Source organism: Miniopterus schreibersii (assembly GCF_964146895.1).
Source record: "Miniopterus schreibersii genome assembly, chromosome: 19".
In the NCBI taxonomy this organism is placed as follows: Eukaryota; Metazoa; Chordata; class Mammalia; order Chiroptera; family Miniopteridae; genus Miniopterus; species Miniopterus schreibersii.
Genome location: NC_138119.1, coordinates 6,974,279 through 7,218,071, shown reverse-complemented (window position 1 = coordinate 7,218,071; position 243,793 = coordinate 6,974,279). Strand labels below are relative to the sequence as shown.

The window sequence follows — 243,793 nt, the reverse complement described above, 5'->3', positions numbered from 1 at the left end:
CTCGGCGGCGAAACCCGGAAAGCGGAAGCCGCGCCCGGCCGCCCGGGGTCCGCCGTCGCCCCCGTCGCCCCGCTCCGGGCCGCAGAGTCACCGCCCGCCCGCCCGCGAGGACGCGCCGGGGTCCCGAGGCGGCCGCCCCCCGGCCCGGGGCCTCGGCACCTGGCTCTCCACCGGGCGCGGAGCCTTCGCTCCCGCCGCCGAGACGGGGGACCCTGCGAACCCCCGCCCCTGCTTATTCGAGGGCCACTCCGTTGACCCCGTAGGTCGGGCTTGGAGGACCCCGGGTCTGTGGCCACAGACTGTCCCCCTCCGGGCGCTGGGCGGAAGGCGGCCCCCACGGTCTCCATGGTAACGGCCCGGCCGGCGTCGCCGCGTCGGGGGAAGATGCGGCCTGAGGGGCCCGCCGCCTCGCCCCCAGCCTCGCGGCCCGGCCGGGGCCACTGAGCGCGACGGTCCGGGCCGCCGGCCCGCGGGGCAGCGGGCGCCAGGTGAGAGCGGGCGCCGGGCGGGGGGGAGGGGCGGGAGGGGGCAGGTGGCAGGTCCCCTCGGGCGCCTCCCCTCCCCGTTCCCCGCGCCCGGGGACACACTCGGGTAAAAACATCGCGGAGGCGCCTGTGCGGCCGCCGCTGCGCCACAGGCCGCGCGGTTTGCCTCGGTTCGGGTTCCTTTGTTTCTCTTTTTCGCGGCCCACAGCCTGCGAACCGGAGCGGCTCCGGGAGAGGCTGAGAGAAGCGGCTTTTGAGTCCCGCCCGGACCGGGGCGATACCCCCGGCAGCCGCGCTCAGCCCGGCTCCTCTTCCCTTTCAGTGACCCCCCGCGCTCAGGCTGGCGACCCAGATGGCCTCGAGTGAGAGAGATGCTATCTCGTGGTACCAGAAGAAGGTAATGCCGGTGCCGGGCACGGGTAAAGCGCACTCTGGGCTCCCGCGGAGCTGTCGGGCTCGTTTCCCCCGGGGGTTCTGAGGTGATTTCTCAACGTGCATGGAGGGGCTGGTGGACCAGGCTGTTAGGTCTTTTAAAGCCAGTTCCAGGCCCCCCAGGGAGATGTTCAAGTCACCCCCCTTCTTCAGGCCACATCCACAGTGCCCCAGAAATGCTGTGAAACTTTGCTGCTGACCAGAGGGCTCGGTTTCAGACCTGAAACCGACGTCGGGGCTCCGACGGCCCTGCGGGCGGCGGCGCCGAGCCCCGCGCCCCCACCTTGTACCCGCCCCAGTTTCCCTTAAGAACTGGAAACGTTTTCCGGGGGTCGCCACAGATCCTCACTTCACTCGAACTCTGAGCAGCCACAGACATTTTCCAGAGAAGCATATTGATGTTTTAACTAGCTTACGGCTTTCGTGAGGTTTGAGCTTAAAGAAAAGCGTTTCCTTTGCACCGTTTAAATAGCCTGCTCCTTGTTTCAGATTGGAGCATATGATCAGCAGATATGGGAAAAGTCAATCGAACAGACTCAGATTAAGGTAAATTGATTTCTTGGATTCGAGCTTTGTTTTACTGTGTTAATGCCAAGAGAGGATTGTACTTAACTTAAAAAAAAACACAAAAAACCCGCCCTTTCCCATCCTGGATGGCGTTCTTTATTGTTTGGAGTTGGTGAGGCCAACAGCGCTGCAAGCGGAAGGGGAGACGGCAGTTGACTCTTGGCCTCGGTATTGGGGAAATAGAAAGAAGTGGCTGGTCTGTGATGCGCTGGAAAGCAAATGTCCCATGTTAAACCAAGCTCTGGCCTTTTCACTGCCCAGTTTTACTTGGTGCCGGTGTAGGCCCAGTGTAGAGCTTCAGAGTTTTCAAGAAAAGCTGGGAATATGTATTTTTATATGAAATATCTGGATATTTTAGACCCACGCCCCCTCCCTCCCCTCTTTCTCCACCTCTCCCCTCCCCTTTCTCTTCCCCTTCCCCTGCAAGCCAAATAAAATCCACTTGTGGCCGGAACCACCTTTTCCATTATTGGTTTAGAGTCAACTTTTTTTCTACAGTGCTGTTAGAACTGAGCAGTCTCTTGGGGTTATTTCATGCTAACTAGCCAACCAAAACGGATGTGTGGTTCAGAGTGCCAGTATATTCATTTATAATAGGGGAGGGGGCGTTAAATATTCTAATGTTCTGAAGTCAGGGTTGTGGCGGTTCCCGGGTTTGATTCCAGCCAAGGGAACATACCTCGGTTGCAGGCTCAAACCCCAGTCCTGGTCGGGGTGTGTATGGGAGGCAACCAATCAATGTGTGTCTCTCACATCGATGTTTCTCTCTCTCTCTCCCCCCCCTTCCACTCTCTCTGAAAAGCAATGGAAAAAATATCCTCAGGTGAGGATTGAAAAAACAACAAAAATCATGGAGCTCACAATGACTTTCAACCTCAAACTTTATGCCCGGCCTGACTATTAACCAGGTGTAAAGGCCCCGCATGAAGATACATTGAGACCTTCAAAGTCTCAAAAAAATGCATCACCCACGTGCCCTCTCTCAGAAGGCGGGGAGGACACGTGAGAGAGCAGCCCAAACAGAGGGACCGTAATACCAGGAGAGAGGACAGCTGACAGGTGTAAAGGGGATCTAGGGAGAGGGAGAGAAGCCCTCGGATGAGCTCACATCAGGCCTGGAGAAGCATACCACAGTGGAGCAGGAGGACGGGAGCTATGACCTAGATGTCTCGGGGGAAAGAAAGCAGCATTTGGGGTGTGGGAGTGCACTGGGAGCAGATTTGTAACTCTTACTGGGAGTTTTATGAGTTAGTAGAATATATGGATAAAATTAAGTGAATGAAAAAAAATTAGGCAATTACAATTCTCGGACAAACAAAATTTGTGAGAGGAACTGTAATCATTGTTTATATTTGGCTTAGCTGGGGACAATATGTAATCTTCACACTCAAAACAGCAAACATGTATTTAACTGAAATTGTGATTAAACTATATAGGGGAGACTATAGTTCAGGAGGGGCATGTGTTTGTGTTTGGTGGCGTATTAATACTGAGCATGTAGTATGTGTCTGGCAGTACTCTAAGTACTACACACACGCACACTCTTAATTGATCTTTACATCAATCCTATGAGGTAGATGTATTATTGTTCCCATTTTATTCAGTCAGGGATGGGGAACCTTTTTTCTTCCAAGGGCCATTTGGATATTTATAGCATCATTCTTGGGCCATACAAAATTAACAACTTAAAAATTAGCTGTGAAATGAGCTCCTAGATTTATTGAATTTCAAGTCCCGCCTGCACCCGCCTTGGCAGGGCCAGAGCAAATGATTCTGTGGGCTGTATACGGCTCGTGGGCCGGACATTCCTCACCCCTTTAAAGGTGAAGGAACCAAGGCACAGAAAGGCTGAATAAGAAAGCTGCCTCCTCACCTTCAACAATAAAAAAGGAATGGATAGCATCTAAAAGTGAACAAAACACGATACACGTCTTATTTAGAAGTTAAAAAGAAGAAATAACCAAGAAGTAGGAATCAAGGGTAAGGAAGGGTGAGGTTGGAATTTTTTTTTTATTAGCTTTTTAATATAAGCATTATTTTAATAAAAATAAAATTTTCCCCTCTGAAAAATGGAAGATGTATTAAATGAAATTACCTGAATAATAAGATAGATATATGGGATCTATTTGAGATAAACAGATAGATTGATGGTTATAGAAGTATATGAATATATGGGTATGTGGGTATACCAATATCTTTCACTTATACCAATAACAAAAACAAATCACCAACATTTAGGCATGAGCTTTGGAGTCAGATAGACTTAAATATGTATTAGTTTCCCTAATTATTCACTTGCCTACCTGTAAGAAGATTGCTGTGCTGTCATGTGACTTGTAGTGCTTCCTGTGGGAGGAGAATTCCTCCCTCGGACTTCAGGCTTGGTGAGTGGAAGAATGTGAGCGAATGGCCCTGTCCCTTCTCTTGTCTTTCCTTTTGGTTGAGTAGCTAGAGTGTTAAAATTGGGATTCGGAATTTTTCTGTGGCTTCATCTTCACACCGATTCCACATTTTCAATTAGCCTAAAGTTCTGGATTCTACCTCCTAATATCTTTTGAACATAAGTACTTTACCCAGTTCATGCTGCTAATGACCTGGTCTGGCCAGATCTGCTGGAGCACAGCAGGATCTGTGTTTTATGTGTTTATTGTCTGTGTCTACATCAGCTTGACCGGAACAGCAGCTGAGTAGAGTAGCTGCCACGGAGACCAAGTAGCCCACAGGGCCTGAAATACCACCTGGGCCCTTACAGATAAAAGCTGTCCACTCTGATCTAGATGACTGGAGTAGCTTTTTTTTTTTAACCCTCACCTGAGGATATTTTTTCCATTGCTTTTCAGAGAGAGTGGAAGTGGGGAAGAGAGAGAAACATCAATGTGAGAGAGACACATAGATTGGTTGCCTTCTGCACGTGCCCCAACTGGGGCAAAGCCTGCAACTGAGGTACGTGCCCTTGGCCGGCATCAAACCCAGGACCACTAGTCTGCAGGCTAATGCTCTAACCACTGAGCAAAGTGGCCAGGGCTCGAGTAGCTTTTTAAACTTTGTTTTCTCTGCGTCTTGTTTCCCCTCACCCTCACTGATGCTGGCTCTTTGTGATCTTATTAGTGTTTTAACACAAATCTGATTGTTTTTCTTCTGTTTAAAACTCTTCTCTGACTTCCTAGTACCCTTCCAGTAAATTCACATTCTTAGCTTGATTATAATCTCCACCTCCACCCTGCTTGCGGCCTTCTCGAAATTCGTTTACTTTGCATCTGCTATCTCTTATTTCTTATGCTTTTCTTGGCTCCCCCCTTTGCCACAACTCCTGTCTACTGTTGCAAATTCTTATACATCCTTCAGGCCTCAGGTATTTTCCTTTGGGAACCTTTGACTGTTAAACCTGAGGTAGGTGGCCTTTGGACATGCTCCTATAGTGCTGTCCTTGCCTTGTAGTTGTTTCGTTCAGCATGTGCACTAAATCAGCAGTGACTTCCTTTTTTGCCTGGCTATATAGTAGTTTGGTTCTTTTAATGGCGATAAAATGGAAATTTCGGCACACTAAGAGGTCAAGATGTGTTGCAGGGTTTCACTGGTCCTTTATATACCCTGTTAAATAGAGTTCGCTAGTCCAGCAGCACCTCCAGTGGTTTTGTCCCTCTGCCTAAAAGTGGGAACCACATTGTTCAGGTGTTGCAGTTATGTTGGAGGTATTACCTTAAAAATAAAAGGCTGAAGGGAGAGGCAACAAGCATTTATATCAGATTTTAAAAAAGAGCAAGTTGGGAAGCACTGATTCAGGCAGAAACCAAATACTGTTCCAATTAGGAGGCAAAGGCAAGGGGGTGTTTATGAGAACGGGAAGGGGAACAGTTACATCAGTAGAAGGAAGGCGATGCTATAGGTGCAGATCAGCTAACGCAGTGACGCTAATTCTAAGCAGTATTTTTACTTTTCAGTCCGATGATCATAGTACGCGCTTTCTTGCTATCCTTGCAAACAGTTCTTTGGGACACAATGTTGTTTAGGTCCAGCCCAAAGATATTGCCAGTTCTCACGTTCCAAAGGTTTGAGGAGGCAGACAGGCAAGGCAGATCCTCTGGGGTAGCAGCCCCGGCTCCATTTTAAAGTTGCTCCATTTATATTATTTTTTTAAATGGGCCAACAGGAGAGGGCTGGATCCAGCCAGCGAACTTGCAGACCACTACTCTGGCTCCTAGTGCAGGGCTATGCTGAATCTCCCCTAGTCTTTCCCTGGGCTGCTAGGGGAGCGTGGTGGCCAGTTAGGAAACTCACTCCCAGCTCCCAGGCTGTAATCTCATTGAACCTTTCAGAGCAAGTGACCTTGTCTGATCTCAAACCAAACCTCTCCCTGCATTGATTAGGGATGTGCTGTGTACCGTGCGGTGAGAGGCAGGGCGTCGGGGTTTGCGGGAGAGTGGCTGGGTTAGAATGTCCATGCCTTGGTTTCCTCATCTGTAAAGGGAGCACGATGAAAGTACTGCTCCCACGGGGTAGTGAGGGCCTGTGTGCTGAGCACGTTAATATAAGTGTTTGGAAAGTGCTGCGCACGTTTCCTCTTGTCGCACCTGCTGTAGAATGTGCAGGACAAAGCACAGGGGTCCAGAAACAAAAGCATGGCATGTGTTTTCCTCGGCACACACACACACATGCAAAAGTGTATAGTGACCTTCTCATCTCTCAAGATCAGTGGTCATAAATTTACCAATGACTTCTAGTCCCTTAGGAAAGACAGAATGGTGAGGGCTGGTGGGACATTTTCCTGAGCCCCCCACACGTTTGCCTTAGTTGTGTGTCTTCCCTTCTGTCCTGCGCACCCTTCAAAGATAGAACCGTGTCGACTCGCTTACTGCTGTATTCCTGGCTCAAGTAGAGTGTCTGGCGATGGAGGACACACGTCGAATATTTGTTGATTAAGTGAATGAATGGATGCGTTTCTGTTGGTTGCTAAGGGAGGTTTTCATAGTTTGGTATTTATCCCTAGTTAATGCTAATTTTAATTTTATAACATTATAGGTGAAAATTCTAGAAAGCAAAGAAAATAGAAAAATGAATTTGGCCCCAAAGTTAAAGCACTTTGAGCTTTTTTAGTTAGATTAGTACTTGATGCAAATGTCTACAAGGCCCGTGTTTGTTAGAATACAATACAGTCATATTTTTACTTTTTAAATTTTCATTCTGATTTTGAATATAACATAAATGTTATGCCCATGAATAGTATGCATAACTCAAAAATTAGTGTACATGTTTCTTCAGAGGGTTATTTTTCCCCTGATACACCTAATTTTCAAATGTTCATTTCTTCTTATATCTAATTTTATTACATTTAGGATTTTAGGATATTTTTCTGTAAAATCTATAGTTTATAGTTGAATTGGATAGAAGTATAGGTGAATTGGATAGAAATAGATCTATAGTGTGTAGTTGAATTGGATAAAAGTTATAGTTTGTAGTTGTTTCTATCCAATTTCTATCCAACAAGTTTCTATCAAATTCAACTAAAATTGTTAGGCTGCAGTTATTTAGTTAAACAGAGCTAAAGATCAATACTGGCTCAATGTCTTAAATGGAAAAATAGTAAATTACTGTAATCTTTAATTTTTACATTAATTTAAATATTTAAATATTTAATTTAAAAAACTTGATCAGGAATTAGCATGTACAAATGTTGATTGAGCATGAAATTAAAATTCATCTTTTAAAACAGTTTTGCTTATTAATAGCAATAAAACAAAGCTGTTAGGCAAACCAGGATATATAAAAGATAACGAACAAATTTATTTTGATTCATAATAATATGCAGCAAGGTTTTGCGACTTTTAAATCCTGAGTTTTTTCTGTAAAAACCATTGTCCACATGTTAATAAAATAGAGTAAGTGCCTTTGGAGAAATAATGATTAATTTAAGAAGCATTCAAAACTTGGAGATATAACATGTACTCTGGAAAGTCCATGCATTTGTTTTAGAGGCATGAATATAGTGTTGAATAGGAATGCATATAGTCTTTAATAACATAAATTAATCTCCTTTAATTTCAAATGGTAGAAGACAGAGGCGCTGAAAGGAGTGTTTCCTTTGAAAACATGTTCATGACTAGATTTCTGATTGAATGTGGTAGATTGGCCACACACATTTTTAATCTCTCCCTATTGCGTCACCACTAAAATTACACGAAAGGACTATACAGGGTGGGGCAGAGGTAGGTTTACAGTTGTTTGTATGGAAAATAACACAGTAATTAATAATAATACAAGCATACACTCTGTGTTTTATGTACTCACAACTGTAAACCTACTTTTGTCCCACCTATATATTAGATGATTTCTAAAATCAATAAATTAAAAAACAGGAATATACACATATTATTTAGATGTATGCAAGTAAATACCAAGAGAAACAGCTAAAAAAAGATGAAAGTTATTTATTTTTAATGAATGGAATTTGGAGGAGCGATGGGTCAGGGAATTACTGTTTTTCCCTCACTAATATTTTGGCACTGTGATTATTTTTAAAAGTGCGTGCATGCCTTAATAAAACCGAAAGCTCAAACAAAATAAGTATTAATAACAAGTTTCTTTAAGAGGCATTAGGATTAAGCATTCCCAGTAAGAGGGAGTCAGATATAGAGAAACATAAGTTTACCTTTTGTATTTAAAAGGGCTTTTTCCTTTTATTTCTGTTTTTGTTTTGTTTCATCCCAGGGCTTCAAAAACAAACCAAAAAAGATGGGTCACATAAAACCAGACTTGATTGACGTTGACTTAATCAGAGGTGAGTTCTAAACTTGGTTGGTTTCTCGTATATATTATTATTTTATGGTGGTACTGAAGATTACTTTCAGATATTGTCTCTACGTGATAATGTACTTAAATTTCCAAAAGTAATCTTCCTACCTCATCATTCAGGCTTTAGCATTTTCCCCCCTTTGCTTTAGTACCGTGTGGCTACACAAATTACTTGGTGACCATAGGGGTCAAGAGGGAGGGATGAGCTTGTAATTAAGACAAGTATACAGTATTATAAAACATTCAAGTTAGCCTGACTTATTTTGAGCTTCTTGCCTCATAATTGAGGCAAGAAGTTATTATATCTAAGATTCCTCTTAGACGTAAGTTAGTACATTCTTTTTAACTGAACAGACTACATGCTGACTTTTTTTGTGTGCTGCTTTTTGCTCTCACCTGTTTTTAATAGAGTGTTACAAGTGGGCATCAGTCTACAGTGTATGTAAATGTTTGATGGTTTCTTTCATTGTATGTTTAAAGGCTCAACATTTGCCAAAGCCAAACCTGAAATTCCATGGACATCTCTGACTCGGAAGGGGCTCGTTCGAGTTGTGTTTTTCCCATTGTTCAGCAACTGGTGGATTCAGGTTACCTCTTTAAGAATCTTCGTTTGGCTGCTACTGCTTTACCTCATGCAAGGTAATTGGAGGGGTTGGAATAAGTTCTGACCGTTTCTTTGTGCTGTTTTTGCTATTGGATGGTGCAGACCTTATTGTCCTTACGTTTACCCTTTCATTTGATGGTTTAAAGTACAGAGAAATGAAGGGACATGCAGCATTTGGAGATCATCTGAAAATTATTTACTCTCCTCTTGAATGTCTTTCATCTGCCTCACTGGCCGGGCTTCTCGGTAGTCTTCTGTCTGATATTTGAGTATTGGATTACCTCAAGGCTGGATCCCGGATTCTCTTCTTTTCTCTGGGCATTTTCATCAAGTCCCATTTCTTTTCTCTCTGAAATAATCTTAAGGCTTTTCACATGGCTGTTTTTTCTCATCTTTAAGTTCTCAATGCAGATGAAAGATGTAACTTTGTAGAGAGGCCATCCTCTGTGTACTTTCTAAACAGCCCTCCCCTTCTCTGGTCACTGTCACAGGAACCTGTTTTGATTTCTCTGTTACACACCACTACCCGGTGTTTTCCCTCTTCTCACTCTGTGCAGGGACCCAGTGTATCCTCTTGACCACTGTATTGCCGTTGCCTACCAGGGATACTCTCTGAAAGCGTTCCATGGACACTGTGGTTGTACCTGTGCAAAAAGGCGTGAATTACAACAAAGAGTAGTGAACATTGGGTTGGGTGAAAGGATTAGGGTGATTTTTGTTTTCCTTATGTTGATTTTTTTGAATTGTTTAAGTTATAAAATGACAAAAAGATTAGGAATTTACAAATCTGTAAGTTTAATTTTATAAAGTCATGGCAAGTGCTGTCCAATGGAATTTCTGTGATGATGGAAATGTTCTGTATCTGCCCAGTGCAGTAGCTTACTGGGCACTCAAAGTGTGGTTCCTGTGAATAAGGACCTGCATTTTAAATGTTATTTCATTGTGCTTAAGTCTTTATAACTGTCATTTTAATGGCTGTATAATATTCCATTATATGGGCATACCATCATTTAAAACTCGTGTTAGCATCTTTATAATAGTCTAGCATATGGATTTACCGTAAACACCTTTTTACTCCATTATATAAAATTTTATGGATCTATAATTTATGTAACTGTTTCCAAATTGTGAGCATTTAGGTTGGTTCTGATTTTTTCTCTCAATACTGCCCTCATGAACACAATCTTCCATATTTTGTTATTTCTTTAGCATTTATTCTCTGAAACAGAATCAACAGACCAAAGAGTGTCAACATTTTAAGGATTTTAGTACATACAGGGTGGGCAAAAGTAGATTTACAGTTGTGAGTACGTGAAAGTTTATTCTTGTATTATTTATTAATTATTGTATTGTTTTCCATCTGAACAACTGTAAACCTACTTTTGCCCCATCCTATAGTGAAATTGCTGGTGACGCAATTCTTTTGGAAATTAGTAGATGAGAGTACCTGTTTTACCATAGTCTTAGCAGCATTATTATAAATTAAAAAATTGTTCCTAATTTAAGACAAAAAATAGTACTTTGTTTCTTTAATGTGCATTTCTTTGGTCACTTGTAAGGGGAAAGCTAAGTGTTTTCCATGTGTGTTATTGAAGAATTCCTGTCTTTCGTGTTGGATAATTGTATGTATTAGGTTTCATGCACTCTGGTCTAGGTCTGGGCTACATGTTCTGAACCGTCCCCTTGGGTGGTTGTTCTTGGGTTATCACACTGCCAGAAAGGGCTCCTGGTTTTTACTCAGCTAACGTGCAGGCAGAGTATACGGTAGGAAATCATGTGCTTTTACTTGGGTACTTTCTAAAATGATAGGTATTTGTAGAAATAATTTGTGTACTTAACTAGAATTGGTTTTAAAGATGACCCCTAATGTTGTACACTTTGAAACCTCTTCTTTTCAGTTATAGCACTTGTGTTATATTTGATGATGCCTATTGTGAATGTAAGTGAAGTACTTGGACCCTTGTGCCTTATGTTACTTATGGGAACCGTCCACTGTCAAATCGTGTCGACTCAGATAGCAAGGCCATCAGGAAGCAATGGGAACCGGAGGAGAAGGTGAGATGGGAGCGTGCACTTGTAGTTGTGACTTTTCTGGGAGAGGCATGGTAGATACTGAAAAATCTGTCATGAAAGTAGTGAAAAATCTTTCGATTTGCATACATTTTTATTATTTTGGGGCTTAAAAAAAAAGCTTTGCTTTTCATTTTCCTCCCCGATGCTAAGAAACCTTGCCATGAACCTTCATCACAGGCAGGATTTTGTCATTCAGTTGCTTAGAAGGAAATTCCTATACTAGTTCTATATTATTCCTTATTAAAATTGATCAAATAATGGTTTTGAACAAGTGTTCTTGTTCAAAATCTAGTCTTAAGATTTGGTGAAAATTCACTATAAGCAAGGATCTTAGTACAGGTGGGTTACTGCTACTACAAGTTTCACCCTTTCTCAGTAGTGCATAATAAGGGGATTTCTACGGGTTTTAAACTTTTAATAAAAGTTGATTTGACTTTTCTACACATAGGCTTCATGTCATGTTTTTCTCTGTTCTGTGCTCTGTGCGGGCTTGGAAGTTGTCAAAGGTTCCTTAGGTATATGTGGTATTTTTCCTCAGAGTATCTGTAGATTTTTGTTTCCCTCAGCAGTTAATAAATATGATTTTTTTTTCATTTGCTGCATTAAATTTCAACATATTTATTCTTATTTTTGAGTATTATTTTCAAAACACACTTTTCTTCCCCAAAAGAAGATTCCTTGGGAATTCAGCTCAGGTGATCAATGCCCACGAAGGGTTCGCGTGTTGGGCTGGGCCATGGTGGTGGTCCTAGGCTGCCTCTGTTGGCTGCTGGAGGGCAGTACTGAGTGACTATTTGCTCTTATCTTGTGTTCTGATTGAGTGTGCCAAATGGGGTAGATTTCTGACACCTGTGTTAAAGGAATCGTGCCTTCTGCTGATGGTGCCTGAACAGGCTCTAAATTAGATGGTGAAAATTGTTTTCCTTGTAATGTTTTAAAATAGCAGTTCTATTCCTTTAATGAGTGAACAAGATGATAACACAGGTCTTTGGTTTGGGACCTGTTTTTGCCCTTAAGTCAGAACTGTCCTTGCACACTTATCCTCATTCTGTGAAAGTTAATTATACTTAATTTCAGGTGGTAGTATGTTAGGATAATTTTCTGGAAGGGATATCTTGGGCAGAAATAGAAAAGATCTTGAATAATCTGAAGTGTTGAAATACTTTTTTTAATAGAAAATTACGAAAAACTGTGAATGGTGATGGGAGCCGAGAAAATGGAAGTAACTTCTCTGATAAAGTCAGAGGAGTTGAAACTGTGGAACCTATACCCTTGACTGGTGGCTTTTGGGAGACTCTCTTTGGCAACAGGTGGGAAGTGTTACCTTGGAATTTTTATTTGATTTTGTCTTTACATTAGTGTTTACATGGTGTAAATCTGAGTAGGCCATAGGAGTACCTAGTGTAAGCCTGTTATCACAGTGTGATTTTGGAAGGCTCTAGAATTGCTTACTCAGCCTGTCCCCACTGTCACGTTACCTGTAAGTTCAGTAATCTTCCATAAATGTTTCACTCTGTTTGACCTTCAATGATCTTTTTAGACCCCAAGATTACAGAAATAAAAGTACTCTAAAGGGTAAATATCTTAAGCCATGTGAACCAACATCATGAGAGAAAGAAGGATTTGAAAAAGATATTTTTCAGTGTCAAAGCTGATCCGCCTTAGAAATGGGATGTGGGATAGGAAGCTGGTGTTGATGGGCTATGGGGCAGAAAGAGAAGTTGGTCCAAGACATTCTTCCTCCTCCAAGGTCTGTAGGCTGTGACAGCACTAGCATGACTCAAAGAGAGACTTACTGGTTGTATATTAATGAGTGTCACTCAAAAATAAAGTTCTTTCACAGTTACTGTTTTGAAGACGAAGTATGTTCACCTATTTTTCCAAAGATACATTTACACGCTTTAGTTGATGTGTGTGAGTTCTTTGTACTGAGCATTGTGCTGGGCACTGGGCACATCCATTCTCAGTGATTTTACTGTCTAGTTAGGAGTAGCAGGTAGGGTGCATTCACAGCACTGTACAAATATTGTAAAAGATTGCATGCTCACTGCAGGCCATGTGGTCCAGCGATGGAGCGATCATTCTAGAGTGGAGTAGTCAGCAAGAGTCGTGCAGGAGCCGAGAGCTGTCAGGCTTTGAGGGACAGGAGAGGGGAGGGCATTCTACAAAGTGTCACAGACAGGCGATGGAAGGTGGTGGTGTGTTTGAGGGGAGAAAGCGGAGAAGACTGTGAACCTGCTTCCTCGCAAAACTGGAAAGTGCAGCTTCCTTTCAATTAACTGACCCAAGTTTTGGTGACTAGAGATAACTGTATTGTCTTTCTCTACCCTCAGCAAGCGCGAAGTCTAAAAATTATGATTTCTGAATTTTCTAGGTTTTCAGAGTAAAATCCAGAATTGACTGGATTTCGTGGAAGATGTTAATTTCAGAACACTAGTCAGTGATCTTGTTTTTCTTTTAAAAAAATAGGGCTAAAACAGTAAGATTAATATGTAACAAAGGGACTGAAACCAGCAATGACACCAGTTACCTGCGTCCTATCATTAAGAAGAGACAGGGGCAACCAGAGATTAAAATGTGGCCAACGACAGAGAAAGCAAAGTTTTCAGATGGCGAGAAGCGCCGTAGGGTAAGATTTTGATGGATATAAATATAACAAGATCTTTTCTTTCCCATGGAAATGTTTTGTCCTTAGACCCTGCTTACAGATGTGAAATAGATGCTAACAGGCTTGTATAATTTGTCTTCAGTAAGTGACATGTAAACCCATAGGACAGGAAAGGGGGATGGTCACATAAGACTTGTGCCGTTTCTGGGGCTAGAGTTGTTAGTGCACCTGCTGCTGGCCCAGCCTCACAGTGGGCTGGTAGATCTCATCCACAGGTTGTGTTGAGGCGGCTGTCGCAGTCCAGAGATGCGATGATAGTTAATATTTTTGTGTCATTCCTACAGCCGGGCACTATTCTAAGTCTTTACATGTCGTAACCCGTTTCATTTGTTTCAACAAGCCCGTGTCACAGTTGCTTGTGTTATCATTGCTTTTCAGATGATGAGGCCGAGCCCCAGAAAGATAGCAATGTGCCTAAGGTTACATGGCTTGTGATTCAGACTTAGAGTTTGACTTGCGCCTGTGCTTCTTACCCCTTTGTAACTGCCTCACTGCTTAGACTGTTTAGCTTCAGGTTCAGTAATTGTCTTTATTGAGATCAAGCCCTGTATCGGATTGTTCAGTTCTGGCTGATTTGACTTTTTACTGTTTCCTAGTTTTTACATGCTTTCTTGTGTGTACACCTGCAGCTTGCTAGAGTATTTTGGGCTGTCCCCTGGGAAGGAATTGCTGTTCTCTTTGTAGGAGGCCTGCAGGCGTGTGTGTAGCGGGATGTCAGATGATCTGTCAAGTGAAGAAGATGCTGATGCCCGGACACAGATGATGATACTACGGCGGAGTGTGGAAGGGGCCTCCAGTGACAATGGCTGTGAGGTCAAGAACAGGAAATCAATACTTCCAAGGCACATAAACTCTCAGGTAATTATATTTTAGTTTAGAAAAATCTAGGCATTAACTTCTAAATCATCGAATAGTTACACAGTGTTTAACATGTTTCCCCATTGTTCACTGGCTTGATTTTTGGCAGGTAACGAAAACCCCTGCCAAGTGGTGTCATATTATGCGGGATTCAGATAGTCTGGCCGAATCCGAATTTGAATCAGCAGTTTTCAGCCAGGTAATGAATCCGTTAGAGCACTGTTCAGGGCATATCCTCAAGTGTAATAACTTCATTCATTCCTTTTTAAATGAGTTGTCCCAAAGTGGTGTTTATATTTGCCTGCCCCTCTCCTGCGTCCACCTATCTAACAGCTCCTGTGTGACTGCTCACCCCCAGAAACAGAATGAACTCTTTTCATCTTGACTTAATCTTTTTTTTTTGTTTGTGTTTTGTTTTTTTTTACTTTTTTATTCTATTTTTAAATTAAATTTATTGGGGTGACATTGGTTAATAAGATTATATAGGTTTCAAGTGTACATTTCTGTGATACGTGGTCTGTATATTGCATTGTGTGCCCACCACCCAAAGTCGTTTCATCTCCCATCACCATATTGGCCCCCTTTACCCTTTGCTAACCGCCCCCGCCCATTTTGACTTAATCTTAAAAGGATCATAGGTGATGCTCAGAAAGAGGTTCCTCAGTCCTCACATAATGAGAAGCTTGCTTAATGTTCACCTGAAATACGGAGTTTAAATCTGACGAGGACTGATTTTTGGGAAAGGACCCCGGAGAGATGGGAGCAGAAAATCCCATCCTGAGAGCTAATGGGCATACTGTACATTGGGGGTATTATGACTCAGGGGAGAGCAGAGTAGATGGTGGTGGTGTGGTTTCTGTTTTGACTGACAGGGCAGTCAGGGTCATGGCAAAACGTCTGTCTTTATGTTTTTGCTGCAGGAGAGCTGCTCGGTTCATCCTTTTCTCTGCCAGCGACTCATGTTTGGCAGGCCCTGGACATGACTAGCTCTATAGTCCCGCTCACAATATTTAGAGAAGGGGAACCTGGGTATGTCAGAGGCTCATCTGTGCTTACCTCCAGGGCAGGTCCTCTGGATGTGCTTGCAGGAGCCACTCCATCCCAGGACATTTTGCTGAACAATCCTGACTTGTCAATAACTTCTTAAAGGGAGCCTACTTAGCAATCAATCAATCATATCTATATATGCTGGTACTTTTTTTTTTTTACTTTAGAAAAGTTAAAGAAAAAATTTTTAAAAATTTCAATTACAATTGACATTTAATCTTATACTAGTTTCAGGTGTACAGCATAGGGGTTAGACCTTTATATAACTTACAAAGTGATCCTGAGAGTGTTGTTTTAAAGTCCTGCTTGTTACAGTCATCAGAGTTTGACATTTAAATATTAAAATGTATTACTATTATGTGGAAGCCTTGTGAATAAATGAATACATAGTGATTGACTTAGGAAAGCTTGCCTGCCATCACCATAGATAAGTCCTTTTAATTGTATTTCATATCTGTAATTGTTTTTAAAAAGTGAATGAAAAATATCTTTGTTTTCCTTTAAAGGGCTCCAGATCCGGTGTGAGTGGTGGTGGCTCTCAAAGCATCAATATGTCGAGAAGGGACTCAGAAAGCACCCGCCACGACTCAGAGACCGAGGATATGTTGTGGGATGATCTGCTGCATGGCCCAGAGTGCAGGTCGTCTGTCACCAGTGACAGTGAGGGGACCCATGTGCACACCCTTCACTCAGGGACCAAACGTGACCCCAAAGAGGATGTTTTTCAGCAGGTGTGTAAAGGCAGTGGTAATAATGGCTAATCTGTACTGTGTGCTTACCCTGTGCGGGCATTGTATTATCTCATTGAAGTTTATAATAATCGTATTAGGTTGGTGCTATTATCACCCCTAATTTAGAGATGGGGAAATAGGGATGTTGGGATTAGAACTCGGGGGGAAGTACCCTAGAGTTGCCCTAACCTAAATTTTCTCATTCTCTGCACTGTGTTTCTAACTGGTCATCACTTTCTCTCCTTTCTGCTCTATAACATCTGTATCTGTCCTCCTGGGCCACCCTGCTTGGTGCACACCGTCATCAGCTCCCATCTGGTCACCACAGCAGCTTCCCTCGGCTCGCTCCCCCTTCCTTCATTTTCCACACTGGAGCCAGAATGACGTTTCATATCTGATGCCAGTCCCTTTACAATCTTTTGCCAAATCAATGACCAAGTCAGTAAGTGCTCATCAGCATTACGCGAAGCATTGTGGTAGAAAGAGCATACACCGTACTGTCCTTTATTAGAAAGTTATATTCCAGTTTGGGATAAGATTACTATATGGGAAATAAGTAAAGGGCACCAAAAATGCAGCATACAATTAGATGCTAATCTGTCTGATATAGACTATAAGGTTTTTAATTTCACAGAAGGGCAAAACAAGGCTTGTGGCGATCAGAGAGGACCACGTGGGTGAAGTGGGACTTGAGCTGCCCGCTGCTTGAAGCACAAGATGTGATGCGGCAGAGGAGAAAGGGGGCAGTTTTCACTGCGACTGTCTCTTCTTACATTTCCTATGCTTTTCTGTGTCCTCATGTGATATCCAAGGCTTAGCACCTCTCATAACTGACATCCTCCGGCCCCAGGAGAGTGTGCTACCCTAGAAATACTTCCTCAGTACCTGGTGCATACACCAGGCTTATCCTCACTTCATGCTTAGAGAGAGCGTGGAATCCTGGTGCTATAGAGGACATTTGGCTCCTCTCCGGTAAGAAAATGACGTAGCAAAGAAAAAAGGACACAAACAAGCACCACTGAGGAGGGTGCTGGTGTGATGAGTTGTGAGGGAGGCGACAGTGATGAGGTGGAGCACCGGCCGAGGGAGCTGGGAGCTGGACACGGGGAGAAGTCCAGTGGAGGAGAGAAAGCAGCGGATAGAAATGGTTCTGTTTTTCTTCTCAGAACCACTTATTCTGGCTTCAGAACTCAAGTCCTGCCTCTGATCGAGTGAGTGCAATCATCTGGGAAGGAAATGAGTGCAAGAAGATGGATATGTCTGTGTTAGAAATAAGCGGCATCATCATGAGCAGGGTAAGACTTAAGGATTGTGGTTTTCAGATCTTTCAAAAAATCTACTTAGTGACCAGCAGCAATTTCGTAGAACAATTTAGTGATCAAAACACTGACTCTGCTTTTGAAACGCGAATATATGTATTTTTAATTTTAGCGTCAGAGTCTTTGGGTGGTAAATTTCGTTTTGTTACAAAGGTAGAGACCTTTGTGAGCATGATCAGTTGTTCAGGTATACTCTGTGAATATTCCTTATCTTGTGTAAGCGTAATTTTTAATAAGGTCTAAAGTCATAAATCCGGACATCATCTTTATTTGTACTTCTTTTAGATTTAAAGATTTAGTTTTTAATCACCTAAGTAGTATTTGATAAATGCTGCTACATAACTCCGTTCAGCTATGTAATAACGATGGCCACCCTGAATTGATTCCCAGGTTAATGCGTATCAGCAAGGAGGAGGTTATCAGATGCTGGGCAATGTTGTCACTGTTGGACTAGCGTTTTTCCCTTGTTTGCATCGACTTTTCCGTGAGAAGAGCCTTGACCAGCTAAAGTCCATTTCAGCCGAGGAGATCCTGACTCTCTTTTGTGGGGCACCACCGGTTACCCCTATTATTATTTTGTCCATAATTAATTTTTTTGAACGATTGTGTCTTACGTGGATGTTTTTTTTCATGATGTGTGTGGCAGAGAGAACATATAAACAGGTTGGTGGAAAATTAAAATTTCTCACATCTGCTCTTACATATAATACTTCATTGATTTTTGTTCTCTGATATTGATTATTCAAGTGATTTCTTATCATCTGACATTTTGCTGAGCCCCTGGGTGGGAGGAAGGGGCTTAGCCAGAGAGCGAGCCTAGCTGACTGCTTAGCACCTGCACCCCAATGTGCCTTTGCTGTTTTCTGTCTGTCACACGTGTAGTAATCCTCACAGTACAATGGTTCTGTGAAAAACATCCAAGTGAGAGTTAAAATGATTGAGATTTGATAGGAGTTAGGGATTGAGGACTTAATATATTGGTGATATGTGTAAAAAACAGGGTTTTGAATGGAAATGTAATTTAGGAGTAAACCAGACTTCTGTATAAACATTTGTTTTTGAACTTGGGGATTTACAAAGGTGTCCGGAGAATGTCCGCCTCACTGAAGAAGTGTGTGACTGTCACATGCTTTGGAAGCAGCGGGAGAATGACCTGTTGACGTTCTTCGCTGCCTGGCTTAGTGATCGCCGATTAGAATTTCATCCTTTTAACCATGTCTGTAGGCTGGGAATGTTGTTGACAATCATATAAATACACAGACACATATGTACATTTCACTTTGTGATGTTTGTTTTCAACCTCCAGAGATTTTTATTTGCAAAACTCTTCAGCCATATTACTTCTGCCAGGAAAGCTAGAAAATATGAAATACCTCATTTCAGACTTAAAAAGGTGGAGAACATTAAGATATGGTTATCACTGCGTTCCTTTCTAAAGGTGAGTTTTGTTGATTAACAATAGACCATATGGAAGAATATACAGGAACCATGCTCATAGGAATTTCTGGCAGCAGGTAGCAATGGGCAGTGTAGTTAGTTCTGTGTGCTGGACAGATTGTCAGTGGCTGGTAGGCTCGCTGGACGCCAACTTGAGAGTGATACGCCTGCAGGCTGGTGGAAGTAAGTAAAAGCTTAGAAAGGGAAAAGAAAATTTAAATTCCTAGGGCAGATCGATAAATTGAATATTGCATCTTTTTCTGATTTTTTGGAAAATATTCCAGCTGAAAATACGCCAGTGAATCAGTCATGCCCTTAATTTAGAACAGCATGGATTTCAGTGCTTAATTAAAGTTGAAGGTGTTAAAATTCTATGTCAGAAACTTCTTATAAGTGTTTAACATTAATGTAGAAAGACAAAAAGAAAAAAAAGAAACAAAACAAAAAACACATTAATGTAGTAAAATCAGACTGTTCCTGATGTGAGAGCTGTGGCTGCCCCTAACGGCAACCTCACAGGTGAACCTGTGTCACTCCACAGAGACGGGGTCCGCAGCGTTCAGTTGACGTGGTTGTATCCTCGGTCTTCTTACTGACGCTTTCGATTGCTTTCATTTGTTGTGCGCAGGTAAGAGTTCCATATCTGTTTTGGACCACTTCACTGCATTTAAGTACATATATTTTTAATGTACCTCAATTTCTTTTGCTCTTTTGAATACTTGTTAATTTTCCTAACTTTTGTAACTTTTGAGAATAAAGGTAATTTTGAAGTCCTTTAAGACTCCAAGATCACTCTAATTTAATTTTAGTTTGTAATTTTTGATCTATGATAAAGCTGTCATGCCATGATGGCGGAAAAGATAGAGATTTTCTAACTCCATCATTTCTTCTACGTTTATTAGTTGTTATTTTAAGGTAGACCTTTCTTTCCCACTCATTTATTTATTCATTCCTTATTATACTGTGGGCTCATTTATTCTTATTTTTATCCAATGGATGGTAATATATTACTGTACTTGTTGCCTAAATCATCCCAGATTTGGCCAGTGGGAGACCCTTCTGTGTCTTTTTTTTTTAAATTGATTTCAGAGAGAGGAAGGGAGAGGGAGAGAGAGAGAGAGAAGCACAATGATGAGAATCATTGATCGGCTGCTTCCTGCACGCCCCCTACTGGGGATCCAGCCGGAAACCTGGGCGTGTGTCCTGACCAGGAATCGAACCCTGACCTCCTGGTTCATAGGTCACTGCTCAGCTACTGAGCCATGCTGGCTGGGCCCTTCTCTGTCCTTTTGACAGATTTCTGTATCTTCTTTTTGTTGCACTTTTGTGCTTGCTTCATTACAAGAAGTTACAGGCTTATTCCCATTTATTAAGTTTAAACTTAATTCTGCTGTGGTCAGACAACATCCTTAGGTTTTCAGTCCTTTGAATATGCAGAGGTAGCTTCATTTTCCAGCATATGGTCAGTTTTATTAAATCTTCCATCAGCACTTTGTGTTACTCGTGTGCTTCATTTAAATTTTACGTATTTCTTAAACTCATAAGATGTAATTATTAATGTTATTTATAGTCAATTATTTATTTTTATTTACCTGCATATTTACCCTTTCTATTGCTTTTCATTAGTCCTTGTCTTTCTTTGTTTTTCTGTGGATTATTTTCCTTCTGCCTGAAGAATCTGGTGGTGGTGAATTCTGTTTTTGTTTGAAAATGTCTTTTGTCACTTTTATGTTTGAAGGATATTGTCACTGGGTATAGATTTCTAGGTTGCCAGTTACTGTCAGCACTTGTAGGATTCTGTTGTCTTCTGATTTCCATATTTTATCTTGAGAAGTCAGTTATTCTTATGGCCACTAGTTTAAAAGTAATGTTCTTTCTCTCTGCCTGGTTTTAAGGGTTTTTCTTTGTGTTTGGTTTCATAGCGATTTGGCTGTGGTTTGTCTATTCGTTATCTATCGCTGAGCAGTAAATTGTATCACCTGCTGAAGAGGTGCACCTTGGTTGCTACTCATTGTTACTTTCCTCCCCTAGTCATAAGTAATTGGCTGGAGTGAACATCTGACCCCAACTAAGCTAAATATATTCCCTTTTGGAGATCAGAACTGAAAATCTGAGATATAAGTGGTGGACTTTGGAGAAGAAGGATCAGTTGGGATCACAGGGACCAGTAGGATGCTGTGACAGACTAAGGCTGGAACAAGTCAGAATTACGGAGGAGCAGTAAACAAGGGTCTTGGAAGGCAGTGGAATTTGCTAAGAGGAGTGGAGATGGGAGCCCAAATGGCCCTGGGGAAGAGGGCAGCTGCTTGGTGACTTCCTCCTCTTCAAAAGGCCTACCTTTGGTCTCTGTGAGCATTCTCTGTATATTCAGTAAATTCCATTTTACCTTGGGCTTACAGGAATAAAGCTCTTTACTTTGAAATCAGTAACAACAACAACAAAATTGGAAAAAAACAAAAACTTGACATATAACAGGTATTTAATAACTGGTAGCGGCTGCTGCTGCTGTTCAGGTTCTAAACTGGAATAAGGAACTGATTCCTCGGGATGCTCTAGTCACCCCAGTGGGGTGGGCCATGCAGTTTAGAGAGCACTACTAGCCATGCACTATTAGCCATGAGCAAATTTAATTTATTCCTGTAAGCCCAAGGTAAAAATGGTCACCATGTAATTGGGAGTGGGCACACTGGTGGTTAGAGGCCGGAAATGCATTGGTCTTATTTTACTTACTGTATTATGGTTTCCTCCTTTATTACTTCCAGACCTTTGCTGTCTTTCATGCAAAGGAAAAAAATCTAATAAATGTGGAGAAATACATAATGACTAGTTAAATAGATGTTTTATGAGATAAAACTCTTCTGAGTATTAAAATATTGCTATCTTGTAAATGATTTAAATAGCTGTCATAAAGGACTAACTACAAATTTTAAGACAAATGAAAAACTTTACTTCTTTTTGGTCCTTTGTATAGGTTCTCCAAGGACATAAAACTTTCCTGAATGATGCTTATAATTGGGAGTTTCTGATCTGGGAATCAGCTTTACTACTTTTCTTACTGCGCCTGGCCTCACTGGGGTCTGAAACCAATAAGAAATACAGCAACGTTTCAATATTACTTACTGAACAGGTATTGATATGTCCCGGCTGGTTTGCTTCAGTGGTTAGAGATGGCATGATAAGATTTGTGCAGAAGACTCAAAAAAAAAAAAAAAAAAAGCCTGTCACTTTTTAGCTATATGACCTTACACATCACACTTTGTTACTATGTAATTGTTTGCTTCCTATAAAATGAGGATAGCCTTTTCCCCACCTGCTCCCAGGATTGTTGTAAGAAGTAAGATCTAATGGATTGGAAATACTTTGTATACTATAAAGGTTTTCTGTTGGTGGGAATGGAGCATACTGGTACTCTCATATTCTCCATTGTTAGATCTTTAGAGTACTTGTAATTTAAGTATGTTAATAAACTTCTAGAACAACTTTTGTCTCAGACATAGAATACATTAAGGGTTTGGAAAATACTTGCTTGTTAGTATGTGAATAGCTATGAAGACTGAGAAATTTTTCTTATAAATATAGCATAGTATGACATTTAAAAATGTTTTATGTTTATCCATAAATTTTAAATAAAAGCATTTGGTATAGCATTAGTTCTTTTTTAAAATATTTTTTTGTCTTAGAATTATAGTGGAGAATTCTTCCTATAAGGGAAAAAATACATTTTTCATTGTTTTGGTATTTAAATTGCTTTATCATTTCTTCACTAAATGGCTTTTCTTTTTTTTCTTTTCTTTCTTTTCTTTTTTAAGGTTAGAGCTTGGTAGACATTTATTTATTTATTATTTATTTGTAGTGATTTCAGAGAGAGAGAAACATCAATGACGAGAATCATTGATCGGCTGCCTCCTGTACACCCCCTACTGGGGATTGAGCCCGCAACCCGGGCATGTGCCCTGACTGGGAATCAAACAGTGATCTCCTGGATCCTAGGTCGATGTTCAACCACTGAGCCACACCGGCCGGGCTAACTGGCTTTTCTTTGCCAGACATGACTGATTAGGGATGGGGGCCAGGGTACGTGGTATACGTGCTTCTTAGAAATAGCTGCTGGAATTTTTACACTGATTTTACTTGAAAACATGATCCTTAAAATCTGCCAGATTTAATGCTGTATATCTATGTTTTCCTATGACATTTACCTTAATCTCTGTTCCTTCCCTTAGATTAACTTATATCTTAAGATGGAAAAAAAGCCAACTAAGAAAGAACAGCTTACTCTAGTAAACAATGTATTAAAACTGTCCACCAAATTGTTGAAAGTAAGTACTATCCTACGACACTCTTTTACTACCATTTAAATTAAGTCAATGCTCTGCTTCCTGGAGAAGAGCCTAGTAACAGGCAGGTGCCCGGCCGAGGAGACTCACAACACCAACTCGATGGTTTTAGGTTAATGACCATATAAGAAAAAATTTCCCATTTGTTACCTGGGTTCTGGGGATTGCTGATGTCTGTCACATCTCTTAAATTACATTTTTTTAAAAAATCACAAATAACATTGCTGAATCCACCTTAAAAAACGTAGCTAGTGAAACGTGGGTGACCCTAGTACAGCTGAACATTAAGGGAAGACAGCCTTAGGCAGCCACCCTCACCGAAGACCTAAACCCAGCCCAGAATTGCTGATACTGAGAAACCACGTCTCATCTCTGTGCTTTTATGTGTCTGTAGGAGCTGGACACACCATTTCGACTCTATGGACTGACAATGAATCCCTTAATCTACAACATCACACGAGTAGTAATCCTTTCTGCTGTCTCGGGCGTTATAAGTGATCTTCTGGGATTTAATATACGAGTGAGTAGGAGTACTGGCCACTCTAGCATCTGCCTGAGTCTTAAAAACGAATCTTTGTAATAATTATCTTTGATCTTCACTGTGTGTGTGTCTGACATGGAAATAACTCTTGGAAGTAAAGAGACACGTTTTGATTGGTGGTCCACAGGCTTCTCAGCTTAGGTTTTCCCCTTTCAAAGAAGCACAGTATCCTTTGCTCTTGAATTGCACAAAAATCAAGCTTGACTCTCATGTCAGATTAATAGTGTGAGCTGAGGGAGGGTCTTCCTCTGACTTAGGGACATGTGCGCGGTTGGATTGAATGAACACCCAGATCCCATGAACTGCAGTATGATTTTTGATCCTGGACACTTTTCATGGTTTTTTCTCTATGGTGTCCTGTGGTGGTTGCATCCAGGGTTTTTCTTCTTGTTAAAGGGCTCTTGGTTCTTACTCATGTGAGTGTGCTTATAAACCCCACCTGTTGGTCTTAAAACTAACTTATTTTGGTGACTTTCTTTTCTTAGCTATGGAAAATTAAATCCTAAGCTGAGCCATGTGCCTGGACTCGCTCCCCTTGCTGGCATCGATACCTCCCCATGAAGGAAAGAGATGACCGGAGAAACCGTGAGACCCCCACCCACTTGTTCATACACAGAGGTGCCCTCCGCCCTGCCTGATCTCACGAATGGTGTTTTCAAGAGAGAGCCAGTCCTTTTCCAACTGGGCTGCATGCTAAAAACTTATCTTCACAGTTTTCCAACAATGTGAATAGTTAGGAGACTAGAGACTGTGTTATGGTAACACAAGGACCACTTTTGAAGTTAGGGCATTTATCTTGGACATTTCAGTGCTGTGACAGTTATGTTTACTGGAAATGGTCTTTTGGGTAACTATACAAGGTACCCAGAACAAGAGGCAAATATGCTTCATTGGAAATATGCAAATGCAGTACTTTCTATTCCAGCGTACAAAACCGGAGATTTCGTTTCTCTAGCAGAGAGATCAAACTTGAACTATTTTAGGTTGAACTCAAATAAAAGAACTTTATTGGAGAATGTCAGTTTCTAGGCTGCTTTTTTGTCATTGAAGGAAAAAAATAACCTTTTAAACTGAGTTTCTGTTAAACTATGGATAAATGTTTAATTTGTTTATACTTAAAAAAAAAACAACTTTATTGATTTCAGGGAGAGGGCAGCAGAGGGAGAGAGAGAGAGAGAAACACCAATGATGAGAGAGTCATTGGGGATGGAGCCTGCAACCCGGGCACGTGCCCTGACAGGGAATCGAACCTCGATCTCCTGGATCCTAGGTCAATGCTCAACTGCTGAGCCATGCCTGGCCGGGCTAATTTGTTTATAAATTTGAGGTTAATTTGGTAACTGTTGTTGGTGAAGGAGTCATGCGTATGATATGCCATGTAATTCAGCGTGAGATCTAAGGACGTGCTCATCCATGACCACCACACGTGGTTTCCCTATCGGTTGTCTGAGCTGTTTCCTATCACAGTACAGAGTGAAGCACTGATGGTTTATATGGATCCAGCCCTTAGTGCAGTTTCAGGTCCTCAGTGTCTGTACTTAGCCAAATATGCTTTGATGACTTAGTCTCTACCAGTATCCCCTGTCACACACATGGGCATGTACCTGTGTTCGTAGAAACTCCACTAGTCTACATATAATTCTTAGTAATCGAGTTACCTGCTTTGAAGCATCTATTGAGGCAAATTGAAAACTTGAACATTTTAATAAGATTTTGTGAATTCTTGAATGTTAGAAACTTAGTTATTATGTGTGAAGTATATACAAGCAGACCTCATTTTATTGCACTTGGCTTTATTGCATCTCACAGATGTTGCTTTTTTTGCAAATTGAAGGCAAAGCCCTCCACCAGCAAAAAGATGATGAATCTGCAGTATCTGCCTGTGTTCATGCAAAATCAGTGTTCCACATACCCTGGTACGCAGGAAGGTTTTTGAGGTTTAAAGATGAATTTTTCAAGAGACCAGGGATTGGGATTAGACATTTCTGGTTCATACCCTCGGTTCATACCCTCGGTTCTGCCGCTTATGAGCTTCATAATCTGGGGCAAGTTACTTAACCTCTTTGTATGTTTCCTTAGCTGTTAAATGGGGATGCCACCTACCTAATAGGCTGTCAAAGAGGTTATCTTGTAAGGTACTTAGCACAGCCTAAAGTCCTTAGCACTTAGTAAACCCACAGTAAACAGTTGTTACTGCCGTTTAAAGCCCTTCAAAAATCTTTCACTGATAGATTCCTAACTGTGAAGAGAGGAACAGGAAGCGAGGTTGCGGAACTAGAAGTGGGTTATCAAAAATACGCGGCCATTCTAAATGCTGCCTGAGGTATACAGATTTTAAAGGGAAACCCTCATCACAGTGATTGGCCTTGAGAAGGAACTTCTGTAAAGGCACTTCAGCGTCTCAACAGGTGGCTCCGAGAAATCTTGCTTGTACTGTTTTCCATAAGGAACAGCAGCAGTGGTCTCAAATCCAAGGCTCAGTGCAGATTTCAGACAAAGACAGATGCCTTTTTCCTCCTACAAAAGATGCTGCTCTGCTTTTTATTTGCAATTTCTACTGAGACTAAATTCTCTGGTTGAAATGCAGTATTTAGAATAGTCTACCCTTGTGTGTTGTTTCTGTTACAATTTTGATGGCGTATAATTGGTTTAAATTTTCAGGTGGTTAAAATTAGACAGGGTGGGGCAGAAATAGAATTATAGTTGTTTGTATGGAAAATAACATAATAATAAGTATTAGTACAGGAATAAACTGTGTTTCAGGTCCTCACACCCGTAAACCTACTTTTGCTCCACCCTGTATGTGGTTGCTCAACCAGCAACTTGGGAATCATCCTTAGCTCATTTATGCCTCACATCCAGTCACCAAGCCTTTGAACAATTATTTGGTAGATTTTTCTAATCAGTCCACTCTTTTGTAACCCCACTTCTACCGCCCTAGTGTAAGTCAGCATCCTTTGTTTTTTAAAACTTATTTCTGCTCTTACCTTCCCCACTAGAATGTAAGTCCTTCAGGCAGGGACTTTTGTTCCCTTCTAAGTCTCCAGAACTCAGAACAGTAGGTACCTGACCCTGCAATAGGTACTCAGTATAAATCTGTAGAATAAATGCAAGTAGACCTCGAATAATTTACCATTCATACAATTATTTCTTCTTCAAGGATGGATGAGTTTAACTTCAGGATTCTGCTATGCTCGGTGCTTTGTATCTGTTTAATGATTTCTAGGGGCTTGGTCTTTTGTTTTGATCCCCAAAAGGAGTGATGTAACATACAATATACTCTGATAATACTGAGCTGTTACTGAGAAATGAAACCAAAATATAAGAGCAGGCTATTCATACATTGATTTGGAACAGTAATAACCAGAGGACAAGAATAATACCTATTCACTTAATTTTATAATTTGTTGCATTGGGAAAACATCCCCCCTAAAACTGCTGTGGAGGTTTAACCTCAGACTTCCTGACCATGTCAGTTGTGGCCCATGAATCATATAAACTGAACACTTTAAATAGCTGAAGAAGCAGATACTTGCCTAATAGGCGTGTGGTTTTCTTGACTTTCAGACATGTAGGAAAATTCTCAATTCCAGTGTGTCTCACAAAGTACAAGCTGGCGGATCTATGTTTTTAGTTTTGGTTAACTGCATTTAGAGGTAAGTAGACTTATGCACTGCAAAAATAACCTTTCAAATTAATGAAATTCAGTTTTGAAAGTTTTTAGATCTGCATACTCATAATGGACCAAATGGGCCTCACTTTCAAATATAATGTATGATTTGGGATTATCAAGAAGAAAGTTTACTAAACATAATCTCCTCTATACAGGTATTGACTAGTTTAGTCTTTTAAAGTAATCCTTTGCTCTTTGCAGTTACTGGTTCCCATTTGAATAGTGAAGTTTGAGTTTCACAAACGTGAAATACCTCCCCTGCTCTCCTGCAGCACGTCCTGGGCCTGTCAGCTGTGAGAAGGAATTACTCAAGGTAACAGATGGTTACTGTTTATTAAGGACATAATATGCCTCTTGATTTGTGTATCTGCTACTAGTTCTGCTTGACGTTGATGGAAGCACTGTAAGACAGACAGACTCCCATGGGTCTCTACAGGATTAGGCTAAATTAAGGCACCTGGCTATGTTTTTGTCTTTTAATGTGTGAGAAAGATTCAGAGCTGTCTCCAGTAGACAGAATTCCATTCTACATAAACCTTCATATTCCCTTCTTATACTTCTTAAGGTTCTCTTTGTATATCAACATCAAAAACAGATCCAAGTTAGTGGAATATCTTAAACCAATTCAGTCAACTAAAGCAGAGGTGACAGATTTCAAGTAATTATGGCATGATCTATACAAGTCATTGTATTGCTGATAACCCTTAATAGCATGACCAGTAGAGAACTGCCTAAATAAATACATCTTATTGTTTAAAAACACAGATAGTTCTTAGGCATGGGAGCATGCCATGGTGATGTATTCTTCAAATGTTTGTTTCAGATTGAAACATTGTGTTTTGTGGCTGGAGTCTGTGTTTATACCACGGTCTGTGATCACTGAACACTGTGGACCTAGCTTCTGCTAAACACATCTGTGTGGAAGTCATTAGTCAGATTGTCACTAAACTAAACTGAATACTCCTGGCTTTCTTTGAATGTTGGGCCTATTACACATAAAACCTATGTATCCACATGGTTAAAAGCATTTGGCTTTTTCTACATGAGAATATTTCTACATGAGAATATCGTACTATTAAATAGGAAGTAACCAAGATAGTCTCAGGTAGAAATAAACAGCCAACTGTCTTTCTACGTGCAGGACTTCTAAAATAGTTGACTCTGTCCCAAAGCTACCTGATCTGTAACATTTGATGTAAGTAGGTTAGAGAAGATAATGTTGTAAGAGCTGAGTCTAGTCTTTCTAGTGAGACAATGTAGTAGCATCCCAGAACTTTTTTTGCTCTCATGATCAGGAAGAATATGCATTAAAATAACAAAACTATTTTGTGGCCACTTTCTGGAGCCTGTGCTATGACACACACTCCATTGTGGCGCTTGGGCTTCATTCTTAGTGCTGAGTTCATGCAATGGTAGGAATTTATTTTTCCCCTTAAGGGTATTAAGTTAACCATGTCTTGAAATAGGTTTTCATTTAATCCTTGGCATATTCATACCAAGGATTAAATGAAATCAAGTCAGAACACTTCATTCTAAAGTAAGTGTCACCTATGAATGACTTAAAAATAATGTGCAACTTCATAGTCTGATGAAAATAAGAGTTTTGTGACCTTGTGGTAACTGGGCTTATATTACAGACTAGAGGTAGTGAATTTCCAGTAAGACAAGCCCTTCTTTCTCTCTGAGAGTATGAGAAAGGGTTTTTTCGGGCAGTAAATTAGTTATGCAAAGCTGTTTTCTTTACAATGAAAGGTATAAAATAGGCATAATATTAAGCTTGGAATTGGTTTGAGTATGTCTATGGCTATATAGGTGAGCAAGAGTTTTCTTGATTGTAGGACTGTGAGTGTTTGTTACTTGGAGGGACAAAACCTCTTTGAGTCAGACTACGATGAGAATCAGCTCCACAAATAGAAAGCCTAACAGTGAAATAAATGCAGGCGATGAATTGTTTTTTGTTTTTTTAATATCTATATAAAAAATAACGAGCGATTTACAGATCTCTTTCTCTAATCAGAGCCTCAGGTGTATATATAAAGGTACTGTACAATATATAAACATTTACAACCAGTACGTCCATATTTTGCTCAGCATTCCAAGGCCACATTGCTAAGTCAGCATATAATCAATACAGTGACAAGTTACTTAGGGAGGAAAGGGCCACATCGGACTGACAACATATGACACCCAGGTTATGTCACAGTTAACAATAAAAATAGGACTTTTTATCACTAATTGTGGACTAGAGGGAAAATAAATCATTTCTGTGGTACTAAACTCTTAGCATTTATCAGGCCTTCTAATTTTGCTCTATTAAAGTAGTTACAACAGGTGGGTAGGTGAGGGTCTGGTTAAAGGGCTTTCAACAGTCTCCCTCTGAGCATCTCTCACTACAGGGGCTGATTCGGTTCCAGGAAAGTTTCAGTCAGGCTGTGAGAGGGAGGGGCCTGGACATAATGTTTCACAAGATTAACCCAGGTGACAGGACAGTGAGTTCAAATCCTCCACCCAGGGTTTTATTCTGAGATGTTCCCCGATTTCTAGATGCTACTGAGTGCTGCCTCAGGGGACCGAGAAACCTGCTCTGTTTTGTGGAGTTGAAAACTGTCTCCACCTTCCAACAAACATCTTTCATTAGACTTGAAAAAAGAGCTCTGAGAACCTGCACAAGCTAAGCGGATGTTTGGGCTCCCTTTCTTGCTTTTCAACAAGAAAGTTAATATAGCTAAAGTAAGACCTACCGAGTACCGTCACCTGTTTTGTCCTAACCTGCCGAGCGGGTCCTACAGGTCCTGCTTCTAAACCTGGACTCGTCCAGCTGCTACCAGACACGCTGGGACTTCGGCTAGCAGCGGACTGTGAAACTAGTTACAGGGTTAAGTCCCTCTCACAATCTGAATACTAATGACTTAGGAGGTACAACCAAAATAGCCAGAAATATAGATTTGGTAGTTTCCTCCAAATAGCAACAGGCACTGTTTCCACATGAGGGGCTGTCTTGCGGTCGGGTGACAGCAGGGGGCAAACTCTTCAGGGCTTAAAGTACAAGGCCTTGCCTTTTGAGCATTCTGTTGTAACATCTTCCGTTATTTGGAATACCGTACCCAGCTGAATGCAATACAAAAACCTAAGACTGTCAGCACTTGACCACATTTGTTTCCTTTACAGTAGTGACATCTGAGTCGTAATTTGGGAGGTCATCTGTCACTGTCAGAAGAGGCAACTTCCACCTTTACGGATGAGTTAAGTCTTCTGCAGGGACTCAAATAGTCCTCTCTGTAAACATGCAACATGCTATCGAGGATATCGACTTCCAAGCCACCCTCGTTTTGTCTGCTGTGGAAGTGCCCGCGAGGATAAACTCCACGTCATACAGTGGAGAACTTGGCGAAGATATAAAGTGAGTTGTGACCACGTGGTTAGTATCAGCGGACGTTGTCGGTTCGGACACCATGAGGACGAGCGGGCGTGTCGGATGAGCGCAGAGGGCGGCCAGCCAGGGGATGGTGGCTCCTTAGCAGACCCAAAGGCCCTGCATGCGGCCTAGGTAACTTGACGGCCAAATCAAAACGTACGTACTTGTGTTTCAGGATTTCTGAGAAAATGACTTTTGGGGAAAACGCTGCTTTTTATAGTAAAGAAAGATTACAACTTGTTTTTGTTTTATGCTGAAGGTCACAGCCGTTTCTCGGCCACACTAGTCGTGCCCGTGGCTTTGCCGGCACTTGGCACCTTCCAGGGCCCAGGAGTGATGGGCGTCTTCCTGGCCGGAGAGCCGGGCTCGGGCCTGGGCCCACTGCCCCCTCGGCCCTTGTCGGCTGCTTCTCGCTCCTTTTCGTCGCCTTCTGTTTTGTTTAAAACTCGCTCTTCGGGGTCTGGCTTCAGCTTCCTTTCTGAGGTTCTGACGCTTTCCCCCGTCCTAGCTTTGCTAGAACTTGTTTCTCCTGCGGGGGCCCTGTTCCCTTTACTTTCAGATGCTCGACTTGCCACATTACTGGCCCTGGTGGACGGGGGCGGCTTGTCGCCCGTTCTCTTGCTTTGCTTCTCGGGGGACGCGGTTCTGTTTTTCCCAGGCTGACTCTGCTGCGTCTCTCTCCAGGCGCCACCCGATTTCTCTCGCTCGCTCTCGGGTAGCTGGGCTCCGGCACCGGGTCGCTCCCCGTTGCCCCCTGGCCGCTTCGGGCTCGACGAGCGCCCTCTGCCCCTTCGGGCCGGGTCCTGTCCGGCCGCTGACCTGGTGCTGCTCTGACCACTTTCACGCTCCCCTTTCCTGGGGCTGGGCGACCGATCCCTGGGTCTTCTCTTGGGGTCGCTTTTGAGGGGACTGGGGATCTTTTCAGAACGTTCCTCTCCATAGCGACTGGCTGACTTTCTGGGACTAGCAGACCTGTCTCTTTGGGTGACACCGTTTTCTACCTTTAAGAGGTTTTTCTTGTCCCTGTGCCCATGACTGGTGGGTGGGTCCCTCTTACTCATATTTTTCTGGAGCGGAGGCTGAAGCTTCAGGTCAGACTGGTTGAAAGTGCTTTTCTTCTCGGGTGCAGCGTCCCTGAGTCCTCCCGCCTTCTCCCACCTCTGCGCTCTCGTCAGAGAGTCTGCAGCTGCTGGCACGGGCGGCTCTTCAAACGTGAAAGCGGAGCGGGAAGGTGGGGCCAGTGGGGACTGTTCGTCATAAATCACGTTGGAAGATGAAGGATGAGGGACGTCCCAGTCGCCTACGGAGAGGGATGCGAATGGAGCAGTTAAACTTTAGAATTGTGAGGAGCAGTCAGTTTTGAACTTGGACTTATTTGAACTGTACTGACTGTTTAATTAGGAGCATCTTATAGTTTCTATGTTCAGGTTTCTCTATAAAGGCAGCTGTACATGGACAGCTTTATTTGTACATCAAGGGTGGGCTGTTTAAATAGAATATTTCCAATTACTTATGTATAATTAGTGAGGTAATATATGATGTGTAAATTCTTTATAAGTAGTAAAGCCCGATAAAAAACTTAAAATTAGACCAAATTGCCTGGTCCAAGAAGCTAACTAGCTTAGCTCTTATCAGTGAGTATAGCTTAAGGATACACCAGATCACTAACAAGGGAGACCAAAGTGTGGCTCGTGGGCATTTGTAAGTTTCCTGCATTAAGCTGTCAAACTTAACGTCAAAGGGAAACTGAAAAGTGCAGAAGATAGAATGAGATGTATTTAACAGCATCATTTTCAATTAAAAAGAAAACGGAGGGAAGGGATCGACAAGACATGCAGATTTACCAAGTCTTTTTAAGGAAAGACCAAGAAAAGCCCTGAAAGCCTTAATGCTGCTCAGGTGTCACGTAGGAGCACAGACCGGAGGGAGCCAAACCTGAAGGAGGAAGAGAAAACGCCTAGGACTGTGTGGACACGGCACAGTGCGGTTAGCAAGGGCATCCGGGCGCGGTTTACAGCAGGGGGAAGGCAACAGTCAGAGGGCCGCAGGCTGGGGGCTGCGGGAGGCTCTGGCCACACTGCCCCGGGGGGCTCTCAGTGGGGGCCTCGCTTCCAGACCAGCACACGCCATTTAGAAACAGTGGCGCCCAACGCTGTGGTATTTCAGGAACACAGTGGGACCAAGCAAGTCTAAGATCAGTACAGACAAGGCACCGCCTTCTCCCCAGGCAGGACGAGCGGCCTGTTTCTGACCAGTGACCCTACGAGTCTCAAGTTCTCGTGCTGCTCATTAGAGGAGCTGTTCTCACACTACGAAATGCACAACATCTGAAGAGACTGCCAAGGTTTTTCATGCCATTTAAACCACATGCCTCTAATGTCCTTGTTTTTTACAGGCACGTCTATCTCTTTTCTGTTGAAATTAGCTTAACATTCCATTCCAGCACAAGGCCTGCCTAGAGCCACTTATTTGGTAAGGACTATGCTGTGTAACTAGCTTTAGATGAGTCTGGTGTTCACCGCTGACTTAGTAAAACAGCCCCTCCAAATAGGTGTCCTTTGCCTCCCACTGCCCCCTCCCTAACAGTCAGCAACTTTCCAGCCGCAGGTGCGCCGCCTTACTTACCGTGGTCAGGGATCAGGCCCGTCCCCGGCCTCAAGAGCAGGAGCACTTTATTCCCACCGGCCTGAATGAGCTCGATGGCGCGCGTATGGGTGATGCCTTGTGTAGGTTCTCCATTGATTTCAACAATCTGGTCACCAACCTAGACGGAACAATAGGAAGCTACGCATCTTTCGTCAGCTTTGCTTCTGTCACCTCTAGAGCAGCTCACCTTGCCCAGCGCCTCTTTCCTTTATAAAATATTTAACCTGTACACAGTGCTAGAGGGTGGGGAGTGGACAGATGGGAGCAATAGGAACAGAAAATGTTTAGTTTTATTTATTGTATAAAAATCCCCAATGGGAGAGTTTTATAGGACTAGTAAGAGGGATTTGGGCATCTTGAAATCAAGAACCAAATGAAATAGTCATAGATTAGCACTCTGAAAAAATATGAATACTTATTTAAGTCCAATAACTGGCTCATACTTTGTTACTTTAGTGTAAAAAAACAAACATTAAAAAAGGAGGGATTAGACTAAGACGGCTCAGCACCACTGATACTTTTTAGAAATGTTACCTGTTATTTAAAGGAAAAATACGCATGAGTCAAGTAGAACTTCTGCAAAGGGCCTGATTAAAGATAGTGATGGTAGTGATTTTATTCCAGATTTGAAAATACATTTCAAGGTGACAAGCAACTGAAGGGTACTGGCTTCAAAACAAAACTGAACAATGGAAAATTACTGAAATTCCAAAAAGCAATTCAAATATTTGTTGAGAGCTAAAACCATCCAGAAGTAACAGCAGAATAGGACTCGATAACTATTCAGTGAAGGTTGGTGGGCCCACTGTGTCCACCACAGAGCACAGGGGCTTGGGCGCGCTGTGTTGCATACTTATGAAAAAAAAAATGTAGAAATGGTGGCTATCAGAAATAAGATCAATGGATTTAACATACAAAATGGAAAAGGAATCTATAAAAACCACCAAAGTAAGATAACAGAATGGAGAAAAGTAATAAACATTGATTTTTAAAAAGTCTTTATATCCAGAATATATAAGTGAAACAAAACTCAATACCCAGATTTCCTTTAATAAGCAACTGAAGAAAAATTTTCATGGGGAAATATAGATGACAAATTAGCACTAGATATATAATCCTGCTGATTAGAGAAAAGAAAGTATTTGAAGCATGCTTTTGGTATATTTTGTAAAACATGATGTTACAATTTCAATCACACTCTGGCTTAGATTCACTGTCCAAACCTGCATATTTCTTATTGCTTTAGCACAACAAATAAATTATAATAAAACTTGCAATTGAACAATTTGCCACCAGGTGTCATTTTTGTTTAAAGCTAAATTGGGGGATGAGCGAGCCAGGGCTTTAAGATTTGTGGCAGATTAGCTTTGTATAGACCAGCACAGGGCCTAAGACAGAAAACGGCACCTCTGAGGGAAATGGAGACTTTCTTTGATAATAAAAAAAATAGGGAATACATCTTTCGGTAAACAGAACAAATTCACATTTAGGTTTGTATAACTGAAAAACAAAACGGGGGGACAGAAGAGAGGAGAGAGATGGAGGGAAACATGAGACTAGGAGAACTGAAGGGACAGAGAAATTAGGCTCCTTTTTAAACACCACCTTTAAGGCAGTCTCACAGTTTTAAAAACATCCACTAAACATGTTACAAAATAGTATTTCCAACACATTGTTCACGTTACCTCGTAACGTGCAGAGCCCACATGCCTCCCTAAAGAATCAGATGCCAGTGGACACAGCGGAGCCTGACCAGAAAAGCACACACACTTCAGAGGGCTACAGCCCTGGGTCACACCACGGCTGCCACTGGCTGTGTGCACCCAGCAAGTGGCAGTCTCCCCGAGCCTCGGTTTAAATCTGTAAGTTTCTGCGGGACCAACACTAACATACGTGAGAACGCGTTGCCTGGAAGAGGGCGGGCGCACTCCTGATGTTTTCCAAGCCTGACTGTTCCACGTTAAATACTGACGTCTGATGCTCCTCAAGATGGGCCTTTTCCACGCAGCTGATTCCGCATTAGCTTTGCTCAGGGCCTCATTTCCCCCTCTCAGTTTTAAGCAGATTGGAGGATCAGCCCAAGATCACTGACGTGACAGATCCTCTCAATGACAACACCTTCCCATCTATCGCGAGTTAACACTTTCTTGTTTTAGTCAATTACATTGCTTGCTAATTGCCTCCTATAGCCCAAGTCCTGCCTACCCACTGATAAGTTCTGGGAGCTCATCTTAAATATTAAAAACAATTCATTAGCTAGAAGCATCGTCGTCTATTCTGTTCTTCCAGCGAACACCCACAGAGCGCCTGCTCTGAATATTCAAGGCACCACATCGGGTGCTGAAGACACTGGAACGACGGCACAGAACACAATACAGACCAGAGACCTGAGGGTTAGAAAGGAACTGGCAGTGCCGGCCTCTCGGGTCTCAGCGACGCAAGGCCTTGCTGCTTAGATGCCAGAGCCGCCTCACTCCCTTTGATCACTATTTTCAGAAGTTTCCAGCCTGGAGCCAAAGCCAGAAGGGGAAGAGAGCAGCCGACTCACGTGAATCCTGCCGTCCTTGAGGGCGGGCCCGTCCTCGGCCAGGCGCAGGATGAAGAGCCCCATGTTGTACTCCTTCCCCCCGCGCAGGCTGAACCCGAAGCCGCGGGGGCCCCGCTCCAGCTCCACCGGGTAGCAGCCCAGGCTCTGCAGAGAAGCGAGAAAATAAGGTCCCACAGCTACTGTCCCCGCGGCCTGAGAAAGCTGCCTTTGTAGCTGGGGGATACGATTCATCCTCAGTGTGCATGTGTATATCCTAAGTGGGGGGTGGATGTTCTAGGCGAAGGGCTACACGATTTTTACAAATGCCGCCAAAATCTCTGGATTACACGTCTCCCCCAATAGTTGGTAAATGCGCAGTGGAACAATCAGAACAGAATTTTGGGGTGTGCCTCCTTTAAGTAGATTTGACTAATTTTCCTGAAAGAAAAAACCCAAAGTCTTCTCTGATGAACTTGAGCACTGCTCTTTCTAAACACTCTACCAGGGTTCAAATCTCCCCACCTGCTGGGCAAGCTTTTCTTTCACTCTCCATTCTCTCCCAGAAGCTAACAGAACGCCACACACAGTAGGTCATCAAGAATGATTGATTTGAGGAACAAGTTGATCTGATGTGCAGTAAAAATTCACCCATGTCAGTGGCTCACCAAATGACGTGACAGTCTGCATCTGGGGGGGCACCTGTACCTGGTTGTGCCGACTGCCCACAATGGAGATCACGGCCGTGTCGGGCTGCGCCAGGTGCTTGTGGTCCGACCACGAGTGTCTGTACGAAGTGGACGTGTCTTTCCCGATCTCACTATAGGAGAGAAACGAAGGCACCCTCGGAACTGAGCAAATGAAAATGGGCTACAAGTAAAGCAGGTTCCTTTCCTTTCCCTTTCCTCCCAGTCGGCTCTCCCGCAGCTCTGCGCAGGGCGGGCTATGCTCGATTTCTAACAATCTGGCTTCTGTTTATGGCCAATATTTTCAATAGAACAGGAAATAGGCACAAACACTGCCCTGCCCAGCTCGCCTGAGGAGACAGCCATCTTGGTGGGACTGGGGCTTCCCTCCCAAAAGCAGGAGCCAGAGTAGCAGAGCCAATGGCACTGGGGCTTCTTTCTAGTCCCCACCTGTTGGGCATGACTGGGTAGTTAGGCTGCGCCGGGGGACGGATGGAGGGCGCGGAGGGGACAGGGAAAGTGCCTGAAGGTGGAGAATGCACTAGTTCCCATTCTGACCTCCCCAGCTGGCCTCTGATCACTGTGGGGCGGGGGTGGGGGTGAGAAGTGGGGAGATGAGCAGAGAAAAACACCCAAACTGAGAAGAGCAGCCTCACCTGTCCCCAGGTGTGTGGTTGGCCTGCGACTGTCCCATGGGCCTGTGCTGCAGGGCTGGGCTTTGCCTGGCTGAGTTTGTTCCTGATGGTGGACCATGATGCTCTGTTCAAATGAGAAAGCAGTAGAAATAAGAATGTACCTAAAAACGTGAAGGCAAAGTGCGTCTATGAAAACGAGACAAATGTTTGCTGCTTTCCAGACTCGAGGGACTTCAGTGCGGACAGCGCTGCCCTCAGCTTCCTCAGCTGCCTGGACGTGGACCACTGCCCCCTGTTCCCACTCTTCATTAATGTTGATGTTTAAAGAGAGCGGGAGTCATGCTCTTACTCCACACACTCGCCCTCTTTGGCCTCTGTTTGGATCCCATTGAACAGGAAAATCAGAAACCAACACACTCAAGAGTAACATGGTGAGGACAGAGCTCCGGGAACTACCTGTAGCCTCTTCGTTCTGTGGGTTCCCAGAGCACACTCCCCACAGCTGTAAACCCCTAGGTGACCAAGATGGGTCTCCGGGACGCTGGGACAGAGCCCGTCTGCCAGCTCCGCAGTCTCAGCCTGTGTCCTTCACACGGGAGCAGCTACCTTGCCCGCTGCTGGGTACCAACGACTCACAAAATCTGATATTAGACCAGTATATATAAAATCTGACTTTATATGTACACACATGTAATGTTTTTGGTATCATAGCCTTGTGTGCTTTTTAAGATTCACCTGTGTTGCTGGGTGAACATAATCGACTGTTTTTCACTGCTTGGCAGTTTTTTGATGATTCTATTTACCACATATTACCTGTCCCCCCAGCCACACTGTCTCCAGCTCCACATTGTCACAAACTGTCCTGATGCACCCTTATTCAATTACTCATTCACTTGTTCCTTCATTCAAAAAACATTAACTGAGCACCTACTAAGCATCATAGGCAATTGGTAATATTTTGTCTTCAACAAGCAGATCATCTCTCTTTAAAGCAAGATAGTTACATAAGAACAATGCTCACTGAACTGCAGAGGTAAGGAGAACTGTGGGGTTTAGGGGGAGGCACCCTAAATGAGGCCTAGCTCAGGAGAGGTTTGGGGAGAACATGGAGGCAAACTTAATGCCGTATACGACATTAATAGGCAAGACCGACCCTTCCTAATTCTGTGTCGGGCTCCTCATTAGCTCTACAAAACCAGGAGAGAGGAGATGGCCGTGATGTGATTCATAAACAGGAGGATTCTATTCAAAATGGTGCCTAATGAGAAATTCTCCATCAAAAGGCAGCCCTAAAGCAAAGCGGGACACTACGTGCGCCTCACGCCCTAGTTACTGGCCACTCCTGCAAACTCCCCATTCGTAGGGCAGCTGCCTCCCAGGGAGGCCCACGAGGCCCGGGGGACACGGAGGGCTCTCTGTGCCTCCCTGAACTCCCCAGAGGACTTCCACGCAGGCAGAGACTGAAGACGTTGTTTTAATGGCCACCACTCCCTAGCCAGGTTATGCTTCCTGAGCTGCTGACACTTTACAATAAACTTTTTATTCATTAAATGGAAAAGGCAAACAATGAGACTCCAGGACACGTAAATGGCTCTGTCACCCCGCGATTCTGGCGATGCTGGAGAAAGCCACTGCCTCTTGCAGGTCCCCCGGGCATCTAGGTCTGCTGCCTTAGGTCAGTGGGTGGGTCCCTTACCTTCGTCGGCGACGACGGTCAGGGTGACAGTGGCGCCGGCGTCCTTGATCAGCTGGACGATGCTGTCGTGGGACAGCTCCACGATGGGCTGCCCGTTCACCGCCGAGATGTGGTCCCCGACCTTCAGCTTCCCACAGCGGTCGGCCGGACTTCCTTCTATGACTCGGCCAATTTTATGAGGAATAACTGTAAGAAAAACCCCAGGTTTTTCAATTATTTAAGATTATCTGTCAGTGTTGGATTTATCATCATCATTTAAAAATTCAACACAACATCAAAGAAAATTCTTTAAAAATACAGCAAAAGGCCACGTGTGAGCACCCCGTCCAAGTGGTGCTCACGTCACCTCCCGCTCTTCGCCCGCGTGCGGGCCCTGCAGAGCTGCACATAAACCTCGTCACTGTTTTCAATTCGCCGGAAACCTTTCTCCAGTTTTTATGCTGTCCTAATAATCCTGTTTAAAGACGACCGACCTCACTGGTCCTGGGGAGAGCATCTCACTAACTCGGCTGTTTCTTGTCTGTCGGCCATTGGGGCTGCATCACATTTTGGGCCAGTTTAGAAACGGCTGCAATGAGACCGTCTCTGGTTCTGTCCAAGGGGCATTTGTAAATAAGTGCGGTTCAAACTTGAGTTCAGGACTCAGAAGTTCTTGGTTAGAAATCCAGCTACAGTCAAATGAATCGTACTTAGTTCTAGACCAAATTAATTCCCTTTATTTAGGCCCTTAGATCTTTTTAAAATTAGGAAAACTGAGTGGAATTCGGACATTAATAATTAATAATGTTGACATTATTTGGCTCGTGGATAAAATCCTTCCCTGATGGCACGAAGCTGAGCCCACGCCCTCTGCACACTCTGCAGACCCATCACGATCCCCTGGCTCACAGAGCTGACGGCTTTCCCGGTACCTGTTCAGACGCCTGCCTGTTACTCTGGCTCAGAACAAGTTCTCAGATACTCAGGAGCCTCGTCCGAGCATCTTTCACCTTTGATCAGGGCCATTTGTATTAAGACACAGATGTTCCTTCTATGTTCTCAGAGAATTTCCTTCGAGCTCAGTGAACTTGTCAGGCACTGGGCTCTGCTGACTACTGACTGCTATGAAAAGGGACAATTAATATGTTTAAATGGCACTGGGATCATGCTTAATTCCCACAGTAAAACAGGCTCCTTGCTAAGTGTTTCTGAGTCCTATCTGGTGTCTATTAGGGACACTTTCATAGACCTCCGTTGGAACTGGAAGTTGTTGTTGGCCGAAATCTCTGTCCCCGCAGACCCTGCTGTTCCTCGGCTCCTACTGGATTACACGGCAGATTTTATCTTAAAGCGGAGGAAGTCAGTGTTGGAAGCCGGGCCTTTTGGCCTGAATTATCTCAAGCACTTATGATGCCGTTTTCCTTACAAACAAAGTCACTAGGAAAGTGGCAGGAGCAGGGCCATGTCCTGTGTGCCAGGTGGGAGCTGACTCACTGGTGACACAGCAGGTGGCCTACCAGAAACCCGGTGACTCACATGGTGGCCCTGTGGTGACTCTCCAAATTGGTCCTCAGTTCCTCTCCTCAGGAAGATTTGCTCATACATAGTGCTCACCCTAGATCCCCCGAGAAGAAAATTACTCAGCTCCTTGGCCACTGGAAGGGGCTGCTCAGACTTGGGAAAGCATCAGACAGAACTGATCTCTGGAGGCCCGTGGTTCCTCTCTCGTCAGGCAGATTTGGGGACAGGACTTCCTGGAGGGTCAGTTGTCTGGGCAAGGGATGGTGAAAGCAGTCGGGCTGTCCTTGTCTTGGCACCATTAGCAGTAGCGCCAAGATGGTTAGACACACAAATAGACCAGAAGAAAGACAGCTTCTGCCCTAGCCTGTGTGGCTCAGTGGTTAGAACACGACCTGCACACTGAAGGGTGGTGGGTTCCATTCCCGGTCAAGGGCATGGACCTGGGTTGCAGGTTCGATCTCCAGCCCCAGTTGGGGTGCATGCGGGAGGCAACCAATAGATGTGCCTCACATCAATGTTTCTCCCCCCCTCCTACCTTCCGCGCTCTCTAAAAATTAATGGGAAAACTATCCTCAGGTGAAGATTAAAATAAAAGAAAGCAAGCTTCTGAACACTCTCGGAGTGGGCTGGGGTTTTCAAGGTCACCCCTTCGAGTACGCGCAGCTAAGGGACAGTCTCAAGTCCTGCCGTGGCTTTTGGGTTTGCAAAGTCTACAGGCATTTGCCATGAAGTCTGCTCATCCACCTTCCTTCAGCTCTGGCCTCAATCCGTCTCACAGACGGGCCTGTCCAGCTGCCGAGATCACTTTAGGGCTCTTAAAACATTTCATTTCAGCAAAAGGAAGCGCAGTAACTGGCAATGTCCCCTTCTCAAAGGAATCCTTTGCAACCAGAACTGAAAAGTCTATGAGGAGAAAGAAACATAAAAACCTCTAAAGTACTGGCAACGTGGAAAGGGGCCCAGTGCTTTCCATCTCGAATAGTCTTTTCTAAGTGCTCCCCTCGCTTAGCACTTGCTCCACCCAGGCTCAGGGCAGCAAGGACGCTGGACCCTGAAAAGGTGGACAGCAGGGAATTGCAGAATTTTATAACTGGTATGAGGTGCTACTGGGAACTTTTCTTGTGACAAATGTCACTGGGAAATACATATAATCAGAAGGAAAAAAGATCTGTACTCAGCAGAATACCCATCTATATCAAAACAAGGTCCATAAAGAAAGATCTCTTCTGACAGGCAGGTCCCCCCTTTTCACCGGTGCTAACTTTTCTAACCCACACCTCCTCTGTTATCCAGCTCGCAGCACCGGCTCAGTCTCTGAGCGGAAGCCCCTCACCCCCGCTGACCCCAGGCCCTCCCTCCGTCTGTGAGAGATGAATGGAGCTCTAGGAGGCTGCTTGCAGGGCTCAGCACTGTGAGGCTGCTAACTAGCATTTCACTGAAATGATCAATTCTGGTTTTGCACCGTGACTGAAGAGCCCAAGTACTTTATATTAAATTCCTTGCCAACCTGAGCCTAATTTACTATTCGAGCTGATAATGAAGGAGCTGCACACACTCATTTCCTGCCACACATTAGCTGCTCCCTCGATCTTCATTTTAATTGAGCTTCCTTTCCCATCTCATTACTCAAGTATTAATAAACTTTTTAAAGTTCCTTTTAAAAAAAGATCAAGAGACAGTGACAAACAATTTTATAAATAATGACGGCGACAGCGCAGCAGAAGCTACACCAAGCAACGGCAGCATCCAGCAGCCACCATTTAGTGCGGGTCCAAGCTAAGGGCTTCTAGGCATCACCTCCTTCAGTCCTCGAATGCATCTGAGACAGGAAGTGGTTCCTCCATCCCCATTTTACAGAACCTGGAGCTCTTTGAGGGGAGGTGATTTGCCCAAGATCGGACAGCTATTACAAGACTAAAGCTTGAATCCAAGTTTGCCTGATTACAAAGTCCAATATTTAATGGTACTATTTTATACAGAAACCTATGGCCACAAAACCATCAAAATAGTAAGAAACAACTTAAACAATTAAGTATAAAATATTTTTAAAATTTAAGTATAAACAAATATACACAAATATATTTACTATATAATATATTAAAATGTAATGTAAAATTTAAATATAATCAGTATAAAAATGCTAAATATTTTAAGTAATGCAACTTATTTTACTGAATTTCTCCATATTGCTTAGTTGTTTTTTAAAAAATATGTCTATCGATTTCAGAGAGAGGAAGGGGGAGGGGGGAAGAGAGAGAGAGAAACATCAATGATGAGTCATTGATCGGCTGCCTCCTGCACGCCCCCTACTGGGGACTGAGCCCTCAACCTGGGCACGTGCCCTGACCAGGAATTGAACCATGACCTTCTGGTTCATAGGTCAACGCTCAAGCACTGTGCCGCTCCAACTGGGCTATATTGCTTAGCTTTATGGTGAAAATCGACTCTCCTCTAATTTTTATAGTGCTAGAAAAGGAGTATCTTCAATATAAAAAGTGCTTAGCATCTACCATACTGAGTAATAATCTTTCACCGTCTTGGTTAAACTGAAAGCCTGGATTATTGTTTGGTAGGAGATGAGAATATCATGATCTAAAACGGTTATTTGTTTCTGGAAATCCTGATTTCCAATGATACGACATAAGATCCACCTAAAAGCTGCTTTCTTTCATTTTTCTGAGTCAGGCCACATAATCATCCCAGCACCAGCGACAGTTCCAGTTCCGAGCGTTACCATAGCAACTGCTTATGGAAAATGGAAAGGAGTAGCAGTGAGCAGTGACCTGGTACTGGAGTAATAACTCATCGTGTAGGCTTCCTTCTCTGCACACGTGCATTCATTTTAGCAGGATTCCCGCAAACTCGTTTGGCTCACAACACTTTCCTGAAAGTCTGCTTTTGTCACTGAGCGTTTAGTGACCATCGCGTCTAAAAGGATCTCACTACCCAAGAAATGATCAAATCCACTGGTGAAGGCAAGAGGCATTGTCATGTGGTCAAAGGTTTTTATCATTTGACTTAGAAAAATAAAGTTACCAGACAAACACGATACATAAATATTCACTTGCTGGTTCTCATACTCATTTGAATTTTATAATTATATTTAGAGATAATTACTTCTTAGAAACACTGAGATGAGACAAGTACCTAATTGGTTGAATCATAACAGCCCTGAACATACTGGAGGTGATTCTGTGAGGGAGTTAATACATGCATCATCCTTTGTAGATGAGAACATTTTGCTAAGCCAGGTTCAGGATATTTAGATTAATTTTTAAAGGTTCTGACAAAATTTTTACATTCAATGAAGCACACACAAAGGGAAGGATGCCTCTTATCACTCGAGAAGGTCGCTTTTATTGTTAAATAACACAAAGGACAATTTAAGACATATTTGGGTCACGATTTTTCTATTAATCTGTTTTGCTTCCTCTCAACCACTTCTAGCATTTAATTTATTTCTGCATACATGATTTCTCCTAATTAAAAAAACAACCTATGCCTCCATATTTTAAAAAATTCAGCACTGTTGTTTTACTAATAGTTAGGTCTCGTCTCCTATATACTGCCAAATATAACCTTGATGCAAACCGAGCAGCTAAAACTTATTTCCTGGAATTTGAGATGATACATAAACCTAGGAGGTTTGGTTCAGATGACTTAATTTTGACAATAGAGGAAATATTCATCATTCTTAAAAAGTCAAGTCTCTAAGGCATTTCTACATAATTCCTAACCAGTTGCATAAACCTCAGTGGGAGACTTAGAAAGCTGGACTCAAAGGCTGGGACAACAGGACAGAGCAGCCCTTACCTCCGGGAGGCGGCTTGCTTTTGGAGGTGAGGATGACAAAGCCAAATCCTTCATTCTCCTTCCGCTGCAAGACGACATCATAGGCCTCCTGGGGCGCAGGCCTGGCTGGGACGTCCCCTCGGTTCAGGCGCGGAGACCCGTTCTGTGCCAAAGGGAAGGCTTGAGAGCTGTCATCCTCAGGCTGTTTCTCTGCAATCAACAGGATCAATTTTGGTATTTTTATATATTTGATATATCATAATTTTGGATTACTAAAGTATTTTTGTGCTAAGCTTCTTATACAAAAATTTAATTTCTAATAACAGAATAGAAAATCTACCCTCCCTCCCCCCACTGAGCTCTGGACATAATCTGAGGGCAGATGTTGGAAGCAGCAGTCTGAGGACTTAAATACCCTTAATGCAAACAACTGGAAAAACACACAGTTATCTCACTCTAAAGGGGGGTTTCGGGGGTTTCAAAGCTTCCTTGAAATTTGATAGTAAAAAAGTTCTTGAAGTTGTTGGAATTCCAGAAAGGTTTTTAACCTCGTCCAGTAATTTTAACAAAAGTTGATGATGAGAAATGGTGGTAAACTTCCTTTTAAAGTCAATTTTACTCATCACCGAGAGCAGGGACTGAAACTCATGACGTCTGGACAGCAGCTGCCCCAGGACAGATGCCGCCCATCACAGGTGGGAAACAGCTGCACCTCCCGGGCCTGTCTCACGCAGTGGGGTTTACGCTGCAGTTTCCTGATGATGCCATCAGGCGAGTGGACCAGCTTCGCAGGCACAGAACCAACTGTCGGCACAAACAGCAAACTCTCCTGGGTAGAGAGTCGGCCCCATGGAATCCCCAACAAATGGCCAGTTAACCTACCTCTTTTCTCCATCCTGATTTTTTTAAATAGGCAAATTTTGTGCCATAAATTTATACAAACCATCATTAAAAACTACAACACATCATTACTGATGAGTACACAATCATCTGATCTATTTTGGCTCAAAATCTACATGATTCTGAGACTGCTTATGAATCTCAACAAAGTGCCACCAGCATCCAGTCATTAATGGAAAATCAAGGATTTGGGGTATAATTCATGATTAGAGTGAATTAACTAGAAGCCTCTGATCACATCACATGAGCATGAAACCCTCAAGGTGCTGTCCAGGGGAGCGCCAGCCACTAGTGTGTAACATCCCATTGTCGACTGTGTGTAGTTATGTTCTGGCTCCAGGACAACTGAACGGAGGCGACTCAGCATTAACATCTGGGTGCATCTCTCAATGCTCACCTTTACAAAGAGAGGCAGGGCTCCGCTTAGGATGTTGCAATAAAAAACACAGTGCCTCACTTTTTAAGAGGAATGCAAACATTCATCAAGTCAACAGACATTTGACATCCACGCTGTGCCAGGCAGCTGCTCATCTGAGTGCTGGGATCCAGTGCCCCTGCCTTCAGGAGGCTCACAATCCGAGCTACGGAGTTGTCTTTTTAAGATTGTAAACGGCAAGAATTCACTTCTCAAAATTCCTATTTGATATTCACAAAGCTATCGAGGCAACTGTAGGAGAGACTCGTAAATGAGTGTATGGTGTAGATGCCGGGCTCTGTAATTAAACACCCATTTTAATCCGGGCCCTACCACCGACCAGCTGTGTGTGTGTCTCAACCTTCCTGGGAGTATCTGTAAAACTAGACTGTGATAGTATTTACATCACGGTGTTGTAAAGATTAAACAGAAGAATCCATATGCCTACGGCACAGTAAGCACTCAATAAATGTTAAATTATATTCTACTTAAACTTTTCCAGTAGAAACAATCTGTCCTCTGAATATGCAGGATTTCAGCAGGATGCAAAATCTTTTGAGATTCAACAAATGGGACATCTATCTCAGTATGACTAAATAACTCTGTATTTGTTTTTAAGAAAACAGATTTAACCTGGTAAACTCATCAATATATTAATATAACCTGAATACGGAAGTCCCAAATTTCTCTTTTTTGACAGCAATATTAGTATTTCTGAATCTTTCTGACCTTCCAGAGTAAGGCCCACACGGGAAGCGGCCAAGTCCCTGTTCTTTACGGGGTCCACGTACCTCCGCAGAAGATCTTCCTCCGCACGGTTAGCAGCACGTGGCCGTTGCGAGCGGCAGTTGTCATCAGGTCTAGGACTTGTTTGTGCGACTTCCCCTTAACAGGAATCCCGTCGATGCACAGCAGCTCGTCGGCAGCCCGGAGCCGACCGTCCTTCTCGGCCGCGCCCAGGGGAATGATGGCTCCGATGTAGATCTGATAAGACACAGGGGACAGGCGGGGACAGGCTGGGCTGTGCGGCCCGCCAGGCCCTGCAGAGACCCTTAGCCACTAAGTCAAGGGCTTCCTGACTCGGTGCCGTGCAAACCGACAGACTGCTGCAGTCCAACTACGGGACAGTCATATTTTAGAAAGTCTTAGACAGTGGCCGTTCTCAGAGACGGCCCTTTAAATAACCTCTAGATCCTCTGGATTGAGTACAAAGAAGACAGAAAATCCAGTTGTTCAACAACTTTAAAAAGGACCACCATTGCTACCACCCCCTCAACAAAAGCACGGAACTCAGAAAATGCAATTCTGTGGGGCAGCCATGAAGGCAGACAAGTCAGGAAAGCTTTTCACAGCTGTTCACAGCAGCTGGGTAATTCTTACGCTGCTGTCCTCACACAGCGATCAGTCCAAGTTCAGTATATAACACAGAGGAACATTTCTGGTTCCCAAATGCCAAAGCCATGGATATGTTTAGGGGACAGAGTGGCCTAAGGCTCGCTTGCATCTAGGCGAACATGTTTAGGTCGTCCTGCCGGCCAGCAGTTAAAATCCTATAATCAGGTAATCCTGAATGCTGGGGCTAGTTTCAGAGCTGCTAAAACCTGACGTTTAAGAGAAAGGTTTTTCCCAAGTTGTTTGAGATAAATTCTTAAAATGCCTGAGCAACCACGATGAGTACCAATGAAACAGGAAGCAATAAAACAAAACCATATCATCAGAAATAATCAAGGTTCCTATGTTGGGCCCACACAGGGGAAACTGTGTTAACTGGAACCGATATGCCTCATTGGGACACATTTATACGACAGAAATCCAATGGTCTATTCAGAAACAGAAGAAAGCCTGTCATTCAAAATATTGTTACTCACCTAACTTCCAAGTATCATAATAATGTAGTCTTCCTTGATATTACACAAAAAACCCACTTCAATATATTCTTAAATCCTACAAAGCACATTACTTCTCTGTCATTCAAACTAAAGGCAAAACTTGAACTGTGTATAAATAAAATTCTAGATTTTAAATGCTTTGCAAACATAACCCTCATGCTTTCTGGACAGAAATATTAATTATTTCCTTCTGGCTTCACAGGTAACAAATGAAATGGCATGCAAAATTCTGAGCATAAAAATGTCAACCATTAATAATGAGGTGAATATTACAGACTAGGTGATATAATACTCATGGCTGCTGCCAACTGCTCATGGAACATTCAGGAGAGAAAGTGACTGCAGTACACAGGATTTTGAATTACAGATTTATTAGAAAAGAAAAATGTCTTAAAATCTGTTTAATGAAGGCAAAAAGAAATAAAGAATTTTAAATAAGCATTAGGCACAAAGAGAAATTAATTATTGTCCAATTTATAGCTGACATAACCAGTTTTCACCCCCAGTTTTTTTTGGTTTTTTTGTTTTGTTTTTTTAAATATATCTTTATTGATTTCAGAGAGGGGAAAGGAGAGGGAGAGAGAGAGAGAAGCATCAATGATGAGAGAGTCATTGATCGAGCCCACAACCGGGGCATGTGCCCTGACTGGGAATCCAACCCCGATCGCCTGGATCCTAGGTTGACGCTCAACCGCTGAGCCACGCCCGGCTGGGCTCGCCCCCAGTTTTAACTGCACCAAATTAACGGAGGGACTATGACATTAATAGAAATGCAGTTCTTCTCGTGTTAATGAAACTGTTAGAGAAAACAAAATCTTAAAAAAAATCAAACAAAGCCCTGGCCAGTGTGGCTCAGTTGGTTGGGCTTCGTCCTATGTACCAGAAAGTTGCCTGTTTGATTCCTGGTCAGGGCACATGCCCAGGTTGCGGGCTCCATCCCTGGAAGGGGGGGCAGGAGGCAGCCAGTGGATGTTTCACTCTCACATCGATGTTGCTCTCTCTCCCTCTCCCTCTCTTTCTAAAAATCAATTACAAAAATCAAACAAAACAGAACACAGCAAAAATAACAAATTCTACCAAATTGTCACTTAAAAGTTTTAACAGCAACAGCCAAAGTCCAGTGTATTTACACTTACTGACTGGTCAGGTCCGTCTCCTCCCAGCACTCTGAAGCCAAACCCCGATTCCTGTTTCCGAAGAAAGACATCCAAGTCTTTGGTGTTTGGTGCTAAGGGAAACCAGAAAATATTACATAAATAAATAAATAACTGGGGCTTATTTTCAAAGGGTTAAAATAAAACTAAGTTCAATACTTAGTAGGATAAAATTATCGAGTTCAATAAACTATATCCTCAGCACTTCTTGAGATGCAAAGATTTACACAAAAGAAAACCACCACAGAAAATTCAGTCGTAAACCTTCGCTTTGAGTTCCAAACAAAACTTTCTGTTAAGACTGCTTTAGGAATATTTCCCCCCACGTTCCTGTGCTCGGTGTTACACTGCCATTAACTCCTCATGCCTTCAAATCAATATTACAATGTTAAATTCAGAATTATCTGATTTGAGTTTGATATTTGATAAATGCAAATTATCTAAATCAACACTTGGGAAATCCTGGAAAAGGAGAGCCCATAAAATGCCTTAATTTTACTCCTAATCTAATACCTGTTTCAGAAAAGCATTCCACTTGAACTGCTTGCTTAGCCTAATTTTGCAAAATATTATTTTAAAAGTAAGTAACAGTTAACACCTATTATTGGCCCCATTTTCCAGCTGGGGAAACTGAGGGCCCAGAGTCACACAGAGGGAAATGGCAGGGCTGAGGTTTAAACTCTGCTTGATCTCCAGGGTCTGGTTCTTAACCTACATGATCCTGCCCCATAAGGGGCACTCATCAGAATATTAAGTCAGGAACAGCTACTTCATGACTAAAATTTCATCTCTGCAAAAATATTATTTATAAGTAAGAAGTATTTGCTAGAAAGGGGAAAGAGAGAAACATGTCAGGGAACGTTATAAAAAGTGAGATACCTCGCAGAGTAATTCCTGACAATGTTCCTTAGAAGCAATCTCTTCTGAGAAATACTTCCCATTGGAAGCACAGAACTTTAGAGATAAAAGGACTCATGAGTCCCACTCGCTTATTTTATGGGTGAAGCCCAAAGGGACTGACTAGTTTATACAAGTCAGGCCATGAAAGAGAAGCCTGAAGAAAGTGAATCTCCATAGTTACACTAATTAAATTACTGCCTCCCTGTGCTTATGCCTGGTTCTCACCTTTCTTAAATACGGCCTGGGACGATTAAGATCGACAACTGGTTAAAAAGTATGAAGTCAATTACATAGTATTTCCACCTGTGTACATCTTTTCCAACATGGATTTCTTAACAAATACATTTAAAAAAATTAAACATACTTCAATCTGCAATTTTACTCCGGAAAAGATCTGCATTAGCAAGTAAATGTGTGCGGACCTGGATTTCTGCCTTATGCGCTCTCCTCTCATCGCCTCTCAGCCGGACTCCCTTAGCACCTACTCTCTGGTTTCCCCTCGGGTGGCACACCCCTCTGACCACCACCCTTCATGCCCCTGCCAGGAAAGTCTTTCTAAAACAGCCCACTAATCCCACCCCCCTAGTTATAACCATTCCGTGGCTCCGCATCACCCGCTGACAGACTCGGCCTCAGAACAGCACCTCGCCCTCCCCATGGGCTCCTGCCCTCTGGTTTCCCTTGACTGCCACACCCAGCCACACTGAACCTCTTGCAGAACCCAGGCCATGCGAGGTCAATGGGCAACCACTATTCCCTCTTTCTTTCCCCTCCGCCTGTCCCCTAAACACTTCTTGTCTTTGAAGACTTGGTTAAAACTTAACTTCCCGTGTGAAGCCGTGTCGGACACTTCCTACTACCCATGGTGGTACAATCAACCGCCTCCTACCTTGGACCCACCGCCCAGTCCACCCTTCTGTTACTGCACCTGTCTGGCTTATTTGTACTTATTTACACACTTACTTGATTACACATTTGTTCTTTCCATTTAGGTTTAATCATCTTTTGGGGTTCAGGTCCTATGTGACCTATTTATTTATATCTTTATTCTCATTACTTACTTGGATTTTGGGTAGACAGTAGGCACTTAATGTATGGTTTTGAAACAAATGAATGAATGTTGAATGTGAATGGAAGGAGCCCAACGTCATATTAAAATGAAATGAAGAAATAACTTTTCAACATGGTTTTGAAAGATGGGGAGGTCCCAGATTTTTTTAAAAATTCAAATTCAGCCCAGCCAGGCATGGCTCAGCAGTTGAGCATCAACCTAGGATCCAGGAGATTGGGGTTCGATTCCCTGTCAGGGCACATGCCTGGGTTGCAGGCTGCAGCTGGTCAATGACTCTCTCATCATCAATGTTTCTCTCTCTCTCCCCCCCCCTTCCTCTCTTTGAAATCAATAAGGATATATTTTTTTTTTAAATTCAAATTTATTTTGTTGCAAGCTCTCCTGAAATATCCCACAACTACTTACGTTTATCTTCATATAAAGTCTTGGATTTCAGGTAGACCTCGGAAGGATCCAGTTTCGGGGATCCTGACCTGACGATGCTGGGTGGAAAAGGCAGAGGCTGGGGGATGGGCTCGTTTACGGCCTCCAAACTTCCGGAAGTTTCCTTCTTATCCATTTTCTGAAATGGAAAAGGCCTTCCTTAGTATTTTAAACAGCCTGGTGGGCGATTAGTTCATAAATCGGTTGTCTACACTGGGTATGTCAACTGATCCCGGCTACACAGGGGGCAGGTCAGAGCCACAGCACAGCCGCGGTCTCCCAGGGGTTCGCCTGCATGGCCACGGGTGTTCAGTTAAAACATATTTAACCGGAATTAGGAAAGGCTTAGAGTGATGTCAACCGAACGGCCTTAGTCCTATGTCCAAGCCCTCCTGCCCTGTTCTCACACCAAGACACACGCTGCCTTTGGGAAGAGAAACAGGGAGGTGGCACAAGCAGTGCTTCTAGGTAAAGCAGGAGGGAGACTGGGAGAAAATTCTCAAGAAACCCCCCTCCCCTCGCTGAACCTAATTCCCAGTGATGCTGTTTAAGATAACATTCTTTCTAAGCAACTGGAACAGGAAGTGCTAAGTCAGATGACGCTGTGAAACTCACACGGCCAATCAAGTATCTTAAGGAGAAATGCACCCCTGCTGGGCAATCAGATAAGGGGACACGGAGTAATCCATTTACACAGTCTCTCATTCAGACAGAACCTGCTTGAGACAATATCCGAGCAAAATGAGTTCTTTAATAACATCCTAAACACGAAATCCAATAACCAGCCTAAGAAAATAAATATGGTTTGAGAACAGCTTGTTGTCCTGAATTACTGTGAGGAGAGGGGATTAGAGACGTGTGTGGTAAAATAATTCACACTGACTAGGATGCAGGGAGCAGGGAGGGGACGGGCACTACAGTGTTGTGCCAGAGGGGACCCCTCGCTGATCCAACCAGGCAGGTGGCGGGGAGGTGAGAGCAGCCCCTCCCCTTTGCCCCAGGCGTCCTGGGATTCTGCTCAGGCAGTGCGGGTCATCGGAGACCTCCATCAGTTATAAAACACGAGGGTCACCGTGGCTGCACCAGCATCCATTATAAAATACACCTCTCGGCGCAGGAGAGGAAAATGATTCCTAGAGGAGCCAGACAAATGTAGGGAACTACACTGCAAATTTAACTGAATAGGCAAAAAAATAAAATAAAATATTTTTGTCCACACTGGACCTGAGGGGCACGGTCTATAAAAGTGCAGAGAGCTTCTTTCCTTTGATCCACAAAACAGCAGGTTTGCAGAGCATCCCATTAGGTGGGCGAGAAAGGATCCAGCCATTTTACCTCTGATGGTCTTTCCTTGCCGGCCTGTGGGTGAAGGTTACGGAGGCGACCTTTCGATTGTGAGAGGACAGACTCCAACTCAAGCAAACTACAGCTCGTCAGGATTTCACACACAGCTGCCTGCGCATCCACACCCCAGAACTGTGCTACTGAAGTGCCACACGCGCACCTCACAGTTTCTTTTGTAGCATCACCTGGTGCATCCTTTTGTAGGTCTCATTCTCTATACAGGTTGTCCAGGGGGCTCCTCAGCTACTCAGAAAGGTGCCAAAGAGAACACGGCTTCACGCCTGACAGCCTATCGCCTTGACAACACACAACTGAGCACAGGCGGCCACGAATCTCGAGAAAGTCTTGTTCAGTCCGACATGGGAGAAGTTACCTAAATGTGGGCACCTACAGACCCCATGAGATTAGGTGAGGCCACCATGGCTCCTTTTGGAAACAGGGAGATGTAAGTTTCTCTCTGCCCTCCACGTGCTCCTCTCAGAGAAAGAACCCTGAGCAGCACTCCCTGTGTCCCCATTTTACTGCTTAGAGGACAGGATCATTGGCTGTACAGTCTCTAGTATTCCTCCGGTAAAAATACTTCGCCAGGAGAGCACATCTCCTCTACAGGGGTTTTTCTGATTCCCACGCTTCCCTAGAGAGTCTGATATAAGCCAGGGCAGCTTGGGTCCTGACTTCCCCAGGCCACAGTCACCACCACGGGGGCTGTCCCTACAGAGGGGGATGGGGCATCTTTCAGTGTATTAAGAAGCAAGTGAGGACCATGGTATACTCACCAGTTTGGCTGTTTTAGTTGGTGAAGAAGGACCTGAAAAAAAAAAAAAAAGGCACATTTTAAAAACAGAGGAAGCATTTTCAGATCACAAATATAGTTAACGTTTATGATGAACTAGTTTTGACTTTGAGTAGCTGGTTGGTTCTCTGACACCTCCTACGAGCCAGGCATTATATGCGTATAATCTCATTTTATGTTTATGACAATCCTAAGGCATAACTGTTTCTACCATTTTACAAATACGGCAACCAAAGGCTCAAATAGATTAAGGATGTCTCTCTGCACCGCAGAGCCAACCGGGAGCAAGGCAGGAAACTGTCGGCCGCCGGGCCCCAGACGCTGTAGTATCTGCGGAAACCGAGGATGGCGCTCGGGCACAGCAGAGATCCCACCTCCCTCGGGGCGCATTCGACCACATCACCCGAAGCGGCAGCAAAAATAGTTCAAAGAAATGAGAGTAAGAGAAAAAAAGCCCCAATGAAGTTAAACTACTCATTTGCTTCAAAAATGAAAATTGAAAGCCAGAGGGATGAAAGAGCGAAGGGGGGACTTTAAAGCATCCGGCACGCGTAGGTGTGGATTTAAGAAACCTATTAAAATGCAAACTTTGTGCTCTGTCCTTGGACCAGGATTTATACTGTCTGAGAGCAGTTCGTGTCAGCTGATGACCTTGGAAAAGGAAAATTTTATTTCTCTCACATGAGCACTGTGGGGTCTAATTAACATTTACAGGGAGAGACGAAAGCTTAAGACTAAAGCTTTCCGAGCACAAGCTACCGTGACTGTTCTTAGTGAACAGGCCAGCGCCCCCCGACTCTGCCACTCAGAGGAGCCAGCTCTCTCCAGCATCCAGTACGTTCCGGAGGCCCAGACGCAGCACCAGTGACAGAGAGAGCCAATCTCTACTGTTGCCATCAACAGAGTAAATGGAAGGAAAATGATCTGCATCTGAAGCAGCACACGCGACTTCACAGTGTGATCTCCTGTCATTAAAGCCATAAATCAGGTTTTTAAAAGAATACAGAGGGAAAGAAATCCATCATGGAGATGAAGGAAACCATTAACAACTAAAGAGTCTGCTGCAAGAGACACCGCTTATGGGAGCGGTCAGACAACCCTCTGGAAAATGCCCGCTAACGATCAGCTGGGTCTGCGGGGAGAAGGCACCCTGACCTGTAAGGAAGGACAGTATCAGATATAAACGCGTGAACAGGGAGGACGTCTCCTACTTGCGCCCTACTCACCTCCTCGTAAGATGAGCAAGGGTACGTCGGCGCCCACTGGGAACTGCTTTAGCACCTCCACCACCTGGAGGTGGGTCAGGTTCTGCACGTTCTGGTGGTAAATTTCCTTAATGACATCCCCCTTCTGCAGGCCCGGGCACCACTGACTATCCAGGATCATCTTCACCTTCTGTCCGGTGGGGCTGTCAGCAATGGCAAACCCGAAGCCCTTAGGGCCCTTGATCAGGGGGACGGTCACTAGTTCGGGTTGGGAGCTGCCCGATGACGCCATGGACACTCTCTGCTCGCTCGCATCCGATGGTCCATTGAGACGGTCACTGACCAGGATGTGTCCCGATTTTCCATTCTGGTCCAGAACCATCGCTCCTGACTTCAAATCCTGAGTCTCTCCCTTGGTTAACGACTGTCCGTTGATGACAGGAGTAGCAGCAACAATGTCGACAACAGGGTCTTCGCTGTCATCCGGGAGCGGATAACCACGGCATAGAGTGAGGTTTACGTACTGATTCACAGGCACCAACTGGAACATCTGGACAACATCTGCGTGGGTGTGACCAAGGACACAGTTGCCATTGATGTCCACAATAACATCGCCTGGTAAACGATAGTCATGTTAAAAATATTAAAACCACCAAATAAGTTCATTTTTATCGTTGGGGGAGACAAAAATAAGTTAAATTCACTATCTAACTTTGAATTTTGGAAACCTCTTACTGTTCATTAACTGCTGAAAAGTTAGATTTCGAACACAGACATGCCATTCTCCCTTCTGTGGCTCCTTTCTAGAAAGGATGTATAAATGTGCAAATCTTAATTATCTTTGTAGCAAAGAGTTATGACCTTAAACTCAAGGGAATCGTATCAAAAATAACTGCAAATTCGTATCACCACTGTTAGTGTATCCTCTGAGTCCTGCCTTCATGGCCACACGAGCTCAGCACGTTGTAGTGGGTGCCCAGTACATAGCGCAGGAGCAAGTAGCACCCCTGACTACTCGTACAAACAGGTGATCTTTAAATACCGCCTTGTTTCCTGACTTTTAAGAAGCCATTAAGAGGTAATTAAAAATTCATAATGTAGGCCTAAAGATTAGAATAACATTATTATGAATATATTTTCTTTTAGCACCCTTTTCTGGAGTTTCAATTTGTTGTCATTCAGATTTCACAAGGAGAAACAAGCAACTAAAATAGTCAACACAAGCAAAGGACATATTAAGACACTGAAAAGTCAGCTAAAGTAATCTTGAAAAGTTGGATTTACTGCCCTGATTTTACACTATTATGACCACTGCCACTTGACATTCATCAGCTGTGTTTTTTTAAACACAGCCTTAATTTTTAAAACTAGTCCTCTGCTGTCTTGTCCATTTGCTGCTTTTATTTGAATATCATTATTTAAAAGGTTATTGCCAGCCCTGGCTGGTGTGGCTCAGTTGGCTGGGCGTCGTCCTGTGCACCGACAGGTCACCAGTTTGAATCCTAGTCAGGGCACATGCCCAGGAAGCGGGCTCCATCCCCCGTCGGGGGTGTGCAGGAAGCAGCTGATTGATGTTTCTCTTTCACATTGATGTTTCTCTCTCTCCCTCTCCCTTCCTTTCTAAAAATCAATAAAAGTCTTAAAAAAAAAGAAAAGGTTATTGCCCGGCTGGCATGGCTCAGCAGTTGAGCATAGACCTAGGATCCAGGAGATCGAGGTTCCCGGTCAGGGCACATGCCCAGGCTGCGGGCTCGATTCCCAGCAGGGGGCGTGCAGGAGGCAGCCGATCAATGACTCTCATCACTGATGCTTCTCTCTCTCTCTGAAATCAATAAAAATATATATATGTCTAAAAAAAAAGTTATTGCCAAATAGAGGTGATTTAATGTGTTCCGATTGCAGATGGGCTTTAAGAAAATCAACATGAACGGTATTTAAAACATGAGTCTGGGCCCTGACAGCGAGTCAAACCAGCAACCTTTTGGTGCTCGGGACAAACCCAACCAACTGAGCCAAGTGGGCAGGGGCTTATTCAGACATTTTTGCTACAGAAATTTAAAAACGTTTGAGCCTGGGGTGCTGCCCCAGAGGCTATGGCAATAGTAGGTAAGATCCAGAATATACACACACATGTGTTTATTAAGTTGCTCACCTGGTGCAATTTTCCCGTCCTGGGCGGCAGGGCCGTCCTTCAGCACGTTTTTCACTTGCAGGAACTCATCAGGCCTGTCTCCACCGATGATGGTAAAACCAAACCCCATTGTGCTTTTCTTCAGCGATGCTCGAACAAGGATGCCTTTGAGCTGGGATGGATCACGAGTGAAGTGGGATTTTTCCATGTCTGCGCCAAAATGAGAAGTGTGTTTGAGAACAAAAATCATTACAATGAATAGGGCCCTCGAAGGCAATGTTTTAGATAGTCTATGTAATTTAAATATAACAAACCATAAAGAAGAAAAAATGAGAGAGACTCTAATGTTATGGAACACTTAGAATTGAAATTCATAAACTGATCACTGAAAAATAAAACTTTGCAAGTGAGTCGTTTCTCTTTTATAGGATTCGCCCATGTTATCTGACATGGATGAACCCACGTTGCCTGGTTTGTACTTACTTTCTCTCACCCCACGGAGTCCCTTATCTGGAGTCGAAGGGGAGGGAGAGCCTCATAATTAAACTCATAATGAACGAGATCTAATCCTGGGCTGGCCTTAAGCATTAGGAAGCAACGCATCTTCAAATCGGCGCCTCACACCCACAGCAGAGCTCTCCAGTCCCTCTCCCAACAATGTCACACTCCATATACGAGGAGTGTGAGAAAAATCTCAGTATTCTCAAAACCTCCCGGTGTTTTATTAAGATCAGTCCTATCTTCACAGCAACGAAACTTAGATGTTCTCTGCTGGACTTTAGAGCCCCAACAACAAAAAGCTCAAAGTCGCTTTTTATCCATTTAGTACATCAACTTTGCAAGTCAGGACAAGCTCTACCTGGTTTGGAAGACGCAGCCTCAGCCTGTCCTGACTGCTTTTTCCGTTTGGCTTCCTCCACTGGGTTTTCAAACTGGGTCTTCTGGTTAAGGTGACTGGAAAACAGAGAGAAATGTGCATTTCAGTTTAAGACGGAAGAGTTACATTATTTTAAGGTAGGCTATCAGCCCATTCCATCCCCAGCGTAAGGGACAAATGCGCACCTTTAGGCATGGGACACACAGAAGCTGACAGACCACAGTGGGAGGACTTTGGGCGACTAGAGAAAGGCCCAGAGCGATTCCTCACAGCCCAAGCTGCTGAACCACTGCAGCGTCTTCATAAACGCACCCAAAATAGCCAACAGCGCTTCAAAACGGTGTAGAAGCCCTCGAATCAATGCAATGAGGACTGTTGGTAACTGATTAATTTCTTTAAAAGACAGTTAATAGTAGGAGCATTTTAAGTTTCTCCACAATGATGCAGCTGCAAAGACTTTTGAAGAAGTCTGAGTACGGAGCCTTCTAGAACTTCTATGGACTTTTCTATGGACTCACCCACCCAGGGTTTTAGCAGCAACTAAGAAAGAGGTTTGCTTTTATCCATGATCTCACAGAACTACTCTTCCACACCTAAATTCTTCCACCGTTACACAGAGGTTAAATGGATTCTGTAATGACAACCTAAGTTGAACTGGTATTTCTGACCTGGGGGCACTCCCAATGGGCCCTTGGAAAACACACAAGCCTGTGGGGAAGAGCAAGGCGGAGAGGTTGAGCGACCAGCCAGCAGGAGGCGACATCCCACGGGGAGAGTGCCAGTCACAGAGGGGCCCAGGTGTCGTTGTGCCGGGAGGTCGGTCAACTGGGTGCTAGCTAAGGACACAAGACATTCAGACCACAAGGTCTAATGAGGAGCAATGGGAATGACATTTGAGCGCTTCCAAAGCACAGATGTATTTCAGCCAAATGCTACCCATTTTCCAACAGAATCCATTTTTGAAAGAGTGAAATGAGTGAACACCAACAATTAAACATCAAGTCAACAGTTTCAGGTCATGATTGTCTTTAGCTGGGCTGAGTTTTACAAAATCTGCACAAAAACAGTCACACACTTGAATGACTACTTTGCCATTTGTGAACATTGATGGTGGGGGGTGTGGGAGCAGCCAGGCTTCTCTGTGTTCTGGCGTCAAGGGTGCTATTAGCTCTGAGGCCGATGCAGGTATTTCATCTCAGAGCTCTAAAGAAGCGAGTTCCGCATGACATCCTCTGGGTTCTGATGTCACTAAAACTCAAGTCCGCTTCTGCTTCTGACCCCGAGGGGCGCCTATCAACTGAGCTAATGGTTTAACCCTCTGTGACAATGAAGATCATTGGTGTTAAACTAGGCACTACTTTAAAAGTTGTTTATTAAATACTGACATTTTCATATTCTTAAAAAAATAAAACAACTAGAAACTGACAAACGAATCAATCTGTTTAGAAAGGACCTTGGCTCAATCCAAAATCATCCAGAGCTAGTGACTCACTGCTACCCGGGCACGAGGACATAAAAAGCAGTCCTTTGAAGGTACCCTCTTTGCCACGTGTGGGAGAAGAGAACAGAAGTGTGCAAATGAGGTGTCCTTTTACTGAAAATCCTTTGACGAAAAATGTAAGATTGTAGTGAAGGGAGTAACTGCATCTGTCACCTTAGACTACCTAGATTAAAATGCCACAAAAAGGTAAAAACACTCGCCCGGCTGGGCGTGGCTCAGCGGTTGAGCATCGACCTGAGATCCAGGAGGTCGAAGTTCAATTCCAGGTCAGGGCACATGCCCAGGTTGCGGGCTCGATCCCCAGCAGGGGGTGTGCAGGAGGCAGCCCATCAATGACTCTCTCATCATTGACGTTTCTCTCTCTTCCCCTCTCCTTTCTTCTCTGAAATCAATAAAAATATATTTAAAAACAAACAAACACTGCTCTTCATTTACTTACATCCACAACACTGTTAAGATGCAACAGGTTTTGTTTTCCATAGAACTAGCCGTGCGAAGTAAGAGAGATGAGAAATTAAACAACGGAGGGAAACAAGCATGATTCAACATATTACATGTAATCTGGAATCTCATCTGTATTAAAGTTCTGTGTATGGTGTATGGATTTTTAAAATTCATCTCAGCAAACAAAATCGTTATTTTTTTTTTTTAAGAACCTGAGATATTAAAGCAGCCCTGTATTTGGACCAGGACATTTAATACGATACAATAAAGACAAAGTTCCTAATATATACGGGCATTCTTTTGAAAGGCCTGCCGCTGCATTTTTGGAACAATTTCATTTTCAGAAATAAATTAATCCATTTCCGAATCGTACTGGGAAACAAATACTTACAAAGAAACGCTGCCCCCGCAGTTGGTGTTACTACTGCGAGGCTCCTGCCAAGAGCAATCTTCGTGCCATCTGGTTTGACAAACTAAGAGAGCCAAAGAGTAGCCATTCAAGTAACAGCTTGTTATCTCCGTCAGTGAACTCGCGCGGATTACTGTGGTCGGGATTCAAAACCTCACTAATCTGGGAACCCGGCCACATTCCTCAGCTCAGCTGACTCCGCGCTGATGTGCATCCTGAGTACAGCCAGCTCCTTCTTAATCTGACAAATTACCCTCCTGTGAAACGAGCTCCTTCTGGGAACAGAAACCCTGTCTCCGGTGCTAATGCTGCGAGAGCCGGCAACTCGCCCACCCCCGAGACGGCTGGGGCAGGCTACTTCGGGGTCCGCCCTGAAGCTGCTTCAGTACGAGAGCCTTGCTTAATGAGAACCAGGCCATTTAGCCCGAGTTTATAACAGGCCATGACTTTCACCTCCTGACCACGTATTCAAGTCCCTTTGGAACTGACAGTAAGAGAATGAGGACCATTATCTCAGAAATGCTCAGCAGTGTCCACGGCACGGAACAGCTGATTAAGGCCCAATTTAAATAGACAAAGTACCAGGGGAAAAATTTCACAGAACCTTTTTCGTTGGCCTTCAAAAATTCCCTGGACTTAAAAAATGGTTGCTTCTTTATTTTTTTCATTTTATTTTAAAAAATATGTTTTTATTGATTTCAGAGAGAGAAAGGGAGAGGGAGAGAGGGAGATAGAAACATCAATGATGAGAGAGTCATTGATCGGCTGCCTCCTGCACGTCCCCGACTGGGGACCAAGCCCATAACCCAGGCATGTGTCCTGACCCGGAATCGAACTGTGACCTCCAGGTTCATGGGTTAATGCTCAACTGCTGAGCCACAACCAGCTGGGCTGTTTCTTTATTTTAACTAAATACGTTTAGGAAAAAAATAACCAAAGAGCCCTTGTATACTTTTCACATCACAGTATCAGCAAGATATTAAATAGCACAATGAAAACAAAATTAGCATAGCTTTTCAAAGGAACCAAAATATTGATACTGAGAAGTTATAGAGCTAAGGGTCAACCGAGTCATTTCCTTAGGGTACAAGTTAGATTTCTCTCTAAGTAGAGACTCAAGAACAACCCACACATTGGAATCAAGACTAGAGTTACAACTGGAGTCAGAGGTACTAACTTTAAGGACAAATACCAGGAAGTGGCATTTGTTCATGCTAACAAGTAATAAAAAGTTAATAAGCCATCACAAAACTAGTAGAGTCTCAGGTTTGCTATTTTTTCCAGGTAATAATATCATTTTGCCTTCATTGCTCAGGCAGTAGGCTCAGACTCCCAGTTTCCAGGGAAACGGTAACATTTCCGATGCAACTGTTTGCCTCTTACTACGATGCCTGAGGTCAGAATTGTATCTATAGCATTTGGAAGCAAAGTCACCCAATGGTCATAACAACGTAGTAATTCGATGAATGAAGAACAGGGAAAGAAAAATCAGACGTTGATGTTACCTTACTTTCTCTGGCTAACAAAGACAGGGGTTTGGTGTTCCAGCTGACATATATTTGTTTAAATTTAACCATAACAGCTGTGTATGGAGGTACTTTCACCCCCCCCCCCCCCCGACCCAAATTACTAAGTTTTCCTTGATTAACTCCTTAAAAGAGAGAGCTCTTTTAATCATATGTACTTCAAAATTATGGGTGGCCCAACCAGCGTGCTCAGTGGTTGAGCGTCAACCCATGAACCAGGACATCAGGGTTCGATTCCTGGTCAGGGTACCTGCCTGGGTTTCGGGCTTGACTCCCAGTAGGGGGCGTGCAGGAGGTAGCTGATCAATGACTCTCTAATCACTGATGTTTCTATCTCTCTCTCCCTCTCCCTTCCTCTCTCTGAAATCAATAAAAACATATTTAAGAAAAAAATACTGGGTCATAAGGTATATGCTGCCCTCAAAGTTCTCCCCATTGTTTTCAGAACGTAAGGCTTTAGTGTTGGAAGTGACCTTAACAGCTCAGCCAGTCCAGCGCCCTCATTCCAGTTTTCTGCCTCCACTGCTCTCTGCAGAAGCTGTAGCAGTGATGACAACTACTCATCATCTGGCAGCTTCTCTCCAGCTCTCTCTATTCACTTCAAAGCCCAACTTCCAGAAGCCCTGAGCTGGTGAAGTGAGGGCTCCGGCCCTACCCTCTCATCCCCTCCTGGAAACAACTGAGCGCGGGCCCAGAAGCATAGAGTGCTGCATTCAGTGCTCCCAAAGCTGCGTAATGAAAAAAGAGCATTTGGGAGAAAGTTAACCAAGGTAACAGACTTACTCAACATAGTATGTCCCATACTGAGGGTCCTCTATTTTCTCCCAGCCGTAAGGAAGCTCTATAAGAAAAAAAAAAGAAAGAAGAACTGAGAGAAATGCCAGATTCAAAACAGACAGGAAAGAATTCACCGACGAGTGAATTTAAATATCTGGGAGACAGACAGAAAGCCAAGGGCTCACTTTCAGAGAGCACACAGTGTGAGCCAGAGTGGCTTCCGTGACCCCAGCAGATGCCTAAAACCGCGGAGCGGGAAGGGAGCAGAGGGCAAGTGTGGGGTAAGGTTCTGAATCTCTACCTCCGTCTTCACAGTCCTCGGGGGCCTTGGCCTTCTTACACAGGCGGGGATCCAGCCAGGTGGTCGTTTTGGTATTGTGGCTGCAGAAGAAGGATTTCAATTAGAAACAGTGAAATAAAGATGGGGGAAAATATATCAAATGCAAAGATTAAAAGGGACTAGAGGGTAGATGATCTGGAATATTCATCTCCTACAGGCTCCGTTTCCCTACCTCTGACTCAATAATCCCACTGCTCTCAGTCTGTGACTTCAGAAAGGCCATAAAGCAAAGGTAATGCTAAAGGACTCATTTGAAAATGGAGATTCTAAAAACGGATGAGATGCCAGGTACAGAATAACAGACACTATTTAAGCAATAAAAACGTTTCAGAGGGCGAGCTACGGCCCGTACTCTGCATTATCCAGCAGAAAAGGCCCCACTGAAAACCTGGTTTGCTTGCTGGCTGAATTCCTTCCTCCTTCCCTCCAAACCCCACTGTATTTCTTGGGTCTCTGTGATGTGTGGACACTGTGCTGGGAGCTGGGAGTACAGAGATGAATGTTCAGATAGAGCCTCTGGACTCACAGGGCTATTTTAAATAAAATAATGTAGAGTGAGATGAAAGAAAAAGCTTTCCAGTGTCTGTTTCTGCAACATGCAAGTGAAAATGATGGTTATAATTAAACTCAACTCTACGAAACTAAGTTTCCATCCATATGGACCATATATTTAATAGAAAAAAAAAGGTGGAACAAAAACGATCGCCCCACGCCTCTGTTTATGAAGTAGGCTGCAGATGCTTTCAAAGAGCAGTGTCTTTAATTTCACTATAGGTCACCGTGTAGTAGATACTACCACTAAAACAAAATGACCACACTGCTGGGCAGACAAACAGTGCTATAGTTTAAGTATCTGAAATATGAGTTGAGCAAAGAAAGAAAACAATCACCAAAGAACATATATAATAGGAAAGCAGCAAGATGTAAATTACAGTTATTACCAAATAGTGTGAGAATAGTAAGTGAACAAGTTATCTTTTCTTGGTGTCTTATCATGAGATCACCTCACTAATCTTGACACTGGCCAGTCTTAGGAAATGGAGCCAGTGATTTCAGGGAATGAATTAGATCTACGCCTTTTCTAAGCCCTGAGCTCCTTACAGAGATAGCTGCTTGCTGGGCAGCCCCTTCCAGCACACTGCCAGGTCTGACAAGACTGTGGTACAAACACTCCTGTATGCCGAACGTGGACTATCCAAGGAGGAGAAATGGGTTCTTTCTAGAAAATCTGTTTGTTACCCATTCTGTCACAAAAATAATTTCCCCAAACTAAAACTGGCTAAATCAATTTTAGCAAAATGAAAAGGAGTAGAACTCCACAGAGGCCTGGCAGTATGCAGACTGTTTAAAAAAAAAAAAAAATCATGGACATATCCTACAAAGCCAAATTCCAAACTGCTGCTTTAGAAAAGCTTAACTTTGGATCCAATGATGCAAAATTTTTACTGCTAGATTAGCAGATGTAGGCAACCCACTAGGATTTTACCCACTATTTCTCAAGGGAAAGAAATGCCCATGGGGCCATACCCAAAGCATAATAGCTACAGACTGTAGACCAGGGTTATTTACTTATGGATGCATGATCTACCAGCAGCAGTAACAGACCAAACACATTAGCTGCAGCAAACAAGAGCGCTCTATCCAGGAGCGAACAATATTCCACTCTAGCGTGGACATTAACCCCTTTGTAGATGGTGGTTTGCAAATCTGTTCCCCTATTCCTTAAGCTGCTTTTCCACATCTTCTAAAGTTTGATGTCACCCCTTTTCTCTATTTTAGCTTTTGTTGCCTGCACTTCTGGTGGCATACACAGGAAGCCCTTGCCAAAGTCAATGTCATAAAGCGTTTCCCCTACATTTTCTTCTAGAAGTTTTATAGTATCAGACCTTACATTTAGGCCTTTGATTCACTTTAATAATGTTCAACTATAAGACATTTCTTGTACAAATTCCCCACCCCCATAATTTACTAACTTACCCTGTCTGCAGGGCGAGGTACTGTCACATTCAAATATCCCATAATCTGCTTCTAAAGATATTCCAGATACTCTTAGTGACTCTACATCTTACTCGGGGGTTAGTTCCAAAGTCAGCATGAAAGTCAAAAGTCTAAGTTACCCCTGAAAACCCCTCAGATTCTCCACAGAGAAGAGTATTCCTGATTGTGTCTGTTGTGTATAATCCTGGTCATTAATGCTTATATAAATGTATAACAAAATCAATAATTTACCACACAGGGTAAAAAGAACACTATGCACAGAAAATCTATGTCTTTTAAACACTAGACTCTCACTTGGTACAGCAAGATGCTCATTCAATGCGAAGGATGTGGAATTGGGGACCAATTGAGGAAATACATTCAAATCTCCCACCCCTAATTCATTTCTCAGTATATGCTCTTTTGAGTGTAGTATCCAGCCCCCAGTATTTTAATTAGTATATTCTGTAACTTCGCTACATCACTATGCTACCTCTGGGTAAATCAGTTTAAGGATGAGAATTACAGCTGCATGAGAATATAAAAATACTTCATAGTGAAACTTCTAATAAATTATTTATGTAATATTCTCAGGTGCAAGCAATATAAAATTTTAGGTTGACTGAATACATATGGTACTCTATATCTCTGTAAATAAAAGCATATTAATAGTACTTTTTCATAAAATAGTTTTGTTTTACTGTGAATTTATATTATACCAATTCCTCTGCGGATCAGAGATTTTTTGCTTCCTATACTATTCAACTATATTGCCTAAAAACATCAAACCCAAACTCTAGGACTGAAAATATGTAGCTCAGGTAAGAAATATGCCCCCCCTCATATGATAATTCTTGGCATGTTCATTAAGTGGGACAATAACCCAAAAGTTTAAAAACAAACAAGCAGAGCAAAACCCTCTTTATTCCTTACATCTTTCATTAACAGTGATAAATCTGTTTTTAATCCTCTTGTTTTTATAAAACCAGAGGTCAAATACACTATTCCTTTATCTAAGTCAAAAGAAAAATCCAAACACCATCCAGGGGAAAAGTCAGATTAAGAATCAACTGTAACGTGGATGAAAAATATTTTCAAAGAAAGAAAAAAGACACGGAGGCCTCGAGAAGGGAGGTGAAACATTCTCAGGCGAGCCTCACAGTGGCAGGGCTCTGAGAAGACACAGGCGTTGGCTTACTCAATGAAGTAGATCATCCCGGTGTCTGTGTAGGCCATTTCCCAGTTTTGGGGCAGTGGTTCCAGATTCTCATCTCTCATCATGTAATTTCTAAAGTCCATGGAGCTGCTGGTTTGGTTGTAACTCGGGACGGTCTTCATCCACTCGGACTCAGAATGCCTCTCTCTGTTTTCTATTCAAGACAGGACAGTATGAGAAGCGATAAACTTACACGCTCTTCATTTCTAACAAGATGCCAAATATTTTCTGCAAATTTCCCTGTCTTTTGGGTCCACGTTCTGCTCTAATTTTTGAAAAAGGAAATAAACATACTGGATTTTTTTCATCTGCTAAGTGACATTAACCCTGGACAGCACCTTCGGTGAGACTCCAGAACCAATTCCTGATACGGAGCCCGTGTCAGTCAGCAGGATGCTGACACCAGCGATGCAGCACTGATGCCGTCCTTCTAGTGTCCAGCTCTACTTTAAGCACTTTACAGATACTAACTCACAATCCGCACTCAGACCCGGGAGTATACATTACTATTCCCATTTTACAGACGAGGAAGCCGAGGCACGGGGAGGTGAAGTTAATGTCAAGGTCATGCAGCTAAGAAACAGCGAGGCCAGGATTCCAGCCCCGGCCTCTGCTCGGAGCCGTGATGCCAGGCTGCCGCGTACACAGGTAAACGCAGGCCTTTAAATACCACGGATTTCTAAAAATGACACTCGGGAGGCTTCCTGCTGTTAAATACAAGTCGCTGTCGGCAACACTGGAATCCTCGTGGAGTTGCAGAGCCCATGAGGCAGGCGAGAACCCTAAGACCAGGCTACCGCCGGGGGGACACGATTCAAGAACTGGACACTTGCTTCCAAAGGTGAAAGGTCACACGGGCTGTGACAAAAAGCAGTGTGGCCTGGCCCGGCCCGGCCCGCGTGCCCGGGGGCCAGCGGCTCGATTCCCGGTCGGGGCACAGGCCCGGGTTGCGGGCTCACCCCCAGCAGGGGGCGCAGGCGGCGCAGGCGGCAGCCGACCCACGGCTCTCACCGCCGATGCCTCCATCTCCCTCCCTTAAAAAAAATACCAGGCGGCGGCGCTCCGCACGCGTGGGAACCCCGGGAAACCCCGTGGGAAGCCCGGGAAACCCCGTGGGAAGCCCGGACCCCCCCCCCCCCGCGCGGAGGCGGCGCCCAGCACCGACCTGCGCTGCCGCCGTCGGCCGCGTCCTTCTCCTCCTCCTCCTCCTCGGGCAGGGCGCTGTCCGTCCTGTCCATCTTGCTGACCGACGTGGTCCGTTTCCTCTGGGACTCCGGGTCGAACTCATGGTCGAACAGGACCTGGTCCACGGGGTCGGGCTGGAAAGGGCTGGGCTCCGCCGGGGGCTTGGGGGTGCCGTAGAAGTTTCCTGGAGCGAACACGGGGGGGGGGGGGGGCGGCAGCTGAGACCCTCGTGGCGCGGGGGGTCGGCAGCGCCCCGCCCGCACCCTGCGCTCTGCGCCGCCGCCACCCACCACCCGCCGCCGCTGGAAGGGGCCGGACACCCCCGCGGGCGGAGGCGGCAGGAGGGGGGCACGGAGCTGCCCGGGGCCCCTCGCGGGGAGCCCGCCCCCCCCCCCCCCCGAGCCGGGTCCTCCAGCGCCGCCCTCCCCCGGGGCCTCCCCGCAAGACTCCCTGGCACGAGAGTGGGCGTCCAGGAGAAGAAACCGTTTTCAAATAATCCTGCTCTGATGTGCAACATAATGAACTATTTTGGTAAAAGGAGGAAATATGTGGGCAAAGGATGAAGCGAAGAGCTACCCAGGCTGTGTGGAAATGTAGGCTGCTGAAGTAAAAGTGATTTTTGAAAGTTTCCCTGAGATTCTAATTATATCATTTTATCTGACAATTTGTTGAACAAATAGAGACATTATTAGCATAATTCAATATTGGCTTACTCTCAGGGAAGCAAGAAATACTTTAATATGTGAAGTCTTGAGGATCAGTCATTTTTGCAGCAAAAATAAATGTTCCAGAATAGAATGAAAACAATTGAACATCCTCTCAGTTTGTCACGTAGCTCTCATTAGGCACCACACAACCGAGCGGGCTCCAGAGATCTGGCTACAGGAAGAGTCTGTGGCTCCTGCTAGTTTTGACCCGCAGCAAGCACTCCACAGTTTACCTTAGGTGGGGCCTGCTTTGAAGAGGAAAGCAGTGAGATCAATTCTTTGGAAATTTGACTTCGGGTGGTATTGTTATTAAAATACTCAAGACAAAGCAGTGACATCAAACTAAAAAGCTCTTCACCGATATCTCCACTACTCCCTTGCTTTCAAATCCATGTTTGAAATGCAGTCACTCGTGCCATGCAGACAATGCAGAGATTCATATTAAAACAGACTAAGGGGACCTCGGCAAACTTCCTGACCCAGAAGTAAGGAGCTGATGAAGAAGCCAGTTCACACTTCTCCACACGTGCGCACAGACAGGGTTTCTCTAGAGTAGGCATCTGAGAGGGAGCTGCTGCACTGGAATCACGCACAGCTTTGAACTGACTAGCTGTGGCCAAGATGCTCTCCAAAGGGACTGTATCAGTTTATACTCTTGCCAGCTGTGCCTGGGAGTTTCCATTTCCCTCAATTATCAGACTTTAAAATTTTTGTCAATATGTTGGGTGTGAAATGGTGTATGACTGTTATTTCAATTTGCATTTCCTTTGGCTTGAGCACACAGTAATTAATAACATGTAATATGCCACTTGGTCATATATCTAACATGATTATACTTAACAGAAGAAAATGTCTTTGTGATCTAAAGGCAGAGAAGGACTTCTTAGACAAAACTTCAAAGGTACAAATAGTAAGGAAAACAGTGACAAATCTGATAGATGAAAATTAAGGATTTCTGTTTAAGGAAGAAACACAGAACAAGGTTATTAGGTGAAAGAATGGGAGAAAATGCCTATATCCAATAAGGGCTTAATATCTAAATAAATATCTAAATACCTACGGAATGTCTGCCAACTGGAATGCGACTGAGATCCCATTAAAAAAAAAAAAATGAATAAACATTTGGCAGAAGTCCAAAAAAATAACAAGCATAGGAAAAGATGCTCAAACTGACTACCAGAGAAGCTTGTTTAAATGAGATCGCACTTCTCATGAGATAGCACATCAGATTGGCAAAATTACAAAGCTGGATAATGCCAAGTGTTGCTGAGGATGGGGAGTCATTACTACAGCTGCTACAGGAACCAAACCCTCGCTCAGCGCTGGTGGGAATGGAGACTGCAGAGCTACCCTATCCAAAACTACTTCATGAGATGGGTATCGAGCCCAACAGTCCTGCTCTGGAACATACATTCCAAAGACATTCTCACACAGGCCTATGAGAAGACACGTGCAAGTGGGAACGTTTGTTGCAACTTGATGGGTGGTGATGGGGAGCTGTAGGCCATCTGGAAGTTCATCGCCAGGACTGTTAAGTAAGACGCAGTGGATTCGCAATAAAGTGCTGTGCAGCGGTTAAAAAGCAGTGAGTTATGTGCAAGTACAGTACAACAGCACGGATGAATCTAAAAGCACAGCAATAAGTGAAAACAGTGAAAACTGAATGAGAACTGGAACCCAGTCCAGGTGTAAATACTAAATATACGCACATAGGACAACACATACCAAAAAACATGCATACTAAACACACCGGAACGCTTGCCTATAAGAGGGAGGCTAAGGACAGTAGGCTGTTTGCATAAAGTAAAATATAAGAGGCTGCCATTTCCTCCGAGAAGTCTTCACTGGCTGCCTTTTCTAAGTAAGACATTCCTATTATATTCTTTAAATCGCTGGTTTTTGTTTCCTTCATGACATCTTAGTGTATAAGCTGTTCTGTTTGCTTTGACAGCCATCGCCGTTAAGACACAGGATTTATTAAGGCATCATTTCATTGCCATTCATCAGTGTCGCTAATCCCTCTGCACATAGAAGGTACTGAAAAAATGGGTTGAGTAAGAAAGGATTGAATGAATGGATGGATGGATGGATTTGTTGGAGCTAAATCCAGAAAGCGTAGTTGGGTCAAGCTTAGCGGGCAGAAGAAATCACGGGAGATTCTGAAGAGGAGAGAGACACGACCAGAGCTGCGTGTGTAGCATGTCAGCAGGGCAGCGATGGGCACGGTGGAGGGGACAGAGGGGAGAAGCTAAAACAAGCGGTATCAACTCCGCTGCCTAGACACGTGCCAGCCCCGCGGGCCAACCGCGAGGCGACGGCTGGAGGAGAGAGGCACTGAGAGCTGCTGCAAAGGAAGCCAGGGCTAGGCCTGGTCCAGGCGAGGCGGGCGCAGTGAGAAGGAAGCAGCCGAGCCCAGCGCTGAACCCGCGCTGCGCGAGACAGAGGTGACGAGGAAGCCCTCTTGTGGACAGAGCACTAACATATTTGCACAGGCTGAAATCAAGGTGAGATGCTCACTGAACATCAGCTCTAGGCACTGAAGATCATACTGCGTAAGAAAGACACATGCCTGTCTTCCCTGAGCGTGCGAAAGGGCAGTTAGAGCCGCATGACAAAGCAGTGACGCCGCACAGGGCGCTACTGGGGGGCGGCTGGCCACTGACGAGTGTCGCGTGAGGAAGAAAAGGACCTAACAGAGATTCACTTAAGAACTGAACTCACATCTGTACTTCCTGGAATCAAGCGGCAGAGGGGAGAGATGAAAAGAAAACCAATTATTCTGGTTTTGGTGTTTTTCTTGCCCCAAGCTACAATCTCCTTTCTCCGAGCTCGCCAAGGTAGAGAAAACAATCTACAAACACTTGCTGAGCTCATGTGATGAAAGTGAATTACTATGAAACATGCAAACCAAACCAGCTCATTTGAATCATTTTAGTGTATCAGACAAGACTGACCTCATAATATGATGCAATGCTTTTGCTTTTTGTTTAACGCCATTTTAACTAGTAAATTACAATTACCCTAATTAAAAGAAAATTTCCCCCAAAACCGACAGAAAAAAACTTTTGTGTAAAATGATATTTTATGGATCAGATTCCCTCTGAAATAATTCCAGTCATTCAGACAGTTTTCTGGGTTGCTGTTGTCAATATTTGGGGACATACCATCATACGTTCCACTTTCTAATAATGCTCCACTCTCTTCCAGTGCTTTGAACTGCTCAACAGAAATGAAATTATAGTCCACCCCTGGGACTTCCCCATCCCTGGGGGCCCTTGTGGTGCCTAAGGAAAAAACACAAGAAAAAAAAAAATAGGTTGTAAAGTACTTTTAAACTTACAAATTATTGCGAATATAGAATATGTCGTCTACAGAGAACACATGGGAGAAACAAACCACTGAATACATTGTACCTACTAAAATGGGGACCAGAAAATTTGAGGCAAGTTAACATTCCTAAGTGAAAGCAGGACAATAAATAATGTAGGACGGGCCAATATACTTTAATAAAATCTATAGGTAGCTATGAAATTCAAAACTACAAAGACTACAACATTTTAGTGTCAGAGAAAGCTTAACTTTCCATGACACAACAGTTAATTCTTCTTTTAAACCTCAATTATCATTACTTAATATAATCTACCAATGACAGACTTCATTTTTTTTTTTTTTAATGTTTTTATTGATTTCAGAGAGAGGAAGGGAAAGGGAGAGATAGAAGCATCAGTGATGGGAGTCACTGATCGGCTGCCTCCTGCACGCCCCCTGCTGGGGATCGAGCCCGCAACCTGGGCACTGCCTTCACTGGGAATCGAACCGTGACCTCCTGGTTCACAGGCTGATGCTCAACCACTGAGCCACGCCGGCCGGGCAGACTTCATTTTTATGTACCTATCTGATGTTTTTTTTCTACCTTAGAGAAAAGAAACCAACATTCTACTTACTAGAGGCATGAAGGACAATTAAAGAGGAAAAAAAAATTTAAGTTCTTTTACTGAACTTATTTTTAACGCCTGGACAAATATGAAATTATTTCAGACACATGAATAACAAGACTTAAGGCCCAATACAGGTATTCACATATTGCTTCTTAGCCATCAGTCTCTTTGAGTAACTTTTTAACATCAAACTGTAAGTAAACCGTTTCATGAAATTCAACAACAGAACACCACTTTCTCTCTACCGAGGAATTCATGCTCGAGTACAGCTGATCCTTGACACTGGTGATGATCTCCTTTCTTTTTCTTGAGATGTTTGTCACCAACTAAACGGGGCATTTCTAAGCCACACAGCTTAGTTGTGCCTGTGTTGTAACTGCACAGGGACAGAATCGCACCATTTGCGTCCACACTCATCAGGCTTTTACACTTTGTCGACATGCTAAGCACGTGAGGGCGTCTTGGGTGTTCACTGAGCAACTGCCCTACGAGGTGAAACATGCCTTTTCATATATTTATCAGCCACAGAGACTCCTTCTGTTAGGAAGCGGCTGCTCAAGTCCTTTACCACTTCTCTACTGGGTGGCCTGTCTGCTTAAATTCGCTTTGCAGTTCTTTACTTTCTGGATACTACAGTATTTCATCAATCTAAGGAAACACCAGCTTTTAAGTGCACTGTTATTTTATCTCCCCCTAAAAAAGAAAAATATCTGGCAATTATGACTGAAAGATTCCATCTATTGTAAGATGCATTCCGATCGTAGAGATGTTAAATTGTGAAATAATTGTGTCTTAGTCTCGATGAAGCCCAACAGACAGACGTGTTGCAAATGGGGTGTTTCTGCTGAGATGTGAAATGTGCCTTCTTGAAACGGTGCTTTCTGCAAAACTGTGCACCGAAAATAAGAGATTATGGAGAAAATAGGGTCAGGGTGAACTCCAAACCTGCGGCAACTTCCTAACACTCCCAAATCGATAACAATCCTAATTAAAAATATTAATACAGTTTAAGAGCCATGTTACATTCCTCATTATAAATACTAGAGTAAATAAAATACTTAGGTGTATTTTTTTTTAAGAAAAAAAATGGAAAAGGTAGCTTGATGGAAAGGGGTACAGCGAGGGCTGAGGCTTCTGAATCACGATGAAGATAAGGCAAAATGTGCAATAAGCAATTTTAAGATAAAGCACATGTTCTAATTGAGAAAAGAGGCCAAACGGAGATGAATGAGCATCCTGCATAGCCTATGCGTCATTCAGCTGTGTTTGTATAATCTGTGTTTACTTGATGATGCAAAACATGAACTTGCTCCGGAAAATGGAATAAAAACCAGCATCACTTCCCTTAAATTGACATTCTCCTACCTCGTTACCAATCACATATGAACTTATTTGCGTCACAGAAACAAATGTTGTTGCAGAACAGACAGCATCCTCCCCCCCACTCTGTAGTTTCTTTTCACCTTTTTTAAAATAATCTTTTGATGACATAGGTTTTTTCATTTTAATGTAGTCAAATTTATCAGTCCTTTCCTTTACACCTAATGCTTCCAGTGTCTTGAAGAAATCTTTTCTAAGACCATGGGGAGAGTCTATATTCTTTTTAAAGACTATTGAGCCTTTAATCTACGAGCAAGAAATTACAGCTTTGCCTCTCATACCTAATACTTCCGTGCACTAAGATGGGATTTTGGGGGGTGGCGGGTGTAGTAGTCCACTTTCCTTTTTTACCAAATGGCCAATCAACATGATTTATTGGAACGTTAATTACTTCCCCTGTCACAGAAACTTACACAGAAATATCTGTGTAAGACCGAGTATCTGTCACTCGGCTTTCTATCACATCTCACGAATCTCCTGACCCCTCCTGCACCATTATCGCAATGTTGTGATTATTATGTTTTCATGATATATCTTGGGATGTAGGAGAGCAAGTCCACCGACTTTGGTTTTTCTATTCGTAGCCTTTCCATATAAATCCTGGTACCAAATAAACAGGCTGAAAATGCTGGGGTTTTTATAGGATTAGATTGAATCTATTAATCAATTTGAGGAGAACTGATATTGTCACCATATTGAGCCTTTAATCTATGAGCAAGAAATCTCTGCCAATTTATTTAGATTTTCAATGTCCCTTAATTTTACCTTACAGAGATCTTTATACTTCTTTAAAGATTAATTTCTACATATTTCAAATATTTTTATGCTATTATAAAGGATATCTTTTTATAAAATTTCATCTTGTTGATGGTATAAAAGAATACAATTGTGGGCATTCGTTTGGTCACTATATTCAGATATCATTTACCTACAACAGAAGTAATTCTAACAGTACAGTTCTGTGAGTTTTGGGGACCATCACAGTTGATAGAGAAAATGAGAAAAATACTATAATTCTCCTGTGAGAATTAAAGGTTAACAATTTGACACAGGTATTACCGATTTGAAGGAATCCACTGATATCAACAGAAAGCAAGAGCAGGAAGCACTGAAAAGTAGAATCAAGTGTTAAAGTTGACATTTCCAGGGACCAGGACAGAGCGCGTGGGGAGCGGTGCCACCATCTGCTCAGTCTTCCCTGCAGCTGTTCCCAAATTCAAGTGCGTGGTCACGGCCCTGCCTGCTGACGGAGGGTCTCTCTCGCATATACAATATTATTAAGATCTTACACATTTATACTCTGGATGCTTTCTATGAGTGGTATTCCAAACAACGCTACAACTGTAGAGGGCTGGAGGAGTCCTTAAATGGGCAGTTCTGACGTGGGATGCTGTCATGACGCTAGTCTTCTAAGGAGTTCTGAACGCTGTAATACTATCTGACAGTGTTCTCTGGCATTTTCCACTGTCTGTGTATTTGCTACGAGTGCCAGTGCTTTGCAAACACTAACAGGAGAGATGCAGAGAGGAGATGTGGAAGCTGATGTGCACACTCCAACCTGAATTCAGAAACTGGTCTAAAGTCTGAAATAGAAGCAACATGGAGTTCAAAGGCAAAACCAGAATCAGGGGCAAGGAGACAAAGTATTTTCATCATTAAAAAAGAAAAGGAGCCCAGCCGGGCGTGGCTCAGCGGTTGAGCATCAACCTAGGACCCAGGACATCGGGGTTCGATTCCCGGTCAGGGCACATGCCCAGGTTGCGGGCTAGGCAGCCGATCAATGACTCTCTCATCACTGATGTTCCTGTCTCTCTCTCTCTCTCTCCTTTCCTCTCTCTGAAATCAATACAGATATGTTTGGGGAAAAAAAAAGAAAGAATGAAAACAAGCTTATATGAATGACCAATGACTGATGCCCAATTCAGAGATGCTCTTTTTTTGTCCAAGACACGACCATGTCCACTCATGGACATGGACAACAATGTGGCGATTGGGGGGCGTGGAGGTAGAAGAGGGCATAGAGGGGATAAATGGTGATGGAATAAAAGAAAATAAAAATAGTAAAGATGCTCTTGGATACACACTTTCAGTTTGGTAAATATCAATGCAAATGAAAGAAATGTTTTCTATATCTGGAGTATTTGTTACCCAACAAAGATGAGACCAGCAGGTAATGTGACACTTTGTGTGCTTTATGATGTCACTGGAGGAGTGAAAATTCAAATAGTAAATATGTGTGACAGTATCTTTCAAATTTTAAAATTATTTTTATTTTGTGTGAATGTTCCCTTCTTCTAAGTTTATCTATTTGCAAATGTCACTGTCAGGCAACTTAAAAGTGTTATTCTAATCTTGTTTTATGAGCGCATAGGGTAATAAGCCAGTTGGTTTCAGGGTTGTTTTCTCTCTCTGAGCCGCCCCACCCCATGGTGTTTGGAGCCGTAACGATCACGTGCCGCAGTCATTTTGGGTCCCAAGGTACTTGGTCCAGCTGGCACTTTATCACAATCAACCACAAATTGCACTGTGACTAAACTGTGATGCCACTTCTTGTCGTGAATTACAAACACCCTACTTCCCACTGGAAGGCACCTGGCGCTGTCCTAAGCCAAAGAACACAACCAAAATCACGTCTAAAATTCCTTCCTGCAGGGTCTGTCCCCTGGAGCCATGGCCGGTGCCAATTCTGTATCAGCTGGGGTCCAAACAGGAGAGAGAAACCACATGGAAACCTGAACAAGGACAGCTTACGAGAAAGAACTGTTAACTATTCCCAAGGAACTAACTAAGAGGGAGTAAAAGAGAACCCTAAAGAGCACCGCCCTAGAGCTGAAGGAGGACACCCAAGTAAGGGAGGGAGGGACACTCCCAGCCTGGGCCCAGGCGTCGGTGGAGAAGGTGCAGCAGTAGCCTGGGGACAGCGATGGCTCCCAGTCCTTGGTTGGAGCTGGCAGGCAGGGAAATGTCTGCAGGGGTCCCAGTGAAACTGACAGCACGCTCCCTATGGTGGTGGTGGAAGGTGTTTTTAACTTACTAGAAAACCAGCTGGGACACTGGCTAGACTTGCCAAAGCCCTGGAAAACCATGTGCAAGGAAGATTACTGAAATGCGGGAGCCAGCTGGGGTGCCCATGGAAACTGAGGAAGCCGGCTGGTGCACTGAGGAGCTCACGAAGCCACCTGAAAGGGGCTGCTGGACTTGCGGCTGGGAGGCCCCCACAGGTGACCCCCACCAGCCCTGGGAAGCTGACTGCGAGTGCGCTGCTCAAACCTGCTGAGCATTTTTGCAGGCAGGAGAACTAAAAAGACACTGGAAACTTCCTCCCTTCCTTTTGTTAACAGTTAAGTTACATGCACATTCACCGGATCCTTCGGGCCTGGCTTAATTAACTGTCACAGCGGACCCGCAGGAGCTCCACGTAGGAGCTTTACAAGGTCTCTCCACTCCGGCTGCTTAGAACTCGGGTTTCTCCCAGCCCCAGGTAAGCACTGCGACTGAAGCTTGCAGCTCCCAGAGTCCCTTGCCTGGCCACGTGGAGTCTCGTGCCTGAGACACAGACTCGAGGGGGCACTTGGGCAGACTGCTCAAGCTCTCTCCTCTCTGACTCCCTGTCCCATAAATTCCCAGCACCTCAGACTCCCCGACGTCAGGCTTCTGTCCCCTCATCCGAAGGGTCTGCTGTGCTCTGGCCGGGCTCTCCCTCCAAGCCACCGTCCAGAAGGTGCCCAGGCAGACAGTCAAGGAGGCCACAGGGCTCCTGCACCTCAGTCCTTCCTCTTCTCTTAGGGCCCAGAGTCACCGTCTGCCTAGGACGCCACCTCTGACAACTGGAGCGCTGGCTCTCAATCTTTCTCTCTCTCTCTCTCTCTCCTACTCTCCCTCTCTCTCTCTCGCTCTCTCTCGCTCTCTCTCTCATTAATTGTGTCCCTCTAATTGCTTGAGGTTTTGTCAGTGGAAAACCTCTAGGTGGCTTTTTTTTTAGTCCTTCTGATCTGTCCCCATGATTTTTTAAGCTTTTACAATCAGATGACCCAAGCTCACCTTGTACCTCCCTTGCCCCAGACCCAGAATCAGAAGTTTCTCCATGAAGAGCTGGCATCGTTTAGTGAATAACAACATTTGGGAGCAGATGGGGTGGTAGACACTTCAGTTAGTACGTGAAGGGGTCCTGTTGAGATCCAGAAGGCTGCAGCTGCCTGGACCCTGCGAATTAAAACTACAGAAACTATAGCTCCTTTCTAGGGCAAAACCTCACACTGAGGAGAAACTGCGTAACTTTTTAAGTAGAAGTAACTTAAAAAGAAGATCCAAGGAAAAGTGGCAGGGGACAGCAGAAAGCACAAGCAATATGACGGAGCCCTAGAGCTAGGCAGCTCAAAGTGCTACCCTGAGACTCCCCACGCAGGCAAAGCACCAAGTTCCTCCCACGGGAGTGAAAATCACATTATTCCAGGCTTCTTAAGAGTAATGCTCCAGAGCAGAAGACAATCAGACAACTGACTAGTAGAATTAAGATGGACAAGGGAAGAAAATCTGAGCCCAACATTTCGTATCTGTCCAAATAAACTTGAACATAGAAAACCACAAGCAAACGGCCCTGGTGATCCTGTGAGCCCTTCCCAGCAAGTGTAGTCGAGCAGCTCGAGACAACCAGCATCACTGCAGCGCAAGAGGAGGGAGGGTGGCGGGGAGACTGAACTGCCCGCAGCATCGAGGACAAATGGCGATCACAAAGGGAGAGTGCAGTGTTTCGTGGCTGCCGACTTTGCCAGTATCGCTGTGGCTCAAGTACCAAGAGGTGGTGAGAGTGAGGACAGCATCCGCCAAGTCCAGTGAGCTCGCTGCTTGCCTTTCGTTTTTTGGGAGAAAAAAGATCATGTCAGGGCAGGTGATGCGAGAGAGACGGGGAGGGGGAAAGAAGACGACAAGGCAGTTTTACTATTGCTCACAGTAGGGATGAAACCAAAGAGTGGGAGGGAGGAGGAACAGAGTATTATATAAAGGTAGCCATTAGAATAAAGACACTAACCTTCCTAAGAGGAGAGAGATCAAATGAAATAGACTCTTTATCTAAAAGATTTGTACATGGGTAAAACAAAAAACAAAAAAAAAACGTAGCAAAACAGACTAAAGATGTTGATCATATAGAGAAAGTGTCGCAGTGGCTACAAAGTCCAACACTGTTTACAAAACAAGGAGAGTCAGAAAGAGTAAAAAAATAAAAAGATAGACAAAGTGATACCCGACAAATGCAAAGAAGAGAAGGCAGGAGTCCCGATCCTGAAATCTGACAAGGTAGGTTTACAGGAGGAAATCACAGATAAGGAGTCTGGTTTAAAAACAAAATGTAAAAAATTTTACACCACGATAAAGACGCTGCACAGACCAGACTGAGGTGACATGGGAGGCAGGGGATGCAGTCAGAACGGGCAAGGGGACAAATGCTACTTGAGCGCCCACTCTTGGCCAAGTGGCTGATGCTCACGCTCTCACTTGAACTCTAACAGCAACTGACGAGGCGAGTCCCGGGATCACGTTGTGGATGTGCAGGTTCCAAGGCTGGGGAAGAGTAATTCACTCACCCGGGTGCAGCCGCTAGGAAGGTGCCAGGATCAGGGTTTTCAACCCAGCTTCGCCCTGCTCTTTGCCGCTGCATAATGCTATCTTTGTTTTTGTTTTTAAGTCCAAGCAAGAAAGGGTGAGATCTAAGGTGGTGCAGAGGGGTAGATTTTTAAGAAGCATATTTGGAAAAGCTTCGTAATGGACCAGACATCGTGTAAGGTTAACAGCAAGAAAAAGAAATTGAGACTTTCAGAGCCATTATGGAAGCTGGTATCAACAAGGAGCTACACGTACTAAGTAGGAAAACAAGCCGGAATGTCCTTTTATGCCTTTTTATTGTTAACTGCTTTTTATTCTTCCCCGGACCTGTGCTAATGAAAGCAAACACTTAAGATTTCTTATGTGTTTTGGAAAAAAAACCCAATACCATTACAACAACTAGGTCCTATGAAAACCATTTAGACCGGAATAGAAACACTGACATGAACGTCAACATTCACAGTGGAGGAGGCACTTACCAAAGAGGAGGCACTTTTCTTCCTATTTCTTTTGGGGAAGGAGCAGACTTTAAAATTAGTAATGTCCTAATAATTAATACAGAAACATCTCGGTGTGCAAGGCACCGAAAGCAAAGAAGTCGTTTACTGCACAGGCTGCAGAAATGGATTTATAAGAATAAAATCTAGTTAGCAACATGTACGTAGATAGTCTTACATTCTCAAGGTCTAGTGACTTTTAAAAAGTCCAAATAGAGAATCTGTGGGTTTTTCTACCTTGAAAAACAAAACCCTTGAAAGTCCTCTGAATATTTTTCCCCTTATGCAACTTTTGTTGCATCCCAGGGCCCCAGCTTAGTCTTCGCAATTTCAATGGGATACTCTACTGAATTATTTCTGGATGTCTGACTGGTTACTAAGGAGATTTTGGTCTCGTTTCTTTTACTCCATCTCCTACTTACATGGAATGGTTCTCAAGTAGAGATTGTCTCTGATCACTTGCTGCAGTTTGTGGTCAATGGATCCTTTCTGAAACTGAAGACTCAGGTAATGCCGCAAGTCTTTGTTAATGACTTTGCCTACAAAAGAAAACCACAGAAGACAAAACACGTAATTGTTAGATCTCCAGTTAAATGTAGATGCTAGTGATTGCATATCCCTAAACAATAAAAGAAATCAGAATATTTTACTAGAAACAAGATAACTTATACCAAATTATTAAAGGCACTATAATTAAAATATATATACATGTAATGGGGGTGTAATTTTACAAGGCAGGGGAGGGAGATGGGATAGGTCAGAGAAGATGACAAATATACAAGATCATTTCACTCAGTCCCATGGCTTTAAATACCATCTACATATTGATAACTTCTAAATTCTTATCCTGTCTCTGTTCCTGACCTACCCCCACCAAGCTCCAAACTCATCAGACTTGCTCAGGTATATTACAGATATATTCGGAGGTCAAACAAGCACCTTGAATTTCAGAGAGCCACATCGGAACTCTTAATTCCAGCCTCTCCTGATGCTTTCCTCTCCTCTGGCTTTCCCTGTCTTAGGAAACAGCAGCAGCAGCAGCCCAGTGCAATAAACCCAAAAGCCAGAAGTCACCCTTGACGTCTCCTTCTCACTTGTACCCACCAGAGCCAACCCACTAGCAACTTTTATCAATTCTACCTCCAAAATGTCTCCCACATGGTCGCTTCTCTCCACCTCCATTGCCACCACCCTAACCGAAGCCACCGTCACTTCTCATCTGGAATTCTCCACAGCCTTCTATCTGGTCTCCCTGCATCCATTCTTGCTTCCTTCCTGTCCCCACCATTACAAAAGCCAGAGTGAGGTTTAAAATATAAGTCAGATAATCACGACTCTGTTTGGAGCCACCCAGTGACTTTTTTTTTAATCTTCACCAAGGATATGTTTATTGATTTAGAGAGAGGGAGAGAGAGAGAGCGAGAGAGAGAGAGAGCGAGAGAGAAACATCGATGTGAGAGAGAAACATCCATCTAAGCAACCCAACCGAGGACTGAACCTGAAACTTAGGTATGAGCCCTGACCGGGGATTAAACCATAACCTCTCAGTTTACGGAGCGATGCTCCAACCAACTGAGCCACACTGGCCAGGGCCACCCAATAACTGCTCACTGCACGTGGAATAAAAACCCAAGTTCTAACCAGGGCCTAGAAGGCCTCACATGCTCTAGCTCTGGCATTGCTGACCCAAACTTGTTCACGCTCCTCACCTCAACCACGCTCCAAACACACTAACCACCTTGCTGATCTTGGAAAAGGCCAAGTGGCCCTCTTATCTCTCACCAAATGGAACAGGCATTTTCTGTGCATGTACTTCACTTCGCGATACAATGGGAATAAAATAAGAGTGAAAGGTTCTTATTTGTGGGGGGAAAGGGAAAGAAAAAGAGGATTATTAGCAAGTCTCCAAGAAACAGTAAGCAGAAAAAGAGGGGTTGAAGAAATCTGGTAGCAGTGAGTTTGTAGTAAGAGTTGAACTTAAAATGAAACCCAAAGCAACCCACACTATCCAGTAGAAAGGGTTCAGATAATTAGAAAAGAGCAATGCTAAGACAAAACAGACTAGCTTCCCAAACAGGAAATAACTAGTTGATTAAAATATACTCTTTGTTTCATTTGAACAGCACAGTTATAAGGTTGGGTGAACCAAAAGGTTACTACAGACCAGTTCATCTTTTAACTATTATTCCACCATAAAACATTTCTAACCTCCCTCTGGGCCTCTCTCACATGTATAAACAAACATAATCCATATGAGAGGGCGTTAATGTAAGCAAGAAGTCAGAGTCCTTCTGAGGTTAGAGATAATATTCAGATCTTTAACTAATACAGGCAAACCCAAAAGTCCCTGTTTTGATAAAAATAGATGCTAAGGAAGCCGGGACCCGTTATGATGAAAGAAGAAAACCTGAAAGATATTTACAGGGAGAACACATAAGAATCCCTAAGCCCACACGTTGCTTCTGCCAGGCATTTAGGAGCCCCACTGACTGGAGTCCAACCCAGGTGGAATCATATGATTTCATTTCTTATTTATATTATAGTACTTGTTTGTTGCTGGGTAGAAGGAAACCCTAATTCACAATCAATATTGCACAGTCTCACTGCTTACTGAATAAAAACACAGCCAATAATGGGTTCATTAAGTCAATTATGAAAGGTTAACAAATTATATGGGTTGGTGTCCTATAAGATTAATAATTAATAATAAACTGTATTAGCTATAGCAGTCACCAAGGACTTCCTTGCCTCAGGAAACCAAAAGAATTTTCATAAGGGGACAGCATATTATTGTCCCCTCTTTGATATGATTATAGGAAATTTTTCCACTAAATTTGACTCAAATTACTAGAAGGCCAGTCAACCAGAAGCATTAACTCAAAGTCACTGCCGAGGAATCTATATTACCCAAGTTGTATATGAACTTCTGCCTTTTGTTTAGGGAGCATTTCACAGAAACTTGATATTTCAAGGGAGTGAAACACATCTACCTGGGGTTAATGTAGTTATTGTTAAACAAATAAGAAAAAAAGGTTCCTCACAATAGCTTTCTCGCCCAGCCAGCCTTTGCTCTAAGCGTTGAGACTGTTCTTTGACTTCTAAGTGATTTATAAGTCAAGTTGATTTATGAAGCTTACAAACAGATCTATGCATCTTAAGCTACAGCCCAGGTGGGGAAAGGTCTACAACTGAAATCTCAATCATATAAATAAATGCAGGCGCTCGAGTTTCAATACACAAATCCTTTGTCAAAAGAACTCGTAGCTAGAAGTCCATGCTTTCTGAATATATGCTCATAATATTCACTACCTGCTCTCTTTGAGGACTAGGTGCAGAGAGTCACTGACTACTGTTCAGATAAACCCAGTGGCTGCTGGCATAGGTGTGACCACGGGAGCAGCTGTAAATCACCCTAAATGCCAACATGTAGTCTTTCCACAAGGCAAGTCTAGGAGACTTGGCCAACCACTTGCTACAGTCAAGACACGACATGCCTTTAGTGTTCTCTGATCCAGGAATTATAAAATGAGGTCTGTTTAACATGTCCTATTCTTATAAATTCACATTGATTCATGGCGATCATCCCATTCTTTTTTAAACACTTATAACACTGTATTTTTTAAAAATCATCTCTTCGAATTTTGAGTGCAGAGAAAGACAAATACCATATGATTTCACTTATCTGTGAAATCCAAAGAACAAAATAAATAAACAAACGAAACTGAAAGACTCATAGACCCAGAGAGCAGACTGGTGGCTGTCAGGGGGGAGGGTGGTGGGAGACGGGGTGGAAAAGGGGAAGGGGCTGCGAAGTACAGACTGGAGTCACAGAACAGTCACGGGGATGTCAAGTACAGCACAGGGAACAGTCAATAATATTGTCATAACTGCGTATGGTGCCAGGTGGGTCCTGGAAATATCGGGGGAACTCTTTGTAAAGTATGTAACTGTCTAATCACTATGCTGTACACCTGAAACTAATACAAAATAATACTGAAAGTAAACTGTAACTGAAAAATAAAAAAATAAAGTTAGGGAAGTGGATTTGAATTTTCACAATCCACTTTGTCTTTTTGGAAACTGGGATGTTTATTTCTCTCCATTCTCCTGGTACTCCACAATTTCACCAAGAATATTGACAATAACCCCAAGATCATATCTGAGAGTCCCTTCAGCTCCTGTGAGGTGATTCAGCTGAGCCCTAAAAACTTAAATTCATTCAAAGTGAATGATACTCTTACCATCTCCTAACCTTCAAAACATTTAATTTCTCCTGTTTGGGGTTGTTTTACCTTTTACTGTTGGGAAAGTAATTCTGCTAGTTGGAGATTATGGAAGCCAGTGGGAACAGTATTGATCTAATCAATACTTCCTGCTAATCGCACTGCTTATTACTGATTTCCTGTATGCCATCTGATCTGCCTGTCATCAGCCAACATTGACAACATCTCTTCTGACAGTAAGCCTCCTTCCTTCTTGTCGCTCTCACTCCAAACACAACCTTGAGAGCTCTTTGTGCTCCTGAAGTATCGTAGCTCCTTGTGAGCTTCCTACAGAAAAGAAAACCCTTATGTGTTTATTTCTTAGTCTGCTCAGCGCTGTATGAATGTAATTAAGTCTCCTTCCACCTGTCCATCACATACATCTTTTTTAAAAACCTGAGCTGCTGAGAGCATTCTGTGCACCCTTAAGGATTTCTTCGTGTGACTTTTCTTTTAGAAATCTCTAGTCTTGGAACCACACCTGTGGATACTATAAGCTTTTTAAAAGCTGTTTTCCTCAAGGGCAGAGTATGAACACAACCTTGCCTCAGTTCTTTTCCTTCCCATGTCTCGAAGATGGCTTAGTGACTTTCCCCAATAAACTGTTCAATCTAACTAGCTCAACACAGCCGATGCTTCTTACTAGTACTTTCCCAGTAGACCCAGACTCAGAAGTGTACCTCAGCAGTAGGAGAAAGCTCCATGAAATGGTGAAAGTGATACTTGTAAGCTTAACTCCAAACTGGCTCCTAGGCTCAAGGCAGGGGTCCCTAAACCAAAATAAACTGTAGTCCACTATAAAAAGTATCTCCACAGACTTTTCTAGATAATCAGTACCCACACACTTCATAGTAAGATACATTCTATGACACAAAAGTTATTAAAAATATCTTATACAGTTGTTAAAACAAAAGTTTGAGTGCCAAGGCCATGGTTTGTTGTTCAGATTAATTCCCAGTATCTAGCAAACAAAGTGAGTGAATCAGCTTCATTTTGTTTTTTAATTGTTCATTTGACCCTCTACAACCTAGAATACATAAAATTTTAGAACATTCACTCACTTAACTGATACAGCACTCTTTAATAGTCTGTATCAGCAATTTTCCACCGGTGAGCCGCAACCACAAGAATTTTTAAAACATGTAATACCTGACTATTTAGTCAGGGCACTGACCTCTTTTCCCTTAGATTGCCAAATGAAAAAATGCCAACAGCCAACACAACATTAGCACTCCAGTGTGAATGTCCTGTCTTGAGCCATAAATATAGGTCCTATAACAGAGTTGTACCCTATTGGTCACATCACATAATAAGGTTGTGTCTGGTTAATTCTTGGTACCAGAAATCCTTATAGACAAGTATAGGCACCTGATTTTTTTAAAAAGTCACTTTGGAGCAAAAAGGGTAAGTAGTTACTACTATTATTATTTTGTAAATCCATCAAAATTATACTTAATTTTTCTATCAGATTCGCAAAAAATATATTTTTTGGTGTGCTGCAGAATTTTAGTAATTACTTCATGTGGGCCAAGAGATGAAAAGGTTGAAAATCACTGGTTTATATACAAGTCTATCTTAAACAATGTTTCTTAACAATGAAACTGACTTAATTTTGATGGTCAAAATGCTAGGATAAATTTTTCCCTGAAGCAATGAACTCTCTAAGTCTTTAAAAGTAAGTTTTAATAATAGTTTATATGCCAATTCATCAAATTCTGTTCTTTATAAATATTTTTTAAAGTATTCTCAAGTGGTCTCTGGCTCTCTTGAAGCAGAAAACAAGGCTAAGTTAACCATCTGAATCTATTGTCTTTCAGCTCCACTGGGGACAGTAAGTCTAGAGCAGGAAAACCCCCAAATCCTTCTGCTTTTACGGGGCGGGGGGGGGGGGGGGGGAGGAGATGTAGAAACAAGCAGAGAATGGGAACTAGACAGAGAACAACTGATGCCCAGGACTGTTAATGTAGAATTATATCATATCACACATATTATATCATATGCTCTCTGTTTTCACTCACAAGAGCCTTTGAGGTAGGGGTTGTTATTCTCATTTTAGAGATAAGCTGAGGTAGAGAGAGGTTAAGTAACTTGGCCAAGGTCACATCACTAAAAGTAGCAGCCTGGGATCTGAAGGCAGTCAATCTGGCTCTAGAACCTCCACTCTACTGGCAGGGCTAGAATGCCTGCTCCATCCACCCACTCACCCACCCACCTATCTACCCACCCATCCATCCACCCACCCATCCATCCACTCACCCATCCATCCATCCATCCATCCATCCATCCATCCATCCATCCATCCATCCATCCACCCACCCACTCATCATCCATCCACCCACCCACCCACCCACGTCTTTTGATGAATTCCTTCTCTGAAGCATATATAAGGTGCACAAGAGGATGACACCAAGAGAAAAGAACTCATGATGTCTGGTGGGAAAGGCAGGTGATCGAGGCTGGGGGTGTGGGCGGGGAGAAGGGGCTGGGGCACAGTGGGAGGGAAAGGGCATGCATGGGGAGTAAAAAGCACGAGGCAGTGGACTGAAAGACTAGAGAGAGGCGGGGAGCTCAGAAAAGAGCAGGATTTACTTATGACACTAAAGGTCAGAACATTACTCTGTAATAAAGAAGTCACTAAAAACTGACCAGGGGAACGACATCTCCAGACTTGCATTTTATTCAGATGGATCATCGTGGCAACAATGTGGACTGCGGACGCAAGGGGAACAGTCAGAGGGCATTAAGACCAGCAGAGAATGGATTTAGCCACAAACCAACTGATGCTAGCAGGCACAGTAACAGAGGAATCAAGGCAGCAGAAAAGTGGGTTGGTGAAGGCGACGCCAGGAACATGCGCTGAGCAAGAGAAATTAATCGAGACACGAAGTGGATGCTCACAGATTCGCAGAGCGCCCTAATTCCAACTTCAAATTATAGGAGTCCCTGGAGGAGGAGACAGAATGAACTAAACAATCAATAAACAAGGAGCGCAGCTGAAGAAAACCGAAAGCAATGGGACTGGAAATTGAAAGGCTCAGCATGTTTCAAAAAAAAGGGAAACAGCATCACAATGGCCCAGATCTAAATTCTTCTTTTTTTTTTTTCTTTTTGAGTCTCTAAGCTTCTCAAAAGAAAAAAATAGATTATTATTTAAAGAGTCAAAATTAAGAGAGATTAAGATAACTCCACAGTGAAAGACTTGTGATATCTGTATCGCATTTGCTTGGCAATGAAAAGTCTTTCAGGCTTGTGGTGGTAGGGGTGGGTTCAACATTTTGTTTCTTTTGATAACACACACTGTTGGAATTAATGTTTCTAAACTCTCAAAAGATAAGATTCATTTGTATCTTAAGCTCAATAAACTTCACAGACTTTGTTAAATTTTAAATCTAAAATTAAAATCAAGTCCATTTTTGCTGCCTGTCCTATTTCAGAGGGACTAAGATCACAGGCACTAACATTGAAAAGGAAGTATTCTTAGTCATCAATAGCTTTTAAAGAGGCAATGTGATGCCTTAAGACAAGATCTTAAAAAATAAGACAAATTGGCAAAAAATTAAAATAGTTGCTAGAGATAAGATTAATAAGTGACTGTGCCTTAAGTTTTTGTCTTAAATGTTGCTATTTTTACAATGAAAACCAAAACAAAACTAGAAGCAGCCCAAACCCAAACATGTAGGTAGACTTGTTTATAACTATAAAAGCAAAGCTATGTACATATACTCTGACTAAAAGGGAATTTGCGGGCATGGAAATAAAGCTTACTGTTCAGTTCTGTTTCTGGGAAGTAAAAAGCTCGAGGCAGTGGACTGAAAGACTAGAGAGAGGCGGGGAGCTCAGAAAAGAGCAGGATTTACTTATGACACTAAAGGTCAGAACATTACTCTATAATGAAGAAGTCACTAAAAACTGACCAGGGGAACGACATCTCCAGACTTGCGCTTATAATACAAAAATTTAATGAAAAACTGAGATACAGAAAGACTCATAGTTGACTATAAAAATGAAATATACCATTTTTCTTACCAAGTATGAATAATCATTAAGCAGTAAGGCTATATGTATATGATAACTATTTTAATTAAATTACCTAGTCAGCAATAAAACACTCCCTGAATACTCTTTTGTAGCTACAAATGCTAAATAATTGCTGCGGTTGCTACTGAGTTTTAGTAACATGTATGTAAGCTTCAAATCTAGCATTTTTATTACTTATTTCTTAAACATTAAATTATATATGGAACTTAATTTGGGGGACTCCCAGTTTGGCCCCGATGTACATGGACCCAGTTCTACAGGTTCATTTCAGAAGTCTGCAGCGTTTAGAAATGGTCCAAGCTCTATCTGAGCACAGTCTGTCTCTAGCCCCTGTAATATACTGCATTCAAACAATAGATTCTAAACAAACAGTGACAGCTGGATGCTATTTCTCTTTTCTAGGTTATCTTTTTTTTTCTGGTAGGAAGTTTTAGATGAGTTCATCAAACACAAAAATATTTACTGACAGCCGGAATCAGCCTTGAACAATGAATAATAAAGTTTTAAAAACAGTTATTTAAAGAACAGTGCACGGAAACTGTGCTCAAGGTCATTAACTGTGCAACAATAAAACATAAGGAAATGGACATTTACGTAGGAAAAAAAGAAATCCTGAAGAATGCCAGGAGAGACAACAAAAGATGTTGCTCATACAAACTAGAAGCCAAAAGGGCGATGTTTGCTTGAATGCCTGGTCATAACTAGTGGGTCAGACGTGTCAATGTTCACTCTCATTCAGTCATTTTCTGTCAATTTTGCAGAAGAAAAACTTCAGGAGTTCTGTTTTTAACCAAATATGACAGAAATCTAAGATGAATTTTCTGGTGGAGATACTTTAGTAAACATTTTCTATCATGACTATTTTATTTCTTTAATTCATTTTTACTAGTATGATTATATGCTCCAGTGTTCAATAAAAGAAAATATTTAATGTTTATATCTTGTTTCTATCATTATTATATTTCACTTTATTTCATGGTTATTACTAAAATCATTTTATCGGAGAGAAGAGGAATGTATTAAGAATTACCTGGTCCAGGTATCAAATACAACAGGTATGCCCGCTCACAGATGTAGACAGGAGGACAGAATTAGCAGCCCCAGTGAAATGCCTGATTCAGCCAGGGTGATTTTCCTAAAGGGCAAATCTGATCACACCACACCTCTACCTTCTACACAACCTTCCCATGGCTTCCAACTGAACTAAGAATAGCACTGAAGTCCGTTAACTTGGTTTACAAGGCCTGCAGCTTTCCTCTCAGCCTGGTCTCCAGCCTCAACGCCATACTCCATCCCACAGCAATTTTTAAATTCCTCAAAGGTCAGCTTTCTCCTAGGGCTCTGCGTGCCATGCCTGTTCTCTCTGGAACACTCCCTCCCTGACCCCTGGCCTGGCTATTTCTTACACACCCTTTACACCCTTTATACCTGTCTGTACATGGATGTCATCTCTTGAAGCCTCCTGATCTCCCAATTCTAAGTTAGCTGCCTCTCTTACTTAATTCCTCAGGACCCTGTAATCCCCTTATCAAATATACACACCTCCTTACACTGTATTTTAACTGCCTAATTACTTGTCTGTTTCACTTCCTGGATTACAAACATTGCAAGAGCTCAACGGATATTGAAGAATTCACAAAACACAACAACTTAAAGGCTTTGTTAAATAATACCACCTTCTTAGTCCAATCACTTTTTCTTTATAAATCTAATAAATACTATCTTCTGGAATATTCTACTCCAAACATTTATTTTACTTTTAATGACCTTCCACATTACTCAAATGATCTGCAGTACTCATTTATCTTCTCCAAACTCCGAACTGGAATAGTTAAGTGAAGACTACAGCGAGAAAATATAGTTTAACAAAGTCTGCCATCTTTTCGTCTCTCTGTGCAGTTTTCAAAAGAACATTTTACAAAGCAATTGCCCTAGACTCTTCAAAATGTTAACGTCATGGGGGAAAAAGGAAAGGAAAGGACACAAAAAAGCCTGAAGGCTGGTCTAAATGAACAGGCTGAAGAGTTAGGGCAAGTACAGCAAATGCGATTCTTGTTTGGATCTTAGGCTGTAAAAAAGAAGGAAATAAAAAACAAAGAAAAAAGCTATAAAGGACATTTTTGGAACAACTGGGGAAATCTGAATATAACTGCATCTAAAATACTTTTGTCTCATCCTTACATTTCTTGAGTGTGAAAATGATATTGGGTTACATAGGAAAATGTCATTCTCGGGAGACACATCATGAAGTGTCATGAGTATAATATGTACAACTTACTTACAAGTAGTTTACTTAAAAAATCACACACACACAGGAGACATGAAGCAAACTTGGCCTAGCTGAAACTTGTCTAAACGAAGAGTATATGAACTCACTGACTTTTCTCTTCCCATTTCGGTAGTTTTGAACTTAAAAAAAGTTGGGGAGAAATAGCTAATATTTACTGAGTGATTAATACAGACACTGTTGTAGGATATTTCTATGTATTAACTTAATCCTCATGTGACCCGTGAGTCGTAGTAACATGAGGAAACGTATTTTAAAACCTCTTATGAAATACAATTTAATAAGCAAAATAACATCCCCTATGCTAATTTCTAAACATTTTTTTGTTTACATTTCTATCACTTTTGCTGGAACATGGGCTTCTTCAGGGCAGTCACCAGGCCTGGTGCAATTCTATATCCCTAGCATCTAAAACAAAGATAGGTAACAGCAGGCACACAAATGTTTGCTGAACTTATACATGTTTATGAAACTTATTTACACAGAAGAACTGAGAAAAATAAAGTCTCGAGGTACTCATTCATATTGTGATCATTTTGTAACACGTGATTTTGAAGTTCTACCTAACAAATAACATCCGATCCAAAAGTGAATATGCTTGAAGCATTAAAGTCTGAAGTCTGAACTCACTGTGTGTATATCTCAAACCGTAGAAATTAGCTATCATATTGAATTTATCATCTTCCAAAGCTAGAAGAATTATGACAGATTTATCACTTAACTTACATCGCACATGCGCAGCAAAGAATCACACAGGCCTGAGGCTCTATCCTGAGAGGCCTGCCTGCAAGACCGGCCCACGGCTCACCTCTGGGAACTGGGGTTTCGGGGGTTCCCACCATTCCCTGGTAAGAATGGCTCATGTGCCTAAATCATTTGGGAAAATAGTGTGGTCCATGCTGAGTATCTACTTCCCCCGGGGGCCTGGGGCTCTGGTACGTGCAGGCAGAGGGTGCCCATGTGACCAGCCACATAAAAACTGGGCACTGGGCATCTAAGGAGCTCCCTGGTGGATGATACTTCATGAGTGTGGTAGTAACTCAGAGCTGGAGGGATCGAGGGCCTCTGGTGTGACTCCACCGGCAGCCAGGCCTGGCTTCCCTGGACCTGGTTTCCTGCGCCCTTTCTTTTCTCAGGAGTAAATCAGAGCCAGGAACAGGACTATGTGCCCAGTCTGAGTCCTCCCAGCAAGTCACCTGCCTGCAAGAGGTCTTGGAGACTGCCTGGAGACACAGACGTGCCACACCAGGTAGCAGTCCCATTATTAGGGGACAATGAATATTATCAAACATTTCGCACATCTCCATACAAAGTCATAACAGAAAGAAATGTAATAAAAGTCCTAGGATTTTTACTTTGGACTGTGCTTTATAATACTTACTTCTGGCCAATGGTTGATCTAGCTAGGCTCTCCCAGTGAGGTAAGGAAGCAAAAGGATAATTAATGATGAGAAGTTCAATCATATTAAGCTATGAATCACGTCCCAAGCCTGCAAAGTAATGGAATGATTCTTAAGAAATCTCATTTCTATCCCACCTCACCATCAAAAAGTTCATATCAACCCCAGTAGACACACCTCTAGAACAGGTCTCTGGGGCTCAGAGATTACATTTAAAAGGAAAATTTCTGAGGCTTTGGTTTCTGTTTCACAGACAGGATTAGGATGAGGGCAGAAAGCATCAATGCCCCCCCTCATAGTAATGGGGGAAACAGATATTCATTCCCTGAAGAAATAAAAACTAGGGACAGTATATATGCAAAAATTGTTTAGCTGCTTCCTGTATCATATATTTCCACTTATAAATGAGCACTGACAAGAACTCATTCTTTAGATAAAGCATATTTTATGCAAAATATTAAATAATATTCTAAATAAATATAATTACTTTTTAAGTTAAAATGGTTAGACTTATGTTCTGTCTGCAGGCAATACACAATATTCATTATTATTTATCACAGGGAAATATATTCCACCTAACAAGCTTCATTGCAATTTCACTTTGAAATACTTCTGCTGGCTACAGAAGGATTAGGTGCTTTGCCAAAACTTTAAGTCACAGAGTGAACAGAGGCAACTAATAAATGGGCATAGGGATGGGGTAGGAGATTTGCTATTCTGATTATGGGTGCAATGCTTCAATATCTAATCAAACAGCCAAGTTTAAGATACAAATAATTATGCTTCTATTGTACTCTACGCAAACATGTAAAAAAAAAAAAACAAACCACAGCAAGGTTTCTTTCTGATATAATTTTAACTACTCTGCTTTTCCATGTAAAGCCACTGCATATATAAATTTAAAAGTCTGGCTACTAGTTTATAAAGCCACACACTAAGGAACATCAAAACCCAGGCCAACAGTCAGGTTGAACACAGTGGGCAAGAACTACAGCCATGAGCCTAACCTTCACCCATCCACTTAGCAGGCAACACGAACGAACCGTCTCTGGGGAGAGGACATGCAGTCTCTGCACTCTGGGGGTCATGTCAGCGATGCTATGGGTGCTGTGACAGAAGCCAGTAAGGTAGATTTGGGGAGCAAAAGAGGGAGTGGTCTGCTTTAGAGCAACTGAGGATGTGGCAGTAGAGGAGAGTCCCTGCAGGCAGTGGGGAGCGTTAAAGGGTTAAGAGAAAGGGTGGCTGAAGGATCAGATTCCTGTTTCAGATCCAGCACTGACAGCAGAGATACCCTGGGAGGAATCAGAAAAACCTGCTTTTGAGCCCCGCCTCTGTCATTTCCTCACTAGCTGGGTAAGTGGTTCACTTATCTCTGGTCCCTCTCTGCCCTTATCTGTAAATAAAGATAATACCTATTCTATGGGGTTGTTTTAAGGATTAAATGAGATAGTGAGATAATCACGTAAAAGTTATTTAGCACACTGACTGGCACAGTGAATGCACTCAAAAGAATGCCAACTTTAGATAAGTTGTGAAACTTAACTGCTTTTTAATGCAATGAATTTCTTAGACAAACATTTAAGAGTAAAATGTATTCCCTAGTCTTCATTTTTCTCATTAGTCTTAATCAAAACTGTGCACATTAAGCCACCCTCCCACCACCTTACAGGTCAGATGCCATTACAACAAATGCCACGGCACAAAAACACCAAGAGTCTCAACCGTTCCTCAGATCACTCAAACATCACGACAAAACGGTTAGCATCAGCGGCCTGTGGGAGGCTGTTGCAATGAGATGATAATATTTCTGTGCCATTTTTATCGAAGAAATGGTTTTCTGTCTCCTACTTTCATTGTGCCACTGTGACATTTTACAGAAGAGACACTTCTGTGCAGGACCCAAATCAACACCTCTCTGAGAAGCTCTCCTATGCCCACATCAGATTTACTTATAAAGATGCATAGCATGTGCTTAGAAGCATCAGGCATAGTTGGCCTTAGGGCACTGGCCCAGGCGCAGATGACAATTTATTACGGTGGGAACGCTCCTCTCTGCCTCGCTCTTGAGGTTTTGCGGGGTCGTTCTCGCCAGCTTTCCGGTCCTGCGGGTGCACGTCTGGGCCTCAGGAAGCTACAGGAGCCAAGCGCTTAGCACCGCAGACCACTCAGCACCCCGAGAACAGAAGGAAGAGAGCCCGCTCCAAAGGGCTTAACCATCATGACCCCAAAGCACCTTTTTACTCCTCTTCCTTACAAATGCGACAATTTTTTGAGACAGGATAAAAAGCGCACAGAGGACGCTGTGGATGGCTCTGTGGAAAGAAGCTCTCTACCTAATTTTCAAATTGAACACGCAACCATGTTTAGATCTTTAAGTGTTTGCTGCAGTAATAGAGTTAATTATGCTGCCTTCAAGGCCCGCAATTTACAATTAAAACCAAATAAAGAGAGATCTTAACATTTCATTTTAAAGTCTATTAGTTGCCAGAAGAGAAGATTAATGTGCTTAACCCTCTGCAAAGGATGGCTTTGATGTAGAAATCTAACACTTGACATATAGGAAAATATTTTTTCTTTATGATGATCCTTTAGGGACCCACGAATACATATGAATCATTTTTACCCTAAGAATAATTATTTTATTGATATTAAATGTGGGATATTTTTGCCATTTAAGTATTTTTATATTAAAGGTACTGTCTTTTCCCTCTTAAATGACTCCAAATTTAAAGGGAAAGAGAGAAGACTAAAGAGGAATTTTTTAAAAAATTCATCTCCCATCAACACAAGGTCAGGAAATTTAAGCCAGGAATTCCACCCTCTCTTAGGGAGTTTGCGGAGAGTGTAATGGAGATACTAATTTGCAATGATGTTACTGTAATTTAATAAGTCATGCTTTTCCCATTCACCTCAACTCCCCCAATACATTTCAAGTAATTAAGTCTTCCATTCTTGTAATTGATTAATTATAACTAATGTGAAAAATAGCTTATACTTTACTATAATCATAGCTCCAATTTGCTGCCCCCCTCCCCCCCCCCGAGCAATGCTCCTAAAAAGTGACTTTTCCTCAATTAATTCAACTTCCATTGGGTCAAAACCATTTGAGTGATAGCCCAATATCAGTTTCATTAAACATCCTTTCTTATTAGTTTTCATAAAACTGTTAACAAGACACTTAAAACTACCCAATAAGAAATCTTTCAGACTTCTGATTCAATTCTTTAATTGTACTGTAATAAAAAACTGAGGCATGCACACAAAAAAAGATGAAGGAGCTGCCCAATGATGCCCAGAAAGTTAATTCATGACCTTTTTACAAAATTATTTTCACTCTACTTCAGGTTATTACCTAATGCAATGATCAGTTCTACTACTGAGTTTTAGAGGGCTAAAAGGAAAAGAAAACATTTAAAGCAAAACAACAACAAACAAAATTACACTAACTTGACTTCAAATAAGAGAACTTCCTTATATTTTAGCAAAAACTAAGGAAGAAAGTAAGTGGGAGAGGTAGCACCTACCACTGTGACAGATGCTGAAGACTAGTTCTCATGACCATGGCAATAGGATGAAGCTGTCCCTTGGAGCTCAACAATATATACCCAGCAGGCTGTATGCTGGAGGGTGGCTTCCTTTTTCCTTCAATACTATTTATGACATTCAATTTAACTTGATTTTCCTTAAGCAAAGATGTTTTGGTCTTTTTTTGTGTGTAGGGGGGGTAGATATTAGTATAAATATTTGCCTGATGAAGGTAATCACTCAATGTAGTGATATGCCAAATTTTTATGCAGTGATAGGTCTATTTTTATGCAGTCAGTAGAATACAAAAACATAATCAACCTGTAATTCCTTGTGGAGGCAGAAAAGGCATCTGCCATTTCATGAATCAAAATCTTCTAACTAATCATCTAGCGACATAAAAATCAAAAGTACTAAGCAATAACATCTGCATAGTAAATACTAAAGTTCCATCGTACCTATGTTTAAATTTGAAATGGATGTGTTGCTGTCCAGAAAAAGGGAAACAACAACCAGATGATGTAAAGCAAAACTGATTCCCCCCCCCCTCTAAACATAGACACACTCAATCCAGCTGCTTCGACTGACAAGCTTCCAAGTAATCAACATTCGGTACTCTGAACTGACCACTCTTCCATTCAAGCAAAAAAACAGACCATGCCAAAAAAACAAGCACAAATTTACATATAATGTAAGAGTTTGAGCAGGGTACTGGCATAAAAACAGACATATAGATCAATGGAACAGAATAGAGAGCCCAGAAATAAACCCAGGCCTATATAGTCAATTAATATTTGACAAAGGAGGCAAGGACATACAATGGGGTAAAGACAGTCTCTTCAATAAGTGGTGTTGGAAAAATTGGACAGATACGTGCAAAAAAATGAAACTAGACAACTAATTTACACCAGACACAAGAATAAACTCAGAATGGATTAAAAACTTAAATGTGAGATTAGAAACCATAAAACTCCTAGAAGAAAACATAGGCACTAAAATCTAGAACATTTATCTTAGTAATATTTTTTTCTGATACATCTCCTTGGGCAAGGGAAACAAAAGAAAAAATAAACAAATGGGACCACATCAAACTAAAACGATTTTGTGTAGCAAAGGAAACCATCAACAAAATAAAAAGACAACCCACTGAATGGGAGAACATATTCACCAATGATATATCTGATAAGGGGCTAATGTCCAAAATTTATAAAGAACTCATACAACTCAATACCACAAAAACAAAAATCTGACTACAAAATGGGCAGAGGACCAGAATAGGCACTTCTCTAAAGAGAACAGATAAATGGCCAACAGACATATAAAAAGATATCCAATGCCACTAATCATCAGAGAGATGCAAATTAAAACCACAGTGAGACATCACCTCACACCTGTCAGATGGCTGTCATCGATAAATCCAAAAGTGTTGGAAGGGTGTGGAGAAAAGGGAACCCTCGTGCACTGCTAGTAGAAATGCAGATTGGTGCAGCCACTGTGAAAATCACCATGGGGGTTCCTCAGAAAATTAAAAATGGAACTGCTTTATGACCCAGTGTCTCCACTTCTAAGTATAAGAAACCCAAACACTATGTTCACTGCAGCATTACTTACAATAGCCAAGACATAGAAGCAACCCGAGTGGCCATTAATAGAAGAGTGGATAGAAAAGAGGTGGTAGAAATATACAATGGAATATTATTTGGCCATAAAAAAGAAGGAAATCTTACCATTTGTGACAGTATGAGTGAACCTAGAGAGTATTATGCTCAGTGAAATGTTAGTCAAAGACAAAGACAAAAACCGTATGATCTTACTTATTATGGGCTCGAAATAGCAATATAAATGAACAAACAAAACAGATTCATAGATACAGACTGATGGTTGCCAAGGGGAGGGGGGTTAGGGGACTTGGGTTAAAAAGGTGAAGAGATTGAGAAGTACAGATTGGTAGCTACGAAATAGTGATGGGGATATAAAGCACAGCATAGGGAATACAGTCAATGATATTGTAATAAGTATGTATGGGGCCAGGTGGGCAGTGGAAATACTGGGGAGGATACTTTGCAAAGTCTATGATTGTCTAACCACTAAGCTATACACCTGAAACTAATACAAAATATTGAATACAATTGAAAAAAAATTTTTTTAAGTTTGCATGATTTAAAAATGACTATCCCTTCATTCCTTCCCAGCTTGTGTTTGCATGTGGTCCCTCTCCCGTAATATTTACTTAACTCGGTTTTAAATATTACCAGGTAAGTTTGAACAAGGTTTTATAAATCATGCTTTAAGGATACTTCCCCATACCTGCAACTAAATTACCAGAATATTCCGGACAGGTCCTACTTTGGAAGAATGTGGTGACAGAGGGTACTATATTCCTTACACATTTTTACTGTTGAAACAAATTCTTTTGAGGGGAAAAGTGTTTAAAGTCTTTATCTGTCCCCAATTCAACATCCAAAGGTGTATGAAACACCTACCACACGCCAGGTACCACAATGGGTCCAGAAGGATGAATTTACAAAATCAATTACTAGTCTGCACCTCCGAAGAGTCCCTAATCTAGTGGGAAAGACATAAACAATTCATCAGAATAGAATGTATTAATGTTATAACAGAAATCTGGACACATGTTATACAAATGCAGAGTCCTAGAGAAATCCAAGGACATCTGAGCAGCAAAATAAGAGAATGACTCTCAGGGCGAACAGTGCGTATGAAGACGGAATCACAAAGGCAAGTCTGGGGGCCACAGAAAGCAGCTCACTGGGGCCTCACCGTCCAGTGGGCTGGGGAGGACCACAGGGCAGATCAGGAAACCAGGGTATCAGGCTGAGGCCAGCATGTTGAGGGGCTCAGATGTCATTCTAGAGCTTAGAATTTTCCACTGCACAATTCAACATGTTGGAGACACTGGAGCCGGAGTGTGATGTGTCCAAGACCTGGCCTTTAGAAAGGCGGCCTGGCAACAGTGTGCAAGAGAAACAGTAAAGGAACAGAGAGGCTTCCGGAAGAGATCCCAGTTAAAGTTAATTTTCTGTCTGAGCGAAAGATGAAGTTATCAGCACAAAGGACAGACCCAAGAACAATACTGAGAAGCCCACACAGGTACCTGGGGATCTGAATCCCGTGCATATTACTCCCAGGAATGTCCTGGGGGAAAGAACACTGTCCCAGATGTGAAAGAAAACAAGTTAGCCAAGGTCTAGGATGAAGTTTATTTTCCATCCCTGTTTATCTTAGTAGCTCACTGTTCTCCTGTATCATGTTTAGAAACATCTTATCAAATACTTATTAAATTTCGGTTACCTAAGTAGCAGTTACAATACCAACGATATGCAGGAGATTATGGTTTACAGATATTTGGCTTAAAAATAAAGCTTAATACTTGCATTTTTTATCTACAGAGCAAAAAGAAGGACCATAACTGATAAACAATGAGACAGAAAATACTATTCACAGGCAACCCTTCAGACTTATTTTCACGGTGGCTCACTCATTCTCACACCACGGAAACTGGTAACGACATAATTCACATGGAAAGATAACTGAATAGTATTCATTAGCGATGACAAATGGAAACTCGATCCTCATTTCAGCTGAGGGAATTCATAATAAGAAGGCAAAAATAACCATGAAGTCGCTCATTTTAGGGCTGACAAATAGTGGGATTAGTAAATAATAGGGTTTGTTGTTTTCTTAATGCCTGTGTGTATATGGTTTTGTTGTTTGGGGCTGGGAAATGTTTCTAGATCTCAAAAACAGTAATTGAAGGACAAACGAGTACTTCGATGAGAGTTATAGTAAATATGCAAACGAGCATCCATGTCATCACAGAGACCCTCCTGCCCACTGCTAGGCCGCCTAAGTGAAATAGAACCGTTGATAAATAGGAGCGCGATTTACTCATTGTAATTTCCTCCCACTCAGTCTTAGGAGGGGGAAAAAAAAAATCAAGAAAAATACTTTCTTCACGTTGTTTCTGCATCATTGTTTGTTTTCCTGTTTTGCAAAAGCAACAGCAACGTCCAACAAAGGCTCCCGAATGCTTTTCTTTTTTAAAAACATCAATCGCTTTCACAGTGGGGAGGAGTGACGTGGAAACAGGATCAACAGCCCTGAGCTGCTTCCTCTCCTCCGGGGAGTCCTCTCTGCACTGGGCAGAATGTGACATGGGACACTTAAGGAACAAGAGGTAACACTCAGATGTTTCCCAGTGATACAGGGAGCGAAAAGAGTGTCAGCGCTCACACTTTCCCCTCCCAAAGGGCTCTCTAGCTAATTCTCCCCCTTCCCAGCCCTCCAGCCTGGTTATCAGCAACAAGACTGCCTGGCTAGGAACTGTGACAACTGCCCCTAAGCAGCTTCAGCTAACAAGGTGAGCTGTGACCGCTTCCAGTTTATTTACCACTGCAATGGCCTCGGCGTCCTGAGAAAAGCAGGAAATCTACCACTGTGGGGCCTAGAACAAGGCCTGCCACACGGCCTGCTTCCAGCCCCTGACCAGAGAGGAAAGTGGAAAGACAGGTTCTCACCCTGCAGATTTCCATCTTTCAATCACTTCAGTCTGCTGACATACCACGTTTCTTTTCTTTCTTTCTTTTTTTTAAATTTGCACTTTTTCATGCATTAGAGCAGTTAAGAGAGAGGAGGCTTGTTTGGAAATTTAAATTCTAATTAACTTTGTGGTGGACAGTGACATTACCCTTTGGGTTTGCTCAAGCTTCCTACACCTGTCCTTCCAGAACTAGCAGGAAAGATGCCCTGGCCGGGCCAGTCCCAGTGCCTCATCTTTGGGCAAGAGCTCTTTACAGATTATACATACAAACACTTTTATCTGAGAGCTCTACTGCGCATATTTTATTTTCCAGATTTGCTGTGGGCTATGATTTTATGTTCTATTTTACCATGTACGTTTTATCTTCTATATAGCCAAGTCTTTTTTCCCCTGTCCAGCTTCCAGACTTCCAGTTTAATTAAGAGGATGGTTCTTGCTTAAATATCAGTCTCTTCCTCCTTCCCACATAAAATACAAGAAATCTTCTTCAAATTGTACTTTGTTAAGAACCAACCCACAGGCTTTTTACACCTGGTTCTTTTGACTCTAAAGTTACTATTCTGCAAAATATTGACGTTCTAATTTTTAAAGGAATAGACTTTTCACAGAAATTTGAAGATAAAAAGATACCAGCTGTCACCTTTAATTTCTGTCCATCAGGGGGACTCGCCTCTTCACCACTGTCAAAGGACAACCTAACCTCGTTTGCTCAGTCCCAAGGATGAGATACTCATTACTCCTCTAGACCTTCCTGTTCCATCTTCCAGAATTTTCTACTCATTTCATTCTGAGTCACGTCTATTTTTCACATTCCTGTTGAAATGACCAAACTAAGCAAATATAAAAGAATGGTCATCAGACTTAGTAATGCTCTTAGTACCTAAAGGTTATTCATTTCCTCCCTCATTTCCCTCCAACGAATCTACTTTATGCCAAGTACTATGAACACAAAGATCAGGAAAACACAGCTTCTGACCTAAAGCACGGTACACTAGTGGGTATATAATGCATACATGCACATACTTGAATATATAAATATACTGTATGCAGACAGAAAATTACTATACAGTGAAAATGCTACTGGAGATCCATTTCAAGGAATTCTACTGCATAGCAATTAGAAAGTAGCTGGGCTAATTGCAAATTATAGAAGTTAACCAAGCTGAATATTGAAAATGACAGTTACAGTACTGAGAAAATTCAAATTCATCACTGTTTTCTGGAATCTGGCTCAATCGATTATGCTCTAATCACATTGTTTTACGTAGATAATATAATATTTGGGTCAGGCAATATAATGCACTTTATAAGGGAGCTAAGAAGCCTCAGGCCATAGATCACACACCTTGAAGGTAATCTGACCTAGATAAAAATGAATTTTTAAAAAGTGTGTCCAGCCTGCATATTTACTTGCTTATTAAGGGTCAGCTTTTCTTTGGTAATCAGTACTATTCCAAGACTGTGCAAAAACATAGAAAACTATAAACGCTAAACATTTAAACATCTTGAAAATATAAACAATTGAAAATTGGTTGAAGGTCACTTAAAAAACAAGGAAACACTTCCCCTGTAAAAATGCAATCGTGGTAACAGTAAGAAAGTAAGAAATCAATCAACATAAAATGAACAAAATGCTAGCAAAATATACAAGAAATGATTATCAATGCTTATTCGGTCAAGGCAGAGGTCTGCTCCTTCTGTGCAATTCTAAGACTCTGCAGACCCTTACTTGGGCTAGAGAGTAACTTGCTTACTGATTTATATGCTCAGTGCTGACAGTCACACTTAACACATGTAAAGACTTCCTAGGCAGTGAGCTAGGCAAGCATTTATCTTGCCACCCACTGCCATGCCCAATTCCTAATTCAAACCTCAAACTCAAAAATATGCAACCTTTTCTGGAACAAAGGCAGGATATTTCTATTTATATTGATTTGTCCTTGGCAAGGACAAATTTCAGCAAATTTTAAATTGAAGTAATAATCAATTAAAGTATGTTATCCATCTGAAAATATTTATTGTTCAATATTAAAGTTGCAATATTTAAAAATCATAAAAAGCATTAACAGGCAAAGCAGCAGCAAATTAAAGCATAATTCCCTCATCAGGCTGTGAGGCTAAAATAAGTATCAGGTAAAGGTAAACAAATAAAATTAAAAGTTGACAGATAATTTTAACGAGTAAGAGCCTCAAAACCACTAGTCAGGTTTGTCTAGAATGTTAAAGAAAACCTAGGAATGTCACAGTATAGCACAACCATTTGTCAAAGACAAAGACCCTATGAATCCCAGCAGGTCTAATGATATCAGGTGTTTTGATTTATGGAGTCATAATACAGCTTTGCTTTAATATGACAGTTGGCTGAGCTCTCTGTTGTGTTTCTATATTTTCCATGATGCATTATTAGAGATAATTTATTACAAGTATTTGCTTATACCTCTCTATTCTGTGGGCTGGAAGATCCTAGAGATACCAGACTTTATATCCCTAAAAACAAATACACACTTCAGCCCTAAATGGTTATCCAGATTATCTGCTTGTTAAATTAACAATGTTGCATAAACAGGGTAATCGTCATCAGGGTGAGTTCCTACTATGCCTATTTCGCCTTCAAAGACTTACAGAGTTAGGACTTCTAATATGCATGATGAGAACATTAAAAGAAATATACAGTATCTTCAAAAACTAAACCAAAAAAAACCCCAAAATACCACTCTTTGGAAGTCTACAAGCTAAATACCTTCTTGAATTCTAAAGCAGCGTGAGGAGCTTGCTCTATTAACTATTGCATTTTTATGAGAGCCTCGCAAATGGGTTTTAAAAACATTTAGACTCCCATGATTTTCTTAGAACGTGTATTTAGTATTGTTTCCAATCACTTAGCAGTTATACAGGCTCCCATTGTTTTGTATCTTGAAGCAAATGCAGCATCTGCCTACAGACAGTATGGTTTAAGGGGTACTTTGTAAGAATTAATGCCTAAGAAAAACCAGAAAAATTCAAGTACTAACAAAATACTATGAAGACCCTTTCCAACATCAATGCCTGATTGTTTTTGTTTTTTCTGTTGTTTTTGTTTTAATGTTTATATATATTTAGGATATATTTAAACTGGCACAGAAGATCTGGAATCCGTGATTCTTAAAAATAACAAAAAGAGGGAAACAAAACCCAGCTAGTTTAAACCATTATTAAGAAAACCCATACATTTGTTTCAAGTCTATGAAGGTACTCACATCAGCTCTCACTCAAGAGCCTTGGACTGAGCCGTTCAACTTCAAAACGAACTAAAACAGTCGTTGGTGGAGAGGTTCACTGAGTCGTCAGTGACTCAGGCATAAAGTGTGAACAGTACTTACGAGTCCTTCCCCTGGAACCTACTCGAGCACTGGAGCGTGATTTGAATTTCTGCCAAGTTTTAAATTTTAAAGCAACATACACTGATGTATCATTTCATATGTATGAACTATTACTAATTTAGAGGTTTTTTATAAGCATTTGCACCTTAATGAAATAATCAAACTTAACATCACCAATGAGACAAACTGACTTCATGACTTCCTAATACATTCTTGCCAAAATGTTTAATCCAAACCAATGATGAGGGAACAGACAAATCCAAATTGGTGACCACGCTGCAAAACAACTGGCCTAGAACCTAAACATGTCAATGCTGAGGAAGACTCCCTTCCGGCCCCTGAAAAGGCTGGGAAGCTCTTCTAATTTAAAGGTGACCAAAGAGACATGACAATCGAACGCAATACATGACCTTTGATGGGGCTGGGTCAGGAATAAAGGATTTTATTGGGACACTTGGGAAAATTTAAACATGGACTCCATAGTACATCAAGTGTTATATCCATATTAAATTCTCGAGGGTGACAATTATGGAGTAGAAATCCTTGCTCTTGGGAAATACATGCTCAAATATCTGGTAGGGGGGAATCATGAAATATTTAGGGAAGAGAGGATGCCTGCAATTTATTCTCAGATGGTCAGGGAGAAAAACTGAGTCACAGAGATAAAGCAAGTGTGGCTAAATGTCGTCAACAGATATAATTCAGACAGAGTACTCGAGTATGATAGTTCTAGCCTTCAAAATGGGAAATTTTCAAATTTTGAAATTTTTTCACAATAAAAAGTTGGAGGGGGAAAAATCCAATAAAAGCTCTAGAACTGGAAAAGATAATAACTAAAAGTTAGAACTTCATGGATTGGGCTCCCAAGCAGGCTCGACAGAACAGGGGAAATTTTTTAAGTGCTCAACAGCCATTGGTGGGTAGTAGCTGCTGTCTTGGACACTGCAGGGCGACAGAGGGACAAAGGGGAAAAGGCCCAGAAGCTTCGGGGGTTTATCAGGAAAACTACAAATAGCTCAAGGTTACTGAAGCCGGGACACTGGCCAGCTCTTGGACAGGGACAGAACCCAACAGTGTTTTCCAGCCCGCGAGGTATCGCTGCAGGATGCTACTAGAGATTTATGGAGGAAGAATCTTCTCCCTCAACTTGTGGCGAGAGAAAGGAAGAGAGACGCGAGTGTCGAAATGAGAGGAAACCGATATAATCTTATTAACCAATGTTATCCCAATAAATTTAATTTTAAAAAGTATGGACACAGAACAAATTTTGTAGACTAACTGAAAAATACACAAATTGAAAGTCAAAAGGGTACACTAGAGTAAGATGATAAATGATAACCATTTTCTTTGGTTCACTGAGGGTTAATATGGCCCAAACAGAAAGTGTCCTCAACCCAACCTGCGCATCCAACCTCAAGACTTGCCCAATTCAGCAAATAGCATCACTGCGCACTTAATTACTGAAACCAAAAAATTAGGGTCATCCATGACTCTTCCTTTCATACCTTTCCAATCTATCTGTCAAGTTCTACTGGCTTTGCCACCAAAATACATCCAGACTCTCCACAGCCACCACCACCTTCCCCTCAGGCTACAACAGTGTCCTGCTTGGTCTTCCTCCTTCCAGTTTTGCTTCCCTCTAGTATGTCTTCTGCACAAATTATAAACATCTCACTCTGAAAAATTCTCTACAGGGTTTCCATCACGTTTTTAAAAATCCAAACTCCTTCCCGTGGCCTACATGTCTCTACGTGACCCGGCCGGGGCTACTTCTCCAAACTTTTCTCTTATTACTCTTCCCCCTTGGCTCACTGTCCTTCAGCCACACTGGCCTCCTTCCTGCCCTTAAACATATCGAGTTTACTGTCATCTTGGAGTTGTTTCTGCTGGGGGTGTTTTTATAGCAGATCCTTGCATGGTGTTCCCTCGTCACCCTTCGGGTCTCAGTCCAAATGTCACCTCTTCCGTAAAGGCTTCTCTGACTCTGGCTAAACAGCCCTTGCCACACCCCATGCCTTCATGACCAATCAATACCTGTTTTATCTTCTCCACAAGCATAGACATTATCTAACTGATGATTAAAATCATCTTATTTATGTGTTTATTACCTAACTAACCCCCTCTGCGATCTGCTTCAGGGTAGAACTGATCTTACGTTCCCACCACCAAGGACAGCCCTACACCTACTAGGGAGTCAATAAACAGTGGCCATTTAAACAACAGAAAGGAATCATGAATGTGACCATATACTCCTTGCTGAGGAAAAGATGAGAAATACAGAGCTCAGCACATGACCCCCACTTCCACACTAGCTCAGCATCCCTTCCTGGGTAAGAAACAGAGATGTCTGTATCGACCCATTATTGTCATATAGCCTCAGACTCAAATAGACACTGAGTATTAACACATTTCATCTGTATGGGTCAGACAGGTATTTCAACAAAGCTATATTAGTGTAATGAAAATATTCCAGACATCTCTTCTTCTGAACCCTTGATGGAAAAGCATATTCATAAAAAGTGATGCATTAATCAAAACCCATGAATGATACCAGCATTTTATGCTTCCCCAAATCAGTATCATTTTGATATACGTGTGGGCATATAAAACTAGTTACCATCCTTAAAAGCAAGCACAGGTAAAAGCTGAACATCTATAATCCACCTATCAATATAGCTTGAAATTTAAAAGCATAGAGAGAACTGCTTTTGAGATACTGAAAACAAGTGCTTTCAGTAAAAGCCCTTTCTTCCAAGCATGCTTTTCTTTTAAGATAGGGCCCAAAGGGATAAGAGCTATGTCCTCTGCATCTTTTTTTTTTTTAATGCCTTTAAAAAATTTTAAATCCACCTATCTACAGGACAAAGCCATCGCTATCTATAAAATGTAGCGTATCAAATTCTACTTTCTCTCCTTACATTGACAATTTGAAACCAATTTCTGGGGCACAACCCCCATTAAATTCCTCAATTAGTGGACAAAAGAAAAGTATGTCCAGATTCCTACTCAGATTACATTCTGGTCATTCTTAGGTCATTTGAAACTGGTTTTAGCCCTCCCAAGCCAGCTGCTGGGAGGAACTCTGGTCCCCTGAATTGCCACCCTTTTCCTGGTATTAACCTCTTCCTTGCCAGACTCTGGATTCCAGAGCTACAGCGATTTTTAAAAAGGAGTAGGGACTGCAGGAAATAAAAGCACTAATCTCTCCCTACAGAGAGAGAAACAAAAGGAGAGGTTCTCAGTGACCCAATACCATGAGGGTTCAGGCTAAAAGGGTCACCAATTTTGAAAACTAAAAGGAACCTTAGGGATCACTCCGTCTCCCTACCTCCTTTACAAACAAGAAAACAAAAGGGGTGTGTTAGGTGCCCAAGTAGGCTCTACTCCTGCGAGCCTGTGAATGAGGGGCGCCCACAATGTCCTGTCCTCGACAGCCCTCCAGCTCCTGCAGACTCCTGCCTAAGGCTTCTTCTATGGAGTGAGTCCATCTCGTGCTTGGTCTCCCTCTTTTCCTGCTGCCTTCCATTTCCCCGGCATTATTGTCTTTTCCAAGGAACCCTGCTGTGTGTGTGTATTTGGTCTTGGTCTCTCTCTGGATGCCTGGGTTCGGGGCACAGAGCTCCTAAAACCCTTGGAATTTCCTGGATGAGAGGATTATCTTGGTGTTCATGATGAGTCCCTTTCAACCAGACCTGCGTTCAGGTTAATGAGATGACTGTCCTGAGCCCCTCAACTGCTACAGGGTGGGGGCTGGTAACCATGTGACTAGAGGGTTGGAACTTTCAACTCCACCCAGACCTCTAAGGCCTGAAGATTGCATTCAGTCACCAATGGCCAATGCTTTAATCAATCATGCTTACAGAACGAAACTTCCACAAAAAACCCTAAATGACAGGGTTGGAGAGCTTCCAGGTTGGTGTAGACATGCGTGTGCCAGGGGAGTGGTGCACCTCCAACTCCATGACACAGAAGCTACTGCACCGGGACCCTTCCAGACCTCGCCATATGTACCTCTTCATCTGGCTGTTCATTTGTATATTTATGATTCTTTTATAATAAACCAGTAGCTAGTAAGTAAAGTGTTTTCCTGAGTTCTACTGCATTGTCCAGAACTGGAACACAACAATAGGAAAGGTTAACTAATGGTGGTATTAGTGAGTCTTTATTTTATCCTATTCTATGGTACCTCTAACATTTCATTATATAGCATGATATTGGCTATTGGTTTGGATAGAAATTCTTTTTTTACCTAAAGTAATCCTAATTCTATTAAAGACTTAATAAAAATGAATACTGAGTTTTACCAAACTTTTCTGGCATCGGGTAAGACAATCATCTAGTTTTTCATATTTGGCTTCACCGCACTCACGGGTTTTTAGTCAATGAATGAACTCTAGCTGGTTGTATAATGTATTGTTCTTTTAATATCCTGTTGAAGCAGATTTGCTTGAATTTTATACTGGCTTTTCCAGTGACTGAACTAGGTCTATAACACTACTTTTTGGTATTTTATAGAATTTGATATGGGGACAAAATGAACTGGGTAGCTTTCCATATATATACAGGTATACTCTGAGACACTTCAATATAGAAAATTATTTCTTAGAAAGTTTGGAAGAATTTGTTCGTAAAACCACTTGGTTTGGGTTTTCTTTTGTTTGAGAGAATAGGTTGTAATTCTCGCAATTAAAGAAGAAATGGAAAAAGTTCTTCGACTGTGCAGATGTTGATTCAGTCGGCAAGTATATATTGAGTGCCCACCTACTCGCTAGGCCCCGGTGTTCAACGGTGAGCAAAACAGCCATCACACTGTCCTCACAGAGAATGCAGTCTAGTTGGGGGGAAAGAAGCACAAATCATCAGAAATGATTGTTAACAGTGTGAAGAAAAGGTACAGGAAACTATGAGAAAATAAGGCACAGGGACCCAAAGCTAGTCTGTGAAGAGCAAGGAAGCTTCCCCATGGAAGTGAAATTGTGAGTTGAAATCCTAAAGATAGATGGATGTTAACTTCAAAACAAGGGTAACAGCGTTCCAGGCTAAGCGAATAGGATGTGCAAAGGCCCTGGTGTGAAAAAGAATGGTGTCTGCCAGGTGAACGGCAAGAAGATCGGTATGGGCGGAGTGCAGGGGACAAAGGCGGAGGGCATGGGCTGGAGAGCAGGTTCAGGCCAGATCACGGGAGCCCGAGGCAACTGAAATGTTTGAATCTCTCTCTGGAGACCAATGGGAAGCTATTTAAGGGAATTTCAAACAGAACCATGACAGAATCAGATTCTTCTACCTCGAGTAGAGTTTCAACATTTATATTTGCTAGGATATTTTAGATTTCATCAAGATTTCCAAATATATTACCACAAAACTCTGCATAGCAGTCTCTTATAGATTTTAAGATCCCTTTCCAACTCACTGTATTCTTTTTTAGTTTTTAAAACAATTTCCCTCTTTCTTTTTAACTTAATTAGATTTGCTACAGGTTTCTGGATTTTACTGGGATTTTTTAAAAAGTCCATGCTGGAGGAAGGAGGAAATGGGGAAATGTTGGTCAAAGGGTATGATGTTTCAGTTATGCGGGATGAGTAAGTTCTGGGGATCTGATGTACGGCATTGTGACTATAGTTAATACTACACTGCAAACATGAAACGTGCTAAGAGAATCTATCTTAAATGTTTTCAACACACAATGGCAACCACGTGACATGATGGATACGTTAATTAGCTTACTGTGGTAATCATTTCACAATGTATACATATATCAAAACATCACATTGCATATCAGAAATGCACACAATTTTTATTTGTCAATTGTACCTCAGTAAAGCTGGAAAAAAATGTTTCACGCCCATTCTCATATTTACCACACTATATTTCTGTCCTCTAACTTATCAACTTCTGCGTCATTTTTACTGTTTCCCTTTTTTAGCTTATTTTTTATTTCTACCTTGACCCAGTACTGAGCTTTTAATGAAAAGGAGGTAGAGCCCAGAACTATGACTATTCCAGACTGCACGCTGATTCTCACTTATGCCTCTCCTGACTCTCCTCCTTATTTATTTCCGTACCTAATGGCCAATATTGTATCTCAGGGTCATCTATCAGGGCACATTTTCAACAACCACCTCATTAATCTCCTTTGTCATTGACGAAAAGGATGATGGTGGCTATCATCTATTGAGCATCTGCTATATACCAGTGTAGGGGTTCAGAATAGGCCTCCCCAAGATGTGCCACTCTGGCATGTCAATTATTTTGAGCTGAAGGCAACTGAGACCCTGCGGGCTCATGAGAAACATTTACCTCTCCCTTAAAGAATTTAAATTAGGGGTCTTGCCCATAATAAGAGTTATTGCCAGAAATAACTTTTTATGACCTATCTATAGGGCAGGGCAAACTACTAATTACTGAACATCTGCCCTTCTTGGTCCTGCGATGACCTTTCTCCCCTCTAAAACCCCAAGGCACCTTACTGAGAATGCCACATATTCCTCACTGTAAGTTTCCACCCCTGAACTTCTGTGTAGGTGGGGTCTCTGGCTCTCTCATGTATGTGGGGTTCCCATGTGTATGTATGTAGTTAAATTCTGTTACTTTCTCCTGTTAATCTATCTCATGTTGTTTTCCTTGTCAGGCTGTTCTAAGTTTCCTTTACATGAATTTATTTAATCCTCACAGGAATTCTGTATGACAGACACTAATCCCTGTTTTATAGCGAGGTAACTGAGACAAGAAAGGTCGGTTAGGTAACTTGCCCACAGTCACATGGCTACTGAGTGACATAAAAATGTGTGGGCTGGATGTACTTGTTAGTCTGACCCCGAGCCCAAACTCAGTTACCCCTGGGGTGAAAGGTAGTCATCCTTCCTTATCGTAATGGACTAAATCCGGTTCAAGACTGGGCTGGCACGTCCCCACCAGGAAGTAGACTCTGACACCTAATCTGCAACAAGCAAAATACTCAATCCAAGTAATTATCAGCCAGCTTGGTTTTTCATGTTGTTATAAATTCATCATTCTGTTTGGGTTGTGTCTGCATAAATGGTTTGCACAATTCCTGGTCTTACTAACTAACTTGCTGCTATACTGCTATCCTAATAGATCAGTTTTGGTCATTCTTCTAGAAATAGCTGCAAAGAAGGTCTACTCTGTTTAACATAGAAAAGAAGTCAAAACTATTCTACTACTTTCTATGCATCGTTTCTTTCTTACCTACTAGCTGGATTAGGGACACAGAGCAGCCGGCAAACACCTCCCGCAGGGGAGGCGGTAGAGAAGGCAGGGGCCGAGGGCACAGGCTCGCAGATCAGACCGCCTGCTGTTTCCTCCGCTCCTGCTAACAACCTGCCTCGCCGAAGACTCCTGTTAACAGTCTTAACCTGTCACAGCCAAGTCCCTAAAGAGCAACGCAGGCATTAGCTAAATCAAACACAACAGAGACTCCCCCAGTGGGCTGGTCTTCACTAGTTGTGGGCTAGCTCTCGATTTCCTCTTAAAAACACACCGGTTGCCCAAAGCGAGCTAAATGCCTGAGTGGACAGGCCGCTCCGCTAGCAGTGGGGTCCCATTCTGCGCTCCCACGTTAAGCTATAGGCCTGTGTTCGCACGCACCCCTTTCCTGGCAGTCGGTGACTGCAAAACGAAATACTGTGAAATGTGACTTCAAAAAGGTGTTTCTATGAAAACATAAGGAATGTTTTAGGGAAAGCGTCAAAAACCCTTGGAGAGATAAATCTCTAAAAATTGGAAAAGGGAACCTGTTATTAAAAAATGTAAAATTCAAGTAGGATTCCGTACTGTTTGCTCTGCAAATGTCTCACTTCTTGGTGTATTTTATTGAAAGTGGAACTGAAAATGAAGTGAGCATCATAAGTTGTTTATGCAAGAAAGATGGCAGCAGTCCCCAGCCAGCGGACCCACACTCACTGAAGAGAACTGGCCTTCACATCCGAAGACACTAAATTCACGTACAGGGATGGGCCCAAGTAGGTTCACAGTTGTGAGTATGCGGAACAGTTTATTCTTGGATTGTTTATTGACTGATTATTGTATTATTTATTATTAACCTACTTTTGCCCACTCCTATATAATATGTGCTTTTAATTAAAAACAAAAAGTTCAGAGTGTATATGTCAATCTCTGTAATTCTCTATGGTAACTCGCATTTTCAATTCATCAACCCTCGGCTCCAATCACATCCTATGTGTACAGGAGAGCACCAGGCCGAGCTGGGTTGCCTTCCCTCAAGGACACGGTAAGTTACAGCTGTATTTAGGCTTATATGCTTGTAATTTATGACATACAGAGCCTACTTTCAAGGCCTGCCTGTTGCATGCAAGGCACAATGCACCCATTTGCCCACTGCCTACTGACTGCACTTCCGCTAGCTTGATAACAAATAACCAAAGTGAGACTCCTGCCACATAATTCTTTGTGTCACGTAAAATTTCTTCACTGAACCCTTCTAATCTTGCTTACTTGGCCCTGTTCTTCCCGTTTCTCCCTCACCTTCCCTTAACCTCCTCACTGCTTGGTCTGTGCTCAGCAGGCAGACCACCCTAGAGGTTGTTCAGTCCTGCTCGAATCATCGGAGAAAAGCATATACAAACCAACTGCTGTGTTTGGGACCCTCCTTTTGTTGCTATAAAATATCATTAAAGCAACTGCTTCTAAGAGACTGTCCTGATCCTTAAGGCTCTGCAAAAGGCTTTAGCATATTCTTTGAAATGAAAAAGAGAGAGCACCTCTATTGTCGGTGCAAACTCAGAGTGTTGCATTTCCATCATAGCTTTCCTTATAGTATATAAAAAGAGGTCAACTCATTAAAAATAAAACTTTCCGGGAACAATGAAATTTCTGTGTGCGTGTGTATATGCACAGAAACTAATCCAAAAGAATTAACACATCAGTGCTTGGCTGACACTGAGGTCCTAATGGAATAGTTACAGAGAGGTCTTCTAGAGAGGTCATCAGTCTTCAGAACAGGTCTCAGAATAAAACTCTGCAATGAGGCAGGCATTTGTTTCAAAACCCCAAACTGAATTAATGCCAAGCCACTTCACTGCATCTCAGTTCCCAAACAGAACACCCCGTGGCCACCCAAGTTTTTTTATCTTGCCTTCCTAAAAAACTATGCTCTGGATCCCAGAGCAGGAATGTTGACTTCTGCTGCTCAGAAGGAAAAACAAGGATCTTTCTCCTCTCCATAAGCAAAGAATATCCTTCCAGGGCAAAAAGTGGTCATTTCAGCATGTCTGTTATTGGCTGGTCCTATCAAACGGCAAATCCATAAAAGACAGAAATTAGTTTAGTAGCTGCCAGGGGTTCGGCAGAGAAAAGAACGGAAGTGACTGCTAATGGGCATAGATTTCATTCTGGAGCGATGAAATGTTCAGGAATTAGATTGGTCACAGTTACACAAAGCCACTAAACTATACATTATGAAGGGGTGAATTTTACTCCATGTGAATTATATCTTACATTTTAGAAAAAGAATAAATGAACACACAAAAAGTGCAGTTAGTGAAGCTTACTGAGGTATTAAATGAAGCCTATTTAAAATATTTCATCGATCAATAAAACTTATCTATCGATACATCTAAGAAGCTTGTTTTTATGATATAAATATTTTTATTAAAAATAACATTTCAACTGGTAACGCTTAACTTTTACTACATTTCAATGTAGCCAATAAAACTTTAGATTAAAAGAAAGACTTTTAAAAATTGCAAATGAAAACAAAACCAACTATAAGATTATACCCATTACACTAGTCCCTGGAGTGGTTCACTGGTACATTTTGAACATCATAAATGATCCTGGTTACAGACTTATTTATACAAGGTAAAGATGATAAAATTTTGACTCAGATTGAAATTTCTAACAAGAATAGTCAATGACTGCTAATTTTTACTCTGCACCACAATAAATGTCCAAAACCCAGTGTTTATGCTCTTGCTCTGTCTCAATTCTATTAATTCCCTTCTGGAAAAAAGACAATTCTCCAGGAACTCAGAACAATGGCATGTAATAGTTTAAAATCTTATTAATTCAAATTAATATTACTGGAGGGCAGTATGAATTATTACTACATTAAAATAACAATGTGTAAATTATTAACACACTAAAATAATCTTATTACTCCTACTATACAGAATAATTCATTTTAATTCTAGCAAAGTACAGTGAATTGCTAAGCCAAGAACCTGCCTAGGTCTACCTCATTAAGTCAACAACCATTCACTAAGCAGTTATATCCATAATATTGTGATGACTACAAAGGTATTAGCTCCCCTACTCAAGGAATTTACGATATAAGACAAGATGGAAGTGAGCAGGTAATATAAACTGGGGACACATTATAAATGTTGAAGATCTTCTACTTTAACCCGTAAGTAATGAAGAAACCATTAAACGATCTGAACCACCTACTGTGTTACACAAAATTAGATACGGGGAAGACCAGCTGGGAGGCTCACACAACAGTCTAGATCAGGATGATGAAGAATCTAAATTAAGGTCATGGCCAGGGAAGGACAGGTGAGGACGCAGAATGGACAGAAATTGGGTGGTGACTGTGGACAGAAGAAGCAACATCACTGAGAGGTCAGGGCTTTGAAAACACACCCATGGGTTAGAGGTCTGGCTGACTCGTTCCCGATGTGCGTGTTGGCCAATGACTTCATCGCCATAGGTTTCCATTTCCTCTGTAAAGCGGAGACAGGAACAGCGCCCACATGGGGCTGTCAGGGGGACTGAATGAGAAAAGAATGCATGTGAGGCACTTAGCGCAGTGCCTCCTAGGAGGGGTGACAAGGTCAACAGCGGTCCAGCCAGGAATGCCAGGAAATGCAGGGAGACCTGTGCATGGGGATGAAGGCAAGGATTAGTTAACTACTTCGGCGTGGGTCCTACAGACAGCATTTGTAAGTCTAGACTAGGGAGTGACGAATACATAATAGGATTTGTGCAGGTAAATGCAATAAAATGAACTCTAGACGTTTCTAGCTGTGAAAAGGCTTGAATACCGTGCTACAGGGTTTGGACTGAATAATAAATCTACTCTCTCCAAAATACAGTTTAGAGCTCATCTATTATTTCATACCCTTTCTAGATGAGGAAACTAAGACGCATAGAAGGAAGAAACATCTCAAAAGCCACACGACCCATTGATATGCACAGCATGAGCTCATAAAATTTCCTCCAACCGCCCTCCTTAAGATAATGGCAAGTTTGAAATTACTGGCATAAAAATGGAGAGGATTTAATATAATCTAGTAGTGATGGTTACAATAAAGGTTTTCAATAAATATGATTAAAACCCTTCCTTAAAAAATAAACTACAGACTTTTATGAAACCCAAATGCTATCCATGCGCTGCCTTTTTTCCTGATCATGTGGTAAATCTTAAATATGAAAATCTATCTTTAGTGATCATTTTAAAATTATGCTTTGAGTCAAACATATTTCCTGAAATATATTCTTACAGAAGCTCAATTAACATTATTTTCTTCATGTTGAGAAATGAATATAATTACAGGGACAACAGTCATAAGAAACTTCCTTTCTATACTCCTCTGTTAAGACCCCCCACCCCCCAGTTCACAGAGATACTGTATGAATTAATGGGATATACAGAAGGCCCTGGAGGAAGTCTCTAAGCAACAAAAATGACCACTACACTCTTCCTCTCACTCTCTCCTTTTTCTTTTCGTAATTCACTCCTTCCACTGCAGGCAGTCCTCTCTCCAGGTCCACTTCGTACCTAAGCTTCATCAGGTACTGCCAGATTGGTGCTCAACCAAAGCTTCTCTTTACATACTCAACAAGGCAGACAATTCTGCATTCCGTGCCTAAAAGACTTTCAACTCTAATCAAAAGCAAAGGTATAGAGGCAAAAATAAGACCAGCCAATGAGCTGAAATTTTTGTACACATCATAACCAGAACAATATTCTAGATTGTATGAGATGGCAAGGCCCTCAGAATCCTAGGTTTTAGTTCAGGAGTCATGAACATCAAAGCTTATCTTTTGTGCAGCCTAATATATTCACACCCACACATTAATAAATGCTTAATTATACTTTTCTTTCATTTTTCAGACAAATTATGTTAGCCTTGATTTCTATGAAGTTTTAAGGCATTTCATTATGTCTCCAAGAAAATCCTATTTTGTGGTTTGCAAGCTCTCTAAGAACTGAGGAAGTAAATTGCTGAACCAAAAGAAACTAACTGTAAAGAGCTGATGCAGCACAGAAATGACCTATGGGTATAAAATTTTCAATTTTGGGTCCTACGAGAAAAAATGAAATGGAAGATTACTTTAAGTATTGAAGAGTGAACTTTAGCCTAAGTAGGCCATCCTAAAGATTTTACCATCAACCAAAGAGGGAAGATTTTTAGGATGAGAAAGCCCCGCCCTTTCCTATAGAAGACCATGACAGTTTAGGACAATAGCGCTATACTTTGTAGGTAAATGGACATACCTTTAACTTAGGCAAAGGTGCATTTCAGTAGAAAACTTAAAAATAATTACTAGACTTGACCTGAAAGAATTCAAAGGCCTAAACAAAACCAAAACAAAAATATCTGTTTAGTAACAAACAAAAGTGCTAATCTAAAATTATTTAGATTTATATATACCAAGTGGAATTTATTTTACTGCAACTTTTTTCATGAAATCAATGTGCCAAGACATGTGACAGTAATACTGAAGAACCAAGACTCTAATGGGTTAAGCAATATTTTGGGGGGAAATGACCTTGGTATGACTCACCCACAACAAATTCAACTTTTCGGTAAGACAGATGGTAGACTAGACATTGCCAATGTTTTAAGCTTAGAAAATGCTTTTAATTTTTTTTTATTTCCCATGCTGTGCTTACAGCTTTACATATGTCTCTGACTGCCAAAGAATTGTTTACTAATCGGCATGAGATTCATTTTGTTAGTACACAGCTGGGTACTTAAGTCATACAACATCTGCTTCTAACATCTTTTCTGTCTTTCCTTCATGCACCTCCGAACAGTTTCTAAAAATTGTCACAGTGAAGCGTATATGCTCCCTGTCACTATTTGGAAGCTGAACTTAAGTCATCATTGTTGTGTTTATGATTTTAGCACTAAATTATCAGTGGCTTCTGAATAACTGAAACCCACCCAGTGGATCTAAGTTCTGGAAAATGTGGCATTAACATCAATTTGTAAAGAAATATTGTTGAGCCCAAGGATGAAACTCGGTAAGTCATGCAACAGTCAGATATTTGTCTTCACATATATGCCGCTAAGCTCTCTGAGCAAAGGCCTAATGGAGAAATAACTGAAGCTTTAAAATATGAATATTAAAAAGAAAAAGGTGTACCAAGTACCCACAGGAAAGAACATCCTCTGGTCTGCAGGCAAGACTCATATTTTTTATAGAATTTCCTTTTGGTTATGGAGACTGACTAGTTCACGGATACCCACACCCTTAGCTTCTGCTGCTTCGTTTTGAATGAGTGTTAGTCCAGCATCCTACCAAGGTAGAGGGAGGCGAAACCCAAACGCAGGCCACTCAACTCATGATGTATTCGATTCCAAATGTCTGTTTTCAAATTGCTTCGAAGCCATAAAATACTTCCCTACAGGAACGATATATGATGGTAGTCAGATTTCAGGTCAGGCCTCAAAAACCAAAATGCAGTTGAACTAGAGAACTGATAACAGTATACAACCCAAAGATCCCTCAAATCACTGTTTCTATACCAAAATTCATCCCAGAATCCAAACGAACACTTGAGTCGCCTCTGTCCCAGCCACTGGCAGAGCAGCGAGAGCTCCACGGTGCAGATTCCTCTTTCTCTGCCCAGCAGCCCAAGTCACCCTGGGGAGAGGCCCAGTAACTGGGAAAGAGAACCAACAGCCGGGAGCTGAGTGGTAGGGGGCAGGCCTGCCAAAGATCCCACTGTCCTCATGGAGTCTGACGACGGTGACAGATGTCCCAAACATGAGACAGCAGGGGGAAGTAGTGGCCTTGAGAAAACCACCATGTGTGGCGATTGGAGCTGAGGCTTCGGGTCTCTCTCGGAAAAAGCAGCAGCCACCCAACCATCGCCAGAGGGGCTCCAGCAACACTGCGAGGTTCTGCTCTTGTCTATACGGTGGTGGTGGTGGTGGTGGTGGTGGTCTACCTGGTCGTCGTTGTTTGGCATGTTGGCGGGGGTGGGGGTGGGGAGGGGTGCCATCAGAATCAGCAGCGAGTTTTTATAAGCATTCTTAAGCCAATGAGATAGGAAAATGAAAACCTAGTTTTGCAAAATGCTAACACCTAAATAATGATAAAGTTGGGACATAACCGATCTACTCGTAGCCTTTACTTAATATGGATTAAAAAAGTGCACGGTGCTTATGTGCTCACTGCTTCAGACCAATGAAGTGATGAGCACACCTTGTGATGGTCTCAGGGCTATGTCATCATATAGCTGTCACCATACAGAACACACCTACCATGGAAGATGCTTCTCTAACTTTATATGAGGGTGCAACGTGCTCACCCCTCGATGAGGGGTGACTGCCGGTCTAAACACAGCTGCCCCTTCTCCACTCTCCCACCTCCCTCCCGGCTTGGATGATGGCAGGGCTGTAATCAGCAGAGTAGTGACGCTATTACGGTGCCTATGCTTCTCTTTCTCCAGCTTTGGTGGTGGTGTTATTAATCCTACCCGAGGACATGTTTTTATTGATTTTGGAGGGAGAGGGAAGGAGAGGGAGAAACATCGATGTGAGAGAGAAACATCAATTGGTTGCCTCCCGCAAGCGCCTTGACTGGGAATTGAACCCGAAACCTTTTGGTGCATGGACAATGCTCCAACCACTGAGACACCTGGCCAGGGCTAAGCTCTTCTTTTAAGGAGGGACTACAGTTCTCAGCCATGTACAGAAAGATAGAAAAACAAAAGCCCACACAGGAATATAATATACCACGTGGGTTAAGTCACAGTTCCCTAAGTAGTCCGTCATCTACATGTTTGTTTCCTGCTTTTTCTTACATGAGTGTGTGTTAATTACTTCGAGAATTAGGAAATTGTAAAACTTTCTTCTGAAGTGTAACTGGTCTCTAAATATCGATGCGCCGGGTTAAGGCCTCTTATGTAACGGGATTCGGGGTTCCTTCGAAAGAGTGCACATTAGAAGGGAATCATTTCTGCAAAGTAAATCCTGAAGTTGTAGGCTATTTCCTAATAGCTGTGGACTTAGAGAGAGTAAACCAAGTGCTAATCCTTTCAAACGTTATGAACTGTACCAGCAAATTCAGAGGGCTCCATTAAATGACTTAAGAGCACTATCCAAAATGAAGATAAATAAAAAATCCCCTAGAAATAAAAAATCGGCCAGAGACGCCGATCTGATCATGCATGCCCTCTGATAAAATTACAGACCCAGGAATAGCTGGAGGGAGAATCACAACCTACTCCCCAAAGTGCCACTGGGTCTCCCCAGGCCCTATCTCCTCCAGGCTCTTCATGGAAGAAACGAAGGGCCCTTCATATAAAAAGTGCTGTTTAGCTTCACTAAAAATCAAGAATTCTCTCTTTTCTTCTCTCTGAAATCAATAAAGATATATATATTTTTTTAAATTACACATCATTGACAGTAATTATACTGGACAGTGTAAAGTCCCCACCCCTAACTAGTTCTCCAAGTTGTTTGAGACTTTCATGGCCTGAAGCCGGGGCTGGCAAGCTAAGGCCTATGGGCCAAACCCAGACAGTCACCTGTATTTGTAAATAAATTCTATTGGAATGTAGCCATAGGCACGTGTCTGAATATGGTCCCTGGCTGCTTTCACCCAGAGCTGAATAGCTGCAGGAAAGATCATATGACCCACCAAACAGAAAACATTATTTGGCTCTTGATCAAAAGTTTGCAAACCCCTGGTCTAAAGCATGATCAATTTTCACAAATGTTCAATATGTGCTTGAAAAAAAAAACAAACAGTTTTTTTTCCAATTGTTGGAAGTAGAGTTCTATATACATTCACCAAATGAAATGTGTTAATAACGTTCCATCTCCTGTATCTTTACTCATTTTTGTCTGCTGAACCTAAGAATTGCTGAGAGATGTGTGAAAATTTCCCACTAAGATGATGGATTTGTCAAAATGTTCTTTATAGTTTGGAGTTAGGCTACGAGGTTCATACAAACTTAGAAGTATTACAGCATCCTAGTAGAATCAACATCTTCTCATTATACAGTGACACTCTCAATATATTTTGCCCTAAAATATACTGGGTCTGACAGTATCCTTTCCACAAAAGAAACACTCTGGTTAGTATTTGCCTATTTTTTCCCTTGTTTACATTCAACCTTTTTTACATAGCTAGATTTTGTTTTCCTTTTCAGCCTGACCTGTGTCTTCTAACTTAAGAATAGAGCTCATTAATACTTAATTTGATTAATGACATCTGGATTTATAGGTACCACTCATTTTGTCCATGAAATTTGTTAACATTCTATTTTCTATTTATCCTTTCTCTTGTTTGCCCTTCTGTTAAACTGACTAGTTTCTCATTTCATATTTTTTCTTCCCTCATTTAGAAGATTTCCACTCTTTTGATGTTAAACTTTTAACATTCATATTTACTGAAATCCTGTTTTTTTAACTCCTCCCAAATAATGCAAGGGCCTTAAGCAGGTTTTAAATGCAGTTACCTCCTTCCCACCAAATCAAACTGTAGAACAGTATTTTAGCACCACCTGGATACTATCAAGGTCTTTTAAACCCCACAAAATAGATGTTTGTGTTTTTATATAATTAACATAAGTTTAGATTTACCCCCATATTTACCATTCTGCATCATTACTATCCTGATGTCTCAAACCCTCTTTCTAGGATCAGAAGTAAATCATCCAAAGTTGTTCAGAGGAAGAGGGCAAGAGTCTTAGGTAAACAGGTCAACTCCCTTTGTTTATCTGAAAATATCTGTCATTTGTCCTGTGTTTGAAAGACGGACTAGAAATACAGCCCTGCCCAGGCCCTGATTTTCATTCAACACTTTGGTTATTCCACGTCTCGGGCTTTAAGCCCTGTCTCTGTTCTGCATTTCACTACGGAGCCCACACGCCCAGCTATGGATTTCTTTGTATTTCTTGGGCTTCCAAGATGTGATGCCTGCCATCTTTTTTTCTAGGAAAACTTCAGGCCTTAATCACGTCAAACACTCTCTCTGGCCCCTTCTCACTGAGCCTCCTCTGAGATGCCCTTCCTGTGTCTTTTCTGCTTTTTACCTCATTTCCACCCTCCGCCCCACTGCTAATCTGTCTCTTCTGCTGCCTCATCTGCCATCGGGGCTTTTCATTGATTTTTTAAAAGTGTGTTTCTGATTCTGCATTTCTACCATTTCTATTTGGTTTGTTTAAAACCTGCCGGGTCAGGAAGAGTCACTTGCCCTTCCTCACGCTGCATTTCCTCTTCGGGCCCTAGAGTGCTGGGCGCCGCGCCCACTCCCCGGGCGCTCAGGCCGGCTTCTGCCGGGAGCTCCCACCTTAGGGGGCTCTGTGGCTTGGCTGAAGATGCTTCCTTCCAGGGAAATCTGAGTATGGCTCTGTCACTTGAGTATGGGACCAAAGACATTCAATTATAATCCTGGATTTAGGCTTTTCAGATCATGCAAACAATACTAATTTTTTAAACCCCAACTGTACACATGAGGGTGAGTGAGTGGCCATAAATTCTCAAGGGAGGCTTTTTTGTTTGTTTGTTTGTTTTTTCTCTTAGCCTCTCTTTAAAAAAATCCCTGCACACTGGCTTGTACTTTCCCTCAAGGAGTCTCCAATCTGGCTTCCCAACCTGGGGAAGCCCTCATCTTACTCCCCAGCCTCTCTGTGTTCTAGTTACAGGTCACCCAGGTCTGTGTATGTCCCCAGGGTAACCAGTGGCTTCAAAGCCATCTCGCTGCCCTGACATCCTGCTCCTTCCCTTTTGCAGACTCATCCATTTATTTAAAATGACTTTTTGTTATCATGTTTTGTTTTGTTTTTTTAAATCAATCAATGTGTTTTATAACAAAGAGTCAAGCAGTCACGGTCAGAAAAAGAAATACAATGAGTGCTTTTCTGACTGCTCAACCTGAAATCCAATATGTTTTCTTGACTTCACAACCTACTACCACAGCCACATTGAGGTTTTAAGCATTTCCTAGCTTAAAAGAACTGCGTAGAAATTACATTAGGAGAATATATTGCACTAGGAAAATGCCTTTGTAATAAGAACTTAGTTCACTGCAGTGGTGATGAAATCAGATTCGATGTGGCCATGTCTGTATTAGACAATTAACCGGGTAACTGTCCTGCATGAATATGATTTGGGAACTATTTTAAAAACATGAGATTTACTTTAATAATGTTCCACTCAAACCAGGGCAATTCGCTTTCTTGTCATATATCATGCATCAGGAGTTGTACCAAATTATATACTAATTCAATTGTAATTATGCCCCCAAACACCTCGTTTCATATTTTAAAGAAAAGTCACAAAGCGAAAAGGCCACATACTACTTTGTACAGTGTTACTCAGCGATTTAAATAGAAAAGTCTCAGTTTAGACTAACAGAGGCCCTCGCATGTGAACTACAAGTATAACGGCTCCACATCGGATCAAAGAGTTCTGTTAACTATACTGTCTCCATTTATTTATTCAAATATTTCAGTGCTTACTATGTATCGGGCCTGTACTAAGTACTACAAATAGCATAGAGAAGTATATACTTTCCAAAACCATCAAGTACTCCAACCTCTTCTTTGGTCCTGTATATGTTATAAAAATAAAATTACCATATGATCCAGCAATCCCACTTCTGGGGATTTATCCTGAGAAAACAAAAACACTAACTTGAAAAGACATGAACATCCGCATGTCACTGCGGTATCACTGGCAACAGCCAAGATCTGGCAACACCTAAGTGTCCATCGGTGAACAGATAAAGAAACTGTGGTGTATACGCACTGTCAAGTGGAATGGCACAGAATTTTCAACTGAACATTTGGTTTATCTAAGGAACTCCTCCAGCATATTTACCATCTGGGGCAGGTGTGAAATACTGGGAGGAAGCTAGAGAAACCATGGAAATCTTTTGCATATCGTTTGGTCAAGTCACAAGATCCTTGGCGAGAAAACATGAGGCCCAAGAGCCTCAGGGGAAAAAGTCAATGTCATGAGGCTACACTGTGCCAGACTGGCTGGAAAGGAGGCTCAATTTAGCTCAGTTCCAGAAAAAATACTTCTCAAGGCAAATGCAGTAGGCAGCCCTCTCGACAAAAAGTTTTAACCTATAAGACTCATTAGAAATGTATGAAGAAAATGGATTTGGCACACAATACATTATGAGATGTCTAAAAGGACCCTAACTTCTCCAGGTCCCCCAACACAGTCCTCATTGACTGCAACCCCAGAGCCACTCCCCAGAGCACCGACCTTCGACTTACACTCCCTGAGCCGCAGTATAGCTTTTGGGGTACTCCTGAAAGTGAACTACTAACAGAGACTAGATCTTCCAATGGAAACCTAAAACATCCAATATGGACAAATGGGCTCTACCTCACTGTAACATTTCTCATCTCTAGTCTTCACATCGGTCCAGTGGATGCCACAAAAATTCATCCCCTATTTGGAAAACTATAGGATTAAATATTCTAACTCCTTTCAATGTAACTTTTTAACAATGCCCTCTATTCTATTTTTTTTTTAAGTCAGATTTTTTTTTTTCACCTAAATGGAAGAACTGGAGTTATTAAAATAAGTGAAAACATTTCATCTATAAGAATTTTTACCAAATAGAATTAGCAGTCAGTTCCTAAACCTACAGCCCTTGTTTTCAGTTTCTCTTTTTAGACCTGTGTCTGCTGCAGTGTTGACAGTAAAGCAGTAAAGCCACTGATGGAGTGAAAGGTGAACTCCTTGAGGAAGGGGCCACGTGTCACATCCAGATGCTAATAGCACTGGGCTGTGCCTAGAGAGTCATTCGATGTCGGCGCTAGCGAGGGCACAAGGCTGGTTTACATCCAGCCAAGGCTTAGATTCCATCTGCAGCAATTCCAGGAAGAGGCCTTTCACCCTCTGCCCAACACGCCAGTGTCTGGGACAAGCTGCTGCTTTCTGAGGCTGCCCACTCCATCCCCACAGCTCTGTTAGAAGGTTCTCTTACAGTGGGTACAAATCTGTCTCTCTGTCATTTCCACCCACAAGTTCTAATTCTATCCCTTGGGACCACACAGAAGAAGCCTAATCCTTCTTCTACCTTCCACTGTCAGCCCTTCAAACAGTAGAAGATAGTCATCAAGTCTCCCATGATCACTGTGGTAGGTGGAACAATGCTCCCCCCGCCTGCAGAGATGTCTAAGTCCTAATCTCCACAACCTCTGAGAATATTATCTACCACGGCAGAGGGGACTTTGCAGATGTGATTAAATGAAGATCTTGGGGTGGAGAGATTATCCTGGTGGGCCCAATGTAATCACAAGGTTCCCCCTCAGAGGGGAGTAGGAGGGTCAGAGAGAGGGGAGGAGACGGGACAATGGAGGCGGAGGCTGGAGTGATGCACTGAAGATGGAGGGGCCATGAGCTTAGGAATGCAGGTAGTTTCTAAAGCTGAAAAAAGCAAGAAAACAGATTCTCCCCTAGAGCCTCCAAAAGAAACGCAGCCTTGCACCCCCACTTAGACACTGGGCTCACAGAACTGTAAGATAATGAATGTTTCCCTTTACGCCACTGAATCGGGTCATTTGTTACAGTAACAACAGGAAACTAACACACTCACTCTCTTTCCAAATCTCAAGGCCCTAACCCCTTGGTCCTCTTGCCCTTACAAAGCTCATTCTCCACGTAACTGAAATAACTGTGCAGAGCTCCCCAAAGTCCTGATCTTCTGAAACATTAAAAGGCCCTCTCTTCTCTCCTCCAGAACTGAGTAGTAAAAATATAACTTCACCTTCAGAATCCTCAAGTTTCTCTCCATCTCTAAGGACTGAAAAGTACGGAATGTAGATCAGATAGATGACTTCTCAGTTGATTGGTTGAAATTTTTATTTGATGAACTACATTACAAAGTAAAACTGCATTCTCAAAAAAGCACCAATCTACAAAGGGGCACTAGAGAATTTTATGGGAGATGGAAATAATCTTAATTTTTATTGTGATAGCAATTATATGACCATACATTCATCAAAACAACAGGGGTATACACCTAAAAAGGGTTTATTTTACCGTATGTAAATTATCTTAATAAGGCTGACATTTTAAAAAAATCACCAATGACTTAATTGCTAAATTCAATGGCCACTGTTCAAGGAGATTCAATAATTACAAATGTTATATTAGAAACAAAGTACATGCCCACATCCCCGTTACTATTTACAGTACTCTGTACATATGCTTTCTTAATAAATATGTCATTTTGATTTGAATGGAACTCTACGTATTCCATCCTGAATTAGAGAAGCAAGTCTTGATGCTCAGGCTCAGGATCTAACCTGAGGTCTGTTCCTATCCTGTCATTGTTTTAACAAACTTAACATCTGAACCACATTGCTCCTTAAGCCAGTTCCTTCACACTCTCGCTTCTGTATCTCAAGATGTGTTACCTTGGATACCTGCTATCGTCCTGCATCTCCTCCCAGGACCAGTTCCACCTCCTGGGAACTATGCCTCTTCAAGGGCTTCCACACTCAACTCTACCCCTCTAATTCCTCCTGCACACCAGTGCCAGGTTAATCACACATTCTTTTATGAATTTCATAAACCCCAGCTCAAAAACATTTGGCTATTCTCACTGACTCTAAGATACAATGCAAACATCTCTGATTAGCTTCCAAATCCTCCGTAATCTGACCTAATCCTGTATATACGACTTTATCTACACAGTATAAAATGAACTGATTTGATTTGATTTTTCCCATCACCGTTTATCCCTTCTAGGCCCTCTTCCACGTCCACACCCCCAAAATGAACTGATTTTTAATTACAAAAAGGGAAGGGGTATTGAGATAACATACTACAAGTTTTAAAACCTAAAAGTACAGGGTGTATTGTGGAGTAAAGAACAGACCAACGTCCCTGGTGTGGAGGAAGCCTCTGGAGGTGAGCTGGGAAAGCATGCTGGGCCCACACGTGCACGACGCACTAAACTGGGGGGCCAGCAGACAACCAGGGAAGCCATGGGTTTCTCTGAACAGGGGAAGGACACAACTGAAGTGGCACTCATGGGAGATTATGCCGGGGCTGGGACACAGCATATAATGGTGGAGGCGTGGAACAGAGGCAAATGAAGGTGGCGACACTGTAAGCAGCCAAAGCGAGAGGTGAAGGGCCTGCACCGTGCAGGAAGGTTCGCACCAAGGACATGCTGCGCACCCTTCGCTGCGGCTGGTGCGGAGCCCGACACCCCAGCAGACGGCGTCGGTGTCCCAGTAGTGCCCGGCAGTGGCTGGGGCGAAGGTACAGCGAGTTTCCCTAACAGCTGCAATTAGTATTAGAAGAATGAAAGCTCGTAAGTCTTAAACGAGCACCCAGCACTGTCTTACACATAAGCACGGTTTACTTGATTTAAATCTGCTTTAGTCACGTACGTTAACTTGGATGAAATAAGTTAATTCATAGAACTGTTCTATTGCTACTACTAAATAATAAAGTATTTGTATTTTTACGTAGATATTAAATAGAAAATTTAACTTCATTCTTTAAAAGTTCATTTTTAGCTCAGGATTCAGAGAGGAAACCGAGGAATAAATCAATTCCCCCCCAAAGAGGCCGGTTTTGTTTCATTTCCAATGACATTCATAGCTCACTTAATCCATCAGGTTTTCCCCAGAATCACTGTGACTTAAAACATCACTTTCAGATACTTTCTTGAGGTCGGTCACAGGAGATTCTGTGGGAAGTAATCAGCACCAGGGTACACATGAAAACCTGCCTTTATTTACAAATTCGCCTTCTGACAGAAGAGATAACAGAGGTGCCTAATTATACTATCAAAAGCAATTTGGGAAACATAAAGTTTAAAAACAATAATTTAAGGCATTTTGTGGAGACTCCAATGAAGGCTGTGGATGGGCAAAGCCTCCAGCTCTCCCCTAGATTAAGGTCAACGAGTCCCAACAGCTCAGCCTTAATACTGAAACACAACAACAAGCGGATTAAGGTCCTGAGGACAGTTATATTAGGGTTTATATTTGTCAGGTTCGAGTCTTTGAACACTTTGGCAAATTATCGGTAGCGTACCCAGGTTTGGCTTTGGTTTTTCATTTGCATAATACTGGCTTAAAATTCAAGACACTCAATTTTTTTAAATGGAAATATTAACAGCTTGGTGGTGCAGCCAAGATTACTTCTGCTTTTACACAAGGACCGTCTGGCCATCTGAAGGAGGGTGGGAACTGGGAAGTGAGGGGTTAAGTTCCAGAGACACAAATTAGAGGAGATATTAACATATAGAAGGATCTACCTTGTGTTGACCAAAGCAGTTGCCTGGGCAAAATTTTAGGTGTAGAAGACAGAACACAACCAATCACCAATGAGTGCTGGGCATCCTTCCTGGGCCATTTAAGCACCTGGTGTATAATGATCGGTTATCAACATGGCAGTTATCGCGGAGGGGAGGGCTGGGGGTTTTCTGTATAGTTAACAGTTTGGCAAATAAATCAAAATAATGGGTGACTTTTGGAACCTCTTTTTGGCTAAAAGAATCTCTTTTTGGCTAAAATACCTGACATTTATCTAAAAAAGGAAAATAAAACTCCAAAGATGTTGAAACAATTTAGTATGGATGAAAAAGTATTAGCTCCAGAACCAGACAGATAGAATGTAAGTTACCAAGATTCACCAAAATCTTCCCATTTTTTGGTCAAGTAATCCCACGTCTAGGAGTGTCATGGCCAAAGTCATTTAAAATAGTAAACAAAAAAGCAAAGTAATTATTATGATGGCTCCTGGGTGGTAAGTGGTCAGTCATTTCTTGCCCTGATTCTTCATACTCTATGGAACTTTTGGATACAGAATTGCAGCGGGGCTGGGATCCAAACAGGGCTCATAATCAAAATCCAGGCTCCAGGCCTCTCTGCACTATCAGGAGAGGTTTGCCAACCCCACAAAAGGGCTGTCACTCGGGAAAAATGAAGCCGACTTACATTTCAGTCCTTCCAAAGAATCTCCAAAGACAGGGCGCTCCCTCAATTAATTTATTTTGGACAACAAAACCCTGTTCCCAAAAGCAGTGTCCTTACGAAGACAGCCAGGGAAAGGTAACCCCCAGGCCTGAGGAGTGTGACGGTTAGAGTGGGCGAGGAGCCCCAGATACCACCCTTGTTCCGCCCAGAGTCGGTTCAACTAGGCGGAGCAGGTTTAAAAGGGGTGATTTGAGGAAAAGGTCTTGCAACACTTCTTGAAATTCTGTTCTTTTGAGTCATCTAGGAGGTTAAGGGGGAAAGATCCCTGAGTACATTCAGCAGTGAAAATTCATCACATCGGTTCAGTGTGACTAGTTTGAATAGGTGACTGACAGTTCTCCTGACACCTACCTATGGGAAATGCCAAGGAGTGGGGTGTGCCAATCAGGGAGAGGGTGGTGGGACTGGACAGGCAGGGGACAGCGTACAGACACAGGAAAATAACAGCAAGAAGTGAAAATGAGGGTGGGATGGGGGGAAGTGGGGGGGCGGGGGAGTTACCAAATGCTGATTCCACTGTATAGTCTTACCTATGCCTAGACCTCAGCCCCGACCTCTCCCTCGTATCAGCAATGCTGTCACTTAAGCTTGTCCCAGACATCCTACTTGATTCTGACCAAACTAGCCACCCTTCCCCTGTTAAGTGTAAAAACTTCAGGAATATTTTCAAGAACAAATCAAAGATGTTAAAGAAAAAACGCACATGTGATCATTTTATACTTTATAAAACTATGTGCATGTTCAGTGTATGGGGAACAGGGTCACCCTCCCTTACTGGACTTTGTCCAAAGGTTGAGTTTAAAAAGAAAAAAAGGACATGTAACTTGCTGAATTTGACTGCATAGTCATTTTGTGTCTGTGCTGTTTGTAAAAACAGAAGGTTTTAAAAAGCCAACTCCTAGCTGAGACGTATATTCCAAGTAAGTGCAAATGGTCATCGGTTTTGGCTTCTCCCTCTGTATTTTTCTAAGTCTTACTGACAAGGAACTATATTCCACCCATTTCTTTTTCCTGTGAAACCCCAGAGAGCAAACTATGTTCCTCTTGAGCCTTCCACCAAAGTGAAGATCTTCAGTCAAAAGTATGGACTTGCCCTCCAGTCTAGACGGTGTTTTATTGATCAATGTCAATGTGAACATTTTTCTCAGCACTGGTAACAGAGCACGTCCATCACCATGGCCTGCTGGGTGGAGTCTGAATTACTGGACTACGAGCTATAAAATTAATAATGTATAATGGCAAAGTATGGAACTATTTAAGTACCCTGGGGTTGCAAAGTATAGAAATAAAAATGGTAATAGAGCAATACTAGAAAAGTCCCTGAAGGAAGGAAGTTTAGAGCTGGGTTTGAGGAAGTACAGAAAGTACTTTGGTTTGGCTATAATGGAGTATCCACACTGGATACTAATGAGAAATGAGTCTGCAAATCGTTGAGAGTTGTTGGAGGATATGAAATGTTAGAACAGAGGAAAACCATGGCCAAGGAAAGAACACAACACTGTACTGATTAACATCCTTAAAATCCTACTAATCAGAAGTCAATAAAGAGTGAAAAAGTTTATTTTACAAGAAAGCATAAAAATAACATCAATATAAGACAACTAGTCTGACTTTTTAAAGACAAACATATCCCATATTTTTGTACCACCTTAAATCATTAACTTCCAAGTCTGTCACTGACTTTTAACTGTTAACCTAGCTAGTTAATTCCATCAGATAGAAATGAAAATGATATATTTTCACTCCTTAGAAAATAAGATACCCACACAAAGCAAATGGAAAATCTTCAGCCTAAGTCCATATGCATTTAATTTTCACCCAGATGCTGAAGTTGTCTGTGTTTTTCTTTACCTAGACTGAATAAGCTTCTCTACCTTTCTGAACTCAGCTTTTATTGCATTTTTAAACAAACATACAGCAAAAGATGGAGAGAGATTTTAGAAAACTGGAACAAAAGTCAAAGGCTAAATTCCTTGAAAGAAAGGAAATGAATCATTCCCTTTTGTATCTCGGCCTGGCGCAGGCTCAGTGCGTAGTAGGCATGCAAGGCACATTGGCTAATTGATTGCAAAAGGCCTTGCCAACGAGAGGATTAATGCTTGGACCAGTCCCAAGCTGCATTCCTGGACCAAATATCTGAAAATGTTCTCAATTCTACACCATTAGACTGTAAGTTCCAACAAGTCCTAAGTGCTGAGCTAACCGTAATCCAATCAAACGCAAGAGTAGTTCTGCCTCCTTTGCATTTTGCCTTTAAAATGTGAGTCCAAGAGATTTTTAGCACATAAACCAGTTGGCAGCAAAACTCGTGCAGTTTCCAAGATTCACTTTGATTCTTGTTTATAAGTTAAAATAGAATCAAGCTAGAGTCCTAGACTGATGATAAACCGCATGCTAATCCCAGATCCATCAATAATGAGCCATATGACCTTGAGCCCATCACTTTCTCCAGCCTCAGTTTTCTCACCTGTAAAATGAGAAAAACGGGCATTTGAAAGCCTTCCTTGGGGAAGTGTATTCAATTTACTTTGAAATGCATTAAAAAAATAGGAAAGACTGATGAGTGGACAGAGAGACGGATTACTATATAGTAAAGCAAGTAAAAAGTTACGAAAATAATCTAGGTGGTAAATATACCTCCCCACAGAAAAAACACCTGATCAGTCCTCCCAAACTCCCATCCTTCCTATGCCTGGATATGGTACCACCACTCACCAAGCTGCTCAAAGCAAAAAGCTAGAAGTTGTCCCAAATTCTTTTCTCTCACCTGCAGTCAATCAGCGAGTCCTGTCAGACCCTCTTTCAAAACGTATCTCATCCATCCATGCACCTCACTGCCACTACTCTGTGCCAGCCCAAGCCATCATCTGTCACCTTCTTCCACTCCTGCCCCCTCCCAAATCACACTGGCTTTTTGAAATGTATACCAGACAACCAGCCTCCAAGTTTACAGTTCCCAGTGGCACTAAGAACAAAGGAAACCCAGGCCCCTAGCATGGCTTACAGACCCCCACTGGCCCCCGTCTGCTTTGATCTCATCCCTACCCGTCAACCCCTCATTTACTAGGTGCCAGCAGCCACACTGGCCTTTCTAGTCCTGTAACACACCAACTTCTTACATTGAGGCCTTTGTACTCTGCCATTCCCTTTGCCTGGGCTGTTTGTTCCCCCTCAAAATTTTCACATGGCAGACTCCTTTCTAGTCATTCAAGTTGCAGCTTACATGTCCCCTCCTCCAGGAGGCCCTCCCTCACCACCCGCTCTAAACAAGACACTATCTCCTCACCCTGATCAAATCTTCCTAGAGCAGGAGAGTGTATTGCTTCTGAGCACAGACTGCGGCCACACTGCCTGGATTGAGGGGCCAGCTCTGTACTTTACTACTGCGTGACCTTGGGTAAGTTACTCAGCTTTTCTGTGCCTTGGTTTCCTCATAAGTAAAATGGAGATACTACTACTTCATTGGGTCACTGTGCAACTAAGTATGAAGGAGAATGCTTAGGAGCAATGCCTGGCACATAATAAGGGCCATTTAAGTCTTTGCTACCATTATTATTCTGGCATTTGTTTATGGTTTCCTGTTTATTTTCTCTCCCACTGGAATGTTAACTACAATTAGTTGTTCGCCTTGTTTACTGCTGTATCCCCAATGCCTGGAACATTATTAAGCACTTAGCAGATGCTCAATAAATACCAAGTGAGTGAAAATTACGCTCTCATATTTTATTGTGGTACTATTTCAACCCATAGCATATACCTGAGTATACATTACATTGTTACCTGAAGTTAAACTTTTCAACTTGTCAAGATATTGTTTATCTTTAAGGTAGACAAAGCATGTTTCTGAAGTTTGATACTTAATAACGAGGGCCATATTCATTGCTGGTCCCAGTTCTCTGGGACTGTGTTATCTCAATGGTTGAATTAACAGCTTTATAATTATGAAAAATATACTTAGGTCGGTAATCTAAAATAGTAAATATTCTAAACCTGTTACAAACAAGTAATGATCATTATTTTATTTATTTATTTATTTTGTCCATTTAAAACCATTAGGGGGAAACATGCCACCTAATTACATCGGACACTAGTTTAGCAACCCCCTGAGATATGGAGTATTACACTGGCTTTATAGATGAGGAGTCTGAGGCTCAGCAAGACTAGGTGAGCTGGCCAAGTCTCCACAGCTGACAAGTGGCAGAACTGAGACTCCACCGCAGGCAGGTCTAACTCCAGACCCACACTGCAAGTCATACAACTAAATGGCGCTTTGCCAGAGTTTTGTGTAAAATTCCACTAAACTTTACTAAAAATCAATTTAGTAAAGTCTACTACTTAGACTTATTTGGCCAAAAGATGGGTTAAAGGTTATAATTTCACTTCTATTGTCATGTCTATTAGCATAATCAAAGCAATTGGTCCTAAACTGTGATATATCAAGTAAAATTACATGTATTAAATCCTGTGTTTCTAATTAGTTGTATGATTTTTTAAAAAGCAGAAAAAACAAAAGAGGTACTCTTCTTCACTCCCCCCCCCCATGAAGATTCCTACTACAGCCGCCTGCAGTGAAAACTCTGGGTGAGAAAGGCTTGGCCAGGTGGTATGTGAGGACCACACTCCAGCTCAGTTGTCATCTCAGGAGTGATGGGTTTCCAGCAGTGAGCTCACAAACAGCTCAGTGAGGCTGTGCCGCTGCTTAAAGACAGGGGGCTCCACATAAGCACAAAAGAAAATCCCCTCCTCTAGTCAGGCCCTAGAATTTAGAAAATGACCACAGAAGGGCTGGGAGCTTTTAATAGCATTTGTATAGATGCTTCTTCAATCACCACCAGTACCAGCGATGGAGGAAAATAGCATCTGAGGGGTGAAAAGTTTGCAAGCTGTGAGCAATGGGAAAATGATACACAGTTCCACTTAGTGTTTTTGTAATGATGTTTCCATACTGTCATTTATAATAAGAGGCTCCTGGATACATTAAAAGTGCCGATGAAATTCTCATGTTTATTATAACACTTGGACAGTGGATTCATATGCCACAATTAGACAATTTTTATACTTTCACTTAGTAAGATATTATCCTAAGAGATTATCTACTGGTCTTTCAAAGATCCATTTCCAATCACTATTCTTTTCAATGACTTTTTAAAAGATAGTGTGGTTTACTAGATGTAGTCCAGCTTGAACCTCTACAACAAGGCTATCAAATAAACAATAAAATATTATCCATCTAGAGACCAGGCTTCTGGAGTCTTTCCAAGCCCAGAAACAGAAACACACACACACACATGCTCCAGGAGTAAAGAGCCTCTCTTGAATGCCTAAGCAAGGACAAACATAACAAAATAGGACACCACCCCAGGTTCACGCCCGACCCCCGAGACCCGACAATCCACGCGGGAGAAGAGAAGCAGCCACAACTGGCTGGCGGGACCCACACAGGCCAGGTCTGCCTTTGGAAAGCAGAGACGCGTGGGAGAAGCAATCAGCACAGAGCGAAAACAAAGCCGGGGAGATGGGCAGAGGAGCAGCCGGCGATCAAAGGCGGCCGAGGGGCTGAGGCTGGGAGCCACCGGCTCAGACAGCGCACATCTGTGGTCTGTGCCGGGGCAGCTCCTAAAGGCACCGGCGGGGGCCGGGGCAGCGGAGGAAAAGCCATCAGCTGTGCCCGGGCTTCTGGCCCTGAGGCTGGGGCCTTCATACAGCCACGAGCCACTCCGCACCAGCGGCTACGCCGGCCTGGGCAATGACCGCAGATGGACAATACCACAGGCTAAAGTATGGATATCATGTAAATAAGCACATAAATATGTACTTATAATAGTCATCCATTAACACAGATCTCAATCTCATCCTGATGTACAATGTACTGGGGGGAGGGGCGGGGACCTTAAATTACAAGCCACAGGTGTCCCCTTGGGAATCCTCCTCTGCCACACCCCTTTCTCCCTTCTTTACCTCCATCTCTAGGCCAGAAAATCTGAACCCAGACTTTGAACACACTGCCTCGTCTCCGTGAGAAAGAGGCGTGTCAACATAAGTAAGCAAAGTAAAACCCCAGTGTTCTGTTGAGGTTGGTGCCACAGGAGCTCACAACTTCACATAATCCCGGGGACAGGGAGGAAACAGGGCTGCCCCTCATCCAGGAGGCCGGAGCTGGAGCAAGACCCCAGGGCAATCCTGGACCTTGGGGAGGAGTCTGCGGCCCTTCCCCCGGGGCTCGGCATGCATCACACATCAGTTTTTCTGCTTACTCATGGTTTCGCTGCCCATAATCTTAGTCTGTGCCGGACTCAGCGGGGCCTCTCCAACCCTGACACCTCCCCAGCCCCACAGGGGATGTGTTTGGGGAACGCTAACAGCTCCCACCACAGCCCTAGGACAGTGAAAGCAGCGCTGGGAAGAGAAGCACAGTAGCAAACGGCTGTGCGGAATTCCTACCGCACAGACATCACACACGCAAAGACGCTCAGGGGCACAGACAACAGTAAAATACAGAGAAATTAGGAAATGACGAAAAGTAGAACCTGCACAAACAGGGGCTGGGGGCTGGGGGCTGGGGGCTGGGGGCAGGGAGGGGAGGGGAGGGGAGGGGAGGGGAGGGGAGGGGAGGGGAGGGGAGGGGAGGGGAGGGGAGGGGAGGGGAGGGGAGGGGAGGGGAGGAGGAGGGGAGGCTGGTGAAAGGGTACAAACCTTCAGTTATAAGATGAATGGGGCCTGGAGATCTACTGTAGAACATGGTGACCACAGCTGATAAAAACTAGTCACGTGCACCAAACGACAAGTCAAACCAACATATAGGACGGAGGCCCCATAAGATTACAAAGGAGCTGAACTTCCTGTGAGAAATGGAAGGGTAAGCGGTCCTGGAGGAATTTTTTCCCCTCTGATGGGAGCAGTATCTGTGGGGTTTGTCAACAGATTCCCTCTCACTTGCAGCACCTCAATTTTGAGCGCAAACAGCAGGGGAAACCAACAAAACAAAAAGGCAACCTACTGAACGGAAAAAGGTATTTGCAAATCGTGCCTCCGATAAAGGGTTAATATCCAAACTACATAAAGAATTCATACATCTCAACCACAACAACAACAAGCAACCTGATTAAAAACATGGGCGAAGAATCTGAATAGACATTTTTCTAAAAGGATATACAAAGAGCTGACAGGCACGTGAAAAGATGCTCAGCATCACCAATTATTTGGGGGATGCAAACCAAAACCACCGCGAGCTATCGCCCCACACCTGTTAGAATGGCCGTTATCAAAAGGGCAGGAAGTGAGTGCTGGCCAGGATGCAGAGAAAAGGAGCCCTCCGTGTACGCTGCTGATGGGGAAGGGGGGAATTAGCACAGCCACCACAGAAGGCGCAGACAACTCCTAAAAAAATTAAGAACAGAACTACCACATGACCCAGGCTGCACTGATGTGGTGCCTACGTACAGTGGAGGACTGCTCAACCACAGAAAGTGAAATCCTGTCATTTGTGACAATGTGGATGGACCTTGAGAGTATTATGCTAAGTGAAATAAGTCAGACAGAGAAAGACAAATACCGCATGATTTCACTCATGTGGAATATTAAAAACAACAAAAAACATAGAGGCAGATAACAGATTGGTGGCTCCCAGAGGGGAGGGGGGTGGAGGGAGGGCGAAAGGGGTAAAGGGGGTCAATTGTATGATGACAGATGGAAACTAGACTTTTGGTGGTGAGCACGATGTGGTATATTCAGATGCTGAATTATAATGTTACACCCAAAACTTACATAATGTTACAAGCCAATGTTGATAGATGATAGGTAGATAGATAGATGACAGAAATTTTGAGTGCACATATTACATCCCAATCAGCCAGCCAGTGAGCGACCTGTGTCAGCACAGGGGAGCTTAACCCTCCCAGTGCCACATATTCAGAGGGCGCTACAGCCCTCAGGTCTGGCTCGATGGTCTTCAGACAACATTGCTGCAATGTTGAGGACATAAGATCCTGTACAGGGACAGAGGTCCATAGCAGCTACCCTAACAAGTATGAAGTGCCACTGTCACTTCAGTAAAAGCTTTCTGTGGTCAGTGTGGGGCCCGCCCATCCCTAAACTTTGGAAATTCTCTCAGGTTGTAATGATGTAAAGCACAGGTAGGTTTTATTTCTTTCATCAGTTCGATGCCAGAGAGAGTCCTTTGTGCCAATGGAACCAAAAACAAATCTCCAAAGTAAAAATATTGAGTCCTCAGTTCTACACCCTCTCCCTGTTAAACGCCCTCTTTTCTATCAATTCCATAAAGTTCCTTAATCAGACCACTGCTCCAGCAAGCAGTAGCCAAAGCCGCACCACCATGACAGTCCCCTGGGCTCCTTTCTCTCTCCAGCTTGAGTTCTCTTTCCTCCTGCTCCTCAGGCCACCTTCACTCCCTCCTGACAGTCACTGTAGGGTGAACCACGCCTTACCCAGCCAGTTTCTCCTCAATATTTCCAGCCAGTCCGGCCCATGTCCCTGTTCACGGAGCAGCACTGACAGCTCTGAGGTTCTCTCTCTGACCCTGTTGGAAGGAAGCAGGGGGAGGGCTCGTGGCACCGTGTTTAGTCTCTAATCTCGCACAGTAATGTCCTTGGCCTTCGCACTCGCCACTCGCTCCCTGACTCACCCAGAGCAGCTTCCGGTCCTGCAGGCTCCATCCACGGTACGCACCCATACAGGTGCACCACTGTTTATCTTTTATTTTTACTGTACCTTTTCTGTGGTTAGGTACACAAATACTTACCATTGCCTTACAGCTGCCTATAGTATTGAGTACAGCAACATGCTGTAAAGGCCTGTAGCCTAGGCTAGACCATAAAGCCTGGGTGTGTAGGAGGCTGTACCATCTAGGTGTGTGTACCTGCACGGTCACGTTCACACAATGATGAAATCGCCTGAGAACACTTTCTCAGAGCATATCCCCATCATTAAGTGACGCATAGCTGTATATTGTATAACTGGAATTTGCTAAGAGAGTAAAATTTAAGTGTTCTCACCAAAAAAGAAAAGGTAAATATGTGAGATGATGGATGTGTCACTTAACTTAATTGTGGGAATCCTTTCACAATGTATACATGTATCAAATCATGTTGTGCACTTTAAATATGTTACAATTTTGTCAATTATGCTTCAATAAAGCTGAAAGCAAGAAAGAAGAAAACAATTAATTTGAGTATTAAGTTTTTAGTACAATGTTAATATAATTTATTTCATTATAACAAATTATTATTTTATTAATAAAATTTGCTTTTAATGTAATTTAATTATAATTTTATGCAACTTAATTTATTTAAATGTCGTGTTGGACAACTAACTTGCAAAATTCCCCAAAATTTAACAGTCTCATGAAAGAGCACAGCCAACCCCAGTACATCACTGCAAAACCTCTCATCTTGAGCTCTGACTCCTAATTGGAAATTCTTTCCATTTTGTCTTAGTTCAAATCCCTAGGAAAGATTCTGCCTGGCCCCACTCATCTTTTTAAGCCCCAGAAATCACAGGTTGCTGACCAGCCTATGAAGTGGTTGCTTCAGTTGAGGTGCCTGTGGCTTGCAGGGGAGCCTGAGACCAAGTGACTTAAAACATAGATGTCTCAGCAGCAGAGACAGCAGGCAGGACAGACACAAGCTAACCTGGTACTAAAGATCGCTATAGATGTTAGCAATCCATCAGCCATGATCATTCCAACTACAGGTCATTTCAAAAAGAGCTCACAGCAATGACAGTTATCAAGAAAGGTCTACCTGGTATTTAAAGTCCTATGTTTAAGAAGATGAATGTGTAAAAGGTTTAGCTGGCACTCAGCATCCACCTCCTTCTAGTAGGCCTTCCTGAAACGCAGAGATTGGAAAACTAAAAACTGTATTTTTCCAGGCTCCTTTCCAGCTAGCATTCAGGGTGCAAGTTTGATTCCACCATTAGGATGCAGGACACAAAGAACTGGAAGGCAGAAGGGAAGCAGAGCCCCATCAGCCTGCAATTTTCGCTGCTTTCATCTAGTAAAGAAGGTCATGGCCATGTCATAGTCTAGCCTCCAGTGTTGAGGGTGCTGAGGGACAGTGGCAGCAGTGCCAGATTCCGCGTTCCGGCATCTAGTCACCAGTTTACAGGCAACAAGGAGAAGTTGTCACAGCCATGGCCGGACGCTACATTCCAAACTTCAACAGCAATGGCAACAACAGCAGTGACTGTCATCGCCTTGGTCACAGCTACAGGGGTATCTTCTCGTTATGGTTTCAGTGGCAACCTCCTGATTGCCACAGTCAGGTGGCAGTTGTTCCAAGGGGTCCTGAAAGTCACTCTCAGAGGCCTGGCCTAGAGCTCTGCCCTCCAGGCCCTCGCAAAGGTTCCCTACATTATATCGCCTTCTGCCTCCTGCACTGAACCCCAACTGATACAGCAAAGGAGTATGTGGTAGGCTGATTGCAACAAGATTTTTCCCATGTCTTTCCCAGGCATACCAGGGGCCCAAGCAAGACATCACCACTCCCACTAGTTTTACCCACTGAATAGTGTCCCCAGAACTGCCACCTTGTCCCCTTTCTGCAGCCCACCTCTCCCAGGTGAATACCCCCTCCTCTGCTCTGGCCAGCTCACTCTCTGTGGCCTGAGACATCTACCTGTCCTAGACCCTGCAGGAGCACAGTCCCTCCTTTCAGTCGCGTCAGTTATGTCAACCATCATCACAGCCAGACAAGCTCAGGGACCCTGAGCCAGAAGTGCCCTTGATGGTCCATCTGCCACATCCTTGAGCAGGCCCGAGATCGGAAACTCGCCCTCCCCCCTTACCCTCCTCCCCCTTTTCGTCCCCTGGTCCGGGGGTGGGGAAGACAGGGGAACAGCTGGCTCTAATTCAGACCTGTAGCATCACCCCCACAGAGAGGGGCGAGGACGGCAACGGCAGTCTCCCTATGGCAGCACCCATTCACAAGGACTCTACCCGAAGCATCATGAAGATTCGTTTCTGACTGGAGCTAAAACAACTAGCAAGACATTCAGCTGTTGTGCCAGAGAACCAACCATTTTCTGACTATTGAAATCTTAACCATAAACTACAGCATTACAGAAAGCTAAAAATGCCCCAAGAACTTGTGGCAAATAATGATGACAGTTCTTTCCCTGGCCTCCAACTCCTGGGTCACCTCCTCCTCCAAAGACACGTGTGTGTGGTGATGGCCTTGCCAACCAAGTCAGCACACCCTATGTAATTCCAGAAGAATGCAGATTTCATAGAGACAGGCAAGTTTAACAGGCTCACTCTTTTTTTTTTTTTTCCTTCCCTAATTTCCTACAGAAATTCTTAGGCCTGAAACCAGAACAATAAAAGGAACCTGAGTTCTAGTCCCCGCGCTGCCAGCTTCCTGCTGGGAATCCTGAGCACAGTCACCTCCATGACAACGGCTCCATCTACTCATCTGTAGATCAGGGGGACTGGATGGGTGGCTATGGCTCCTTCCAGCTGACTGATGGACTTGAGGCCCAAGTGGAAAACACAACAGCACAAACACTTAAAGAGTAAGAGCTGTCGATATTACACACCTGCTTCAGCTGCCTCTTCAAAGAACCACCTCACTGTGCGGTCCCTGAAGCCTGGAACGAGAGAGAGCTACTTGAATACAAGAATTTACTCTCCCATCCAGCTGGGCGAAATTTCATTTAAGCAAAGTGTACTCTGAAAAGGGCCTGCATACTTGTGAAAAATTCCGAAGTCCAACATATATTTATCCCAACATTCATCAGAACATTTTCTGGGCTACCTGCCTCCAGATAAGTGTGCTACCAAACCCCTTCCTGGTGAGTGAATTACGGAGCAAGTGGGCAGGAAACACGAGAACAAGATGTCATTTCCAGCATCAGGTATACAATTTCACAGGCACATTTATCCTAAAAGTACCCAGGCTTTTACCCATAACTGCTGAAAATATTTTCTTACAAAGGTAGCGAGAACTAGTGCCAACTTTCTGTTTGATTGGTAACTCCTGGGAGTAACTGACTTTTCATGCTGTTCAGCTGTACAGGCTAAACTGCAGCCACATTTCTAACTTTGTTTAGAAATAGAACCAAGCAATGAAGCTTTTGTTTTAGGTACTTGCCCAACGTTTCACCGCATTTAACACCCAAACAACTCAGAATTGTAGGGGTTTTCATTATAACAGAGTAGCAGGAAGGAAGACAGATTTGTCAGACATAATGAAATAATATTCTATCTGTTGTCCTCCCCTGAGCCTGTGTGACCTTGGGTGCGTGCATCTTTCCAAGCAAGCCTCAGCTTTCTCATGCGGAAAAGGGAGGTGGTAACGCCTGACTCATGGGGGATACACACTTTCTTGATAAACAATACATGCATGCCAACACACAGGCCCTTATGAACCAAGTGAGATGGTGGCATGCCCTGACGCATGGCTGTTACTCGGGAAATGGCAGCTGGTGTTATCACGACAAGTCCCCAAGTCAGAATATTCTCTTAGACTGAGCAAGGCTGTCAACGTACAGGTGCCACCGAAGGGAGTCTGAGGTGTCATTTCACTCATCAACAGCACGATGTGAGGGAGCGTCGGTTAGCAACTCCAGTTCTATTCAAAGGGAACTCAATTTTTCATTAGCATGTATGTTCCAACTAAAACCCAACACTGAAATTAGTGAATAGCATCCTTAGCGAAAATGAGTAATATTTTGACAAAATGTTCTGCCAAAAGACACAGAGGTGGGTTAAAACACCGTTCTGTGAGCAGAGTAAGGAAGACTGTAGCATTTTAACAGGTTTCATGGCTTCATCAATTACATGGCATTAGCACTGGAGAAACCTGATCAACACAGGCGCCTGCAGCAGACACAGCGATTTTCCACACGTGGCCTAAAGAAACCCCGAGAGGAACATAAACTGATGTAAACATACAAAGTCCCTTCTATGCTACTTACTGATAACTCATGCCCAGTTTTCCCTGGATGTTCATTTTTATGCACAACACGTGTATTTACCAACAACCTACCAACATTTAACACTCACTGAGATTCAACAACCAGGCACAACTGCAAAGCTCCTACTTAGCAAGTCACTCATAAAGTTAAGGCTGGTATTACAATTGCTTTTATGGCACCAAAGTTGAAGACATTATTAGAATATAAAAATAGTGTAAAAGATTTTCAGGATACCCACCCGTCCCGTTCGACCCTCCGCCTCCACCCCAAGTACCTCTGTGTCCCCCATGCAGGCAGGCAGGAAAGAAATTAACAAAGGTGGTCAGATTGCACCCTACAGTATTTGCCAAATATCTATTTTGGTGATGAAACAGACACCACATCACACACTTAAGCAGTGTTTCAAAGTTAGGAGTCGCTGAAGTACTTCCTTTATGTGTAACTTCTATGAGATCATGGTTAAAAGGTGTTATTAGGGGACCAACCCTTAGAAATAACACAATAATAGCACAGTCTCAATCTGCATTTTTAAAAGACCAGTTTTAAAAGTAAAACATCTTGGAAAGCAATGAGTTAGAATTTCATTTTCAAAACGGTACAATACAGGGGCGGGCAAAAGGAGGTTTACAGAGGTCCGTACGGAGAAAGACATGCAGTGATGGTTATGACGACAGCTTCATTAACTGCAAAGAATGTCACAGTAAACCTGCTCTTGCCCACCCCTGTATTAAGTTTAAATAACTGCATTAACTAGATTAATACTCATTTTCTCAATGCCAAAAATAATGAAATGATCCACCCAAGTGCTCATCTACCTAAGAACAAGCAGCATTGATTTAGAAAATCTTATTTGACATAAAAAAAAATTCAAAGAAAAGCTACAAGCAGTACTTTTAAGTCGTGTACATTAAGGTGTTATTAACATCTAGATTTCTTTTTAAGAAACAGCATTTAGATAAAAGGAATTTTTAGATTTAAAGTAATCAAAAACAATACTATTTTAGGAAAATCAATGTCTCAGTTTTGGTCTACAGCCAATATCTGGGTTTTTAAAAAATGATAGTTTTATGACAACTGTGTGCTGCTGTTGGCTTCAAAGCAAGAGAGATGAAATGTTTTAAAAGAGGCCATTGCCTACAGTCCTGTCTCCCAGCAGCCCATCGTTTGAGGACCTACCCCTCCTCCCTCCTGGGTCCAGTTATTAATCATTGTGCTCTCTCTACCCAGCTGCAAGAGTGGACACGTAACCAGGCCTCAGCAGGCCTGGAACCCCGCTGCCCGCTGTCTACGACTGGTCCCAGAGACGGGCACTGGGCCAGTGAGAGTCCCTGCGTGAGATCTGCCATTGGATTCCGCAGAAAAGATGGGAAGTTTTCAGGGCTCTGTATGACTTGGGGATTCAAAGTCACCTTTCCTGCTACACTGAGAGTGATGCAAGAAAGAAGCCAACCCAGAGGGGAGAGTCAAGTGAACTGAGAACGTGAACTCTGCTGTTCCTGTCCTATGCCTGCGTTTTCATGTATGTAAACCGATACATTTCTTCTCAGCTTAAATTAATCTCTAGAGTGTTTCTGTCACTTGCTACAGAATCCTGACAAGTACCTAAACTGGCGTGTGAATTAGGAATTGTTTTCCCTTCCTGCTGGGATGTAAGCTACGTATCACAAGATACCTGTTGTAAACCAGTTGACCATATCCAAAAAGTAATATACTCCATTAAAGTGGATCTTTTTCAAAAGTTATTTTATTAGAGGGAAAAAGCCAATTGAGCTTAATTCTATTTGATTAAGTTGAAAAATAAAGAATTTATTAACAAAGACTTCTTTTTTCTTCCCTTTTTGGAGCATTTTCATTTTGTAAAACAACTTCTACTAAATGTCCTCATGTATAGTAAAATCCCCTATTTCCCAGTCACATGTAACTCCTCATCAGAACAGCAGTGAGATACAGGGTAGCCTCTTGCAAGCTTCTCTAAGCAAGAAAAATAACTGTGTTTAAAATTCTCTCCCCCCACCCCCCAAAAAAAGAAAGCACTGAGCCTAAGATGCCTGAAAGTTTTAATTTGCAGATCAGTTACTGTTCATATTGCAAACCCAAGACGAGAAAGGAAGCCTCTACATAGAACAGACGGAATTATTAAATCTGAAGCAAAATTTCTTTACATTTCCCATTCCATAACAGTTTTTAAAAACCCTAACCTCCATATAAATTATAGCAGAAAAGCTGACCCCTCTATATTTCTTAGTGAGGCTCTAAAACAGTATCTCTAGCATAAGTGTTAATGAAACAAAATATCTCATGATCAATGAGCACAGTCTGTCTTTTCTCAGGTATTTCATGTCTCAAGTCATATTATGGTCTCCAAAATGCAGTCCATGCAGGGATGACTGAAATAGGCGGGGGTGGTGGGTGGGAGGCAGGGGATGCTTCTGGGAACCTCTATAACAGCCACATAAGGATAAAGTGGCTGGATTGGGGGGTGGGACACATGGTGCTACCCTTTCCACTGGAAGCCAATCAGCTGTGACTATAACAACAGAAGGCAGGGTCAAAGCAGAAATATATTTTCAGCTCCCTTTTTACTAGACTAGCAAATTGTATTTTCCCATAAAATTGGCTAGGCTCCCAAAGCAACCCAAGAAAGCCTATTAACCATACAGTGCTAACGGTAATATTTCATCTACATTATGGGTTAAATCAAAATACTCACAGTATTACAAGTTGAACAAGGCTGAACGTAGAAAGAGCATTAAGCACCTTACGGATATTATTTACAAAAGAAAAAAAAAGGAAATTTCAAGTCCCAGCTAAAAGAACCTATAAGAGGCACTTATAATGGAACTACTTACACATTTAAACGATTAATATGCTTTTCCTTCTATTTTCCAATTATTCTATAATGTGGATTTTGTGCTTTTATACAAAATAAAACTTTACACAGACTATTGAGATGCCCACCCTGTAAACCCTCCTCTATAGATTCTCAGCAGTTTTTCTCTTTCTCCACAGTCTTGCCTACCACTGAGCTGATCTTAATTCCATCCAACCAAAATGCACCCACCTTTCACAGCCAGCCTGAGTTCAAAATTATTCACAATCTCCTCCCCAACCAGCCAAGTCGGAAAATAAGGGCGGGTGGCAAGGGCCCTAGTAAAACATAAAAATAACTTCTACAAATGTACTATGCACACCCAGATGAGAATCATGTCTTAGAATTAAAAGATGGTTTTTAAAACCCCGCTGATCTCTTTAATGTAAGCAAACCATTTTATCTGGTTTCCAACGAAAATGGCACAATGTAAACCCAATGTATAAAATACAGGCTATATTATAAAACATATCGTAAATAAAATACAGGATATTTTAAGGATAATGTAAATTTAAGGTCTTTTCAAAAGAGAATTTTGTTTATATTTGATTTCCCTCTTTTTGTAATGACTTGAGAACCCAAATCCTAAGCTGCAACTCCACCACATTTTTAGAACAGAATACTAGTGAACCAATTACTTAGTCTAGCTTCCACCAACATTCCTGGGAAACCTGCCTCAAGAGTTTTATTTTAGAACTAGGAAAGAGTGAAAATGATAAAACCCTTACTACAGGTATTCCTTACCAATGAATCATTAAGCTCCCCCTAAACTGTGAGCTTCTTGAAGACAGAGACTATTTCTGACTCATATTTATATTTTACTTTTTCACATCGCCAGTGCTAGCTCACATGGTGGGTGTGCCACTAAATGAGGGGGGAATGAATGTGTGCCAGAAATAATATAACTTTTTATGTTCTCTTTATACAGCAAAATAAGCACTTTGGGGGGAGGGGAACATTCTGCATAATATTTGTTCAAGGAGAAGCGGAGCAATGACGGTGCCTCTCTTCCTCCGCCAAGCCCCTCAGCACCAGCCTCCAAGCCCCTGAGACTCTTATCCTCAGGAACGGTTTTTTCCTGGATATTCATTCTCTACCAAAATGTAGTGCTGCCCGGAGATTCTCTCTCCAAATGTCAGAGGAGAAACAAAAGTAATCAATTAATTAAAGGAGGCACAGTTCCAGTCTTCAATAGCAAAACACTTAACCTTTGACAAATCACAATCCAAAATTGACCTGGAAATTGGAAGTTTGGAATTGACAGGTGAAACTGAAAAGGTTCATAAACACGAAATCCTCCTACAACATGCTCCCAAAACACTCAGTGCCCAAAACGTTGACAAAGCACCTAGGGGTTAGAAAGTAAAGCCATCATGTGAAGCTATTCACCTGAGATTATGCACTGACTTCATAAGTCGGATACTTGAACAAATGTGGGAGATTTGTTTTACCATCAATTTATATAAATCAGAGACCACGGTTGGGGGGGCGGGGATCATTGAAATTTGTGTCTTGTAATAAGAAGTTTTATAAAGCACATCCCAGGATCTCAGAGGAAAAACAATATATACAGGCTGTCCCAAAAAAGTGTAGACACCCTTTAACAGCTGACAGCTCAATTTTGAAAATGAAATGTATTTTAATAAACACTGTTTTATAATTATTCAAAGTGTGTGTATACAATTTTGGGGGGACACCCTGTATTTCCCAGGGAACACAGAGTAATGTGCCAAGAAAATCGGTTTTAGCATTAAGTGGAATAAAGTAAAAGTGATCTGAAAATTGACAGGGCCAAAGGTTAAGTGTCTATTCTGCCCCTAGGGGTGAGCCTGGTACTCAGGAACTGCATGTGTCAGTGAGTGAATGGAGCCCAGAACCTGAACCTTGAGTTATAAGACTAACTTTAGACAAGGCCCCCCTCCCCACCAAAAAATACTACCAAAATCTGGGAAAGGAGGAAAGTTTCAAACTTAAGGTTTATCAAAGCGTGATGCTATTTTTCCTGCCTCACCCAATCTCTAGTTTCTTTTCCTCAACAAAGGGTAAGGAGGAAAGTTTGGATTGCAGATCTAGGAGGCTAGCAAGTAACTCTAACTTCTCTCACCCTTTCCTTCAAATATTACAGCCACCTACACAAAACTCACAAGTCCCAAACTGTCCACTCAACAGAAACAACGACAAAAAGGCCCAAAAGTTAAGAGAAGGAAGGGGTAGAAATTATTTAAAAATATACTCTGGAGTAAAATCAAAGAAGCTAATCCTGGTCACAGGACTGTATCATGAAACGATTTCACCTGGGGTCCGAAGTTCAACTTCTTTACTGCAGGAAAAAGCAAAGTTCCAAGTGAAAACTTTTCTCTTTGCAGAAAAATAAACAGGGTCATAGTTAAGAAACAGGTGACCAGCTGGCTGGAGCACAGGTAGAACTAGAGATTCTCCTAGAAGCAGGACAGCACTGGTGCTAAGTACTACAATACGGCACTACTAAGTGAGAATGCAGTAAGAAATTCCCGAACTCTCTCCGGAAGAGCCTCAAATCGGGAACCATATTTTAAAGAGTACTTTTAAATTCCCATTGAAGATTATGATGAAAGAGAAACACAGAACCCCAGATCAATGCTAAAGACAGTCACTGCCAGAGGGAACCTTCATTAAGTCACTGGGTGACGGTGTGGCCTCGGCTGGGTCCCTCTTAACATCTCCTGGCTGAAGGGCAACCTGGGGGAGACAGCCCCCCCCCCAGGCCCAGCTCACCCGTCCACATGGACTCTGTCGGAAGACAACATGAGATCATTCCCGCTATTATTACATCTTAGAGCAACGTTTAAATTTACTCTTGTATTGTGCTAGTTTCTAAATGACATGTCATGAATATAGCTTAATAGTCAGTAACCACGACAAGAGTGCTAAGTGTACTTTGCAATACCTTATTAAGTTGAAAAATCCATTTCTGTCCCAAAGTTTAGATAAAAGGGGGAAAAAGAAATAATGTACAGGGCAGGTTCCTTTCTAAATACCCTGACTCTGTATTTTCCTGCTTTTCAAATTAATCCCAACAGCACAGAGCCTTTGTCTTCTCTGGAGACAATATTTACTCTGTTTTTAATCACAAAGTTCTACGAATAACCTCTCGAGTCCTTCTAATATTTAAAGTCATATGCTTAACCTGCAAAAATCTTGCTATTTTATAACAAGTATTTAAGTAAAGCCATCTAACACAATGCTTAACATGAGGCTATTAAGAAATTAAGAATACTATTTTTAAGACATTAAAAATTTGTAATTACAACGTGCTTAGAAACAAGAATATTAACCTTAGATGACATATTGTGGTATCCTTTAGAAGTTACTGAAGCAGAGTGTATCTTTAAAAGGTAGGTATAGTATTTAACTTTTACTATTAATGGTTATAAAATGTGCTACACCCATTAATTATTATTTCCTTTATTTTGGCTAAACATTTAAAATAGGACAGTACCTGCATTGTTCAAGAGAGTAAAAAAAGTATTAACTTGATTTTAAAGAGAGAGGAGGGATATGGGAGGGGGACACGGAGAGAGAATGAGACTGTGAGTGTGAGAGTGTGTGTGTGTGAGAGACATCATTTGCTGTTCCACTTACTTACGCATTCATTGGCTGACTCTTGTATGTGCCCTGACCAGGGATCGAACCCGAAACCTTGGCTTATCGGAAGGACGTTCTAACCAACTGAACTACCCAGCCAGGGCCAAGAGTAAAATCTTATTGCTATAAAAATTTCGACTACATTTTGAAGTATATGATGTTGATGCAACACAAATAACATTACTAAATATACTCAAAATTTGAATTACTTTCTTAACTTTGGTATAAAGGTTGAGAAAATATATAATACGCAGGCCAGACTAATATTAATTAAAGATACATCTCCCCAGTCTATCAACTTCCTCCTCAATCAATCAACTTTTAAACTATTTCTGAAAATAAGTTATACTCCCACCTATGCCCCAACTAATCAAAGCAAAACACAAAGCAATGATGCCCATGTTCTCATAATTCCCTGGCTCACAGGACTTGAACTACATGGCACCGAGACCAGTAAGTGCTGTGTATATAGTATTTTGCACATTACAGACAGAACCTGACTGGCCATATTACAGCCCCAAAGCCTTTCCTCTACCCTTCACATACGGCTCTGAAAGTTTGAGTTAAGAAAGAATTTTTGAATTTGCAAAACTATACAGAAAAAGATGTTTAAGTCTGCCAAAGTTTTTAAAATTAACCATTAAAAAAAAAACACAACAACACAACCTCACACACACCGATAAGCTTAAAATGAACATGATGGATTAGACCACATGAAGGAAATCTTAGTTTAAGGCTGCAGGAACATGCGAGTGTGTCTGTGCCCACACCCACTGCACATACGCATATGCATATTGCACCAGGAACCATCAGCTGCAATTAAGCCCAAGGACTGACTATTAAAGAGATATTTCCAAAGTAAGCTGCTGAGGAAAAAAAGGGGGGGGGGGGGAGAAGGCAGGGGACATAAGGAAGATAACATCTTAAATTTTTCTCCAGAATTTTCTAGCATTTTGCGGCCGAAGCGATGGACTGATTTTTCTAGCCCAAGTCACAATCAAGCAGCCCATTATATTTTGTATAATTCAGTAGGGCACATTCAGCAAAAAGAGTCTCGGTTTTTACGCCATCACAGTCTTAATTCTCTCTCCTACACACATCTCAGAAAACAGAACCCCATGGTCTCCCAGCGCTGAAACCGGCCAGCTCCCGTCAGCTACAAGCAGGTGAGGGCTGTTACGCGCCATCAGATGTTACTGTTCGCAGGCGGGTCCAGGCTTTGCACCTGGCAGGACTGTCAGAAGCGTAACGTGGTTTTGCAGCACATTTTACTAGCGTAGCAGATACCAGGGCAATGGGGGCCCCTTTCACGAGCCCCCGCTTCAACAAAATTCTGCAAAACCCAAGACCTTACAGAAGATTTTTACTCAGCGAGGCACCTGGTTCTTCGCCTGGAAACCCAGTCTGCTCAGCAGCGCCCTGCAGGTCACAGCGTGCTCGGTCACAGGTCACGCCCCGCACCCCGCGCCCCGCACCCCGCCGCGCGCACGCACCCGGACCGCCGGGCCGGCGGGGTTACCGCTCAGCCCGGCGGCGCCGCTAGTTTGCAAGAACCACCGCCGCCGGGGCAGCGAAGCCCTCCCGGGTCCGCCAGGCGGTAACCTTGGCACCCAGAAGCCGCAACAGTAACGACCCTTCTCTCCCGCGAGAGAACGCGTCCGACTGTTCCCGAGACCGCGCTACAACCGTGAGGACCTTTTTCCACAAAGGGGAGCGGAAAAGGGCTGGCTCGCTCTCGAGGCACAAAACTCCGCTGGTGGCAGACGGAGCGACACACAGGGAGGCGACCCGGCTTCTGGTGGCAATTCGGTGACAGCTCACAGAGCAGCCCAGGCCAGCCGGAGCTCGGTTTTCCCAGAGGCAAAATGGGATCCCCACGGCCACCCCCCCTCCCCCCACCCCACCCCCGCGCCAGGGAGTCCGGCACCCCCTCCAGGTCCAAGATGACCGGGGACGAGGGGAGGGGGCCGCCGCCGCCCCCAGGACGCCCACCCGGACCTCCCCCTCCACCCCGAGACAGAAAGGCAGGGCCGGCGTACCGGGCTTCACAGTCTTGAGACGGATGGGCTCGCGGAAGTGGCGGATGACAGCCAGGGTGTCCCGGTGGGTGAGCCCGCTGACAGGCGTCCCGTTCACCTCCAGCAGCACATCCCCGGGGCTGGGCACTTTGCCCAGGACGACGCAGCAGGTGCCCCCGCCGCCGCCGGGCTCCTCGCTGAGCCGCCCCAGGTAGGGGAACTCGCCGCGCTCCGCACCGCCCCGGATCTCCGCGCCCAAGTCGCCCCGGGGCCCGGCCCAGGACACCACGCACTCCTGCACCTTGCTGAGCCAGTGCTTCTTCTTCTTCAGCGTCTTCGACATCCCGAACCCCGCTGCACCATGGGGGAGACCCCGCGCGGGCGGCGGGGGCCCCGGGCGGCCCGCGCAGCCCGGCGAGGGGGGCCTCGCCGCTCCGGCGCCCCCTGGGCCACAGCCCGCCGGGGGCCCGGCCACTCCAAGCCCCGAAACGCCCCTCAGACGCCCCTCCCGGCGGCGCTGCTCGGGGGCCGGCCGGGCTCCGCGAGGGCTCCGCGGGGTTCGACTGCAGAAAGGTGACGAGAATTGTCCTCAGGCGGCTCCGGAGGGGCTTCGGGCGGGGTCACAGGCCACCGATGGCCCCCCGGGCTCCGCGCCCCGGCGGCGGGAAAGGCTGAAGCTGAGGGGTGGGGAGGTCAAGGGGGAAGAGCCGGGACGGGGAAAACCCGTCGGGGGCGCGCAGGAGCACCGTGGACCGGCCGCTGGCTCGATGGTGGCCGCTGCGGAGCCGGAGCGCGGAGACCAACGCCTGCCCGAGCTGCCAGGAAACTGCCGCTTTCAAACCCGCCGCAACCTCCTCCTCCTCCCTCTTCCCTTCCCCCGCCCTCGCCCGGCCCTCGGCCAGGGCCCCGCCCCCTCCCGCCGCGCGGCGCCCGGCGCGCTGCCGTCACCGGCTGGGCGCTTGGGAACGAGCCCCGGCGCTCGGCACTCGCGCGGAGGATTGGCCCCTGGCGGGCAGGGGGCGGACCCTCCCCGAGAATGAGAACCACCGATTGGCTGGCTGGAGCGGCGGAGGCGGGCACTAGGATGACTGAAGTTTAAAGAGGGTGGTAGAAAGAAGTTTGAAGAGTGAGGGGGGTGAGGGGGCGGGGAGGGGAGCGGCACCGGCTCCAGATTGCGGGGCGAGAGGCCCTCCGGCGGCGGCTGGAGCCCGCAGAACGCTGGGCTGGGAAGAGGGATCCCACTCCCCGAGGTGGAGGCGTGGCTGGCAGGGGGCGGGGCCGGGGCGGGGCCTGCAGGAGGGGCCCTGAGGGGAGCGGCTGTACTTTGGCCCCGAGACTACTGGCCGAGTCCAGGGTCAGAGGCGGCGGGGCCTCCCGGTTGGCCTGTTACAGCCGGTCACTTACACTAAGGCAGTGTGTCTTCTTGTCAGTTCATTCATTGAACAAATGTTATTATAAGCCCCCTGAGGCAGGGACTGCGGAGTCCCGATGATGAAAAGTAAGAGTACGTGGAGCACACTGCTGTGTGCCCTCGGGCAAGTTAGACCACCTCTCTGAGCCCCAGCATTCTTTGCTGAGAAGTGGACATAGTTCTACCCCTCCAAGTTGCTGGGGAAATGACATGCGGTGCATATAAAATATGAGAGTGCCTGGCAGGGGCGTGGATGCTCCTTAAGCATTTGGTGGCTGATGATGAGGGCGATTACTTTATGTAAGAAATTGTGCTAGGGACGGGTTCAAGGTTGATGGACACAGAGCCCTGCTCTCAAGGTCACAGGCTAGTAGGAGAGACTGGCGAGTGAGCAGACTGCCTGAGGTGAGGTAGGGTGGGGTGGAGATAGAAGGTGGATTAGCCTAGCAGGTAGCAGCCCCGGGTTGGAGTCCGGGCATGCTACTTCCCTGCTATCCGACCTTGGCCAAATCTAGGCTTCAAGCTTACGTAGCTGTAAAGGAGGTGGAGGGAGAACTACCATTGAACAAAGGACATCTTAAGTCTCCTTCCAGCACTAATTTTTTCAGAAACTCTTCTTGGGCTCTCTCTCCCTGGCTTTACTCACACTCATCTCTGTCTTTTAAAAAGTCCTGTCCTTCACAGCCTCAATGGCATCTCTTCCAGGTAGCCTTTTCTGATTTCTTGTCTCCCGGTGGAAAGCATTTTCTCTGAGCTATGATATTTTGTTTCACTTTTGCACTTGACACTTATGTAGTCTCCTGTCTCCCTTTACTGGCTGGGGAAAGCCCTTAGTTAGGCTATGAATAGCTCCACAGAACCTCCCCCCATCGCAGACAGACTGGGCCAAGCTTCAACAGCTGCAGTGATTTTGCTCACACCACTGTAACAGTCAGGGCCTAGCAGGAAACAAATGGTACTTTACAAAGATGTGGGCAGGGTGTAGGAAAACCACAAGGGAATGTGGAACCCTGGGGCTACAAGCTCCTAGATCTGTAGAAACAGGGTGAAAGGAACAGTTAGGAAAACTCAGCACAGAAAGGGCAGCCAGACAGACGCCTGTGACCTTTTGTCAAATGAAGGAATCACCCAAGGGGGAAACCGGGAGATTTATATCTCACTCACCTCCCTCCTGCAGTCTCTTGCTGGTACATCCTGATGGCCAAATCCAACCGGAAGCCAGAGGGCAAGAGAGCCTTTTGATGCAGTTCACATCAGTCAGACACGCAGAGAAGAGGAAACTGCATCTGGAGAGAGAAAAAGGGGAAGCGCTCAGCACAGCTATGTGGATTGCTCAGATTTACCCAGATCTGAGAAAAGCTGGAGTGCTTCTTTCTGAACTACTACCAACACTAACGGATTCCTGGATGAGATCTTAATAACCTCCATGTCCTCTATTTTTGCAGCAACTCTTAGAAAACATTTTTCCCTGCCTAGATTGTATCCATTAGGATATCTTTGGCCACAAGGAATAGAATACCTGACTAACAGTAGCTTAAAGTATGAGGTCATTTAATGCATCTTACAATGGTATTCAGATATAAGATACAAGCATTGCTAATCACCTTTACAATTCTGTACATAAACTTGGGCTCAGGGTTTTTTTGTTTTTTTTTAAATAAAGGTGCTTTTTTAAAAAATATGTTTTTGTTGATTTTTAGAGAGAGAGGAAAGGAGAGGGAGAAAGAGAAACATCGATGAGAGTAAGACATGAATTGGCTGCCTCCTGCATTCCTCCCACTGGGGATTGAACCAGGAACCTGAGCATGTGCCCTGACTGGGAATCCAACTGGCTACCCCTTGGTGCACGGAACAACACTCAACCAACTGAGCCACATTGGCCAGGGCTGGGCTCAGTTTCTTAAATACTCTAGAAATAAGCTGCCCACCCCAGTGAATTAATTCTGGTAGGATACTATTCCAGAAATAATTACATAATTAAAGGAATCACATTACAAGTGTCCATCTCTAAAATGGCTCCTAATCTAATAATCCCATCGTACCCATGCCTGTCACTGTGTCGCAGATCTAATGGCTGGCTTAATAGTTGCGATTTCCATTGGAGAATATTAATAAGCCAAACAACATGGAACCTGATTTAACAAAAATAAATGAGGAAGTTATAGCTGATGATCTCCAAGCTTTCTTTGGGCTCCCTCTAGCCATCTAATCTGTAGAGATAAACAGACACGGTTCAGTATGCATATGCATAAGTTAGATCCCGAGATGGCTTCAGGGCTCCAAGCAACATAAGTATCATGGTGATGTCCAAAAACTAAACCAAGGAAAAAAATGAAATCAAGGAGACCTTTCCACCAAGGCCCCCAGCAAGACTTCCCCTCCAGCTCATTGGCCAGAATTGCCCAAATGTCCTTTCCTAAACCAAAGATGCAGAGGGTAACAAAGACCCTTGTGCAGTTTCACCCTCTGAGCAGAAGAGAATCCAGCATCTTAAACCACAAAGCTACACAATACATGAAGAAAACCAGGCGGGCTCTTAGCAAACACAGAGAGGGGAGATTGGCTTTTAGGTAAGCAATCACCCACAGTGCTCTGCACAAATACAGTGCATTGACTGGCTTCTGTTTAGGAGGGGGCATGAGCGCAAGGTGAGATGTTTGGTTTGCTTTATAATATTGTGCCAAGTGTTCTAATGAGAGTTAAATAAATGCAAGTATAGATTTCCAATGTTTCTGAAATGACCCATGCTCAGTTACTTCTTTGTACAGTCTGAGTGGCCTCGGATGGCGATGCAGCCTGCAGTAGACAAGCTCAGGGCCATGGCTCACATCAGAGTCTATATGGGAAATGCCCCTCTCTGTAGCCATGCGTGGCTCTGGCAAAGCGGGGCAAGCCCTGGGGAAATGTTACAATTCATTCATGTGTTATATCCTCATGAGTTTCTTTCATGGAAACCTGAATCCCCAATAACAGTCAATCAGATCTTTATTATTTAGATGGAGTCATTCTCAAGTATTAAGGTAGCAAAGGGTGGATATTTTTGCCTCCTATATAGAAGGTGACTCCTGTTTTTATTTCCACAGATTATTATAAAATCCTCTTGAATTTTAAAAATTCTGATTCACAAAACCTTTCACTGGCTTAGAAAATGTTCAGGCTTACCTGTATCATGGAAACGATATATGTAACGTAGCCTAACATTAATAGCCTAACCGAATTCAGTATTAATGTTCTAGTGTATCTCTACATTTTATTAGCATTTTTATTTGCCTAGGTCTGAGGGCTAATTTGTATGCTAATGCTAAGATAGTCTCAATTACAAAAGCAATAACATGGAAAATTTTATTTCAGTTAAACTAATTTATTGTCTAAAATCTGTTTTACTTTGTTTCATGCATAAATGTGCATTTTTGCCCATAAGTGCTCTTACCTGCAAATGACCAAGCGACTCCAACCCCAAATCACAGAACAATAGAAACATTCCAAGTCAACTACGGGGCCAACATGCTTTGAAAGGGGGATTAGTTAAGCAGTCAGGTGTCAAATTTGGCTAATGAAGCAGGGCAAAGAATACTAAATGAAGTAGAAAATATCAAAATACCCATCTTTCAGCTTAAATGTAACCTCTTACTTAAGATCGGCCTTGATTTCCTACAGCTGGATGTCACCTTTTCCTTCTCCAGAACCAATAACAATCTATCATCTATGTGTGTTCCTTTTCAGTGGACCTCAAGATTCTTGAGAACAGGGTCCCTTTCTGATTGATTTGTGTCATCCCATGGGCTGGGCACTTGTCTTCAGTATAATCTGCACTCATTCATTCATTCAAATAATATATAGAGAGACCCTGTTATGAGCAGGCATCGTTTTAAGTGCTGGTTTACAGCAAGAAACAAACTTACAAGGTCCCACCTTTCATGGGGAAGAAGAAAGTGTAGGAGAGGAAAGTTTGTTCCTCAACTCTTTTAGGGTCCCTGGCTGGTCTGAAAATTAAACTGACAAAGACAAGTTAACAGGAGTAAAACATACTGAATTATTTAATATAATGTTAATGTGACATTCGAGCCTTTATAAGGAAATGAAGACCCAAAGAAATGGTTAGAGTGTTTTTATGCTATTGATGGAAAGTTGAGAGTCGTGGAAAGATATGATAAGGGAAAGAGTATGAGCTAAGTGTGGTAAACGGGGGACTCAGCGAGGCCTGTTTTCTCGGATTCTTCTCGATATTCTTTCGTCTTGGAGATAAACCCATCTTCTCTGGGTTTAGGGAGGGCAACTGCCACAGGAGCATCCTACGACCTGCTTCAGAGAAAAAGGGCAGGGAGAAGGCCAGAGAGACCTTCCTGCACCTGCTGTTTGCCCAAACTCCTTCAGCTTAAAATATTCAACATGCCAAAGTGCCCAGTTGGTATATCATGTCCTGAACCCCACTGACAGTAAACTGGTACATGATCAAGATAATTTCCAGTAGTAATAGTATTATAATTAAAATAGATGAAACAAAGCAAAGTGATGGGGGAGTTAGGAGAGGATTCAGGCTACATGACAGAGGTCACAGAGAAGGGCTGGCTAAGAAGGGGACGGTTTTGCTGAGACCTGAAGTGAAGACTGGAGACCTGAGCCTCCAGGCCAACGTGGAGGCCTGAGGTAGACCTGTGTCTGAATCTGGGGTACAGAGAGTGCTGATGTGGTTATGCAGGAGAGAATGGCAGGGGAGAAGTCAGCTGGGCTGGAGGCAAGATCACATACAGCCTTACAGGCCACAGAAAGGAATTTGAATTTTATTTGGAGAAGTTTTAAGAGAGGAGTGGCAGAATCTGATTTCCACTTTAGACTCGTGATTCGGGTCGCCAGATAGAGAAGGAAGGGGGTGACAGTTGAAGCAGTGCTCCCAGATAGAAACTTGGTATAGGGAGGGTACCTCTCCCATGAGGAGCCAGTGGCAGATGACGGTGACATAGACTAGGACAGAAAAAATGAAGATGAAAATTTGTCAAAGGCGCTGTGGAAATCAGAAGTTATCGTTTTAATTTCCTAGACTGATCATAGTTAAAGAAATACGTTATGATCGTATTTAATAAGAAGCTTTGTGGATTGTAATTGCTTTGGTGAAATGTCCCTTCACAGTAAGATATGAAGGAAGAAGTTAAAAAATAAAAAGTGGGGAAAATTCTTAATTAAGTTTAAAGTTATACAGGCTCTTTCTTTTATTGTGTTCATGAGAAGAGCATCGAGAGAGATGGAATGTTAATTTCAAGGGTTTTGTTTAACCTCTTTGGTAACATCCAACCAAAGCATTCGATGACCTTAAAGTTGGTGAAATAACATAGATTGTTCCTTTAACCTACAGGATATGTTGTTATAAGAAGTGAGATTTGTTTCTTGACTTAGAAGGGAACTCATAAGCTTTGTTTGAAAAGAGCTCTACCACCATATAAAATCCCTTAGGTCCGTTACTGATTGGAAAACTTTAGGCCCTTGAATCTTACTTGCTCATAGCAGACTGAGAGCAAATAACAGTGCCTTTAGCAGATTCCAATGCAAAGCATGTGAAGGTCCCTTTCTTTCAACAGAAGGAAAATTCTCATTGACTTGGCTGAGCTTAGGTGAAGTCTTTCCAAGTGCACACTTCCAATTTCACAGTCAAAATTATTGAAAACACACCCCACGAGCTTAAAATAAACACACCCCATTCAAAGACCAGGTACCATGGTCTGTCTTCTACTTAACCAAAGTATCCAAATAAAGTCCGTATTGTCCTTCGTTCAAAAATGTAGAGTGATCTTGTTGGATTTGGGGTCAGGGAGGGAAGGAGCTAAATTTCAGTTCAGAAGTAGGACAACCTTCTAGATAATATGACAACCTTCAGACAACCTTCTGATGAGGAGCTTCTGGGCTTAAAAGCTAACATTCATCTTGGCATATTTAATATAACTGTCGCTAAGAGAGTAGGTCTTAAAAGTAACTGCATGTGGTGATGGATGTTAACTAGACTTACTGTGATCATTTCACAATATAAAAATACAGTGAATCATTACACTGTACACCTGAAACTAATATACTGTTATATGGCAATTATATAAGTAGATAAATTTTTAAAACTGTCCATTCACAGTTTGATAGGCACAACTAGGACCACTGGTTATATCAACAGCAAATCTTCAGAACCATAAATACAAACAATGCATGGTTAATTTTCATTGTTACCTTTTCAGGATTGAAAATTTCAAGTTGCAAACGGAGATGAACTGAATTATGCCCCCCCACACCATCACCCAAATTCATATATTGAAGCCCTAACCCCCGCCCTGTGACTAACTATATTTAGAGACAGAACCTATAAGGAGGTCATTACGATTAAGTGAGTCCAGAAGCGTGAGGCCCTAATTCAGTAGAATTAGTGGCCTTCTGAGAAGAAGAGAAATCTCCCCTCTGCCTCCCACAGCAAGGAGGAGGCAGTCTGCCAGCCAGAAAGAGAGAAAAGAGCTCTCACCAGACACTGACCACGCCGGCGCTCTGATCTCAGATGTTTAGCTTCTAGAACTGTGGAAAATACGTGTCTGTTGCTTGAGCCGCCCAGTCTATGGTATTTGTTGTGGCAGCAGAGCTGGCAAAGACATGCCCAGCCAGAGGACCCTTTCCAGAAAAAAAAGTGAGATCAAGCCACGTCCCTCAACTCCCAAACCTCCTTACCCTGCTCTATTGTTCTTCCTTTTGTCCACAGCATGTATCATTTTCTTCTATACCATATAACTTACTTATTGTGTCTATTATTTTTTGTCTGTTTCTACCCTAGAATCTAAGTTTCAGAAGGTCAGGGAATCTTGGTTTTGTTTGCTGATTTGTCCCCAGTGCCTCGAACAGGCAAATTTTCTTCTTTTACTAAAAGTTCTTATAAATTAGTAAGCAAGCAGAAACAAAACAAAACAAAATCAGTAGTCCAGTAGAAAGACAAAGTTATATCATAGAAAAAAATAAAATAAACTGACTTTAAACACATGAAAATATGTCAACTTCATTTTGAAACAAAAATAAAACTGCATTTTTCACTTAACAGATTGCTGAGAACTGGAAATTTTGATAATATAACATGCTGTTGAGGCGGGACTATAAATTGGCAGACTTCTTCGGTTGGCTAATACACCAGCATCAAAATTTTAAAACTTTCAGTGCACTGCCCCTACTAGGAACTTTCAAAGATTTCTGTCCTGGCGAGTACACTGCGGTGCTATAGGTAGGAGGAAATGTCTAGAAGAGAGGCTGGTGTATGAAATGTGATATATACGTTCAACAGAATACTGTGCGGATGAGGGAGAGCTTCACATGCTGATGTGGAAAGAGCCCCAAGATAGATTTCTAGAGGTACAGAGGTGTTTGCTGCCCATTTGGATTAAAAGTGGGTATTTGCATACACACGTGCCTGCGTCCTCTGGAAGGCCTGAGAGAAACTAAGGCTGCGATCGTCTCCGGGCAATGTGACTAGGAGACTGAAAGGGAGAAACCCTTTCATTAAATACCCTTTTGCCCTGTGAGTTATTATTTTTTACCAAGTATAGATATTGCTTGGGGAAAAAAGCAAAAAATGAAAACAGTATGTTCAAGGAAAAGGGAGAAGTGGAGGGAAAAGGAGAGGGAGTGGGGGAAGGAGCAAGACGAGGAACTTGAGGAGAAAGGAAAATTATAATCAAAACCTCCACTTCTGTGTGCCCCGCGTGGCCTGGCCCAGTGTCTCACACAGAGCAGGCTGGATAAATCAAGCTCCCCACTCAGCTCCTCCAGTCCTGAACCTCACCCAAGTCGCAAGTCAATACTTTCAACTCCGATGAACCTTCTAAAACCAGACTATTTGGGGCAGGAGATACTCAGGGCAGGGAATCTTCTGGTTCTTGAAGGCAGTCCGTGCTGGTAAGAAATGAAACTTTACCCAATGTGTCCTCTCTTTAGATGAGGCGAAGGCCAAATCAACATTGGCGAGAAGTACTGTCTCACCGAAGCAGCGTGTTGCCCAACTGAAGCCAAAGGTGGACATGCTGGAGGTCAAGGACAACTCAACAATTCTGTATGTGTGCCAAGTTTGTGCTTCTAATGATTTTTAGATAGGAAAAAGAACAGCTTTGCTTTCTGTTTAACTGTATTTTAATTAAAAGCTGAAAAAAATTTTAAAAGAAGTTACTAGGCCAAGACCCTATTGGCAGAAACATCAATGTTAGTTTTTGGAGAGATTTAGGGTTCAGCTTATTTCTTGGGGTGGCTTGCAGAGAGGGTTCTAGCCCATGTTTATCATGATCTACGGGTTAATTTATACCCAAAGGAGTTATTTAAAAGTGAACTTAACGTTTTATAGACTATTAATAAAGCAATAGCAAAAATATAAACAGGCAGTGAAACTTGGGAAATTCTTAGCAATTCAGTTTTGAATGTATTCATGTCAAATTGGCTGATTTTTAGAGATTTGGTAAAAATAAATAAGAGGACAATGTTTATCTATCATGAGTAAGAGTCTTTCCAATTATAAAACTGTCTACCCAAAAGAATTGACATTCAGAATTGAAGTTTAGAAACAACGATGAAGTGTTATCTTTTATAACCAAGATCATAACCCTTTTATAGTTGCAGAAGTACAGTGTGGTGAATGCTACATGATTGAACAAGGGACTGGCTTATTCAAGGGACCAAAGTCCCCAGTTCTAAAAGAGGGTGATGCCTAGACCTGGGGAACCTCAGGCTCCCGAAACTCAGCTAAGCAAAAAGTGTGATGTTTCTCCTTCCATCACCACCGGGGCAGAAACAAATATTGCAGAAGCACCATGATCTGTGGAGGCAGATTCTCCCACCTCTTTTTAGTTTGTAAGTTATCCCCTACAGGCCGATATGCATTCTCTTGATTTCTTTTTGTGAATCTCAGCAAAATGCTTATGTAACAACCTGGCCTTTTCATGACAATTAGACTCTACGCCGGGACAAGCTGCTAGTTGTATCCAGAGTTCTAAACTTCAAAATCCCAAGATACATTATTTTAAAGGTCTTGAGTGTTCGTTTAGATGATAAATGATGACATTTATACAGAAACCAATCTGGATTGAATGGTAGGCTAGCCAGTGTGGCCAGAGTGCAGAGGTCTATGGAGACAGGTAGCAGGAAGAATTCTGGAAAGAATGTTGGAAGACCTTGAATGCAAGGAGACCGGGCTATATTTGGGAAGCATGGAAAGCCCTAGTGGGTTAGAAAACAGGGTAATGCTGCTTTTAGGCCATGGAAGGTATGAGAAATTGAAGGAGAAGAGATTTGTGGTTTTTTTAAAATTTGCATATACAGTGAAGCATGTCAGGAAAGCATCACAAGATATTAACAGTAGTTCAGTAACTACCTCTGAGTGATAGAATTATCCATGCTTTTTATCTTACTCATCCGAGTTGTCTAATGTTATTGAGGGCGCACATGTGTTGCTTTGCATTCAAGACCTAAATTAGGTAAATTATTTTATAATAAAAAAAAATCAAACAAGAGAAAGAATAGTAAAATGAACCCCATACACCTGCCACCCAAATTAAGCAATTACCAAGATTTTGCCACGTTGGCTCTATCTCGCCCTTCTTTTTCATTTCTTTTCGTTTCTTTAGCAGTGTCTTGCCCTTGCTAGCTCTGGTGTCTCGCTGACCTGACCTGTTAGTCCCTGATAGCTTCCTTGCTTTCCAGCACAGCACGACTGCCCAGGCTCCGCTTAATTTCCTGCCACAGGCCTGGAATCAGCCAATCTTTCAAGGTGCCCTGTTTCCTTGCAGCGGGTTCAAAATTGTTTTAAGGAACCAAAGTCCAAGCTGGTTGACGTCTTTTTTTTTTTTTTTAACAGAAGTGATTCCTGGACAGCTGTGGGCCTTACCGTGCTGAGAGTTGTGGAGGAAACACAAAGAGCATTATCTTGAAGAGGCTATGCAAACATGTGAAAATGAATCTGCTTCTAGAACAAGACAGACTTGTCAGCATTCAAAACTTGCCCTGGTTGGTAGCCCTTCTCCTGAGTCACCATCTTCAATTAAGGGGATAGTCAGCTCCTTTGTGATGTTGGAAGTAAAAATTACAAGCCAGCACTTGCTGGGTCGGATGTAGCACCTTTTACACGAGCACTCGTGCCATGTTCATAAACCTTGACAAAATGCTAAATAATACCCGACACCTTCTGCTCTTGCTTAGGGGAGTTTTCAGGTCCTGGTACCTCTTTCACATGAGGGGAGCAAAAGAGTCTTTAATCTTTAAAGCAGTGAGTCTTAACGTTTTGTTCCCATCACAAGTGAGGACCACTGAACTGAACGTGTGTGTTTAAATAATAGTAGCTAAAGTATAAGAAGTGTTTGCCACATGTGCCAACAATATTCTCGGTTGTCACATGCATTAGCCCTTTTGACCCTGACAAGCCTATGAAGGAGGCACTAGTTACCTTCCTTTTTATAAAGCCACTGAGGCATAAAGAATATCTAAGGCCCTGGCCGGTGTGGCTCAGTGGGTGGGAGAACCGCCCTGCGCACTGGAGGGCTGCTGGTTGGATGCCTGGTGGCGGGCCCGTGACCTGGTGGCGGGCCCGATCCCCCACGGGGCGTGCAGGAGGCAGCCCGTCCATGCTCCGCTCTCACGTCCATGTTTCTCTTCTCTCTCCCTCTCCCTTCCTCTCTAAAAATCACTAAAAATATTTTTTTAAAAAGAAGATGCAGGCAATGGAGCCAGAATTTGAATCCAGGCAGTCTGGCGACAAACTCACTCAGGGTGGTTGTTTTTGCCCTCCCTAAACAAACAGAAAAATCTCAAATCTCAAAACCAGCGCTGGAAAGAATTGACTTGTTTGAATGAATACCTGAACACCTCACTTTGCCGGCGAGGGAACGAGGGGCCCCCATCACCCTGAGATGGTTCCGGCTGAGCCAGCACCGCCACGTCCAGCTGACAGCTGTGTCCTTATTACTCAGGAAAGAACTAAAAAATGGGGTTATTGAGCTTTTACTATCATTATCGGGGCCCTTTTCACGTTTGAGATTATGCGGGCTCCACGTGGGCAGGGACCATATCTTCAACTTTGCATCTCAAGACTTTAGTCCTGGCACTAAATAATACATAAAATAAATAATTTTCAATAAATTAAGGTTGATGAAGAGCTCTGGATTTTTGAAAAATGCATACCGCACCACACCTATGTATAGTTGACCATATTTTGTCCAAATCGGGACGCTTTCTAAAGTAAAAGAGGGTACCAATACTAATGACACCAGGACAATAGTCTTATGTGACCAATCTTTCTGCTATAGCAGCACAACCAACCAAATCAACTGAGTCCCAAGGCAAGGTAATTTATGGACGTGTTCTTGTACCATATTTTAGAAGAACTAGGCTATTTTGTGGTAAACATTTGTCAGAGAGACCTATAGCTCCTCCCTGTTTTTATGACTCGAGCAAAAACGTTTCCTACTATCTTTTAAGTCCTTTATTTATTCGGATGTTCTATTCTAAGCAAGTATCTACAGTATCTGCCTAGACAGTGTTCTTAGCTGAAGTTTTCAATTCAACTATAAATACTAAGCAACATTTTCGCAGTCAAATTCTAGGAGTACTTTTCTACGTAATTCTGATTTTTAAACTTTGGGGTCACTTACCTATTTTCGAGGTGGTGAAACTTTAATGGCAACTCAGAGACGTATTTATCCTTTCTAGTAAAAAAAAATTAATCTTTCAATCTTTGTTTCTGTGACTAAAAAATCAGTATTTATGATTTGCTATGAACTCCTTTCACAGTCTAGCATTTGGGGGATAGTTGTGGCGAAAAGTCTAGCTGTTTACATCCTTAGAAATGATTTAGCTTTCCGATTTTGCCAGCTCAGCCGTTTAAGTCTCCTATGAGCTACTGCAAGGATATAATATCATTTGCAGTGTTATTTGCAAACATAAAAGGAAATGACTGCGTGGCTCATAGATACCACTTACATTCCATTGTAGACAAGAAAGCAGGAAACATAAGCATAGTAGTTACAGATTTAAATGGTTTGCCTGTTGTTCCATAAAACACTTGTTTCATTTACTTCTCCAACTCTGTGCGATTGGGCTCAGTTACCGTGAAGCAGAAAATATTATCAATTAGAGGCGCAGCATGTTAGTGCTGAATCACAGGGCTCCCGTGCCCTGGCGCGTTACGGTGCCAAGGCCATACCCGCTCCCCGCCCCGGCGCGCACGGCCCAGCAGGACTGGCTGTGCTCAGAGCCCAGACGTCCTGAAGCTCCACGGAGAGCAACGCCCAAAGGCTCAAAGCTAAGAAACAGAAGCTTCTCCTACGGTAAAGACCTGAAGATCCACACCAGGGCTACAAGATGGATAGATGACCGCGAGCTTGCCCCTCCTAGTACAGTGAGACTAAATCTCCAAGCTGGCGAGAGCCCTGCCGTCCAGCTCCGCACGTCTAAAGCTGAACTTGCTTCCTCCTTCCCCTGCCATCCAGCTCCAGCTCTCGGTCAGTGACAAGGCCACCAGCAAAGGCTAGAACCTGAAGGCGCTGTAGCCGAGGCCCAAGTCCCTTCGGCCTGCCCAGCAGCCAGCCTGTCCTGTAGCCCGCGCTCACTGCGCATTCCCATCGCCCCGCCGTCAACCAGGCCTTCGGGCCTTCACGGATTCATTCCTGGGCCACGAGAACAGCTTTCCAGCTGGTCCCTCTCGCAGCTCTCGATCCCTCCCTTCTAATGCACCCTCCACACATTTTAAGTGGCAAATTAATCTACCTAAACCACCACTTTCATTTTCTTCCAGAGCCAGGCTCAGCAGCTCCATCAACTTCAAGGCCCTCCATAATTCAGGTTCTTTCCATCTTCCTCAACCTTCTTTCACTGGCTCTGAATATTTCTCATCTGGTCCAGTCCTTCTCTGCACAAGCTCACAAACTACAGGCCTCCCAGCTGCTCCTTGGTCTCCTGCCCTGGCATGTCTTTTCCCCTTTGTCCATTAAAATTCAGCGACAAGTTCAAGCCCTAGCTCCAAGCCTTGCCTTCTCTGAATTATACTGGCTGACCAACATTTGACCCCTCTTTTCTACAAGCAAAACACTGTGCTATCACTGTGGGTGGTCCACTCGACCTTGAACCTGAGAGGGAGTCACAGTGCTTGAGGGTGAGCTCCCAGTTCAGAGGTCCCCCTTTAAGAATGTGACCTCGGCTTCGCTACCTAACCTCTCTCAGCCTCAGTGTATCTGTCTGTATCATGGGAATAATAATAGGACCTACCTCATGGTGGTGGTGAGAGATTGAATTAGACAATTCAAATGAAGTGCTCAGCACTGTGCCTGATACGGCAACTGCCCAATAACTGTTCGATGTTGTTATTCATGAGGCCTCTGCCGAGTCCAGGCGCGAGAGCCCAGCCTCCAGGAGTTCTCGATCCAGTGGGAGAGAAAGACGTGTGTGTGTGTGTGTGTGTGTGTGTGTGTGTGTGTGGTGTGTGTGTGTGTGTGTGTGTGTGTGTGTGTGTGTGTCAGCGTCAGGATGACAGAGGGGTAGAGGCACCATTACCAAGGCAACCAAAGAACCCAGGAGGATGGTCAGGTTAATGAAGGGAAGGTGATATGGTTGGGCTGGGAAATGTTGCAGGTGCCAGCAGTTGGTCACGTCCAGCCCACTGCCCCAGCGTATCTGCCGTCCGTCATCCCCCCCCTCTGCCCTGGGCGCCAGGGGCACTCATCTGAGGGATGGACGACCTCCATAGCCCTCTCGGACCCCGGCCCTCTGGCTTCTGAGTTTGGCCAGAGGGGGAACCCAGAAGGGAACAGGAAGAGAGGAGGCAAGTGAGATCTGAGTCCTTATTTCTCCGGTTTCTTCCTAACGAGGCCACCTCAGGCTGGCTGTGTCCCTTGGTAGGAGATCACAGTTCTCTCCAGGCAGCCTGCTCCCCACAACTGTCTCTCCTCGGTCTGGTAGCCTCTCCCTCTCCTCAACCCTGTGGACTTAGAGGTGAAAGCCCACTAGCCCCTTGGGGTTCCCCAATCCCCAGACCTTTGCAAATAGTCTCTTGGTAAATAAACCCTCCTGAAATGATCCCAATTTGAATGTGCCGTCTGTTGTTTCCTATTGACACCCTAAGTGATACGCCACGTTGATCCGGCCATTGGGATTCTGGTCCAGAATTTGGGAGAGAGATTGGAATTGGAGATACAGGTAACAGAAGCCAGTGCAATCAGGATGAGTGAATGAGGTTACTGACGGAGGGGGACCAGTTGAGGAAAAGAGCACAGAGCTGGACCTGCCATTTGCTTCAGGCAGGGAGAGCAAGGACACAGCAGCATCGAGGGTGAAAGTAATAACTCTCTTTTCTTATGACCCTGATGCTCCGAACAACATCCTTCCAGGAAGATTTAGAAATATAATAATCCCACTGACAGGAGAGTCATTGGAAAACATCAGGGTGTCTGACAGCTTGAACTTGGCTTGGAAACAGCTTTCGAGTTCAATATGCATGCCCATTTGTAGAGGAACTGCACCTTTCAGATTGTCCGATTTATTTCTTAATAGGCAATACATTCACATGATTTAAAAATCAAAGGTAAAAATAAGATATACACTGAGAGTCTCTCCCATTTCTGTCTCCATTCACCTAGTTTCTTGTCTCCTGCTTTCTCCAGCACCAGTTTTTATTAGTTGCTTGTATATGGGGGAGGGGGGCAAAAGCAGATTTACAGTTGTGAGTACTTGAAACAGTTTCTTATATTATTTTCCATCTGAATTGCAAACCTACTTTTGCCCCACCCTGTATTCTTCCCATGTTTCTTTATGTAAATATGAGCTAATATAACTCTATGTTCTTATTTTCTCCTTTCTTACCCAAAAGGTATTATATTAGATATATTATACCCTGTCTTGTTTTGGTTTTTTTTTCTTCACTTAACAGGGTATCTTAGAGAGTGTTTCATCTTCCTCTAGACTGCTTTGCGTCCTCATGGTTTTTAATAACTGCATAGAATTCCATAGAGTGGAGACACCATTGTTTATCTACCCCGATGTAGAGGAGCTTTGACGAGTGCTGCCTACCAACCCCAGGTTCCTAACTGCAGCTCCCAAGCCTTCTCCCTGCAAATACCGTTACCACCTGCTTCTCTTTAGGGCGTTATCTCTCCCAGTAGAGAAGATGGAGGCCTCAGGAGCTTTCCCACATTCCTGTTGTCAAAGATAAAAACCCACCTATATCTGCATCTCCCCTCAGGCTGCAATACAGGAGGCTGCAATCACCTCCCCGGTTAATGCAAATCCTCTTATCTCTGGTTAGGATCCCATCTCCAGTCTGTCTTCTCAGGACCTTAGACTAGTCAACCCTAGTTTCTTTCTCTTGTAGATTGAACTTCTCCCTCTCAACTGGATCATATACAAATACAGCAACCCCCTAGGCTCTATTCTCTCTCCAGCCACTGCCCCCTCTCCCTCTCTTTAGAGCCAGACTTCTTGGGAGAGTTGTCTACAGGCAAGTTCCAATGACCCTGCTTGCTACTCACTTCCCAATCCATTTCGGCCTAATTCCGCCTCATCAGCTCACCTAGGTTTAAACTGCCAATGACGCTCAGGTCATTCAACATATGTACCTTTCCGTCTTACTTGACTTCTCAGCAATATTTGACACTCCGTTCCTCTCCCTTTCAGAAATACTCCTATGATGACACTCAATTTTTCCTCTTACATCTCTGCTACTTCTTTCCCATATACTGGAAATAATTCATAGTCCATAGTTAGGTGTTCAAGAAATGGAGCCCAAAGTAGGGTTGGGTGAGTGAGGCATTCACACTCACTCAATTAGGTGCAAAACAACTTAGTAAACATAAATCATATTTTAATGCAATGTTTTTATTTTTATATTTTTTAATATGTCTTTATTGATTTCAGAGAGAGGAAGGGAGAGGGGGAAAGAGAGATAGAAACATCAATGATGAGTCATTGATCCCCTGCCTCCTGCACACCCCTACTGGGGATCGAGCCTGCAACCCAGGCATGTGCTCTGATCAGGAATCAAACCGAGATCTCCTGGGTCATAGGTCGATGCTCAACAGCTGAGCCACATCAGCCAGGCTAATGCAATATTTTTAAAAATTCCATTAACACAAAAACTCACATTGAACAAAATATCAACATTTTAAATGAATACCAGTGCTGTGTATATTCAGTTTGGAGCCTGAGGCAAAAGAAATGTATAGCTCTATCTACATGTTTTTATTGATTTTGTAATGCTTAATTTGTTCCCTGAACATTGACCCAGTTGGAAAGATATTAGAAAATTGAAAAGTAAGTGTAATTAACACATTTTAGTTTAATATACCTTATTTATACCAAGTTTAATATATCTTATTTATACCAAATTGATTATGATTTTACTTCAAGTTAATTAAATATTTAAGATTGTCACTTGATCAAGAAAAATTTTAGAATATGGCAACTCTGTTGTCTTACTTGAAAATGAGGTAAACAAAGAAGTAGATTTTGAAAGAGTTATTAATGAGTTTGCTTCCGTGAAAGCCAGGGCTACATTTTACCCTGTCTCAGACTCCAATGTGACACATAATGGAACTGTCAAGAAATGTCACATTTTGTTCTATTTTTTAAACCAAAGTTCAGACTTTTTGCTACTGTCCCACCAGCCTGGTGAGAAATTTGGCCTCAGTGGTTCTTTGGATTTCCCATTGTAGAGTTGGGCAAAGGTCTGGGAACCATCACACCCCCAGGCACTGGGGAGAGCCCTCCACTCATTGGCCATTCATTCTCATTAGCCCTGTAATAGGCTTGCCCAGGGCCACCTGGGGCCCTCTGGCCCAGTGGTTTTGCTGCAGGGTCTCTGAAAGGCCCTGGGATCTTGGCTAAGGTTGGGAGCTTGAGCCATGTGTGGGTCTTTACAATTCAAGACCCTCTGGGCCTCTCTCCCCTGGCCTCATAGCTTTTGTCTTCTTGAATTTTTACCAAAGACTGCAAGAGGCTTTCACTTCAGAATCCTTTTACTTTAGGCCCTGCCAAGATCCCTGAAGCCAGGAATAATAAAAGCAAGCTATTAGCTTAAAATGGGATGAGAGGAGAAAATAAGAGAAGACAAAAATTAACATTTCCACAGACTGCTTCCACATCAGCCTCCCGTGCAGGTTCCCCTTCCTCCTGCTGGCCATCCAGGGCAGGCCTCAGGGCTGGGCCTCACTCCATACTCTCCCCCAGCTAGTCTCCATCCCCAAGCCTGTGACACCCTGAGTTGTTTCTCTGGCCCAGACCTCTACACTGACCCCAGGGGTAATATGTCCAATTGCTCAACACCTCCATTTGGACATTTCTCAGCGACATCAAACTAATTATGCCCAGTCCCTTCCCAGTGCGGTCCCACTGGGTAATCACTGTGGACCCCTCCCACTCCCAGCTCATCGCTGAGTCCCTTCTACTGCTTCTCCTGCGTGGTCCTCAAATTCGACATCGCTCCATTCCCACTGCGTCCACCCTTAGCTACCCCGGTCTCTCCCCTAGACTACTCTAAAAGCCCCATTGGCCTCCCCTGTTCCCCATCTGAGCCTCCTCCAGCCTTGTCTCCAAGATGCCCCTAGGGCGACCTTTCTGAAATACAAATCTGAAGGTGTTACCTTCTGGCTCAGGCTCTTAAATGGTTTCCCATTGCTCCTGGAAATGCACCCAGATGTGGGGTTCCCCTGCTGGCTCTGGCCTCCGCTCTTCCCGCAGCCCTTCGCTTACCTGGTTCCACCTTCCTCCCTGTCACCCCCGAGCCCCAGCCATGCAGCTCTTCTCACCTAAGCTCCCGGTTCCCATTTTTGTCACTTTGTTCTCATTTGCATGATTATGTGATTAATGTCTCCCTCTACCCACCTGCTCCATGAGAACAGGGCCTGGGGGTCCCCAAGGCCTCACACAGAGCCTGCACCTCTCTACATGGATGCTCGTGGGGAAATGAATGGCTAGATTACATCATTTCTTCGCGAGTTAAACCCTTCTGAAGTGTCTAAGTATATTGGTGCGAAATTTTTCTCTTTTGGTAACGTTTGAGAATTAGCATTCCCGAGGACGCTGTTTAAGAGCTTTACGAGTGTTAATTCAGTTCACGCCCAGTATCAGCCTAGAAGGTAAACGCTATTTTTATCCGAATTTTCTACATGAGGATGTTGACACACGGACTCAACTCACTCACGGTCTCCTAGCTAATAAGTAGTGGAGCTAGGACTCTAACCCAATTTTTCTTTTTTTTTGGCATTGGACTTGTGTTTGTTCAGCAAACTATTACCAAGCAAAGCGCCAGGCACCGTGACAAAAATGGGTTAGAATATCTTTAAAAGAGGAAAGTATTGAGAAGAAAGGGATTATTGTCTGTGAAAGTGACACTATGCAGAGTATACGCCCCCCTTTATTGAATCCTCTCGAAATGGATGAGGCTGGGCATTCTTACGCCCATTTTACAGATGGGGAAGCTGAGGTGGAGAAAGTGTGAAGGTCACATAAGCAGTAGCAGGCCTACCTGGAGTCCAGACCCAGGCGGGTGCGACTCTCCAGCCAGCCCGCTGGCCACCCCGTGGAGTCGCTGGGAGGAAGCCATCTCTGGCCGCTTCCTTTCCATCGCCAACCACTTTTACCTCCTGGTTCAATGGCCCTCACCTGTGCCTGCACTGGCATCACCTGGAAAGCTTGTTGAAGTCACGACTTCCAGGGTTTCACCGTTAGAGACTCTGGCGTGGGGGAGGGCCCTTTAACAAGCAATTTTAATCAAACAAGCGCCCCAGGTACTTCTGCTCTAGGTGAGTCTGGTCTGGTGGTTCCAAAACTTCAGCACTAAGCAGAATCACCTGGCCGGGTTGCTAAAGAGCAGGTTGCTGGGCCCCAATCCTAGATCTCCTGATTCAGAAAACCTGGGGCATCTTGAGAATGTTAATTTCTAGCAAGTTCCTAGGTGATGCAGGGACCAGCTTGTGAGATCCACTAACTGTCCCTAGGATGAGACTCTGAGACACAGTTCATTGGTTATTTAAGTTAATTCTTCTTGATTCCACCTCCTTTGAAGCAATTTCCACAATATATGTGCCCCTCCTCTGCCACTCCTCCATGGCCTCCTCTTTGAAAGTTGCAGAGGAAAGCAGATTTGGGAACTTGGAGAGAATTTATTTGGGGTGAAATCCTTCAACAGCTTGAGATGGAGAATCTCCTACTTTCAAAATAATGTGACCTTTAAACAAAACTCCAGAATATTAGGTGTCTCTAAGTAGGACTGATCCCAGAGTAGCAGTCAATGCTTTTTTTTTTTTACCTATCCTGTTTAAGATTTAAAAGGCAAGGAAATTCATTTCTGTTCAACTGTGTGTGTGTGTATGTGTGTGTACATATATTTGTGAGTGTATTCAAGAAAGTATAATTTGCATTTAAAGTTGTTTAGCTTTTAGGAAGCTTGCAGGGTGTCCTATTGAATACAGTGGATATTTTCAATCCAAATAAAAGGAGGGTTAAAAAATTTTATCTTATACTGTTCCCCTGGGAAAATCATCTTGTCTTAGGTTACCTAATATTGCCCAAGGTGCAGAAAGACTGTGTGTGTGTGTGGGGGGGGGGGAGGGAGGGAAGGAAGGAGAGAGAACCTTGCTTGATTTCATGGCCCAAACTCAGTTCAAAGTGAGTTAAAAGCGTAAAGGTCCCATGATTGACGACCCATCTCCTTGACGAATTTGGGAGATGCGATGGGTAATCTTTTCGGCATATGTGATTTATGAAGATGCTCTCCATAAAGGCATTTGGTGAATGAGTGCCTGATGAAATGTACTTTCAGGCTTCAGTATCTTCAGAAATAACTCAGCCCTTTCATATCTTTGAATTAAATAAAAGATTTATGTTTCTCCTAGGCATCCACGAGGAGAACTGTCAATATCTCACCCAAAAAGGCTCTAGGAAGATCAGTGTCTGCACAGAGCCTGCTCCTCTGACCCTCCAGTTTCCGGGTCCAAAGCCATGCACTCACCCCCCAACCCAACCCCCCCGCCACCCTGCACCCCATCATAATGAAACTCAGACGTTGGATTTACCTTTCTAACTCTCAGACATGGTTTATCAACTAAAAATCAACTTGACTCCATTTATCTTCCCTTCTCTTTTAACTACTTTCAGCTTAAATATAAACTCTTCTTTCCTGCAGCTATCCACGGGAAGTGAATATTTTAAAATCACCAAATCAAATGTCTTGGTGGGTAAGGAATTATGTTTCTGCAGACTCTTGATGATTAAGGCTTCTGAGAATGCCAATGGGCATCTCAGATTTTTTCTTTTTTTTTTCTTCTATTAAAATAGACTCAACGTCAGGAAATCTGAGATATATGGCTGTAGCCCACTAGGCATGCGGCTGGACTAATGAGGCTGTTTCACGCAGACGCCGTGGTTGCAGGCAGAGCCGCCCAGCACAGGGCTCTGGAACCAGGCCGCGAGTTCAACTCCAGGTCCCTGCAGTTCCTCGCCCTGTAACAACCTTGTGCACATTACCTCTCTGTGTGTTTCCTGCACAATGGGATTCTCATAGCACCTATTCGGGGGATTATATGTGAAAGACAGCTGGAACAATGCCTTGGACAGAAACACTCACTAAGTTCGTGGTGCTTGTGTTGTTATGATTAGTTATGATTGTTGTTATGATTGAAAAGTTCATATAATGTTAACACAGAAATGAGAAGCCATTTGATTTTAAAGGGCTATGTATCAACAGTGGTTTGGTAACTGAAAAATGCCAATGCCTATGTCAGGGAAAACAGAATAGCTATGGGTTCACGTGATTCCAAATGAAACGAGAGAGCCCTTTTCTGTAGAAAGCTACTCCTTATTGCTAAGGTGAGATGTCATAAAATAGAACAAAAAAGCTCGCCAGTATCCCTTTCAGAATACCCTGGATTTGAGTTCTGAACAGAAGCCGTTACATTATTACCTTGAGACATTTGCTGAGAAGGAAGCACAATTATATAATCACATAATGAATGCATATTCATTTATTTATACTGCGACTTATCCCAGAAAGGAATAGCGGCTGCTTTAATGAGTGACTCACAAGAGAAACATAAAGATAAGGGCATCTTCTAACGCGGTCGGCTAGCTTTCAACGCCCAGAGAATACACTGTGGGGGAAAGGTATAAGTAAGGAAAAATAGAAAATGCTCCTTCTATATTTCTATTGCTGGTACCGCATTTTCCTGTTTTGAAAAATCAACGTTTTATTTGAATTCTTTCCATCCCTCGTTCCCCATATTCGATCAGTAGCCGTGACCTATTTGTTCCACCCCTGCAGGGTTTCTTGGATCTACTTCTTTACTTGATTTCTGTTGTCAGTACTCTAGCTAACAAAACCTCTTCAATATTAAAAGTTTCCTGTTCATCCCTTGGCCTGATCTCTCCCTTATCCACCCTCCTTCCCCTCCTTTTTACCACTATAATTTACCCAGCGCGATACTACAAAACTAACTTTTTCTGCATTACTTCCCTGGTCTTGCCGTAATCCTGCTCAGAAACCTTCTGTGGCTCCTCATTGCTTTACATTTTATTTGTACCTCTCCTACGTTGCTTCACGTTGCCTACCTTATGTCCATTTTTAACATTTTGTATGCATTTGAGTTTCTCTACTAGGAAGAAAGCTCCTTGTCTGTTTTCCCCACAACATCTAGCATATGGTCTTAAGATATTTAATGAATGTTGGAAAAATAGGTAAATAAAACCTTAGAAGAAAATGTGATCCTGTGGATAGGCCTTTGTAACGACTGCGCCTCTCTCTTCACAGTGACATAATTTCATCAGGACAAAGATAGATATAAATCAGCAAATTAGGAAAATGTGCCTCATTCAAGACCTTGCTTAGAGACTGGCAAGGTGGCCACATAATTCCTTTAATTAAAAAGGACCCATTTTCATCTTGTTGTGTGCTCTGTTCGTGGTGCCAACTAAAATAGTGCTCAGAGGTTAAGGAAAGCCAGGGAAAAACCAAACCGGTCACTGAAAACAAAAACACTTTAAAACGTAGCATGGCACAAGAGATTGCAATGAAAATGATGAACTCTAACGCCCTTACATGTAAGGCGGCGAGCTACTTAGTAAGATGGACGCCGGTGAGAAAATGTATAAAATACATGACCACTGAAAGAGAGTAATTCATTTGAGCGTTTACGATTCTGCAGACAGACAGCATCTTGGCAGCGCGCACTTGAATGTTGTGTGACCCCAGAGTACAATTATAGGAAGATAGATTTCCAGCTCGTGTACAATTTGCATTGTAGCATGTTTAGCCTCGGAAGAAAATTCATCCAGGGATTTCATCGGATGTTAAAAAAGAGCTTAGAAAAATACGCAGTCGTTTTAATAACAACTCAGGAAAGATCAAGATAGCCACCTCCTAGTATCTATAATCATTACAAGGATTAAGGTTTGTGTCTTTCCATCCGATGGTAATACCCATAGTTACTTCTGGGGATTACAGTTGTTGCTGTATAAATCTCCAAAATATTTCTCTTCACTTTATCCTAAAAGTGTATTGGATCGAATTTGAATGAAAGACGGGAGCTTTATTGTACATTCAGGTTTTTGCAGATAAGACGTTTTAAAGCAAACCGCCCCCTCCGCCTCGTGGGTGAGGGCTGGACTTAATGACTTGCGTTTAAAGGACAGTGTGGGGAAAGAAAAAGAGTCGCGTCACAGTGGAGGACCCGGCAAACACCGCCTTAACCCACGCCACCAGTTGTACCATAAGAAAAACAGCAGCCAAACCCAAACCGAGGGACACACTCTACAAAATACCCGGCCAACACTCCTCAAAACTGTCAAGGGCGTGAAAGACAAGGAAAGGACGAGAGATTGTCGCAATGAGAGACTACGGAGACCCGACAACCGAGTGCGACGTGGTGTTCCGGACTGGACCCTGAATTGGAAAGACGACATCAATGGGAAAACTGGCAAAACCCAAGCAAAGCCTGGAGTTTCCTTAATAGTAATGTGTCCATGTTAGTTTGCTAGTTTTAACAAATATATCAAGGAAATGGAAGGGGATACTGGGCGAAGGGCATATAGGAACTCTTTGCAACTTTTCTATAAATCTAATATTTTTGCAAAATGACAGCTCTTTGGAATAATCTTATTTTCCTGCCTCTGGCCTGCAGTGCGCGTATCGCCGCACTCGGTGTTCAGAGAAATGGACAAGGAAATGGACAGGGGTCAGCGGGGGGGGAGGGGACAACTGTAATACTCTCAACAATAAAGATAAATAAAAAAAAATAAAGACAGGACATGGGGAAGTCAAGAAAACAAAAGGCTTTGGCAACATTGTATAATTTAAAAAATTTTAAAGAATATGGTACTTTTTACAGACAGCCACAAAAGAGCCGGGGTAATAGAAATCCACATCGTCTGCATTGTGATTCCCTCAAAATACAAGCCATCTCTATGTTTATGCTTTTCTCAGGAAAGGCTGTGTCCTGTTATCACAGCGGAGAGTTCTAAGCGGCACTGCCCTCCGGGGAGACCTGTGTTTTGTTGGATTGAATATAACGAGGCTGCAGCCTGTGTGCACCCCTTTGAGAGAATATCTGAGCAGTTCCAGTTCTCTTGCTTTTTTTAAAGTAGAATTTGGCTGCTGACTTCTTTTGAATGCGAACAAAGGGAGATGCCATTTAAAAAATTGATGTAATCCTAAAACTGAAGAGCGGCAAACCAGGCCATAGCATTCTCCAACCCGTCTTTGTTTTCTTGGTGGCAGACCGCCCTTGCTGAATAGTCATGAGGACCGGGACTAGCTATTCTTAAATATTTACAAGAATTTAATTGTTTTACTGCCTTTGGGGAGGTCAGCTCGGATTCTCGTTGTGAAGTGTCTTCCTGATGAATTTTAATAATTCTATAAGGAACTTTGCTGGTTATTACCAGTTTACCCTTTCCCACTACTCTGAAAAGATAGATTTGAATCCTTGCCATTGATTTGCAAACACCGATAGCATTGGTTAACTAATATTTTGCTCCCAAAGGAAACACTTCAAGAACTGCATTTTGTGCATATGCATCTAGACATATGCATTGGGTCCAATTCATTATTGAAGGGCCCATTCATCGCTGATAGCTCCTGAAATTCAAAAACTCTGTGCTCTCATGGAGTTTGCTGTTAAGTAAAATGCTGCATCTCAAGCCTTATGTTCCTGAGGACCCCAGTCACAGATGTTACACGATTTGCAGCGTAGAGGTAGAATGAAGGAGCAGAGTCTCCCTGGGATGGAAAGAGCAATGACCATGGGGAAGATGTACGGACGGGACCATCAGAACGTCAGGATGCCATGGAGCCTGACCCCGGTGAGGCGTGGACAGGACCCCAGTGAGGGACGGACAGAAAGACCGGCTGTTTGTTTCCCCAAGGCCTTCTCCCTGTCTGTGCCTCCTGAGTCCTCGGCAGAGTGGGCCCTTGGTGGGGCGGAGAGAGCACTTCTGAAGAGCAGGATGAGCTGCGAAGTCTCACCACCTTCCCCTCATTTTCCTCCCTTCCTCCCCTGTCAGCTGGACAGGGGACAAGGCTACAACTGAGGGCTGACCTCAGACACTTGAACTTGCTGCGGTTGCTGGCCCTGCGCTCTGGGATGGGCTCTAGAACAGCGGCTGTGTTCGGTACAGGGAATGGTAATTTTTCCATTGTTCTGGCCCCTAAGGAAAGGACTTTATGTATTCTAACATTGTTATTGAAATGCCAAATAGCTGCTGTTTTCAATAAGCTGTGCGTGGTTTTCCTTACATTAAAACACACTTGTATCACTTAAAAAGCGGCTTTCCTTGTAGGTAATTTCCTTACATTAAAAACATTTCTGCTTCTAAGCGAGCCATTTTGATGCAGAGCCTGGGTCTTCAAGGGATTCATGCTTTTTAATAGCCTTCTTTCTGATGCTTTTTAGGTACCTTTGCATATATTTGTGCTGTGTTTTTTTTCCTGCCCTGGCTAAGCATTTGCCAAGGAAGTCCCCCAGAATGGGAGCTACCGAGAATGGCAATTTCTTACTTACCAATATCTATAACTGGAGCATAACACAGTGCTTGCCACATGAAATGTGTTTCATTCCTGCTAATTAAAATATACAGAAAACTATTTTCTTGTCCCTTTCTTTATACTGATGCGAGTCACAACAGCATGCACCCGGATCCAGGGTTCACGCTTTGGACGGTTCTGGGATGTCAAGGGCCCTGCATCATTCATGGGTGCCGGGGAGTGGGAGTGAACTTACCAAGTTTCCTTCCCGTTGGCTTGACATAGGCTCTCGCGGATGACCTGGTTCTACAGCAAATATCTATTACCTCTTGGTGTCTGTTGTCCGCTGACCTGTTTTTCTGGGGGCCACTTCTTTTCTACCTTCTCATGTTGTTGGGGTGTTTAGTTGCTTCTATGTCTGACCTCGTTTACAGGAGAAGTGGAACAACCTACAAAACCTATAACAGCCTTAGAGAACTGAAAGGAGTAGACTGGGGGGTAGAATAGTGAATCTAGAGAGGGGACTCCACAAAGGTAGGGCCCGAACCGGACAAAATGGTGACTCAGCCACCAGGTCGTGGCTCCTGCCTACCTCCAGAGGAAGGAATTTTGTAAGTACAAACAAGCTCGCTGGAAACCTTAAGACGGGTTAGTCTCAGACTAAATTTCCCTACATTAACAGCAGCCTTTCCCCAGGTCCCACACACCCTTTCAATGATCTCAGCTTTGGTGTTTATGCCTCCCCAGTGCGGGGCACATCCCTCCCCAGTTCTACCTCTTCCTACTCAATCTCCATCTGTAGTTCTGTATGATCTCAGTCCAGGTTCCCTTCACTTTACCAACTTCTCATCAGGTTCTATAGATGCCTGGCTTAGCCTTTTCAAAGCCTAATTGACAATAGGAGATGGTTGCTGCCCTACTGGAGCTCACCTGTTTGTTGCTTAATTGCCTTCAGTGTTCCCTTGAACACAGGCATTTATTACATGGTACTGAGTCAATATCTATCTATCTATATCTATCTATCTATCATCTACCTATCAATCATCTATCTATCTCTATCATCTATCATCACCCATCTACACACTGGGCTGTTTTTTGGAGAAATCAGACAGGATGCTTTCCTAGACCGTCTTTCTCGGACCACTGCAGCCACGATGACATTCTGAAACCTCGCTGCGATAGCCGTCACTCGCGTGTAAAGGTGCGCGCTCTGTGCTCAGGAAATGTCTCGTTCAATTCAAATAATAAACTGTTTATCTCTATCTATGATCAAAGGCTCTGTGTCATCAGCTGCTTTTTTAAAAGTCCCACTTCTTCTAGAATCTGATGGGAAGACAGCTTGTTTTTCACTCCACAGCACCGGGGGCGGGCGGGGGACACACACCAGACGTGAGGAACGAGGGGGAAAGTGACAGCACGTGGCCGGATCAGGGTTCCCGTCCGGGTGCACCTGCTGCGAACGCCGTGGCTCCGCGCCCGCGTGCTCCCCTCTCACAGCGCGCTCCCCTGGCCGTCTGTGCTGCCTCCGAGCACAGTCGTGCTGTTTTGACAACACGTTCTGGCCACTGGGACGAGAATTCGTGTTTTCCCAAAATACAGCTGCCCACCGGGAATGGAAGACGGGGGCCCTCTGTCACGTGTCTCCTCCTGTCGCCGGCATATGGGCCGCGTCTGGCCAGGGACTCTCACCTGCGCGGCAGCTTCGGCTCCGGTTCAGGATTGACGCACGTGGATCTGATCGTGTCGCATTTTCCTCTCCCCTGTCAGGAGGCAACTTCGAGTTCGGGGGTTACTCGCTGTCCTCACTCCTGTATCTTCTATTTATATAAACCAAGGTTAAGTGTAACTTCGAGAATGAAGACTATTTAGCTGCCAGCATGTTCTGTCTTTGCCCAGCATTTGCCAAAACAGAGCTGGATCCAGTTTGCAATCAGTATAATGCATATGGGAGGGAAAAGGCAAATTTAATCTCCATGTATAATAAGAAATCCATTAAAACGGACCTTACAGTAGGTCTTCATAGTTTTCAGAATAATAGGCAATTTTTTTCAGAAGGTGCACGCTGTTCTTCATAAAATGGTCCTTTCTTTAATATCCCAGACTCTCTTCTCACCATTTTCTCCTTTCGCTCCTTTTCTAGACCTGCTGAGCTTCTTATAGGTCTTTCCCAAAGACATGACTTTTCTCGCCTCTGGACCCCTGCACCTGTAGACCTTTGCTTCCTCTGCTTTGTCTACCTAACTCCGAAGGACCAAACTCAGGCTGCTCGTCCTGGCTCCCTAACCCCCACCCCCACCCCCAACAATGTCATAACTGGCAGGCCCACTGTGCTCAGTCCCCCTGGTGGCCCACTCCTGCCCGTTTGCAGTTGCCTGTCTTCCCCCTCGGCCTGTGCCTCCCGCCTGCCCCCAAGCTCAGGAACTGTGTCTTGTCCACTGTTCGAGTCCTGAGACTTTGGCTGGTTTTTGGAGCATAGTAGGTTTTAATTACTTCTATTTTTTACTAGATGAATGAATGAATGGAGGAAAGAATGAACTGTTTTCTAAGATGAGACGGCTTTGTGTCTTTTAGGTGTAGCTGTCATTCCCCATGACCTGACGACTCCCTGAAGGATTTGAAAGATGAACGATTGCAGCTCAGTGGCATCCAAATTATTTAAATATTTGGGCAACCGCCAGATGTCTTTGTCTCATATGCATACTTTGCATCTGGATAATTTATTTGCACAGGGATGGTTCTTCCGGGAAATAACATAGGCATTCCTAGGGAGCACACCATCAAGAGAGATGGATCCGCCTAAATTAACTTGATAAACTAAATATAGCCAAGTGGAAAAGAAATAATGCTTACCGTTGTTAAGAGGAAGAGCACACTCGATATTTTTTTCCTGTAATCAATTGCGAATTTACATTTGATAACTCTGGTTGTTTAATCAAGAATGATTACCTTCCTTGATGAGGCGCATGTTTTAAGGAAAAGGAATTGCTAATTAGTTTGCTATCACTCTGTTGAAGGTGTTTGCAATTAAATTGAGGAGGTAAAGAAAGCTGCAAATGATTCAGATGCTGCATCTGAATCAGCGTAGTTACCAAATATCAAAGGTGTTCCTCTTTTCAGCTCTGTGAAGCTTTAGATTTCTTTTAAAAATTAGCAAACCCTACTACCTAAAAATCCAGTCTTAACAAAAAAATACTAAAGGTCACTTAATCGTAACACTTAAAATGAGTGAACTTGACAGCATGTAACGTATACCTCAATAAAGCTGCCAATAAGAACAATAATTTTAAAGAGCTATATTAGACATGCAAATGACCTAGAGATCACCTAGTCTAACACTCTCATTTTTTAGATGAAGTCAGTGAGGTCAAGATGGGCTTGTGATGTGCTTAAGGTCACGGAGGCCTCTGTTACCCTAGGAGGCCCCGGAACCCAGGCATCTGGAGGTGAGCATATTCAGAGTCTCTTTCTTGGACGTACATTCCTTGACTGCCCAAACTAGGAGGAGTCACCTTTTCAAATGCTCTCGCAGCACTGGGTGCATTTCCTTTATAGGCCTTAATACAGCTTATAACTGTCCTTTGTCTCTGACAGGACGGCCAACTCCATGAGAGGTATACATACCCCTGTTCCATTTTTGTTCAACATTTCATTCCTAGTGTCTAGCACAGAGTGTGGGAACAATGTGGATTCTCAGTAAATATTTGTTGAATGAATGGATGAATGAATGAATGAACAGGTGGACCTGACATTCACTGGGAAATAGTGCCTCCAGTGGGGTCTTCCTCTGACTAAGACTGGGCGACACCCCCCACAGAGGTCTTCATTACCCTCTGTAGCAAGGCGAAGCTGGACTGTTCATTGGATTTCATAATAAGAACAAATAGCTTCTTTAGATTGGAAAGAGCGGCCATCACAGGAGAGACATTCACTTGGCTTTGGCTGACTGTCGGGAAGGAAGAAGAGAGGCCCTCCCCTAAAAAAACAAAAGCCTGTAGAAAGCCAAAGACCATGGACAGCTAACGTAAGGACCTCATAGGCTTCGTAACTGCTCCATTGGTGACTTTTGCTACTCTCTGAATATGCCTAGCGGAGGACTTGTGTATGAGATGGGAAGAGAGAATCTGGGGCTGGGCAAGTCACACACTCTTAAACGTTTTTTAATTGTCCCAACAATTTTAAGTATCATGAAGATGACCTAAAAAAAAATAGCTGAGCATAGAATGTCCTGTTACAAATACAAGATTAGGAATGATTTCTGCTCCTGACTAAACAACTTTGTGGTCACTGCACTGGCAATGCGATGTTGCAGTGGTCACAGTTTCTCTTCCCAAGGAGCATATGGTGCCAGGGAAGATAGACAAGTAAACCCTACAGAGTCACGAGTGCTGAATCCAGCAAGCAACACATGCTAATCTGCTGCCCCAAGTGTTTAAAAAAAAATGTTTTGGAGAAAGATATGAGGCAGCTCTTAAAACTCACGAAAAAGATGAAGAACCAGGTCCTCCAAACAACAGAATCTTAACTAGCTCCAGGATCTAGAGGACAGGAAAGAATGCAGAACCTCTTCAAGGCTCCACGGTTGGAAAAATCAGCTCCAGCTTTTCCCAATATCTTGTCCGTCACTCACACTAGGTGCAAATTGCAGAAGAGTCTGATTGGTCACCGTGGGCTACATGACCATCTCTTGGCCAGGGAGCTTCACTAACAGTCTCACCAAGACTATGTGCCGGGGGAGACCAAGGCCCAGAGGAAAAATGAATTGCAATTTCCAGGATAAGGGCAGACACAAGCTAGAGACATGCCTGTGAGAGTGCTAAATAGAGGATCCATCAAGCCAGGACATTATGAGGTCACAGCCCTAACCAAGCTGTGGAGAGCTTCGGTTAAGTTTCCAGAGCAAGTAACATTTGAACAGACTTTCTGGGAGAGGTTTCTGCAAAATCCTTCCCATCACGTCTAGAAACAAGTCAAATTAGACCTATCAGCTTCTCAAAGTTCAACTCTTGTTCTCTTAAATTAATTCTAAAACTTGGGGTAGCCACAGGGAACAGAAACTCTTAAATAAATCAATATTCGATAATAACAGCCAGGCTTATCATGTTTCATACACTGTAATTACATTATTTCATTTAAACCTGTCAAGAATGGGTGAGGCCACATGGATGAATCTGGAGGACATTATGCTGAATGAAATAGCCAGTCACAAGAAGATACTGTGTGATTCCACTTATATGAGGTGTCTAGAGGAGTCAAGTTCATAGAAACAGCAGAATGGTGGTTGCCAGGTGCTGGAGAGGGAAGTAGGGAGTTTGTTCAATGGGTATAGAGCTTCAGTGTTGCAAAATGAAAAAGTCCTAGTGATTTGTACTGGTTAAGATGATAAATTTTGTTACGTGTTCTTTAGTCCAATATCTAAAAAAGCACTGTTGGCTCTGGTTCCGTTTGTGGTCACATGAATTCCCTACTTCTTATACACAAGTTACCACCAAGTTCAGTATCTGTCGTCCTGTACCTATGAAATTAATTTTTCAAAAAAACTTAAATGGAGGACTTGGCATTAATTGCTTTCAAATTTCATCATTCAGGCTTTAACTCAAATTTCCAAGCTTTAGATGACTTAGCATCTCGATGTCATCGACCAGTCCCACCAACTTCGCATTATCTGAAGTATTTGTTTAGTATGTCTCATATGTCTCTATTCAAGTCACTGAAAACAGGACTTAACAGCCAAGGTTAAGTCCACAGATGACCTCTCTTCAAGCACTGTATCTGTACTTTCGTTTTTAATATACCTGTTCAACCACCCAGGTATTTATTCATTAGACTTTATTGGTTATCTACCAGGTGCCAGGCACTGTGCTTGGTGCTGGCGATACAGGTATGAACACACGCACAGACGCTCCTGTCTCTTCCTTCAAAGAGCTTGTAGCTCTGTACTTTATTACCAAGCATATCATCAAAGAGTACAAAATGGTCCTTAATATTAAATCCTTAAAATAGCAATTGGGACAGCAAAGGTGAAATCTATCTTCCCCTCCGATCTCGGCTGATCAACCCCTTTCTATGACTGTTGTTAAAAGTTCCTATGAATCCATTTAACTTCGCTTCACATTTTCACGGCTGGCTTGCCCTAAACTATTTTCTTAAATTCCAGCCGATTGTTAAACAATTTCGATGTTGAACTTAAACATTCAGTAAAAAAAAAAAAAAAAAAAAAAAAAGATTGTGTTTGGTTTTAATTTGTATGGTTCATTAAACCCTGGTTTTCATTATAGTAATATTTAGAGGACTAATTATCTCTGAGTAATCACAGAGTATGCAGCAATTTAAATGTCATTCCCAGCACAGGTTAGAAGCAAATTTCCCTATTAAATTATTAATGTTTTCCTTTATACTGGCCATTGAATAATTTTAAAATGAACACAAGCCCAGCTGGTGTGGCAAAGTGGATCGAGCGTCGTTCTGTGAACCAAGAGGTCGCTGGTTCGATACCGGGTCCGGGCACGTGCCCGGGTTGTGGCTCGATCCCCAGTGGGGGGCCTGCAGGAGGCAGCCGATCAATGACTCTCATCATTGATGTTTCTATCTCTCTCTCTCCCTCTCCCTTCCTCTCTCTAAAATCAATGAAGACATATTTTAAAAAACCAAAAACATAGATTCTATATAATCATTTCTGTACATTCCCTCTCATTATTTTCTCTTGGGCCTATTTTTACATGCTTGTAATCATAGCATTCATAAATGTTTGAGTCTATAAAATACAAAACCTTACATCATTTATATTTTTAAATCTGCGAGATAATCTTTATATTTATAATTGTTAATAATTGCATGATCCACGCATTGAAGATACTATAATTTAGATATTCATTCCCATATTGTTAAACACTTAGATTGCTTCAATTTTTTTTGATATTGCAAATGGTGTTATGATGAGCCTCTTCTAAATTGCTAAGCAAAAGCTGCCATGTATTTATATAATCCATTAAAAAATGTATGGCTGCATTTTTCCACTGTGTGAGGTTTTTTAATCAAGCAAATTATGATGAAGCTCTCAGTACATCAGGAAATGTACTGGGTTCCACGAGTTTTTCCCTGTAATTCACCATCGCCACTCAAACTGATTTCTTTTATAGTCATTAATTCATAAGGACAACATAATAATAAGTTTTAAAGCTCACATAAGACTCCTGAACTTTCCACTGAGCCTGTAATTAAAATGTCAGAATTCATTCCCATCCTGGAAAACCATTTTTTTGCTTCTACTGATCGATTCAGAACGTTTTATAGATCTTAAGTCTCACATCTACTTCAGAAGCCCCATGAACGAATCCTTGAGGTAAGACACAAAACAAGAGTTTAGAATTTAAAATCTGTTCTTATGAGGCTGATGACATAGATAACACAGTCAGATAGTCTTGCCCTTTAACTTTTTTTTGCACACTTAAAAATAAAAATTTGAATTGTTGCACAACCAGGATTTTAACTTTTCCACTGGACTGATGATTATTAAATTTTAAAGAGTGCTACTTTTGTGTATTTAAGGAGAATCTGTTCAGTTCCTTCTTAAGTTCAGCTCAAACAACAGCTTGGCCTGGCCCAGATTTTACATCCTCAGCTACGAGAGCAGGAAAGGCGGCCAAGGTGCAGCATAAGCCGGAGACAGTCGCCAGCTTACCCACTGTCCCCTTGGCCTGACCTCCTAGCACGTTGACGGCAGTCAACCAGTGAACCGGGGTTCTAGGGGCCACGATCCTTCGGAGGACTATTCGTCACTATTCCACCTCCAAAAGTGTTAGGAAGTGGGCAATATACAGGCCTCTTTGTTTTGTGTGTGTGTTTTTAATTTCTCTTTATTGTTGAAAGTATTACAGATGTCCCCCTTTCCCCCCTTCATTGGCACTTAATCCAGAACAGTGGGAGTAGAAATAGGCATCACCTTTCAATCATTTCCTCTAATCACAATTTTTAAAAGTTGATTTGAGAGAGGGGGAGAGGAAGAGACAGAGAGAGAGAGAGAGAAACATCGATTTGCTGTCCACTTATTCATGCATTCATCTGTTGGCTCTTGTATGTGCCCTGACCAGGGATCGAACCTGCAACCTTGGGGTATTGGAACAACACTCTAACCAACTGAGCTACCCAGCCAGGGCCTCCGTTAATCACTCTTGATGCTAATACTAGATAGTTGGCAATACCGACCATAGTTAACAAGGGTTCGATGTCTAGAATTAAAACGAAGCATTTTGGGCTACCTGTTTGGGACCTCTCTCGCTGCAGCTGGTGGTTTTGTCTCTCCTCTCCTTCAATAAACTTTTGCTTTCCCTTAAAAAAAAAAAAAAAAAAAAACCCACAAAAACCCCAAAGCTTTTTATCAAGACTGTTCGGATCTACTCTGTCCACCATCAAACGGTCTCCAAGAAGAGACCATTCAAGCCGACAACTACTTGAGCGCCTTCTGTGGTGGGTGAGGGGTGTGTGGAGGAAGGCCGGGCCTTGGATCGTCACACTCCTCCTCATCTAATGAAGGGCCACACTCCTCCCAAGCACGTCCCGTGGCGGAGAATGTCAGCAGTTATGCAACCTTATGAAAAAGCACGGTCTTCTCCCAATTGGATCTCCTATAAATTGAAGACATTAGTCATCGCTGGAGCTTCTTTCCTCCCATTTCAAGCACACACACTTTAATACTTTCCTTCAGGTCAAATTTTAAGTGGTGTATTGAAATATTGGGGAAGAAATACCATGTGTAAACAAAAAAGTCGGGCAGATAATATTTTAAAAAGCAATCTGCATCAGGAGGGGGAGAAACGGTGTCATTTTCTTACATCTCCAGCTCCAGGCGTACACGTATAATTTAACCAAATGCAATATGATGCAGCCCTCATTCACACACCCAGCGTGTAATTATCGAGCACTTGTCAGGGGTGTCACACTGTAATCATCTCTGCGGGGGATCCAAGGGAAGGAAGGGCCCGTCCTTGCCCCCAAGCAGTTGACAGCACCTTGGGGAAGATCAGACAAGCAGGAAAAGCTTAATGACAGTGGGAGGACTGACTCTATGACAGGGACCCCAATGCTTCAGGAACCCAGGGGCAAGGGTCTTGGGAGGCTACAGAGAAGCAGTGAGACCTGAGATGGATCTTCACGGAGAGGTAGGATTTAGCTAAGTGAGGGGAGCCAGCGAGGGGACTCCAGATGAAGACATTTAAGAAAAGGCAGGATTGTGTAACAGCGTCCAGGGGATGGTAAGTCACAGCCTGGCCGAAGTGAAGGGCCACAGCATGATTAGATCGGGACTAGATGGGAGTGGGGAGAGACAGGAAAGGCAACTGACTCCTATGACTACCCAGCATAGGCCAGGCCTCTGTTTTTCTGGTTGAATCCTTCCAACGACCCTACTACTTTCCAGCTTCATAGATGAGAAAAACTGAGGCTCAGACAGGCTGTGATGTTTTTTCAAGGTCATAAGACTCTCAGGACATCCTTGCTCTTTTCACTCTGCTAGTTCCTTTAAGAGTCTTGCAGAAGACTTGAACTTGGTTCTGAATGAATGCGTGAACACGTGCCCAGAGGAAAACATAACCAGACGTGGCGACTTGTCCTATGAGTGCCTTGGCCTCTGGAGGCCTCAGACCCGAAACAAAGATAAAATAAGTACAAAAAGGCCCTAACTTCCTTCGACCACAAACCTCACGGATCCCAAGGGTTGTGATGGTAGAAAAGTCAGGTTGGAGTTCAAGGGTATTGTGTAACTGAACATAACATTTTAGTTCAGTTTTATAGAATGCAGCCCTAGTTTAAATCCTGTTCTGAATGCTTGCAGGTCTTCTATAAAATTCTCCACCCTAAACTTTAGGCCAATAAATTTTCCAGAGGAGTATGAATAATGGATTGTTTTTGTCTGATAATAATATTTACAGGCATCATCTGGTCTCAGTCGCTGAAGACTGGTATTTTGAAATGATGGGACAACATGGGCTTTTTTTTTTAATTAAAAAATAAATAGCTGCCCTGGCTGGGTCCCTCAGTTGGTTGGATGGTCGTCCGGTTCACCAAAAGGCTGTGGGTTCGATTCCTAGTCATGGCACATACCCAGGTTGCAGGTTTAATCCCTGGCTGGGCGTGTGCAGGGGGCGATCAATCAATGTTTCTCTCTCACATTGATGTTTTTCTCTCTCCCTTTCTCTCTCTCTCTCAAAATCAATAAAAATATATCCTTGGGTGAAGATTAAAAATATATATATAGCTGACCCTTTAGAGTAAAAAGAGAAAAAGAATTTCCTCTTTGCCTGCAGAGCTTTCCCACTGTACCTTCTTCATGGTGCATTGTAACAGCTGTAAACGCTGCACATAAAATGGGATGTGGCGGTTAAATATCCATGGCCACTTGCTATTCAGTGTGCGCTCTTATTACTTCTAGTAAATAATGGACTATCTAAAGATTCATTTAACCCAGTTTACAAATGTCCAGTACCTCATTTTTATCTGTCACCGACAGATTCCTGCTTTTCCCCGAGAAGGAATGCAGTAGCCTCCCAGCCTCCTAGAAAAGCCCAGTGGGTGGCCCCAGGGGTCTTGGGATCCCGGGTCTGAGAGTTGACAAAGTGCAGTAAGTGAAGACCAGAGGGATCATGGAGACACCATCCTGCCTTCCTCGGAGCACAGGTCCTGCAAAATGCAGCCCTGGGTTAACTGGGGTGGAGGAATTCAGGACAAAATCCTGCTCTTCTTTCTGTTTTATTGTTAAGAAAAGGGTGGCATTTTTCAGAGGTTGTGCCCTTAGCAATGCAAAGAGAAAATGAAGGAGAGAAAGGGGGAAATGTTTCCCAAAATGTGTTTGCCTTTGGGCCTGGCAGCGCTGGCTTCACGGGCAAGTGTGCGACCTGCGGGACCCACAGGGCCCTGCCCGCAGGAGGGTTTAAACTCCGCCCTCACTGTCCAGAAATTCCTAATACATTGAACCAGGGGCCTCGCATTTTCATTTTGCACGAGGCCCTGCAAATTATGCAGCTGGTCCCGAGGCTTAGGGAACCTGCTTTTTTGCTCTAAGCAAAAGCTTTATATCCAGCTGGCTGAAGAAAACAAGGCAACAGGGGGAAGTGAAAGGAAGAGAGGGAGGCGGGGGCTAAGGACACGGTCCACGGTCACGGCCTTCTTGTCGCTCACAGGGATGCGCGTGCGACGTGATCTCAAGGGAAGAAGAGAAATGTGGTTGGGAAGAGAAGTCATGTATTTGGTTCCCCTTCCCACGTGGCTACTTTTTACCCAAATTCTCCCCTCCTTGCTTACGCCCTCCCCGCACCCACCTGCTCTGTGCTCTTGTCATGTGGACATGGCCTGTAGCTTTGTTTTTATCAGGCACAACTGCTACTGATATCAACGGCAAAATATCTTACGTTGTTGATACTATTAAAACCCAGAGTCCTACCATTATTTCTATGTTCTCAGGTGTGGAAATAAATGAAGACCAACCACATGAGAAAAGCAAAGGCTATTTATTCTTAGTTTACTGTGCGTCTGGGCAGAGACTCAGAGCGGGCGGAGGAGTGGGAGGCTCTGCATCGGGAGAAAGGGAGGCTTTGGGGCCTGACTGGAGGCCGTTGTTCTGGGGAAGCTGCAGGGAGGCTAACTATAGGGGGGCCCCTGTGTGCTTGGTTAGGGGAGCATGTTGGACTTTCTCTGGTTGGTCCCAAGTTGGAAGCGAAGACAAAAATTATGGGAGCTGTGAGGTATAAATCATGTCCTGGCCACTTGGGGCTGATTGTTATAAAAGTTATTCTTTACCTTCCTAGATTGTTAGCGGAGATAGTAACCTGGCCTTCTGCGAGTCTGCTGTCTAGCTGGCTGGCTTCCCAGGTTGTTTACTGCAGATAAGGGGTAGGTAACCTTCCAGGGCCCGTGGTGGGTCAGAGCGCTATTTTTATATATAGTTGGACCACGGTTCTTTCGTATATTCAGTCTCTGACAAGACACCCCTTAATAACTGGGTTTTGTTGGTCTGGTTGTAACAGATTTACTATTTCAAGCCTTTTCTGCACATGTTTTCTACCCCCCTCCCCACCCTCAATTTAGGCAACAATTACTTTTCATACCAAACACACCAGAGATCATGTGTTGCTTATGTCGACTTACCGAAGAGGCCTTATTAGCTGATTCATTTTGAGAGTTGACATCAAGAAAACAGCTTGATTTAAGCCGAGCCTTTAACAATTCTTTTGTTTTGCTTCAGTGAAAACAATATGTGCCCCTCGATTTTCCCTCGGACACCTAAACTGCTATCTCATCTAAACTTCCATGAAGTGATTCCTGCTCTTTCAGGAGGAAGTTGGATAGAGGCCAACACATGTTTGGGATACAATGCTTTCAGCCATCAATTCTTAACAAGTAACTGGGCAATGTTTTCCCCTGCTTGGGAGAAAGAAAAAAACACACACCAAAAAAAACCCCTTATCAACTAAGAATAGTGTGTCTGACAGAGTTTTTAAGACATCATGATTCCATTCGACAGACATGGATTTCTGGTTGAAGGTGGTCATAATGATATTTGACACATTTTAAAGCCTTGGCTGAATTAGTAGAGATTGCCCCATTGTCCAGTCAGGTTAGAAAATATCCATAATTCATATTCCTTTCGTCAGTAACGTAGACAAAAAAAGTTCACGGCCTGGATCATGAAATAAAGTTGGCAAAGAAATTGTCGTTACCGAGACTTACTGAACAGCACTCACAAATACAAAGTCAAGATGTGTGATGAAATAGATATTTCTCTAAAAATACATGTAGCTTATTGAAGAGAAGGTAAAATGGAAGGCACAGGATAGGTATGATTTAAGCTCCTAGCAGCCGCCTTCGGTTTCTACATCTGCTCCCAAGAGCTCCCCCTTCCCGCCGATCTCGAACTCCCCCGCTGCCCCAGAGCAACCACGGTAAAAAGTTTCTGGTTCATACCCTTCTGAATTTTTTAAATTAAAGTCTTTGCAAACTCCTACTAGATACTATTGATATCAGGCTGTTCTGGGTCTTGCAAAACTTTCCATGTCAATGCACACAGCTCTCCTCTTTGAATATATAGTAACGTATTGAACCAGTACCCTATTGATTGACATTTAGGTTATTTTCAACATTTGGCTGTTGCAATTGACGCTGGAGTGAGCATCTTTGAAGTAAGATCTTGGTGAATACATGTAGGATAAATTCCTGGAGGTAGAACTATATTAAATTGGAGGTCTAGAAGATGGCTGAGGCTGTTTACAGTCTCACCACCAATGTGTAAATGTTTATTTCCCTGCTTTCACCGGTAAACCTTGAGTTATCAGACTTACTTGTTTTTGTCAGTCTGATAGGTTAAAGAATGTCATCTCGGTGTGCGTTCATTCACAGATATTCACTGAGTTCCTGCTCTAGATTCTTGGGACACACCGCGGACAAAAGAAAGGATCCCTGCCCTGACGGAGCTAACCTTCCAGCACATTAAGCAATAAACGTAACACGCAAGCAGATCGTGCAGTGAGTCAGAAGTTAAGTGCTGGGCACACTAGAGTCTCTGCCTTCGCTGCCCCTGAAATGGGTTGTCACGGCTGCCCTGTCACAGTGTCATCAGAGGGGACCTGGGGCAGTCACTGCTTCTTAGCCTCACTAATTTCTGCTGCAAAGGTTGGCAATAGAGTATCTGACTGGTGAAGCCAGATCCTGTAACAGCTCTCTCGCCGATGCCAGGAACGTATATGGAAGTTTCAGATTCTGTGATGAACAGAGGCCTCTTTCTCACAAGGTGGGGGGATTCCTCTAACGCGAGAAGGGGTTCAGATGCTGAGCAGCCAAAAGGATTGACAAATACCCACACGCTAGGTGTCTGGTTCCCTTTCCCAAGTGCCTGGGCAAACGTCGGGGAACAAAGGTCCCCCAAAGTCAGACTGGACCTGGGAAAGTAGATACGCAGAGTGCGAGGGGCAGATGGAGGCAACCTGATGGGCAAGTGCAGGCAAGAGCCAAGGTCAATACTAAGGAGCATGAGCCATGTGGGGCCGAGGGAATAACGCACAGTGTCACAGATGTGAGAGCCACAGAGCCCCGGACACTAGGAGGTTCAGGGGGAATGTAGAGTTTGCCGTCGTGTGTAAATGTGGGCCGTGTGTATTTTTGGAAGCTGCAGAGGGCAAAGCTACATTTATCACATATTTGAAAATATTTAGTGAACACCTGCTCTGCACCAGTCACTGGTCTAAGCACTGGGGACATAACAGGGGGCCAGGCACGTGGATTCCCACTAATGCAAAACTGACATGCGGTGGGGGAGCAAATATAACAGATTCACACACACAGATTTACAATAAAATGTTAGGTAGTGCTAGGTGTTCGGAAATAAAATAAAACAGGGGTTAAAAAATTAAAGTAAAGCATAAAGCATGACCAATAAAGCAGTTGGAAAGGGCTTCTCTGAGATGGTGACATTTGAGCAGAGACCTGAATGGAGGGAGGGAGCAAGCCCTGCAGATGGGAGAAGAAATTCCAGGCAGAAATGGAAATAAGTGCAAAGGCCCTGAGGTAGAAATGCACACACATATTTGGAAGGCACTGCGAAGCCACAGATCAGTAAGTACTAGGGAATAAGTTTGGAGACATGATCATGAACTAGGTATCAAGGGCCTTATGGGCCAAGATAAGGCATCTTGACTTACTCTAAATGTTATAGGTAACCATTGAAGGTCCTAGAGCTGAAGAACATGATTTGACTTATATTTTGTAAGAAATATTCAAGTGGCTGCTGGACAGAGCTTAGATTGTAGAAAGGGCAAAGGTAAAACCAGGGAGATCAGTCAGGAGGCTACTGCCCTGGTCCAGGTCGGAGATGTGGTGATAACAGTGGGTGGGAGTTTCAGAGAGACACAGTGTATAGCTTTGTATAAGGAAAACCTCCAGGTATCAGAGTTGCCCAAATATAGAATGGCCTGGGTGCTATGAAAGAGATTTCTGCATTGGGAGGAGTTTGGTCTAGAATAGGCATCAGCAATCCATAGCCCACAGGCCAAACTGGCCCACAGCCTATTTTTATAAATAAAGTTTTATTGGAACACAATCATACGCATCATTGTCCATGGCTACTTTTGCAGGAAGAAAGCAAGTTGAATAGTTGCAACGAAGACTATGTGGCCCACAAAACCTAAAAAACTTAGTGTCTAACCTTTTACAGAGAAAGTCTGTTGACCCCTGGTCTAGAGGGCTCCTCAGGTGCGTCCTGCCTTCCAGAGTTTCTAGAATTCCATATGTACTTGTTCACTGGACACCTTTATGTTGTCTTTGTCCCATTTAATCAATTCCTCAGGGGTGTGAGGCTTCTTCTACTTCTCAAATATCTTTCTATTACCTAAGTATAAACACTCAGCAGTTTCCTGAAGATATACTCTTGTTTAGGAGATCAAGTGTACAGGCTATCCTTACTTTGTGAATTGTTCACAAAGGAGAAAAAAATTGTTCCAGAGTCCTAAGGGAAATACTAATATTTCCCTCTAGAGAAAAAGTTGATGTCATTGGCAATATTCATGAGGTAGCTTAGTAGTTGCTTAATAAAGTCACTTTGATTATTTTAATCAATGCTATGTGGGATTAAGGACGGAATGTTTGAAGCCTGAAGATGATCTCGCTCCTGGTAACAGACCCAGGCCAAGAGCAATGGGAGCAGGTAACTCACCAGCCAGGAGAGGCTGATTCAGCTTCCTGGCTTCTGGAGATGCAAACAGGTCATACATTTGGGGAACTGCAGACATTCCATCCCCAAACAGTCAATTACATTGCTTTTAATGAATGAGAAGAATGTTTGCACAAGATACAAACTAATCTTAATGATAAAAACAAACAAGCAAACAGAAAAATGCAACAAGGCCTTCATCACCACCAGGCCAACCCTGGAATTTGAAATGCAAACAGTCCTGAATTTCATGCACGAGGAATGGGTGTTGGAAGAACAGGGCCGAGCCAAAGCAGACACCCTTGGAAGAAACTTTTTGAAGAAAGGGAAGGGTTTCTTACTTAACAGTAGGTTCAAGATCTTGAAAATGAGGGGCGAGAACAGGGGGCAAAGAGAGGGCAGTGTGTTCCATTGATTCTTACTGATACTCATCACTGCTGCTGACTTCCCGGAAAGTAGGTTTCTCCTCTCCCCTTGCCCTCCACCTACAAGAACATCAGATGCACTTCTATTCTGAAAAAATGCCATCCTTAGGACTAATTATGGGAAAGGGATTTTTTTAAATTGAAATTCTTCAAATCATTTTCGATTCTACATCTATCTTATACACACACACACACAACAAAATTAACTTAGAGATAATTATTCAGACAATTCAGACAACAAAAACTTCCCTGTGATTTCATGTTTCTTTGTGTAGATATATTTGTGACTACATGGAAATCCTAAAACAATGTTCACTATTTGCCTCCCCAATTGCCTGGGCCCTTCACCTGGGGAGCCATAAGCATTTCTACCTTCTTAGTTTCCTCTGTATCTGGAGTGGTGTGTTATAGTGACCTAATCGATTTTAAATGGTTTTGTAGAATATTAATAGGACTGTTGCATAGAAGCCTTTACTTCTGGAGCTTAGCTTTAAAAATTCTTCCTTGAGCAGCCTTCTTCAAATACATCTAGGCTAATAGCTATTTGGTATGTGGCTGTCCATTTATGTACACACACCCATGCTTACTCAGTGCTTGTGGATCGCTCATGGTAGATTAATCTGGCTAACCTTTATAGATGCTTAGTGAGAGATAATACAATGCCACTTTATACTTTTTTACATAAAAGGGGCAGAGTATTGATTGGGACAGGACGCTGGACATCTCTGAGCTTCTGCTTTGTCCATCTATAAAATGGAAATAGTAATATACCTATATATACCGATAGATTTACGAGAATACATTATTCTAAGATGATAACTGTGAATGGACTAATTATGAATGAGCAGCACAGAGACGATTATTATCATTAGAAAATACTACCTTTCTTCTATTGGATCCCAGGCTTCCTTGGGATGATTCTACGTCTGGGGAAGACTGTGATCATTATAGAGTAATGGTCTTGGTCAGAAAACATTAGGAGTCAATAATTACAGATACGGAGACTTCATTACGAAGATGGGAGAGCCTGCAGCCAGTTGTAGCCATTTTCTTACAGCAATTTGCATTCTCCAGGCTCCTCCAATTACGCCTCTTTTAAAACCTGGGGCTCTGGAGGCCACATTCTCTAAACTCCCAGTGAGGACATCTAGTTTGACCTGGGATTTTTGTCCTGTGACCAAGAATAGGAGATATTTTGTGAGACATACTGTAGGCACCAAGTTAACAGGAATTTCTGGAACTATTTTCATAGAAAAGAATCTAGATATTTGAAATCTAGAAAGTCCCTGATAATCAGGGATATATGGACATGATACTAGTGGCGGATAGCCCACGAAGGCCCAATGTTGGGGATTAGGGTTTCGATTTGAATGCAGAAAAATCATCTTTAATACTGATTTTAATGTGCTTTCTATCTAGTAAATTAAAATGAGAAAAAAGGCAGAAAAGCAAACACCCCTTAATGGTCAAGTGTTTCTCTCAGAATATCCCGTCGAGCGACCCTTCTGAACCCCAGGACCCAAAGAAGGTATTGAGTCCCCTTCTGACTTGTTGACATTAAAAAAGCAAGAGGTCTGGAGTGAAAGGTTGGGAGGGAATAGGGCAAAAATTATGAAAAAGGTAAAAGTCTATACCGCAAACCACACAGATCAAACATTATCGAACATTTCATATGAATGGCTAGCGTTCTTCTTAGTTTGTTTATTATAAACCTTACGAATTTGGGTTTCAAACAGCATTTGGATGCATCAGGTTTCGTCGGAGTCGGGGCAAGGAGGGGAAAGAGAGGTAAAAATTGTATTTCAGCAAAACCGTGGAAGAAAGCGATCGTGTTTGCATGCAAATTTTAGCTTCCCAGTCACGGGAGGAAAATATGATGAATTATGTAACTTATTTCTTTTTTTCTCGAAAAAGCAAACAGGCGAGTTATGGAGGGGAGACAAACCTTTCCTGACACTGAGCTCTGGAAAGAACTTGTCACGGAGGTTTTTGTCTAAAGGACCTTGAGCAATGTAATGGATGGAACTTTCCAGCTGGAGACTCCACGCACACAGGAGAGCTGAGCCGCGAGGGAGCCGCTCTTTCCCGCAGAGCAGGGGACAGGAATCTGTCTCTCACGCCCCCCCCCCCCCCCCCGTGCACCCCGACGGCCTGGGCCTTGGAGGACATGCGGCCCAGGCGGGCTGCGGCCACCGAGAACCCCGACGGCCCAGTGCCCGGGCCCCTTTGAAGGGAGCATATTAGAAAAATCACTTTCTATGTCACACCCCTGCGAGCTTTTGATGTTTCCCAATAGCTTGTAGAGGAAGAGGGCTGACTAATTCTTTAGGATTTAACTAGGCGGGGGGTTGGGGGGCTTGGGGGGTGTCACAATAAACACAATAATAAAAACATCTCATAAGGAATGGAAAGAAGAAGGGGGAACTCGTGTCACATTGGCCAGAGGAGACCTTTTCTTCTAACGATTTGGTTCCTTTCAGAAGTTCGTAACAGTTGTTCCCTTAATGTGGCCTTACATTTAAAAAATATATATATGTTTTTATTGATTTCAGAGAGAGAGAGAAAGGGAGAGGGAGAGAGAGAAACATTGACATCAATTGGTTGCCTCCTGCACGAACCCAATGTCCCCAACTGGGGACCAAACCCACAACCCAGGCCTGTGCCCCCGAAAGGACCACACTCAATCAACTGGGCCACACTAGCAGGGCCATGGCCCTACATCTTAATAACTTTAACAACAGGCTAATTCCTTTAAAGTATTAAAATTCAACTTCTCATTAAGGCAGCTGTGATCACCCTTGATGCTAATATGGCTTTAGTGACCTTTCCCCGTGAGGGACGATCCCTCAGCAGCGGGAATTCACCTGCTTCCCCTTAGGATCCTCAGGCTGATTTACGGATGAAGCTGTGAGGCCAGAGGACACAAAGGCGAAGGGACAATATTCAGTCCTCAAGTCCCACAGGGACCGGACCCCGACTCCGGCCACACACTGGAAGTTCCTGGCGTTCCAGGCCTGAATGTGGACCTCAGGCTCAGCCCCCGGAGAACCCTTCTCCACAGCATCGGTGCAGCTTAGGAAAGCTAAAAGCAAATCACGCAAAAAATTGAAAAACAAAACACAAACACATCACACTCATTAAAGAGTATGCCGGGGAAACGCGCTATTTTAGAGTAGCTGCAGCCTTTGGATGTACGTCTAATGCCTCCTGTTATCACATCTGTGTGTATTTATAAACTTATCTCAGCACAGAAACATGCGTCACAATGGATCCCTTGAAAGTAGTGGGGGTGTGGGGTGGGGGATGAACGTGAAGCTGAACCGCAAGATGAAGCTTCTAAAAAGGCCAGTGGGGTGGAGAACAGTCCTCCTTCCAGCTGAGCAACTCTCCACAATCCAGTTTTGATGCGAGGGCTAATTATTGTGATTATTTTCTTCAGCAAAGGCTCCTTGAGAGCGAAACATATTTATTTTCTCTTCTCTTCCCTGAAAAGTATTTCAGGCCTTGGAGGAATTCCATATGTCGTCTACCTATACTTAGGAAGCAGGCTCTCAGATGCTTCCAGAAACGGGAGCACCGCCTTCTGCCTGTGACGCAGAATTTCTCTGCCCTTGGTCTCTGCTCTAGAAAACCAGCCAGAGCTTAATGGAAACAGCCAGCCCCTCACCTGCCCTTCGAGGAAGGACCCCCGTTAGGTGGCTGTGCACACAGCTAGTAGCCACTAGGCTACAGTTTAATATAATGAGGGGACACGGCATTGCAATAGAGGGAAGCAATAAGGGAAGAAGCTATAGGATTAAAAAAAAATTCCTTTTAGTCCCTGAAAAATGATTACCCACAGTTTTACAGTTTTCTATCAAACGTGGCCCCTTTACGGAGCATTTATCCAAAGTTGCAGAAGAGAGTGGTTTTGGAGCTGACGCGCCCACAGCGGTAGGAAAAATCAAAGATGAACAGGATGAAAATTAGATATAAAACATCATTTACAACGCCATCATCACCACAACTCCTTAAACGGCTGTCATTTCTGGGACTTTTCAAAGGGCTTGCGCACGCATTCTTGTTTGCTCTGTGGACCAGGGGGTGACACACCTATTGGATTTGAAACCAAACGAGCGTAGCTGAAACGCTTACGGCTCAAGACGTGACCTGCAAGGAACAGCCCAGGCTTCCAAGCCGTGAGCCATCTGCACCACCATGAAAACAAACGCGAAGATCAGTCTAAACAAAAAGGAGATTTGAGGTGTAAACCAAATTCCCATATTCTGTCTCCTTCTATCTCCTCCCCGAACGTTAATGAAGGGAATTAAAAAGTCGTCTTGGTCTGTCTGTGGTGTTTGAATTCCTGTTGCTGTTGAATTCATCTGCATTGTTTTAATTTATAGTTTAATAATTATTTTCTCAGGCAACTATGTGGTTATTTGATTCTTTAGTCTTTTTAAAAAATAGGTTTGTATGGATTTTAGAGAGAGAGGAAGGGTGAGGGAGAGAGAAGGAGAGAAACATTGATGTGAGAGAGACATCGATCGGTCGCCTCCCGCAAGCGCCCAGACTAGGGATTGAACTTGCAGCCTGGGTATGTGCCCTGACCGGGGATCGAACCAGGGACCTTTCGGTGCACAGAACGACATTCAGCCAACCGAGCCGCACTGGCCAGGGCCGATTCTTTAGTCTCTGAACAAAATCTTTGATAGTTTAAAACGCCTGGTGAGCGCAAGATGTTGGGATCACCCTTTTTTTCACATGACTTATTTCTGAGAACAATCATGCATAGGAATCAAACTTTACTTCAGTTCGCTGAAGCCAATTTAAGCAACTCTAAGCACAGGACGTCCTTTCTGTCAACGATTTTAAAATTCAGAGCCCCAGAATTTTATAACCTGGGGACTGGGCGGAAAATCGGTAACAGGGATACTAAGATGTCTGTCTCTTCAGTGAAAGTACGTGAAACTAGATGGTGAATTAACGAGAATAGATTTCAGAAAGTTTGGCTTAAAATGGCACTGGAAGCTACTCATCTCTCAGAGAAGACTATAAATGTCAGCATATTTTTTCCTGTCTTCACTCATAATGGCTCCTCTTATACTCAAATTATGGCTATTTATTATTCAACAAATTGTTTTTAAATGTCTTCAGTCTTATCTAGAGACGTAACAAGGATCCACCATTAAGAGTTTTCCTTCAGGCATTTTGGAAACTGTCCAAAAATAGACACTTCATCTCTGACGGCCTAGCATGTCTTAATGGGACAGTTATAGTGGTAATTATTCATATTTATTGTATTTTCCTTAAAGACGCCTTAAACACATATTTCACTTTTCATTACTTTGTATCCGAATGCAGCTTTATACGCTTAAGCTTGAAACCACTTCTTGTTATAGGACAAGTGCTGAACATCTCTGTAAAATGGGAAATCCTCTTTAAATCGCACCTCCTGAAAACTATTTTTCTACATCTCTCCAGGTAGCGCGTTTCATAACTGGGTTCTTTTCCATCTCGACAGTAATTGCTTTTCATAAAGTCTTAAACTGGGAGGCACCTTAGTGAGAACTGCTGTCCGCCACCAGCCCCAGAAAACCTGACCAAGAGCAGCTTAAACTCATGTGAGGCTGAGTGGGCCCTGACGACGCCGTTCATGCTTTATCATGTGGCCTTGGTCTTCATTGTCACACCGCAGCTCTTTTTTCACTGAGACGTAATTCACATCCCATACAATTCACCCCCTTTAAAGTGTGTAATTCAGCCGGTTTTAGTATATCCGTCACCACTGTGTCATTCCAGAACATGTCAATCGTTCCGAAGAGAAACCTGTGCCTGCAGCAGCCAGTCCCCATTGCCCTCTTCCTTCCCCGAGCCCCAGGCAACCGCTATCTACCTTCTGTCTCTATTCTGGACATTTGACACAAGTGGAGCCATACAACATGTGGCCTTTTGTGTCTGGCTTCTTTCACTTAGCATCATATTTTCAAGGCTTATCCATTGGATGGAAATACCAGTACTTCATTCCTTTTGATATTTTCCAAAGTAGCCGCGCTATTGCGCAATCCCACCAGCAGCTACGGCACGTTGCTCTAAGGACACTGAGTTGTTTCCACTCTCTGGCTACTGTGAATAATGCTGCTGTGAACGCTCGTGTCTGAGTTTTTGTGGGAACATGTTTCCAGTTCTCTTGACTATGCACCTGGGAGCGAAGCTGCTCAGTAACTCTCTGTCTTAGCTTCTTGATAACTGTCTGTACAATCCCACCAGCAGCATATGAGGGTTCCAATGAGTCAGCCTCTTTTAAAACTTTTTCTCAAAAGCCCCCCCGCCCCACCACGGAGACTTCGGCTAACATCCTTGGTCAGAACAGGTCACATGGCCACTCCTACCTTCCCCTATCTGGAAAAGTGGGCATTCTAGACTATAAACCTCTATTGTAGGGAAGGAAAAGGAAACTTGCATCTTTGCCTGCTAAAGAAGTGATCCTACGCCCGGCCGGTGTGGCTCAGCGGTTGAGCATCGATCCACGAACCGGGAGGTCACGGTTCGATCCCCAGTAGGGGGCCTGCAGGAGGCAGCTGGTCAATGACTCATCATTGATGTTTCTCTCTCTCCCTCTCCTTTCCTCTCTCTGAAATCAACAAAAACATATTAAAAAAAAGAAGTGATCCTGGTCATCTTTTCTGATAGGAAATCCCCTCTTCAAGATCCCTGCCCGGGGGGCCCCCACTCTGCTTGCACACAGCCCGTATGAGAATCTCATCTCTGAAGGGACCCCCACCCCGTGTTTGAGTGGAGCTTATTGTTAGTTCTTCCCGTGCACTGGGTAACATATCTGATCATTTAATTTGCCGGCAGACATAATAAAACAAAGGGAATCGGGAATAGAAATGAAATAGAGCCATTAATAACGTAAATGCGATGTTCCCACCATTATTGCCTGGCTCACAGGAGGGCTCCGTAATTGTTCGCCTCCCTCCCCCCACCTTCCAGCCCACCCCCCGTCTCTCCCTTCTTTCGCCTGGAATGGGGTGATGGCCAGGGGGACGCCCGTCCTATGAAGTTACACATTTCCAGGACATCAGGGGTGGTGTCGCCTAATAGGCTCTGGTCCACACCTGCGACAGCTGAAGCCGACTCACGCGAGCATTAGTGATCTCGTTTTCCCACGGACCAGCGGGAAGACAAGTGGTGACAGAAGAAACCATTCGTGGGCCTCACCACTGGATGGTAAGCATGCTGGGTGCTTAATGAGATGCTGAGTAACATAACGCTCCTTTAGTTCTTTGGCTGCCTCGTGATTAAGTGCTATAAATATTTATGATTTATTACTGATGCTTTGGATCGCATAGGCTTTGGAAGGCCCATGGATCACAGCGATTCCAAAGGAAAATAAAATCAAACTGTAGAAAGCGGCTTATTTATGATGCGGCCCAAATGGGTTATGCAATTTCTCAGAAGCTGGCAGAGGTTAAAGGTATTCCATGGCAATAGACTGTATTTCATGTAAGAATACATTTATAATAAACGGGAGTTAAGGTTGTTCCTTGCTACTGAGAACTCCCTCGCTTTGGAAGGTTTCCGTGAGGCTGCAGGATCAAAGAGGCCAATGTGATGCTTTCTGCAAAGTACTTGCTTGCACTACATGCCAACCAGGGACCCATGCGTTGGGCACCTTGCCCCCAGAGTCAGGACACACGTCTCTGGGAACCGAGGCGGGACAGCATCCACACCACCGACCCCAGCTGCATCTAAGGACCCGCCTGCAAAACTTTTTGCTTCCCATTTCCTTGGTTCTACCGGCTTAGAGGATTAGTACCCACGAAATGAGCACTTGCACCAGGTGCATGGCAGCTCTGTGGGCAGCTGCAGTGTGGACTCCGAGCTTGGATAACTGGGTTTGATCCCTCACTCCATTGAGCTGCAGGGCCCTCGGCCAGTTATTTTACCTCTCTGGGCTTCAGTTTCATCACGGAGTTACTGTGAGGATTGAATGAATTAATACACGCGAAGCACTAGCCAATGGTAACCACTCAATTAAAAGTTAGATGTTATCTCCATTAAAAGGAATCAGAAGGCTTCTTTCTGGAAGGCTAACGGTGCAGGCTTACAGTAAACAGAGAACAGAGTCCTACGGTGAGAAAGCCGTTATAGAGGTTACAATTTGCAGTGCTTTTTATTTTATTTTATTTTTAAAATATGTTTTTATTGATTTTAGAGAGAGAGGAAGGACAAGGGAGAGAGAAACGTCGAGGAGAGAGACACTGATCAGCTGCCTCCTGCATGCCCCCTACTGGGGACTGAGCCCACAACCCGGGCATGTGCCTTGACCAAGAATCGAACCAGCGACCTCTCGGCGCACAGGCTGACACTCGATCAACTGAGCCAACCTGGCCGGAGCTGCAGTGCTTTTCAGTGTCCCAGGCCTCGTTGCATCACTGAGAGGTAGCCTGCCTGAATTATAGCGGCTTAAAAAAACTCCCTTCACCACTCTCACCACATCCATACGTCTGTGTGTATATATATATGTACACGTGACACCCAAAATTTGGCACCATGAATTCTATTGCTGCTGCAAAACTGTTCCTTCGCAACCCTCCTGACGTATCCGGCATCCAAAAGCGGCCTTGGAAGCGGCCCAGAGCCCAGTTACGCCGGGGGGATGCGAGCCCACCCGTCTTCCGTCTCCTGCAACTCCTTCAGCAACTTCTGCAGAGAGTGACACTGGTGCACAAGGGAAAGCTAACAGATTTTTTTCTATAAATAACTGGTTGGCAGCGCTGTGGTGACAATTTATATAATAGAACTCATGCTTAAATAATAAGGTAACAGCTTTGGACTGTGAATTCTCAAATGTTTTATTGAAATGTAGACTGATTAACAGGCATGAGTCTCCGCCTCATTATTTTAATTATAGGCTCTTAATGACAAGAAGCTATAGAAATAAAAACACGTTAAAGTTACATCTGCAATGAAGGGGCACCTGGAAGCCTCAACGTCTCCAAAGCAGGTAGGGGCAAGCTATTGTCGCCCAGAAACGCCTGCGGACACAGAGGTTAAGAAGAGGTTCGTCCGAGGGATAGGATTAGTTCTGACCCAGTTTCTCTCTGAATGCAAGTGGGATAAAGAAGGCAGGTGGTGCGGTAACAAGGACACTGGACTCAGACTCAGGGTCTGATTTCTAGTCCTGGCTCCGTTCAACTGCTGGGCTGTGTCCACTCCTTCCCTTGCCTTGGCCTCAATTTTTTGCATGTAAAATGTAGAAGTTGAAGCTAATGATCTCTAAGCTTCCTGCTTCCCTCTTATAAATCCCCTCCTGAGGATATATTATTACTGAATTTTAGAGAGAAAGGAAAGGAGAGAGAGAGAAACATTGATGTGAGAAACATCGATAGATTGTCTCCCGCATACACCCTGACCAGAATCAAACTCACAATCAAGGTATGTGCCCTGACTGGGAATTGAACCCACAACCTTTTGATGTACACAGGCCAATGCTCCAACCAACTAAGTCACTGGGCCAGGACTAAGCCCCCTTTCAACTTTCCATAATTTAACTATTCTATTATCAAGAGTGATAAACTTTAGGGAAAATACATTGAACGTGTCTGTGGCTAAATATTAATCATACTTACACAGCGATGCCAACTTTTAGGACCTCGACAGGGCTTTACATAAAATTTATCAAAACTGAGTTGGCCATGGATCCAACACTGTGCCAGGTACCATGTGGGTACCATGTGGGTGGGGAGGTGGCAAGGTAGAGAGAGGAGAGCACTGATTCATCCACCCATTCCGTCGTTCATTTCCTAAGCAAATATTTATGTGCTTCTATCAGGGAAAGTCTCACTGATAAGGTCACATTGGAAGAAAAGCCGAAAGGGAGTGAGCCCTACAGATGATCTTCGGGGCCACCTTTCAAGGCCGTAGTCAACAAGCGACTCACACAGGATGCATGTCTTCCTTCCAGCAGCCCGGTGCTCTACAGTCAAATACCTTCCTTCCCTGCTTTTTTTTTTTTGGTCTTGGGTTGCTTTGTATAACGTCTGGTTACCGAGCGAGCCCTTTCCCTCTCTAGGTTGCTTCCACCATCTCTTTTCATATTTTTATTAATATACCCAGGGGCAGTGGGGCATGGCTGGGGGTTGGGGGTTGGGGGGAATCATTTGTGACCCCAGGACTCTATCTAACATCAGGACTGGCTCGACCTGCTTTCAGAAGACACCTCAGTGTCTGCCTGTGGTCGCTGCTTCCTGCCGCCTTCGCGAAATTTGGGCATTTTTCTCTCATGGAGATAATTGAGCCATCGCCTGGTGCAAATCCCCACATTTCCCCGGTCGATGCGACAAGCCGTTAACAAAGCGGGGAGCTGGCTCCGCGACAAGAAGCCGACAGCGAGCTCGTGTTCTCTGAGACATCTCCTTGCGGGTCCTGAGTCCGTGTCACTTCCACGCCCGGGCTCGGGGCTCCCCGGCCTGCTTCCCCCCCCCCCCCGAGTCTGATGGAGGGAGTGGGCTGTTCCACGCCACTCGGGACACTGTCTCCTCGACACTGACCTATGAGGCCTGAGAGGGAGGCCGACCTTTCCTCCTTCTCGAACCCCCTCCATCCCTCCCGCCTCACTTTCCGCTCCCTGCCCCTCATCGCCAGGCTAGCACAGCCTTCAGAAGACACCCTGGCTGCCCCTGGAAGTGCTGCTCTTACAAACCAACACGGTTTGGTTGCCTTAGAGAGGGGACAAGAGCTACGAGATGATGCACGGATTCCTCGTCAGCTGTCCCCTCCTACGAGCACACCAGGCACTGCGCTGAGCCCTGCGCTTGTTCATAAACACAGCCGGCCAGTAAGTTAATTCCCCTTTGTGGCTCGTATAGCTCGGGTGGCATTTCCCAGCCTCGGGTGCCAGCCTCCCCATCCGGTGCTCAGCAACCATTCGTCGCACCTGTCATTACTGAACGGTGGCCACACAGAGCCCTTTATCGGGAGCCCGGTATCTGGGACGAGAGGTACCTGTGCGAGTGCAGCACCGAATGAAGAATTGATCTGCATTTCCTGCAGAGCGCACTTCTCAGAGCTGAATGACTCCCGGGCCTCTCTCTCGGTCTCCCTTCACTTTCCTGTTCACTTCTGCTCCTCTCCCTGCTCCGCGGGAAGGGCGTTCCTGCTGACTGTCGGGCTCCCCGCACACCCATCTCCGCATTCGGCCCTTACCTCCCCTCCCTCTCGCAGCCAGCGTGTAATCGCCCCGTGCCTCCCGGCCCTGAGGCTTTTGTGCCTTTCCCAGGACTTTCTATCTCCGATCACTGGTGTGCTCCTTCATTCATCTCCTACGTCTGCACACGGGAGACAGAAGTTTTAAAGGCAATGAGTTTGACTAACGGGAAGCATCAGATGTAGAGCACATTCTCGGGGAGGCCTCTCCATCCCTCCCCGCCCCCAATTCCGTTCCCACTCACAACTCGTCAAAGCTTCTAAGTGCATTTTTAAAAAATATTTTTACTGATTTGAGAGAGAGAGAGAGAAACATCGATGTGAGAAACATCGATCAGTTGCCCCTGGTACGTGCCCCGACTGGGGATTGAACCCGCAACCTGGGCATGTGCCCTGACCAGGAACGGAATGGAACTGGCGACCTTTTGGTGCATGGGATGGTGCTCAACCAACTGAGCCACACTGGCCAGGAAGTGTGGTCGATGGGACCACCCCCTCCTCCCGGGGCCTCAGCTCCCCGTCTACAGAACAAGAGGGTAAGAGGGTAAGATTTTTAAGAGCCAGTTCTAACGTTCTCTGGTTCTGTGATTATGCTCCCAACACTCCTCACTGTGCTAGTTCAAGGAAAGAAATCTAGAAAGGGAGAGTCTTCCTTCCTTGGGCCTCAGGCCCACAGACATCCATTCCCTTCCAAGGCCCTCATTCAACACAGAGTAACTATAACCAGACGAGGGAAGTGCCGCAGGCCAGTGTTGTTGCTGCATCGTAAGAAGTAACCACCGTGACATGACAAAAAGTTGAAGTTGAGGCAGAGGGGCGAGGTGAGGGGCTGGGAGGGAGGGAGGCTATTAATGTTTATTAGAGTCTCCTCTGTGCAAGACTGCATATAGCAGTAATCTCTTCCGAAACCAGGTGAGGTCGTTTTTATGATCCCCAATTTGCCGGGGAGGAAGCGAGTTTCAGAGACGTCATTAGCTTGACTTGCCCAAGGCCGCACATCGAGGAGAGGCAGAGCTGCTTTGCAAATCTAATGTTCTCTCCTCCGGCCGGTGCACCGCCTGTCAGGTGAGCCTTCACGTCCCCGGTCCCCAGGTCTCACCAGGTAGGCAGAGGCCTTTCCAGTAAAACCACTCTTCCCGGGCCTGTGTCCTAACCCAGAACGGCCAGAGAACCGCAAAGTCTTCAAAATACCAGATGCCCCCTAGTAGAACAAGAGAGCCGAGATGTCACGCAGGCACTGCACCCCCAAGTGCCCCTTCCTTCCCAAGCATTAGTCTCCTTTACCCCAGACGATGGGCGAACGTTCCCAAGGACACGGGGTTCCTCCTTTCTCATTTTGTGTCTCTTCACTGTGCATTTTTTTAAAAATTGAGGCAAAATCCACGTGACATAAAATTAACCACTCTAGAGTGTACAGTTCAGTGGCATTTAGTACGTTCGCAATGTTGCACCACCTGGGTCAAGCCCCAAACTTACAGCACAATTTTCCTCGTATTTGGTAGATGATTACCGACCGCACCGGGCAGTTCATTTCTTGAGGCCACAGTTTAATACCATAGAATCTGTGTCCATTTCATCTACAAATTCTGGGATAATCTTGAAAACATCCCATGCCTCGCAAATCCTAGTTGAATGGATTCCAGACACCCTCTGCCCTATTTCTGCTGCTGAGAAGCACTTTAAAGGCGGGATTTGATATCAGAACAAAGCCTTCTTCCTGCCATGGCCCCTCGTTACGTCGCTGGGTCAAAGCAAGAAGCTTCGTGGTGAAACAGACGCCCTGTCCTGTCTTCTTTGGAGACATTCCTCGCATCCCTTTTTCTCACCCGACGACGGCACATCACCCCTGGAGATGTTCATTTGTATCCATTTTAAATGTGCCTCCAAATTTGTATTCTGTTTCTAAGCAAACAACCGCAACTCAGAATATTGAGACTCATTAAGTAATTGATTTTTCTAGGATGCCTCCCTCTTTGGAGGACTGCAAATATTATGCATACATAAATATGAACTGAGATCTTGAAAATCAAGGCAGATGAGATATATATACACACACATCTTCAGGGCAGGATTAGAAAAAAGTAGTGCATTGTGGTTTTTAAATCATGATTTATTCGTCAAGAGGTTTACTTAAAAATAAAAGAAGAAGACCCTAACCTATTTTGTGTTTTCTACAAATTATCAAGTAAACCTTCCAGTTATTGTTACAGAAGGGTTTCGTTTCTAGAAATAGATATAAATTAGGCTCCTCCTGGCTCTATACAATTTCCGTGCTATGCAAGCCATGCTCCACTGAGCACCGTCAAACACGTTTCTCCTTCCGCATGAGCTGCGCACGGCCTCCCCCCCGCTCAGTCCATCCCCCTGCAGAGGCAGGTGAGGGACACCTGTCGGGCACGTGCCTCGCTTCTTCGCTTGTCTCTGCCAAAAATATATATATATCTACGGCTGGGCGACAGCACACACAAAAAAATCAAAAAAATCAGTAGGGCTTCATTTTGTAAAATCCTAGTCTAACATCCGGGTGATGCTGGAGATGTGCTGGAGGACAGCTGAAAGGATGGAAGCCGGGTGTCCCGGGGGTGGAGGTGGGGACAGGGGAAGAGAGGGAAGGACAAAGACTCGATTGACTTATATTGCTATGACTTTCCCTGGATGTTTATGGGAGAAATTGACTTAATTCCAGAACAGCATTTCTCACCCCTCATTACATTCTAATCATCACCTGTACCTATTGGTATGATTGGGCTAATTCCATTAGTAAGACGTGTTGGAGGGCAGTCACTCTAAATCTCCGAGCTTCAATTACGCTGTTTGATGGGAAGACGCTGGCGTAAAGAGAAGATTATTTATACCCCGAAGACCGGATATGCTGGGCTCAGCAGCTATTTTGCTGAGAAACATAAGGGATATTGCCTTCGAGGTGGGCAGAGTGAGAAATAGGTTTGCCTTCTCTCGCGCAGCGGTCGCCCAGATCCGAAAGTGCTCTCTGCAGGAGCAATTTAACTGGGACAGGGTCCCAGAGCTCAATTAGGAAGCAGCCGAGCCCGTCACCTGCCACTCCTATTCTGTAAGAACCGTGGAAGCCATCGCCCTCCCACAGGCCCTCCCGGATCCGGTTTACGGCGTGGAAGTCCAGGGATAGGAACCTGTTCCGAGCAGGAATGGGACGCCACGGGACTTCCCGCGGGGATTGTTGGGCCTGGGAGAGACAACATGTGTGTCACAGACCCCATCCGTTTGCCCCAAGTGGTGGAATAAACAGCGGGGCCTAGTGTGTAATAATAACTGAGGCTCCGTAGGGAGACAGCGTTTAAGTCCCAACGCTTCTGTGTGAGCTTGGGTGAGGTTAGCTTCCTAAGCCTAGTTTTCTCTTTTGCAAAACGGACATAAAACTACTACTACGCACCTCGCGGAGTTATTCAAGGACCAAGCTGATTTATGCAATGAGATGCCTCACCTTCCCCTGGACAGCCTTTGGAAGGGCCTTATATGCGGTTGCATGTTAAGCATCTCGGCAGCCCCACGGCCAGGCCTAAACTTGTCACGGGCACCAGGATGAAGTATTTGGTAGACCTTTGTTCTGAAGGGGCCACCGTGGGGAGCTGAGCTGGCGCTGGTGGCGGTGGGGAGAATGGCCGGGCGGAGAGGAGCGCAAGTGGGGAAACACTTCAGCTTCGCTTAGCCTTCCTCAGTCACAAGCGGTAATTTTTTTTTTTTCTATTGGGGACTCCTCCTTGAAGTGGGGAAGATTTTAAAGGTTGTTTTTAAATTTTAATTTAAGCACTATAGCCCTAGCCGGTTTGGCTCAGTGGTTAGAGCACCAGCCCGAGTACTGAAGGGTTCTGGGTTCGATTCCAGCCAAGGGCACGTACCTCGGTGGCAGGTTCCCCGTCTCTAGTCGGGACATGTGCAAGAGGCAACCAATCGATGTGTGTGTGTGTCTGTCTCTCTCTCCCTTCCACTCTCTCTAAAAAAAAAAAAAAAATGGAAAAAAATCCTTGATGAAGATTAAAAATAATAATAATATTAATTTAAGTACTACAAAGAGTAGCAAGGCCACTTACTGCTCCTCCCCTCCCCCACCCCCACTGGGGACTCACTGTCCCTTCCTGTGACACTGCCCCTCAGCTCTGCATCCAGGCAGCTGCCCCTCCCCTGCTCACAGCCCTGTGCTTGGAGTGAGATGCTGGCTCCCGCACCGCCTCCCGGGTCAGGTAAACGTATATAATCACACCGAATGCCATTTACATCATGGGTGGAAATGTGCCCTTGAGCGTGACATGGCTACCGTGGTTAGAACCCAGTAGTAGAAAAAGCAATTAAAGCGAGAAAGTCCCATTCATTATCATCTTTTAAACAGCATGTGTCGGACCTGTGTGAATGGACTCCAGACCTTTTATCGATATCACCAAATGCTGAGTTTTTAACTGGAGCCATGCAGGCATGAAATATTCTTGTCCTGAAATTTTTCTATTAACTTGAACATTCTGGGAATGCTGAACCTCAGCTGTGCTGTGTTACTGAAACATGTCCACTAATATTTAAAATTCCACATCCCCAGGCATCACTCATGCCCGCTGGCTTAATCGGAAAGACCTGGATCTGCGAGGTGGGTCGGGCCCGTTCTCTAGTTTCCGTCTGCTGGGCTTTCGTGTGTCTCTCCCCTTTCCCCTTCCCTCACCCTTCCCCCTTGTCTCCTCCACGGCTTCCTGGGGTTGAGACTGTTACTCATACGGGATCGGAATAGGATTAGGCATATGGTTTGCCAGGATGTATTTCCTATTTCTTAGGTAGGAGAAAACCCAGATGTACTGAACACCCGTGTCTCATCTGAAGCATTCGTGGGAAGTGTACGTTTATAAACTGTGACATCCACAGTTTTCAGTGTCTTCGAAGGAGCCCTCACAGGCCGTGCGCAGTGTTCCTGCGGTCGTACATCAACGTCACGTCCGGGAACAGCCGTCTGAGGCCCCCCGTTCATGCTGTCCCTCCCTTGACATCTGTCAGAGAGGGGCAGGGTGTCAGTGCCAGCCAGGCTACACGCCGACCTCCCCGGGCCCTCGGTGGGTCTTTCGCGCCATCTCACATCGCTAGGAGCACTGTCCACAACGTATCATCGTTTGTCTCTGAAAATAAGGGCACGGCCTTTCATGGGCACCTCATCCATTTCTGTTGGCTTCGTGCCTAGTCTGGATGGCCCTCACTTCTTTTCTCCGCAAACACTGTGCCAGGCCCATAGACGGGCGCTAGAAATATTTACCTGCTACTCGCCTGCTAGTGCCTTTAACTTAAAACACCTCCCTCGAATCTCATGAGCTACCCCACCCAAACCAATGACTACAGCAGCAGCGACAGCCGAGGACGGACTGACTCTCGCCTCGGCACCCTCTCCCTTACCCTCATCTCTCAAGGCGAACACCTCAGTCGCCATGGTTCCCCGGCTCCCCCTCACTCATGACATCCAGCGGTCTACCGAGTGCATGACCATACCTCCAGCCCCCCCTTACCCTGGCCTTTGCTCAGGCCTCGGAATCTCTAGGCACGTCTCCCCTGGGTGTCTCCAGCTGCAGCTTACCCAGAGCTGATCGTCTAAAACACAAATCTCACCATGTCCCTCGCTTGCTCGCACACGTCCCATGCTCCCCACTGATCTTGTAGGAGCCATTCTCATGTTCTTTGTGTGACAAGGTCCTACCTTCCCAGCCTCCTCCCTTGGGGTTCTTTCCCACATATTTTGTTCTCTCACCCCACCTGGCCTCACACATCCAGTATATGCCTCTGGACCTTTGAAAGGGATGTTCTCTGTTCCTCAAAATCCCTTCTCAGCTAAGAGAGTTTCCATTCATTCAAGAGGCAGCTCAAGGGTCATGTTGAGGCCTCGCCTGATTTCTCCAGGGACTTTTCAGTCTCCTGATTTCTCCAGCGCTCTCCTGTGAGTCCCCGAATCCTTGAGGCGCAGCTTCACTCTAACTGGCTTCCTCCCCAGTGGCGATGGTTTGTTTATATGTCGATCTACACTATCAGCCTGCAAGCTCCTTAACGCATGTGACTCCCCTCGGTGTTCCCAACAGGCCGCGCAGCGCTTGGCTTACACTAGCTATTCACTGGTGCTGTGTGGGAGGTAGAGAAACACAAAGCATGTTTTCTGTCCGCCCCCTCCCATCAAAAAGGTGAGATAAGACAAACACATTATTTGTGAAAAATTAACTAGCAGTGTGTGCTAATAACCAGGGGCCAGGGAGTGGTATCGCCTTACAGATTTGGGAGAAGAGAAATATTAACTGGGAAGTCAAGGAAGGATTTGATTCAGAGCTTGGGGAGCTGTCACGCAATAGATAGACAAGAGGAAGGACAGAAAAGAGGAAGGTCATGAGCTGAAGTGCAGAGGCCAGAAAGCACGGGGCATGCTCAGGGCTGGAACCAGGCCTTGAATGTCAGGCTCAAGAGCATGGACTTTCTCCCATAGGCAACTGAAAGCTTTTCGCTAAAGGAGTAACGGTTGAAAACGATAGTTTAGCCCTGGCTAGTGTGACTCGGTTGGGCGTCACCCAGTGCCCTGAAGAGTTCCTGGTTCGATTCCAGTCAGGGCACAAGTCCTGGGCGCGTACAGGAGGCAGCCGATCAATGTTTTGCTCTCACATCGATGTTTCTCTCTTCCCCTCTCCCTTCCTCTCTCTCTAAAAATCAATAAAATTATTTTTTAAAGGAAATGATATTTTAGGGTTAATCAGCAGGTGGTGAGCAGGGTGGACTGGAGTTAGAAAAACAAGTTAAGAAGCTATTACACGATCCAGGTTTGAGGGGATGGTGCCTGATGGTGACAACGGGAATGAGACGAAAAGGGCAGAGCACTGTCCAGGACGGAACTACATGGGCGGGGTGACTCCACAGCTGGAAAGGAAGAGACGTAGATGTCCCAGAGACTGCGGGCCAGGGAGGGAAAAAATGATAACTTGGGCAAACAGGGAAGTCCATGGAAAGACTGTGATTTGAGAGAGAAAAGCGAATTTCATTTGAGACTGGTTATACTTAAGAGAACTGGGGGATATCTGAAGAGAAATGTCCAGCAGGCGACTGGAGGTTCCACTGTTGCATGGTGGTCAAGCCCGCAGGTCTTACAAGCCTAGCCTTGAATTCTGAATAATTTTAGGCCTCAGCTTCCTCAACTCTGAGATAAATATAATTCTATTACTTATAGGGTTGTTGGGAAGATAAATGAGATGTTGTACATAAAAGCACTGCTCACACACAGTGTCTGGCACATGGTAAGAGCTCAATAGACATTAGCTGTCACCGTTAATAATAATGATAAATCTATATAAACTTTTAGAGTACAGAGACTACTTGCATTTTATTTTCCCAACGACTAGGTAAGGCCTTATTATTATTATCGCATTTGAGAGTGAGGGCACCACAGCTCAGCAAGGTGAACTGGCCACACAGCTAGTAGGTAGGAGAGCCAAGACTCAGATCCAGGCTTTCTCTACCAAACCCTATCCTACCAATCCCATGAGCCTGCAAACTCTGACTTAGATGGGGGGTGGGGGAGGGGGGAGGGAGAGGTCAGTCTCAGAACCTTCAAGCAGCACCACCAAATTTCAGGACTAGGTTTTGACGAAAGGTTCTTATTGCCACAATGGTCATCCGACTTAAAATATTCCAAAGCTATCGGATCCAGCGAAGAACACGAAATTCTTAGAGGAGGGGAGTCCTTTAAGGTTCTCTAGTCTCTGCCAAGTGTTTGTTCAGCTTGGGTCCTTCAGTGCCCACCTCACCCCGCCAACCTTCCAAGACCCCGGGGTTACACTCAGAGACAGGTTCTCTCCATTCATTTAGCACACGGAATACTAATAACCGTCTGCTACCTGTCAGCGAGAACCTCACCCGGCTGGAACAGCTGTCCAGAAATCTCACGTTTCAAGTGGTTTCTCCATCATTGAAAAGATGGGGAACTGTGTTGAAGGGGAAATTGGCAACGAGATTCTGCCTGGTAGCTGTGAAGAGGGTTATTGCTGACCCCTTTCTGTCTCTGAATTACTGCTGAGCTTTCTGTCTGGACGTATGGAAAGAGGCAATTTTTGGGGACGTTGCCAGATAAACTGGCTCACCTTGGGTTCCCGAACGGATGCTTTGTCTAAGAATAGACTCCAAGGGGAAGATGCCCGAGAGCTGGGTGGAACTACAAGAAGTGGGCATTTTTGCTCACTTTTTCCAATAACGCCTTTGATGTAAGAAGCTGATAAAGCTATGGCGTGGTGCATATGGGATGAGTAGTGACGGGCCTGGAGGAATGGCAGACGCTCCTGAGAAAGCTCCGTTACTAAAGGAATGTAAGGAACCAGGTGGCCAAACCCTTTCCTTCCAGGGCACGGGGTAGGAGACCCGGAGGATGGTGTTACGAAAGATGGAGACAGGAAATTTCAAATCCTAACCCTCCCCTGGAACGCTGCCTCCATCACGGCCAAGGGCACTTTAAAATTCATTTCCATGTCTCTTTTCCCACATCTATAAAAAGGAGCTAATCAAGGGTTGCTGAGGTTTAATGAGTTAATACTTGTCAAGCGCTTTGAAGATGAAAAGAAAATTGTTACGTATCTACGGGGAAAAGTCCTCTTTTAAGAAAGATGGGTTGACGTCAAGAGTTAGCAAATCATTGTCCCAAAATTGTTTGGGGCACATGAAGGTGCTTTCGTTTGGGTGGGTGACTTTCCCTGACATAACTCGGATGTCGCAGTGTGAGTTGGGGGCGGTGACAGACTGTGCTGTCATTTAGGCCTGGTCCCAGGCCCACCTCAGTACTTTCTAGGCCTGTGGAGCTGCAACTTTGGTCCCTTCCTCAGTCCAACGGGGGCCGTCCCTCCCTCCCAGGCTGCTGCGAGGAGAGCCCGAGATGAAGTACCTGGCACAGCGTTCCTCTGACTTTTCACAGTTATTTTCATCATATTTCTCTCACTCCTCCAGCCCAGGTCGCCCTTCTCGGCAGCTCCTGAAATGCCACCGTGTTGGATAATCGTCTTCGATTCGGACCTGCGGGCTGCTCTGCTTTCTCCCCACGTTTTCACTGGAGGATCTTAAGTGCTCGTTTCCACTAAGAAGCACCATTCCCGGGAAAGAGGCTCTGTTTTCTGCCAAGGTTATTTCAGGGGGAAACTCAAGTGAAAGAGAAAAAGGGCCCTGGATTATCGCTTAAGTCCCAGATCTCAATGCAGCTGTCCTTCGATTCCACTGTCTCGTGACTGACATCCTGATGTTAAATTCCTGGGAGTGAAAGCTCTCTGAAAACGGAGCGCACTGCAAAGGGGAAGGCCTGGGACAGCGACGTATGTTTGTCCTAGTCGGTGTCTGTCGTCAGAGTGACGGAGGCCCGCCCTTCCCAGGGAGCTCCTGTTCCCAGCAAGCCCCAGCCGCGAGCCCTCGCTGAGATTCCCAGGTACCCGGGATGGTGAGAGTTGGAGGGAGTTTAGAGACTGTGATGTCCCCTGCCCCCATCACTGATGGGGAGACCGAGTCCCAGGCTCCCAACAGAGGCACGCACACAGTACGTCAGACTCACTCACCAGGCAGATAAATTTCACTCGGCCCTCCTCGTTCATGAACCAGCCTGTCAACGTGTGACCACGGCTGTAGGAAAATGTCACCACGATATACAGGTTCAGCTACCTGGATGTCTGAAAAGCATGAAGTGAACACTTTTGACTTTAAAAAACTTAAACTTCACATCAAGGACAGTGAATTGGATGGGTCCTGGAGGTTGGAAACGATGGCTGGGACGAGTGTCAGGGAGGGATTGTGGGGTGTAGCGCCTGGGTTGTTGAGAGTTACCCGCGTGAAATTAGAGTGAAATGAGTGCTCTTCCCTGGCTCTCCTGGCTCTCCACTGGCTGGAGGGTAGGTGCAGCGATGGTATTGTGGTTATATGTTTTAAAGGGGAGTCTTTATCTTTTAAAGATTCAAACCAAAATATTTAGAGAGGAAGTCATATGACATCTGTAGCTGCTTCAAAACAATAGGGGGGGCGGGTAAGTGGCGATTGGTTAGGCTTAGCCACAGGTGGGTGTAAATTGGTGTACATTATAATAGTCTATCTATTTTGTGTCCTTTCACAATTCTCCATCACTAACCTTCTTTTAATGAGAAAAAAATAAAAAGAAGGCGGAGTCTCCAAGGAAACCCTCCCCTAACCTGCTCACCAGCGAGCACGTGGCTTCTACCTGAGCACCTTTGTACCAGGCACCGTGCTCGGCTTCAAAGATAGGGTCAAACCCAGAGCTCATGGGCGCAGAGGAGCCGAGAGATTATGAAAACAAATAAGGACACTTCTAGACGGTAAGTGGTCCTTGGCACCAGTGAAACGGGGTCTGGGCTGAGTCGTCAAGGACGTGCCACAGCCTGAGTCTGTCGCAGAGGGAGGGGAGGTCTTTAAACCTGGACTTGATTCCTATGCGCGACTTAGCATCGCATGTTTTCACTTAATGCTTTTCCTTTCAGATCTGTTCCAACCCAAATTATATTATATTCTTATTGTCATCGGACCCTGCTGTCGCCTCCGAGAGTCGCCAAAACGAGGCTAATGATGTTTACTGAAGTCTGTCAGTAAGGGGATGATCTGAGCTCGGATGGCTCTCTGTCATCACCTCGTGCCACCTCCCAGGTCCTTCACCCTCTCTGTGTGGCTCCGTCATCCAAATACTGAATCAGAGGGGAACTGTGAAATGAGGCTTTTTGAGGGCAGGAAATCTGGCTGTGTGTCTTAGGGAAAAAAAGGACATAATTGCATTTAATGAGGAGAGTCATTCATTTCACCTTGATAAAGTGGAAGCTCAAATGAAAAGAAGTTATTTCGCACACACACACACAGGAATGTAAAGGATGCCACTCGGTTGACAGTATTAAGGCCATAAATTACATTTCATAGAGTGTGGTTTCTCCACAAAGCCACTTGGCAAGGCACACCGTGATTAATGTCACACCGGGGAAGGTGTGACAAAGGTGAAGATGAGGTGAGGAAAGGCGGGGTGGCAGCAAACGAGGCCCGGGGACAACCTCTTTAGCACTTGGCCTGAGGGGCCACTACCTCGGACCTGGTAACAACACCCACTTAGCTGCTTCTTTTAAAGCAAAAAAAGAAAAAAAACAAACAAAAAAATCCCACAAAACTAAAGCGATTACCCAGAGCTTCGGAGAAGCACTCGCCTCTGCCCTGGACCCTGCTGACATGCATTATTTATCAGTGCCACATTGCCAAACAGAGGATCGATAGGCTAAAACAGAACAGACCCGCAGACATAACCGCTGCCAAACGAAGGCAGGCCTTCTCCTGGAACTGACCCCGAGGCCTGGACGCGGAGCCAAGGAAGCACCTGCCCCTGGCTTCCCGTTTGTCACTGTTGATTCTGCCCCGGGGAGAGCAGGGCTCCGCTGCGGGGACGGGAGCGATGGCTCCTCCCTCGCAATGCAGTTTGCGACCTTCGTCTCATTGGAACCCTTTCCTCTGGAGCCTTTACTCTGATGGGAGAAACCCTAAAGGAATCAGGTTCTGGTCTCGGAAGTCTGCCTCTAATTACTTTTTGTATCAAATGGTTCCAAAGCCCGAACATCATGATTTGGGGGGATACAAACCTGAGATAATAGGTTTGAAAACAGAGCACAGGCGGCTGTGCTTGGAAGCAGAGAATGGAGGGTCCGGGACACAAATAAAAGCAAATCCCCTCACTGGGGCCAACCCCGCTCCGTGCGTCTCCCAGGACTTGCTCTTTAGCATCCCCACCTCGTTTAATAGCCGGGCCTTCCAGCTAGGAAAGACCGTTCTTTGGGAAACGGCTTAATTATCCAAGCTGTCTTTCATTTGATAAAGGAAGCCATCATTTGGTGAGATAAAAAAAAAATAGTTTTCCAACGTAATTCCACAAGCCCCTGTAGAGCTGCGATCAGCACCATCACCAGGCACTAAGGGACCCATGTTCACCCATCAAATGTTTCCTGAGCTCCTGCTCTTTGTCTGGGGACCTAATGATGGGTGAGACAGCCTTCCTGTCTTTGTCCATTCAGGCTGCTATAACAAAAAGATCATATAGATTGAGAGACTTCTAAACAACAGAAATACATTTCTCGTGGAGGCTGAAGTCTAAAATCAAGGTGCTGGCTGATTTGGTTGGTGCCTGATGAGAGCCAGCTTCCCAGTTCAGAGCTGTCTGTCCCCACATGGCCGTAGGCCGCTCTCCAGAGTCGCTTAGGTAAGGGCACTAATCCTGTTCATGGGGGTTTCATCCTCATGACCTAATCGCTTTCCAAAGGTCCCCCCTCCTTCACCATCACATTGGGGGTTAGGATTTCAACAAATAAATTTTGAGGGGACACAAACATTCAGTCTACAGCACCTTCCCTCGTGGTGCTTACACCCTGGCAAGGAAGACGGGTGAGCAGCTCGTGGAAATTGTGGAAATTGATGGAGATATACAGGTGGTATGAAAATATGAGGAGGGTCTGGTCTGGGTGCTTGCGGGAGGCTTCCCTGAGGAGGTGATGATTAAGCTGAGGTCCAAAGGAGTTAGCTAGGTGAGGAAGGGGCATGGCGAGAGGTGGTGGGTCGCAGGGTCTTTCTCTCCAAAAGCTCCCAATAGAGCTGGGAGCCAGAAACATGAGTGAGTGGTTCTGATCCTATCTAGACAAAGTGCTGTCGTGGAGATGTAATGGGCTGTGCTGGGTCTGTAGATGAATTCCCGCAGGGTGAGCCTGCCTGAGCCTGAGCCTGAGCCTGAACCCCCGGCTACAGTGTGGGAGAGAGCAGAAATGAACTCGGTGATGCCACAGGCCAAGGTGACACCGTCGAACAAAGACAAGACAGGGAATTATTCCTCTTGGCTTGTCTGCTGAAGTCCTGCCGATGCTCAATAAGTGGAAAATAATACAATCACCCTTGTTACTACTTCCTCACTTGGATAAGTGCTTCAGCTTTTAATCTCCTTTTGAAACATGAAAATGAGGACTTGGCAAAAATGCCACATATTTTGGATCTGGAACATTTAAAAATTCTCCTTCTTAACTCAACTGTAGCAAAATATGCCATGATGAATGTGTCTGTTTTTTTTTTAAGCACCGTGGTTTTATGAGGTGATAGAGGGTGTGGCTGAAAGGCCAAGTGTGTGAGTTGATTCTGTGAGCTTTTCATTCATTCATCCCACAACTATTTAATGAGCATCTACTATGTTCCTGACAGACACAGTGCTTGCCCTCATGGAGCCTGCCTTCCAGCAGGAGCGACAGATGAGAAACAGTTATGGTTCTGGGTAGTTATAAATGCTATAAGAACATAAAATGGACTTGGGCCCTGGCTGGTGGGCCCTGGGCTCAGTGGTTAGAGAGTCAGCCCGTGGACTGAAGGGTCCTGGGTTTGATTCTGGCCAAGGGCACATGCCTCAGTTGCAGGTTTGATCCCCGGCCCCGGTTGGAGCGCATGCAGGGGGCAACCAATTGACGTGTCTCTCTCATATCAATGCCTCCCCCCTTCCACTCTCTAAAAAGCAATGGAAAAAATATCCTCAGGTAAGGATTAAAAAAAGAAAATAAAGTGGACTTGGGAGACAGAGCAAGATAGGGTTGAGGCTAGAGGGAACCTATTAGGTTATAGTGGTCAAGAAAGTCCTTTGGGTTCTCAGCTGCCCACTGCCCCAGGCCCCAAGCAACTACGGCCACCCTCTGCGCAGTGGGAGCCTGGGCTCGAGCACAGAAAGACAGGGTGAGGCATCTATAAATGTTAGCCAAGGAGGATCACTGTGCCCCAAGGATCGTGACATTAAAGGGCAAATAAAACACCCCATGACAGGTCAAGAAAGACCACAGAAGGAAGGAAATGGTTTTTCTTCCTGCTTCTTGAACAAAGAGCCCTGCCCTGCATTTTCACGGTGCACTGAGCTCTGCAAATTATGTCGCTGTTGCTGCCTCTCTGGAGAGGGGACACCTGAGCAGAGACCTGAAAGGAGGGGTGATGTGGGTGTCGGCACACCAAGCAGAGGAGACTTTAATTGCTAAGGCCCTCAGGCTAGACCAGGCTGGACCGGTGGTGTGTGGGGCAGCGATGCTGGGGATGGGGCCGGAGCCACAGCGTGTGGGGCTTTGATAGGCCACGGTAAGGAGGCCGGCTTCCCATCTAGGTGGAAGCCATGGGAACGTCTGAGGTAGGAAAATTACACAGCCTGGTTTCTATTTCTAAAGGCTATTTTTTGGAGATGCTGAGATCTGTCTTATTTTTAGCTGATGAAAGTATCAACTCATTCATATTCTGTCTTGTTGTCGAAGGGGTTGCGTAGCCTTGAAGGACAGGGACAGGGGCACAAATGCCAGGGCCATGAAATGAGCCAGGTGGACGGGACAGCCCTGTCCGCCGAGGCCGTGGGTGGCGCTGGGGGGGTGCGGCAGCAGGAAGGAAATGTCAAGGGGGGCAGTCTAGGGCCGCCGTTGTCCACTGTGATGTAAGAAACAAAAATTTTAGAGTGTGACAACATATTCCGACGACAAGAGTGCAGGGAAACAAGATCTCTCATACGCCACTAGTGGGAATGCAAAACGACAGCCGTCTCAGAGAGAGGGACTTGGCCGCATCCAGCAACATGACACGTGCATTCCTTCGGAGCCAGTCATTCTCCTTCCGGGACTCTAGCCTAACGATATACTGGTGAAAATCAGACGTGCTGGATGTTCAGAGCTATTCTCTGCAATGCTAGTCGTAAGAGCAAAAGGCCGGGAGAAAAAGCCAGTGTCGATCGTCAGAGGCCTGGCTGAGTAACTGTGGTACATCCATTAAAAGGGCGCAGTGTAGGGCTGAGGGAGGACTGCTACAGGCTGCTTTGGATAATCTCCAGGACCTCTTGTGAAGTCCACAAAGCACGAGGAAGGAAAACCTGGGCGGGTAGTCTACCATTCGTGTAAGAAAGACGGGAATGGGACTATTTGTATATTAGCTTATTTTTCAAAAGGAAACAATACAAGAATGAACTGAAAACTAATAACGATTGTTATCTATGGTGGGAGGAAATCAGTGGGGGGCAAACTGGGATAAAGAGAGCTCCCCCTGAATGTACCTTGCTTTATAGTTTTGACTTTTGGAACCAACTATTTTACATAATTCCGAAGCAAAATTCAACAAAAATAGAACATTGGAAACAAACTAAAACAGCTATACATGTATGCTGAAATTAAACAATTAAGGAAATAGACGGGAGCCAGGTGTCTGACTGTTGGAATGAGAGGTTCCAGATGAGCAAAAGGAGGAGGCCAGCATGACCCGTGTGGTAATGAACTAAAGTTGGCAACATTGGTATGAACTCTTGCTTAGCTTACTATTAGCCGTATTGTGTTGAGCAACACAGATAAGACTGGTTACACATAAAATATTTATAGATATGTATACATACACAGGTTAGTATACATACACAGGTTAGCATTATTTCCTCGGTCTGTCAGCTTAGAGGGCCTAGAAACAATGATACCCCAATAGCAACCAGCATGCCCAGCACTGAGATCTTGGTTTCCAATATCATTCACCAACAAATGGAACCAGGGGACCCCTTGGAGAAATTTTTAATTCTAGGGCTGGGGCAGGGAACATACAAGATAAGCCTGGAGAATCTTGTGGTGCCAGAAAGGAAGAAAGTGCTCCCCCGAAACTGTGGGGTTATATCAAAAGAACACAGAAGCCAGCTGAAGAGCTCCCAGCGGCCAAAAATGGACCAGTTTGAGCAACAAAAATAAAGTAGAATTGGATTATAACCCACAGTATAAATATCTATGCATTCATATTGACATAAAATGATTGACTCGCCCACTCATCAATCGATCAAACGTGCTAAGAGAAGTATTTCATGGGCCTGACCAGAATGCCCAACCCCCTCGGGTTGCAAAATACCATCATTTCTGTCGGGGCCCATTTCACAACAGGGTACTCTGGGTTCTCCAAACTCATTAACTGAAAGGATCAGAGCTGGATTCCCAAAGCCTTCCGCAGTGGGTGCCAATTCCTTAATTCCCTTTCCCGCAGCTGCTGGGCTGGGCCTGTGCACAGTGTCTTTAGTCTGGTTCCTTGCAGGGCCCAGCAGTGCTCCCTTCCCTTCTTCCCCGGTGCCACGGAAAGCCTGTTTCCTGAGGCCTGTGACCCTCCCGTCCTCTCCACTTGCTTATGTGCATCTATTAGCCATAAAGAAGGAACTCATGGGGGCCCGCACATCTGTACAGCGGCGCCCTGAGATCTCCGCGAAAGCAGATCTGTTTAGATAAAGCAGAGAGAGGATCCTCTCGAGGCACCTGAGCTACTGAGTTTAATTGAGCCGCAGCTGCTTCTGCCACACTCGTTCCGGGTGCAGCGTGCAGACAACAGGGATTTACCAGTTAATTGGCTGTTGCTCTGATTGCCATTCACTTAGGCACTCTTCTTTATTCTTTCTTACTACAAAATGCTTCTTTTAAAATTATTTGCTTTCCTATGGACCCTGACGAAAAATATGCACAGCTAAGATCTTCAGGATTTATTGAAGAGAGGCAGATCTATCGGGGGAGATGGTACGTGTCGCAGGATCTGGGTGTTGCTGAGAACAGAGAGTGGATTGGAGCTGGGACTGGCATCCCGGGTTATATATTATATAAAGGAGCTGGACAAGCTTCAAGCCTCAGAACCTGTTGGGCAGGTTGAGGGAGTTTCTTTTTATTTCTCCCCGCTCAGTTGAACAGAGGAAACTTTCAACTTCATCAGGTGAATGGTTTACTTGGAATTGTTGGGAAAGGTTAGCAAGCTGGGGTTTAGGTTTCCTGGTGCTCTCACCCTTTCAGCTAGGCCTAGACCCCCCAAAATAGAGGCAAGAGATCTGCTGAACCCACCAGCAATCAGTTCAACGTTAGACCTAGGCTGCCAGTGGTTCTCCCACTTGGCTGGCCTCTGCCATAAAAAGAAAAGGGAGGGGAGAACCATTGCCAAAATCAATCCATCGTGTTTGTTTGTGTGTCTGCCGACCCGCGGGTTGCATCATGGTGTTGGGTTTTGGTGGTCACCCCGTCTCCTCTTCTCATTGCTTAGCATCAAACTGCTGCCCAACTTTTTGCCAAACTGGCCTGGAGCCTCCCTCCCTGACTTCTTCAGTGGAAGGTTCCAGAACAATTTTAAATGTGCCTCTTAGAGTGCTTTGTGATTTTTTTTTGTTTTTTAACTAGAGTTTTGCCATTCGGGAATCTTAATTGGTTCCTAGGAGATGAGATGATTCTTTTGGCTTCTACAACCTCTGCATTTCTGCAAACCATTCTGTTTACCAAATGAAAATACCAGTCCAGGAGCCAAATATCAATCTGTTCCAAGTGCTCTCTCTACTTAAAGAAGAAAAGGTTTATGTTGTAAATCAAAAAGGAAGAATTGGGCTTGGATTTCAGTAGGAGTCTCTTTTAATTCAGGAATATAGCCCAGTGATAGGTGAGGTCAAATAGATTAAATACCTTGCAAATACTGTGGGTAGTATTGTCCTGGCAATTCAATTGCCTTTTCCTTCCTTCCACTACCAGAGTGGAGGAAAGGTGTGAAATCCCAGTGCCCAGACTGCTGACCCTGGCCGATTAAAGCTCTGCCTCTGGGGAAGCTTTGTTTTTGTTTTTTTGTTTTGGTTTGTTTTTGCTTTAACTCCCAGGGGATGATTCCAGTGTGCTACAAGGTCCAAAACCACTGCTCTGGAGGAAAAACCAATGGGCTGGAAATAAAATGGTCAACTTTCAAATCCTGCCTTTGCCACTAATGAGTTTATTGGCCTATAAAATTATAGGGACTCTATTCTAAGATGATTTGAGATCTAACATTTTTTGAGTCTTACCCTACCCGGTGTGGCTCAGTTGGTTGGAGTGTTGTCCAGTGCACCAAAAGGTGGCGGGTTCAATTTCTGATCAGGGCACATACCCAGGTTGCAGGTTCAATCCCCAGTTGGGACATATGCGGAAGGCAACTGATCAATGTTTCTCTCTCTCTCTCAAAAAAAGAAAACTATATACAGCGTGTCCCAAATAATGTATACATACTTTAATAGCTGATAGCTGTAGATTCTATTACATTTTGAAAATGAAATGTATTTTGATAAACACTGCCTTCAAAGTGTGTATACATTTTGAGGGGACACCCTGTATATATTTTTTAAAATCTTATGATTCTCTTTCAAAGGGTCCCTCCCCTGGAAACAAAGAGCATACACAGGACAGCTGTTTTCCCATAATACCTGGAACTTCTGTAAAGCTGTCTACGGGGTAAAAAGGCCTGTCTGATTGGGCCAGGGTGTGGGTGAGTTCAGATTGCCTTACCGGGCTTAAGTAAACAAGTAGTGTGGTTTACAAAGGAAAAATACAAGCTCCATAGTGTTTCTGATACTTATGGGCCTACCAACTAGCTTCAAATGAGTAGTGGAAATTTTTCTTCATGTATATTTAAATTCTCTAGCGCTGCTAGCTTCCAATTCTTCTGATATTCAGTTAATTGGAAATACACCCTTCTCAAGAATGCCTTAAAATAAAAATGGATCCCCCTACTTTCCCCTGCTGGTGGAAATTTAAATACTTAGGAAGCTAAAGAGACTATGTTACCCAAAATACGCATTTTTGTCTGGCCTGGATTTTAATTAGATATTACTATAGTTGCCTAAATGGCTAGAGAGAAGCTTTAACTCTTGAACTAAGGCAGTTAACAGGGCCTAAAGGAACTCTAAAAGGATACTACAGCTGTCCACAATTTTGTTTTCCATGGTTTCAGTTACTCTCAGGCAACAAAGGCCCCAAAAATTTACATGGAAAATTCCAAAAATACAGAACTCATACGTTTTAAATGGCATGCCATGCTGAGTAGCATGATGCAATCTCGCTCTGTACCACTCCATCCCACCGGGACGCTAATCATCCCTTTGTCCAGCCCATCCATGACGTACAGGCAGGCCTCTGAGATATCGGGGGGTTGGTTCCAAACCGCCACACTACAGCAAGTGTCACAATAAAGCGAGTTGTAATCATTTGGCTGGTGGAGGGGCTGGCCTTCAATTTGCGAAAAAGGAAACATCTGTGAAGCTCAGTAAAACCATGGGCCTGTATACACGCCCCACCCGTTCATCACTTAGCAGCCGTCTGGTTATCAAATCGACTGTCGAGGTGTCACAGCACCGTGCTCAAGGAGCCCTTATTACAGCAAGAGCACTGATGCCCGCAACTCAGGATGCCAAAGAGAAGCCCTAAAGTGCATGTGCAGGAAAAAGCAGAGTCTATATCGGGTCCGGTAGTATCCGCGGTTTCAGGTATCCACTGGGGGTCTTGGAGTATCCCCCACGGATAAGGGGGGCAACTGTAGTTGCTTTTAAAAAGATAAATTAAATTGAACCAGAGAAGCAGAAAATCACCTTGGCTACTTAAGAAAAGGAGGGCTTGCGAAGTTGAAACAACTAAAGGGCACAGCTGAGAGGAGGCCCTTGCCACTTTCTCGGCCAAACAGAAATCCCAGAGGCAGAAACGTCAAGCTCAAATGCCACCCAGCCAGGCCAGGCTGTCCTCCCAGACCCGGGAACCTGCCGGGACACCTTCAGCCCGTGCCAGCCACCGGCTTGCATTTTACAGCAGGACTCCCAGTGTTATTTGTAAATGGTATCTCAAAGGGCGTTGCACGAAACTTGTCAGCGAAGGCAATTTAAATTCAGTTTAATTTTTTTTTCGGTTTAATTTTTTAAGTGAACCTTCAGAGCAGAGGGGAGGCGGTGCTTCAGGGTGCTTTAGGCATAGGGTGAGTTCACTGTGTGTAGAAACTGTTGCATCTCCAGCTCTGTGAGTCAGGCTGAGGCAAACTGATCGGGGGTGTCACAGCCACAAAGATGTGGGGAACCACTGATCTAGAGACACAGCCAGTGATGCTCTTTTGAGGAGGAGGCTTCTAGAAAAATCACCCTTCCTGTCACTGGGAAATCTTACAGAGGGCTGAGCACGTGTTTGGTTTACTCAGCACTATGTGCAATGGTCCTTGCTTCCTCCCCTTACATAACTGAGCACACAAAATGAGAAAATTAGGAAATATGTATTTAATGCAGTCCAATGGTGACCACCGGACCTTGGCCTGCCCTCGTCTTCCCCCACCTCTCCCAGCATTGGCACAGTCGCCAGTCCTGCCTTCACCATCCACTCTCTGGGCTTCTCCTCCAACCTCAGAGCCTTCCTTCTTTCCAGTCTCCTTTGCTGGCCCTTGGCTCTCTGCTGGGAAGCCCTGAGCTTGGTCCTGGGCCCTCCTCCTCTCTGCCACTCTCCCCCTTGTCACCCCATCCCTGGCCTAGCTTTAAATACGGCCCTGTGCTGACACCTCCCTCCCCCATCCGTATCTTCAGCTCAGGCTTGGCCCTCAGCTGCACACTCACATCCGACTGCCTGCCCATGTCTCCGCGTGGGCGTCTAGCAGCCTCTGATTCCTTGATCGCGGCCCTCCCTGTGCTCTCTGTTAAGTGAAGTGGGACCAGCTAGTAGCTCCCACCCAAACCTAACAGTCATCCTCGATTCTCCCCTCTCCCTCCTCCCCACATTTAATCCATCAGCGAGCTCTGCAGGTTTTATCTGCAAAATATAGTATTCCTAATCCTCCCACTTATCTCCATTTCCACTTCCCATCTCCCCGTCCCGGCTGACCCGCAGGCCTCGCCCTCGCTCCCCTGCAAGGCATTCTCTGCATAGCAGCCGGACTGAGCTTCTCATGACATAAATCAGATCATGTTAATCGCCTGATTAGAGCCCTACAATGTTATCCCAGGAATGCCAGGCTCTCTGGTTCAGTAAAATGCCATATTAACAGATTAAAAGACCCAAACTGCACCATCATCTCAGCTGATGCAGAGAAAGCACTCAAGAAAACTCCGTTTTCCTCGTGGCCAAAACTCTTGGCAACCTAGAAATAGAAGAGAACTTCCTTTGTCTGATAAAAGGTACACCTATTGAAATACTGAAACAAACAATCCTCTTTAATGGTCAGACTTGAAAACCACGTGCCCTGGAGTCAGAAAGAAAATAAATGTAACTTCTATCATTGCTTGCAGTAAGCATTGTCTTGGAGGTCCTAGTCAAGGTAAAAATTCAATGCAACAAATACTTATCAAGTGCTTACTATGTGCAGAGCAGTTCTAGGAGCTGAAGATTCACCAATTACTAAGACAAACAGGAAGGACATCGAGCACGGCTGCCCTGGAAGAAGGCAGGAAATAACAATAGAGATTGTCATGGGCTAAACAGTGTTCCCTCCAAATTCATATGTTAAAGCCCCAACTCCAGGTACTTTATTTTTTAATTTTTGCCCTAGTACTTTAGAATATGACTTGGTGGCAAGGTCTTTAAAAAGGTGATTAAGTTAAAATGAGACCATTAGGGTGGGCTCTAATCCAACCTGACTGGTGTCTTTATCAGAAGAGGAAACTGGGACACACAAGAGACTCGGGGATGTGTGGGTGCCGAGGAAAGACCATGTGAGGACAGAGAGAGGCACTATCCACACGCCAAGGAGGGAGGTCTCAGGAGAAACCAGACCTGCTGACACCTTGATCTTGGACGACTCAGCCTCCAGAACTGGGAGGAAATAGTGTTGTTTACGCCACCCAGTCTGGGGCATGTTGTGTGGCAGTCCTAGCACACTAATACAGCTCTTATAAATAGATTAATTCTATAGTGTTGGAAAGTGACAAAATAGTATTTTTAAAAATATTTTTATTGATTTTTTGAGGGAGAAAAAGGGAGGTAGGGAGAGAGAGAGAAACATCCATGTGAGAGCTGAACATCCATCGGCTGCCTCCTGCACGCCCCCTAGCAGGGATCCAGCCCTCAACCCCCGCATGTGCTCTGACTGTGAATCGAACCGTGACCTCCTGGTTCATGAGCCAACAATGCTCAACCCCTGAGCCACACCGACAGGGCCTCCATTGTTTTATAGACTTTCCTCTCCTTGGAGCATCCATGGGGCCTTGTCCTTCAGGCCTCATCTTAGAAGTCACCTCCGGCCTGCGGACACCAGGCCTGAGCACCTCTGCAGCGTGGCTCCCAGGGCGCACATTTCAGCATGCGGTTGCCTCCAACGCTGAGCCCCCCACGGGAACTGGGTCTAGTTCACAGCTGTAGTCCCCCTGCCCACTGAGTAGTAGGGATGCCAGTCACGCCAGATTTATTTTGAATTAAATGAACAGATGGAGGAGAAAAGGTTGAGACTCAGCTGAGGTCAAATCCTGTTTGCTTGGGCAGACTCTTGTATTGGGAATTTCCAGGAATCTGAGCCGCGAGGGGGTCGAGAGCAGCAGGAAGTGCAAGTCCAAGGGCAGATGTGAGTCAGAGAGGCCAAGAGACAACACCGAGGCAGAAGCTGGGGAGTCCAGCCAGGTGGGTGGGGCCGGGACAGGGCTGCAGAACTGGTTGGAGCTGTTCCCCTGCCTTTATTGCCCTGGCTGTGCGTGGGCCTGGGGACCAGCTCCTGTCCCCGGGGCACCTTAAAGGAACTTCAGGACCTCTGACTCCAGGTTCAAAGGTGGGAAAGTACAAGGTGTGTTTGGGGCGTGGGAAAGAGTGCAGTGGTTACAGTGTGGCCTGAGAGTAAACGGAGAAGGGGCCAGAGGGGCAGGTGTGGGGGACGGGGCTGGAAGGCTGGCTCCCTGACAGGTTTGATCTGAGGTCCTGGGAGGTCAACACAGGGGGAGCTGGCCACAGCCATCACCCCTATGCTAGTGCGCAAACTTTGGTATGTTTTTCTAGAAAGAAGACCGTACCTTTGATCAGATTCTCAAGAATGCTGTGCCCACAAATAGTGAACAAGCACTGCGTTCGTGGCTTTCGGGAACACAGCCCTGGCAGCCACGTGTGAGGCGGAATGGAGTCTCACTGGTTCCCCCGGCGGAAACCATGTTCCATGGCAGGACACTGTGTAAATATTTGAGATCTGACATTTGCTTGTTTCATAAGATTGCCTGACACTCCACATTCGAGCCGGAATTTTTATTTTCTCATAGAAGTAGCCCCCAATGTAACATTCATGCCTGTTATCTTCACGGGGACCTAGTTCCCAGCTGTCTCAAGCAGGGAAATTCTTCCCTTTGTCCCTGGGGCTCCAGGCCTTTCCTCTTCTCATCTCACTCCAGGCTGGTCCAACGCTGGGTCACTCATTCGTTTGTTCAACAAATATTTTTTGGAGCGCTGATCAGGTGCTAAGCATTGTGCTAGGTGGTAAGTCCTGCTCAACCCAGGAGTCAGCATGGCCCTTCCACCCCACCCTAAGTGCATCAAGCTGCCTCACTTCTTTCCCTTGCTTCCTATTTTAAGTTTTAAATGGGCTTCATACGCCAGATTCATTGGAGTATCTTAACTGGATCTGTGAGTCTCTTCTGAGACCTCTGGCGTAGCTTACCCAGTAGGGAACCTGGAAGGTACCATTGCATAAGGTAGCTTCCCGTACCAAGTGCCCAAAGACCTGGCATCAGCTTTGCAATGACACTTTTCGGCACCTTACAACACATCCATTCTTATTTCTCTGCGGGCACAGCACTGAAGGAATTCAGTAGGTTTTTGTCAACTGATCTGGGGACAGAACTAACACCGGTAACACGACTTTCCTTTGGGAAGCGCACTACGAATTTGAACCAACCTACTTCCAGTATCATCTTATTTAGCACTGAGAACTGCCGGCACACATCACCTGCAGGGCCCCCCAGCCCCCAATTCAAGCTGTCCACATGCTGCAGTGGGTGTGGGAAAGGGCCCCACTCCCTCCCAGCCTGCCCGCTCCCTCCACCCGAGGCGCACAGGGATTTTGCACCTTGTAGCTGAGACGCCGCAACTCCCAAGGCAGACGCTGTTCCTTGTTTTCACGCCTTCTTCTCATTGCACACTCGCTGCCCCAAATAGATTGAATGCAAGAAATGGCATAATCACTACACTGCTGCTGCGGGGAAGACTCATTTTCACTCACACCTTCTCCCTGGAAAGGGGGGAGGTTGTGAAGGGTGGGTGCTGGGAAAGAGTGTGGACAGCTGTGCTCCCAGCTCCCCACCCCACAGCACACCCACCCATCCCCACGTAGGGTGAGCCGGGACATTAATAGCCTCTTGTTCCTGTCGCTGAAATTACTCTGCCAGACTTAGTCCTCTAGTCTTACCCGTTAGGGGAGGGCTTTCTGGCCTCCAGAATGAATGTTAACAGGGAAAAGACTCCGTTTACTAGCGTCTAAATGTCTTGAATGACCAGAACATACTAAATGGTTATGAACCAGAGCGGCTCCTACAGCATAAGCTATGCACACCTTCTAAGAATAGCCTGGGAAAGTCTGGAAAATATTTTTGCAACTCCATATATTACAATTAGATCTGTGGTTCTCAGGTGGGGACAATTCTGCCCCTCAGGGGGTATTTGTCAATGTTTGGGGACATTTTTGGTTTTCATGACTGGTGGGAAGGGGCAGAGGCCAGAGGTGCTGTTAAACATCCTACTATGCACAGGACTCCCCACAACAGAAGATTATCTGGTCACAGTGGTGACAAGAGTGACAAACCCTAAGTAAGATGGATACATGCGGTCTTGTCAACATTATGACATTATCTAAAGAAATATCCAGAGACCATTAGCAAACTGCATATTTGTAAAGATTAAAGTGGACAGAAAGGCCAATGACTTTTTTCTTTTATTATGTATTGGTTTTGGGTGTACAGCTTAGCGATTACACAATACACAATCATATACTTTACTTAGTGTTCCCGTTGATATTTCCAGTGCCCATCTAGCACCATACATAATGATCACAATATTATTATTAACTATATAATGAATTTCTTCTGAATTTTATTTCCTTACCATTGGTTGACTGTACAGGTTCCTATATCATGACTAAAGAATTTTTAAGTTTTCCTTAAAGTTTGCTTTTTCACCGTTAACTATTTTTCACAAATAAGACAAGTTTTTATTACTCCAGGCAAGTAATTATTGAGAGAACAGAAGAAACTATAAAGTACTGAGATAAAATGACTCGCTCATTCACCAACTAAGAGACTGTGGCATATTATATTTTTGAAAATGACTCCATCAATGTCTCCCGTTCTACAAACTCTTGTATAATATGACGTTGGCATTCCTTCTGTTGACAGGTGTGGGTCTACATTCCCTCTAGATGAATCTGGGAGGGTTTATGACCATAGTACAAGTTCCTAAGTTCTGAGGCTAGCTCATAAAAAGAATTCGGCTTCCTCTTGGTTCTCTTGGAACCTAACCACCATGCTGTGAGGAAGCCCAAGCAGCCACATATGAAAGTGTCCTGGCTGACAGCCCTGTTGAGGAGTCGAGGTGCCAGCTGACAGCACCGTTAACCACCAGACATGTGACTGAGCAAGCAAGCCATTAGATAATCTCTGCCCTCAGCCACTGAGTCACCCTCAGCCTTCTAGTCTTCTCAACTTAAGCACCAGACTTTGGGGGACAGAGACAAGCTATCCCCATTATGCCCTTTCCAAATTCCCAACCCACAGAATCCACAAGGATAATAAAACGGTGTTTTAAACCACAAAGTTTTGGAATAATTTTTACATAGTAAGATACAAGTGGAACTGTAATTCTCCCCCAAATATATACATAAAATGTATCCTGCAATTAAACTTCCAAATTACTATACATCGTGAACTTTCAGGAGAGCTGATTAGTGGCCAAAACGACAGCTTCTAAATTTTCAACGTCAAAGAGCTTCAGCCCAAACGGTAAATAATTGGCACCCATACTATCACTCTGCCATCCTCTATCTCAGGCAGACATCACTAATCAATCATAGGACGTTATCTTGATGAGCAGGGATCTATCCTTAAATCCCTTCTCAACAAAACACTCAACAAAGCACATCAGCAAAGCGTAATTGGGGCTGGCACACGATTTGAAACCTCTTTGCCATCCTCAATGTTTTTTGTAAGAGCTGAGGCTGGTTTCTGCTGGCTTATTCCCAGACAGAAGGATTGGACTCTTGTTTAATCAGGTGCACACAAAAGGATGGATGGCTTTGCGGCACCTGTTTGCCAAAATTCTGTTAGATTAGCTGAGCAGATGAATATGGAAAAGTCTTTTGATCATGATTTTTGAGAATTTGACCAGAAAACAAAAATAGCAATCGATTGATGCGAAGAGCCACTTTTATTAAAAACAAACAAGCCCAAATCCTTAGTTTATCAGAAAAATATTTTATCACTTTAAAAAAAACCAAAACACCCACTGGAAGAATTCCTTTAAAAAAAAAAACACAAAAACTAATATAATCAGGTGGGCCCATCTGTCTAGCCGGTGATTGCACTCTGTCGCCTCTGTGGGCTAATTCAGAGGCGGCGTCCTTCATTTAGCCTGAGCCGAGCTCAGGGCCAGGGCGGGCACGGGGCCCGTGGCTGTTTGTCCAGCTCACGGGGTTACCCGGCCCGGGAGCCCGGGGAGTGCGCACGGCCTCTCCTTTTCAATTTGCTGCTTGTGAACTTGATGCCTTCACCTTACGACTGACAGCTGAGTTGCTCTCTCTCATCTGTCAGGGGTTCTGCGAAGCCTAAAGTTGTTTATTTTTTAAAGAAATGTAATAACGGTTATTTGAACAGAATGACCCAGGTGATTGAATTCCTGGGCGGGCGGGCAGGCCACGTGTCTGGGCTACTTTTTAGCCCAGATTTCAAGGATTCCGGAGATGCCGCCTCACTCCTAGGCTCTCCTGGAGGCTCTCTGAGCTTGGAATCAAGTCCCCTGTAAAAGCCGGGTGTGGGCAGGGACAGAAAGGCAGTCACATTGATGGAAATTCTCTAATTGTCCTCTTGAGAACATTTTTTAAATCATAATGTAACCAAGGCAATAATCCTAGGAATATTTTTGAGACAATTGAAAGTTATCTTCTGTACCTCTCCGCCTGCTTTCCTGTGTCCCCTTCTCGCTTCTGAACACACTCTCCCCCCATTCCTTTTCCAAGTAAACAAACGAACCAGCGTCTTCATGTCAGTTGGACACTGGTTCCTCCCCTGTCCCTTTTGGGGGTTCCCATTTCTGTCCCACCCTCTAGAAAACCATGTGACCACACTTGACTTATGTGATAAACCAACTCAAGCTGAGATGCTGTTGTGGTCTTTTTCTATTTAGAGCCACTGCCCTGCTCTGGCTGATGTGACTCAGTTGGTTGAGAGTCATCCTGTGCACAGAAAGGTCATGGGTTCGATTCCTGGTCAGGGCACATGCCCAGGTTGCCAGTTCAGGAGTGAGGGGGTGCGTACAGGAGGCAACCCAGCAATATTTCTCTCTCACATTGATGTTTATCTCTCTGTTTCTCCCTCTCCCTTTCTCTCTCTCTAAAAAACTCAAAATTTTTTTTTTTAAGAGCCACTGCCCTATATGAAAAACACATTGAGAGCCGTTACAAAAAACTGAGAACCACTGGCCGGGTGTGGCTCAGCTGTTGAGCACCGACCTAGGATCCAGTAGACCTCTGTTCAGTTCCCGGTCAGGGCACAGGCCGGGTTGCAGGCTCGATCCCCGATAGGGGCTGTGCAGGAGGCAGCTGATCAATGATTCTCTCATCACCGATGTTTCTCTCTCTCTCTTCCTCTCCCTCCCTCTCTCTGAAGTCAATAAAGACTTTTTTTTTTAATTGAGAACCATATAAATTAGAAGCAAATTAATTTCACTGTTTTACTTAAAGATTAAAAATTCCAAACAAGGTTAAAATGTCTAGACATTAAACATGAAATTCCCACAATTCTTTAAGATATATCTGATTGTGTCCATTTTCCTGACGTGGAAATGGAGGCTTAGGCATCTCAAGAGACTGCTCAAGGTCCCAGGATTCAAGCCCAGATTGACTACACTGCCAAGCACGTGCTCTTACCCCCTGGCCTGTGCCTCCTGCCTCCTGCCTCCTGCGCCCCGTCTCGGATCTGAGAGGGTGACTAGGGTGACCGTCCCCGGGCAGCCTGAAGGAGCGAGGGCACTTTAGCCTCATCCCAGTTCCCCACAGTCGACATTAAAAACAGCACACGTTTAGGGCTTGCTTTGGATCGCTGAGGGCTTACGATCTCAAACACCGATATCTAAATGTGCATGGAGATTTCCCCAAGTCTATCACGCAGCGTGTTGCCTTCTCAAGCCGAGGAATCAGCGTGACGTTGCCTTCAGCCTCTCCCGTATCCGCCGCGCTCGGGACCTGAACGCGGCTCCAGTTAACGAGGCCGCGAGACGCTGGGCCTGGGGCCGCCGAGCACCCCGGGCTGCTTTAACCTACATTTTAAGTGGTCCCAGGCTACTAGCTATTCGAGTCCTTGTCTCTGCTTTTCATAGATTTCCTGCCAGGCTGTCGGTCTTTTGGTTGACCCCCGGCGCTATTATCCGCTGTATTAGCCCTTCTTTGCCCTCTGAGACTTGCTATTTATAATCTGTGCTGGATGTGAAACCAAGATGTTTAGGCATATTTTCTCCGGGGCGGGGGGGGGGGGGGAGAGTGACTACTCATTGAATGGCCGAAGGAATTTGTTGTGAGTGGGAACATGAATTTTCACAAATGGACTTTGTAACGTCTATTTGAACCTTCTGATTCTCCGAGTCAGTAGTGATGAGACTGTTCGTTAACCAATGTACTAGAAATATCCGTTGGGACCTGCCTGCCCCTCTCCCTTGTTGTGATAGGGGTAGAATGATGGCAACTCGAGCGAGTCTCTCTATCTCCCACCCCAAAGAAGCTAATTATAAAAATCAATTTCTTGAGAACTGAGCTGTTCATGTAACTTCCTATATTTTCTGGATCCTGTGCAAGCGGAAAAACACAAACCATTCATTCGACAAGAGGAATTACAGGATTTGAAATGGGGACACTTCGAGTCGGAATTAACACAAAGGACAAGTGCGTGTGAAGGAAAAGATGATACTAAGAACCATGCCGAGTCCCAGGCCCAGCGTCCCGTGGCGGCTTTCGAATCGTCGCCCCACCGACGCCGAGGCCGGGATGAAAAGTGAAACAATCAAAAGAAAGCCCTTGAGTCCTGCTAAGGTTCTTTTAATGAATCAAGCAATTACCACCCGCACGCGGCTCTTGGTTACCTGGGCGTGTGTGTGCACGTGTGTAAGGGGAGCATCGTATTGGGGGGAGGGAGGGATGTGACCGTCCCCATGAGGTCCTACAGCGGCCGGTGCAGAGGCACAGCTAGACAGGGGCTCCCCTGGGAGCCCCCTGGGAGAAAAAGCAGCCTAGAGGCAGACAGCTACAGAAATGAGCCAAACGGGAGGCCAAGACTCGCCTCGCACTCATTCTTGGTGGCTCTGGAGAGTGTGGTTCGATCGAGGTTTAGAACGTCCGCTGAGGTTAGCGGGGCAGCTGAGGTCCTCTGCACTGTCCCTACACCACAGGCAGTCCCTGAGGTCAGAAAACAGTGGACACGCATCTTTCCCCGGCCGCACACGTCACTCAAGCCCTCTGGCCTCTGGGGATTGTCAGCCATGGTCCTGGCTCCGTGCACCAGGCTGGGGCGAGGTAAGTGGGCGGCCACCGCTCCCTGCCCCCAGGCACTCGGCGGTCATCCGTCTGTATCGAGTCAGTGAATGCTCCTCTGTTTGCTATTATTGAGCCTGTAAAATTTTATTGACATCTCTTATGTGCTGTCTTCTCCTCTCCTCTTTTTTACACTTGCGGACTTTTGCCCTTTTGATCCTTTTGACGTAATTTTGTGGGTTCCCAAGGGAGTAGAGGTTCATACACACTTTCCACTGTCATCCTTAATAGGAGTGCCCGTGTACTATTTGGAATAGTTTATGACATTTTTAAGGACTGCGTAATAATGCTTGCGTATAGATGTGCCATGATTTGCTTAACCTTATATTGCAGGTACATTTTTGCCTACATTATTTATTTCCTTAAGGTAAAACACTAAATGGGAACCTGCTGGACCTAGGAACATGAACAATTTAAAAACTCTGCAGGTACAATAGCCCACCCCCCTTATTCACAGGAGATACGTTCCAAGACCCCCAGTGGATGCCTGAAGCTGCGGAGAGTACCGAACCCCATCGATACTATATTTTTTTCCTATACATCCATATCTTTTCACTTAAAGAAAGCACTTTATGGCTTCTCTTTGGCATATCCGAATTGCCAGCATCACTACTCTTGCACGACGGGGCCATTATCAGGTAAAATAGGGTCAGTTGGACACAAGCACCACAATACGATGACGATGGATCTGATAACTGAGATGGCTGCTAAGTGACTAATGGATGGGGAGAGTCTACAGCGCGGATCCCCCGGACAAAGAGATGATTTGCGCCTGACCAGGACTGGGCAGGATGTCACCATGCTACTCCGAATGGCGTGTGATTTAAAAACGTATACACTGTTTCTTTCTGGAATTTTTTATTTAATATTTTCAGACTGAGGTGGACTGTGGATAACTGAAACCCAGGAAAGCAAAAACAGCGGGGGTCCTGTACTCCCTCACACTGACAGCTTCTGTATTTGACCAGAGGCTTACGGGAGGGCCCTGTGTCCCCAGGAGCCTGCCATCTCCCTTGACGCTCCCTCCGCTTCCTCCTGCGCTGCTCCTGCTTGAAGGCTGGTCCTCAGTTCTGTTTGACTTCACTTCTGTTTGGCTGCAGTTCCCTCCGCACCGAGCCTCGGCCTTGGGGAGTCAGCTTCTCCTCTGAGCTCACCTAACCAGGATGGGCATGCACCCCTGACACACGCCAACCAGGATGGGCATGCACCCCTGACACACGCCAACCAGGATGGGCATGCACCCCTGACACACGCCAACCAGGATGGGCATGCACCCCTGACACACGCCAACCAGGATGGGCATGCACCCCTGACACACGCACAGGGCTCCCTTCCAACAGCAGTTTGCATTGAGCCTCAGTTTCCATTTTGGCTCCTGCACAGGAAGCCTCCTCGGGATGCTGGGCCTTTGCTCTTCAGCCCTGTTACCTCTGCAGCTTACGGGGTGACATTCTGTTCATCTCCTGGTTTTATTAGCCTGTGTCTCAGAATCTCTTAGGCAATTGCGCGACTAAACCTGTCGGTGATTTTATCGGTCTACGCTCAGTGTAGAGACAGCTTGTTGGAAACTGGGCGGGTGCTGTGTATGGATACGGCGCCCAGAACCGCGCAGGGCGAGATGCACAAGCTGCTGAATTTTTCACTGTCTGCTGGAGCGAGTATATTGGCTTGCGTGTACTTTGGGGATGGAGGGAGAAGTCCTGGGGTGGTGCCCAGCCCACACTGGGCTCCCCCTCTCCTGGCTCCAGGCAGCATGTGGCATCCCTGAGAACATTCTAGCACATCCTAAAGCCTGACTCTAAGTGAGCCTGACTCTTCCTCAGGGGCAGGGGCCCCTTTGCCCTCAATTCCATTTATCTGTCGAGCAAAGAAATTACCACCAAGGCTGCACCCACCAATACCCAAAGTCACAGAAACACCAGCTTTTCATTTTTAACGCTAACATCACAAAAGCCAAAAGATGGGATCAGGCTCCATAAAATTCTCTCTGTGCCTTTTTCTCTCTCTTTTTGTGAGCGTTCCTCTCATTTCCTATTTTCTTTCTCTGCCTCCTTCTGGATACTGTTGGCTCGTCCATCCTTTCCATTTCCCCTCATGAGCTTCTCCGCCCTCTTGCCTTCGTTAACAGGTTACCATATATAATTCTTTTGCCTTCCACACTTTTTGGTGTGGGTTTTGAATAGTTGTCCATTTCCAATTCTATAGCTTCAATTTTCTGTTCCCAATTTCAAAGGAAGATCACTGAAGTCTTTTTGTGTCTCTCTCTTTAAAATATAAATTACTTTCGAATCACTTGTTTTCTGGCTGAATTTTTCTCCGTCTCTGGGCAGAAGCTTCTGGAGCCCAGGTTTCTTGCCACAGCCAAGCATCTTTGACAAATGTCTTCAAAATGCTGTGAAGACCCCGCTGCTTATTCCAGTCCTTTCTGTGTGTCCATATAGCCTTCTCCTTGGTCATTTAAAAAGTTGTATTATTAACATAAAAATAGGATATATTTCAAGTGCAGATAATAAAACTAACAGCTAACATTTCGTTAGTGCCGGGCACTCCTCTCAGGACTTAATCACCTCCTTTGAGCTTTGCTCCAAAGTCCCCTTCTCACTGAGACCTTGACCTTGCCTATCTCTCCTGCTTTACTTTTCTCCTTAGTGTTCACCTCTGTCTAACATACTGCACTTTTCACATTTAACTTCTTGTTTCTCTCTCTAGAATGCGTGCTCCCTGAGGACGTGGGTTTCTGTGTGTTTTGATCGCTGCTGTGTATCCCAGCACCTAGGATAGGACCTGGCACATAGCAGGCCCTCGGTAAATACTTATTGAATGAACAAATGAACTCATTTAATCTTCACCACAACCCCATAATCTATCTGCTATTATGATTCGATTATACAGATGCGAAAACTGAGGAGCAGCACAGTTAGGTAACTCGCTAAGGTTGCGTAACTTCTCATGGGAAAGCCGGTGTCTTCTGACCCCGAGAAGCCTAGCTCTGTGGTCCTCGTTAACAACTAACAATACTCAGGAACCCACTGATCACATATATTATTTTTAAAGAACACAAATTTTAAAGAAAGATGTTATAGAAACAGCTGAAGCCCCTCTTTAACCCTTCCCGGGGCTGCTCCCCGCCAGCCCTCCGCACAGGGAGCCGCTGTCCTGCCCAGATGCGGGCCCATCGCGTCCATCTCACTTCCGAGCCTCCGGCGAGGACAGTGCGTGGGGACAGGGGGATCTGCCATCTACACAATGGAAAACTCCCCAAGTCCATCTCTCAAGTCCAGTGTCAGCTGCTTTTGCTCCTCTCACTTTCCAATTATGTTTTCCCCCCTTTCCTACGTACAGACACTCATTTTTCTCGCCGAAAATAGAAAACCTTATCAGATTGGAATAACAGTCCTTCTTGCCGTAGTTTATTTTCCCCAAAGACTGGGTGAATTTGAGCCTCGTCAGAAAGCCATCTGCTGTGTGCGGCACAGGCCTATTCAGAGCCAGAAAAAGCTCACGAAGGAGGAGGGAAGCCCTGGCTCGCTCTTTTTAAAACAAAGAGCTGTGGCTCCGAACTCCGCGCCCTTGACGAGGCCCGACGGGGCACACGGGGCGTGCGGAGCTCCGCGTGTGCCCGGTGACCTTGCAGGACTTTGCTGCCCCTGAAGAAGAGATGCTCAAGGCCAGGGAAGAAGGCTCCGAGTGTGGCCCCCGAGCCTGTATGGTACCACTTCTCCATGGCCTGGGGTCCATCTCGCCATTGCCATCCCCTCTGCGTGCTGTATTAACCCATTGCTGCTCCTGTCGGGTCAGGCCTTGCCAGCCCTGGTTCGGGACCATCGTGGAAAGATGCTGTGCGGTCTCGAGAGGACGCTGCGTTCCATCTGCGGGGCTGCACCCTCCGCCAAGGGCACCTTCACGTGCGCTCAGAAACTAGCAGATCTTAGCTAAGCGGCCGCCACTCCTGGCTTTCGGCTGAAATACTTCATTCTTTCCCTTCCTCGAGTCACCACAGCAAAAAGTAAACGCAGCACGAGAGCCCAGGTTCCAAATCAAATATTCTCATATTCTCGAGAACACTGAAATACTATTCTATTCCTTCCAATTTAATTTTTAATGTCCTGATTCTTTTATAAATACAAAAGTAATATAGGCTGGTTGTAAAACATTTAAATAATTTATAAATATATATTATTTAACCTAGAAAGCAGAAAGCAACTATATATGTATATTATTTAACTTAGAAAGTAAAAGGCCTCTGCTATCCTACCTCAAAGGTAATTGTTAACAGTTTGATGTACGTTCTTCCAGACTTTTCCACCATGTGCACAGTTCTCACTGATGTAAAGTCTTTACTGTATGGCACTCTCTACCTCTCCCATTTCACCTCTGGCTGCCCCTTCAGCATGCCTTTCCTGCCAGACCACGACCTCCGTGAGCACCTACAGCCTGCGTGTCTTACTTGGCTGTCGTGCCCACAGTGTCCACCACCACGCCTGGCACACAACTGGTGCTCAGTGTAAACCAGCGGAATGAATGGTTCTCGCCCTGACCACACAAAGCAGGCAAAGCAGGTTCCATGATGCCTTTTCACCGATAAGAAAACGGGTCATTGGGGAGAAAAAGGGACATCTGTAATATTTTAAACAAAAATAAAATTTAAAAAAAACACACAACAGACTCAGAAATGCTTTGTGACTTGTCCTTGGTCACAGCCATTAAGTAGTGGAGCTGACTCGCAAACCCAGCTCTTGGGTGCACAATCGAGAGCTCTTTCCCTCAAAGTACATCATCTCTTCACAACTGCCAGAAAAATCACAGCTTGACTGTGCCTGCCCTGCCCCCTGAAGTCTCCATTTCACACAGAGGGGAGATGCATCCAGTTCTGACATTTTTGAATCAGAAGTAAAAATACATTCAACAGCCAAGATTATCTATCATTATTTCAGAAGATAAAATAGTGTTCAGGGAACGACTTCTAAGGTTTCTTGCTGAGTAAATTACGCAAACACAGAGCTCAGTTCGGTTTGGCCAGAACTGTGGGCCTCTCTGAACCCCTGGCTGGCTCCCACCCCCCTGGGCTCCTGGCCGCACACAATTAGCTTCCAGGAGCTCAGGCAGGGGTGGGCCTGCAGGGTGTCGACTGGAGGTGAGGACCTAGATGTGCCCGGCAGCACAGTGGGACTCTGCACAGCCAATTGGCTGCAGAATGACATTTCTGTCCCAATGCAATGGAGCTACAGTCTGTCCAGAGACTCTCAGGCACGTGGCTCCTGGGAAAAGACTGACCTCTCCAGCGACTCCCTTATGGTACAGTCCTTGCATGTGTGTGTGGGGTGGGTGTGGGTGTGCCACTTTTACACAGAACTTAGCTCCTTTATTTTCAAAGGGAACAAATTTCTTCAGGGAGGAATCGTGCCAATTCTTCAACATTATATTACAACCTGAAGGACATTTGTCTTGCTTCCCTCATTTTGATTTTGCTTTAAGCTAGTTTCAGTTCGCAGTTCTGATCTAGACTAGCCGAAGGCGCTCCTTTCCACACTCCTGCTTCAGTCGTGGGGAAGGCACCTTCTCCCCTCCCTCCCTTCTTCCTCCCTCAGGCTCTGCCTTTCTTCCTTCCCGCATAAGGCATTTTTTAAATATTGTTTTGTAAAATGCTTTGTTCATACAAGACATTAATTCTTTTCTTTTTTTCCCAAAATACTATGCACAACTGACTTAATCAGATATTTTTGTTTTTTTTTAATGTTTTTACTGATTTTAGAGAAAGAGGAAGGGAGAGGGAGAGAGAGAGAGAGAGAAACATCGATGAGAGAGAAACATCAACTGGCTGCCTCCTGGACAGCCCCCCACCGGGGATCGAGCCTGCAACCTGGGCATGTGCCCGGACCAGGAATCGAACCACGATCTCCTGGATCATAGGTCAACGCTCAACCGCTGAGCCACGCCCGGCCAGGCCAAACCTCATTTTTTATATCAAAATAAAATCCAGAAATATCATCAAGAAATCATGTAAAAATGAAATCATAAAAATAGTAGAAAATGATTGACATTTTCATCATTTTGGGATACAGAGACCTGTATAACATTAAAATATTCAGAAGAGAAAGTATTGGTAGATTTTTGCAATATAAAAATTAAATCTCACCACAAAGAAATTAAAAGGTTGAATAATAGAGGACATATTCTAAAAATATACATGACCTGCATAAGGTTAATATCCTCAACATACAAAATGCTTTTATAAGTCAATAAAATTTGGTTATCAATCCTGCTATCCAAGTAGGATTTGGGACAATTTTTACTTTCTTCTTTACAGTTTTCTGTACTTTTGAGTTTCTCACAGTATTTTCAAAACATTAAATCCATTAACAGTTTGAAAAAGCACTTTTTAAAAAAATGTACGTGGGCATCTTTTTTAAAAAAAATACTTAAATCTAAAGGCCTGAATAATTTCTCCAAAATTGTCCAATAGCTCTGCTTTGCAATATTAATTATTACACTTAAGCTTCACATGCAAGCTCAGAACAACTGAAAAAAATAAGATCATGAGAAGTAGAAGGAAAAAATCATAAGGCAAAAGGATTTTAATATGAAACAACAGTCCCCACATTGAGGCCATTTGTTCTTTCAAAACCTGATTTGAATCTAAATCTTTGGATTAAAGTTTGACCTTTTTTTTTTCTTCCTAGAAAAGAGTCCATTGAACAAAAGCCCTTTCACCCCTCAAATAGGTACTTTTCTCTTTTTTATTTTAGAGAAAGAGGAAGGGAGACAGAAAGAGAGGGAGAGAGAGAGAATCAGGGCCTAGGGGCTCCCCTGCGGCTGACCCAGCCGAGACCACATCAGGCTGGGAGGCTGGGAGGCTGGGATCCAGCTGTGAGCCTGGACACGGCGCCTCAAGGTCACACACAAGTCCCAACCTAGGGCTCAGTAGCTAAAGTACTAAAATACAGATTCAGCAGAATTTCCCTTTGGCTAATTTGTCTCCTTTAGTGTCCAAGGAGGGAAATCGGACTCATGGTTCTATCTTTAATAAAAATAAAATTCAATCTGGAGAGACAGAAGCAAACTGGCAGCGTCTGCTCGGCCAAGCTGGCCGGCTTTTCACTGAAACTGATTGATAGCCGTGTGAGCAGACAAATCTGATAGCACTTTCACGTCCCTCGAAATCCCTCATTACACATTTTACCCCTCCGTGAGGATTTTCAGTACTGAATGGTTCATAGCCAGGGATGTCTGAGGAAAACCACAGAGATCTGGTTAATAAAATGCAAGAAGACCCAGGGAAGGGGGAAGGGTCAGCCTCGTCCCAGACCCTGCCTTTCTCACTTATTCTCACAGCTGTCAGCCTTCAGGGCCAAGTGTGATGATCCTCACTTACAAGAGAGGAGGCTACAGTTCAGAGAGGGTTACAAACTTGTCCAAGGCCGCACAGCTAGTGAGGAGCAGAGCTGGGTTTGACTCAGCTTTGTCCCACTACCGAGCCCGGGTGCTTCCCAATCTGTCAGACAGCCCCGGGCGAGGGGAGCTTTGAGCTTGGCCTGGATCTCCGGAGTGACAGATGTTGGGGTCTGTGCGATTGTCCACGGCCCCTGGCGCTGCCTGACCCAGCCACAGTCCTTGCTGAATGGGCGAAAGAAACATCCACTACTCCGCTGACAGTAAACCGAGCAACAGGCAAAGTCAATGCCCAGAAGGCCAGAGCCGGAGGCAGCTCCCAGCCAGCCTCCCCCAGAATCACGAAGGACAGACACTGGCTTTCCTGAAATCCCCCAATTCCTAGCCGGCTTTGCTCATTCGCGCTGCTGTCCCTCCAGCCACCGTCTTTTCTATGCTCTCCTTTAAACACTTCACAGTGGCTGCCTCTTCTTTTCTTATAACTCTGCCCTGCAGAGGGCTTACTAGGTGAACTCTCCCCGACTCCACTAAGGCCTAGAGTTACCCCTCCCGGAAATATTTCTATTTTCCAGGAGCAAAAAAGGCTTACACATAAGAAGTGAATTTACAACTGTGAAGCCTTTGGAGGAGATGGGGTAGGTGATCTGAGAGAATGTCTTCCCTGTGAAGCCCCTGCAATTACATTTGGTGGGGGCCGCCAACAGGAGAATTAGTCCTGTAAATTAGAGGCAGCTTTGAGATGGGAATCCTGGGTTTGGTTTTCTAGTCACTGGACCCGTCTTCCCTGAATCTCTGTCCTGTATCCTTTAAAATTCCCTGCAGGGTCTGCAGGCAGCCGTCAGAGCCCCCTTTGTTCTGAGCTTCGCCTCTTTGCAGCAGTGCCTCTACCTTAGCTGCCCAGGTGGCTGCTCCCTGCAAATGTATATGACACCAGACCGAGGGGATGTCTGCTGAGCTGGTGCAGGATGGTAACTGCGTCCCAGCTGGGACCAGCTTCGAGTCAGGTTGGGTCTTCAGGGTAACAGGAGCCAAAACCTAGTCCCACCCATGGAGCTTCTGGTCTGCAGGGGCATGTGGTGACTTTAAAACATGTCTACGTGTTTTGGGTGCCTGGAAGTGGAGTTCTGCCATAATAAAACCCTAAAATGTGAAAATGGCCCTGGAGCTGGGCCTGTGGAGAGATGGTTGGGTGGATGAAAATAGATTTTTAGAAAAGAACATGGTGGCCCCGTTAATGCTTGTGGTTTTCTTACATCTTTGTAAGCTGTAGAAACACTTTCCAGAGCAAGGCGAGGTGTGGAATGAATGGGCGAATGAATAAATGAATGAGTGAGTGAATGAACGTCTGAGGTGTGATTCCAGTGTGAGAGCATCCTGCACGGAGGGAGGGGTGAGCGGTCATGGAGGAAGCTGAAATGATTTGGGAATCACCAGAGCAGAGAGTCCACGATGAGGCATTGCGGGAACTTTCTTCATTGGAGAGCATGGACAGGATGCTTGTTCCTGATATTAGCTGCCAGCTGAGGCTGCCAGGAGGGGCCAGGGCACAGTCCCTGCAGCTGGGATGGTGAGCTGATGGACCGGACACAGAGCTCTGTCTCCCTCAGAGCCCCCTCGGCCTCCCCCCTTCCTCTTCGGGGTGTCCACCTCGGCCCTCTGACTTCACCTCCTCATTCCCTCCCACGGCCCCACATCTGTATTTCTGGCCCACCCCTGCCTGAGGCCCCCACATCTGTATTTCTGGCCCACCCCTGCCTGAGGCCCCCACATCTGTATTTCTGGCCCACCCCTGCCTGAGGCCCCCACATCTGTATTTCTGGCCCACCCCTGCCTGAGTGTCAGCTGGGTCTGCGAGGAGAACCGAGTCCCCCAGAGAGAAGGCCTGAGCCCGCTGCCTGCGGCTTTTGTTATGCTCACGGGGTGTGCAGGGGAGGTGAATAGCTCCATTCACGGGAGAGGGGAGGGCTCCTGGGGAAAGAGAAAAGAGGCAGGAGTGAAAAAATATTTATGCTTCCACTCTCTGGTAGGCAATGTCATTGTTATTTCCTAACTCCCCTTGAACTCCCTGGCATATCATCTGTTCATCTATATATAATACCCATTTACCATGAGCATAATATCTAATCTATTAGTATATTATTAATGATTACTGAATATATTATTAATAATGAATGAGTGAATGAATGTATTCATTGATACTAGTGATAATACATTCACATAATATCTGGTTATAATAGAATATCCTACGTGACCAGCACAACTGTGGGGGGTACAGAGCATGCGATGCAGGACCGAGTACAGCATTGGGGTGGACCTGGGCAACAGTCGAGGCCTTCCAGGGGGTACCCCCACTCATCCCATAGACCTTTACTGAGCAGCTCACATGTGCTAGGTGCCCCTGTAGGTCCTGGGGATGCGGAGCTGGGCCTGGCAGGCAGGAAGGCCGCCCTCCTGGAGCTGGCCTTCTCGCTGCAGGTCGGTCTCCTGGCCATCGCTGGGTGTCCCTCCTCAAGTGCAGCACAGCCCATGTTGAATTCACGTTCTTGCATCCACCCAACATGCTGCTTTTGTCTTTCATCTCCGTTTGTGACACCCGTGCTCCATTCTTTGCGGAGAGCAAGCACCCTCCATCGCTCGTTTCTCCTCATTAACGACTAAGGCCGCTCTGAGCTGCGGCGACACCATCTATCAGACAAACAGTAGCTGCTGCCTGACATGCTTGTGTTCTCTGTGTCGTAGCACCTGGCACACAGGCGACGCTCAGTAAACGTTTACCCAGCGGAGGAGGAAGACATTGTGATGAAGTCGGCATGGGTGAGATGGATTCCCCCAGACCTAGGGAAGCCTGCTGCTCCTTACCACCCCCCTCATCTCCTCCCGTCCCGTCGCATCCCGTCCCCTCTCCTTCCCTTGCCCCTCCCTCCTGACTTTCCTAAGGCACTGGCTCTGGTCTTTTGCTTTCTATTACAGCTGCCGTTTAGCAGCATCAAATCACATCACTGTCCCTGCCCCAAAATGTCACATCCAAGCCTCTCAAAGCCCACACTGAATTCCTGCTCTGGCCTGGGCTCAGCCTCACTCCACCCCGCTCAGCATAAATGCATTTCTCAAGCAGCCTCCTCCATGACTGCTCAGCCCTCCCTCCACCAGGCGTGCAGGATGCTCTCACACTGGAATCACGCATCAGACGTCATTCATTCACTCACTCATTCAGTCATTCATTCATCCATTCATTCCACACCTCGCCTTGCTCTGGAAGGTGTTTCTACAGCTTACGAAGATGAAAGAAAATGACAGGCATTAACGGGGCCACCATATGCAGCTGTGCAAGGAGTTCCCTCTGCAAGCAGACCCCGAGGGGGCAGCAGGGGCTGAAATCCAGCCCATCACCCGCTCACCGAGCCGTGCAGCCCAGCACAGGCCACAGCTGCCCGGAAGGGCTGCTGTTTCTAGTTTGCACAAAATCTTCCAGGGGCCAGGAGAGAACGAAAAGTAGAATGAAAGAAGGAGAGAAAGACGACTGAGGACAAAGGGAAGCCAGGTCACTAAGATGTAAAAGCCACCCCCCTCCACCCCCCGCCCTGGGTCGGACATGTGTTCCAATCCTTGCCCGAGTGTGTCCCCAGGAAAAAGAGAGCCATCAGTGACTTCCAAGACACATCCATGAGTGAAAAACACAGGGGAAGGGTGAGCATTTCTGCTCTGTGGGGAGAGAGAAAGATTTTCAAGAACACCTGCCACATGCTTTGCCCTCTGGCTGCCTTGGCCTCATTTCGAGTGACACTGGAACTGCAGTCTAATCGGGTACAGCGAATGCTCAGGAAGGTCGAGACGGCGCCTTCTCCCCTGTTGAAACATCAGCATCACTAGTTCACGTGAATATATTTACACTGGTCGATGATTGTGCCTGGGCACTGGCCCCATCCTACCAGCATAGCTCCCGGGTGGGTGTGGGACTGCGGTGTTTTCTTGGCTATTTCCCTTTGCACATGCCTGTCGCTAACTCTGATGTGAAGTCTGTGGATGGAGAGAATGGGAACTGGATCGATCCCATAAAGCTACAAGGCTGAAAAATAGAGATCAGTGGCAGTCCCTAACCCTCCCATGCCTGATCCCTACTTACTGGCTGCCCGAGACTCAGCAAAACAATTCAGAAGAGCTTACGCTTGAGGATCTAAGAGTCAATACTGCGACATGCGTCTCATCCCCGCTGACCACATTTTATTGACATGATGATAACTCAGAGCTATTCAAGATTTTAACTCACCGATGGGTCTAGGAACAAATTGTAACCTTCTTACTGGCCCAAGAGGCTCAGATTAAGAATTTTATCAATATTTTGCTTGTTTAGTATGTGTAATGCTTGGGGATAGCTATTACAATAAACCAAATGATAGTTTTGACCTCAGGCCCACATCTCGAAAGACCTCTGGGCACGAGGTTATATGAACAAATGTAGTCAACAAAAATGGCAAAGTCTCCTATTAACTCAGCAGGTGTTCCAGGAAGGTGATACACCCTCACCTGTCCCCCCACTGGGGAAGGTGTCTGGCTTTGTGGGTGACCTGCCTACCACCCCCTCCCAGAGAGCTGGGGATTAGGGAGGTTCTCCCACTAGCCATCTTCCTGGAGCCTGTCCCAGGATCTCTACCTTCGGGGGGTCAGCAGCTCCACCTGCGTGCTGGCCACCTGCCAGCTCTCCAAAGCCCAGGGTCACCTCTGCTTTTACAATAGCTTTATGATTTCTTTCAGGTATTTCTGCAACATCTCTGAGTTTGTTCATTTATTTATTTACTTATTTTTTAAATATATCTTTATTGATTTCAGAGAGAGAAAGGGAGAGGGAGAGAGAGAGATAGAAACATCAATGAGAGAGTCATTGATCGGCTGCCTCCTGCACGCCCCCGACTGGGGATCAAGCCCGCAACCCTGCTTGTGCCCTGACCGGGAATCGAACTGAGATCCCCTGGATCCTAGGTTGATGCTCAACCGCTGAGCCACGCCCGGCCGGGCGAGTTTGTTCATTTATAAAACGAGAATAAATC

General features: G+C 44.2%; 2 protein-coding genes across 4 annotated transcripts; one reads left to right on the top strand and one right to left on the bottom strand.

Moving 5' to 3' along the window:
- The first annotated feature begins 396 nt into the window (after window positions 1-396).
- On the top strand, window positions 397-27,544 carry PHTF1 (putative homeodomain transcription factor 1). Of its 2 annotated transcripts, XR_013997679.1 has the most exons (20): window positions 397-488; window positions 808-882; window positions 1,407-1,463; window positions 8,190-8,259; window positions 8,754-8,912; window positions 10,776-10,932; window positions 12,126-12,260; window positions 13,420-13,579; window positions 14,303-14,476; window positions 14,586-14,675; window positions 16,030-16,254; window positions 17,421-17,549; window positions 17,964-18,236; window positions 18,880-19,011; window positions 19,552-19,638; window positions 21,982-22,137; window positions 23,234-23,329; window positions 23,742-23,867; window positions 24,374-24,473; window positions 27,456-27,544. XR_013997679.1 is itself a non-coding variant. In XM_081120984.1 (19 exons), the coding sequence occupies exons 2-19, from the start codon at window positions 838-840 to the stop codon at window positions 24,392-24,394; spliced, it is 2,292 nt and encodes a 763-aa protein (XP_080977110.1). In that variant the 5' UTR covers window positions 397-488; window positions 808-837; the 3' UTR covers window positions 24,395-25,005. The 2 variants fall into 2 exon arrangements, 1 of the variants encoding a protein (XP_080977110.1); XM_081120984.1 differs by lacking the exon at window positions 27,456-27,544 and having other exon boundaries at window positions 24,374-25,005.
- A 1,982-nt stretch (window positions 27,545-29,526) lies between these two features.
- On the bottom strand, window positions 29,527-148,701 carry MAGI3 (membrane associated guanylate kinase, WW and PDZ domain containing 3). Of its 2 annotated transcripts, XM_081120983.1 has the most exons (22): window positions 148,141-148,536; window positions 79,479-79,595; window positions 70,805-70,924; window positions 66,914-67,117; window positions 65,731-65,902; window positions 62,517-62,596; window positions 62,222-62,279; window positions 57,541-57,635; window positions 56,703-56,891; window positions 54,572-55,165; window positions 53,329-53,360; window positions 51,191-51,347; window positions 48,796-48,887; window positions 46,562-46,754; window positions 44,477-44,665; window positions 39,164-39,349; window positions 37,489-37,591; window positions 36,855-36,966; window positions 36,171-36,314; window positions 33,602-33,740; window positions 32,821-32,911; window positions 29,527-32,276 (listed from the first exon to the last, which is right to left on the bottom strand). In XM_081120983.1, the coding sequence occupies exons 1-21, from the start codon at window positions 148,460-148,462 to the stop codon at window positions 32,862-32,864; spliced, it is 3,348 nt and encodes a 1,115-aa protein (XP_080977109.1). In that variant the 5' UTR covers window positions 148,463-148,536; the 3' UTR covers window positions 29,527-32,276; window positions 32,821-32,861. The 2 variants fall into 2 exon arrangements, with proteins under 2 accessions (XP_080977109.1, XP_080977108.1); XM_081120982.1 differs by lacking the exon at window positions 32,821-32,911 and having other exon boundaries at window positions 148,141-148,701.
- Window positions 148,702-243,793: the final 95,092 nt, after the last annotated feature.

What these genes read in the sequence shown, in the direction of transcription:
- PHTF1 (XM_081120984.1), top strand. Translation starts at nt 838, where the DNA reads ATGGCCTCGAGTGAGAGAGATGCTATCTCGTGGTACCAGAAGAAG. An exon ending in GCGGCATCATCATGAGCAGG is followed by an intron (nt 17,550 to 17,963) that starts GTAAGACTTAAG and finishes ATTGATTCCCAG; the next exon opens with GTTAATGCGTATCAGCAAGG. An exon ending in CAGAGAGAACATATAAACAG is followed by an intron (nt 18,237 to 18,879) that starts GTTGGTGGAAAA and finishes TTCAACCTCCAG; the next exon opens with AGATTTTTATTTGCAAAACT.
- MAGI3 (XM_081120982.1), bottom strand. Translation starts at nt 148,462, where the DNA reads ATGTCGAAGACGCTGAAGAAGAAGAAGCACTGGCTCAGCAAGGTGCAG. An exon ending in CTACTTGAGAACCATTCCAT is followed by an intron (nt 70,925 to 79,478) that starts GTAAGTAGGAGA and finishes TTTTTTCCTTAG; the next exon opens with GCACCACAAGGGCCCCCAGG. An exon ending in CAACTAAAACAGCCAAACTG is followed by an intron (nt 51,348 to 53,328) that starts GTGAGTATACCA and finishes TTTCCATTTCAG; the next exon opens with AAAATGGATAAGAAGGAAAC.